This window comes from Chanodichthys erythropterus, chromosome 16 (genome assembly GCF_024489055.1).
Source record: "Chanodichthys erythropterus isolate Z2021 chromosome 16, ASM2448905v1, whole genome shotgun sequence".
Taxonomy (NCBI): Eukaryota; Metazoa; Chordata; class Actinopteri; order Cypriniformes; family Xenocyprididae; genus Chanodichthys; species Chanodichthys erythropterus.
The window spans coordinates 19014640-19302997 of NC_090236.1; the positions used below are offsets into that span (position 1 = coordinate 19014640).

Sequence of the window (288358 nt, forward strand, 5' to 3'; positions counted from 1 at the left end):
TGGCTCATTTTGGATTTCATGAGAGCTACACATTCCAAAAAAGATGGGACAGGTTGCAATAAGAAGCTGGAAAAGTTAAATGTACATATTAGGAACAGCTGGAGGACCAATTTGCAACTTATTAGGTCAATTGGCAACATGATTGGCAGAGTGGCAGTGTCTCTCAGAAGTCAAGATGGGCAGAGGATCACCAATTCCAAGACAAGGACAACCCAAGTTGTTATCAGCACTCAGTTCAGAAACCTGCATCTCTGATGGTATGGGGTTGCATGAGTGCGTGTGGCATGGGCAGCTTACACATCTGGAAAGGCACCATCAATGCTGAAAGGTATATCCAAGTTCTAGAACAACATATGCTCCCATCCAGACGTCGTCTCTTTCAGGGAAGACCTTGCATTTTCCAACATGACAATGCCAGACCACATACTGCATCAATTACAACATTATGGCTGCGTAGAAGAAGGATCCGGGTACTGAAATGGCCAGCCTGCAGTACAGATCTTTCACCCATAGAAAACATTTGGTGCATCATAAAGAGGAAGATGCGACAAAGAAGACCTAAGACAGTTGAGCAACTAGAAGCCTGTATTAGACAAGAGTTTGTCTGGGACAACATTCCTATTCCTAAACTTGAGCAACTTGTCTCCTAAGCCCCAGACGTTTGCAGACTGTTATAAAAAGAAGAGGGGATGCCACACAGTGGTAAACATGGCCTTGTCCCAACTTTTTTGAGATGTGTTGATGCCATGAAATTTAAAATCAACTTATTTTTCCCTTAAAATGATACATTTTCTCAGTTTAAACATTTGATATGACATCTATGTTGTATTCTGAATCAAATATTGAAATTTGAAACTTCCACATTGCATTCTGTTTTTATTCACAATTTGTACAGTGTCCCAACTTTTTTGGAAGCAGGTTTGTTCAATTAATATATGACTGTAAAAGACAACCATGATGATGGACAACAAGAAGGGAATTAAACATCTTGAGGTGACTTACAGGCCTTCTCTTTGACCAAGACAGGTGGGGGTTTCACTCTTAGAGTTTTGAGAACGTGCTTTGAATCGAGCTCTTTCTAACAGACGCTTTGCTTGTTCATGACGTGGACTGAGAGTTACTTCAGTGGTGGTGATCAAAGGTCTGTACAAAACAAAAAAAAGGAGTTTTACACTCTCCTGAGCAAATGTCTCAAAGGTCATCCTAACCTACAAAAGGTTTACAACCTGTGATTTCCATGTACATGTACAATATTGAACATTAGAATGTCAAAATTGTTTATCATTCACCATATTTTCCACCAATCAGAAATAAACATACAGAATGTCAGAAGTGCAAATCTGTCTTATATAATCTCTCTCATGGGCATGTTATGTGCATGCCTTAATCTTAAAATGACAAGATGTGTGTCTTTCACATGGATTTGTGTTCTGCCACAACTAAGTGCAAATGAACAATTATACTCAAAGATGTGTTTGATTGAGGACAATGTCTCTTACCTATAGTTAAACACAGGCTCCTTTGTGATAATTGCTGAGTCCCAATCATCAATTTTGTAGGCAGGTAAATCTGTTTAAAAAACACATAATGCTGTAAAATAATGAACTCCAGCATGCAGGTTTCAAAGACCCAGTTGATACGTGATATAATTACTTTGCAAACAAATATAATTTTAGTCATCCGCCACAAGACCGGACTCACTATCACATTATTTCTCACTTTCAACATAAGGGTGCTACATGCAAGTGGAAGAATAGTACAAACACACTGAACTATTATCCTGTATAGCCTTCTGAGTCAGAAGAGCTCAGCCTGCTGTTACACAACACTCCGGAAAACCAAGCTGGCAGATTTCAGCCTATCTCTATGTCGTACGGTATTAAAACACTATTATCTCCACTGCTCCACTCTCTCCCAAACCCTTCCCCCACATCTGTAATTACGGTGACAGGCAGGCACATCTGTTCTGGGAGATCATACTAACCTCCCTGCTGTGAGTTTTGGCTCTGTGACCCTCGGTTGTCTAATGTTGGTTAAATCATAAATACAGTGAAAAACTGCACAAGGCAATTAACGGAACCCAAAAGAAGATATTCTGAAGAATATTGGAATCCAAACAGCTTTGGACATTTTTCAAAATATCTTCTAGTGTGTTTCACATAAGAAAGAAAGATATGAAATAAGGGTGAGTAAATGATGACAGAATTTTCATTTTTGAGTGAACTACTCCTTTGAGCAAAGGTCTTACCTCTGTGCGGCTCCTTTGGTGGTTGATACTGTCCCTCTGGACGCATGGAAGTTGTAATCTCAATGGCCTCAACTTGGTATTTGTTCAGGTATGTCTTGTTTATCTCGACTTTCTCTGCAATAGACAAAGACCCTCCTCTGGAGCACACAGTCTCCCAACTGTCTGCCTTCCACAGCCCACCAACTGGATCTGCTGCTCCAATCTCCTTCTGGAGACACCTATGAAAAGCACTTTCCAAGCTGTCAGACCTTTGCAGCTCCTTGTGAACAACTGCACCCACAGTTTTTAGCTTTGGCTTCCGTTTTGGGCCCTCTTCAATTGTGGGTGTTACATCTTTTGTAGTTGCCAGTGTGGAGGAACTCTCTGAATTAAGAAGTAGCGTCTCTGGTCGTGCCACTCGCCAAAAGCCCTTGGGAGGAGCCCAGTGCCTGGGAGAAGACGTCATTGACTTTGTTGAAATGTCCCCTTGAGGTTCACCAGCACCACCCACTGCAATGTTCTCCAGGCTAGACCCTTCACAAAGCCCACGGGATATTTTTGGCACACCTTGACTTGACTTGTCTTTCCCACTTTTGCCGCAAGTCTCCTTTTCTCCTTGCATCCCAGAATTGGGTTCCAGTACTTCTTCATCACCAGTGCTTGACTTATTGCTCTGCTCAGAGTATTCTGTTTGACAAGGAGACAGCACTTCATCGTCTTGGGTTTTCTTCACTGACTCTTCTGTGGAATGTAACAGATCATCTCTCTCCACCTCCTTTAACTTTCTCTGGGACACTGCTTTGACTTTGGATTGCAGGGCAGAAACTGCTGAACCGGCAGGAGGGGAGCAGGAGGGGAAAGATGCCTTGGATTTCAGTAGGTCAGTGGAGGTACCACTTTGAGGGTCATCTGGTAGCTCTGCAACACTCATTAGTGGTTGTGTCCCAGAGAGATCTTCTGTGTCCTCCTCCATTTGGCAGTTAAGGGATACTTCAAAGAGAAAAATGCCAGACACACAAATTTAAAAAAGATAAAGCAGAATGTTTTGCAGAGCCGCTGTTCGGGGATTCCATGTTAGTAGATTAAATATTCTAGAATCCCTCTTACGCACAACATACTATGAGTTTGAGTTTGCATTAGATTACCCACATCAAGCAGTCTAAAATGATTCCATGACAAGGTTCTAAAAGATGACAAAATCGCAATGGATGCATAGCGAATTCATGGGTACAGACTTATCGGTTCTTAATAGATAAGTGATCTGTTTTATGAATTGTAACTATACATTGCCAGATCTCCGGAATGTATTTATAAATGAAGATATAAGAAGTAGGACATTTCTGCATTGGCTTAGGTAAACCACGATACAGATAAATATACAGGTAAATAAGATTTATTAAACATTGTTTATTTGTAGTAATACAAACTTGATGGAGAATAATAAAAATCAATATATTTATTATTATTTAATATTATACATGTAATATTAGATAACATTATATAATATTGTATAACATCTTACCTTAATCCTTTCACTGATGGTCCATTTGAGTCTGTTACAGTTCACAGGTTCAGTTGAATGAATCACAAAACATGCAGAATCATCCTCGCCTCTCCTTTAATACTTGAATGGCCAAAAACAAGAACAAATGTCACCAGCTGAGATGAGGAATTACTCCCATGATGCTCCTCTTCGTTCAGCTGTCACCAGCACCTATCACTGCGCATCCGCTGGTGGTAGATTCCATCTCTAACCTATGAGCGCTCACTCAATATTCATGATTGGTCTGTTAATCCCCGCAGAAATCAGACGGATTAGACAAAAATGGAAAATAAATGCGTACTTTAATTCCTTTGATGTCAACTGTAGCATTTCATTGCATAAGTTGGTACAATTCACAGAAACAGTATTTAAAAAGTGCTCTCAGTAGGTCACGTGTGACAGAACAAGTATATTGAGAGATGCTATTGATTGCAGCTGTACAAAAAGATAATCTAACTGAACCTTGAAAACTTGCAGTGTTGAAAAATATAACAACAAAAATAATATGTACTAGAGGATTGTTTTATGATCATAATATTCTTGAGGATCTATTTCATTTTTATGTACAACACACAGACACACAACTCACTTATGAAGGCATATACACCCCTTCTTACCCCATTCATACTACATAAGTATCAAGAATCTATTGATATATAGCATTCTGTGAACCGAACATATTTTAATCACAGAAGATTATAGACATTTTTTTTAAAGAAGACTAGAACTTATTATAATGTAATCATGCACGTAAAGGGGAAGCTGTGCTGCATAATACTTAAAGCTGAAGTGTGTATTTTTTTCTGATAAACTATTTCCTCCTCTCTCAGCTAATGACATTTGAGAGAAGGAAAATGTGTTACAACTGTATCCTGTTACGTCTGAACTGAACCCATGTGAAAAAGTGTGGAAAGTGAAACTATGATGATTTAAAAACAACAAAAAAATCAAAATAAAACAAAAACAAACAAAAAAACAATGAAGAATTTCACTGGTGTGGATTTCACTGGAATCTTTATAGTATGTTTTGTTACTGTATTCATTTGGAAGCCCATTTATGCCACACAAGGGGATAAATGCATGCTTTGATAAATCATAAATATAAAAAGAAATGACGACAATAAAAAGTAAAACAAATATATGATTTTTATGCCAATTTTAACTTTTTATGTCAGAATCTTTTACTGTCATCACACATAGTTTTTGTCATAATTATGACTTAGTCTTTATCAATTAGATATATTCATATTATATAATATTTTATGTCCTAATTAGGACTGTAAAAATTGACTTTTACTTCTTTTTTTATATATAAAAAAAGCCATTAGAAAGTCATAATTAAGTTAACAAAAGACATAAAAATACATAAATGTTATTTTGACATTTCATGTTGTAATTTCATAATTGTGAACACTATGTCATAATTTCGAGTTCTTATGTCATAATTTCCATTTTTCATCTCATAAATGACTTCGTAGGCTATGCCGCAATTTCATCTTTCTTTTATCATAATTATGACTTAGTATGCCGTGATTTCATCTATTTATGTGATCATTTTGTACTCTATCATAATTTCAACTTTCATCTCATAATGACTAATTTATGTCATAATTTCTCTTTTATGTCATAATTATGACTTGGTAGCCATGTTAGAAATAGAATTTCGACTTTTCATTATACCTATACTTTTTTTTTTTTACTGATTTTTATGTCAAAAAAACTTTTTATCTGATAAATATGACTTAGTATCTCGTAATCTCGTCATTTGTCACAAATTCATCTTTTTATGGCATAATTTTGACTTATTTCTCATAAATATGCCTTTTATGTCGTAATTATGACGTAGTTTGTCATAATTGTGAATTTCTTATAATTATTACTTTTATGTAATGATTATGTTTTTATGCCATAATTACGATTTACCAATACATGGTTTTATTTTGTGTTTGTGGCGAAAATGGTTTCGTGTCAGTTCACAATGAGCTCGATGCAGCGCGCTGCTCAACCAGAAGGGGCGCCCCGGCACGCACCAGTTTCTTCTCTTTCTCGTTGAACTCGAGCGCTGCCTCTGGCGGTAGTTTAGCGCGAGGAACTCCCGAACTACTTCGGCAACCCGTTATAACGGGCGATATGGCGACCGAGGAAATAATCAAGCGTTTTCTTAAGAAAAGATGAAGATAGCTGATACTCAGTAAGAATGAGCGAGTGAGTTTGCATTTGTTGTCTTGCGCTGTGGGATGCAGAATAGCGCATTTTGCGTGCATTATGTGTTGCTTTCTGGGTGTGGACCGCACACGGCTGGCTAACGGCTAATCTGATAGCACGTTTGCAGCATTTAGCCGCCCGGCTAGCCTTGTGTAACTTCTGCTTGAGCTATTTTTCGTCTTTTCAGCCAGCATTGGGGCTTAATTGGTGGTTAGTTTGTGCAGTATGTAGTTTTTGGCGCTGTCTTTGCCAGTAAATTTGATTTCAGTTGTGTATTAGATTGAAATAGCAATTTCGTTAGCCGGAGTAGCTTATTAGCTTAGGTTGCTAAACTGAATGCTGTGTTTACACGGGCCTCCGCTGACTAAAATAGCTGTTTACAGTAATCCACGTGATTGTGTATTTGCATCTATTCTTACCACATGTCATGTTTCCGCTGCAGTGTTTTGACAGCGGGATGGATAATAATCGAGTGTTTTGGTCAGGTTCAGCGGGTGCTGTGTTACATAATCGCGGGATCTCTTGTGGTTTAGCTTAAACAGATCGTATATTTCGCCTTTATCCTCCGTCTCAGTCTCATCTCAGCACAGTTTGGAGTCTGTTTAACTCTTTATCTATGCCCACAACACCTGTTAGAAATTAAAAGTGTGTATTTGCTGCTAGCGTATTCAGCCCAGAATAGACACAGGAGCCAGTGTATAATGTGTTAGCTTGATAGCTAATGGAGATGGACTGTGGAGAACACAAAATTAAACTGTTTATCAGTTTGGCTTATTTATGGCAGGTAAATTTTAATACGTGATTATCAAACGAGTTCATGTAATGCTTATACGTTCAAAATTGCTTAAACTATTTGAAATTAAGTTTATTGACAGACGAGTTAGCTGAGGTTACCTGTGTATTTAAGGCAAGACACCACAGATGAATAGTGTAACTATTTTAACTAATGGATATCACCATACTTCCCCAACCGATTAATCACAGTACTTTAATATAATTTTTTTTTTTTTTTATTATATATATTTTTAAATGTTGTTTAAACATGCGGCGTTATGTAATTAAATATTCACTAATTTGCATACATGTCCAGAACACACATCTGAACATCTGCTAAAGCCAGGTTCAAAACGCTTCCATTTTGTTCTCCTGTTAGATTTAAATATTTTTACAGAGGGGATTTTGGATTTCATCTTTTTATTACTCTGTGTGATAGACAAAAACACATTTCCACCATGTTTTTAGGAATAAAATGTTATATAAATTTAGCAAAATATATATGATCAACCCCCTCTGTAAAAACCTTCAGAATATAGATAGGAATAAAACTTTAAAGTTTAGTGTATATGAATGCTTCTGAAGTGGAGATTTCAGACTCGGTGCACGAGGAAAAACTTATTTTGAGTAAACAGCTTTGAAATGTTTGCAGATGCAGTTAGATACAGTGTAATAAATGCTTAAATTTTGGATGTTTTATTTCCACCAGTCTGAAAGATGACAAGTTAAGGAAGCAAAGTAGCAATAAATGTTGAAACTTGTCTTGTTTTTAGTTTTCTCCTTTAAGTAGCAACCAGACGTGGTTGATCTTCAATAAGCCAGTTGGTTACTGTATTTCGCAGCACAATTGTGTTGGTTAATGTGTATCATCATGGCAGTGTATCAAATATTGTTTCGTAATTTCCATATTTATAATATTAATCATCAATGGCATCTCTTTTGTTCCAGGTTTCAGGTTTCACACCATGTGATGATCACCCGGGACGTGTGAACTTATTTAAGAACTCCTGTGTTCAGAAGATTTTTTGATTCCAGTGGAATCTTTCATTTTTTTTCCATCTATTATTTCCTTTTTGTTAAATGACACACCCAATCACACATACACCCACACGCACACCCAGGAGATCCCCCACCACCCTTGTTTACATGTAGAACAACCTTGCTACAATGCCTGTACAAGCTCCACAATGGACAGAGTTTTTACTGTGCCCCATATGCACCCAGACGTTCGAGGAGACGGTGCGCCGGCCCATCAGTCTGGGTTGCGGCCACACTGTTTGCAAGATGTGCCTCAACAAGCTGCACCGCAAGGCCTGTCCCTTTGACCAGACGGCCATCAACACTGACATCGAGCAGCTGCCCGTCAACTCGGCCCTGCTACAGCTGGTCGGGGGTCAGGTGAGGCATTTTAATCACATTTACCATGCAGTGTAATCGCAGTATTTCAGATCTCTCACTGTTTGCTTGATTTAATTTGTCTTTTTGTCTCAGGTGCCCAAACAGCAACCTGTGGCACTCATTACATGTCCAGAGGACACCAAGCATTATGATGAGGCTCGGCAGTGCGTTGAGGAGCTGGCCCTCTACCTCAAACCCCTCAGCAGTGCACGAGGTACCTGACATGCTCTCAAGTGCTCTTTAAAGTAGTGTTGCACCAAAAATAAAGTTTTCATTTAGTTGAAAATTCAAATCTAAAATAAAGTTCATTTAAAGGGTTAGTTCACCAAAAATGAAAATTCTGTCATTAATCACTCACCTTCATGTCGTTCCACACCTGTAAGACCTTTGTTCATCTTCGGAACACAAATTAAGATATTTTTGATGAAATCTGATGGCTCAGCGAGGACTCCATTGCCAGCAATGTCACTGAACCTCTTAAGATCCAGAAAGGTACTAAAGACGTATTTAAAACAATTAATGTGAGTACAGTGGTTCAATCTTAATATTATAAAGCGGCGAGAATACTTTTTGTGCGCCAATAAAACAAAATAATTACTTTTCAACAAAATCTAGTGAGGGCCGATTTCAATACACTGCTTCAAAGCTTTCCGAATCTTTTGTTTTGAATTAGTGGTTCAGTTTGCGTAAACAAAGCCTTGTTAATGAAATCGTGTGACTTTAGCACTCTGAACCACAGATTTGTAAAGCTTTGAAGCTTCGTGAAGCAGTGTTTTGAAATCACCCACCACTAGATATTGTTGAAAAGTCGTTATTTTACAAAAAGTAATCTTGCTTTATAATATTAAGGTAGAACCATTGTACTGAGATGAACTGTTTTAAATATGTCTTTAGTACCTTTCTGGATCTTGAGAGGTTTGTTTACATTGCTGCCATAAAACTTGCGGAATTGGAAAGCATATCAAAAGAAACAAAGCTTATAGCGATTATTGGATGACTGGCACGCTACAAGTTTTGTTCACTCATCAACAGTAAACGGCATAGGCTAAAAGATCAATGTTGAGATTTAAGAATTAATATTGGGTCAACATAGTAATGACATGTTTATGTGATGTAGCTCATACATGTTGTGTGCAAGATTTAAATGCTGACACAATCAAAATGCACCATCAGAAAAGCACTAATTAAATGTCACTGTCAATGATGGTCAATGATTTCGGCCCTCCAAAACCATTTCGGCCAAACCCAAAAATGTATTCTTTTATTTTTGAAAATGAAACCTGGTTCTATCCATTGGTTTCATTTCATGCTGACTTTAAGCCAGTATAATGGGCATGGCCAAATAATGTTTTTTTTAAATCATATTTATGGCTGTTTTCAGGAGTGGGGTTGAGTAATGCTGCTCAGAGCATGCTGAGTCGCCCCATGCAGAGGAAGCTGGTGACTCTGGTGCACTGTCAGCTGGTAGAAGAGGAAGGACGGGTCAGAGCCATGCGGGCGGCCCGCTCGTTGGGTGAAAGAACTGTTACGGAGCTCATTCTACAGCACCAAAACCCCCAGCAGCTCTCCTCCAACCTGTGGGCTGCTGTGAGAGCTAGAGGTTGCCAGTTCCTGGGCCCTGGTAGGATGAAACTTATTTTTATATATATATATATATATATATATATATATATATATATATATATATATATATATATATATATATATATATATATATATATTATGCGTTATGCAAACAAAGATTGTGGCACTATTTTACATGTGATAAATACAAAATAACCAAGGCAAACAAACTTATATACATATCAACAGCCAACATGAGAAGTCTACTCTGATAAGTGTATCTGTGTGGGAGTATAAACAAGTATATAAACAAAGGAACATCTAGAAATGTATTACAGACATAACAATAGTAAAAACAAATAATGTCTAACTAATTTCATCAGGAATGAGGGGAAGCGGGCAAATAATAGTAGAAGCAGCAGTAATAATAATAAAATTGATATTAAATTATTATAAGGCTGCCTCTGATCCCTCTGTGGCCAAATGACACTTTAAAAACCTGTTCACACCAACACAAATGTTTGTCATGGAAATTGTTTGATTTTCGCATGTGATTTGTCTGTACAGTCCAGCACATTAAAAATTTGGCAGATGAGTACACGAGTACAGAGAGAGTCGTTCTGAATTCTTCCTCTGCTATGGATCCTTTTCACATTTCTGGTGTTCTTAAAAGTGAAGTTATCATAGTTAGGTATACTGTAATGGTGAACAGAAACTACAACAAATATATTTTTGTGTTCTAATTTCCTCCAATATTAAAAGAAAAATTCACACTAGTGTTTCTATGGCTTTACAAAAGAGGAAAAAAATATTGGAAGATTGATTATGGCAGTCAGAATAGAAAACAATGTCAATTTTGTTGTTACTACCTCATCTGTTGTATTAGAAACACCCACATAACAGCGTTAACTAGTTTTCTGTAATTTCAATGCCAAGGTAATGGAACACATAGTATATGAATGTAGTTATGAATGTACATTTAAATAAAAAAAAAAATAAAAAAAAACTTGTACTGTGTAAACACATCATCACAGTCTGTGAAAAGGGTCTATCGATTGTCTCTTAATGAAATAGACTGTCCATGAGCACCATAAAGTCATATAATTGTGTAACAGCAGTGGATCTGGGAATATGAACAAAAGCATGAATCTTTATTGGTTGGTCAGCTTTGTATTATTGTTTGGTCAGCTTTGGAAAAGAGATTAAAAAAACCTCTGCAAATAAAAAAAAAGTTAATGTCAGTCTGAACAGATGTATTCATTCAAATTAAAATGTTTATTAGAACAGATTTTCACAGTTAACATTTGTCCTGGTGTGAACAGGTCTTAATTGGTCATTGAATCTGTCATTTGTTCTAGTTTCTTATGTCTGCCCTTTTTTTATCAACAGCCATGCAGGAGGAGGCACTAAAGCTGGTGCTGTTGGCCTTGGAAGATGGATCTGCTCTTTCTAGGAAGGTTCTTGTCCTCTTTGTGGTCCAGAGACTTGAACCAAGATTTCCTCAGGCCTCCAAAACCAGTATTGGACATGTAGTTCAGCTCCTCTACCGTGCCTCCTGTTTCAAGGTAGTTGTCCTTTATTGTGCACTTGATCTCACTCAAGCTGTTTACATACATCTTTCGAGTTTGTCTGTGGTGTTTTATTTTATTTATTATTTTTTTGTTTTGTAATTGAGATCTCTTGGGAGTTTTTATTTTATTTTTTTGTTTTTAATTTGTTTCTGTTGTTCTTAATGTGCAAATTATTTTTTTTCATTAACATGCTTTTTTTCAATAGCATTAACAGCTGTAGCTTTCTTGTGTATCGTAGGTGACTAAGAGAGATGAGGATTCATCGCTAATGCAGTTGAAAGAGGAGTTCCGCACGTACGAGGCACTTCGGAGGGAACATGACTCTCAAATTGTTCAAATCGCAATGGAGGGAGGGCTCCGCATCGCCCCTGATCAGTGGTCCTCTCTGTTGTATGGAGATCAGTCTCATAAGTCACACATGCAGTCCATCATTGACAAGGTATGATGCCCATCTGTCTGCTCAGCTTCCTTTCAAATGCCAGAAATAGTATTGTCTATATAATACTATAATAATATAATAATTGATTAAGGAAATATGACTCTGTCTTTCAGCTTCAGACCCCAGCGTCGTTTGCTCAGAGCGTGCAGGAGCTGACCATCGCACTGCAGAGAACGGGTGACCCTGCCAATCTCAACCGGCTAAGACCTCACCTTGAGTTGCTCGCTAACATCGACCCCAGTCCAGGTTTGTTAAAAGACAGACGAACCCATTATAATGGGCGGAGCATATTTGTGTTGTACCAGTGGTTCTCAAACTTTTTGACTGACTGACTGCACTGCTGCGTGATGGCGCAGGTCCATTTACGCTCAGTTGTTAAACAACATCGTAATGGGGAAATGCAAGTTTTCATGCAAATGGTTGGAAGATAAGGAGTTGAAACTAGGGGTGTAACGGTTCTTGGTAAAAAAAAATCCAACCGTGCCATTCTCCACACACTGTTCAGCACACACTTGCACTGCGGTTCATATCATATCTGATGACAGACGTATCTATAATAAATTTGTTGAAAAGAAATAAAACAGACAGAGTTAGGCTAATGCTGCATTAGTAATGCATGTTTCTGTCGAATACCCATTCTGGCTTCCCATAAACTTTCTTCACTGCGAGTGCCGTATGCTCTATCTGACCAGTCATTAAAGGCCCTGATATACTTCAAACGAAGTTTAGGGGTAGTTTTAGGGGTAAAATGAAGTATGAGTATAAACATGGGGAAACTCCCTGGCCAAATTCCCATTATCATTCATCACAATCAGTAAAACCAAAGAATATAGTAGTGATGTGCAGCAAAAGATTAGCAAAATAGAAAGTGACTGTAAGAAAATAGCTAAAGCATTGAAAATCCCCATTTCCACTGTCAGGGCAATAAAGAAGTTCCAATCAACTAAAGATGTTATAAATCTGCCTGGAAGAGGACGTGTGTCTAAATTGTTCTAATGCGCGATGAGGAGGAAAGTTTGAGTGGCCAAAGACTCTGCAAGGATCACAGCTGGAGAATTGCAGAGATTAGTTGAGTCGTGAGTCTCAGAAAGCTTAAAAAAAAAAAAAAAAAAAAAAGATCAAACAGAACCTACATCCCCACAAGTTGTTCGGGAGGGTTTTTCATCCTGAAACAATCTCCAGCATATTCAGTTGTCAAACATGACTGGAATTTCAAAAAGGACCGGCTTCTATGGTCAAATGAAACTTAAAGAGCTTTTTGGCAGCAAATCCACCAGATGGGTTTGGTGCACCCATGGATAAAAAGTACCCCATGCCCACGGTTAAATATACTGCTGGATCTTTAATGTTGTGAGCCTATTTTTCTGCTGGAGGTCCTGGACATCATCTTCAGATACATGGTATCATGGATTCTATCAAATACCAACAGATTAAAAAAAAAAAAAACCTGACCACTTCTGCTAGAAATCCAATAATGGGCCGTGGTTGGATCTTCCATCAGGACAATGATCCAAAACAAACCTCAAAACCAACACAAAATTGTGTCACCGAGCACAAAACGAAGCTTCTGCCATGACCATCCCAGTCCCCTGACCTAAACCCTAAAGAAAATGAGTGGAGTGAACTGAAGAGAAGAAGCACCAACATGGAGCTGGGAATCTGAAGGATCTGCAGAGATTCTGGTCTCTGATCTCTTGTCAGGTGTTCTCCAAACTCATCAGGCATTATAAGTGAAGACTCAGAGCTGTTATCTTGAGAAAAGGTTGCAAAAAGTATTGAATAAAAGGGTGCCAATAATTATGGCCAACGTGTTTTGGAGAAAAACATTTATTTCATAATGTGATTTTTTTTTTTTTTTTTTTTTTTTTCCCACACTTTCAGTTCTTTTTCAAATGTTCTCATCTTCCACACCCCCTTACTTGTTTGCATCCCTGCCTATGGAACAGTCCTTAAAGGGTTAGTTCATTCAAAAATGAAAACTTAGAACACTAAATGGACCTTTCTACTGACTCTGAGTACACCAGGAGAAAGACAACGCAATCAAGGGGCTCTCTCCCGGAGATTTGCTTAGGGCCCCCAATAACGTAAACTTGCCCATCAGGAATAGTGAGCGAACATTGTGCATCACTTTTCGTCTTCAAACCAAACTTGGGGCTTTAGTCCACAAAGTTTAAATCCCATCTGGCTAGTGAGCTTCCCATAATGTTTAAGCATTAGGCAGAGAGTAGGTGGTCTTTTGTGGCTGTCCGAACACATTTGACCACATGAGCGTCTACACTACAAAGCAATCCAGTAGAATGCGTTTTCGACTACCTCTGGAAGTGGTCGAGAGTGGACATGCTCAAAACGTTTTTGGACCCTGTTTACACCTGTATGTAGCATCATTCACTTGTGATCTGATCGACCAAAAAACATGCTAATACCAGGTGTAAACAGGGCCTAAGACAGTGCTACAGGGAGACAGGAAGGACAGATGATCGACCTTGCAGTGGGAAACCACGTATGACCATTTGTCCCCCCAGATGTGTTCAAGAACTTCATGAAAGAGTGGAGTAACATCTCACAGAAAAAACTGGGAAATCTGCTGCAGTCCATGAGGATGAGATGCACTGCACAATTTAAAGCAGCTGGTGCCACACCAGATACTCACTGCTACTTTTGATTTTGAGACCCTTTGATCAGGAACTCATTACTCATTCGTCAAGTGTCTGAAATTTGTTCAGTTGTTAAATCTTTTTATGTTCCTACAAATATTTACGCATGAAATTTGTTGGGGGGGAAAAAAAAAGTTGTCAAAGAAAGAAAGTGAGAATCCAAAAGTTGAAAGCTTTGATTCATCTTTATTCAGATGCTCCTCCTCCTACCTGGGAGCAGCTAGAGAAGGGGCTAGTGGCGGTAAAGACGGTGGTGCACGGCCTAGTTGACTTCATCCAGAACCACAGCAAGAAGGGTGCCGACACGCAGCAGCCACCCCAGCACAGCAAATACAAGACATACATGTGCAGAGACATGAAGCAAAAAGGAGGCTGTCCCAGAGGAGCTAGCTGCACATTCGCCCACTCTCAGGAGGAGCTGGAAAAGTGAGTGCCGTTGTAACATCTTGCATGTCAGGTAAAAAAAACAAACAAAAAAAAACTTACATTATAATCAGAATATCATTTGGTGTTTGCGTTGCAGGTACCGTAAAATGAACAAACGTCTTGCTGCGCGAGTGCCCTGCACCCCTGGTCTGCTGCCTGAGGAGGTGGTCACTCTGGAGCCTGGGCGAAAGGCCTCTACACTTACCAATGGCATTGTAGCTGGTCCTGGGACGTCTCTTCCCCAGCTCATCGCCAGAGGCACAGACCCCTCCACATATGACCTCTTACTCAAGCCTAAGATGGATGCCACTAGCCTCAGTGCTCCTGGGTCTCCACCTGACTCGTAAGCCCTTGATTTTGTCAACCTTCTTTGACTTCTAGTTCTTTGCTTTTCTGTCATGACTTTAGTATCTGAATTCTTTTTACTCAAACAGCAAAAAGTTAAAATTTTTTCCCCCAAATTGTTAATTTATTTATTTTACAAATTCCATTTTTTCCTGTTCTAATTTTTCTGGTTTCCTTTCTTATGTTTTATTTTTCTGAACTCTGCTTTTGTAAGGGTTAAAATAAAATTTTCATAACCAAAAAGCAAAACATTTTTTTTTTTTTTTTTTTTTTACAATAAAATGTAACCAAAAAAACCAAACCAAAAAAAAACATTTTTGGTCCATTTTAATTTTTCTTGATTCTATTTTAATGTTTAATTAAATTTTAATCATCAAAAAACATGTCTAATCAATTGAATTTTTAAAACTTTAATATATATATATATATATATATATTATTTTTTATTACAATAATAGAGCCCTGTAAAAAAAAAATGTTTTCCCTCAAATTTTTTTTCCCCAGAAATTCTTTTGATTTTAATACAAAATGACCAAAAAAGGGGGCAATAAGAAGGCAGTTAATTAACTTTTAAAAATGTAATCAAATTAAGATTAAGAAATTCCTTTTTTTGGGGCAAAGAAAGAGCTACACAGCAGATGTTTAGTGTTTTCAACTTAAAACATGAAAGAAAAAATGTGTGAATATTTTTATATTGTGTTAAAGTTTTAGTAATTGTTTTATTAGGGGCCAAGCACTGAAGGTGCTTAGGCACCTATTGTATCCATTCGTCGTCTTCTGCTTCTTCTTCTGTTCTTGAGTCTATGGAAGCCCATGGAACCGTATGGTAAAAAAGATATGAAATTTTGCACACTGATAGAGGACAGTCTGAACATTAACCATGACAATTTTGGATTCTCTCACTCATGTTTATGCTAATAACTTTTGAACCATAAAGGGAGAATCAAAATTATTTTATTCCTCCAATTCCTTGGCTCAAGTTGATTCAATTGCATCCTATGTCATTTTCCATCATAATTTTTTTTCCACCATTTTGAATTTTCCGAAAAACCTACTTTTTTTTTTATTTTTATTTTTTTATATATAAATGCTAATAGCTTTTGATTAGTTTCACCTATTTTAATGAAACTGGTCTTAGATTTAGGTAATTGTGAGAACATAGATGCCAATTTTGCCATAGCTGGAACTTCTTGTCTGCCATTTTGATTTTCTTTTAAATACATACTTTTTCAAACTCTTAGACCGTTGCTCAGATTTTCATGAAAATTGAATCAGATCATCCTCAGACCATGTCGACAAAAACAAAAAAACATGGAATTCAAGTCAAGTCGTCAAACCGTTCTCATTTAAAAATTAGACAAACATCACAGCAAAATGCACGCGAGGCTATATCTCTGCAACGCTTTAGAGTATTCTGACCAAACTTGCGGTGTTTTTGACAACCATGACCTGATGGTACCTGCACAGTTTTGGCACAGGGCCATCTAGTGGTCATGAGATTTTATTCTTTTTTATTCTAACTTCTGAACAATTTGACCAAAAATCACGAATCTCATTTAGATTTGGTGCAGCATGCCTGTTGTAATGAAACTGGTCTTAATCGATTCCTTGGGTCATGTTTATTATTATTATTATTGAGTTTTTTTTTTATTTTTTTATTATTCATCCCAAAATTGCCAAATTCTGTGACATTCCATGTTATCAAATTCTGTGACATTCCACGTTATACAGTAAATTCCATTTTTATGTAAGGACTCTGCAATTTTGTCCATGTTTTCAGTATCATTGAATAAAAGGCCCTATTATAGGTTTGGCTTTAACAGGAAGGAACAACATAAGTTATTACTGACTCATTTCTACCTTTTGTTTCTCTTCAGTTTGGATAAATCTGGCTTGACACTGACACCCCACCCTGTGCCTCACTCCAGGGCGGAGCACTTACCCATGCCTAAGCAGGTGCCAGTCGTGCACAGAGGTGCACCACAGATGTATTCGCAACAGCAGACCGAGCTCTTCTATCCAGAGCCAGCCAGACCTCCTGCCTCAGGATCTCAGTATGATACTCCATACCCAGCAGGTGAATAGATTTGTTAATACAGATAGTTGTCTGAAAAGATTACGAATATTGTCATTTATTGGCTCCCAAGATTCTTAACTTTAAAATGCCAGTGTTGCTACCTAGAGTTTCACACAAAATTGATCGTTAAGAAGTTTTCATCCAATGCTGTGTCCTAATTAGGTCATATGACTGTAACAGATGAACTCTGGGTACTGCCGACCAACCAATCAAAATAAACTAGGCTAATTTGTTAACATGCAGAAGATGCATGTTGTACTGTGTAATTAATTGGAATATATATATATATATATATATATATATATATTTTTTTTATAGGACGAGTTGATGACTGTGTTAGCTTGGAGTTTAATGAATAGCTGTAAATGTTTGAAGAAATTAGGCCCATTTTTAATTTACAGTTTAAAGAGTTAGTTCACACAAAAATTACACTTCTGTCATTGATTACTCGGTCTCATGTCGTTCCACACCCATAAGACCTTCGTTCATCTTCAGAACAGAAATTACGATATTTTTTAGGAAATCTGAGGGTATCTGATCGACACATAGGCAGCAACGTCATTGCACCTTTTGATGTCCAGAAAGGTAGTTGAAAACATGGTTAAAATAGTCAACGTCATTACAGTGGTTCAACCTTAATGTTATGAAGTGACGAGAATACTTTTTGTGCACAAAAACAAAACAAAAATAATGACTTTATTCAACAATTTTAACCGTCGTCAGCTTATTGTTGGCCGGATCCTGTGTCAGCATCACATGCAGGCGTCGTGCTGCTCACGTGTTCAGCTTCAGCCAATACTGAGTTGGTGTTCAGAAGTAAACAAGGAAGCCTGCACTGAGTTCACTACGTATGACAACGGTTCAGATTGTTGAATACAGTCATTGTTTTTGTTTTTTGCGCACAAAAAGTATTCTCGACGCTTCGTAACATTAAGGTTGAACCACTGCAATCACATCGACTATTTTAACCATGTTTTCAACTAACATCAAAAGGTGCAATGACATTGCTGCCCATGTGTGGATCAGATATCCTCATATTTCATCAAAAATATCTTAATTTGTGTTCCGAAGATGAACGAAGGTCTTACAACTGTGTAACGACATGACGGTGAGTACTTAATGAACTAACCCTTTAAGCCGGGGACACACCTAACAATTGTAAGGCCGATTATGAATGTAATTTGATACTTACGACTGATCATGTCCAATCGGTTTTTTTTTTTTCAAGGAAAGTCATCTTTACAATAGCACTGAGAGCACGTGAAGGCAGCATAATATTTGCGACCGATGACGTCTCTGTTTACTTGGAGACTGTGTCAAGCGATTGTAAACAAGTGGCGAAATGGCGTCAAAAAAACGTTTGAAACATAAAAACACATTGGACAACCGGTATGGAAGAAAAACTGGTTGAACTCTGGCAAGAGTACAAATGTCTATACAACATATCTTCGAAGGAATACCATAATAGAAGCGATAAGGAAAGAAGCTGGGCTGCTATTGCGGAAGCTTTGAACGTGTCAGGTAGGGCCGGATTATCCATAGACGGCATTGGGCGAGTGTCCTGGAGCACCAGCCAATAGGGGGGCAACAAATGATAAAGAGAATACTTTTTTTTTTTTTTTCATTATGTTTTGTATATATATTATTTATCTGATACGGATACAAAATTAACAGTTGATACAATATATACAGAGAGAATATAAAGAGCCCTGCCCCTTTGATCGCAAAAGTGAAAGTGCCCTTTGAGGTCGCATTGTGGTAGTATGACATTACTTCTGTGGTAATTTAATGGTCTGTACAGTGCCGTTTCAAGTCGAACAAGCTTCATTGAGGATCGCAGCTTATCGTTGCTTAACAACGGCCGACATCACCGGAGTGCAAGCCCTAAAAATAGATTTAACAAAGTTTACTCACCTCAAATTCTCTCTGTAGAGAACAAATCCATGTTGCCTCTCCAGCCAGGACCTCACACATATCCTGCGCTTTTTTTCCACTTTTTTTGTTATTTTTCGCACAGATATAGCTGCAGATGAAGAGCGCCAGCTGTTTACATCCATTTTCAAGATCCCGCGCACAGTGTGTTGCTTAGCAGTGGTCTCAATCATAAACGTTTGTGTTCTTCTCCGACGGTCAACGATTAAAATCGGCTCCAGTCGAAGGAAACAATCAGTATGTGTGTTCAGTTCAGTCTTAGAATGTTACAGCTAATCGTTAGGTGTGTCCCCGGCTTTAATTGCAAATGCATTTATTTGTATAAACATAAAAAAAAAAGATGAAAAACTACAATCAAATGTAAATACTACAAGTAAATTTAAGCATCACAACATCAAAATGTATAGTATGCATAATGGATATTAATTTAGAGGTTTGTTAAAGATTACATTTAACATGTTATTAAATTAGTGTTTTTAACAGTTTACTTTTAAGTGAGCGTTAGATGGTGATATAAATGTAAAAAAAATAGCAGAAATGACAATGAACAATTAAATGTCCAACATCGGCGAATATGATATATTGGCTAATAACTGATATGGTTCCAATTTATTGTGTAATTTATTGTGACTAGAAATGCATCTAATTTCTTCTTAAGGCCCAACACGAATGTTCGGCACGAAAATTTGGTACGATTTCGCATGTAATTTGTCTGTGCACTTGTTGTGATTATTTTGTGATTTATTTTTAAATCCTTTTTGTGTAAAGCACTTTGAATTACCATTGTGTATGAAATGTGCTATATAAATGATCTTGCCTTGCCTTGCCTTGCCTTGTGCAGACCAGTGCGTAAAAAATGGCAGAAATACCCCGGTACACAAAGTGCTCCATTTCTGACACCTGCTTGTCACGGAGAAGAATAAAGAAAGTCACACAGTATTTACATCTTTTCAAACAGCTGTTCAGTTTTTTGTATTTACTGTGGTGTTTATCAAACATGACTAAATTCAAGACTACTTAGACAAGAGAGTTGCTTCAGGATACTAACTCAGAAATTCAGCAAAATGGTCTGTTTGTGAGTGGCATCAAGTCATAGTTTTATGTAACGGCAATGGACCTGTTCATGTTACCAAATGTGAATCTTTTTGGTTGGCCAGTATTCTTCGCAGTGCGATGGAAGAGAGATTAGAACATCTCTCTGTGACATTGATGGCATGCAAATTCTTGTGTTGGTCTGAACAACTGCATTAACAGCTGTTCAATCTAATTAAAAAAAATTTGCACGAAATTTGTGAATGAATATTTGTCTTGGTATGATTCAAATCTAAGTATTTAGATTTGTCATAATGCTTATAACCTTTTATTTCTTTCAGGCAACCCCTACCCTTACCAACCTCCACAGTATGTTCCTCCCCGCTACATCCGTAACCCGCCTCCCCCGGGCGAGTCTGCAGTGCCACCTTACACAGAGCCCTACCCAGGTTACGGCCCAGAAAGCCAATATCAGGGCCACCACCCTGGTCCTCCTTTCTCAGCCCACACCTATGCACCGCCCCCCCATTACAGTCGCAGGCACGGACACTATCCCACACCCCCACCTCCGTTTGCCCCTCCCAGAGACGACTTAGTCAGGATGAGCCCGGTTCCTTTGGACGTTCCCCCGACTGCTATGCCTCCGCCTCCATCAGGAGCAGCAGGTTCTCTGTACCATCCCCAGGAGACATCATCCAGAGACAGATACCCATCGGATGGGTACTATTCTGCTGGACCACACCATAGCCAGATGAGGTCCCACATAAGAGTGAGTTTTGTTTTTTCATAGTAATAAGTAATTTAGTTCAGTTAGAAAACGTACACTACAGTTAAAAACTGAATGCATCTGCTCAATGCAGCATGAGCTGAAAGAGAGCCACAGCACAGATTGGCAGCAGGAGATTTCATTTATCATGAGAGTGAGGAGCTGACTGACAGGATGATTGCAGAATTTTTTTGGATTTTTGCAATATTTTGGATTGAAACCCAGTGCTAATGGGGAACCTGCAAAGGATTAGGGGTGGTGAAAAAAATCGATTATTAATTAATCGCGAGTATGTTATGGACGAGTATGAATCGATTATTAAATTTTCAAAAATCGCTTTTTTTTTAATTTAAAAAAATAATAATTTTGCATTTTTTTATTTTGTAATACGTTGAACGTCACGAGCGCGCCCAGTTCCAGTTAGCAAGCGCGTGTAACGGCAGCCAGAGCAGGTGTGTAAAATGGAAGAACCAGGAACGAGCAACCAACCGATCCACCCAGCTCCATCTGGGCTCAAAGCAAGCGTGTGGATTCATTTTGGTTTTCATGGCAGGAGCTCTAAACATGTTGATAAAACCAATACGATCACATGAGAATGCGTATCAATAGTACGAGTTTGTAATCTCATAGAATATATGGCGTGCTTATGGTATGCGGATTTTTCGCGTGCATATGATACGCACTTTATGGCGTGTATATGATACGCTCTTGGGTAGGATGGGGGTGGGGGGTTTGTACGTATAATACGCCATAAAGTGCGTATCATATGCACGCGAAAACTCATTTTGGCGTATATATTCTACGAGATTACAAACTCGTACTATTAATACGCATTTTCGTGTGATCGGGCTCGATAAAACGCATGCCGTCTGTCGACATTGCCGCAGTACTTCAGTTTAGTGTGGCAATATGAGCAACTTGAGGGCCCACATTTCCTGCTTTCATCCAGAGGAGGCAGGGTGGGTTGAAGACGACCGCCTGAAGCCCGTCATCCCACCGAATCAGCGCACTCTCCACGATATGACAAAATTGTCAGCACAACGGAGCACACTCACGCTACAACATGTGGACCAGCTGGTCTTCCTCCATAAGAATCTGGTCATTCCAGAGCTATGTATGTTTAGTACAACTTGATTGCTCACAAGTTAGTGTGTTGCATTTTGTCACTGTGTTCTACAGTACAGTATATAAGCTGAAGCTACAGTAAGTTGTTCAAAAATGTTCATTTTGTCTTCTTAATGATTTAATTGGAAAATTTTCTTCTAGAAAGACAAGGTGTTCAGGTGGAGAAAAAACTTTTTCTTTACCTTGACATGTTTCGACTGCAACCTGCAGTCTTCCTCCACCTGAACACGTTCTTTCTAGAAGAAAATTGTCCAATTTCTACAGTATGTTGGTTCCGATCTACTTCCTAATTTATTTGTTATTGTGTTGTGACTCATCAAGTTGAACTAAACAATGTGATGTATTCATTTCTGTGTTCTACAGAACATAAGCTACATACAAATAATTCTGAAGTTATAACTACACGTCACAGAAAGTGCTTTGAGTTGTTGTTACTCAATAAAAGGGTTAAGTAATTCAGTAGCTGACTTTTTTTTTAATACTGCAATCACTTTGTAGTGTATTTTCGTTTACTGTTGTGAAATGAAAAATCAATAATCGCTAATCGAGAATCGTTAATAATCGAAAATCGACTGTAATCGAATCGGGACTTCAATAATCGTAATCGAATCGAATCGGGAAATCAGACAGATTAACCACCCCTACAAAGGATTAGTTGTGTTTTTCTAGTTGTTGTGTTTTCATTAAGAATAATAATCCACCATTCAAGCAATTGCTGCCAAATTGACGCTCTGCACCGTTATGAATCCCTGTGCGGCCAAGCGCATTTTACTTGCACTGATTTCCTTAAGCACCTCGAGTCAGTTCAGTTATTTTTTTTTTTCTTGACAGTTATTTATATGTTCTTCCTCGGCAGGATCCATACAGCCGCTCTCAGCCCAGTCTGGATGACTTGCATCGCAGACGCAAGGAGCTGCTTGTCCAGCTGGAGGAGAGAAAAGTCATCTCCCCTCCCCCCTTCGCTGCCTCCCCCACTCTCCCTACACACCCGTTCCCCAACGACTACCCTCAGGAGGTGAGTTCTGAAGTAGATCCCCCAATGCTTGCAGTTATATCATGGATAATAAGGAAGCTTATTTTTCCAACAGAATAAAAATTAAAATTGCAACTTAGTATTTCACAATGCTGACTTTTTTTTTCTTACACATCTGAGTTTGTCTCACAATTCTGATGTTTTTCCTTGCAATTCTGACTTGGAGTTTATATCTGACAATTCTGAGATATAGGCCTGGTTTCACAGACAGGGCTTAGATTAAGCCAGGAGTAGGTCTTAGTTAAATTAGGACATTTAAGTAGCTTGTGTGCATCTTGAGACAAAACAATGGCGTTGACATATTTTAATATGTCAGTGAAAATTGCTTTCAGTTAAAATGGCTCAAACATGCTTTTTAGTCTGGGACTAGCTTAAGCCTTGTATGTGAAACTGGGCATCAAACTCTCAATTCTGAGAAAAAAGTTGGAATTGAAACATGCAGTTGTAATTCTGACGAGAAAAGTCTGAATTGAGAATTTTCCCTTTTTACCTTTTACTCAGTTACCTTTATTTTTTTTTTATTATGTGGCGGAAACGAAAAACAACTGCTAGATATAAATTCGGCTTATTGAGGGAAAAAAATGTGAGATTAAAAAGTCAAAATGACCTTTTTTACTTTATTTATTTATTTTTTATTCTGTGGCGGACACAAGCTTCCATAATATAATGCTCAACATTGCTCTGTCATTTTTTAATTCTGGATGTCTGCAGTATTTGGAGGATGGCTCTAAAGCCTTTGGAAGTCGGGAGCCGGACTATGCTGGGCAGTATTCCCCCTGGTCATGTGACACCATAGGATCATACATTGGCTCCAAGGATGCTAAACCAAAAGATGTCAGTAGTGCTGTGGAGATGATGGCAAGTGATCTACCTCACCCTTTGTGTTTCCACACATCAGCTAAGACTATGAGTAACAGGTTTTATTTGTCATTTCCTTCCTGTACTGTTCTACAACAGAATGCAGAGGGAAAAGTTCTGCGTGAACCTCCACTGGACACCCAGCGGCGCTCTGCGGAAGCCAAAGACGACGATCCCATCATTCCCTTTGGTCCTCTGCCCACAGTGTCTCCTTTTGGTGCCATTTCACGCACCTCTAAAACGGGTTACCAGACCACTGGTCCTGTACAGGCCATGGCGTCCTCACAGGCCTCGGGCTCCAAACACATGACCATGACAGGTGACTGGAGATTTTTATAATAATCATAGATGTGGATGGAAAGTTTTCTGGTTCCTTAAAGGTGCCATTACCATTCTTAGTAATTTTTCAGTACATTTGTGAAAAAAACTGCTCATAATTTGTTCATGGAACACTAATGGAGTATTTTAGTATGCTCTGCCTTAGAGAAAGAGTGCAGATTTCCAGCACTGTTAACAGAAAAAGATCACCATTTGTAAAAAAAGGAATTGATTTGAATATGCATTTTGTATGAAATTAATCAGATATATACAGCATAAAAGTCATAATACAGAAAAGGAAGTGAATGCGCACGTGAACCTGACTGTGCTTGTCTGAATGAGTAACTCCCGTTGGACTCTTCTCATAACAACAAACGCTGAAACAATGGAAAATAAAGCACAAAGAATTTATAACTTTCTATTACAATAGTGTTCTCATTATGTTATGAATATGGCAGACTGACGATCATTGTTTTCCTGTCCGAGTACTCGGGTACTCATGCACATCCCTAGCAGGATTTATGTTCTTCCAGTCTTCAAGAATGAACAGAAGAGATCAGAATTTGATTCAGTATCACTTAAACATACACTAATGAAATTCCTATAATTCAATCTTCAAAATACTCTTTAAGAAGCGACATGACTCTCTGTGTACACTATTGATTTAAGGTAGTCATATTTACCGATGTTCTGCTAATTTTCATAGGGGAAATCAAGTCATTTCTGTAGGAATCCAAATGGTCAGGGATTTTGCCTGACAGAATTCACAACTTTAAGTTGGTCACCCAGATTCGCTGCGATGTCCAGAAAGCAGTTTTCTTTGAAAATGTTCTGTTCTGTGTGAGCGGTGCCGATTAAATTTTGATAATGTGACCACTTCTTTAGACTTTCCAGTTCAACAGTTGTAGTTTTGTTTTTGGTAAAGTTTGTTTTCCTCTCCGCAGACTATCCATATGGAAACCACAGCGGATGGGGTGGATCGTCCTACCCTCAGCACCAGAGCATCAACTCTCAGGGACACTTCAGCGAGCGGTACTTACCCTTGCCTCTTACACTTAATCGAGATGCATAATTGTTTGTTTTTTTTCTTTGATTGTATGATTTCATTTTTGTGCATTCATTTTTTCACATGTTTTTGCCAGTCTGCCCATGTCTGCCCCTGACCGTGAGCAGCTCAAGATTGAGCTCCAGCAAGTCAACCAACAGATCAGTCAGCAGACCCGCGGGATGGAGGTGTGTTTGAAATGTCCGTCTTAATACATGACTCAACTAATAACGGTCTTATGTTTAGTAATATTAATATTTTGCATGTGCACTCAGGCTGCCAGTAACTCCATGCTCCTGCAGAGGGAGGCGTGTGCGCTGGCGTCTCAGCCTACGGCTGGGGTTAAGTGGTCTTCAGGTGGCACTGTGTCCAGTGAACAGCTCAGCCTGGAGCTTCATCATGTAGAGCGAGAGATCGGAAAGAGAACCCGTGAAATTGCCATGGTGAGTCAAACAGCCACTGTTAGTGAAACGATAAACTTGTGGTATCAGTTACGAGAGAATGTTTTTGAGGTTATTTTTTATATAGAAGTATTTATTCTCATAAGAACAGTCTGAGTTCACTGAACCTGTTTCCATGATTGAAGGAGAACCAGGTGGCCCATGAGTACAAGCTGAAGGCTACTGAAAATGGGCAGCCTGACCATAAAGCCCAGCTGGAGGAGCTCTCTTTAGCACTGGGGTGAGTGAGGAAACTTGTTTACTAGCTATTTAAGGAACCGTTCACACAGTGTGTTTTTGCATTCCATTGCACTGCTTTTCTGTTATTTTTCTATGCAAACATGCAGTAGACAGATGTGTGTGACTTACAGCCGTTTCACATAGCAAGTTTGAGCGGCGCGTGAACAGCACATATGTTTTTCTGTGTGCATGTTGGCAAATAAGTGCATTCACACCAGGAGCAAGAGCAACGTGTGAGCGTCAAGCAGGAGCATTGCATTGCATTAGCATCATTTATTTTTGTTGCGCTGCTTGCGCTCAAAGTGAAAGCACTCTTTTGATGGACAAAATAAATATTTCACCACCCAGAAAGTGCTAAAAATGTACAGAATAAGCATGTCTAGTGTGTTTTAACAAGAATTGGAATATGTCAGAAAAGAAAATGAAGAATCAAAAATATTTATAGAAGATTTACACATTTACCCAATGTTGTACACCTCCCTATGTTTAGAAAATTTCAAGACTATAAAGTTTAGAAATTACTAATCAATGACAATGTAGTTACGCTGATCTGAAGCTGACGCAAAGCTCATGCTTGTGGTGTGAAACAGCCATTATGTGTTTGCGTCTTTTGCAGTGTTTATTAAAGTTCGCCTACATCAGGTGTACTCAAGTTCGGAGGCCAAGAGAGTTGCATTTAAACCACATAAAATGTAAAGGGCCACAAATTACTACTTGGATCGTAAGGCTTTTATTTAGGCCAGGGGTAGGAAAGTTCGGTCCAAGAGAGCCGTTGTCCTGCAGAGTTTAGCTCCAACCTTAATCAAACACACCTGAACAAGCTAATAAAGCTCTTCAGGATTACTAAAGCCGTTTCTCAATCTGTGTTCTTGTCAGTACTTGTGTTCTCGTGGACTTGTGAAACGTCATCAGTCGCTGCACAAGTACTGTTCCAATTCAAAGTTCACATCTAGCCAAGTACAGTTCAAATCTCCAGATGTGTTCTTGACCTGCCCCTTTTATCGAGGATGCATCAAGAGGTGACTTGTGCGGACTTGAGATAGCCAGGTATCCCAGAATGCATCTCGCACTAACCAGTAAGCGTCAATAGTAAAGGAGAAAACCTGTGTAATTTTAAACAGGCCTACTTCAGTTATTAGTTAAAGGGGCTTTATGTAGGAATGACACCCAGTGGTCAAAATAGGTACTGCAGCACAAATTCAAAATATTGTTTGCCCCGCCCCCTCCTTCAAAGACGCAGGTAGCCAGCTTGAGCACGCAACAAGAGGGAGCGCAATTGACAATGAAAGCTGAGGAGACTTGCACGCTGTTAGCTGATGAGTTGATTTATCTGTGTTTTAATATGATGTCATTCATAGAGATTTTTAGATGGATGCAGAGGCTTTTTAGGTCAGGTAGAATCTGCGATTCTCTGACCCAGTTTGTTTGCTGGTTTCCATGGTTGCAATACGCGGTGTTTTCCACCAACTGGTAACCTGTGATGTCGAAATACTATTGGATAAACTGGCAGCACACCGTTTCGCACAGACCAAAACAAAGACAGACATTCCGACACGGAACGCACATTTCAAAGTTTTTAGCATTGTTTTTCTGAGAAACAAGTAGGTGAACTTAGCATGTTTCCCAAATATCTGCAAACATATTGGGGTATTTTTATGCTTTATTAAAGTAAAAATCTTACATATAGCCCCTTTAATGAAATGTAGTTTTAAATGTACAAGTTTAAAGCTCAAATTTGTGGTTTATTGATAAAGATGGTGCCTATTTGAAAATTTGATTTGACGTTTTCAGAGTTGTGAGATCTAGGCGATCACCAGGTGCTCAGCACTCGTGCCCAGCCAAGAGAAGCCTTACCTCTGCAAGACCTTTTGACATTTGCCGCTGGCTCTGATGTCTGTGTAGTGGTTAAACATGAGATGAATTCGTTTTTTTGTATATCTAATGGGCGATCTTTGGTCTCATGAATCTATAATTTTAAGTTTAATAACGTTATATATTTAGGCTATTTAACTTTACCGTTGTAGCCTACTAGAGTGCTGACTTTGTTCGTACATTTGACTGAATTGTTTGCTTTATTTCTTATTTTATAGCTTCTTATACTTTTATAATGGCTATTATTGATCATTAAAGGGATAATTCACCCAAAAAATAAAAATTTTATGTTTATCTGCTTACCCCCAGGTCATCCAAGATGTAGGTGACTTTGTTTCTTCAGTAGAACACAAATGATGATTTTTGAGTCTGAGTCGAACTTGCCAAGTCCGAACTACCAGGGACGCAAGTCCGAACTTTGTATACTTGGTATTGAGAAACGCATTAAGGCTATAGGAAGGTGAGGTTTTTTTTTCAGGGTTGGAGCTAAACTCTGCTAAACTCTGCAGTTTATTATCTAGCTATGTCTTTCTAGTCCGTTAATGGTTCTACATCTGTTCACGGTGACATTGTTTACTTGTTGGTCTTGTTAGGCTCAGCGGTACACATGTTTAAATAATGTTTACACAAATAATCTTATTGTCTCTTTTGTCTATTTCTCTTCTCTCCATCAGTGAGGTGTCTAATGGATCCAGTGGCATGAAGCCAGCCAGTAGTATGGGTGGATCTATGCTCTCGCTGTCCAATAAGACATCGTCTCTCACCCTCTGCTCAGCTGACCAAGCGGCGAGTAGCTCAGACCTTCAAAAGAACGGTGTCGTTCACTCTTGCTCTTAAGAGTGTATTCACACACCTACACACACACATATACGCAGACAACCTCTCCAGAGGTCAATATTCCTTCTCGGAGGGCTTTGAAATTTGTCTCTTGACTAATTCAACCAGTTTCAAGAGCTTTTGCAAGATGTGTTTTTAATATTCAGACGGAGCTGATATGAGGGACACAAATTCACATACACGAACACGCGCACACACCTGCATGCTGCTACATGCATGCACGACACAAACTTCTCTGTTGTTTTATTTAGAAAAATGAGCAGTATCTGCCGTGACATAAATTTTCTTTCTTTTTGTTCTGTGAATGAGCTTTTTGTTTTAATGACTTCTCATCGCCTGGAAACCAGGGCATCTGAATAATGCTTACTTTGTTGTGTTCCCAATATATTAAGAAAGAACAGTCAACCCAAAGCTAGCACAGACAGGACGACGCAGACTAGTGGAATCAAAACGAGAATCAAGCGCACTATTTTTAGCATCGGGGCAAGTTTCTGATTTGCAACTGTGTAGTCGGGGCTCTGTTGAAACGTTCAACTCTCTGGATCCTCTGCAGCCTTGAATATGATCTGACTCACCAGGTTTAAAGTAGCATGGAGAACCTTTTATGAATCCATTTTTATGGACCGTTAACACGGGTCTCCTCACATGATGCTTGACCGTGGCAGTATATCGCTGTAAGGCAGTTCGATAGGGCTCTGGATGACACAAGGGGGAAGAGAGATAGATTTATCTATATAAATATATATAATCAGTTGTCAGGTTTTGTTTAATTTATGGTTTGGCTATATAACTGTTAAGGAATTTGTAAATGTGTGGTGACACATGTCTAAAGCGTTCTGTTTTATAGAATGCAAACAGATGTCTTTAAAAATGAGCACTTTTTTCCATGTTTTCCATGAGTGTGTGCTTTTTAGTCAAGGAAGTGCAACACTTCACTTCCCTTGTGTTCTTCAGAGCTCTGTGGTGATTTTAGTTTCTCCCAGTGCCACAGTCTTCGTAAGATTACAGCCTATTAGGAAATAATTTCAGCAGTTTTCCCTAACTTCTGTGAAGTTGCATATTTGGCTCTCCTGGTCGAGTTTGCATATTTGGGTCTCGCCACTATTGCTGCAGAGAAATATACCAGGGTGCGTAGTTTCAACAACACCGGGTCCCGTAGTGCTGAACGATTGCGTTACAGTTTTGACACTCTGGTAAATGTTTTTCAAATTTGCTTAGGTGAGAAATTAGTTAAAGAGATTCAACCAAGAGTTCAACCAATAATAAAATCTGTTGTCATTGACTTACCCTCATGCCATTCCAAACCTGTATAACAAGAAAACGAGAGAGAGAGAAAAAAAAAGTATGGACAAATACAGTTGAAACATTCTTCAGAGTATCTTCTTTTGTGTTCCACAGAATAAAGTCAGTCATGCAGGTTTTGAAAGCCATGAGGGTGGAGTAAATTGACGGTTTTCATTTTTGCATCAACTATCCCTTTTAAATAAAAATCCAGACAGATGTTCACTATAGATGAGCTATTTAATGTCTTTTGTTGTCCTCTTTCTCTTTACAACTCAAAATTAGTTTGGAATCAATTCTTCAGAGACGATTATGAATTTATGCTTTGAGACAAGCAGAACTCAAATGTTTCATGAATTGAGGCTCGTTGAGTTTATCCCTCCATCAACCTGCTTTGGCTTAAACATGTTTTTACACAACGACTGTTTTCAAACGGGGCCCCGTAAATGAGGAGAACAAGATTATTTGAAGTCTGAAGTCTTCCTATAGTGATGACATTCTTCACGTGTGACATTTTGTTCTAGTCTCTTGAGACCGACTATGATATACAGCTCCAATTTTGGGTGCAACCTCTTAACGTGTAATCTTTTGTGGTTTTTGTGCTATACCCGTGGTGATATAGTTGATTTCTCTAATTACGATGACTTGTAGTCACGGTCATTATTTGATGTTCTTGCTCATGAAAGAGCACACGCAGCCTTTTCAAGAAGTCGTTGAGATTGAAATCGAGCTGTGCCGACAACGCAGAGATGATATCAACCTTGCTATCGAGGTTTAAACTTATCGCGAATGTCGTCTTTCTCCATGCTAAATCGTTATCTCCTCCCTCTCGACAAGGAAGTTGAATTCTCGTAGTGTTTATTTCATGCGGTTGAAGATCTCACAAACTAGTTGAGGCTTTGTCTGATCTGAAACGAACTGTGTAGGGTTATGATTATGATTTCTCAGCTGAGACGCTTGTTTCCTTTCTGGGGAATCTGACCTCTGGCTAGCCCTTCAAGATCTTTCCACCTTTTTTGTAGCCCAATAATGAACGTGAAACTCATAAGAACATGCCTGGCTCACATTTCACCAAAAAAATTTAGATAGATAAAAAAATGTATAGGGTTATTAGTGTTTTTTGTTTTGTTTGCATTGACTATTTCATGACAAATAAGCACATCTTTCTCCCCAAATTCAAAATACATGGAGAATTGTACTTTATTTGAATGAGTTGTTATATATATGAATATTATTATTATTATTATTATTATTATTTTGAGATGAAATATGTTCCGGTAATGTTCTTGTCAGGTTCCATGAGATTCACCCATAATGTGTACTATAATTTCTAGATATTGCTCACGAATATGTGCCACCTCAAATTTTGAGGAAGGAGGATATGATAAATGCTCTGAGAAATCCATTTGTTTATACAAGGAAAATAAAAAGCAATTGCAGAGAAGGCGTTTCAATCGAGCAGCTTATCTTGACGCCTCATCTATAGAGGTGTATGAACGTGACTAAGAATAGTTAAATGGCAAGGCTTTTTTACAGAAGTGAGGATTCCTGCTTATTTTCCTCCTCCCAGCTGTTTTCCATACAATTTCCAGGAGCTTCGCTAACACGCTCCTGTCACCGGTTAGCATTGGGTTTTCTTTGGTTGTTGTTAGGCGCAAGCACTAGCATGGCGAGCATTCTGTTTAGCAATGCTAACTGCTGCTATGACAGGCAAACCTTTAGCCAGCGTTTGGCAGGTGTGCTGAGATTTTTTTTGCGTTTGGCTTTCACAGAGTGCCCAAAGCTGTACGACGGTAAGCATTCTCGAGTGATGCACTGCCAGGATGCTGCTTCTATTTGAATCTTTGGATTGTATGGGAATGTGCTATCTTGTATTTAATATTTAGCACTTGCTTGGGTGCTGTAGAACCTTTTTTTTTCCCTCTAATGATCAGTGATCTCACTGAGCGAATTATTTCGGCGTGGATATTTTTTGTTTGTTTTACAAATTAATGTCAACCACCCACACATAGCAACTTATGGGAAACGACTCAGTAAGGCTCATTTACAGTTTTGTGCATGAGGTTATTTTTCCTCAAGTAAGAAATTGCAGAATAATGTGATTTTCTTTGAGAATGGGTCTGTTCCTAATGGATGATATTCATTTCTCTGCCTGGATTGTGTCTGTTTTGAACAGACCTGTTGAATTCATTTAAATGAAATGCAAATTAACTCATTTTGAATCTTATAACACTGTTATGGCTGTCTTTTTTTTTTTTTGTCATTTTGATTGTTTTATTCCTAACTTTTTGGGAAATGTAATGGCTTTTTTATGATTACTTCCAAGTTGTCTTGTAAAATCTCTTAAATTAAGGTACAGGCTCAATTTCAACAAGGAAAGGTTTTATATATAAATATATATTATACTCCATTAAGGAATGTTTAGAACCATCTTACTCCAATGTGGATGTAGCCATTATTACGCCATTTTATGACTTTGTAAAAGAATTCACTGTGTGAAAATTGGTTTGCATTTTTGTATAATACAATCTGCTTTTTGTTTGTTTAAAAGAAGGTGAAACTGGATATTAGTGGACAAGATTTAAAAAAATAATTTAACAGAACCTGTGATATTGAGAAGAAAATGTAACTTGTGTACAACGATTCTAAATGAGAGGGATGGAATAAACAATACTGGTAACACTGCTATAAAGATGTCTGTTGGCTGTGCTTTTTTTTTTTTCAGTCCCAACACTGTAGCTTCAGAGAAACTCAAACACAGATCAACACTTTATTCTTATTTTTAACAATTTCACAAATCTATCAGTTTAGAATAGAATTAGAAATATAAAAAATTGCTAAAGTGGTGTTTGATTCAACCAACAATTTGATTTCAGCATAATAGAAATCAATAGGGGAGAGCAAAACATGCAGCTGCCATAACTGATAATAATACAGTGAGAATGAGTAGACTTCAATATCAACTCCTCTTGCTTGTTCAACTAGTTTTACATCATTAAAAAAATGTTTGTCCATGTCTAGAAGTGTATTAAGTAGTAGTATTATTTTTGTAGTTTTAGTAATACAGCATGGGTGCTTTGGATGGTTATAAATTTATATGGCACAGGTAATGACTGTTTAAAAAAAAAAAAAAAATTATGTACGTCCCCTATTAATGTTACTATAAATATTTAGACCATTGTACAAATAATAGTTCTTCAACGTGAATACCACATTTGCTTTGTCATTTAAAAAGGCACACATTACAGCAGCATTCAAATCACTGACTGCTTTGAATTCATCACTTTCACAAATGACCTCTCCTTTTACATTGAGATCAAGACCTGACAGTATCCTAAAAACAAACCTCTTGAATTTTGATTGCCAGGTTATCCTTTCCAGATTGGATGAGTGAGATGAATCAGCTTCTGATTGGTGTGCAAACCACTAATTTGGCCCATGTCGTCTTCTGTTAGTGTGAATCCAAATACCTGTGAAGTAATTGAGGCTAAATTAAAAAACCGGTAAATTAAAAAAAAAAAAAAAATCCTAAGCTCTAACCTGTAACTTAAAGGGTTAGTTCACCCAAAAATGAAAATAATGTAATTTATTACTCACCCTCATATTGTTCTACACCCGTAAAGACCTTTGTTCATCTTCAGAACACAAATTAAGATATTGTTGATGAAATCCAATGGCTCAGTGAGACCTCTATTGAGAGCAAAGCAATTGAAACTGTCAAGATCCATAAAGGTACTAAAAACATTTAAAACAGTTCATGTGAGTTCAGTGGTTCTATCTTAATATCATAAAGTGACAAGAATACTTTGTGCACCAAAAAACCCCCAAAATAACGTCTTTTCAACAATATATAGTGATGGGCCGATTTAAAAAAAACTGCTTCATGAAGCTTCTGAGCTTCCGATCCACTGATTCGATTCGTAAAGCTCAGAAGCTTCATGAAGCAGTGTTTTGAAATCGGCCCATCACTATATAATGTTGAAAAGTTATTCAGTTTTTTTGCCGCACAAAAAGTATTCTTGTCGCTTTTATAATATTAAGATAGAACCACTGAACCCACATGAACTGATTCAAATATGTTCTATAGAGGCCTCACTGAGCCATCGGATTTTATCAAAAATATCTTAATTTGTGTTTTGAAGAGGTCTTACGGTGTAGAAAGACATGAGGGTGAGTAATAAGTGACATTTTCATTTTTGGGTGAACTAACCCTTTAACCTATACACAAACTATCTTTGAGATCATCCTTCGTACTTTACATAATTACTTTCAGATATAATACCATTTTGGTCAGTTATTTGTACATCACAAACTAGACTGATTGAGCCTCTCACTGTTTTACAAGCTCACCTGAAAAGGTGGTTTTCTTGGAGATTTGGTCATTCCACATGAGTTGGGTCCCAGCTCACATGTCTCCCATCATGCAACAAACTCAGAGCTGCCATGTCTGAATCATCCAACCTGAACCCAAACACCTGCGCAGCACAACATTATGAGTGTGGTTTAAAAAGGATGATCTCAAAGAGAAATTTTTAATGTTTCAATTATGATACAGTACAAACTGGTAAAATGTATTCAAAGAGAACAGTGTATTATGCATAATTCACAGCTTAGTAGACTGTAGCCCTAACTATGTTAATTGGTACAACTAGTTATCATAAATTTTTAGTATTACTTTCTCTGTTTTTTTTAATCGAATTAATTGCTAGTTGTGCAACATAATTTATGATGCATTGCATATTGCAAGGCATTAAATGTCTTATTTCAGCTAATGACTTTAAAGTTTGCTATAATTTTGTATAACATTATTATTATTTTTCTTCTTTTGCCTGAAAATTGCAGCTTTTAAGATCCAGTTTCAAACTTACTTGGCAGTTTTCATGGATCCTGTCTGGTTTGGTGGACTTTGGAATTGTGACAACTCCATTCTGAAAAAATAAAGAAATAACAATGTAGGACTAAATTAATGAAAAACATTATAATGGCTGCTTCTGCATTACATTTGCATGACATTCTGGAAACTCACAGTTGGAAGATGATCATTGCATTACTGTAACAGACAGATGTTTCACAAATATTACGAAACTAAATTGTCTCAATGTTACAGTCTACATTGTGGTTGATCTATCCCTATAAACTGCACCTGAGGATCTACTGAAAAGCAAACTGTACCTGAATACTCCAGCGGATGCATATTTGTGAAGCGCTGCGGCCGTATTTATGGGCGAGCTCCATGATTGCTGGGTGAGTGAGGGCTTGACCTTTGGCCAAAGGACAGTAGCCTTCAAAAACGATATCCTCATTCCGGCAATATTCAACCAGCTCCAGGGGCTGCTGAAAGGGATGAAACTCCACCTGCAGGTAAACCAGTGACATGATTCACCACAATTAATCCAAAAAATTATGCATTAAATTAAATTGTATGTGTTTCTTCAATATAATTAAAAAGTGTTTTTTTATTATTATTATATAAACTTTATTGAAGTATATGGAAGTTTTGAAAGTTAATACTGAACCCCGGTTTCACAGACAAGGCTTAAGCTAGTCCTAGACTAAAATGCATGTTTGAGCTGTTTTAACTGAAAGCAACTTGCACTGACATATCTTAAAATATATCAGTGCCATTGTTTTGTCTCAAGATGCACAGCAGTAATGTTTTTTTTTTCCTAGGGTACGTTTATAAAAGCTACTTATATACCCTAATTGAACTAATTGTCTGTGAAACCAGGCCTGAGTGAATTAAAGCTCTTAAGAAAATTAACATATATTGTTTGGTGTTATCATTGAGAATAAAGATAATCATTATATTATAAACTGCACAATTGTTTATACATACAGTGCTCAGCTTAAATGAGTACACCCCCTTTGAAAAGTAACATTTTAAACAGTATCTAAATGAACACAAAAACAATTTGGAAAATGTTGACAAGATTAAGTTTAATATAACATCTGTTTAACTTATAACATGAAAGTAAGGTTAATAATATAACTTAGAGAACAACATTTTCAGTTTTACTCAAATTAGGTTGATGCAAAAATGAGTACACCCCACAACAAAAACTATTACATTTAGCACTTTGTATGGCCTCCATGATTTTTAATGACAGCACCAAGTCTTCAAGGAATGATATGAAGAAGTTGGCGACATTTTGCAACATCTATCTTTTTTCATTCTTCAAGAATGACCGCTTTTAGACACTGGATGCTGGATGGAGAGTGATGCTCAACTTGTCTCTTCAGAATTCCCCATAGGTGTTCGATTGGGTTCAGATCAGGAGCCACTGAATCACTTTCACCCTGTTCTTCTTCAGAAATGTGTTTAGGATCATTGTCATGTTAGAAAAGTGCACGACAACCAAGGGCACGGAGTGATGGTAGCATCTTCTCTTTCAGTATAGAGCAGTACATCTGTGAATTCATGATGCCATCAATGAAATGCAGCTCCCCGACACCAGCAGCCCCACATATGGACAATGCCACCACCATGTTTCACTGTAGGCACCATACATTTTCCTTTGTTATTCATCACCTTTGCGACGCCATCAGTTCCAAAAGCATTTATCTTAGTCTCATCACTCCAGAGTCCCAGTAGTCTTTGTCAGCATGGGCCCTGGCTAACTCTAGGTGGGCTTTTCTGTGGCTGGGCTTTAGGAGAGGCTTCTTTTGTGGACGCCACCCATGCATGCCATTCCTCTGCAGTGTACGCCGTATTGTGTCATGGGAAATAGTCACTGAGTTTGGCTTTCTACTTCTTTAGATAACTGCAGTGAACTTGCATGTTGACTTTCTTCAACCCTTCTCATCAGAAAACGCTCCTGTCGAGGTGTTGACTTCTGTGGACGACCTGGACGTCTCTGTGAGATGGTTGCAGTTCTAACTTTTTTCAATTTTTGTACCACTTTTGCTACAGTATTCTGACTGATAAGTAAAGCTTTGCTGATCTTCTTGTAGCCTTCACCTTTCTGGTGTAAAGAAATTATTTTCTTTCTCAGGTCTTGTGACATTTCTCTTCCATGTGGTGCCATTGCTGACAGCATGAAATGGGAAGGGGTTTTAACACCCTTTTCTAGTCAATTGTCTGCTGGACACAATGTGTAATGAATAATTAGACTCGCCTGTGGTTGAATTGTTGTTAAATTAGACATTTGTAGTCTAAAATTGAGCTTTGCTCCAGAGACTTTCAGTGGGGTGTACTCATTTTTGCATCACCCTAATTTGAGTAAAACTGAAAATTTTGTTCTCTAAGTTATATTATTAACCTTACTTTCATGTTATAAGTCAAACAGATGTTATATAAAACTTCTTGTCAACATTTTGGAAATTGTTTTTGTGTTCATTGAGAAATTGTTTAAAATGTTACTTTTCAAATGGGGTGTACTCATTTACACTGAGCACTGTAAAGCTAAAAGAGGTCCCAACACATTTTCATGTTTTTTAAAGGTGTACAGTTGTTTTTGAGATGTCCTATTTTATTTGTAACAATCTCAGTTGCTTTTTTTGCACTTCATGCTTTCTAAACAAAGTTTATTATCATCATCAGCTGATGCTGTTTTCATTTTTAAATTTTAAGAGTTGAGTCAAAAGTGTCGTGTCATACCTGGTTAACATGAGGCACAATTCCACCATGGTCCTTCAACTCGTTCAAGTGACGGATGAGAAAGTTACTCACTCCAATGGCACGACACAAACCTGAAACAACAAGGACATTATCTACAAACTGTCTGAGTTACTATCATTTCCAGACATCCCACCACTACTGAAAACGTCTGGGTCTCTCCCGCATATTGATAGCGGCTCCCTGACGCCCGCAAATTATATACAATATCCCAGAAATCGAGCAAGCAAGAGAGAAAGCCTGTTTTCAACTTGTCAGTGAACCCATCACATGTGGTTACCCAAGATGCATTACCATTACAGCTAGTATTATCAATGAATCAAATGCATCTCCTGTGACCATTTGAGTTCTGACTTTGTGGAGACCCGGCTCTTTTTTTGTCACTCAACTACATCACTTTCACTTTCGGCGCACAAATGCTACTGAATGAACGGACCTGTGATAGGCAGCTTACGTGAATTAAAGGGTTAGTTCACCCAAAAATGAAAATCATGTCATTTATTACTCACCCTCATGTCGTTCTACACCTGTAAGACCTTCGTTAATCTTAAGAACACAAATGAAGATATTTTTGATGAAATCTGATGGTTCAGTGAGGCCTCCATTGCCAGCAATGTCACCGAACTTCTCAAGATCCAGAAAGATACTCAAAACATATTTAAAACAGTTCATGTGAGTACAGTGGTTCAACCAATGTTATGAAGTGATAAGAACACTTTTTGCGTGCCAAAAAAACAAAATAACGACTTTTCAACAATGTCTAGTGATGGCCTGTATGTTTTGAGTACCTTTCTGGATCTTGAGAAGTTTGGTGACATTGCTGGCAATGGAGACCTCACTGAGCTGTCAGACTTCATCAAAAATATCTTAATTTGTGTTTCGAAGATCAACAAAGGTCTTACGGGTGTGGAACGGCATGAGGGTGAGTAATAAATGACATTATTTTCATTTTTGGGTGAACTAACCCTTTAATATAATATATATATTTTTTAATATAATGGGGGGATGGGGTGTTATGCCATCTACAGGAAATAGGTGTGTGCAGGGTGGGATGTCTGCATTTCTAAAGAGTAGAATGTGCCTAAAAGAGCATGAACCTTCATCATAAATGTCCTCCAGAGCTCTCCACGTCTCCGCTAGAACCTCACGACTGGAGAGACCTGGAACCATGCAGTCAGGCCAGTGCATTAGATACAGGTCTGTAAAAGAAGATGTTTCGAAAGCCATTACAAGACAGTCAATGGCTGTTTACAAAGATATCTAACATTTTAGGTCCGAGTGACACAGTTTTTACCTAAATAATCCACCCCCAGCCTGGCACACGAGGCGCGGCAGGCTTGTTTGGTGCTCTGGTAGCCGTAATCTCCAGGCCATAGTTTGGTGGTGAGCCAGAGCTCGTCTCGTGGTACAGCACTTTCAGCCACAGCTTTCCCCAAAGCCTCTTCACAGCCATAACGCTTGGCTGTGTCTATATGTCTTATGCCGCACTCCTGTAGAGCATAAAGCACCGCTTCATGACTGTAGCCTCCATCATGAGATGTCCCTGATGAACGAGAGCAGACAATAAATCAAAACTGTTACACTTTTCTATGTGAATTGAAAATAAAGAAATTTGACACTGATAAAATATACCCAATTCATTACTGGTAAAGGTACATGTTGCCAATTTTGTTGTCTTTTCATCTATAACCACACACTATCAAAACATTCCTTGGTCATTCCTACAGTTTGGTGGATTTTGGACTGAGCATTTTTGTTGAGAACATTTTTAAAATTCAATTATTTTTTAGTCTTGTCAGAGTAAGAAAATGTCTGTCTACTAGACTCTGGACAAATGAGAATCACGATTTTTTTTTTTTTTTGTTTCAAATAAAGATCATGATTTTCCCACAATTCTGAAAAGACAACTAAAAGTAATTTACTAGAGGTTCTGACAAAAAGGTAATTGCTGAAGTCTATTTAAAAATGCTTATTTTTTAAAAATTGGTTTGAATGTATGATTCAATGACTCACCCATAAATACTTGTTTCATTACTGGATAAATCTGAGTTTTTTAACGAATCTCTTGAATTAATCCTTCATCGACAATTACTTTTTTTAATGTATCACCTGTCACTATGGTGTAACAAAATAAATGATACAATCATTATTTGCACCAATTACTTTCAAAATGTGATTTGCTCCATTTTAATCTTGTAGCTCTACTGTTTATCATAAAAACATGTCAAGCTCAGGCTAGTATAACATAAGAATGCTGACCAAATATTTCAAATTTCACATTCTATGGCATTTGTCCACCCTGTTACATGACATATTTACAATGCGGTATGTAACAGGGTGGATGTTTTCAGCTAATAAAGGCTTTACTAGCTGGGAAAGAACAACATGCTAGCAGAATATTACCATTTAGAACTTTAACAGATTTATAAAATCTATTGAAAATGTATCTAAAAGAAACATTTTCATGCCCAGTATAAATTAAAATAACAGGGTGGACATGTTATGTTTTATGGCAGGGTTTCTAAGTGTTTTTGGCCACCCAACCCATTATCTAGGTCCCTTAGGATGCACTACCAACAACAGGACAAATGGATTTGAAATAATGTGTCCAAGGATGCTCTGGTAACGGTGTTGCAAAATGTTGCAAACCATTTTCTTTTGCAAGTAGTAACAAAAATAAATCTTTGACATAAACTCACCTTTAACAAACGTTCCCGAAAAAACAAAACAAAAAAAAACACTTCAACTCCGCCCTTTTGAAAATATTACTTCCAGCGTCCCCAATGTTCTCCGAACGCTCCCATTGAGAAATGCTATGTTATGTTATTATATAAATCTTCTAAAAATAAGTAAAAGAGATAAAGATTTATGACTGATTCTTACTTTGTTCTTGGAGTTGCTTTCCCTCCAAGAAATTAGGTCACTTCTAGCAAGTCATGTGATTTAGGACAAATAGCACCACTGTAACAGGGTGGACTGAAGTTTGAGGGGAAAATTATTTAAATTATTTTTAAAAATGTAACACAATAATTATTATTATTTTTTTTTTTTTTGCCAAAGATAATAAGTAAATGTATATACTAATTCTAAAATTGATCATTTAGAGATATATCAAAGTGAAGTTGAGAAAATTATTTGGGGACATGGGAATTTGCCTGTCAAGTGCTTCAAAAAGTTTTTTCTTATTATTCTTAGTTACTAATCATTATGATTTTGTGTTAATTAGGGAACATATATGCATGGACAACCATGTGGAATGAAAGTTGATTAAAATTGTATGTAAAATATGCAGTGTTTCATGGGGACATGTACAACTGTAGGAACAACTGTAGGAATGTCAATTATGAATGTTTATGTCATTATGACATAAAAAGTTGAAACTATGAGATGAAGTCGAAATTATGAAAAACTTAGTAGCCGTAAACATACCAAGTCAAGACTACAGAAAAATAATTCAACAAAAAATCGAAATTCGGACTGTCATAATTATGATAATTATTAATGTCATATATACAAAATATATGACATTATAATATAGTAATATGTCACAATTTCAACTTTTTATGTCATAATTTCAATTTTTCCATCTCATGCATCATTGAATCGTTATTTTCCTGTTTATCACTGTAAGGCTGCATTGCAATTATTTGTATTGTATAAATCGCTATAAAGGGGAATTGTCTTGACTTGACCTATGAAAGCCGAAATTATGACCGAGTCAGCTGGCGCGCGCGCCGCTCAGTCAGATAAACAAGCAGAGTAGAAACACTCTTTTTCATTTATTGATGCATTCGGATGTCATAAATGCTCTTGTTCTCACCTAAACCCAGAATGGGAATGTTCAGTCCATTCGACAACTTAACCGTAGGGCAGGACCGCGTAGTGCAGCTGCTGGGAATTTTCATCATATTTTAGCCTGCAGCTCATGTGCTCTCCTATGGACACAAAACGATTCGATGTGTAATCAGTGAAGAAGCTCCGTTTCAATAATGCAGCTCACTCACTACCGCTCTCTGCAGGTAAAAACACTAGCGTTTCTCTAATGTCTCTGTAAAGTTGCTTTGCGACGACGCCTATAAAATGGGGACACAGCATTGAAACATGTAAACTTCCTCAAAGTATGTACCAGTATCAAACTTATCTCTACTTTAAAGAAACGAGTGCAGTGAACGAAATCGTTCTGTTGAGTCTAATCTTGTAATGAACCGAATGAAACGATTCTTTTGATTCATTTGTGTGAATCAGTGGTCGAGTGGATTGGGGCCATGTTCGACTCTCTGAATCATTGAACCAAGAAAAGGTTCGTAATTAGCCGATAACTGATGAGTATTTGTAATAATATAATAATAATAATATTTAATAATAAAAGTAATAATAATAATTACATTATCATTATTATTATTAAGTAATAATATTAGTTTCTAAATGAAACGTGAACCGGGAGACATGGAATTATAATAAACACCCATATTAATAAAATCTCGTCGAAAAATAGTAGACTGATAAAAAGCCACTGATCTTCACCCTTAACTTTTTGTGGCCAACGCGTGGCAGAAACCATATGGTGACGTAAAGAACCGCTGAATCATGTTTTGTACCGGTTCTTTCTAATGAACCGATTCACCGAAAGGAGTCGGACACCAATTCACTATAAGAAACTCAGTGCGCATGCGCGAGCAAGTAAACTTCCTTCTGGAGTCTTGACTTATAATGGGAATGCAATGAGGTATTTTTTGCGTTGTTTTATTGCAAGATGCAAATATGTTTATATTTCTGATATGTTTATTTGCTACATGGCATGTGATAATACGTCGCATGCAGTCTCTTTCAGTCTTAACGTAATTACACTGTTTTCTGTTGTTTTTGAGTATTTAACAGACACAATATTTAACAGTCTCACAATGTTTTTATAATAATTCAGTAAAACTGTTGGCACACATAAAAGGTTACAATTAACATTATCATATAGTTAGCAACTTAGCATACACTGTGTTTGCTCGATATGGACCTTTATGTGTACATTAAACCGCTACTACTAATGTCTCTGAAACTTTTGTGAATAAAACCTTCATAGAGTTGATATATCAGTACGTTTTCTCAGTGTTATCTACATTTAATATAAATGTTTCCCCCTTTATTAAGTTCCACCAATATGCACCAGGCATTGATAGTTCTGTAAATACTGCCATGGTCAGTGTGGAAAAGTGTAACGCATGTTTGAAAGGATAGTTAAACAAATATGTCACTTATTTACTTTACTTCACTATTCATTTATTTACTTCACTCCAAAACTTCATGACTTTCCCTATTTCTTTATTCTATTGAAAACATGTGTATTTGGGTGAGTGGGTAAGATGTTTGAGATTTTTTTTTTTTTTTTTTTTTGTAATGTTTTTGAAAGAAGTCTACATTTTTTGTGTTCCACCAAAAAATGAACTCATACAGGGTTGCAGCAATATGAAAGCTCTTCTCATTAAACCTCTTATCTTTTTCTGTCATCAGGATTCATTGGTGCTGCTGCAGATTGTTGGGCCGCGTGCGGACGCACTTTATCATCAGCTCTATTGTTTTGCTGCTTCTGGCTGGAGTCTCTCTGACATTTTTATTGCCTAACAATGAAGACAGCAGCATTCTCCAACAGCTCCGCCGTAGATCCAATACCTCATTTACCCTCCCAGACCCAGGGGACAGTTTTACTATAATCATGCAAACGTACAACCGCACCGATATACTCCTCAGACTCCTCAATCATTATCAGGCTGTGCCTAACCTGCAGTGCATCATCATAGTGTGGAATAACCCTGGCGAGCCACCGCCCAGGAAACTATGGGATGCCCTCGGCCCACACCCTGTGCCCGTCTTCTTCAAAGAGCAGAGCGTCAACAGAATGCGCAATCGACTGCAGCCGCACCCTGAGATCAAGACTGACGGTAGGTGTGTGATTCTCACATGAAGGAGAGGTGACCTGCCCAATAGTTGACCCAACAATGTTACACAACCATGACTTTTTTTTTTTTTTCCCATTTAGGTTCATGGGTCAGTGACATAAGACTGCCCATGATAAAAAAAGAAAAAGAAAACGTATTTTATAATGTAGATTAAAACACATGAGTGTACAATTATTATTATTATTATTATTATTATTCATTTGTTTATTTAAAGGAACACTTCACTTTTTTTGAAAATAGGCTCATTTTCCAACTCCCCTAGAGTTAAACAGTTGAGTTTTACCGTTTTCTAATCCATTCAGCCGATCTCCGGTTCTGGCGGTACCACTTTTAGCATAGCTTAGCATAGTTCATTGAATCTGATTAGACCGTTAGCATTGCGCTTAAAAATGACCAAAGAGTTTTGATATTTTTCCTATTTAAAACTTGACTCTTCTGTAGTTACATCGTGTACTAAGACCGGCGGAAAATAAAAAGTTGTGATTTTCTAGGCTGATATGGCTAGGAACTATACTCTCATTCAGGTGTAATAATCAAGGAACTTTGCTGCCGTATCATGGCTGCAGCAGGCGCAATGATATTACACAGCGTCTCTCACAAACGTCTCCATGGTTGCAGGGCACATTCCCTGTGCAAGCAGGGGCTCACAGGCGCTGCATAATATCATTGCACTGCTGCAGCCATGATACAGCAGCAAAGTTCCTTGATTATTACGCCTGAATGAGAGTATAGTTCCTAGCAATATCAGCCTTTAACAGGGACACTGCAAATTAATAAACATTTCTGAAAGTACACAATGTCACCCTGAATAAAAAGTTATAAACATGCAAAAAAAAAAATGTATTACATTATTTAATATATTTTTAATACATAAATATTTTTGTATTAAATTACTATTATTATTAGTGTTGTTGTTGTTGTTATTATTCTTACAAATATCATGAATTATTCATTCCTAAATACCATTAAGATTTTAGGGAAGTCACATTTTAGAACCTGAACTAATTTTGCCTTGTCATAAACAGGTCAAATCATCTGATATTTTAAGAGACTTGACCTTGACACAGTCATGAGGGTCAGTGAGGGTCCACCCTAAGAAATCCTTTGATTTCCTTTTTTTTTTTATTATTTTATTTGTACCGTTTTTACTTTATGTCCCACAAAATTATCAAAACAAATGTTAATTCGGAAATTAAAAACTTGCTCATCATAGAGGTAGTGATGGTATGTATGAATTGCATTTTAATGTACAGTGTTTTAATAGATAGTTAATATATAATAGTTAATAGATAGGACAAAAATCATATTTAATTTTTGTGTCTAATATAAGTTTAAAACAACATTAGAGTAGATGAAGAAAAGTTATTTTGAATGGATAGGGATAAACTGATACAATTCTATCATTATTTACTTCCCACTCATGTTACTCCAAACCGATTTTGTGACCATTGACTTACATTAAATGGACAAAATAACAATGCTAAAAAAAAAAATATTGTTTTCCCAGAAGTCAGTCAATCATACAAGTTTTAAACAACATGATGGTTGTTGAATAAATGATGAAAGAATTGTCATTTTTGGGTGAACTGTCCCTTTAAGGCATGAAAGATTTAAAGGTGCCCTAGAATCAAAAATTGAATTTATATTGGCATAGTTAAATAACAAGAGTTCAGTACATGGAAAAGACATACATTGAGTTTCAAACCCCATTGCTTCCTCCTTCTTATATAAATCTCATTTGTTTAAAAGACTTCCGGAAAACACGCGGATCTCAACATAACACCGACTGTTATGTAACAGTTAGGATCATTAATATGTATGACCCCAATATTTGCATATATGCCAGCCCATGTTCAAGGCATTAGACAAGGAAAGGCAGTATTAACGTCTGGATCTGTGCACAGACAAGGTAAGCAAGAACAACAGCGAAAAATGGCAGATGGAGCAATAATAACCTACATGATCCATGATAGCATGATATTTTTAGTGATATTTGTAAATTGTCTTTCTTAATGTTTCATTAGTATGTTGCTAATGTACCGTTAAATGAGGTTAAAGTTACTATCGTTTCTTACTGTATTCATGGAGATAAGAGCCGTCGCTATTTTCATTTTTAAACACTTGCAGTCTGTATAATGCATAAACACAACTTCATTCTTTGTAAATCTCTTCAACAGTGTAGCATTAGCCGTTAGCCACAGAACATAGCCTCAAACTCATTCAGAATCAAACGTAAACATCAAAATAAATACTTTACTCACATAATTCGAAGCATGCATACAGCATGAATGACGAACATCTTGTAAAGATCCATTTGAGGGTTATATTAGCTGTGTGAACTTTGCACTGTAATATAGTTGAGAGCTCGTGTGTCAGGAAGCACGCCATTTAAAGGGGCGGCGCTGCCAAAATCAATGTATAGTTAATGATGCCCCAAAATAGGCAGTTAAAAATATTAATTTAAAAAAATCTATGGGGTATTTTGAGCTGAAACTTCACAGACACATTCAGGAGACACCTCAGACTTATATTACATCTTGTGAAAAAGCATTCTTGGGCACCTTTAAGATTCATTACGACTGTATTTAATGTGCTCTTGTCTGTGACATTGCACTGACCGACACTCTCTTTCACCTGGGCAGCTGTTTTGATGCTAGACGATGACACATTGGTCAGTGTTCCCGATATCAGCTTTGCATTTTCTGTCTGGAAGGTAATGTGTTGTGTTATTGACATTCAGTGGAGATATTTTCTGAAAGCAATTCTAGGAAACTTGATCTGTGTCTTGATCTGAGACACATACCCTAACTTGTTATCACTTCAAATTTTGTTGTAGCAATTCCCGGATCAGATTGTGGGATTTGTTCCACGGAAGCATGTGACCACAGCATCTGGAGTGTACAGCTATGGCAGCTTTGAGCTTCAGGATCCAGACAAAGGTGGAGGTGACAGGTGAGACTGGGAAAATTGCTGCATTTCCAAGTTAATGCAAAAGTCTATACGAAACTTCATCTGTGTCTGGACTTATTGTGCTTGATTCATTGAAACACATTAGGAAAAAATGTATAAATTTCTTCACTCTGAATCTGAAACAAGTTTCCTTTTGCCAGCATGGCAAAGCATTGCCCCCTGGTGGTTGGCTGCAATATAGGTCATAAACCCCGCCCTCTCCATGTATTAGAATGGGACACGAGCCAAACTAAAAAATTCAATTACACTTCAAATACATTCTTTTCTGTAATTTTAGGTAGTTCTTATCACGCAGACATATGTTCGTGTTTGTTTTCCATTAAAGGGATAGTTAACCCAAAAATGACAATTCTGTCATCATTTACTCACCCTCAAGTTGTTTCAAACCTGCATAAATTTCTTTGTTCTGTTGAACACAAAGGAAGATATTTTAAAGAAAGTTTGTAACCAGGCCACTTTGGTGCACCATTGACTTCCATAGTAGGAAAATAAATACTATGGCAGTCAATGATGCCCCAGAACTGTTCAGTTACCCATATTCTTCAAAATATCTTCCTTTGTTTATTTATACAGGTTTATTTTGAAATTTATACAGGTTTGGAATAACCTGAGGGTGAGTAAATTCATTTTTGGGTGAATAAAGTTTGGTTTTATTTAGTTATTTAATGCTATAAAATGGGGTGTAATGTCATGATTGACAGCTGTGCTTTGAGGATGCGTTTGAAATGATTATTTTTTTATTCCCTTCCCTCCATCTTGTTCATTGGGATGTACGTCATTGCTTATGTTGCACGAGAGCCCACTACTGGCAGAACATTTGCAATGTTTTTAAATGGAACATCCTAAACCCTTGGAATCCACTATGGAGCTGATTTATTATTTACAGTTTTTTTTTTTTTTTCCCCCCTTATTAATTTTATGCTGCATTCTATAAGCCTGTATGTATGCTTGGGCTGTTGGAAAAAAATATTACAAAATGTTACAAAACAAACGAAAATGATAACAATACAATAAACTATAACTGTATGGGTGAGAGTATGGGCTAAGGATCACAAATGAATTATGAAATTGGTGCACAATGTCAACTGCCATTTCTGGGATAACTTGGCTTGTTGTCATTTATTACTCACTCTCATGTCATTCTGTACCTGTAAGACCTTCATTCATCTTCAGAACACAAATTAAGATGTTGTTGAAATCCAATGGCTCAGTGAGGCCTCTATTGAAAGCAAAGTCATTCAAACTCTCAAGGTCCATAAAGGTACTAAAAACATATTTGAAACAGTTCATGTGAGTACACTGGTTCTATCTTAACATCATAAAGTGACAAGAATACTTTTTGTGCTCCAAAAAAACAAAATAAAGACTTTTCAACAATATAGTGATGGGCCGATTTCAAAACACTGCTTCACAAATGAGCTTTACGAATCGAATAAGTGAATCAGTGCGCCAAAGTCACGTTATTTCGGCAGTATAGCCGTTTGGTAGGAGATCCGAATCACTAATTCGAAACACAAGATTCATAAAGCTCAGCAGCTTCATGAAGCGGATTTTCATTTTTGTGTGAGCTAACCCTTTAAGTTATTCATAACGAAGTACTCAAGAACTTAATATTTACGAGTTGATAATGTATTCAGAAATATGATTTACCTTGGAAAATAAGACATCCAATTGAAACTTCTCTTGAAAATTGTATAAAGGTTTACAAAACGATTTAAAACCAACATGAAAGAATACAAAGAACACATTTCTAAGAACTCGGTACATGTGTTTTAAGATGTATTTTTGATGTTAACTGAATAAAAAAAAAGCTGAAATAAAATGCAAATTTGTTCAGCATAAAAGTCACAACCTCATAAAACAAACGAATAAATGCCATTTTATCTTTCCGTTAGCTATTCAATGATCCTAGTGGGTGCGGCCTTCTTCCATCGGCGCTTTCTGAAACTGTTCCAAGATCAGCCAGGTGAAGTGCACACTCTGGTGGACGAAACCCAGAACTGTGACGACATCGCCATGAACTTTGCTGTGGCACATCAACTCTCACTGGTGTCCGGACTGAAGCGCCCCTCTGGGGTGTTCGTGAAGCCTGTAGATATGCGTAATTTGGAGAAGGAAGCCAGCAGCGGGTATGTGGGCATGTGGCACAGAGCGGAGCACATGCTGCAGCGCTCTTACTGCCTCAACAAGCTGACCCAGATCTACGGGGAAATGCCGCTCAGCCACTCCAACATCATGATCTCACAGTTCGGCTTTCCCAGCTATGCTAATCACAAGAGCAGGATATGATGTCAGCACATTTGAGAGACAGGTGCAATCTCAATTATGAGATATTAGGTCATCTTTTTGGACAAATGTCATGCCTGGCAATTTTAGACCCTTGGAAGTGCACATCTCACCTAAAACATGAGTTTGTCCAACTTGCAAACCTTTTGCCAGGTTTGATGGATTTTTGCAATGGTAACATTTCTACATTCTCAGGTCTTGAAGCTTTTACATTTATATAAATTTAGGCTTAGATACTTAATTTTTGGGGGGGAGTAAGAATTGTAAAATTAAAAAAGTTGCAATTATCCTTTTTTGTTTTTTATTCCCTGGAGGAAACAAGCTGCCATAGAAACAGACCAGCAAACAAACCAAATAACAACATTCATGTGCTTATATTGCTAAACTTTTCTATTAGTGCCTCCAGCAATACAGGATAAAATGTGTGCCTTTACCAACATAGTGTAATGTAGATGGTTTGCTGAAGATTTGAAGATTCATAGATTCATCTTATTACAGGATGGATGGATGGATGGAATGTCAGTATCATATTGGTTTACATCTTCACACTGCACACTGGTTTTGCTTCAGGATCCAGATTTTCATTGGACATCAAGTATACAGTACCAAAATTGTTTATGAAAGTAAAAAGAGAGAGAGAGATAGCATATCAATATAAACTAATAGAACCAACAATATAAAATAATTTATTTGAAAGTGGTTACATGGAAAACAGTGCTATATGTATAAACAACAGAAGACGTGCATGTTCGCAGTGATTGCTGTAAATGGAGCCAAAATATAACTGCCATGCCATGAAATATTTCCTGAGAACAAAGCTGATTTTTTCTGAGCAGAATCCTGTAATTAAAGTCTTATCTCACATGGGGGGAAAGGCTCAAAGTGAAAGGAAAAGTGTGATAATTCCCCTCAACAATGTGTAACAATGTTTACACCCTTTAAAAGTGTCTCATGTTTGTTTGTTTTGGACTCTGTTTGATTTTCATTGGCTCCTGTGTTTGTTTGTTCTTAGTTCTTGGCACTCATCAGTCTGTAAGGTCAGCGTCATTATGCGTTCATGCACTCTAAAAACTGCTGGGTTAAATAGGGGCACATTTGTGGGGTATTTTAAGCTGAAACTTGACCAGACCAGAGACTTATATTACATCATGTGAAAGAGGGCATAATAGGTGCCTTTTAACCCAACCTGCTGAGTTTGTCCATATTTTACCGAGCTTGGGTTGCTTTTAACCCATCATTTTGTAGAGTGTGTTTATCAGCTGTGTATTGTTAATTTCCTTGTTATCTGCACTTAAGTTCCTGCCTTTCTATTGTTCTTGGTCCGTCTCATTTCAGTTTCCGTATCCCTGTCAGTTTGGATTCTGTTATTAAACCTTGTACTGGAAAGTTACTCCTCTTCGTCTGTGTCTGCATGCCAACACGTTATGTTACTAAAAGTCTGTACAAATCCAGAAATTAAACATATAACTGAACTGTTTGATGAATTAACTTTCACTTTTGATAGCATGTGTTCGGAAGCAGATAAAGCAGATTACAACCAGTCTGTTCATTGTGCTTCCTTGGAAGGAAATCCAGGATAATATTACTTATATGCAATGTCCATGATGACACGTGAAAATAGATCAAAATATTTAAAAAAGACTGTTTATATTGGGTCTGGTCCACTTTGGATTGTCTCTTTCTTTCCCCTTCAGACTAATAGGCCTAAATCTTTCCAAGGCTACTGGGTTTGACAACATCCCTGCCAGATCTTATTAATGTATCTATTTAAAAAAAAAAAAAAAAAAAAAAAAAAAAATCATTTCCCCAGTAATTTTAAGGTGGCAAGAGTGATACCTTTATATAAAAAGGGGCCCTGGAAATTTTCGCCCTCTATCTATCTTGTGTTCAATATCAAAAATTGTGGAAAGGCTCATTTATGAGCAAATAGACAGTTATTTAGCAGAACACAGCCTTTTATTTGACTTCCAATCAGGTTTTCCACTGATACCTGTCTGCTTTATCTTACAGACTTTATAAGGAAAGAGGTAGAAAAGGGGAATTATTGTGGCATGGTGTTAATAGACCTTCAAAAGGCCTTTGATGATGTCCTTTTGAATAAACTAAAAGCCCTAGGATTTTCTCCTGCATCTCTTCAGTGGGTGAGGTCATACCTGGTGGGCAGAGAACAGGTGGTAGATGTGGAAGGTCCTTGTCCTCACCACTTAAATTAACTTGCGGAGTTCCCCAGGGGAGTATTTTGGGTCCTCTTTTTTTCTATTATATGTCGTCAGCTATAAACTGTAATTTGTTTTTATTTGCAGATGACTCAGCTATTCTAGTCTCTCATAAAGACAAATCAGAGGTTGAAAGGCTGCTTAGTTCAGAACTCCTTAACCTCAGTGTCTGGCTAACAGACAACAAGTTGTCTATCCACCTTGGGAAAACAGAGTCAATTCTTTTTGGGTCCAGAGATAAACTGAAAAAGGCTATTGGTTTTAGGGTAGTCGTAGGTATTGTTGAAATTACAGCCAAGGAAGCAGTTACTTACTTGGGCTGTATATTAGATAACAAACTGTCAGTGGAGCTTATGGCTCGAAAAATTATCTTAAAGGTAAGCTAAAGGAATAAGTTCCTGATAAGAATATCCAGCCTCTTAGATAGTAAAACATTAAAAATACTGGCTGATGCGCTTGTTCAATGCCATCTTGACTATGCCTGTACATCTTGGTACACAGACACTACTAAAGATCTTAAAGACAAGCTACAGATCTGTCAAAATAAACTAATCAGAGTGATCCTTAAATTACACCCTAGAACTCATCTTCATCCTGACCATTTCTCAAGTCTTGGGTGGCTCAGAGTGGAGGAGAGGGTTTCTCAACTTAAACTGTGTTTAGTTTATAAGATAAGAAATAATGTGGCACCCAAGTATTTATGTGATTACTTTTCAAAAATTAGTGATACGCACAATTACTGCACCAGGGGGAGTTCCACAGATTACAGGCCCTGCCGCTTTAAGAGCTGTGTGGGAAAGTACTCTTTCCTATACTCTGCAGCTGTCTTGTGGAATGGTTTACCTTTAAACCTTAAACTGTTGAGCTCTTCCTATTATCATTTTAAATCTTCAATAAAAAATTGGTTATTAAACTTAAAAAGAGAAAAAAAAAAAGAAAAAAGTAAGGAAATAGAAACCCTTGAAGTAGTAGGAATAGTGTATTGACTTGTGTATCTGCTTGTCTTTTGGGAATTGTGTTTTTATTTTGTGTTTTTGGTTTATTTTTTTTTATTTTTTTGTATTTTTATGCTCCCTTTCTTCATTGTCCTCAATGTTGTTAGTACATGTACTGTTACTCATCTTCCATCTTAAGGACCACAATGGAAATAAGCCTATGGGCTTTTTGTGTTTTTATCCTTTTGAACACTTCGTGCTGATTGTTGTTGTTCAATAAAATATTCATTCAATCAATCAATCAATAGTTTTGTTGACTACAGTTGTGGGCCTACAGTAAGACATTTGCCCAAAATTTGTCTCCGACAGCAAAATTGTGGTCAAAGTGCGAACTCTACTTTGTGCTGATAGATAAGCTTGAGAAACCAACAATAGTAAAACAAAAACTGCTTTCCTGCCAGTCTCCCTGTCTGTATCCTTGTCAAAAAGGGGAGAAAATTGATTTCAAAACAAAAAGCCATCAACACTGAGCATCTCATTAGGAAGGCTCATGAGAGATCCTGAAACAGCTCAGGATGTTAGAGGTCAGTCAACACCTACTTAATTAAATCTATACAGTCATTATAGAATGAAGTGCATAGACAAAACAACACAGACAAACATTGTTATAAAAACTTCACTCGATCTTTTGTTCTTTTCTATTCATATATTTAGAAATTTGGGTTTATCAACTGGGAGATATATTTCCACACTGTAATGAATTGCTATAAAAAAGTACAGCATGATTTTGCAGAAAGATGGCTGTATTTCAATAATACAGTAGATTACTGTGAACATAGATGCATTCTGGGGGGGAGGGGGAGGGGGGGGGGGTTGGGGATGTAAATGTAAAAATAAAATTGTAATGAGTAAAAAGTAAAAGTGATGTGATTAAGTAAAAGTATCAGTTCAGTTTAAATTGCACTCGAGTAAACTAGAATCCCACAAAATAATACTTAAGTAATCAAGTAAAATCACTCAATAAAACCCCCGAAGGCACTTACTGCAGCAGTCCATTTTTACGCCTGTAGTGTTGGATCAAAAATGGAACTATCCTGAAGAGATTCCTGACTTTGATGAGAGCAGAAAGAACAATGCCTGCAAAAATTATCAGGCTAAATTAGATTACGTTACATTGTTTTTGAAGGAAAAGGGAAAGTTAGTGCAGAGTTTATAGGGAAGTGAATTTCCATCCATCTCTGCCAAGATAAAAAACAAAAAGTTTTGTTTTTTTTGGTAGTGAGCCAATGCACTAAAACAATGAATATGTAAAACTGCATGTTCTCTGCAGTTTTAGGCTATTTGCTGAATATCCTATGTGCAGTTATGTGCAGACTTATTAGAAAGTATTTGGCAAAGTATAGAGTTTATCATCAACTATCAGATGGATATTCATATTTCATTATCAGTTTGATGTCAAGAACATTATGCAAGATAACCTAAGGAAATGAGGTTAAGTAGAGAATAGTTCTCCCAAAAATGAACATTCTGTCATCATTTACTCACACTCATGTTGCTTCTTCTGCGGAACACAAAAGTAGAAATTTTGAAAAATGTTGCAACTCCACTTACAAACGACAGCGGTATTAATAAAGTGTAAATATTTACTTTTTTATTGTGTATTTTACGATCCAGTGCTGTATTGACACATTTGTCACATTTCCTGTTGTACTACTAGGAAGATATTTTAAGACTTCATTTCAAGAATTGCAGGAAATGAAAATGGACTGACATTTTAATCAGATTAGCATCAGTTTGCACATATTTAAATCCAGAATTTTTAACTGTAAGGCCAGTATTTACCATACAGGGTTGTGTTGGAGATTCTTTGCTTCTGAGTGAAAACCTTTCTCGTTTACACAATACACATACATACACATTACACATACGATACACATGGGATATAGCAACACATAATAGACTAATGCTATTATTTACAGTAACCTAAAAAAATGAATACATGTTGTAGATAATGTAAAGTTAGAAAAATGTTATTTATTAATATCACTCAGAACTTACTCATGTAAATTATGCAACACTGTAATGCGGAATGACATACAGACCCCCTTAAATTTTTCACTCTTTGTTATATTGCAGCCATTTGCTAGAATAATTTAAGTTCATTTTTTTTTCTTCATTAATGTACACACAGCACCCCATATTGACAGAAAAACACAGAACTGTTGACATTTTTGCAGATTTATTAAAAAAGAAAAACTGAAATATCAAATGGTCCTAAGTATTCAGACCCTTTGCTGTGACACTCATATATTTAACTAGTGCTGTCCATTTCTTCTGATTATCCTTGAGATGGTTCTACACCTTCATTTGAGTCCAGCTGTGTTTGATTATACTGATTGGACTTGATTAGGAAAGCCATACACCTGTCTATATAAGACCTTACAGCTCACAGTGCATGTCAGAGCAAATGAGAATCATGAGATCAAAGGAACTGCCTGAAGAGCTCAGAGAAAGAATTGTGGCAAGCTACAGATCTGGCCAAGGTTACAAAAAAATTCTGCTGCACTTAAGGTTCCTAAAAGCACAGTGGCCTCCATAATCCTTAAATGGAAGACATTTGGGATGACCAGAACCCTTCCTAGAGCTGGCCGTCCGGCCAAACTGAGCTATCAGGGGAGAAGAGCCTTGGTGAGAGAGGTAAAGAAGAACCCAAAGATCACTGTGGCTGAGCTCCAGAGATGCAGGCGGGAGATGGGAGAAAGTTGTAGAAAGTCAACCATCACTGCAGCCCTCCACCAGTCGGGACTTTATGGCAGAGTGGCCATAAAGCCTCTCCTCAGTGCAAGACACATGAAAGCCCACATGGAGTTTTTACACCTGATGGACTCCAAGATGATGAGAAATAAGATTCTCTGGTCTGATGAGACCAAGATAGAACTTTTTGGCCTTAATTCTAAGTGGTATGTGTGGAGAAAACCAGGCACTGCTCATCACCTGTCCAATACAGTCCCAACAGTGAAGCATGGTGGTGGTTCAGCTGCAGGGACAGGACGACTGGTTGCAATCGAGGGAAAGATGAATGCGGCCAAGTACAGGGATCTCCTGGACAAAAACCTTCTCCAGAGTGCTCAGGACCTCAGACTGGGCCGAAGGTTTACCTTCCAACAAGACAATGACCCTAAGCACACAGCTAAAATAATGAAGGAGTGGCTTCACAACAACTCAGTGACTGTTCTTGAATGGCCCAGCCAGAGCCCTGACTTAAACCCAATTGAGTATCTCTGGAGAGACCTAAAAATGGCTGTCCAACAACGTTTACCATCCAACCTGACAGAACTGGAGAGGATCTGCAAGGAGGAATGGCAGAGGATCCCCAAATCCAGGTGTGAAAAACTTGTTGCATCTTTCCCAAAAAGACTCATGGCTGTATTAGATCAAAAGGGTGCTTCTACTAAATACTGAACAAAGGGTCTGAATACTTAGGACCATGTGATATTTCAGTTTTTCTTGTTTAATAAATCTGCAAAAATGTCAACAATTCTGTGTTTTTCTGTCAATATGGGGTGCTGTGTGTACATTAATGAGGAGAGGAAAAAAAAAAAAAACTTAAATGATTTTAGCAAATGGCTGCAATATAACAAAGAGTGAAAAATTTAAGGGGGTCTGAATAATTTCCGTACTCATGGTAAAATGCTTAATATTACAGGTGAACAAAACCATGCAGGCTGTGAGTCACCATGGCAAGTTAACCACCTGGGGCCGTATTCACAAAACATTTTATCTTACCACTAAGAGTTCTCCTAAATAGCAGTAAAAGTTCTTAGCTAAGAGTTTTCTCTTAAAACCTATTCACAAAGCTGCTGAGACCAACTTTTACTAAGGAATCGACTGAAGTCTTAAGCTAAGAGTAAGGGCGGGGTTGACCTCGTTGCTATGGAGTATACACACAGTGATTGGCTGATGGGGAGGAGTCAGTGATTTAATCATAGAAATATTGTAAAATGAAGTGTCATATTCCCATATTAAAATAAAGGTTTTAAAATACAAATGTTGCACTATTCAAATAAATATGTTTTAATAAAAATGTATATATTCCAAAATATACATATATTACTCTATTCAATCATTTGTAAGTGTGAACTCATGAAAACCATTGCCCCAGGTAATCAGCTAATATTTATTTATTTGTTAAAGATTTATTTTTGGCGTCTCATCATAGATTCAAATCTATAAATCAAAATATATTGCATTTATAAAGAAAAGGTTGAGCACCCAAGGCTCTATCGCTATTGCCTCAATGGTGTTCACTGTTCAGTGTTTTTCGGTGGATTAGGACTGTTTGTGATTTGGTCTTAGTGACTTAGGAGTCCTCTTGACTACTCCTAACATTTCACAGATTTAGGAGCTAGTTTTAGTGCTAAAATGCTTTGTGAAATTCTCTTAGAGCAAAAATTTAGGACTCCTAAAATTAGGACTGACACGCCCATTATTTTTAAGAGTTTCTCCTAAATTGGTAAGTTAGGAGCTACTTTTAGCCTTAAGATGTTTTGTGAATACGGCCCCAGATGTACATAGAGATATATCATAAAATATAGGAAAGTTGCTGACAGCTAAAATAACTTCTTCGCCATCTTGCCTTGACAAGCTCCACTACAGGATGTAGTGACGGATCGCGTGCACTCCACTGACTTCACTCCTATTGGTCGTCACCCCCGAAAGTCACTCTTTTTTTGCATAAAGTTAAACATTTCGATTTTATTTTATCATTGGACACTCCTACATCCTTTCAAGGACAGTCACTGTCACTTGTGTCACCGAAAACCGACAGCTCTCTATTGAAATGAATTGGGTCATGTCACTGTAACTGTTTCACAACATGGTGCGGCAACTGCCGTGTCCGGTGTAAGTTATGTTTATTTTAAAGAAATACAGCATTACGGCAAAATTTGGTTTCAAAATTTGTTTCATTTGTTTGCAGATTGGTTTGATGTTTTGAATCTAATGCAGTGACTTTCAGACATTTTTGAGTTTTGTGTAAAAAGTTTTTGGGGACCTCTATACACATTGCAGTTAGATATTGTCTATCAAATATCAATCTTATAAGAAAATACACTGGTAGTCACAAAATTACTTAAGAAATACAGAAAACACAGTCCAGCTTTGTATTCACCTGTCCATGAGATATTTGCCTACTAGATATATATAATGTCCATGTGAATGTTCCTTTCAGCAGAAAAATGCTTCATTTAGTTGGTGTGTTCTTCATCTGTTTAGCTGATGTTACTGGAGATGGCTTTCTCCACTTCTGGCTTTCTTTCTGCAGTATCGGATCAGCAGCCCAGCGATAGTCAGCAGTGACACTGACCCTGCAATGGGCAGTATGGCTACAGGCAGGTCTGGCATTTTCATGACATTGTGCTGTGCTAGATTTAAACGGTAAAGAATCATCAGATTAGAGAAACATCACCTTAACGGAAATATTCCATTCTTATTGAAGTTATTTATATTATTTATATTGTTAGTTATATATATTTGACTTTATTATGTAAATTTTTGGTTCAAAATTAACAATGTAAAGAATGAGCAAGTACATCATAAAGCCATCCTGCGAAACATGTTTTTTACCTTACCATAAATCACTACGGTAACCTATAATAATTATTTATATTTAAGAGATCTAACTCCCTAACTATAAAGAGTTTCCGAGCAAAAAGAGAAAGCGAAAGAAGCTACCTGTCCTAAAACATGAGTCAACATATTTGACAACAGGAGCTGAGTCACCATCTGATTTGAAAATTTGAAAAATAAAAAAAATGGCAGAGAACTACAAGCTGAATAAATGTTGTAGGTACCACGAAAGTTGTTCATTATTAACGCCATTGACAGAATTTTCTGGCTTTCCATGTTTTCACTGTTTTATGGTAGGGGGCGCTATTACCTAGCCTGGTAATACCAGACTCTGCTACTTCGCTTTGCTTCGTAGACAGAGTCTGGAATGGCATAATAGAGAAGTGTTTTCTCTCTTGCTATGGGGCGCTTGTCTGAAGTTTAAAATCATTGGTTACCCGTAAGCCAATCAGATATGTTTAGTTATGACGTATGTTATGCGCCTGTACAGCCGCATCGAAGCACAGACATCATGCATCAAACTCAAATCTATGATTGAACTTCCACTGTAAACCTGTTGTAAACACATGATAAAACAAATGTTTATCAAACACTCTTCTTGTTCTGGCTTCAGTTTGGAAAAGAGTTGAATGTTCTCCATAACAGAGCGAATTGCATCCCATGTCTCATTTCCCATTTCCACGGTCGTTTCGGTTTTTGATTTCTCTAACCTACAATGTAAAACTCGGCGCTTAGCATCTACGTCACGGCTCTCAGCCCGCCCTCTGTTCGTTGATTGGCCCGGCTGTTTCCAGACCGGTGGTAAACAGAAAGCTCTGACGCTGTATCAGACTGAGTACAGAAGCGAAATGAAATTGAACGGAAGTAGGAAGTCTGACGTAGTCAGGCTAGCTATTACCCATCTTCTGAAAGAAAATAGAGTCTCCAAATCAAAGGACAGGCAAAAAAAGAGCAGAATAAAAGTGATAAAACTATTGCTTATGCACATTGAAAAAATGCAATTTTCTTAGATTGTTGTTCAAAATGTTGCTTGCGGGGAACGAGTTAACAACAGCCCATAAATAATTTTTGTGGTAGTTGTTGGTAGTTTTTATGTGCAAAGCAGGGTTATGAAGCTAAAACTATTACAAACAGGTAACACTTTACAATTTGGTTCCATTAGTTAACATGAACTATCGCTGAAAAATACTTCTAAAGCATTTGTTATTCTTAGTTACAGTTCATTTCAATATTCGCTAATACTAAAATAATATAATTTAGCTAATATTAAAATCAAAAGGTGTATCTGGTAATATTATTTAATGGGCCTGAGCTAACATGAACTAACAAGGAACAGTGTTTTTATTAACTAATGGTAACAAAGATTAATATATACTGTAACTTATTGCTTATTTCTAGTTAATGTTACTTAATGCATGTTAACAAATTGAACCTTATTGTAAAGTGTTAACAAAAAAAAAAAATGTTAATTGAAAAAAAAAGTCTGAAAAAAGGAGATGAAAAACTTAAACTAAACAAAAATTTAAATGTGTTGCCTTAACTGAAATAAGTTTTGCAGTAAAATAATTTAAGTTGAATTAAGTCGAAGCACTAAAATTACTAACTGCAAATAAAAACTAAACTAGAAGTAAAACTAAAATAAAAAAATAAACATAAATAGTAATATTTAAATAAAAACTAATAAAAATAAATAAATTAATAAATAAAAGCTAATTCATAATAATAATACAAACTATATATAATACTAAAATAAGGCTGGTGCTAAGTGACTTCCCAATGACATTTACTAAACAAAATCTCCAGGAATGTTATAAACTCACCTGCGACTGTGATGTTAATTGTGCTTCTCTCACTGCCAAACTCATTTTTTGCTTCACAAATGTAAATCCCTGCGTCTCTTATTTGGAGTGATGGGATTTTTAAAAGCACAGTTGATTTGTTCAAAGCTTCTGACTCAGTACGCTGAGACTGTCTATACAGAGTGAGTTCTGCTGACCCAACGTCTGAAGAACACAATATGCTTATGTTCTCTCCTTCTTTGGGGTCTCCTTTATGGCTTAGCTGGATTTTGGGGATGTTTGGAGGACCTGCATTTAAATGATTAAAGATCACGGACAGGTTTAAAATGGTTAGACAAGACAGCTAATTTCATCCTGATTTAATTTACCCACCTAGAACAGTGACTTTTATCCTCTTTTGCAGGCTTTCCACTGCATTGCTCGCATCACAGTGGTACCAACCTGCCTGAGACCAGGAAGCACTATTTATTATTAGCTCTTTATTCTGGCTCTGAAGTGCAGGTTCATTCTCCTCTTTAAACCACAAGATTGTTGGTTTGGGATTTCCATCTGCATGACATGTTATCTCCAAATGTCCGCCAAGCTTTACCGAGGGATTATTAATGGAAGTTGTGATAGTCCCTGGACCATCTTGGAAAGAAATGTAGAGTTTTCATTGATGACAAATAAAAAGTGGTTTAATTCTTGTAATAATTAAATTGTAATAAATTGTATTATTGAATATTCTGGGTTCAGTACAAGTTGAGCTCAACTGATAGCACTTGTGACATGATTACCACAAAAAAAAAAAAAAAAAAAAAATCCCACTTGTCTTTCCTTTTCTTTACAAATAAATAAAAATCTCAAAAATAAACGCTGTGGTCAAGCTAGAATTTGAGGAAGCAAAATGTCTATGGACATTGCAATAGTCGTAATATAACATCACACTCTGCAGCATCTTTCTTAGAAAAATAATTCAATGTACAAATACAATGTACATCCAAAATGTAAAAACATGTAATCTTTTCCACTTTACTGCAACATACATTTCCTTTAATTGTACGTGATGTATCTGTCTTCTATTGGCCATACGTCTTCACATGGCATGAATTCACAGAGCAGAGCTCACCAAACTTGAATTTTGGAACACAGTGAAATTCATACGGGTTTGCATTTCCTGTTTCCAGCATTTTAGTCTCGCGTGGCCAGACCTTCAGACTGACGGCAGAAGTTCTGGATTCAATAACAGCTTTTATTGGCCAAGGACCACCCAAGAGGCAGTTTGACTGAAAGCAACCAGGGATGCGCAATATTATCGGCCAATCAGAATCATCAGAATCGGCCAATAAAAGCTTTTAAATATAATAATCTTCATCGACAGATATGAAAAAATATACCGATATGTCTTGCCAATATGATAACGTTGAAATGCGCCTGCAATAACTGAAATGTGCATAAGATCACGTCAACAGGCTGGTCATTTTTGAAATTAACTTCTGCATGTATGGTGAATAGATTCACAGTTTTTGATTGTTGCCTTGAATTTGAGAATGCAAATACAGAAGGACGCATCCATTGTGCGATACATGTTAACAGTCAAGGGCCGTTCACACAGAATGGGTTTTCCCATTCTACTGTGCTACCTTTCCAATGTTTTTCTATGTGAACATGCTACAGGGGTGGAGAACTTTGATCCTGGAGGGCCATTGTCCTGCAGAGTTTAGCTCCAACCATAATTAAACACACCTGAAGGTACGCATATGGAGTCCCTGGGATGGCTCCACCTGGTAGGGGGAGACTCATCTGACAGGTGACAGCAGAGCTGGCTCTGCTAAGGGAAAGACACGGACTCGGCCCGTAGGGAGTTTTAAACCGTGGAAAATACACATATGGGACCGCTCACGTAGAGGGGTCACGACATATGGGCCCCAGCCAACAGACAGCGTCAGCGACGGATGTAGGCCTGGCATCAGACACTCCACAATGTCCGAGCCGAAGGGGGAGGCGGAGGAACTCGACAGGGTTCGCCAAGTGGGGAACACGACTGGAGTGAAGTATGCACGTATCCGGCCAGTGGCGGGAATGGCATTGCAAGCCGACACTTAGAGTGGGTACAACACGTCTACCGACTAGTGGATGCGAGTACAAGTGAGGATACCGGCTCTACACGTAGGCTATAAAACCTAGCGAACGTGTTTGGTGTCGCCCAGCCCGCAGCTCTACAGATATCTGTCAGCGAGGCGCCATGAGCCAGCGCCCAGGAAGAGGCCACCCCTCTGGTGGAGTGGGCTCTCAACCCGAGTGGGCAAGGCACGCCCTGGGATTCGTACGCCAAGGCGATGGCATCCACTATCCAGTGGGCCATCCTCTGCTTGGAGACAGCCTTTCCCTTCTGCTGGCCTCCGTAACAGATGAAGAGCTGATCTGAGGTCCTGAAGCTTCGCGTTCTGTCCACGTAAACGCACAGAGTGCGGACGGGACAGAGCAAAGCTAGGGCTGGGTCTGCCTCCTCCGAGGGCAGCGCTTGCAGGTTCACTACCTGATCTCTGAAGGGAGTGGTAGGAACCTTGGGCACGTATCCAGGCCGTGGTCTCAGGATGACGTGAGAATCACCGGGCCCGAATTCTAGGCACGTTTCGTCGACCGAAAATGCATGCAGATCCCCTACCCTCTTCAGGGAAGCCAATGCAACCAGAAGAACCGTCTTAAGAGACATTAGTTTCAGGTCGACTGATTGCAAAGGTTCAAAGGGATGACCCCGGAGAGCTGTGAGAACCAGGGTCAGATCCCAAGAGGGTACGGAGGAAGGGCGAGGAGGATTCAGTCTCCTGGCCCCCCTCAGGAATCTGACGATCAGATCGTGTTTCCCCAGGGACTTACCCTCAACTGCATGGTGATGTGCGGCAATAGCGGCAACATACACCTTGAGAGTGGAAGGAGACAGCCTTCGCCCCAACCCATCTTGCAGAAAGGAAAGCACGGATCCGACCGAACATGATCGGGGGTCCTCTCGGCGAGAGGCGCACCATTCGACGAACAGGTTCCACTTCAACGCATAGAGATTCCTAGTGGAAGGAGCTCTAGTGGAAGTGATGGTGTCTACGACCGCTTGCGGGAGATCACTCAGAACCTCCGCATCCCGTCCAGGGACCACACGTGGAGGTTCCACAGATCGGGACGCGGGTGCCACAGGGTGCCCTGTCTCTGAGTCAGGGGGTCCTTCCTCAGAGGAATCGGCCAGGGAGGGGCTGTCGCGAGGAGAATGAGGTCTGAGAACCAGGTCCGAGTGGGCCAGTACGGAGCCACTAACAGAACCTGCTCCCCGTCCTCCCTGACCTTGCACAGGAGTTGTGTGAGAAGGCTCACTGGGGGAAACGCATATTTGCGCAGACCCGGGGGCCAGCTGTGTGCCAGGGCATCCGTGCCGAGCGTGCCGCCGGTCAGGGAATAAAACCACTGGCAGAGGGCAGTTTCCGGGGAGGCAAACAGGACTACCTGGGCCTCGCCGAAACGCTGCCAAATCAGCTGGACCGCCTGGGGGTGGAGCCGCCACTCGCCCGCAAGTAGATGCTGCCGTAACAGCTCGTCGGCTGCACGGTTGAGCACACCTGAGACACGAGTGGCCCGAAGGGACCTCAGATCCTTCTGACTCCACAACAAGAGATGGCGGGCAAGTTGCGACATGCGACGGAAGCGTAGACCACCTTGACGGTTGGTGTACGCAACGGCCGCAGTGCTTTGTGAGCGGACTAGAACGTGCTTGCCTGACAACAGCTTCTTGAAGCGGGCCAGTGCAAGACGAACCGCTAGCAACTCGAGGCAATTGGTATGCCAATGCAGCTGAGGCCCCGTCCAAAGACCTGTCACTGCATGCCCGTTGTACGTGGCCCCCCATCCCGTGGCAGAGACATCTGTGGAGACCACAGCGTGCCTGGACACTCGTTCGAGGGGTACTCCGGCCCACAGGAACGAAGGGTCCAACCACCGGACAAGGGTGCGACGGCAGCTCGGTGTCACGGGGACACGGAGCGTGCCGCACTGCCACGCCCATCTCGAGACCCGGCCGCGGAGCCAGTGTTGAAGCGGTCTCATATGAAGCAATCCGAGCGGCGTTACCGCGGCTGCAGATGCCATATGCCCCAGGAGCCTCTGAAAATCTTTCAGTGGAGCCGCTGTCCTGCGCTTGAGCGAGCTCAGGCAGTTCAACACCGACTGGACGCGCGCCTCGGTGAGACGCGCAGTCCGTGCGACCGAGTCTCCTCTACCCGGGGGCGAGTTTGCTCTTGTCCCAGTTGACCTGAAGACCCAACCGGCTGGGAGCTACAACCATGTCGGGTAGGACTTTGTACTGACATGCCCGACCCTCGAACGCAGACCGACCTAGGAAGGGTCTGTGTCGAGGCAGAATCGAGACATGAAAGTACACGTCCTTCAGGTCTATTGCTGCAAACCAATCCTGGGGACGGTCCAGGAGCCCACCGCCCTTTTTCGGTACAATGAAGTAGGAGCTGTAGAACCCCGACTTCATATCGGCTGGAGGGACCGGCTTGATTGTATCCTTCGCCAGGAGGACAGCAATCTCCACCCGGAGAACAGGTGCACTGTCCAACGACACCGGAGTGAAGTGGACAGCCCTGAAGACCGGGGGACGCCGGGCGAACTGAATCGCATAGCCGAGTCTGGTAGTACGAATGAGCCAACTGGACAGGCTGGGGAGCGTGATCCACGGAGAGCCAGCGGCGGTGGACAGACAAACACAAATTCCCCCCGGCCCTCCTCCGGGGGTGGGAGAGATGGTGGAAAACTCTCCCGAAGAGCAAGATCCTTCCCCTCCAGGTTGCCCGTCTCAGTGCCGTGTTTTGCTCTTGCGTTTACCACCGGGCTTAGCGGAGACGGGCTGGGCACCACGCCCGCGACCGGCACCCTGCTGTCTGGCTGGTGTAGGCTGCTGCTTTGCCGTCTTAGCAGGGGCGGAGGACGATGCAGGCGGGCGCCCTCGGCGACGAACGGGCTGAGGCTGAGCCACGGGCGGCTGGGTGGAGGCAGCAGCGGACCGCCGTGGCATGACGTGACTGATAGCCTCAGCCTGCTTCTGTGCAGCAGAGAACTGATGGGCGAAGCTCTCCACCGCGTCGCCGAATAGGCCGACCGGGGACACGGGGGAATTTAGGAACCTTTGCTTATCGGCATCCCGCATGTCCGCCAAGGTCAGCCAGAGATGGCGTTGCTGGACTACCAAGGTAGACATCGCATGACCAACAGCGCGTGCTGTCACCTTCGTCGCCCGGAGGGCGAGGTCGGTGGCAGCGCGCTGCTCCCCCAGCAGCTGTTGGTCAGGACCTTCCTGGGGCATTTCTGACAGCGCTTTTGCCTGGTAGACCTGCAAAAGCGCCATCGCATGCAGGGCAGAGGCAGCCTACCCACAGGAACTGTAAGCTTTCTCAGTCAGACCGGCTGAGAATTTACAGGCCCGGGACAGGAGACGCGGCTCACCACGCCAGCCAGCGGCCGTTGGACACAGTTGCATCGCAACAGACCACTCGACTGGCGGGATCCTCGCGTACCCCCTGGCTGCCCCGCCGTCCAGGGAGGTGAAGGCAGACGCGGGGCCAGGCCTCGAACGAACACTATACGGTGTTTGCCAAGACCTGGTCACCTCGTCGTGCACTTCCGGGAAGAAAGGCATTGGGGCGGGACGCTGGGTTTGGCCAGCGCGACCCCCCCCCAAGTACCAATCATCCAACCGAGATGGGCCGGGACAGGGTGGAGGGTTCCACTCGAGCCCGACACACAAGGCGGCCCGGGAAAGCACAGCCGTCAACTCGGGATCCGACTCGGACCACGCTACCGTCCCGGAGGGCGGCAGCGCGTCCGGGTCTTCCCCCGAGGACTCTGGCTCACCTTCCGATGCTGTGATCGACATCTGATCCGCTGCCGGCGCACCAAAGGTAACGGCTGGACAGTCCGAAGAGGGCCCAGCGGAAACCAACGGCGGCAGGATGGGTTGCGGTGCTGCTGAGGCGGCAGGGGCCCGAGGAGCGTTTCCACTCGGCGGGGAAGCCCTGACCGTTATCCTCAGGTCGCCCTTCCTATACAGCGCCGTACCGTCATTCCGGTTCCCGGGGCCGGAAAAAACGGTCGAACGCGGCATAGGAGAGGGGACTCCCGCTTCCTGAGACTTCAGGAAGGAGAGCCTCGACCTCAGCACCGCGATGGTCATGTTCCCGCAATGGGAACATGAACCATCCACAAAAGCTGCTTCAGCGTGCTGAACGCCCAAACACGAGATGCAGCGATTGTGCCCATCAGCAGGGACCAGGGAACGACCGCACCCAGTAACGCACAGACGAAATGACATACTGTCAGGGTTCGTCTGTAAAGCTCTTTTAGAAGGGGAAGTCAACTCACTCGTGCTGAAGCACCCAGGGAGGGACGCGATGTGTCAGGTACACCACTCCCTGACACACCGAGGAACCGGCCCAAATCGCTACCTCACACACACTCTTTGTGTTGCTGTGAAAACAGCAGTTTAGAGCTTATAGCTCAGCTCCTCGGACACTCGCGACCTCGCTGAACGTGCCCTCTTCACCAGCACCGAAGCTCGCTGCAGATCCTCTTCTGAGGCAGTGTTTTAGAACAAAAAACACACGAAGAAAGGAGTCTTCTAAACAGGACACCAGTGAATGGCTCCGAAGCGAAAGACAGAGTGCGATTGCATCTGCTTCCTATTTATATACACCTGACGGGGGCGGTGCGCATTATGCAAATATCGCACGCCAATTCCATTGGCTTGTTTTAGTTTACACGAAGATGATAGGGCTCCGTTAAGCGATATCCCAATTCGTCGGTCACTACTGACGTACGTCGAACGTGACCGACTGAAAGGGAACTAAAGTTACAGGCCGGTGAGTGTTTTTTTCAGGGTTGGAGCTAAACTCTAAATCCCTCCAGGATCAACGTTCCCCACCCCTGTGCTAGAAGAACGTGCATTACTATGGAAAGTTTCAAAAACGTGAATTTTAACAAGTCAACAGCACATAAAATGTATATTTCATGCGTATTCAACTGGTCTTTCATGCTGTAACACAGTTCATATATACGGGAAGAAGGAGGCGGGAACCGGCGAACATTCAACAAAACTTTAATTCAAAATAAACAAAGAACAAAACGAAAGTAATGCCGGCAGACCCTCGCGGACATCTGCCGGCCACACAAACATAATAAAACATAAAATAATATCCAGGCCTGGTCCTCTCTCGTCCTTCACTGTCGTCGCTCCTCCTTTTATGCCCCTGGAGCTCCTCCGTGAGAGACTCAAGGTTGGTGCGCCTCCCAGGTGATGCTCGTTAACTCTCGTGCCACCGGCCTCGCACCGTTCCCTCATGGCTCTCGCCCGCCCTGGTCGTCACATACGCATTAAATACATGTTTTTTGCACATTAAAAAACAGTGCGTAAAATACGTGCAAATAACACGTATTGGGTCAACGCATATATCACGTATTTCATGCGTCAAATACGTTTTATTTGCGTGTATTTGACATGCTGGTTTTTCACACACAAACAACACATATTTAAGGTGTGAAATGCACATATTTTACATGTTAAAATTTATGTGTTTTTGAACCTTTCGGCCTTCCATACATGACTGTTGCGCTCACATCTTTTGCAGTGTCTCGGGCATGACACAACATTCTAAAAACTCGGTGCTCAAGTTAAAATAAGCTTAACTTTTAAAAAACACGTCTCGAGACCTTGCTCTTTTTACATTCCACTAACCTACGTCTCATGTTTTTAACAGCAAAAACGAGAACTCTCTACTGTCTAGTGCGTGCAGCTGCCTCCATAGCAGCAGAAGCCTCCACGGTCAGAAGGTCCTTGTGCCCGCCCGGTAGAATGCTATATTTATTTAGTGGGGGCGCTGTTGTAGGCCCCGTTTACACTAGTGAATTTTCATTTACAAACACATGACTTTTGCTACGGTTACGCTTGTCGTTCATACCACTCCAGCATTTTCGACCCTCAAAAGCTGATACTTTCAAAAACGCTGCAGAGCCCGTTTAAGGTTGAAAATGCCGGAGTTGCATTTCAGTGTAAACGGACCAAAATGGAGACTTAGATGATGGCTTGGCTGCCCACGTTCACGCTGCATTTCCTTGAAGACTGCAGCTACAAACATGAGCAAGAGGCAACTTTATACACGTGTACGCGCATGTGACATGCGTTTTGGTCATGTAGTGTAGACAGAGATCATTTCTGAAACTCTGTAGAAACACAAGGATCTTTTGCATTTTAAAACGCTGCTTTAAAAACAAAAACACACTAGTGTAAATGGGGCCTAATAAAATGAAAAGTAGAATACACATATAACTTGGGAACATTTCTGAATGTTTCTACATAAAGCAGTAATTGATGTCATAAATCCATAAATCACAAGCATGACACTTGTAAATTAAAGGGATAGTTCACCCAAAAATGAAAATTTGAGGTTTATCTGCTTACCCCCAGTGCATCCAAGATGTAGGTGACTTTTTTTCTTCAGTCGAACGCAAATTATGATTTTTAACTGCAACCGCTGCCCTCTGTCAGTCAAATAATAGCAGTGGATGGGAACTTCAACTATAACAGTAAATAAAACTTCCATAGACAAGTCAAAATTAAAACCTGCGGCTCGTGACGACACATTAATGTCCTAAGACACGAAACGATCGGTTTGTGTGAGAAATCGGACATTATTTATGTAATTTTTACCTCTAATACACCACTATGTCCAACTTCGTTCAGCTTCCTGTTAGTGAGGTCAAAAAACGCGTTGTGATAACGGAAGTGATGTCTCGCCCATATACTTCAATGAGCGCGAGACATCACTTCCGTTGTCAGAGCGCGATCAGACCTCACTAACCGGAAGCTGAACGAAGTTGGACATAGTGGTGTATTAGAGATAAAAAAATTATATAAATACTGTTCGGTTTCTCGCACAAACCGATCGTTTCGTGTCTTAGGACATTAATGTGTCGTCACGAGCCGCAGGGTTTAATTTGGATTTCTCTATGGAAGTTTTTTCGACTCTTATTGTTCAAGTTCCCAATCACTGCTATTATTTGACTGACAGACGGCAGCGGTTGCAGTTAAAAATCATAATTTGCGTTCGACTGAAGAAAAAAAGTCCTCTACATCTTGGATGCCCTGGGGGTAAGCAGATAAACATCAAATTTTCATTTTTGGGTGAACTATCCCTTTAAATAATTTTACATACAGTTTTTTAATCTGTAATTAAATTGTATGAAATAAACGATGAAAATAACTTGAATCCACTGAACTGAGCTCTAAAATAAATGTAGATTATATTTTTTTAATTTTTTTTTTTGAAGCTAAAGTCAGCATCAACTGAAGTCATAACACCTGAACTTCATACTGACAACTCCACTACTGTAGATCATCTACAAATAACAAATAGGTTTTTCCCAAAAGTGCTTTGTAAAATCCACTTTTGCTTTCATTTTAAATGCCTCACCATAACATCATAAAAAAAACTTGTTCTGAACCCAGAATATTCGTTTAATAAAGGTTAGCCAAGTGTTACTCTACAACTTACATTCAGCAATCGAATTACGAGTTTCGTTCAATCCAAATTCAGTGGAACTCAGTGTAGCCTTGCAAGTGATATTCTTGCCCCGATCCAAAACAGAAGGTGTGTAATTGAACTGAGAGGTAAAATTCTGAACATCATCGTAATCATTTGTGTATTGAGGTTTATCCACAAAGAGTGTCTTATCTCCACGAAGCCACTCAATTTGTAAACACTCCAAAGGGTAAACGTCATGGACTATGCAGCTGAGCATCTGTGTTTGGTTTTCTATCAAACTCTTTATTTCGGGCAGTAGAGGATCTTGTGGAAGTGCTGCAAACAATACACTTCATCATAACATCATCCAAGTAATTTACACATTTTTTTTTTTTCAACTCACTGATTAGACCATAGCTTTATACATAAATAAAACAAACTGTTACTGTTAATTTGCTACTGCCTAGTCTAATCGATTTCAATTGTAACTGCTAACATTTTTATCATTACTTAGACAAGCAGCTTTATTCATTACAAAGAAAAGTACAACAACAATTGGAACAACAATAAAACTGCTACTTGTAAGGAATGCAATCATTTGCACTTAAACCTAACAATAATGATATGAATAAATGAATAATACTGGCAAAACTGGACTATAGGTAGGTATTAGTAACAAGAACCAGTCATTATTGTTCACATGAACTAAGAATAAACAATGCTTCTACAGCGTTTATTAATAATTTCAACATTTACTAATACATTATTAAAATGAAAAGTTGTATTTGTTAACATTAGTTAAAGGGTTAGTTCACCCAAAAATGAAAATTATGTCATTAATGACTCACCCTCATGTCGTTCCAAACCCGTAAGACCTCCGTTCATCTTCAGAACACAGTTTAAACTGTGTTCCGAATATGAACGGAAGACTTACGGGTTTGGAACGACATGAGGGTGAGTCATTAATGACATAATTTTCATTTTTGGGTGAACTAACCCTTTAATGCACTGTGAACTAACAAACACTAACAACTTTATTTTTATTAACTGACATTAACAATGATTAATAAATACTGTAACAAATGTATTGCTCATTGTTAGTTCATGTTAATTAATACTAACTACCCCCCAAAATGTCTGTGCATGTCCATGATTATTGTAATATTTAGGTTCCAAGCATAGCTTTTAGTACAGAAGTAGGCTAGTCGATAAATTAATCCTAGTAATGTGTATACCTACTATTAGTCTAATTATAAATGTTAATACAGCTTGCCATATCCATAAACTCACAATTACGTCTAACTGGGAGAACAGGAGAAACATTACTTACAGAACACCTGTATACGTGACTTTTTCTGTTTTTGTTGTCTCTCACAGGTAGCTTTACACACGATGTCAATACTGTGTTTAACTGTGATGTTTTTGATCAGCAGGTGGGAAACAGTACGCTCTTTTTTAGAAACTCCGCCGTGATATCTGTCCACTAATGCAGTCCACACAAAGGTCACGTTACTCGGACATGCATTCGCGCGACAGGTCAGCTCCAAATCCTTACCAACATGAATTACTGGTTTTGGTGGCGTTAATTCTAGTTCAAAACCGGGAATTTCTGTGGAAAAAAATGTCTACTGTCAAAATTATGAAATGTGGAAGATTAAACTTGATTAAACAAAATGTAAGCTATCTTCTTACCTGTTATTACACTGAGAATATTAATCCACAGCGAAAAAGTGATGCATTTCATTCCACACATTTTAATTTTCTTTCGGTGTGCATCAATTCAGCGTGGATTCAGAATGATGTTAGATATTCCGAGAGCGGCTGTTTCTGACCTAGATACTGATATACCATCCCGCCTGTTCCTTTTTACTTGCAGTTTCTTTAAACAAACAAAATCCGTTTGGCTCACTTCTCAACTTCTCACCCAGACTCTAAGCCACACCTGCTCACATTTTCCTCATATTCTCCAAATTGTGCATAATAATCAAATGGTACTTTAATATTTAACCTCCAATAACTATATATATATATATATATATATCAGGGGCGTTTCCTCCGAGTAGGCAAGGGAGGCAGTGCCTCCTCAAAAAAATAGGATAAGAAAATAATCCATATTACATATAAAACAACACAAATATTACAAATTATGACATCAAAAAGAGCGCAAGTCACGCGTATTTCTTAAGGAACACTGCCCAACAGCGACACCCGCAGGTGAAGTTACACAGAGGAGTCATGCTTTACAGTCTATGGAGTCATGCCTCCCTTTCCTCTCATAGAAAACCATTTAAAATCATCAGACCCCCGGCGTGCGGTGGGTTTTGTGGGGGGTAATTGAGAATGAATGGGGGAAAGTCACGTGAGAGGAGGCAATGGCTGCGTCCGAAATCGCATACTACATGAGTAGGTACTACATTTGAATTTGAACGTACTTCCCGACCGTTAACGTTCTATATAGTATGAATATGGGTAGTATGAATGGAATTCGGGCGTACTACATCCGCCATGTTAATGTTGTCACTTGTCATGCGTCGTCACAACAGCGCGCAAATTTAAATATGTAAAAGTATAATCACCTATTTAGCTAGGAAATTTTACCTCAGAATAAAAATACATCTGTGAATATCACGACAGAGGCTGATTTGAAGCAACGAAATTAAGCAATTTATTGTTAAAATGAATGCATATAAAAAATACACGAGAAACAAAAGACATGAATCAATAAACAAACTTGAATACATTATATATAAATAGTGTGTAGATAGACAGAGAGGGCGAGAGAAATGCACAACATGGCCTAAATATTATATACAATATATACAAATAAATACAATGATAATAAAAACTACAAACTGTGAGCCCTATAAACTACTGCTGCCTGAATGTTGCTGTCCGTTAAGTTTTCTAATCTCATTAAACTGCTTAACAACGAACGTCTCCGTTAAATAAAACAGTGTTAACAAGCGGATGTAACGTTATCTCGACCTGTTGGTTAGCTTGATGTGCTGTCAGTAATAATGATTAAACATCTTTTTACAACCGACTCTTAATCTTCTCATTACATTGTTTAAACTTTCAATAAGTCAGCCGTTTACTTACATTATGTTAAACAAGTGCAATTTAACCACAATAAACAGTTTTTCCCTGAGGTACTGAAGGACTTGAATGAGCTGCATATCGCCGCTTTCCAGCATTTTTGAATTATGAAGAATCCTCTCTCCTGTGGCATCACGGGATAGCGCAGCGTCCATCGAATGCCTACTACAGAATTCGGGCGGAAGCAGTAGGTCATCCGGGTACTTCTCGCCTACTGTTTTTCGAATACTATGAATTCGGACATACTACTCGCCTCGCATACTGTTTTTCGCATACTATATAGTAGGGAAGTATGCGATTTCGGACGCAGCAATGTCTCCATAGACCTTTTTCACACTTCCGGGTTTTTGGCTTCCGGAATGAGCCACGCAGTGTAAAAGATTTTCCGGTTACAGTGATAGATAGCCTCGATCAGAACCAGTTCGGGAATCAAAGTCGTTTTACGAATTAAATGTCTTGAAAATGTTTGAACGGTCTTGGTGAATTATTGGTGAGACTACAGAGCTCGCATTAAGAGCTAAATTGAATAAATAATTTGAAGTGATGGCGGTTAAACTGGTTATATTCTTCGTGTATGTTTGGCGCGGCTGTGCATTATCGCGCTCCATGTGCTGTAAAGACAGTGTCTGTGTCTAAACGTGCATACTATGTGACATTATTAATATTCAGTACTATTTAGGGTGGATAGTATGCACATAATGAGATGTATAGAGTGTTTTTAGCGACGTGCTGGGGAAATGATCGACTGGTAGATCCCTTATCACACAAGCCTGATCCTCTGATTCGTGAAGCAGGACTGCTCGCACCATGATATTTCTGGATATAAACACTTCAGTCATCTCTCACTCATTTTCCTGTCATCATCATCTTAAAGTGTGTATTATGCGCAGCATTGTTGTGCTATTGCAACATGCAAAGACTGATAGTTGTGTACAGTGTGGTTTTGGAAATTATGTCTTAGTTTAATCATTTTAACATATGCTTGAATGTGGGATGTGATGCCATATGAGACATGCTATATATTTTTTAAAACGTAGCTATTAAACTCACGACAATATTATGTATCTCACGACTTTATATCCCACATTAAAGTATATATTGGGAGTTAATTTTTTTAATTAATAAATTATATAAATGTTCGTAGTACGTAATACGATCTGGGAAATTGCTGAATGCGTAGCTGCATAGCCTTTGCTGTATGACAGCTGGTGATATAAATCCATCTTCCGGTAAATTCGATCAACGGTCTGAGTGGCTGTATAAGCTACAAACAAGTAGAAAATAATTTATTTGTAGATTATACAAAAGCTATTTGGAAAACAGAAAAGGTAAGAAGCGATATTTGAGAAAAGAGCATATCAATGTAATAGCCGTAGACGCATAGCGGAACTAACTTTACCCTGCGTCACGTGATTTCCGATTCTTGTGAAAAAGGTCTATTGCGCTGTCATTGGATGTAATTGGTTGTGATTGGATATGATTGGTTTGTGCGATAAATCCCGCCTCTCGTTGACGTGCGCGTTCCGCGCGTATGTTTGACAAATAATGGCGTCAATGGGAAGACTAATTGAAAAGTAAGTAAACAGATCACCCAGTTAGATATCACCACTTTATGTCACGTCAAAATTAAACTTGAAACGGACTGAAAACATGATGGTTGCAGGGTTTTTAGTGCGATCAGCTTGGTGAAATTAAAAATATAATTCGTGTCTGTGACAGACGGTGTTTACGGAGCATGACTGATGATCCAACATATCCTAGGTTGACAATTAAAAAGAAAAACCGCAATATACAAATAAAATATATTGTATAAATTATTATTGACTTTAGTTATTATTTTGGAATTAATGTAGAAATGCTTAAAACACTAACTTGATGAGATTGACTTTTTTATTTTGATAAATAGAACATTTATTATGATACATCGTTAATGTAAAATTACAAAATAGTATTGTATTTGGTTTCTTTTTTATGTACTGTAAAGTAATGTTCATTTAAGAAGGAAGATGTGTCAACTTTAAGAGTAATGCACATTAATTTACATTGATTCATAAAAAAAATTGCCTCCTCATTTCAGAACACCACTGCACGCCACTGATATTTATATATATATATATATATATATATATATATATATATATATATATATATATATATATATATATATATATATACAGTACAGTCCAAAAGTTTGGAACCACTAAGATTTTTTATGTTTTTAAAAGAAGTTTCGTCTGCTCACCAAGGCTACATTTATTTATTTATATATAATAACTGTGTACTATTTAAATATATTTGACAAAGTAATTTATTCCTGTGATGCAAAGCTGAATTTTCAGCATCGTTACTCCCGTCTTCAGTGTCACATGATCCTTCAGAAATCATTCTAATATGCTGATCTGCTGCTCAAGAAACATTTATGATTATTTTCAATGTTGAAAACAGTTGTGTACTTTTTTTTTTTCAGGATTCCTTGATAAATAGAAAGTTCAAAAGAACATTTATCTGAAATACAAAGCTTCTGTAGCATTATACACTACCGTTCAAAAGTTTGGGGTCAGTAAGAATTTTTATTTTTATTTTTTTGAAAAGAAATTAAAGAAATGAATACTTTTATTCAGCAAGGATGCATTAAAGCAATCAAAAGTGGCAGTAAAGACATTTATAATGATTTCAGATAAACACTGTTCTTTTGAACTTTCTATTCATCAAATAATCCTGAAAAAAAATATTGTACACAAATATGTTGTACAATTGTACACATTAAATGTTTCTTGAGCAGCAGATCAGCATATTAGAATGATTTCTGAATGATCATGTGACACTGAAGACTGGAGTAATGATGCTGAAAATTCAGCTTTGCCATCACAGGAATAAATTACTTTGTCAAATATATTCAAATAGAAAACAGTTATTTTAAATTGTAATAATATTTCACAATATTACTGTTTTTACTGTATTTTTAATTAAATAAATGTAGCCTTGGTGAGCAGACGAAACTTCTTTTAAAAACATTAAAAATCTTAGTGGTTCCAAACTTTTGGACTGTACTGTATATATATATATATATATATATATATATATATATATATATATATATATATACAACAGTTCTGTCTGGTTCTCGAATCTGATAGCCAGGCTTGGTCCAACTGTCAAATTGAGATATATATATATATATATATATATCATATATATATATATATATATATCATATATATATGAGCAATATCACACGAGTAGCCGTGCGATATGGCTGTATATCAGCACGAGCTACTCGTGTGATATTGCGTTTATACAACAGTTCGACGGCACGAGTGTGTAAATAAATAAGAACAACAACGGAGTGTCTTTAAAACCCTCTTTTGTGCAGCACTACTTCCTTCCGCCACGGATTCAAATCTCAATTTGACAGTTGGACCAAGCCTCCGTTACTAATTCTAAAACGTCACTTCAGAACTAGTAACGAAGGAACGTTTCAAAACTCAAGTTGTCAGTTAAACCAAGCCTCCGTTGCTAACTCTAAAATGTCACTTTAGAACTAGTAACGAAGGAACGTTGAGTCGCTTCATTGAAACACGTTGAATTTTCTACAGTATTAGAGAGAGAGAGAGAGAGAGAGAGTAGCTATTACCTGTCTGGTATATTGCATTACATTCATTCATCAAGTCGATGTCCATAATATTACATCCTTTAAACAAGTCCGTTTGAATGTAAGCGAGGTAAGCGATCTTTGTATTTGTCTTTTTTTTTCAGCTTTGGGAATTTTCCATCCATAACACCACAGCGCTAAAACAACTTCCTTTTGAAAAAGTTCCTTTCAATTTAAAAGTCTCTTGTGACTCCCTGACTAATTCTCCTGTAAAGTGTTGCCGCCATCTAATGGTGTATTAATGTAATGTTCACTCAATCCATATTACTTAATGGACATATTTATATAAAATAATATTTATTGAACAACATATAAGCACAATTGTACAGTTCAGTCAAACATGAAGCACTAGTTATAAAAAAAAAAAAAATAGGTCACCATTTACGCTGGTATGTGGGTTTTACAAATATTTAACGAATGAAAAGGATTTTAAAGAGCTTGTGACAAAACCTCCTAACTCCATTGGATCCTCAAACTGCCAATCAAGCCTCATTAATCCACCTCCCCTCGTGAATGAAGTGCGCACGCAGTTTGGACATCTCCTCTGTGCAATGCAAAGGTAAATAAAGATCTGATGTTTGAAAAAAAAATTGTAAAGCGTTTTCTTTACTCAAAAAAACATATGTTTATAAAGTTTAATGTTTTACATATTTGAAGCAGAGAAGAGTCTGATATGTCCCATCTAGTTGTAGTCAATGTGCTATATGTAACTTAACGTTTATTATTATCAAATTTAATATAGCACAATTCGACTTGCTCTGTAACAAATAATAGATTAATAAGACCAAAGATTGCCCGTTCTATGTAAATTGAATTATGTCTCGTGTTTAACCACTATAAGAGCGAGCGGCAAATCCCAGAGTCACTGGCCGAGATGAAGCTGTTCTCGGCGGTTACAGACTCTCTGACGCACTCAAGCTCGCATCTCCGAAAACGCCAAAACAAATTGTAAAATAGGCGCTGTTATTAAATATGAGTCACATATTTCAGGTCTAAACAACTACATTCTCGCCTAAAAAAACTATTAAAACTACAGTTCGTGGTACAAGAAGTAGTATTTGTAAAAATTACGGTTGATTTGATCGGCCGCCATGACGGTCACTTCAAGCGGAGTGATACAAACGGTGAAAAAGTAGGAGTGCTGTTATCACTGAAATATCGCATGGCTATCAGCCAATCGGATTCGAGAACCAGACAGAACTGTTGTATAAATATTCTAATTGGTCAATAGCTGTGTTTTATTCACGATAAAACACCGCTTCACCCAACGGTTCTGGGTATCACCACACAATACCCTCCCTTGTATGTATGTATATATATATATATATATATATATATATATATATATATATATATATATATATAATATCTCAGCACAAAGAATCACCACCTCACAGCCTTTGCAAATGAAGAGATCTGTGTAATGACAGCAGTTTAATGCATCTATAGTATATTTCAGTTATTTAGGCATTTTCCAGTTATTAGTTAGCCTACCTGTACAAAATGTTTTAAAAATCATGATTTCTGTACAATCATATTACTAAACATAACTGAATCAGTAACATCAGTGATCATACATCTATATTTCTTCAAACACACATTCATACTTTCACGCACTCATGCACAGACGCACTGCTTTTTCATTGACTTTCTACAAAATTGTGAGCTACTGTAATGTTAGTCACAAACAAATACCAGCAGATATATTTGATTTTGGATGTAGAAAAAAATTAATTACTAAATACATTTGTGAATAATACATCAAACTTACATATATTATTTTCTAAACTGAAACACTGTATAAATGTACTAATGAACACTTTAAGCCCAGTGTGTGTTTAACATGTTATCAGCTTTTATGAGAGATCCGTCCACAGAATGATTCGTCCATGGTTAGAAGGTCAGCTGTGGCCATCAGTGTATAATCACAGTCTTAGTACTGAGCATATTCAGACTGAAGGGACTGTGGAAAGAGAGATTGACATTAAGAAACTGATATGAAGCGATGTGTAAAGCATATTAATGGCTTAAATTCACTACATGACTATTAAAATGGGAACAGATTCTAAAAGGCATCATACACTTGCAGACTTTGAAAATGGTTACAGAGAAAAACATGCATCATACACTTAATGACTGAAGATCACACACTACCAGACTTTCAAGTCATTCCAAACACAACAAATTAATGCAGAAACAAGCACCTCATTGCCAAGACACACAGGGCAAATAAAAACTAGTGTTTTAAAATCAACTCAAAATACGGGGGAAAAGGTATGATATTCTCATACTGGACAGATTAACATTGTGCCCATCAATACACAATGTGACTTCTCGGTGAGATATGACAAATCAGAATATCCTCAATCTGCAGACTGATCTCTGACTCCTCCCGAATGCTAATCGGGAAATCAAAAAATAAAATAAAATAAAATAAAATAAAAAAATCTGGTATTTTAGCCTTAATGGGATGAACTTGTAAACAGAGGGAAAAGGTATTGGCTTTAATAGCACACTTGAATTTGGCTTTCATATCATGTTAAAATAAAATTATCTAAAGGTATTTATTACTAATATATTAAATTTAAAGGGTTAGTTCACCCAAAAATGAAAATAATGTAATTTATTACTCACCCTCAGGCCGTTCCACACCCGTAAGACCTTCGTTCATCTTCAGAACACAAATCCGATGGCTCAGTGAGGCCTGCATAGCAATGACACTTCCTCTCTCAAGATCCATTAATATACTAAAAATATATTTAAATCAGTTCAAGTGAGTACAGTGATTCAATATTAATATTATAACGCAACAAGAATATTTTTGGAGCGCAAAAAAAAAAAACTAAATAATGACTAGTGACTATAATAATAGTGATGGGCAATTTAAAAACACTGCTTCAGGAAGCTTCGGAGTGTTATGATTCTTCTGTGTCGAATCATGATTCGGATCGCATGTCAAACCGCCAAACTGCTGAAATCACATGACTTTGGCGCTTCGAACCACTGATTCGACACAAAAGATTCATTATGCTCCAATGCTTCCTGAAGCAGTGTTTTGAAATCGGCCATCACTATATAAGTCGTTATTTTGTTTTTTTGCCACACCAAAAATATTCTCGTGGCTTTATAATATTAATATTGAACCACTGTACTCACATGAACTGATTTAAATATGTTTTTAGTACCTTTATGGATCTTGAGAGAGGAAGTGTCATCGCTGGCTATGCAGGCCTCACTGAGCCATCGGATTTCAACAAAAATATCTTAATTTGCATTCCGAAGATTAACAAAGGTCTTATGGGTGTGGAACGACATGAGGGTGAGTAATAAATAACATTATTTTCATTTTTGGGTGAAACCCTTTAAGACTTAAGTTATAGGAATAGATAAAATGGTGCAGTCACATTAGCAAATTTCAGGTCCATTGTCGGTTGTCAACAGTGCAGCGATGTATGAAGCACAGTTCACACTGAAGTCACTTTTAAACCTTGCAGCTTTCTATTGGTCAATACAGCACATTTGTATGACCAGTTACCTGATCACCCGGATTCCTATTTAAAGGACTGGACTTTGTTCATGAAATTCACCAAACAATAGTATATGTGACACACTTTTATATTATAATATGAAGAACACCCCAATATTGTTATTTGCTGCAAATCTTTGCCTCCACTATAGATCAAATCTAAATTTTATGAACTATGTCTAACATCACCTTTTCTTACCATTACACAAAAGAAAGAACATACATGTTTGGAATGACATGAAGGTCTGCAAAGCCCTGTTCACACCACCAGTGACAAACAGCAACATGATCCTATTCATTTCAATAGAGACCTACCAATTTCTGGTGACACAAGCTAACAGTGTTAGGGGTATTGCATTACAAGTAACACAAGTTACATAATCAGATTACTTTTTCAAGTAACTAGTAAAGTAGTGCAATACTTTTAAAGCGGAACTCAGTAAGATTTGCGAAGCTCCCCCTACAGGTTCCTTCAGTGAATCACACTGTCATAAATACTTCAAGTGCAGCTCTGGACTACAACGACTACAATGCTCACCAGCGCAGTAGTTTTGCAAATACAGTACAAGAAAGAGGAGGTGGGTAATTTGCAAATACAGTACACTCGATGGAGGTGGGTAATTTTCGAAACTGTCTTGTAAAGTCATAATATATACATTGTTTTTGAATTACCGTAAAGCATTTTGTCACTCTCGCGTGAACGTGAACATGAGGCGAGATTGTGTCGGGTCAGTGCAGCTCAACTTGCAAGTGCTGTATTCTGGCGTAGACGTGACAGAGGGGGTTAGTGCTCGCCTCAAACACACCACAAGTCAATTAACCATCATAAGGACTTAGAAAACTATTTATGAAGGTAAAAAAAGTTACTTAGTTCTGCTTTAAATTTACAAAAAATATATATATATATATATATCTGTTACTTTTTCAAATAAGTAACACAAGTTACTTTGTTTTCTCATTTATTGACTGACACCTCTCCTGCCCCCATGGTAAAATAATTCACGAGTAATGGTGCAGATATGTCGTGTGCGCTGTGTAAACATGATGGTTATTTTACTTCTAGACTAAATGTGAACATGCATTTAATCATCTCAGTATTCCTCAAAATGGATAAAAACAGTGAAATGCAAACCTGCAATAATTAAATACGTTAAATTACACAAAATGAAAAGTAAAAGCAAAATAAAAGTTTTATTTAACAAAATTCAGGAGGTTCAGGTAAACACGTTTAGGTAAATCTACCAATCAGTGCAAGAGGAAGCCGGTATATAAAGCCATCTCTCACCTCTATCCCGTGACAAGTTTCACAGCATCCCTCCACCACCCCATGTACATATAAACTTGTGAATATACTTTATGTATTTAATCTCACTTTATTAACCAATGTCTTTGCTGCTGACCTTCGATGATTTAATTGAAAATCAAATTTATTTGACAAGTTTACAAATTGTACAATATAACATGTAGCCTATCCCATACACCTTAAAAAACTGCAGAGGATAAAAACACAGTAAAGCCATTGGCATATCTGCATTGCAGTCCTCGATGTTAATATAAAGGATAGAGGCTATGTACAGAAATGACAGAAAGACACCTCGGTCCGTATAACACTTTGCAGTTCTTTGTTAAATTCACACCATCAAAATGAACCAAATGAAAAGTTGGCCTCAAACTTTCATTTTCCATTTCTTTAGATGAATTCACAAATGGATAATTGTCACTCAGTTTAATTTTCTATTCTACAACTTTGGGCTGTTGCATCCGAGTCTGATTTTAACATAAAAAACTGACTCATTATTCAGATTTTTTATTTGTATAAGTAGTGCTATGCAATAATTTATCGCCTACCCTACAATATGTCAGACAGTGGCAACGTGCTGAGGGACAGCAAAGCTTTCAGACACGACATTCAAGAGCCGGTTGTGCTGATTTCCTACCCCCGACAAATTATTACCCCCCTAGTATTAGTAGGTTTAGGATTAGGTATGGAGGAGGGGTTAAGATTAGGGATGGGGTTAATTAGGCAATCAGATAGCGACTTCAACGAGGGGGGTAATAATTTGGCAGGGAATCGAAATTTAGCACAACACCGGTGCCAGGACACAACTGGGGGGGAATTCATAATTCTGCTGAGGGCCAGTGAAGCTCTTATAGTCCAGCTGGGCCTACGACATTCTCCTCTTCTTTATAGTTCTTTTGGGGCAGCTTCTATCTTATTATTTGAATAACTATTGTGAAGAGAGTATTGTAGCGGAGCCACTAAAGGGACAAGGTAGTGGAAAAAAATATGGGATGGGAGGAAAAAAAATATTTTTCAAAATTTTGCGTTCCCTCAAGAAACTTTGTGTTCTCTCCGGACAAACACTTCCTGTTAAACGTCCCATTGGCAGTGTTTCAGACAGCTCTGTACAGTACGTTCACAATGGATCGTTTTAGAGTTTTACTTGGACTTAGCCTATAAAGAAATACGGTCAGTGCTTAACTCAAGATGTTCAGTAAAGTTCCTGTATCAATAACTTGTGAGCTAAATATTTTTAAAAATACAAATGACACCTCTTTCCACTCATAGTAATGTAGACAAAGAGCTGCAACCTAATTTTCCTCAATACGAGCCTTATAATATTGATCTCTTTGAGCAGGCGGATGAGAGACAAGTCCGAAGGGACCGTCTGTAAAGTGCAAACCCCCCCCAAAAAAATAATCAATAACTTTAATATTACACATTGTAGTGACACCAAATTCAGTTTAAACATCAGTGGTCTCCTACTGGTCATATTACAACACTTAGTTTGATAAACCGTCCTTTTGCATCATTTTTATTATTTTTTTTAATTGTGTAAAATATTCAATAACTTCACTGTACTGTCACCAAATTCAGTTCACACATTAATGATCTCTCCTACTCTCCAACACTTAGTTTGATAAAATATGTTTTACAAAATCATAACAATTATGCAAAAGCACTTTTTTTTTCAAACTAGGTGCTATAGTATAACCAGCAAGTGAGCATTGATGTGTGGACTGAATTTGATGGCATTACACTGCACAACAGTGAAGTTACTAAATATTTTTTCTAATAACAGTGAAGTTATCAAATATTTTTTATAAACTCCCCAAATCTTTTACTCCCCTTATTGACGCAGGTAATTGATTCCATGCAATTGCACCAGTGTATAAAACATATTTTTCCCCACCAAACTTTTAAATTTACATGCGCAAATATCAAAATTCCTACCCCTAGTCATAGGAATGCTGTTGTCTCACCATATGCCTCACATTGTGTAATTGAAAGATATATAATCACCATAAGAGTAATCATTTTAGCTAAGTCTTTAATATACTTCACTGGAATATTATCTAACCATGTTGCTTTATTACTTTTGAGTTCCCTTAACTGCCTAAAGACATTACTCTCATTCACTTAGGTTAATGAAACACCACCAGGTACAACACCACGTTTTGCATAATACTTCTTATTAACTAATGCAAAATTAGAAGCATTCCTATCCCTTCATATCCATTTAAATAATAATAATTAAAAAAAAAACTATAATGCATCTGTTTCAACAGATATGATTTACAAAAGGAACTAAAATGTTAAAAAATGTCACTGTTCTATATATGCTTTGTTACGTTTCTGAACGTCACTGTTGAATTTTACTCATATCGTGTAACATTGTTGTGTGGAATAAAGTTTATGTGTGAAGTGCTCTCTTTCTCTCTCGCTCTCCCCCTGTCGCTCCGTGCTAATTTGTGTGAACGCAGGTGTAGCTGTTTACGTGGGCGGAGCCGAAGATCATTCCGTGGATATAAGCTTGGAGGGAAGTCGGCTCGAGGAGTTCCCTCTCCTGCTTCCTTGGTGTTGTTGTACAAGCAAAGTGTGAGTGACACTGCTGGATTAGCCTTTAAACAAAATCCTTGTGTGGAGTACAAATTGTTAGCTGTATAGGCCAGTAAATGTTCAATTGCCCTTCTCCCCTTTTCATGCAGACCGTTTGCAAGTAGTGGGAGGCCCTTTTTGTTTAATGATCATTTTCTCCTGTTTTCTATGGAAGAGGATTAGGGCCAAGCAATAATAAAAAAATAAAACCATCTCGAGATTAAAGTTGTTAAATTTCGAGAAAAAACTTGTTAAATTTCGAGAAAAAAAGTCGAGATGAAATGTTGAGAATAAACATTAAATTATGAGAATAAAGTCATTAAATTACGAGGAAAAAAGTTGTTAAATTACGAGAACAAATTCGTTAAATTATGAGAAAAATGTCATTAAATTTCGAGAAAAAAGTCGAGATAAAATGTTAAGAATAAACTCATTAAATTATGAGAATAAAGTCATTAAATTACGAGAAAAAAGTCGTTAAATTATGAGAACAAATTCGTTATTTAACGAATTTGTTCTTGTAATTTAACTACTTTTTCTCATAATTTAATGACTTTATTCTAGGGCTGTCAAACGATGAATCGTGATTAATCGCATACAAAATAAAAGTTTGAGTTTGCATAATATATGTGTGAGTAATGTGTGTAAATAATATGTATATATAAATACACACAAATTCATGTATATATTTAAGTGAAATATGTTATTTATGTACAAACAATTATTTATATATATAATATAAATTATATAAAAATATAAATAAATACATATACTTGTAAATATTTCTCAAATATATACATGGATGTGTTTGTATTTATATATACATAATAATTACACACAGTACACCCACATATATTAGGCAAACTCAAACTTTTATTTTGTATGCGATTAATCGTGATTAATCATTTGACAGCCCTACTTTATTCTCAACATTTTATCTTGACTTTTTTCTCGAAATTTAATGACATTTTTCTCATAATTTAACACATTTGTTCACGTAATTTAACGATTTTTTTTTTTAATTTAACGAGTTTTTTCTCGTAATTTAACGAGTTTATTCTCAACATTTTATCTCAACCTTTTTCTCAAAATGTAACGAGTTTTTTCTCGAAACTTAACAACTTTAATCTCGTGATGGTTTTATTTTTTTATTATTGCTTGGCCCTAATTCTCTTCCATAGTTTTCTGTTAAAGCTGCAGTCCGCAACTTTTTTTGTGTTAAAAATTTACAAACATTATATAATGAGAATATACAACATGAATCCATTTTCCAAACCGTGTTTTTGTCTTATCCTGAATCATTATGGTACACTTATAATAAGTGTTTATATTCGGACTATTTCAGACCCGAGTGGTAGGACTCGCCGCAGAGTATCACAGTAACTGCGTGACTCGCCATAGACATTCATGGAGAAAAGTAGCTCCGGCTAGAATGTTCCTCCGCAAGATGCGTGCAGTTATGTTTATTAACCGCTAGAGGGACAAAAATCGCAGACAGCAGCTTTAAGCAGGGAGGTAAGACTTTTTTTGTTTTGTTATCTCTTTCCAGGGAAGATCTCTAAAAATAGGTAAAACAACCATCTTTTGTTTATTGTTTTGGCTTACCCACTGACTCCAAGCCACCCTTTATTTTATTTATTTAAGAAATAAACATTTACTCTCTGATTCAACCTGTGACGTTGTGGTGTGTTTGTAGGAGCAGGAGATGGGACTCCGGGCGACACACCTTACAATGTGTCGCTCTCTGTGTTACGACCGAATGTTGGGTTTGTGGAGTTCGAAACAGCTTGTAAACATACATGGATATGTGTGGAAAAGGAACTTTCAGTGGTCTCAGCAAGTTTGATTCATACATTCTTTCTGATAAGATGCAATAAGAAGTTTAGCATTGATGCAGTTTCTGATTATTGATGAACGACATTTTGGAATTTTTGGGCAGTATGAGCAAATTTGAATTGTATTTTGATAGATTGTTCATATGGTTAATGATTGTAATGATATGGTTAATGAGCAGAATTTGTCTTCTTCAGCAACAACAAAAAATCATTCCTAGTCAAATTAGAATATCTTAGTATTTCCATCAATGTATAGCATTTGTGATAGCATTTTTTAAAGACGTCCAGACACTTAGTCTACCAATAACAGTAGAGCGACAGCACTAATAATGTCAACGAACATCTTGGAATACAGAGATAAGTCACTGGTGGTGTAAATGGGGCTCAAATGATGACTAAACTTTTTAGATTAACCCTTCCTTTAAATTATGAAATCACATTGATTTTGAAAATCTCACATAAAGATAACAATTATACTGTAGTGTAAGTGTAAGTCAGGCCTAAGGAAAAACCTAAAGTGAAGGAAAATTAGTAGCAGAAGGAAAATGAGCAGAAGTAGCGAGTGAAAATCAGAGGCCACAGAGACGACGAAGGCGGCCACAGTCACAGTCACTCACTGGAATGGATCTGCTGAGGTAGCGTCCTGGAAACCCACTTAGTCCAGCACGGAACGGACCTCTCCGGGGGTTTTGCCGACCACCGGAGAACAGACTATAGCCAGTTCTGTTCATAGGCCTGACTGTACGACTAGCGCTAACAGTGCTTGCTGCAGTGAGGCTGTTGAGGTTAGCATTGGCCTCTTGATTGAAGTTCACATGGGAGGGAGGAAGTCGGGGGTCTGCAGTGGTGTACCCAAAGCTGAAGCTGGATGGAGGTGCGGGGGGACACTGGGTTAGTGCAGGAGATGGGGAGGGCGCGAAGGAGGAAGGAGGTGTGCTGTTGTCATCATCGCTGAAGTTGTTGTCATTATAGAGGTTGTTGAGGGAATGGGCTAAACGGGGACTGAAGCTATTCAGGACATATAAAGGGTGGTTAAAGGGTTAGTTCACCCAAAAATGAAAATAATGTCATTTGTTACTCACCCTTATGCTGTTCCACACCTTCGTTCATCTTCAGAACACAAATTAAGATATTTTTGTTGAAATCCGATGGCTTACTGAGGCCTGCATAGAGTGTAATGACCTTTCCTCTCTCAAGATCCATTAATGTACTAAAAACATATTTAAATCAGTTCATGTAGTACAGTGGTTCAATATTAATATTATAAAGTGACGAGAATATTTTTGGTGCACCAAAAAAGTATATATACTGATGGCCTGATTCAAAATCATGATTCGGATCACGTGTCAAACCACCAAACTGCTGAAATCATGTGACTTGGGTGCTCTGAACCGCTGATTCAACACAAAAGATTCATAACACTCCGAAGCTTCATGAAGCAGTGTTTTGAAATCAGCCATCACTATATAAGTCGTTATTTATTTATTTTTGATGCTCAAAAAATATTCTTGTCGCTTTATAATATTAATATTGAGCCACTGTACTCACATGAACTGATTTAAATGTGTTTTTAGTACATTAATGGATCTTGAGAGAGGAAATGTCATTGCTTGCTATGGAGGCATCACTGTGCCATCAGATATCATCAAAAATATCTTAATTTGTGATTAACAAAGCTCTTACGGGTGTGGAACGACATGAGGGCGAGTAATAAATGACATTATTTTCATTTTTGGGTGAACTAACCCTTTAACAATATCTGTAATGAAAAAAACAAAAACAAAAAAACACCAGGCTGTGCAGTCAAATCAATGTACCTTTTTAAATTGCCAGCGGAGGAAGAAGGGCTTCGTGTCAGTCTCTGTGGTGCAGTAGAGGAGGAGAGGAAGAGAGGAGCTTTGGGAGAGTTGGGAGGCGAAATGGTGCCCGGAGCTGGGTTTATCCCACTGCCAAAAAATGACAAATAGCAGAACAGTTTATTAAAAGGTAATTGTAGGAACTTTGGACGAACCAGACAAATGAATCGTTCAGATGATTCTTTCAAAACATAATTCTAATTCAGAATTGAGGTTCTGGCTCCGGCCCGTCTGCAGATAAAGCCAGGCTGATTACTTTTACGACACATGCTTCCTGATAGTAGAAGAAGCGGCATACCAAAGGGTCACCCAAGAAGACAGAGAGACAATCCAGACCCTTTTGTTTCCTTACTTCACAGGAAAGCCAAAGAGACTGTTGAACAAATAAAACTGCATCAAAATTGTTCCAACAATTTTAATGGACTTATCAAACATCTTTTAACTACATACATTTTGCATTATGTGTCCACAAGTACTACCTGTAAACAGTTAGGCTTTAGAACACTCACAATTCATGTAAATGTGTTAACTCTTGACTGAATGACTGAAAGTATGCCTTATTTGGACTTAATTTGATTCTTTCCCCCTTTCCTATATCCTAACTTGAATGAAATCTGTTTAAAATGTATTGTATTCCATTTAATAGCAATTATGTTAAAATGGCACTCTCTGCTGAAGCAGAAACAGGATGTAACACTTATGTTTTATTGGGAGCAGAGGAAGGCCTGCTTGAAACAGGACAATGTCTGATTGGCCAGGACTCCTCAGAGGTGTGACAAACAACTAAGTTTAAACGATCATATTGCAAGATAGTGAACGAGAGAAGTTGGTTAGTAAACGAGAAAGGAGTTGGTTCTGTTCTGGGAAAAGAAGCCAAGACAAGTACCAAGAACAATGGAGTGACAAGAAGAACAGACCAGCCGCTCATTCAAGCCATCCAACCTTCACTCACTTTTCTTTTCTTTACTTAATTTTCCTTTACCGCTGAAAGTATTGTGTCCTAAGTTTCGCCGCAAAGTTCAACCAACGACTTTTGCCGCTTCAACTCCAGCGACAAAGAGACTTCCTTCATTGTTCCACACGGACCTGATCTGGACCAATCATCGACTTGGGAAACCCCTCTCTGCACGACGAGGGAAATTCACCTTAGTCAACGCAAGCAAGTACCTCCAGATGAAAACTGAACTGGTGCATTTAAATGAATGATTCATGGTTCGTTCTGGTCTTTGAAATGCATTGATAGGAATTCGGTTAATCAGATCTCTCTCTCTCTCTCTCTCTTTCAAAACTCTTTCTCTCTCATTTCCTTCTTACTGCAACGCGTATGAATGTGTGTGTGTGTGTATGTGCGTGCCTTTGTGTTAGATTAGTTTGTGTTAGAATAAATAAAATCTCTTGTAGATTTTAAAAGGAAAGTGTCTTGTATTATGTGCTTTATGATTTAATGTCTTAAACTGTGATCAAGCTACCTGCTTTAATCAGGGTTTTCACGATTGTTGGATATTCATATCCGTTACCAGAGCTTAATTACGGCTCGAGCAAATGAACGTTGGACGAATCAGTTGCTCGGTCGTAATCTAAACAACTCTTTATAATTCCCTATAAATATTTCATTTGAGCTAATTTTACTTCCTAGGGTGTTTTCCCTACATAATCAATTAAGTAGAAATGTTCTCCAAAAAATGTCCTCATGGAAGGAAGAAAGCTTAGACCCCAAAGTGATTTCACTGGCAGAAAGAACACTCATTGCCTTTATTTAGTATAACTGAAGGTCTACCTAAGCACTGTGGTGGTATATCTAGGGTGGCGTTGGCCCTTTAAGGCTAGTAGTTTGTCTCCTTGTGTTGGAATCATGTCCTCTTCTCTGAACTCATTCTGTAGTATAAAAAAACACAGTGTCAACAACAATTTTACTGTATTTTGCACTCAGATGTGATTGGTGCATTCAGTTCCAACAATACCTCGTCCACACTTGCTGGCTTCAGATTGGTGCTGTTAATGGACATGTCGTCCACACTGGAGATGAGATGGGACATGTTTCTCTCCTGCTGTCGGCTTTGCCTCAGCTGCTGCTGCTTTTGCTTTGAGCGATGGAGATCACCTTGCACCCACATACTATGCTGCTTCCTTGAGACAGAGAAAGCACTTCTGAACAGGACCTCTAAACTGTTGTATGTCCCTATGTGCTTCAATTTGTTTATAGACTCTTTGACATATTGACTGTTTAGACTTACTGTTCGAGAAAATGCTGCTGCGGTCCAATGATGGATCCTGGCCTGCAGATTCGTATCCAGGCAATGGCCTCAGGTGCTGTGAAGCGATAATGCTTCATCAAGTAGCAGCCTATCAGTGTGCCCGTCCTGCCAAGGCCAGCTGTGCAGAGACAGTGGGAAAATAATTTAGTGGAGAAAACAAAACAATAAAAAATTCTATCTATCTATCTATCTCTATATATATATATATATATATATATATATATATATATATGCCACTTCCTATGAGTAGAATAGCTTCAGTGCCTGAATTGTTTAGCGTGCAGGTGGTGGTTGGTCACTAGAAAAACAAGTTCTGGTAGGACTTGATGTTTTGTAATCATTTTGATTATTATAATGATAAAATTAACATATTTGTTCTGGCCTACGTAGCCAGCAGCTTTGTAGTAACAATGACACTAGTGACATTTATGCAAACAGTCTAGGATAATGCCAGCTGTGTGTAATCATTTAGTTGCTTTAAATGCTTTCATGCTGGTTATGTTGAGCTGGATGAGCGGTGGATGCTGAATGGTCGGTACAGCATACTGCACTTGAGTGTTTGCAATTTACTGTTAAAGCAGACCGTTGTATTTTATGAAATTATCAGTAGCACACCTACTCAAGAAAATGACTCATTTGTAAATAAGTATTCATTTAGTTTTCCTGTTTTAAGAAGTGGCTGTTGTACTTGGCAGTTTTACTTCTCTCTTGGCTTTTGTAATCAGCTAAAAACAACAAAGGTATTTTGCCACAATGTCGAAAAAGGGACCCAAAAGTGAAAGCTGGATACTGAGATATACTGAACAGCATTAAACCTTAAACAAGGCAGTCTGCCAGTCACCAGGTGTCTTGGTGGACACAGAACTAGAAAAAGACACTTAAAATGGCTTGACAGCAACCAGGTGGAGTTCAGGACACAGGTGTTCAGAGAACAATATACACTCGCATTATCCCTGGATAACTTTTGAATCACTATAATGAATATAGCGTATAGTGAATAATGAATAATGAATTTATTCCATTCCAACACGGAACGCATATTTCAAAGTAGAATAACTGGCTGTACCATTGTTTTTCTGAGAAACAAGTATGTGGACTTTGCATGTTTCCTACATTTCTACAAACATATTATGGTATTTTTGTGGTTTAGTATAAAATAAAAGTATATCAAATAAAAGTGCACCTCACTTCAGATACAACAAAAACAAGATGCTGGTTCATCACAAATCTAGATTCTAGAAAGTGTCTCACCCTTGCAGTGGACAGCCACGGCACCCTTTGCACTCTCACAGATGTGCAGAAAGCGTCTTGTGAGGAGATCACTAGGCGTGGTGCCGTCTATGAAGAACAAGTCGTGATGTTCAAACCCGGCATCTGTGAAGCGTCGCCCTTCATAGATTTTCTTGTTCAGTCGCACAACATCCGTCACATTGTGCTGCCGGAAGTAAGAAAAGTACGCTTCTGGAGCGTGTAGAGGATAACCTGAAAAAGCAAAAACAGTCTTAAGTTCAAAAGCGAGTTAATCTAATGTTACTACCAGTAAGAGATTCTCAATGCTGCCACAAGGGACACCAAAGCAGGCCATGGTGTAAATGGTCTTCTTCTACATTCAAGATTTTTTTCTCTTAACTTTGTGGAGCAATCATGCCTGCAGGTTAGTGAAAGTTGATAATAATAATAATCTGATTAATACCACAACTTGCACAGACATTTTAACCTAACTCTATAGACCCCTTGAGTAATTTGATAAAAGGGTTTAATCAGCACTTATTATAGTCATGACTAAAAGTATTGGCAGTGATGTTTCTATGGTATACTGGAAAACAATGGTAAGCATTTCAATTTTATTTTCATTATTTTTTATTTTTCATTTTCAATTTTAATGACAAAAATATTCAATATATGCAAGGAGTCAGTATTAACAGTGTTGGCCCTTCTTCTTCAACACCTCTGCAATTCACTCTTGCATGCTGGATATCAGCTTCTGGGGCAAATCCTGAGTGATAGTGGTCTATTCTTGCTTTATTAGTTATTAATTATTAGTTTATTAGTTGATCAGAACTTGTGGACTTCTGTTTGTTCACTCACATTTTGAGGATTGACCACAGGTTCTCTATGGGATTAAAATTCTGGGATTTACCTGACCAAGTATTCAAAACTATAATGTTATGATCTCCAAGCAACTTCATTATCACTCTTGCCTTGTGACATGGTGCTCCATTATGCTGGAAAATGCATAGATCAATACCAACTTTCCCCTGGATTTTTGCGAGATGTTGCTCTTGCAGGACGTTTTGATGCCATTCTTTATTCAGGGCAGTGTTTGGGGCAGAGCCACTACCTTGGATGAAAAGTTGCCCCACACATGGTGGTCTCCGGATGCTTCACTGTTGGCACAACATGGGACACATGATAGTATTCACCTTTTCTTCTCCAGACAATTGATTTTCCAGATGTCCCAAACATTCAGAAGGGAGCTTCATCTGAGAAAATAACTTTGCACTAGTCTTCTGTGGTCCAATCCTTGTCTTTCTTGCAGAATTTTAGTCTGTCCTTGATGTTTTTTCTTTGAGATAAGTTGCTTCTTTGCTGCTCTTCTTGACACCAGGCCATTGTCCAAAAGTCTTGGCCTCAGATGACACAATTCCATAACTGACTCCTCGAGAAGAGATGGTCCTGGTGCTTGCCGGACACTCTGGGATGTCCTGAAGCCTTCTTCACTGCAGTTTAACTTCTCTCCTTGAAGTTCTTGATGATCCTGTAAATGGTTCTTTCAAGTGGAATATTCTTTGCAGCAATTTCCTTGCATGTGAGGCAAATTTGATGCAAAGTGATGATGACTGTACATCTTTCTTTGGAGGTAACCATTGCTAAGAATCACAAGAACACAATGATTGGAAGCACTTCTTCCCCTTTTATAGTAATCAGTCTGCTCTTATAATCCAATCAGAATGGAGAAATTTCAACTGACTAGTACTTCATTCCGTTTCCATTTCTGGGTTGAGAATGATGCTCTGGACTGGATTGTTGATACTAGCAATCCTTGCTGTCTTTAAGTTTGCCATTGGGCTGTTGCGAGAGGCTGTTGATGGGTGAGTTACCACTCTCTCTTTTGATTGCACTACAGGATGTCGTCCATGCCCAGAAAATGTCCTGCCGGTTACACTATGCAGCACTCTCTAATCTAATCTAATAGCCTCTCTAATCTCACTGGTAGTGATCAGAAATATACCTCATCATTTAATTTAAATGTCTTGCATTGTCACTCTGCACTTTTGAACTGTTGATCAATCTCGGAATTGTCAATGAAAAATCAATTGTCAAAAAAAAATCATCAGGAACTTGCCAAGATTCAGTGATAAGAAAAAGATCAAGCTTATTGTCAATGAAATTATCATTGACAATAAGCTTGATCTTTTTCTTATCACTGAATCTTGGCAAGTTCCTGATGATTTTTTTTTTTTGCAGTTGAACCTACTCACATCAGATGAATATAAGTACCTGTCCAGACCACGACTGCATGCCGCAATTAATAAATCAAACAACAGGCCAAAAGCATTATTTAATACAATAAATAAGCTTACCAAACCTCCATCTCATGATACTCTAGCTTCAAATGGGCTTTGCTGTTCCTTACTGAATTATGTACTAGAAAAGATAGATGCTGTCCACTGATGTTTATCTAATGAGGCCACGAAGTTTACCTATTTGCCAAATCTGTCTGGTCAGTCCCTGACTTGTATTTCTCTGACTACTCCATCTTCTGTTTTTGAGTTAGTTTTGAGATCCAATTCAATACTTTTCTCTTGAAACTTTGCCATTCTGTCATCTCTGCACCTATTTCTCACTTCATCAATGCATCTCTTGCCTCTGCCTCATTCCATCTGCCACTCAAAACTGCTGCAGTTAGCCCTGTTCTTAAGAAACCCAACCTTGATCCGTAAGTCCTATCTAATTATTGTCCTATTTCAAATTTACCCCTCATTGTTAAATTATTGGAAAGTACTGTGGCCTCCCAGCTTGCGTCTTTTCTAGTAGAAAATAATATCTTTGATCCCTTTCAATCTGGTTTTCACCCTCTTCATTCTAAAGAATCTGCACTTGGTAAGGTAGTGAATGATCTACTACTTTCTGGTGACTCTGGTTCTCTGTCTATACTTCTGTTAATTGACCTCAGCCCTACCTTCGATACTGTCTCCCATGACTTACTTATTTCTCGCCTCTTCGATGTGGGTATTTCTGGTGCTGCTCTTTCTTGGTTATCTTTCTATCTCTCTGACAGACAATTCTTCATTTCAGTACAGGGTTTTCAATCACCTAATGTCCCCCTGAAGCAAGATCTCCCCCAGGAATCATTATTATTCATAATTTACACACTACCTCTAGGTCAGATCTTACATAATCATGGTTTTAATTATCCCTTTATGCTGATGAAATCCAAATACAGACTATCTGTACATCTGCTCTATCTACCCAAACTGATGAAAGCTGTTACTTCATCAGTTCTTCATCAGATGTCAAAACTGTCATCCATGCATTTGTCTCAACCCGTCTTGATTAATGTAATGCCCTTTTCATTGATTTACCAGCCAGCTCCATGTCAGTATATATTCAAAACTCTGCTGCTAGAATACTTACCCCACCAAACGTTCTCTCCAAATCACTCCAATTTTGAATGATCTCCACTGGCTTCCAATGGCCTATCGTAATAAATACAAAATTCTCCTGCTCACTTTCTTTGCACGGCTTGACTCCCCCTATCTCTGTAATTCGCTCCTCCCCTACACCCCAACTCCCTCACTAAGATTTTCTGACTCTTCTTCAGGTCTTCTCTCTGTCCCTCGGTATTGCAGCTTTGTTACACCTAAACTATAGAATTCTCTCCCCCGGTCACTCTGTTTTGTTAATAATATCTCTGTATTCAAATCACTACTCAAAACTCACTTATTTTCTGAATGTTATCATTCTTAAGTTGTGTTCTGTATTTCATTGTGCAGGATTATATTCTGCTGTATGCTGCCCAATGCAACGCTATTTTACTGTTCTGAATTCTTGTTACTCTAACCTACTTACTATTTTTTGTCATCATTGTCCTCCCTATTGTTATTATCCTTTCCTTATTGCATGTACACTGTAAAGCATCCTTGAGCACTGGATAAGTGCTATATAAACTTTTTTCAATTATTTAAAATGCATCAATAATCTAGAAACAATGTTAATCAACACCACAACAACTAAAGCCGCAAACATTGCGAAACACAAAATTTATGTCACTGCCCAAACTTTTGGCCATGTTTGAGAAACCATTTTGAATGTTCTCCTATACTTGTAGCAAGTTTAACAGGGTTTTGGGAAACTACAGCCATTGAATAAAGAACAAATACCAACAGGGTTAACTCAATGATCCATTAAACATTTGTTAGGGCAGAATGTACAAGCTTTTAGGTGCAAATTTAATGTGCCAGCTTACCGTTCTCTATTTTGCTCTTGGGATGAGGTCCACTGAAGGCCAACAGTTTTCCTGGCACAATCCAATTAAAATCACCATTTTCCACACGCTTGTAATGCAAAAGATGAGAAGATGCACTAAAACCTCTGAATCCATCAACAATATACATAATACAATATAATACAATATAATGCACACTTAAATGCATGTTAAAGGTCCCGTTTTTCATGTTTTTTTTGAAGCTTTGATTGTGTTTATAGTGTGCAATATAACATGTGTTCATGTTTCGCGTGTAAAAAAAAAACAGTATTTTTCACATAATTTACTTATCTGTATACCGCTGTTTCCACTGTCATAAAAACGGGCTGATGACTTCCTTGTTCTATGAAGTCCCTCCTTCAGAAATACGTAACGAGAATGCCAGCAGTTCCTGTGTTGTGATTCGACAGCTCTGAGCGCACCGTGCCCGGAAAAGTCACGCCTCTTAACGATAACGTGGAGATGCATGCGCTCAGTGTTATTGTAAACATGTCTTTAATTCTACCCTATCAATTTGAGCCGGAATCAGACCCGGTGATTGGACTGCGGGATGAAAATAACAGCGTTTCGACGACATGGCGACAAACACACTCTACAAACGCAACTCTTGTGTATTCCTGTGGGCGGAGGTTAGTCAAAAAACTGTTTTAGTGATGTCATTAAAGAAGGAAGTAGAGGGATGTAGTCCAAACTGGACGTTCGATGTAGGCGATTTCTGTTAAATAAAATATCTCACTTGGCATTGAACTTTGAGCTTTAAAATTTTACAGATTTTATTTATACTCTAATAACAAGATTACACACTAACTAAAGTTTGAAACATGGGATCACGAAGAACAGGACCTTTAAACTGTTTAGATTTTATAACAAAATATCAAACCAATTAATTTTTGCAATGACTTTTAATCAGTAAAGTCAGTTTTCTTCAAGTTCACAGTTGTAGTTTTTTTTTTTTATCAGAGTAAACAAAGGTGAAGTACACCACAAACTATAAACATGATCTGACAGTGTGACAATCAGAAAGTGTCTAAATAATTTATAATTTATGACCTACTTTTTTGTTAAATGTTTTGCTTGCAAAATATACCTTTAAAAAAAAAAAAAAAAAATTAAAAAAAAATAAATAAATAAAAGCCACTTGGTTTAATATTTTGATTTTGAATGCTATTCTTATTACAGTTATTCAGTTTTAAATGCTCAACACATTAAATGGGGCCACTGTTGAGAATGAAGCAGTGCTATACACTTATAAAGTTTATATCTATGACAATGAAATAATCATATCAAAGAAGTAGATACCTCATAATGTTCATATTCTTCAACATCAAAATTCTCAAAGTCAAAGAAACCGTGCTGCAAGGCCTGAAGAGAAAATTAATTAAGAATAAGATTTACTTTTCATTAAATAAAGGCAAAACATGAATCATGAATTTGGATCTTTACTAATTTAATGGAACATAAAGAAAAAGTGTCCATTATGCAAAAATCTTAAAATAAATCCTTGATGCTTAAAAAGACAAACTGATAAGGTTGTATTCAACATCATTTACTTAAATCATGTGTCACAGCTATCCAAGCTATATAATATCTCATTGCATCTCAAAAGCATGTTATGTCTGCCAGAGACTTCTCTACCCACAAATGTCCTTCTTTGTATTGTGCTTCCTGTTCAACAGTCATCACATTGCGTGTCAAGTCCTTTATGTAATCTGTGCCAATTCTTTCTCCAGTGTCAGATTGAAAAGACAGATAATTGGACTAAAAGATTATGTTCTGGGGATAAAGTGCATTGTATGTTTACGCTGTCCAGCCTTGGTCTAAAAAAATGGGACAAAAATGTCACAAACTTTACCCTTATTAAATATTAATGATTAAAACAGATGGTGCAATTGAAGCAAACTCTCCCCTTTATACACGTACCTTGCGGATTCCTTGTAAACAGTCTAATATGGTTAGATCATATGTGCAGTTCCCAAAAGCAGCATCTCTATATGGAAAGAAAATGTAAAAAAAAAATTAACATTAACATTTTTCCCGATGAGGGAAGGGGGTGAGAGGGCCAAGATTCAAGAGTCACAGTTCGCTACTGGTAAAACTTTATTAATGAGTATGTGAATGAATGAGTTTCTGCCTTATTGACCGAGTGAATGTTATTTGTTTTGTTTTTACAGTTGTACAGAGAACTGTTTTTTAATTGTTCAATATTTTTGTTATTTAAAACTGTTGTTCAGTGTTTTAGAGAGGAACTATTCCTAATTTGAACTCTTAATCTTAATTGTTCAGTGATTTACTGATGAACTGTAGGCTATTTAACTCTTAGATGTTCTACTATTGAATTATAATCAGTTGTATATAATAAAGAACAGGAATAAAATGAAGAGCTGAATTTTTTTTTTTTTTTTTTTAATGATTTTAAGACATTTTAACATTTTAAATTAGTTGTTTAGGTTACTTTACTTATCTGGTGGTATTGCTGAGTATTTTCTCTTTAAAACTGTAGTAAACCAAAGACAGTCTCAAACCCGCTGTTTGAAATCGCTAGTGTTTCTGACGTCACAAACTACCTTGTAACAAATCACGTCAATCACGTCAGTTTAGCAATATAGCGGGTGTATGATGCATATTACGATGTTATGATGAACTATATGCCTGTCTCCACTGACATTCGGAGTTGTTCAAAGTGTTTGTAAGGATACTGATTGTTAGAAGGCAGCTGTCTGACTCATGATTGTGAACATGGTTTATGTAACATTAGCAACACATTATTAGCTGTTTGATAACATAGTCAAGCAAAACACTAATCATATTAATTAATATTCGTCATGTGTCTGCCGTTGTAAAAAGTGATAGCATTGTGCAGCAGTTACCTCAGTAAGTTGACCGAGTGTATCTCGTCTGAGCTCTTGCGAGTGAGTGGAGGCGGGGCTAATTATCATATTCATAGATCATTAGGTCAGTATATTAAATGAGGCAAGGGTGTAGAGTTACATTCAAGCTATTTTTAAGGCATTAAGAATTTTTTCACACAGGAAAAAAACGTTTAAATATGTTATTTTGGTGATCAAAGATGAGTTTTAAGGGATAAAGTTATTGACAACAGGGGGACTTTAAATGTTCTCTGAATTTTCTGAAAGAAGTAGTAATATGTAAAAACGTTAGATGAACATGCAACTTTCAGAAAAAAAAAATCATGAACATATTTTATTTTTAACATTATTAAAATTAATATTATATATGAAGTTACCTGATAACTTTGAACAAATGTTCTACTAATGTTAAAGTGTTAGTTCACCCAAAAATAGAAAATTCTGTCATTAATTACTCACCTTCATGTCGTTCTACACCCGTAAGACCTTCTTAAACTCTGGAACACAAATTAAGATATTTTTGATGAAATCCGATGGCTCAGTGAGGCCTGCATAGCCAGCAATGACATTTCCTTTCTCAAGATCCATTAATGTACTAAAAACATATTTAAATCAGTTCATGTGAGTACAGTGGTTCAATATTAATATTATAACGCAACAAGAATATTTTTGGTGTGCCAAAAAAAAAAAAAAATAACGATTTATTTAGTGATGGCCGATTTCAAAACACACCTTCAGGAAGCTTCGGAGCATTATGAATCAGCGTGTCAAATCAGCGTGTCGGAGCGCCAAAGTCACGTGATTTCAGAAGTTTGGCGGTTTGACACGCGATCTGATTCATGATTCGACACAAAAGATTCATAACGCTTTGAAGCTTCATGAAGCAGTGTTTTGAAATCGGCCATCACTAAATAAGTAGTTTTTGGCACACCAAAAATATTCTCGTGGCTTTATAATATTAATATTGAACCACTGTACTCACAATAACTGATTTAAATATGTTTTTAGTACATTAATGGATCTTGAGAGAGGAAATGTCAATGCTGGCTATGTAGGCCTCACTGAGCCATCGGATTTCAACAAAAATATCTTAATTTGCGTTTCGAAGATTAACAAAGGTCTTACGGGTGTGGAACGACATGAGGGTGAGTAATAAATGACATTATTTTTGGGTGAACTAACCCTTTAAGGGAAAAACATTTGTTCATAACTTTTCCAGAACATTAGCCAAAGTTCTGAGATCATTTCCTGTTATCTGAGTTAGAGTGTTTCACTTTGAACAAATGTATTTCTTGTCTTTATGAACTAACTGTGGAAAATATGAACTATTTATAAACTTTATTTCTTTAGTTACATGTTGAATTATTGTTTTTTTTTTTTTTGTGGTAATGTAAAAAGCAAAAATTGTTCCAACTGTATACGGTCCACCGATGTGTACATACAGTAATATATAAGACTATGGCAATGAGGTGTGATTAGCACGGCCACACATGACCAAATCAGATTGTCATGCTTGTGTCAGAGCGTGTGTGCAGTTTCTCACCTAAAGGGCAGGTATGACACATTGGTTCCAGAGATCAGGGCCTGGTACACTTCCTCTGGAGTTCTTTTTAAGTAGATTACCTGAAGAAAGAAGCAAGATATAACTATCAATTTCCCTGAGAATCTCTGAAACAAGAGCTTTGTTTCACTGTTCATAATTATTTTATCCCCAAAACATCAACAAAAACTATCACCTTCTAAGGTTATAGAAACATAGAGCTGGACTCACTGCATAAGCACCGATGAGGACGGCTGCATTGGCTCTCTTTCGTTGGTCATAACTGGTGTAATGGATTATGCGCTTTCTGGACAGAGTGAAAGACTGCAGAGATACACAACACACATTCATGTTTAGATAGTTCATCCAAATATGAAAATTCATTATTTATTCCCCCAATGTCATTCAAAAACCTGTATGACTTTCTTTCTTCTGCAGAACACAAAAGGAGATGTTAGGTAGAATGTTCAGGCTGCTTTTTATGCTCACTTTAAAAGGAGTCCATATGACTTGCCATATTTGAAGTCCTCTGAAGCCAGAGAAAAGACATCCTTTAAACAGTTCTAAACTGATAATACTAATAATCAGCTCTGTTCACATGACGAGCAGGATTTCACAAGATGAGCAGGTCTGTTGTTTATGATGCCAAATGTTGTTGTAACCAATACACATATTTAAATAGCATAAAATATAGATTTAATGACCTACAATGAGGGAGAGGTTTGGTGAACAATGACTTAACTTTCATTCTGTTCCTCACGTAGTGCTACAGTATTGTTTAAGAACACTTGGAAAATATGCACATGGACTACTGCTGTAGTACTTACATGGTGCCTTTTTGTAATTTTTGGATCTTGACAGCCACCTCACAATTATGACTGTATAATGACTGTAATGAAAAGAGTAGAACATTCTGCCTATTATATATCCTTTTATGTCAAATGGAAGAAACAAATTAATTCAGGTTTAAAATGACACGAGGGCACGTAAATGATGACAGAATTTCCATATTTGGGTGAATTGTTCCATTAATACTTAAAGGAAAACTTTTTTGAAAATAGGCTCATTTTCCAACTCCCTTAGAGTTAAACAGTTGAGTTTTACCGTTTTCGAATCCATTCAGTCAATCTCCGGGTCTGGCGGTTCCACTTTTAGCATAGCTTAGCATAGTTCACTGAATCTGATTAGACCGTTAGCATCTAGCTCAAAAATGACCAAAGAGTTTCGAGATTTTTTTCCTATTTAAAACTTGACTCTTCTGAGAGGTGCTGCGTAATATCATTGCGCCTGCTGCATCCATGGTACGGCAGCAAAGTTCCTTGATTATTATGCCGGAATGAGAGTATAGTTCCAAGTCATATCAGCCTAGAAAATCACAACTTTTCATTTTCCGTTGGTCTTAGTACACAATGTAACTACAGAAGAGTCAAGTTTTAAATAGGAAAAATATTGAAACTCTTTGGTCATTTTTGAGCGAGATGCTAACGGTCTAATCAGATTCAATGAACTATGCTAAGCTATGCTTAAAGTGGTAACGCCAGACCCGGAGATCGGCTGAATGGATTCCAAAATGGTAAAACTCTACTATTTAACTGTAGGGCTGCATTCACACGGGGCGCCGGCGTTAACGCTTCTCGTTTACTTTGAATGGGTGACGTCATGCGTTGCCGAACTGAATTGTGGGTTCCGTCGCGTCGCTTCACTCGCGTTCTAAGCGGCAGAAGTTGAAGATTTCTCAACTTTTCAAGCGCCAACGCAGGCGTCATCCAATCAGATCGCCCTATGCAAATACCCTAGAGCAGTCGCAGCCAACTGCGTTCGTGCAACACCGGAAAGTAATGTGATTGGCTGTAATCACTATAACGGTTGCGTCAGCACAAGCTTCAGACACGCCCTCCATCAAGCGTTGACGCTGACGCCCCGTGTGAATGCAGCGTAGGGGAGTTGGAAAATTAGCCTATTTTCAAAAAAATGGAGTGTTCCTTTAAGGCTCTAGATGTCATTCATATGTTTCTTGCCATTTTAATTTTGATTTTGCTGTTTGGTGTAGAATGGTACTGCAATAACAATGTCTCAGACAGAGGAAGATGAAGTGAATTGCTCAGTTTACCTACAATTTATTTCTCATTACATTAAGCCAGTTTGGTACATTTGGAGTTTTATTGTTATTTAACCCTGTAAAGCCAGACATATAAAATAATAGTCAAAAAATCCAGATGTTTTATGTGCTACATGGATGTCCCATTTTTTTGTACCCACTTCACACTAAAGACAAGCACATACTGCACAGAAACACCTTGAACGTGACCCATATAACCCTTAATCTGTCAGTTCCAGATACAAAGAAAGTCATTGAAGTTCAATCATTCATGCCAGAAACTTCTGTTGTGTCACTCACAGTAATAGGGCGCTCTCTACTGCTCACTGCAGGAACTGCTTGTGACTCATACAGTCTTGCAAGAAGGTATAAATAACTTACTATTAAATATAAAATAACTTACTATTAATATAGGCATTAAGGTCATGGCTGCTGCTGTTGGTGAAGGGATGTGACCATATATGAAGGTTTTACAAAACTGAACATTTATTTTGTCAGGCTGGGCTTAACCTACCTATTTACAGGGGATTAGCCTTTGTGGTGTTCCAGGAAAACATCTACAAGTTTCTGTTATCTAAGACTCATAAACTATATATATATATATATATATATATATATATATATATATATATATATATATATATATATATATATATATATATATATATATATATACTCATATATTCATATGTATAGAATTTTGACTTTTTTTTTCTGGAATAAGAGAAAAATGTTTTTAAAGTGTCTTGCTGCATCATGCTTTGGCAAACCATTCTAATTTCTTTTAGGCAACCAAATTAAAAAGGCTCCTCTCAATGTTTATGAATAAATCCAAATATGAAAACGAAAAACATAAGACCTGTATTTGATCAGTAAGTAAAATACGAATTTCTGATGAAGTCTTAAGGAATACAAGCACTGTGATGCAAACACTGAGCCATTTGATTCAAAGAAGATGATTTTACCTTTAGTTTTTTGTTCAGTTTGCAGCAATATCTGTACAGCATTGCCAGATTGAGGGGCCCAAAATCTGCATAAAAGCTTGAGACAGAAATGGACCATAAAGTCAACACTTGTCAAATGAAACAAGCAAATATGGGCAATCAGAAATGGAAATTTTACATGGACAGTTAAAAACGTACAAAGACTTACTTTTCATATATAAATTCCTCATCTGTGCAGAAGAAATGTGTGTTTGCTGTGCTCTTGGGTTTGCCTCTAAGAGTAGCGAAATACAGTCGATCTGGGTGACGGGAAAGAAAATACAAATTAATACAGAATAAGTTAAAAAAGAAAGAAAGAAAGTAAATGATGGTAAACCACATCTGGTTTACCAAACACGTATATAATGGATTCTAACAATCTGAAAGAAAAAAAAAAAAAAAAAAAAAAAAAAAAAAAAAAAACAACAGGAAGCAAAAGGTAAAAATTTAAAATGACTTTCAGTAGTAACATAAACAGATTTTAGTAATCATAATTGAAAGACACTTTGAAAGCATTTTCACATATCTGAATGTACATGAACAACTAATCTGTAAAGCATTATAGGCTATATTGTTTTTAATAACATTCATGAAAATTATTACAAAGTACAACATACAATATGCTAGGATGTTGATGTTATAAAACATTAAGTTACTTATGGATTTAGCAGATTAGAAAATAATATTTGCATTTGAAGCTTTGTTTTAAACGATATAACTATTTTCATCTTATTACCTTTGATAAACTCAGAAGATCCGAGAAGCTCATTGTCATCTCCCATTTTATTTAATACTGAAACTTCAGGATTTTAAAATATTTCCACGAGTTTGTTTTCGTTCCAAAGGGACGTTATATTGAATATCCGGTAGTTTTGAAAATAAATGTGACTTTACTTAAAAATAAATCCGTTATATTTATATTTAACGAAGTCAACACTGTCCTGTTATAACCCACTTCTGTGTCCTATAAGCTCTTCTGTGTCGAGTATAGACGGCAAATCCTCTAAATCTCTTCTGAACGGGAAGTGAGTTAAAAACATGATATTTTCCATCAGTTTAATCTCATATATGTTCGTGTCCTTCAGTTCTCCGTCATCTTTTGCACTTATATTGTACTAGAGTTTCCTTGCACGTTCTTCCATAGCTGAAAACTTCACGATACAAGTTAAAGAGACATTGCCTAGTAACCACGTGCCACGCCACCACACAAATGCCCGTTGTTAAGGCGGGGGATAATTTCGACCAATCAGAGTTCGAGACGGAGTGCCTGCTCTAAACTATGATGTTTTGGATCAGTCATATTGCACGATTTAGCCACAGAAATAAGAAATACAGTCATTTTTGCATCCAACTTCGTTGAAGAAAGTATTTTAATTTCTTAGATAACTCTATAATTATATATTTTTAAATTTATGTGGATAGATAGATAGCATTTCAGGGATTTTTATTTAATGACTGAGCTGAAACCTGGGGGGTGTGTGCAGCCGGTCACTGATTTTGCTAAGTAAGACATGTTCCTGGATCAACATCTTTTTTGATCCTGGAACAATATTCCAATCAACCAACCATGGTTAGGTGCTTCTACATCAATGTTATTCACTTATCTTTCCCCTCTGATTTTAGGGATATGTTATGGGTAGGATTAGGTTTAGGGGTAGGAATAGGGTTAAAGGGTTAGTTCACCCAAAAATGAAAATTCTGTCATTTATTACTTACCCTCATGCCGTTACACACCTGTTAGATCTTTGTTAATCTTCAAAATGCAAATTGAGATATTTTTGTTGAAATCCAATGGCTCCATGAGGCCTGCATAGGGAGCAATGACCTTTCCTCTCTCAAGATCCATTAATGTACTAAAAACATATTTAAGTCAGTTCATGTGAGTACAGTGGTTCAATATTAATATTATAAAGTGACGAGAATATTTTTGGTGTAAATTAAATTCGGAGCGTTATGAATCAGTGTTTCGAATCCGCAGTTCAGAGCGCCAAAGTCACATGATTTCAGCAGTTTGACTGTTTGACACGCGATCCAAATCATGATTCGATACACTGATTCATTTACGCTCTGAATCTTCCTGAAGAGAACGTTTTGAAATTGCCCATCACTATATAAAGTCGTTTTTTTTGGGGGTTTTTTGGCGCACCAAAAATATTCTCGTCGCTTTATAATATTAATATTGAACCACTGTACTCACATGAACTGATTTAAATATGTTTTTAGTACATTAATGGATCTTGAGAGAGGAAATTACATTGCTGGCTATGGAGGCCTCACTGAGCCATCGGATTTCATCAAAAACATCTTAATTTGTGTTCCGAAGATCAACAAAGGTCTTACGGGTGTGGAATGGCACAAGGGTGAGTAATTAATGACAGAATTTTCATTTTTGGATGAACTAACCCTTTAAGAATACATTTTTTAGACTGGATCTTGTTCCAGGATCAACAAAATATGTTGATCCAGGAACATGTCTTGGCAAAATCACGGTGACCATGTGCAGCCATCTGACCTCTTACCATCAGCGGCCACACGTGCAGCTGACATGCTTTAACTCTAAAACTCTTAATATGATCAGGCTCGACTGAGTCAGCTCACAAAGGCTACAGCTACAGCCACAAATACCAACATCCCGTTGCTTGTGCATCTCAGAGCACACATCAACTTTCTGCACTTTACAGAGTAGGCCATTTTTTCTAAAAGCAGTGTGGAAAGAAATACTATCCTATTAGCATAAGTGCATACATTTAGCATTAACCATGTAGAAATACAGACAGTGTGTATAGTATATAGTTTATGATTTAAAGTAGACAGACAGATAGATAGATAGATAGATAGATAGATAGATAGATAGATAGATAGATAGATAGATAGATAGATAGATAGATAGATAGATAGATAGATAGATAGATAGATAGATAGATAGATAGATAGATAGATAGATAGATAGACCTGTGATGTGGGTTATCCAGGCTGTTGGTGGCACCATGGCTGGACGCCTGCGCTTGAAGCGCCAGTGTCCCCTCCAGGCCGGCACATGGGACATGCCTTCATTGAGGTCCGTAAATGGAGGAAGAGGATATTGCTGATGAAGAATCACAACCTTATGTTCTCCTCCATATAAACTGGAGGCAGCCGAAGATAGTTTGAGTCACAGAACAGACTAAATAAGCTGCATTTCTTCTTAGAACTCCTCCCAGCTCCACCTGCTACGAAACAAAGGTAATAGCGGCTCAAGTGACAGCCTCAGGTTACAGCTCAACTTCAAAAACGCCCGGCTCCGGTGCTGTTAAAGGTTTTTGGTTACTCTCAATTCCCATAGAGATGGGAATGTCTCTGCTGGATTCTCACTCTGATTAGGTTTGCGATACGACCTCTGTGACACATTCGTATTGACTCCATCAATCTCTGTCACAATAACGTGGCTTGGGATTTTCACCATTTCAAGTCTCATACATCCACTAAGCATGTCCCTTTCTCTTCAAGGGTCAGTGGCTGTGAGACGGTGCTAAGGTAAAACCTGAGATGAGGACATGCTTAGAGGCCAGAGTCCAAATGGAACAGGGTTTCTAATAACAGGCAAGGTCATCCACAGCGTTACAGGAGAGCTTATCAGCACTGTAGATATTTGAGAAACGCTGGGCTCTTCGACTTGGATGAAATGAAAAAAGCACCAAGATATCACAAATGCTGCTTGACATGTCATGCTTTTTAACATGTACAGAGTGTCAGATATAAAAAGTAGAATGTTATCTGTAATTATGACATGGCTGACTGATCAATGACTGTCAATCACAGCATTTTAAAATCAATTAGAGCACCTGGGCTCACCGCCACCTGTTGGCCTTAGGAAAACAGTGAACAGTGGGCAACATGCATGTAAGCGAGTAAATACAAGGGAAATATGGCAGAGTCATTTCAAAGTGCCACACTTCCTGCTGCCAACAGGTGGCACTTTGATTGTAACTGAATATTGCCATGTAGATGTCATCAGGCTAGGACTGTTATCAAACGTGAAGTTTGATAACAGTCCTAGCCTGATGACATCTACATGGCAATATTCAGTTACAATCAAAGTGCCACCTGTTGGCAGCAGGAAGTCTATCTATCTATCTATCTATCTATCTATCTATCTATCTATCTATCTATATCTATCTATCTATCTATCTATCTATCTATCTATCTATCTATCTATCTATCTATCTATCTATCTATCTATCTATCTATCTATCTATCTATCTATCTATCTATCTTTTGTGGTGTTAATCACATACTTAACCAAGTGTTTCATGATTTAACTTGTTTCTAGTATGTTTGGTACTTTGTGGCATATTGAAATGTGTTTCTGGGAGTGAATTACAGTGTAAAGCATGCCATTTCCTGTTGCCAGCTGGTGGCGCTATGACTAACTGAATATTGGCATATAGATGTCTTTAGGCCAGGACTCTTATCACACATGTGAAGTTTGGGGCAGATCGGATGTGGTATGCCTGAGTTACAACAGCTTCCTCTTTCATGGCAAAACATCAGACTTTGTCAGGCCGCCACGGACACGCCGATCAACAAAAACTCTAGATCTTCACAATTTAACATCACTAAGGCCTTAAAATTAGACTGACCATATGATGTTGATCTGGTTAAATCTCTATGAGGAGTTAATCCCAGTGTAAAACATGTAATTTCCTGTTGCCCGCAGATGGGGTGCTATGACTGTAAATGAATATTGCCATATAGATGTCTTCAGGCCAGGACTCGAATAAAACATGTGAAGTTTGGGGCAGATCAGACATTGTATGCCCAAGTTACAACTTACTGTTTCATGGCGAAACATCAAATTTGTCATGCCGCCACAGACACGCCCTTTAGTGAAAACTCTAGATCTTCGCAATTTAACGTCTCAAAGGCCTTTAGATTATAGACTGAACAAATATGATGTTTATCTGATTAAAGCTCTAGGAGGAGTTTGTTAAAGTACGTCTGGAAATGGCCAAAAACTGCAAAAATTTTGCAGAGAAAATTCAAAATATCTCACTTCCTGTTGGGTTTTCAGATTTTGCACCCTGTGACTTTTTTGTAGGTGTTGGGCTGCTACATGTGTCTACCAAATTTCATACATAGTGCGAAGGGCGCTTAATTGAAATTTTGTAGGTGGCGCTAACAAGCCATTTTGCCACGACTAATTCTAAAACCCATATCAGATGTAAATTTTCACCACTTCTGACGCATGTGCAAAGTTTCAGTTTTCGAGCACGTTTAGGCACTCTAAAATGCAATTAATTTTGGAAAAGAAAAAAAATATTTCTGTATAATGACTGCTCAACTGTATAATTGACCATCATCCCATGCATTGTTCACTATAAAAAGCAACTCAGGGGGCCTCTTGTAACTGGTCCTACTTGACCTGCTCCGATCAGGATTCAAATCAGCGTCTACGGCATAGGAGATGTGCACGCTAACAAGGATGCTAAAGACAACAGCTTCTAGTGTCAGTCAATAGTGAGCCCCTTGAGGCTATGGGAGTATGGTTTACTTGCACAGCTCCTACTAGCTGGTTTCCGTTACACTCACTCACCTAAACCTCACTCCATCCGGGTCACGGCACCAAATGTAACCATTCCTACTCGACCCGCTTCAAGCGGGATTCGAACCGCTGTCTCCGGCATGGGAGACGGGCATACTGACAAGGACGCTAAAAATTACAGTCTCTAGGATCGGTTGCCAGCACGCTTCTTGAGGCTAGGGGAGTGAGGATTACTCACCCAGCTCTTACTAGCTGACCTCCATTACACTCACAAACCTCACTCCCATCCGGGTCATGGCACCAAATGTAACCGGTCCTACTCGACCTGCTCTGAGCAGGATTTGAACTGGCGTCTCTGCATGGGAGATGGGCGCATTAACAAGAATGCTATGACTACAGCCTCTAGCGTCAGTCGCTAGTGCACCACTTGAAGCAAGGGGAGTGAGGTTTACTCGCACAGCTCTTACTTACGTTACCACAATAAATTCTAATTTATTGATTTCATTTAATGTTTTAAGTTGCAAACATCTGTGTACATAATAATGTTGATTATTAAAGGGTTAGTTCAACCAAAAATGAAAATTCTATCATTTATTACTCAACCTCACGTCGTTCCACACCCATAAGACATTAGTTCATCTTCTGAACAAAATTAAGATATTTTTGATGAAATCCATCATGTATCATATTAGATTATTGTTTTAATAAGATATGATGCAAAATGATTGGTAAGGACATAATCAAAATATTTATCTGGTGATTTTTATGATTTGATAATCATTTAATTACTGTAGATAAACTGCTTGATTGTAAAGTTGGAAATTTTATCATTTTTGGTTAGTTTGTCAAAAAATTACTAAACAAATACAAGAGATAGATGAGATGTTTTGGTGTTGTTATAAAATTTTAAAAGATCATATTAAAGAGATAGTTCACCCAAAAATGAAAATTCTATCATCATTTACTCATCCTCAAGTTGTTTAAAATCTGTATAATTTTCTTTGTTCTGTTGAAGACAAAAGGAAGATATTTTGAAGAATTTGTTTTTGAACAGTTTTGGGGCACCATTGACTTCCATAGTAGTTTTTTTTTTTTCCTACTATGGAAGTCAGTGGTGCCCCAAAGTGGCCTGGTTACAAACTTTCTTCAAAATATCTTTCTTTGTGTTCAACAGGACAAAGAAATGTATTTAATTTTAATTTACTTTAATATATTAATAATTAAAGTTTGTAGTGTCAGTACATTAATTGCTATCATGTGTCTATAAGGCAAAATGTCATTGAACAGAAAACACACCAGATGAGTGATATTAAATGAATAATCACTATTGTGATCTGTGTGAAGATCCTGGAGCATCAGACCAAACACAATGCAGGAGAGAATATCCTCCTTCAGTGCCGTGCTTCATCTCACCTGCACACACTGAGGCCTATATTCTCTTCTTAACCTGTTCATTTGAATCAGCCAATTAAGCAGCAGCTTAACTAGCTGGTGGAAAAGAAGTTCAGGGTCAAGGCCGACGTGCTAATCTCACCATGAGAAGAATGACTGCTGAACTATGGATGACGAGACAACCCAGAGACTGGGTCACCTGACCTCAGCTATGCAATGGAACCAAACCAGAGCTGGAGTAGATGACAGCATACGGATTAGCTCATATTATAATGTCCACTGGCTTTAAACATGATGTAGACAGAAATGAAGAGAATGAAAAATAACGTCTGAGGTAGTTCAAAGTGTATGAAGAGGTCTGAAATAAAAAGTGATTTTATGGTATCAAATAATTTAATATATTTCCTAAACATGATATGAATTGACCTACAACCTGGAAATCCCACTGTGGTTTAAATCAGTGATTTGGGGTTTAAGAGCACTAAAACAAAACAACAACAACAACAACAACATTTTTAACCCTTGTGAAAAGAAATGCACTTTATTTCATTATAAGTACTCTAGTATTCTACTAAATTATACCTTTTTTCCACAAAAGTCTGTAAACAAAATAGACTTTCACGTTTTGATCTACAACATAAATGACACATTAAAGCTTTAAGGATTAATGCTGTTAGGAAAAAAGTTTTAAATTCAGCATCTATCATTCTAAATATTCATAAAGTAAAGGTGTTAACGGTTAACCACAACAGATTTTTGTTTGTTTGTTTGTTTGTTTGTTTGTTTGTTTGTTTGTTTCATTCAAATATTTTTAAGATGCAGCGAAATCATGTTTACATACTTCAGGAAACTAAACACGCATTGGCTGGTCAAGGGAGGCATGAGCATGACGTCAACAAGCGAAACAAACAAGAGGATGCAAAGATGAGAGATGACCAACATAACAACACTTGGGGTTCGCGTCCTAATTTAATATTTTCTCCATGAAGAAAACAAAAACAAAAAAACACTTATGTAAAATAAGTGGTTATATCGTTACATTGTACTTGTTTATGTATTACAAGCTAAATGTATTGCTGTTATACGCTCAGTAAACCGGTTATTCATATTGCTGAGTTTCAGGATGTTGGTGAGATCTCCTGCGTTTATCATCTCTGTGAGAGTCTTGGGCAATCATGGCGGCGATGACACCAGCGCGGAGTTCTCTGAGAATACTGAGACGGCTGGTGAGTTTATAAACATTGTGCTTTCATTAAACGAATATAACGCACAGTGTTGGCGTTTCCTAGTCAAATCATTTTTTTAGTGAACATGCATAACTTGAAAATATAATGAACTGCTGAAATGTTCAGTCCTGTCCTCTGTTACAGTCAGTGTATATTCATTAAAGTCACCACGAAATCAAAATGGGCATTTCTACTTTATTTTATTTTTATGGAATATTGCAGCATTTCTTGGGTTCATCCATGCACATCATATTTATATATATATATATATATTTTTATTTATATATATATATATATATATATATATATATATATAAAAGTCATGTCATATGTGCCCTCATAATCTTTAATTTAAAAAAAAAAAAACTTCACTTATGATGTGTTTACTGGCGCAAGGGCTGAGATCACAGCAATAGACCAACCATGACAGGCATGAAAGCGAGGCTATGAGGGTTGGACTTTCCTTGTGTTCAGTGTCATCTGCTGTTTAAAGCTCCTAGATCACTCATAATTTCCCACATAATTTTCCAATATTTGTTTGCAGTCTTTCGTAGGCAGAACAATCCAAAAACACATAACTAATAGTACAACCCACTCAAGAGATGTATATCAGTCCCTCACAGCCTCACTTTCATATCCATTAAAAAACAAAAATGGCGCTGCTGTGAATAAGTTCTATAGCAAGCCACAACAGTGTACTGATCCAATCAATTCCCGATGGACAAAATCAAGTCCTGCCCTACTTTTTTTCTTGTTCGAGAAGTTCGAGTTTCGCTCAGATATATGTCACAGAAGCAGGGAACAAAAGACTTGCAACTTTGTTCATTATGACTTTAAAGACTGCATACCAGTATTCAACCAAAACAGACCCAGGGTCATGAATGTCATTAAATGTCATGCAATTTTACATTTGCGTTGTATACTTTCACTGATCCCTGGTGTAAAAACCTGCTTAGTGTATTAGTTAAAGCACTTGCAGAAATGCTATTGCATTTCATTGACCCACTCATCACAGATACACTATATTGCCAAAAGTATTGTGACACCCCTCCAAATCATTTAATTTAGATGTTCCAATCACTTCCATGGATTACAGGTGTATAAAATCAAGCATGGGAATGGGTCGCTCAGGAGCTCAGTGAATTCAACTGTGTTACCGTGATAGGTTGTCCATTCGTGAAATTTCTGCACTACTAAATATTCCACGGTCAACTGTTAGTGGTATCATAACAAAGTGGAAGCAATTGGGAACAACAGCAACACAGCCACAAAGTGGTAGGCCACGTAAAATCACAGAGCTGGGTCAGCGCATGCTGAGGCACACAGTGTGCAGAAGTCACCCACTTTCTGCAGATTCAAAAGCTACAGACCTCCAAACTTCATGTGGCCTTCAGATTAGCTCAAGAACAGTGTGTAGAGAGCTTCATGGAATGGGTTTCCATGGCCAAGTAGCTGCATCCAAGCCTTACATCACCAAGTGCAATGCAAAGCAACGGATGCAGTGGTGTAAAGCACGTCACTACTGGACTCTAGAGCAGTGGATACGTGCTCCCTGGAGTGACGAATCACACTTCTCTGTCTGGCAATCCGATGGACGAGTCTGGGTTTGGTTGTTGCCAGGAGAACGGTACTTGCCTGACTGCATTGCGGCAAGTGTAAAGTTTGGTGGAGGGGGATTATGGTGTGGGGTTGTTTTTCAGGGGTTAGGCTTGGCCCCCTTATTTCCAGTGAAAGGAACTCTTAATGCTTCAGCACACCAGACATTTTGGACAATTTCTTGCTCCCAACTTTGTGGGAACAGTTTGGGGATGGCCCCTTCCTGTTCCAACACGACTGTGCACCAGTGCACAAAGTAAGGTCCATAAAGACATGGGTGAACGAGATAGGTATGGAGGAACTTGACTGGCCTGCACAGAGTCCAGACCTCAACCCCATAGAACACCTTTGGGATGAATTAGAGCGGAGACTGTGAGCCAAGCCTTCTTGCCAACATCACTGCCTGACCTCACAAATGCGCTTCTAGAAGAATGGTCAAAAATTCCCATAAACACAATCCTAAACCTTGCGGAAAGCCTTCCCAGGAGAGTTGAAGCTGTTATAGCTGCAAACGGTGGGCCAACTCCATATTAAGCCCTATGGATTAAGAATTGGATGTCATTAAACTTCATGTGCACGTAAAGGCAGGCACCCAAAACTTTTGGCAATATAGTGTAGCTTAGTTCAAGTGGAAATTTATTTCAGGACTAGTCAACTCACCTTTGTATCCTGAGCAAAAAAATTTTGATTGTCTTGCTTGTACATCAAAGCCCCGGGTTGTATTCCATCGCCTCCAGCAGTGTCCCAGGCTCCAGGCCCTTGGACCAGCCTCTGTTGTTCACATCTCCACACCCCTCACTTTAATTCACTGGAGAGGCTTCAGATCCAGCCATGGTATGTGCCGCAAAGATGAAATCCCCATATCTTAACCAGGCATATCAGCTTGTACAACATACAAGCCCTGACCCTTCTGTGTTTGTGTCTTTGCTGTCTTAATAAACTGGACTCTTTCAGTATTCTTTTGTTTATACTTTCAGTGGCCTCTGGACAGGTGCTGCAGTTCAAACTCTCAGATATTGGAGAGGGCATAATGGAAGTGACAGTAAAAGAGTGGTATGTTCATGTATTTGTCTTGTAAACATGCTGAAATAGATCTTAATCTGACCTTGACTTTTGTCCCTAATAGAAGACTTGCTTCAGTGGGGCCACCAAATTTGCTGTTAGAATATAGGATAATTTGAGGTGTTTGTTAACACGTTTTGAAATTGTGAGAAATGAAGCCAGAATTGTGAGATATAAACTTGCAATTGCGAGAGAACTTTTTTTAAAAACATGTTAGACTTTTTTCGCAATTGTGAGGTTATATCTCACAATTCTGAGACGAAAAGTCAGAATTGCAAGATATAAACTTGCAGTTGTGAGGAATAAAGTCAGAATTGTGAGATAAAAAGTCACAATTACCTTTTTTATTTTTATTCCGTGGTGGAAATAAGCTTCTTTAGTTACGGCCTAAACATTAGTGGTGCAAAAGAGTTTAGTGTAGCAATCAGCAAATAGCGGGAAAAAAATAAAATAAATAACTTTACTGATTAACCCATATGCTAAATATTAAGTAAAGGTGAATATTCCAAACAAATGTATGCTGATGTTTTACTTGTCTATATGCAGGTATGTCAAGAAAGGGGACAGGGTCTCCCAGTTTGACAGCATTTGTGAGGTCCAGAGTGACAAAGCGTCCGTCACTATCACGAGCCGCTATGATGGCGTCATCCGTAAGCTGTACTATGACGTAGATGCTATTGCACATGTTGGTTCACCTCTTGTGGACATTGAAACGGACAAAGCACTGGGTCAGTCACTGCTGTGGATCATATTTTTGATATTCACTTTGAAATGTCCTGCAGCTCTATAATTGTGCAGTAATAGTGTTTGTCCTGCAGAGGACGCCCCAGAGGAAGATGTGGTAGAGACTCCAGCAATATCCCATAAGCAACCACATCAAGAAATCAAGGACCAAAAAACCCAGGCGACACCAGCAGTACGCCGTCTGGCCATTGAGAACAATGTAATTTTGTATGGCATCAGACTGTAACCAACCCATCATTGTGGCTCTATTGAGTTCTGTATAATTCCTGATCTCTAAATCTGTCCTCTACTAGATTAAACTAAGTGAGGTGGTCGGGACAGGAAAAGATGGTCGTATTTTGAAAGAGGACATTATCAGTTTCTTAGCCAAGCAGACAGGAGCCATCCTCCCTTATGAGGTTGAGAAAACCCCAACACCCGTGATTTCCACTGCAGAGACCCCTCCCAAAGAGAAGATGCCCATCATGGCACCTCCGGCGATCCCGCTACCCATCTTCTCTGGCAAAGACAGGACAGAGCCTCTGAACAGTGAGTTTGAGTGTGTTTCATGTTATTGAATATGGGTCAATTTCATGACACTCAATTTTTTGCCTCATTATTCAAAAATATATTATACAAACCTGATTCCAAAAAAGTTGGGACACTGTACAAATTGTGAATAAAAACAGAATGCAATGATGTGGAAGTTTCAAATTTCAATATTTTATTCAGAATACAACATAATGACATATCAAATGTTTAAACTGAGCAAATGTGTCATTTTAAGGGAAAAATAAGTTGATTTTAAATATCATGGCATCAACACATCTCAAAAAAGTTGGGACAAGGCTATGTTTACCACTGTGCGGCATCCCCTCTTCTTTTATAACAGTCTGCAAATGTCTGGGGTTGAGGAGACAAGTTGCTCAAGTTTAGGTATAGGAATGTTGTCCCATTCTTGTCTAATACAGGCTTCTAGTTGCTCAACTGTCTTAGGTCTTCTTTATGATGCGCCAAATGTTTTCTATGGGAGAAAGATCTGTACTGCAGGCTGGCCATTTCAGTACCCGGATCCTTCTTCTACGCAGCCATGATGTTGTAATTGATGCAGTATGTGGTCTGGCATTGTCATGTTGGAAAATGCAAGGTCTTCCCTGAAAGAGACGACGTCTGGATGGGAGCATATGTTGTTCTAGAACTTGGATATACCTTTCAGCATTGGTGGTGCCTTTCCAGATGTGTAAGCTGCCCATGCCACACGCACTCATGCAACCCCATACCATCAGAGATGCAGGCTTCTGAACTGAGCGCTGATAACAACTTGGGTTGTCCTTGTCCTCTTTAGTCCGGATGACATGGCGTCCCAGTTTTCCTAAAAGAACTTCAAATTTTGATTTGTCTGACCACAGAACCAGTCCATTTTAAATGAGCCTTGTCCCAAAGAAAACACCTGCGCTTCTGGATCATGTTTAGATATGGCTTCTTTTTTAACCTATAGAGTTTTAGCCGGCAACGGCGAATGGCACGGTGGATTGTGTTCACGACAATGTTTTCTGGAAGTATTCCTGAGCCCATGTTGTGATTTCCATGACAGTAGCATTCCTGTATGTGATGCAGTGCCGTCTAAGGACCCGAAGATCACTGGTATCCAGTATGGTTTTCCGGCCTTGACCCTTATGCACAAAGATTGTTCCAGATTCTCTGAATCTTTGGATGATATTATGGACTGTATGTGATGATAACTTCAAACTCTTTGGCAATTTTTCTCTGAGAAACTCCTTTCTGATATTGCTCCACTATTTTTCGCTGCAGCATTGGGGGAATTGGTGATCCTCTGCCCATCTTGACTTCTGAGAGCCACTGCCACTCTGAGAGGCTCTTTTTATACCCAATCATGTTGCCAATTGACCTAATAAGTTGCAAATTGGTCCTCCAGCTGTTCCTTATATGTACATTTAACTTTTCCGGCCTCTTATTTCTACCTTATAACTTTTTTGGAATGTGTAGCTCTCATGAAATCCAAAATGAGCCAATATTTGGCATGACATTTCAAAATGTCTCACTTTCAACATTTGATATGTTATCTATATTCTATTGTGAATAAAATAAAAAATGTATGAGATTTGTAAATTATTGCATTCCTTTTTTATTCACAATTTGTACAGTGTCCCAACTTTTTTGGAATCGGGTTTGTAAATGCAAATTCATGATTACAATGAGGTTTAATAATAATAAATAAAGTAATAATGGGCACCAAAAAGTTGTAAATAAGTTGTTAGCAATTATCTTTTATTATTATTTCTTAAATGTCACATGGTGCGACTTCCCAAAAATGTAATGATAATTATTAATTAACAATTTATGATATGTGTAAACAAACTTTTTAACTTAAAAAAAATATATTAAAAGGCTTTTTCGAAAATGATGATTAAAATGTGTTTATATTTGATGTAAGGAAATGTATTACTTTTTACTTGTTGGTTACTCCACAGGACATTTTCAGAGTCATTAAATAAAAACTTTTCTTGAAAATGGTATAAAAGTTTTTTTTTTTTTAAACCATACGAAACCTACATAAATACAAAATGTACTTTTGCACCAAGAATGATAAAGATAACTATGATAATAAGAATTATATTGTTTATATAAGCGCACACTGCAGTTATGTCGTATACCAATTTAAAATGCTTGAGATCTTCAGGTGAATTTTTATTGGCTGTCAAAGTTTTTATTGTTCAAAGTCATTTTAAAAGTGATTCCAAAAATATTGTTCCTCTGTGTCATTATAGTTGTGGTGCAGACTTTCCTATTCTCATAGAATTATAATGAATATTAGAACTTTATAGTTACAGTTATTGTCCTTGGAGTGAACGGACCTTTTTCTTTATCATGGATGCTCTTATTTGTCATTGACTCACCTGTTTATGATTAGCTCTCTTGAATATGTGTGTAAATCTCTTGTATATGGTGATAAACACAGGTTTCCAGAAGGCCATGGTAAAGACCATGACTGCTGCTCTGAAAATTCCTCACTTCGGTTACTGTGACGAGGTCGACCTGACGCAGCTAGTGCGGTTACGCTCGGAGCTGAAGGATCTGGCGGAGTCTCGGGGTGTCAAACTCAGCTACATGCCTTTCTTCATCAAGGTGCTTTGTAGTTTAACTCTAAAATATATTGTGTACAAATTGCTCTTTACTTATGCAGTTTCTGTAAATTATTTAAAAAATATTCAGTAATGATGAATGGTGGGAAAAGTCATGGAGATTCATTGATCAGAATATGTAGTCACTTCTCTGATGGCTTTTTGCTAAGTGAATATTAACTCTATGGGCCAGTTGTTCAAAAGTAATCTAATCGGATTCCGACTTTCGGATTGGATCAAATCTTGAAAATTCGTTGTTCAAAAGGAAAAAAGGATTCTGAAATCAGATTAGATCACAAAATCCAATCCTAGTTTTAATCTGGATCAAACCTTCAGTTTTTGTTGTTTAAAACTTGTCAGTAGGATTTGGATAACTTTGATCCAAAAAAACTGGATTATCCTGATCCCAACAGGGGGTAGGATTTCAAGGTGGATTCCAGGAGGAAAATGTAGTAAAACTTTAAAACTGGTCAAAAAATACAACATTTATATCATGAAATAAACTTTTTTTTTTTTATTTTGCTCTTGATTAGTTTAACTGTTAAATAAGTTAGAAGTAGACATTAACCTACATATTTAGGCTTTCGGTAACCTACTGTAGCTTTCCTGTAGCTCAGTGGTTAGAGCGTGGCACTAGCAATGCCAAGGTCATGGGTTCGATCCCAGGGATTGCACATACTCAGATACAAATGTATAGTATAATGCAATGTAAGTCGCTTTGGATAAAAGCGTCTGCCAAATGCATAAATGTAAATGTAAATGTACTGTAAAGTAAAAAAGATTTTGGTGCCATAAAACAATCCCAAAACAGCTGTAAATATCCAACAAAAATATTATACTTAATTTCAAAACCCATATTCTTTCTATCATCATGTCCCTTTAGGGGCTCCGTAGAGCACTGGTAATCTGGAAAAGTGTGTATCTGGATCATGGTGATCCAATCCAATTTTTCTTTGAAAAACCAGCACAAAAGTAAGATGGATTACCTGATCCTGGATAGCAAAACATGGGATTTCCAAATCCAGATCATTCTGATCCAGATTAATCTTTTTGAACAACTGGCCCCAGGTGATTAGGGTCAGATTATAATAATAGATTGTTTTCATACTGTTTTTTTCAGGCTGCATCACTTGGGCTCTTGCAGTTTCCTGTCCTCAATGCCTCTGTGGATGAAGGCTTCCAGAACATCACATTCAAGGCAAGAAATACCCCAAAACACTCCAGTTATATCACAGCCTTTCATTTTGAGGTTCATGGTTTGCTGAAATGTCCTAGACAGAACCACATGAATAACATTTTCATTGTCTTTTTTTGTCTTCTCTCAGGCATCTCATAACATCGGCCTGGCGATGGACACTCCTCAGGGCCTCCTGGTGCCCAATGTGAAGAGCGTTCAGGCCCTCAGTGTTTTTGACATAGCTGTAGAGCTCAACCGTCTGCAGGCTCTGGGTTCAGCTGGACAGCTGGGCACCGCTGACCTCACTGGAGGAACTTTCACCCTTTCCAACATTGGCTCGGTGAGGCGCCGTCCACCTGACTTCAAACTTCCAAAATCAAAAGCAAATATTTTACAGGTCAAGTGTGTATTTTCTGCAGCCCTAGCATCCGCAAATGGAATTGCAACAATAATAACTGTCTAAGCGGGTATCCCAAAAATCCTCGTCTTCCATAGCTCAGACAAACAGGTAGCCCTGTCCCAAATTGACATCATTTGTAGTGCTGGTTTGAAAGTATTGATTTCTCCATTTGAATAGATTCTCATTTCGATGAACCAATATTGATTCCTAAATCCCAAGCATCAGTCATTTAGTTTATGCTGTTTTCATTTGATGCTTGAACAAAACTACACTAAACATTATTTGAAGCGGCATGCCATCCAATAGTCACAGTAAGCTTTGTGCTGCTACTATTGATATGAAGTCTCGGATTTCAAATATTGATTTTGATTCAAACAAACAATACCATTTTGACGCTCTTTAATGAGGCATGATAGATTGCTGTAGCGTTTCAGTTCAAGCAGCATGTGAACCATTCATCTTTTCCTCTTACTACTAGTTACAGCACAAAATAAACATGAATGAACATCAGAAGGTATGTTGAAAAAAAACAGAACAACTTACTGAAATGTATCATGTCTCATGTAATCTGTTTCAACCGCAGAAAGATGCCTTGTGAACAATGAACAGATTGTGAACACATAACTTTACATTTACCTCAAAAGTCATTCAATGACCATTCTGCATTTTAAATGTGTTAAAATCTAACCACTCCATATATGTGTGCGGTCTGCATTGTGATTGATTAAGCAAGCTCTTAGACCACTCAGATGAACCTGATTTTTAAAAATGTAAAAGAAACTAATTTCGGGTCAAATGACACGAGGAGTGTTAATATTACAGTAATGAACCAACTGAAAGGGTTCTCAATTTACAGCATTAGAGCTTTTTTTCCCCTTGAGAAAAATTGACACATACTGTACCTGATATAAAGTGGGTATGGAAAGTATTCAGATCCCCTTAAATTTTTCACGCTTTGTTATATTGCAGTCATTTGCTAAAATTATTTAAGTTCTTTTTTTTTTCTCATTAATGTACACACAGCACCCCATATTGACAGAAAAACACAGAATTGTTGAGATTTTTATAAAACTGAAATATCACATGGTCCTTAGTATTCAGACCCTTTGCTCAGTATTTAGTAGAAGCACCTTTCTGTTCTAAAAAAGCCAAGAGTCTTTTTGTGAAAGATGCAACAAGTTTTTCACAACTGGATTTGGGGATCCTCTGCCATTCTTCCTTGCAGATCCTCTCCAGTTCTGTCAGGTTGGATGGTAAACGTTGGTGGACAGCCATTTTTAGGTCTCTCCAGAGATACTCAATTGGGTTTAAGTCAGGGCTCTGGCTGGGCCATTCAAGAAGAATTCAGTCACGGAGTTGTTGTGAAGCCACTCCTTCATTATTTCATTATCCAGGATATCCCCGTACTTGGCCGCATTCATCTTTCCCTCGATTGCAACCAGTCGTCCTGTCCCTGCAGCTGAAAAACCCCCCCACAGCATGATGCTGCCACCACCATGCTTCATTGTTGGGACTGTATTGGACAGGTGATGAGCAGTGCGTGGTTTTCTCCACACATACCTCTTTTAATTAAGGCCAAAAAGTTCGATCTTGGTCTCATCAGACCAGAGAATCTTATTTCTCATCATCTTGGCAAACTCCATGCGGGCTTTCATGTGTCTTGCACTGAGGAGAGGCTTCCGTCGGGCCACTCTGCCATAAAGCCCCGACTGGTGGAGGACTGCAGTGATGGTTGACTTTCTACAACTTTCTCCCATCTCCCGACTACATCTCTGGAGCTCAGCCACAGTGACCTTTGGGTTCTTCTTTACCTCTCTCACCAAGGCTCTTCTCCCCCGATAACTCAGTTTGGCTGGACGGCCAGCTCTAGGAAGGGTTCTGGTCATCCCATCACTGTGCTCTAAGGAACCTTAAGTGCAGCAGATTTTTTTTTGTAACCTTGGCCAGATCTGTGCCTTGCCACAATTCTGTCTCTGAGCTCTTCGGGCAGTTCCTTTGACCTCATGATTCTCATTTGCTCTGACATGCACTGTGAGCTGTAAGGTCTTATATAGACAGGTGTGTGGCTTTCCTAATCAAGTCCAATCAGTATAATCAAACACAGCTGGACTTAAATAAAGGTGTAGAACCATCTCAAGGATGATCAGAAGAAATGGACAGCACCTGAGTTAAATATATGAATGTCATAGCAAAGGGTCTGAATACTTGTGACCATGTGATTTCAGTTTTTTTTTAATAAATCTGCAAAAATGTCAACAATTCTGTGTTTTTCTGTCAATATGGGGTGCTGTGTGTACAGTAATGAGGAAAAAAATGAACTTAAATGATTTTAGCAAATGGCTGCAATATAACAAAGAGTGAAAAATTTAAGGGGGTCTGAATAATTTCCGTACCCACTGTATATGAGAGTCTGGAAAGTCTAAGCGCTTCTTTTATGGGTTAACACTCAAAGAACAGCAGGCTTTCAGTGGGCTTCTATTTGTTATCTAGCGATAATCGGATCTCTCATCATAAAATCATTTAAAAAAATAATTTATTCATTTAGATTGGAGGAACATATGCCAAGCCAGTGATTCTGCCCCCGGAGGTGGCCATCGGAGCTTTGGGAAAGATCCAGGTGAGCTGCTTGTTTTCTTCACCCTTTAATAAAAAATGTAATAGCACATTGATTTCAGCAGATGATGAATCATTGGATCTACAGTAAATAAGTGATTTTTGCTGCTTTGCTTTTGTTTGTTCTATAGACTCATTATAATAAATAACCCATACATGCCTAAATTTTGCACCCACTGCAGAACCTTATAACTGTATATCAAGGTCAAATAGTCTCCTAAAATCAGATAATTTATTTTTATGACAAGATTATTTCAGGTTGAAAAATGTCATTTGGTGCAATTTTCCCCAAAATGTTCAATGCTATTGAGAAAAATTTTGAAAACGTTTTTGAAATAATTACTACCATATGTACACTCACATGTATTCAAGTTTTAATTATAATTTACATTTAGCTGATACTACTCTTGCAATGGTGTAAAAGTTTATTAGAACTATATTTGGAGAATTTTTGCAGCCAATATTTAATGATTTCAGTGGAAATCCACATGAATGGGAATTTCACGTGAGGGGGAAAGATTTCCTTGCGCAGAGTTCGTCACAGGTTCATGTTGGTCATGCTAACAGAACTGCTTGGTTTAAGTATCTTCTGTGCTTCATACATCACTACATTATTGACAATAGACCTTTTTTGCATGCAAATTTTCACCAATATTCCGCTAATGTGGTGTGCCTTTAAACTAAAAGCTGTTTCTCTGCTCTGCTGCAGGTGCTGCCTAGGTTTAATTCTTGTGATGAGATCGTAAAGGCGTACATCATGAATGTCAGCTGGTCCGCCGATCATCGCGTCATAGACGGGGCCACTATGTCCCGCTTCTCCAACCTGTGGCGGTCTTACCTGGAGAACCCAGCTTCCATGGTCCTGGATCTTAAATGAACACTGGTCTGGAAATGAGATTTCTATTGTCCTTTACTCCCTTAGTGTCTTTAGGTTACTTATAGCTGCAAAACAGTGTGTCGTGACTCACGTGAGCACAAATTTCTGCTTTCACATGCATTTGTGGGGGGGAAAAAAATTCTCTACTAGCCTTAATTCACATTAAAGCCGGTTACTGCAACTTTACAACAAAGAACACTTGCCTCATGTTAATGTGTTTTTGAGGAGCAGGTGCTGTGCATTTCAATTTTTTTTATTTTTTTTTTTATTGTCTTCTATGCATTATGCTTGGTTAGAAAAGAACTGAATTTGTTTACACAAGTTAGTCACCTAAAATCATCTCTAAGTTTTCCTAATGTACAAAGCTTGTATGTGGGAGACAGAGGCTGATACTGACTGGCTCTTGGACAAGCATCTAGACGTAAGATCTCATTGTTTGCTGACTTTCTCTGAGACTTCATTCACACAAGCCTCTGTAGAGTGGACAGACAGCCACTTCATCTAAAACCACTTGTGTGCCAATGTGACTGGATGTCAGTGTGAAGAAAGGACCATCATTTAACTGTTAAAAGAACAAATGGACCACACATGGACAGATTACTAAAATGTGATGAGAATAAAGTTGTTTTTGGGCGAGCTGCATTGCTTTTTCCATTATAAATTTCAAAATTAAAGGGTTTGTTCACCCAAAAATGAAAATAATGTAATTTATTACTCATCCTCATGTCGTTCCACACCCGTAAGACCTTTGTTGATCTTAGGAACACAAATTAAGATTTTTTGATGAAATCCGACGACTCAGTGAGGCCTCTATTGCCAGCAATGTCACAACCTCTCAAGATCCAGAAAGGTACTAAAGACATATTTAAAGCAGTTCATGTGACTAAAGTGGTTCAACCTTAATATTATAAAGTGACAAGAATACTTTTTGTGCGCCACAAAAACAAAATAATGACTTTTCAACAATATCCAGCGATGGCCAATTTCAAAACACTGCTTCGACGCTTCATGAATATTTTGTTTCAAATTAGTGGTTCGGATCACGTATCGAACTGCTGAAATAACGTTACTTTGGCGCTCCGAACAACTGATTCAAAACAAAAGATTCGTAAAACTTCGAAGCAGTGTTTTGAAATCGGCCATCACTAGATATTGTCGAAAAGTCATTTTGTTTTTTTGGTGCACAAAAAGCAGTCTTGTCGCTCTATAATATTAAGGCAGAACCACTGTAGTCACATGAACTGTTTTAAATATGTTTTGAGTACCTTTCTGGATCTTGAGAAGTTTGGTGACATTGCTGACAATAGAGGCCTCACTGAGCCATCAGATTTCATCAAAAATATCTTTGTGTTCCAAAGATGAACAAAGGTCTTACGGGTGTAGAACGACATGAGGATAAATGACAATTTTCATTTTTGGGTGAACTAACCTTTTAAACACTGTGGTTAAAAGAAATGATCGCATTGTAAGATGAACGGATTTAAATTTATTTTTGGTCGCACAAGAACAAGCCTCATTGGTTCTTTGCGGGAGCTCAAATGTGCTTGCATGACAAGTGAGAACAAAAGTGTTTGAGCTTTCATATTTGATAAATGTATATATATATGAATAAAAGCCTCCATTAAAACTGTTCATCATATAAAGCAATCATGTCTCTTAAGAAGATTTGGATTAAATATGGATTTCTTTTACAAACTCTATATGAACTTTTTAAAGCATCAAAGTTTTGATTACATGGTCTTTCAATGGAGGGACCGAAATATCTTGGGTTTCACTGAAACATTTCGAAGAAGAATAGAAGTCATTTGGGCTTGGAATGACATGAGGGTGAGTAAATGACAATTTTCATTTTTGGGTGAACTAACCCTTTAAGAATTATACAAACCGAAGAGCAGTTTTAGACCAAGTCTGATCTAGCCCTCAAAAGCTATAACAAGGTAAATCTGGTTAATATAAATCTAAATACCAAGAGAAAACATCAACAGAGAAACCTTGTTTTATTTTTGGTCCAAGCATTCACTTGGGACAGTAGTACATGACATAGTATGTGAGGTGTAGCCGGTGAAAGTCTTTTAAGTCTTGCAGCGTAGTTGAATCTCATGAATGTGCGACTGCTGTACCTGTCTGTCTTGCAACGATTTCGTTCACAGACAGCTAGGTCTTCAGATGTACAAATACACGTTTCCGAATGGAATGGATTATAAACCATCATCGAACTATCTGGGAATGATCATTCAGAAAACCATCCTTGCCTTATTTATCACATCATGATTTACGCAACAATTTTTACGCACAATTCACGCAGAAAATCTTTGTGCTCGTGTATCAAAGATACAGCTGAAAAGAAAACAGAGGTGTCAGTTTTCCCAGGAACCTTTGAAACCCTCAGGTGGTCTGAGAGTTCTCTGGAAGACACGGACCAAAAAAACAAAACAAGATCTGAGATGTGGAATGCTACTTCAGTGGAATGTGACGACAGAATAAGGTATGCGTGTTTATCACTTAAAAAAACAACAACAACAAAATGGAGATTCAGGATCATAGGTAAGAAGTCCGCTTTAAAAGAGGGCTAAGAAAATGTTCTCGAGGAATGCTTTAGATATTTGGCTTGCTCATTACTTGAGCCTGACACTTTTAAAGCAAAAGAGTTTTTTCTCTTTCTGAGTCTACAAAGCAGCACCTCTTGAAAAAACTGGACTGACTTTAAGACAAATGAAAGAAAAATGTTTTAAAACAAACATAGGCATAAATTCTCATTTGGCATTTTAGAGCAGGTAACTACATTGGTGGTTTGTGTTTAAAATCGACATAAACTGGCAAAGTATTTAATGACCATACATGTCAAATTGGTATTTTTCATTCAGAGCCACCTGAGGGTTGGTCAAAAGCATGCAGAGGTCCTGGGTAAAGGTCCTTGCTATATTTAAAAGATTTTCGGTAACACTTTACAAGGTTCATTAGTTAACATTAGTTAAAAACATTAGTTAACATGAACTAATAATGAACTGCACTTCAACAGCATTTATAAATCTTTGTTAATGTTAATTTCGACATTTACTAATACACTATTAAAATCAAGAGTTGTATTTGTTTAATACACTGTAAGGTAACAAACACTGAACTGCTGTATTGTTCATCATTAGTTCATGTTAGTTAATACATTAACTAATGTTAACAAATGAACCTTATTGTAAAGTGTTACCAGATTTTTCTTTAAAGCAACGTTCAAGGCATCTCTCCTTCACATAAATAACAATGAAATGTACATTCAAAAAAAAAAAAAAAGTAGAAATTGCCATTTTCATGAATGAGGGTAAACCAGTCCATGTGCTACATGAGTGTCTTCATACCCTCCTCATAAAAAAACAGTCTTAAAAAACAAAGTAGCCAAACCGATTGATTGATCACAACTGCTGCGATGAAGTGTCCAGTCGGGTGTTTGATTTGTATGACTGCAGTCCAATCAAGCGGTTTGTGAACTGATGTATCTATACACACTGTCCTTTGAATTCATTTGAAGATCTACTTATTGGATCTTCACAAAAATGATCAAGGCAGCAACGAAGGAATCAAAAACAGTACAGTAACTAAGAAGTGGCTGCTCCTGTTGTGAGCTCATATGTGTGTACAAGTCAGTGAGGTCTTGTGTGAAATGTGTGTGTGGTGTAGTCAGGCAGCTTTGTGATGGATTGATTGGATAGCTTCTGAAGAGTCAAGGCTCACTGAGGTCTGTGGTCCTTTAAAAACACTTTCTCAAGCCACTGAGGACGCAGGGGTCAGGTGTCGTCATCTGTGTCCTCTATCAGGACTTTGGTGTCTCGGATCTTCGACCTGAAAATAAAAAATAGACAATAGAGATCCTTCAGTTTCATCAAACGAATCATTGTTGAATACGGAAGCCGGTCTGGCGGAAGCTAGATGTTTTACTTCATAAAGTTTTTTTTTGGTGAAACTGCTAGAAAATCAAAGCCATAAATCTAAAAGTTGTGTTCCAAATTTGAGGTTGATATCTCAAAAAAAAAAAAGAAAAAAAAAAAGATCTTTTTTGGCTTGCTTAGTTGGGGACACTTGACATTTATTCAACAGTGCTTTGATCTGCAAAAATTATGTACCAGTTATCAATGTAAAGCTGCTTTGATACAATCTGCATTGTAAAAAGCGCTATATAAATAAAGGTGACTTGACTTGAAGTAAGATTTTGTTTCTCCATAAGATGCCAGCAGAGCTCCATTGGTACACATATTGTGTATGCAATTTTTGAAAGAGAATAACTCTACTGTACTGAAAGTCACAAATCCAACCAATTTTTTTTATTACATGCAATACAAACCACACTCTGACATCTATACCAACACACCCACACATTTATAGCTGCATAATTTATCCAAAATGGCTCTATAAGTTCCGACTTTAAAAGCAGAAGCTGCCATTTATGGGCTCCTAACTGTAAGTACGTTTTATTGTTTGTACATGTCTTTTAAATGTATTATGTTGCTATTTTTTGGTTGCATCAAGGAAACAAACAAAGACCAATGCGTTTTTGCTTCGCTAGCCAGTTAGCTAAATTCTATTGCATACTTCAACAAACACCAACAAACTTCTATGTTCATAGACAAACAGTTATTCATGCTATAAATTAAACAATACCTTTACAAAAATGCTGCTATCCATTCATGTATTCAGTTACAGTAAAACTTTAGTCTGGATAAAACCGGATACTGAAAGCTAACAAACAGCATTAACATTTACAAGTGACAGCATATCTAAACACTTTGACACAAATACAAACGGAAATAGTTACCATTCATAAACGTCCTTTAAAAACCGTGCTTGCTTTGGTTCTGCTTAACCCTCTTCATCATTGGGTCTGATTTGGGCTCAATTTGATATGGCAATATAGACGCCATTATTTACATTTCCACTGAAGCACTTGTAACAACTAATGGTAAGGGGCGTGGCGTTTCCATACGCTTCAGCGAATCAAAATACACTGGGCCAGCCAATCAATCTGAGCACATTGCATATTTTGGAGGGAGTGGTATCAGAATCAGGAAGTCAAACCAGCCGTTCAAATGACAATGGAAACAGCAGTGTAGAATAAAGGTAAAATATGAAAAATACAGCATTTTTTTTTTAAAAACAAAGCATTAAGACATGCTAAACTGCACCCCATAAACACAAACAAGCCTAGAAAAAAACACTGAACCACCCCTTTAAGGTCATGAGTGTAACTATTTTATGTACCTAGAGTAAAATTGATTTATTAATGGATATACGGAACGAATGCAATGATTGGACGAACATTTTTTGGTCCTGAGAAAATTGCCTACCCTTCCTTTAATATAGCTGGACACCTGAAATGTGTTTTACAGAAACTAGGCATGTCAGGCCTTTGAATATTGTTGTGGACAAAGAGGGAATTCAAAAAGAATGACAACCACTAATTTAAACCAATCTGACAAAATCACTTCATGTTTAAATTTAAATTCAGCTTATTTATTTAGATGCATCTGATGTTTCTTTGTGTCCTATTTATTGCTATCTGTTTTTGCTGTACAAAGCTTCTTATTGATTCCATGTCTGTAGTTGGTGGTCTTATGTTGCACTTACTGGGAGGAGAGGCGTGGTCTTCTTAAGGACATGCTGTAGCTTCTCTTCCAGTTCTTCTTTCCTGTTCCCGATCTGTTCCTCACACCATCCTCCTGGTCCATCATCTGTTCAAGCAGCGTCTGGTCATCTGCATTCAGAGGCGCTACTGAGATGTCCCGCACCGCTCTGAACTCACCACAGTTATTTAGGTGTTCGTTCTCCAGGCGGAAGAAGTTCCAGACAAAGCGCCTGAAACAGATGACAGATTATGAGGATGTTACTTTACTTCTGAGTTACTTCAGCAGCTAGGAAAAACCCATTCATCAAAGAGGTCAATGCAGGTATGCTCACCTAAAGACCTCCAGCGGTGCGAGGACAGTTTCCAAAATATCAGAAATGTGAGGGAATGAAGTCACAACCTCAAGGGAAAGCGTAATGGTCCATGCAAAACGCAAGATTACGTCTTCTATTATGGCACAGTAATAGTAAGCCTGTTCAAAGAGAGCATGAAAATTAACAACAACGAATCTGTACACAATGTAAATGCTGTGGAGGTGACTGTTCTCTACAAAAATATTTAAATAAGACACCTAACTCAAGTGCCAACAGTGTGTTTTAGTGTTGTCAAAAGTACCAACCACAATACCAAGTCGGTACTGAAATTTTAAAAATGTGACGCTTAGGGCTTAGTAAACACTTCTGATTGGCCTTTGTGTTCACACGCTCATCAGACATGTCTGTGATTGACTACAATGATCAACGCATGGGAGGATTTGAAAGCAGTTGTTTATCAGTGGACCGGTCCACTGATAAGACACCTGCTTTCAAACGCTCCTGTGTGTATCTGTCTAAGCGCTCAGTGAAGAGCGTCATTGATGTCTATTTACAAAATGTTTTTGAAGTGTTGATCATTGTAGCCAATCACAGACATTTATCATGAGCGCATTAACAATTGCCAATCAGAGATGTTTACGAATCAGCTCAGCACTCAAAGTGTCACATTTTAAAATTACCAACTTGGTATCACGGTTTGTACATTTGACAACACTAGTGTGTGTGTGTATTCTTACCTTTTGTGGATATACTATCTCCTCTCTGAGAAGGGTGTTTTCCCCTGCTTTACGGTCAAACAGACCCCAGTCCATCTTCAGGTCCCACAATAAGGTGTAGCAGGAGTTAATGATCCTGCAGGCAATTAGCAGGTAAAAGAAGACCTGACCTTCCTGAAGACCTAATGATAACAGAAAGGTAGTGACAGAAAAGAACATCACAGACACAAGAGAACACAGGATTGCACGTTTAGCCATATGGTGTTCCTCAAGGTTCGGTGTGTGGTCCGCTTTCAGTCTCTAAAAAAATACATTACAATTTGCCTGACAAAGAGTGCCTTTCACACTTGTTTCGAGTGGGGGAAAAAAAAGTCATGGTGAGTGAACAAAGAATTTCAGGTAAAGAATGTAACATCTCAGGTGTTTACCTTGATGCGTCTTATAAAGTGCAGAAAAGATGACCACAAAGAAAGTAGTGGAGTATTTGCCAGCATTGAGCAGGTGAGGGCGGGCACGCTTTGTGTCCCGGTAACGCCTCAGGCACTGCGCAAACCGGAACCAGGCAGGCAAACACTTGATTACAGCTCGTACTCCATATGAATATGAGTGACAAATCCCTCCACCTGGTTTAAAAACAAAAACACATCACCATGTCAACATTAACTGCCATATAAAGGAATTACTGATTATATGAGTACATTAATGTGCATCTGGATACCCTCTTTAATCAATAGCTCCCCCTCAGACTTGGTCCAATTAAGCTCCATACTGTAGAAGCAGATCATGTACTCCAGATCCATCAGAACCATTACTAGAGAGTTGAGTTGGTCAGCCAGCCAGAAATCTGCAAACCCCACTCTGTGAAATGGAGCTGTGACCACTCGAAACTATGAACAGAAAAAAGGTGAAAAATATAGGAGAAACGAGGATTTGACCAATTCAAATCAACAATTTACAAATGGAATAATGTTTCATAAATGTGTGACCTTAAAAAACAAAAAAAACAAATACTGTTGTACATTATGAAATGGGATTCTTCAGGCCCTTACCAGTAATTTGAGCAGCCAGAAGCGAGATTTGTAGTAGCATGTTTTGAAAGGGTTGATAAGGAAGAAGAAGAAGAACCCATAGAGAGCTAGAGGGTTCACTTGTATAGGGATCATTGTGTACTTGGCGAAGAGGCAGGACAGAATACTGACGGACCAAAGTACTCCGAGGAAACCAGCAATCTGCACAAAGACAGAGTGAAAAATTAATGCAATTTTTTAAATACGTTTATTGATTCCAAACTTTACAAACATAACCTAAAATCGACCAAGAAAGAAAGGAAAGGAAAAAAATTGTCAGCTCACCACTCCAATGAAAAAAAAAAAGAAAAAGAGGATAAAACAATGATTGTTCAAATATTTAAATATGCCTTTCATATTTTACCTCATTATTTTACCTCATAAAACAAATCCTCTAGAAAGAAAAAAAAAGGACAAGTAATCTAAAGATGCATATTCAAGTATAACCTTGCCAAGGATTTATTGAAGGGGCTTTATCAGATAGCCAATTCAAAAGAATACATTTTCTTGCACAGAAACTTCTACAGCATCTTTTTATGTTTATATGTAGTAATGTCACAATGTACACTGTGTGCAGAATTATTAGGCAAGTTGATTTTCTGATCATATTTTTTTTTTCCAAGCACATTTTACCAATTCCATTCCACATCAATCTTAATAACTACTATTAATCATTTATAAGTGATATATAATTGTTCATGAAGGCTGGAAATGAAAGATGCCTTATATTCAGGTGTGCAGAATAATTAGGCAGGTTTTCTTTTACAGGCAAAATGAGCCAAAAAAAGAGATTTAAGTAAGTTTTGGAAGATCATTTTTAGTCCATCTCTGCAAGATGGACATTTCAGGATAAGAGATAGACTAAAAGTGAACTCCCACACCTTACTGCCAGATTTTGGAAGATAAATTCTTCAAACAGTGGTACGAGAGGATGTGGTGCTGGTCCTTCAGGAGTCACTCTCAAGCTGTCTGTCTATAAGGCCTATAAAAACCCAGTCTTCGTGTATTTTATAACACTTCTGCTTGTGATTCTTATTAAGTGCAGGTCATTTTTTAGGATTCTTTAGCTAACCTAAATCTCTGAGATCCTGACACCTTGCACTTCTGGAGACTCCAGGTAGGTTGCAGTTCTGGAAAATGGTGGCGCTGGAAACTAAAGGGTTCCTGATGGTTTCACACTTAATTCTTCACCTTAATTCTTATTTCTTTTGCAGTTAACATTAGTAAAAGTGATAACATAACAAAAGTGTATTTTCTTTTCTGCCTGTTTTTGTATGACTCCGCTGACCCAATGAGCATTTTGCTGTCCCTTGGTCATGCTTTAACTTTGCAATTTCTAGTATTGCATTAGTATTGTGTCCTTCTCATGAGTATTTAATAATTTTTGACTTTTCAGTCTGAGTTAAATCTCTTTTTTTGGCTCATTTTTCCTGTAAAAGAAAAACCTGCCTAATAATTCTGCACACCTGAATATAAGGCATATTTCATTTCCAGCCTTCATGAACAGCTATATATCACTTATAAATGATTAAAAACAATATTAATAGTAGTTATTAAGATTGATGTGGATTGGAATTGGTAAAATGTGCTTGGAAAAAAAATATGATCAGAAAATCAACTTGCCTAATAATTCTGCACACATTGCATTCCAAGCAGCATATGCATTGGGTCAAAGTCCATGTTAACAGACAAGATAGCATTAAGTTCTCCACATTCTTCCAGGTTTCCTTCCATTGATCATCTGTGACATTAACCCACGGTTTCACAGACAAGGCTTAAGCTAGTCCTAGACTAAAATACATGTTTGAGCTGTTTTAACTGAAAGCAACTTATACTGACATATCTTAACATATGTCAGTGTTATTGTTTTGTCTCAAGATGTACACCAGTGATGTTTTTTTTTCTAGTGTACATTTATAAAAGACACTTCAATATCCTAATTGAACTAAGGCCTAATCATCCTTCTGTGAAACCGGGCCTAAGTATTCTTTCCCATGTCTCTTTCAAAAATAGCATATCTGAAGTACCACAATCCTTAAGAATCTAATGGAAGGAACTTTTAGATTTGTCCAGGTGTAGAAAAAGCTGCCTCTCCACAGCCAATATATCCGGATTTGTAAACAAAGTAGTCTCTTTTCACAAAGTCTCTTAATTGTAAATAGAAGAAATCCTGCCTTGGGATGTTGCATTTGTCAAGTAGCTGGTCAAATGACATTTAAAATGTGTCCATCCAATAATTCCTGCAATGTGGTGAGGCTTTTATAAACTCAGACTCGGAAGTCTGAGTCAACAGTCACCGGCAGGAAGTCAAGAGTTACCACAAATAGGAGTAAATGCTGAGGTGAGCTGAGGTCTACCCTCAAAGCAAGTAACACACTGGCATGCCTTGATAGTACAAATTATGATAGGGTTAAGGCAAGCCAATTTCAAGGATTTAACTCTCTTGAAAAATGTAACATTTACTAAAGAAAATTTTCTAAATGAGCTTTTGATATCAAACCACACAAATCATTATTTCAAATGTAGGTGCATGGCAGGTGTGCTTATAATGGAAGCGACGCGGTCGTAATGTGCATGCAATGCATTTTCCAGGCACATCAAGATGAAAAATTCTCAATTTTTCAGGCTGCCGCAAGAACCAACATGTGACAAGAACCAACCGATCAGCTTCAGCCTTTCCGTAACAAAACATTGAAAGCTCAGCCGAACAGCCGATCATAGCTGTACAGGGTGTTTTCATCTCCATAAATATATCTAGTAGTAAAACTAATGCAAGGGCTAGAAATCAATTTATCCTTTGCTGAAACTTCCTCGTCGTCGAGGAGAGCGCAGTTCATGGTTGCATAGCAACGACAGATGCCACAGTAGCACAAGCACTTTGGAAAGAAGGAAAAAGCGCCGCACTGCGCTATCCATGAGGTTTTAGACGCGATATGTGAACAGGCCCTTATACATCTGTTTGAAGGAACGGGTGGCATTTATGCCAAGATATACATCAAGCTCACAGGAGACCTTCTGAAAGGAAAAAGCAGTGTTTGGGGTATTTGTTTTAAGCCACCCAGGGGCACTGCCCCTGATTTATTTTAATTTAATTCTATATCCTAAAAAAAAAGATCAAAGATATCAAAGTTACCTCAAAGAGATGTTGGTGGGAAAGGTTGTTGCGGGGGTTGAGCTCGAATATTAAGACGTGGTTCACGCCAGCCTGCCTCCAGCCATATGTGTTGATGCCCAACAAGAAAAGGAATTCAATGAGCAGGAAACCACCCCGATAAATTCTTACCAGGGGCCAGACACTCCTCTCCTCCTCCTCATCATCTTCATAAACCAGTGTTACCACACCTACAAATGTGCAAAACATGTAATTGTTAAAGTGACACAAGTATTAAACTCTTGAGAAAGATTTAGAGCTCAGGGTTATATTGCTGTTGGTATACATCTTTGATGTGGTAAAGAAGCCTCATGACTTTGGGGGAGATGGGGGACATTTGACCTGATAAAGTAATTAATAGCAAACTGTCATTAGAGGTTATATACCTGTGATGATGACTGTGACTGTTAAAGCGACGAAGACACCACAGTAGAGTCCTACTCTAAAAGTGGTCCATGCTGGTGCAGGCTAAGATAAAGAGCAGAGGATGGTGAGCGGTTCATGGTCCTTTTAATGGTACTAATGAAAAGGTGTTCTGGTGAAGGTCACAGAGTGTCCTACCTGCGCTGCTCCCAGTGGGGGCACTCTGAGCCTCTTCATAGCTTTCTGTCGGTCTCCTCCCTCCAGCTCTGCGGTAACAAGAGCCTAGGGTTTGAGAACATGCTATTAGAATAACTAACCACTGTGCTAGTTTGATCAGACAATCAAAATTCAATTCTTCTTTAAAGCAGAGAGAGGTGAAGTATTTTAGGTTTTAAATGTTTTATGTAATGTTTATAAGTGGAATGACTCATTTGACTGTAAAGTGCATGGTACCTCGGTTTCAGAGATGAGCTGAGTGATCTTCTTACAGGTGTAAAAAGGAGCCACTTCAACATGGGCCTCACGCCAATCAGCACCTCGAGTCGTCTCAAATATCTTGTCATGTTTCTTTAAAATCTTCCGAAAACCTGTGAAGTTTAGATTCTGACAGGAAGAAACAATTATTACTTTTAATGAGACTGATTTATAAGTCAAAGAACAGCCAAAAATGAATAAAAATCAGAAATGAACAAAAGAAAATAATAAAAAAACAATATTATTAATAATATGGTAATTGCTAAAAAGCGCTACAAATGAGTGATTAGTTATCATGTGATTCCATCTACAAGATTCCATCTAGTCCAGGGGTTCCAAATTCCAGTCCGCCTTCCTGCTTTGCAGTTTGTATGGTCATTTCTCAAATCGTTCTTAAGTGATCTTGACTCCTCGTGTTCTTGAAGTTCAATGCCAATACTCAAGAATGCAAGTACAGAGCACGCTTAAAAGTACCCAGATGTGTTCTTGATACTGAGGATGCATCAAATGCAGACTTGAGAGAATTGAACTTTTAGAAATCAAAGACGGCGAAGTGGCTGGAGGATGTACGGAAGCCTGTAAGCGTACTCACTTAAGAGATTATCGCTGCAAGCTTGCATATACGTGACGCTCGCTCGTGAAAGCAACATTTTCCATTTGTTTTGCTTACTTTTAATAAAGTGATAAAGACCTGAAGAAAGCTTGCAGTATTTTTATTGGCATATTAAATATAATCTTAATGACAAAGCATATGTAAAATTCTGAAAATAATGCCTATATTATGACAGAAAAGTTTAAATAGGTCATGACATTTGTTTGTGATATTATTATTAAGTAGTGTCCAATGCACAATAAATCCAACATAACAATAATATGCTGGGACGGTCAGTTGAGTAACAAGATCAGTTGAACACATCTCAGTTCTCACAAAGATGTGTTCTGTGTTCGTTCTTTCAAGGTAGCCTGGTTTCTACGAGAACGCAAGTCTGTTCTTTGCATTCTTTGGAATTGAGAAACAGCCTATGGGTGCTTCTCAATCTACTCCCTAGCTCCTGAAATCAGTATATCGTGTACATGAATTCGGACCCTGGCTCACTACACATTGGAATACTGATGACTCCATTTCCAGCGACATGACAACAACCTCATTGTACAACATCACTACTGGTATTTATGAACAACAGCAGAACTGATAGCCTATCTTCCTGACATTATGTTTTAATGTTATTTAAAGTAAAATATGACAAATACTTTGCTTATTACTTATACCTGCATCATTTCAGCTGTAAATAAAGTATAAATGTTAGCGTATTGGTTGTTAAGTATTGTTATACTTGCATATTGGCTATTAGTACTAACATTCTACATCCCTAAATCATACCCATACCTAAACTTAAACGCTACAACAACTACTTAACTATTAACAGTAAATTAAGAGTTTATTGAGGCAAAAGATGTAGTTAATAGTGAATGTGGGTTCTCTATACCAGTGTGTTATAGAGTTTGCTTAAGTGATTTACATTTCGACCTTCAAAACCTCTGTTAAGGGAACATAATGACCATAGATGCTCAAACTAAATGCATTCATTTGAAACACCCTGTAATGTCATCAAACAAATGAAACTCAAGTTGCGCATATTAGAGGAGTGTGGAATTGGGAATCTAGTCGATTATATCAAGTGACATGACAATATTCAATACTCAAACATTTTTAAAACATCTGTGTTTTGTGTGCTTTCAGACCTGGTAATTCTGCAGCAAAATAAGGCTGAGGTAGAACTCGCTGAAAGCCAGCTGCAGGTCTTTGATATTGCGATGTTTGCAGCGCTCCTGCTGCGACAGGTGGAAGACAGTGCGACGCCGGCGCAGATCCGTGGCTCGGCTGCTCTCCCGCTGTGCGTCCAGAGATGACTGCAGCTCATTCTGTAGCGTGGCGAAACGCCGCTGTGCTTCAGCAAGCTTCTCTGTGTCATAAAAGAAGGGAAGCATCCTCAGTATGTAATGAAGTTGGAAGGATGGAACTAAGGTCAGCAAGAGTAATATTAAGTCATTTCCACTGCAGGAACATTGTAAAAGGAACCAAGAACTTTGAGTTGGTACTGTACATTGTGTGTTTTGCAGGGACCAAGGTCTAAATTAAGTTCCGGGTAAAAAATTATCCCTCAGAAAGTCTCTGTCTGTGAGGCAGTAGTTTTTCAAAGTTCAGGAACTTTCAGGGGTGGGACATAGGCGCTGAACATGCTGAACAAAAGCCTGTTGCGGTTTGTGCAGTAAGAGTTGTTTGCTATTCGAATCAACAACAAAAAAATACGACAGATGGACTTATGACGAGATTCAGGCTTTATTAAGCTTATATGCAGAGGACAAAATCCAGCGGAAACTGAAATGTTGCATGCAGTCCTAGATCACCGGACTAATTTGCCTCATCTTCACGGTACTTTAGACCACGATGGAAACGCAGACAGCAAAAGGTCTGGGGGAAAAAGTTTAGTTCCTTGGACAAATTTTTCTGGGTAATTTCGGTGGAAATGTGACTGTAGACAACACAAAATTACAAGTGAACAGTCAAATATACTTTCCTGGCCTTCTACAATTTATTTTAGGTTGACATTAACGATTCCTCCCTCCCTACCCTTCTCATTCTGGTAAGTAATTCCCACTTTCAAGATCCAATCAGATCCCAAAGAATAAAATCAAAACTTCAAATCTGCCTACTCAGTTTGTGTTGTTTTGTGTAGATGTCCGTTTTCTCCATATTAGGATTTTTCTGCCTAATGCTTTCAGCTCTGTGATTGGTGGTCAAGCTGTGAAATTACAGAGGGTCAAGCCATAGCAAGTCAATGATAGAATAATTTCACAAGAGAGGAAAATGGACCATATTGATCATATCGTTACCCTAAATGGGTGGGCCTTATTATCAGTAAGTTTATGACACGTTCCACCCGCTGTGGGGAATTTTGTGCAGAAAGCAAAGCTTTTTTTTTTTTTTTTTTTTTAAAAAGCATTTCAACCACAGCAATTAAAACTACCCCTGGATGACAGCATCAATCAAGAAGCTAAAGCTTTACTGCTGGGATTGTTTGCTGTTTGGGCAAATTATTTAAAGGTGCCGTAGAACGTGTTTTCAAAAGATGTAATATAAGTCTAAGGTGTCCCCTGAATGTGTCTGTGAAGTTTCAGCTCAAAACACCCCATACATTTTTTTTTTAAATAATTTTTTTAACTGCCTATTTTGGGGCATCATTAAATATGCGCAGATTCAGGCTGTGGCCCCTTTAAATTCTCACGCTCAGCATAAACAGCATAAACAAAGTTCACACAGCTAATATAACCCTCAAAATGGATCTTTACAAAGTGTTCGTCATGCAACATGTCTAATCGCATAAGTATGGTATTTATTTGGATGTTTACATTTGATTCTGAATGAGTTTGAGGCTGTGCTCCATGGCTAAAGCTAACATTACACACTGTTGGAGAGATTTATAAAGAATGAAGTTGTGTTTATGCATTATACAGACTGCAAGTGTTTAATAATGAAAATAACGACGGCTCTTGTCTCCGTGAATACAGTAAGAAATGATGGTAACTTTAACCACAACAGTAAATTAGCAACATGCTAACGAAACATTTAGAAAGACAATTTACAAATATCACTAAAAATATCATGGATCATATGTCAGTTATTATTGGTCCATCTGCCATTTTTCGCTATTGTCCTTGCTTGCTTATCTAGTCTGATGATTCAGCTGTGCACAGATCCAGACATTAATACTGGCTGCCCTTGTGTAATTCCTTGAACATAAGCTGGCATATGCAAATATCGGGGGCGTACATATTAATGATCCCGACTGTTTCATAATAGTCAGTGTTATGTTGAGATTCGCCTGTTCTTCGGAGGTCTTTTAAACAAATGAAACAATGGTGTTTGAGACACACTGTATGTCATTTCCATGTACTGAACACTTGTTATTCAACTATGCCAAAGTAAATTAAATTTTTAATTCTAGGGCACCTTTAAAATCTAATAGGTTACATTTTTATTATTTGCATTTTATTACTTTTTGTTTAATTTTGGAGATGACTCTTATGCTCAACTCTGATGTTTGCTTGTGGCATTTCTTGTCAAACGTAACATGCAGTATTATACTGTAAAAACTAGGCTGAGTTTACTTTTTCCCAATGAGGGAAGGGGATGAGAGGGCCAAGATTCAAGAGTCGCAGTTCACTACTGTAATAAAATATCATGGTTTAATAACCTGGTTTAATAGTCCTGGGTTTGGATCAAAAGCTTTATTGTCTGTTTTCAAAAAGTTACATTTCTGTGTGATGGGTAATATGTCACTGTAAATACTAATGGAAAAAAAAAAAAAAAAAAAAAAACAGGGAGCAGACACAACTGTGAGCTTTACCTCAAACAAGCCTAGTTTTTACACATAGTTACCTGAATAGAAAGTGTTGATTTTGGCCAGCTCCTTCTCACATGTTTGGAAGAACTTCTCCTCAAACTTGGCATAGTATCTCTTGACAGTGTCTTCATCTGTGACTAAAAGCAAGAGGATAATTGGAAAAAATTATTCAGGAAAAACAAAGAAAAAGAGGGGAGAGAGATAGCAAACAAAATATGTTGTACAGAAGGAAAGAAGAAACCTGTGGAAAACATTGTTCTTTCATAAAGCTCCAAGTCCTGAGGTTGGGTGTATAATTGAGAGAGGCAGAAAACAGGCAGTGAGGCTCTTTCTGCAGAGCAGTGCATCAGATTCACATGTTGGGCCTTGTGAATATGACCTCTGGGTCTGAAACATCTCTTGCTAAAAAGTAGCAATTTTTACACTGCTCACAGAAATGTTATTCTTGTTCAGATCAAAAGATCTCAAGGACATATGTTTGGCTCAAGCCATTTCAAGTATTTAGAGGAGATTCAAATGAACAAAGGGACAAGGGACAAAAACAGCATGATTCAAATAAACTAATCACCCAGGTTGTGAACATTGGATATCACCCTTTTGAGGCTGTAAGCAACTGGGGATACTATTTCACACCAACAAGAATAAATTAATTTGATGAAAAACTTCTTGAATTAATGGGACATAAAGTCTCTTAAATTCACCAAAGCTGCATTTATTTATTTACAGTGAAAACAGTAATATTGTGAAATATATTATATTAAAATAACTTTTCTATTCTAATCTCTTTTAAAATGAGCAAAGCTGAATTTTCAGCAACCATTACTTTAAAGCCAATCACACTGCAAAGACCAGTCGGCGTCTGAGAGAGTTTGAACATGTCGGGTCGTGGAATGTCTGAGAAGTGACACTGTAATCTGGTGATTGTCCGCATTGGTCTGTGTCTGTTGGAGCAGTGAATTGGCCTTTAGTCTTCAGTGTCACATGATCCTTCAGATATTGTAATATGCTGATATGGTGCTCAAGAAGCATTTCTTTGTTGGGATGCTTAACATTTTGTGTAAACTATGATTATATATATTTATATTTATATTTATTTATTTTTTTAGGGTTCTTCGATTAGTAGAAGGTTCAAAAGAACAGCATTTATTTGTAATGTATTCATTTTTTCTTGTAAATATGTAAAATGTATTTACTGTCACTACTGATCAATTTAAAGTGCTAAATAAAAGTATTAAATTTAATTAAAAATAAAAAAAATAAAACTTACTGTCTCTAAACTTTTAAACATCTTTGGTGAGTAAATGTCAGAATTTTCATTTTTGGGTGAACTATCACTTTATGGAATCCCTGTATAATTATTCTGCGTCATGTCTTTCCAAGATCCATAGTCTGAGAACCAAGACTCAAGGTTAATTAAGTCGATGTAGTCTTAAATCACAATAATCATAACAGTTCACGGGTCATGACTTCAAACATTTACAGTTAGAGGGCATGTGATGTTTCTGTTGACTGTAAATACTTTTGACACCATAGAGACGTAACGGCTTGATATTCCCCTACGAGGGACAAAACACAGAGCGCAATGACGGTAAGTCTAGCTGATACTGTCCAGACGGACAGACAATGAATCACTATCTCAGGACTCTCAGACTTGGAAAAATGACTCATGGCTTAAAATACCTAAACTGGGAGCATTGCCTCCTAAATTGTGAGTTTCACACTAGCCAAGTCTCCATCCAATTTTTGCACCGTTTTGTTATTGACAAAGTGAATATGCCTTAAAAAATGTTTTGCTAACTCCAGCCTGTTTCTATCCAACTGGCCTTTTACCAATAAAATGGTGTGCATAATGACGTCACCCCCCCCCCCCCCCCCCAAAAAAAACACCACGTCGCATAAGTTGTTGTATTGCTAAAAGAATAATCTGCGCTCGAGTAGTTTCCATACGTAATTTTGCATACATTGCAAATTATATTGTATCTTTTGCATCCCAAATATTTGTAAAATGCAGAGAGTAATATGACAATTGAAATCTGACAGTTTACTGTGTACTATTTTCACAAATAATAGGCCTATTTTTAAAATTAGAAAACATTAGAAAATATCAGAAGACCAAGGTGAAGTGGAGCAGCTTGTCTGACAGGACTGCTTGTAACTGCCTTTGTGTGTTAACACAAGGCTTTGGACACATGGCTGCTCATTTGTCCATGCAAAATTTTAGGGTCCAGAAAAAGACTTTTCAGTCTTTGCACATAGCGACAGTCTTTAGCATAATACATATACATATATATATATATATATATATAAAAAAATTGTTCTGGTTTCAGAGTTCAATAATATCAATGCAATCCAAAACTGGAAAATCGCTACTGATTTTTTTTCAGTGATATATGCAGCTAAACATTTTATTTGTGTATTTAACCTTTTTAAATGGTCTACGTAGCTTAACTGATTCTGTCTTAATTGTAACACTCATTTAGAGCTTTTTGGATTCAACCCACTTTATTTTTTCCTAATTTGTTTGAGATATAATTATATTAAATATTAATAAAGTAGCCTAGGACAGCTTCTGATCATGAAATCAAAACAGCCAAAAGCAGTGATATATAAGAACTTTTACCAATATTTACCCCCAAAAAAAGTACTGGATATGAATATATTAAAATGTTAAGATCAGGTGTTTTATCAGGCTATTATTATTATATGCTAAATGGACGCGAATGGAACAGAAAGAGCTTGAATGAAGCGTGTTTGGCGCTAGATAAAAATATTACAGGATGTAGCGGCAAAAGATCATTACCACAAATGATTCTGCGCGTTTGTGGTGTCAACTGCTCCATTGTTTTGAAGCGCTGCTCACTTTATACTGTAGAAATGGTAAAATGGTGCAATTATGTCCCACTGCTCTATATTTTCCTCATCTATTTTATACAAAACTTTATTATATTATTAAATCGTATATATAAAATTCATGTTTTTTTTTTTTTTATTTGTACTTTGTTATATAGACTATTGTAATTTGTTATATGTAATTTGACCTTCATCTTCAGAACACAATGAAAGAAAAATTTATTGAAATATTACAAAATAAAAGAAAAATTAAGAATGATGTGTGAGGGGTAACGTGTAATCTTATCAATAGTAATAAAGTAATTGTATACACAATTTAATAACATAAATACAATTTAATGCATCGTTGAACATTAAATGTTCAAAGAATGCTTAAATGGGAGCAACAACACAAATGCTGCATAGGCTAATTATGTCTTGTTATTTGTGTCAAAGCCATTTTCTTGACAAAAAAGTTCCAGACTAGTTTTTTTTTTTTTTTTTTTTTTAAATGGCATTTGAAGTATCGATAGAATTTATGAGCTAAAGTTAAACAGACAAAAAGACTGTGTTTTAGCAAAAGAAGCCAGGAAACCTGGATACTGGCATACCGATGTATTTTAAGCAGAGATGGCCACTCGAGTTAGCGACTCTGACTCAAGGCTAACTCAAGTCGCATTTTTAATAGACTTCAGACTTGACTCGGACTCGAGCTGAAATTACTTCAGACTTGACTCGCCACAAGACTTGTGACTATTTTAAAAACAACTTCAGTCTTTTACCCTTAACTATTGATATAATAATAAAGAATTTGTGTTGTGTTTGAATGGTTTTATAATATCTGCATCACATATATTTCCCTATGTGTCATTTGTCATAGAATTTGATTACGTATGTCTGCGTATTGTGCATAAACTCAGAAATGTCATAAGAGTCCCATGAAAGATGACAGAAGGTTTTTTTTTTGGTTTATTAACACGTCAGATTGGCTAGGTGCATAGAATGTGAGAAAACAATTAAAGACACCGGAACAACAACTTCAAATTTTATGAGACATCGCATCCACAAAGGTTAGTGACATTAACTCACACAGCTTATACTGGGTTGTAGCTGCATGGCTCATTTGGATTGCCAGCCTGTTAAAATATGAAAAAAAAAAAAAAAAAAAAAAATCTAGCCTTTAAACCTAGCACTATGTTTTATAGCACTATGTTAATCCATTTATTACTTAAAGCTCATATTTTAACATATCGCAATCAGCATGCGTAGAGTTTTCTATTGACTTAAACATTCCGAAGTTTGATATTTTCTGATAATGACTATTGTCTGTAAAAAGCTGTATAACAAACCGTGACTCACTGGCGCCATCTTGCATCTGCTTAGCAACTGTATTGAAAATGACTACTCGTGTTGCCAGGACGATTCTTTTGTACACTGTAATGGATTATAAAGTAACGAGCTGGATGAACATTATCCCTTACATCACAGGACCTTAATTTCAAACAAAACAGATGATAGAAAGATCATATTATTTTGTCTTTATAATACAACTAGGCAAAAAAAAAAATGTATGTATGTAAGTATTTTTTTATTTATTTATTTTTTAATGACTCGAGACTTGACTCGGACTCGTGACAAAGACTTCAGACTTGACTCAGACTCCGGATAAAAAACTCGTGAACATCTCTGATTTTAAGTGTAACTCTTAAAACAAGGAGGACAATGACAAGAAAACCATTACATAAGTGGGCTCACAATGTGTGTGGAATCCAAAATGAGAGGTGAGGAGAGGAGGGAGAAGGTGGTTTACTGTACACACAATATTACTCATATTTCATCTGCCAAAGCTCAAGTACTGTGGTCTGTATGTTTGAAAAACATCATCTGACGAAACTAAAACAATGTGACTCCCAGTTGTGATTCTTGAAACACTAAACTACACAAAACAGCCTATAATCCTACACTTCCAAAACAAACACTGTTTGATTGACAGGAGCCTATTAGGCTTTGTTCATAAATTAGCTACATTTTGTTTCAATCGGCCCAGAATCATTGATGCGCAAGTTCTATTAGATATATGAGATTTATAAGGATCTGCTTCCCTGATCAAAGTACTAAACCAACAGAGTGTTCAAAAATTTATCTGAGCAAGCAGTTGACTTATCACATGACACTTATCAGTTACTATAAAACCCTCAAGTAAACATGCAAGAATTCTTTTGTGTTATTATAGCCATATGAGGTTCATTAAGTTCAACCCTTTCAAGTGAAAGGGTTAAGATTCTGTGTTATTCTCACGACAAATTGTTTGATCTGATCTGATCCTGTGTTAATACTGGATTACTCCAGCTCTACAGCAGGGAGTCCCTCTCTGTACTGGTTTAGGTAACCCTCCCGAGTGAGACCTTCAGCTGGGTCATTGTGTCTGGCCTGCTATGCAAACACACAGCTCAATTTCATATCAGCTTGGCAGGGATTAACATACACAGCTCTCTCTTTTAGCTGGAGCACTGGGAGAGAAAAACTACAGAGTGTCTCGGCACTTGAGTACTTCGAACTGAAACCTACCGGGTAATGCATGACCTTGCAGAAGGACCCTCTGTGATTATTTAAATCTGTAACACACAACAGCTCTGGACTTTGATGCTTCTGTACTTTTGACTAGTGATAGGGTCGACATATCCGCCAAATGGAAATTTTTACATTACTGGCCGATAACCGCATCTGCTACTCACCTTCCCCTGAAAATCCCTGATCGGTCAGCCAATTCTTTCGTCATTTCATGTCTGTGAATAAACTCACACAAAACTAGCTAAATATGTGGCTCCCAAACCTAATCAATACAAATCATTGACAACTAATGTCACTATTAATTAGTCGGGTGTATACGCTTTGCATGGAGAACCTTCTTCAACAAAACTTTACGGTAATGAAGAACGCACAGATGGAGAGCAACAGTGAAAATGTTGACAAATTTAACAATAATATTTTGCTACAATATGTTACATGTACAACATTTTGGCTTAAATTTTACCATATTTAATTGAAACTAGTTGAAATGCAAGTACTGATATTTTTCTGAGAACTAATGGGATCATACAATATAATAATGTAAAGATTAAATGTAAAGATGTAAAATGTAATGTGTAAAAATGTAATGTATAATGTATAAAAATTATTGTAAACGCATAGCATATGCATAGCATGTAGTCCACTATGTGTGTCACCATTGTTTCCTGAAGGAACGGTTTCATTTTTATCCAATGTGCTAAAAATAAAGTTGCCTTTGAAATAATTGTTATTTGCAGCTCTAGCTAAAATGCACTCAGGTATTACACAGCTTTAGAAGTGTCTGCTGAAAGAATTGCGTACTAGACGAAATTTCCATTAAGAAATCTAGAGACCATGATCTCACTCTGAACACTGAAGTACTGACATATGGCCATAATCACTCACGTAACTGTACGCAAAACACTTAAAATTAGAGGTTTATGACTTCAAACACCTGCACCATCAGCCCTTTCTGATATCCGTCATCAAAAAAAAATCAGCATCTTATTAACGAAAAACTCTGGTCATGCAATTTCCCCTCCAAAACCATAGCTTTACTTAAACAATCCCATTAACTACACTTATCACCACCCAGAAAAACCACAAACTTTGACAGAAGATTATAGTTATTTCTAGATAATCACAACTACCATCATCCCACAGCTTAGAAAAACACTCAGTATGCAGGTTTATGGCTCTCTGGGAGCTTTAGCACTGTTGTCGGAAAAATGAGCATCTGAACACGTGTTTGTGAGTGTGTGGTAACCTTTGGATGTAAATCACTGCTTATCTGAATGCAGGAACAGTCCTCTATAAGTTTTCCATCAGATGTGGGCCTTGTGCTGAGCCCCATGAACTAATAGATAGCATGACATTACAACAGAGACAAAGGTTTTCCTTATCACCCATGTTTAGACATTATATTCTGACAAAGCAATTAAATTACACACCTTGCCAAGAAAAACTATGCTTCACAAGTTCACTGTAGTGAGGTAACCTTACACTGACTTCAGGTCAGGATTTGTTATTTCCAGTTATTAGCATTAAGACAGGATGGAACAAACCAAAAAAGACACTACAGCAAGATTAGTTAGCTGTCTGAAAAGTACTATGGACTGCAAATTTGAAAACAGCCTGATGGTAGCCAAGTGTTATGAAACAGAAGGTTCTATGACATGGTGTGATGCCACTGGGAGTTTTACTGATATTCGCTTTTTTGTTGAATATCTGATACTTAAAAGGGCTTTTCACGCTTGAAATAGTTGACCCTTGGTCATTCGAAACCCTGGGTAAACAGAATCCTGGGTTATCCTGCTTCATGTTTCACACTGCTCATAATTTACCCAGGGTTAACAATTAATCCTGGGTATTCATAAGATGACGTTTCACATTGCACATTCCTAAACCCTGGGTTAAAGTTCTTATTTGCATATTTGCGGTGTCAGTGTCATTGATTTGATAAACGAAGCAAGCAACTCCTCGTATTACCGAATGTACTATTGAGTTTATACTGAATGAAACGGCCTCTTCTTCACTAAAATCGTTGCTTTTTCAGTCAGCATTTGACATTTTTCCTCTCAAACACTGAATTTGCTGTTATACAATGCACAGTGTTTCTGTGACTGTCCAAAGCAGGCAAATATGAGTACGCAATTGCTTGTCTGTTGCTAAGCGTACAATGCACAATGTTTCCGTGACTATCCAAAGCAGGCAAATATGAGTACACGATTGGTTGTCTGTTGCTAAGCATCTAGCTGTAACTAAGGATTTGCAACAGTGACTGAGTACTCGTGTACTCGCCCGTGACAGCGGCGATCAATCATGTAAATGTTGATTGAAATGTTTTTTTTTTTCTTTTTTTCTCCTGATTGGTTATAGTAGCACTTTGGGCGGCACTCTGAGCTCTGATTGTTTAGCTTGAAAATGAAAGTTGTAATAGCTACATCTGATTAATCTAATACAGGATGCGTGGGGTCGAGATATCAACATTTATTAACACGCTGAATGCGCTGCATATCACATGCTCAAATGCAATGCCTGATTTGACTGAGTTATTTGAGACGGTCATATTGCTTTTAGATGTTTCTTTAAAAAAAAAAAAAAAAAAAAAAGAACACTGATGTTAAAATAATGCAGCAGTGCATTTTTCGTCATATTTGTTCAATGACAATTTGCATGGCTTCTAAAACGTGCAGGCAATTTATGGAATCACTTAATAATGTGATTAAAATAAAGCACAGATCTGCCATAAAAATGGCATTATAATGAGAACTTTATAGAAATCTACATTATGAATCAGCATGTCGAATCAGCGGTTCGGAGGGCCAAAGTCATGTGATTTCAGCAGTTTGGCGGTTTGACACGCATTCCGAATCATGATTCGATACGCTGATTCATAATGCTCTGAAGCAGCGTTTTGAAATAGGTCATGACTATATAAGTCGTTATTTTGTTTTTTTGCCGCACCAAAAATATTAATATTGAACCACTGTACTCACATGAACTGATATAAATATGTTTTTAGTACATTAATGGATCTTGAGAGAGGAAATGTCATTGCTGGCTATGGAGGCCTCACTGAGCCATCGGATTTCAACAAAAATATCTTAATTTGTGTTCCGAAGATTAACGAAGGTCTTACAGGTGTGGAACGGCATGAGGGCGAGTAATAAATGACATTATTTTCATTTTTGGGTGAACTAACCCTTTAAAGTAAAGTTGAATCCACCACCTACAGAGAACAAAAAGGCACTAGTAAGAATCCGTAGCTAGCTTGATCTTGGGAACTTTATGAGGAAATAGCAATCTCTTGATGGAGGCCTTGTCCACACTAATACGTTTTTTAGAGTAGCATAATGCGCTTAAACTGTCAAATACAAAACCAGCGGCAAAAGCAGCCAAACCAAAACCAGCGCCACAGGCAATCTTGGCGAGTATATACAGACAAACACAGTCAGTTCTGAATCCTTAAATAGCTAAGAAAGTGAACCCACGTCGTGTGTAACAGTATTGGGTGCGTTGAACACCGTTCATAAACTCTTAAAGGGACAGCAGTTCAATATTTTTGCTGCTGTCTGTCATGTTAATCAAAGAACAAAAGACAAAGAAAATATTTCAGCTCTTGACTGAATACGTTTATAACTTTAATGGTAAGAATTGATCTGTATTAATATTTACAAGACAGTACTACTAGTAATTAAGGTACAGTAATTAAGGTAACCAATGTAAAATTACTTCCATTTCTATAGCATTTCTTACCTGAATAGAAACCCAGTTAACCCAAAAAACTTGCAAAAAACTAGCTCTCTTTATTCTATTGCATTTATTTGAGCTGTTTATATTTTCTTACTGACTTTTATTTTATGAAAATAAAACTTTGCATTGAAGAAAAGTAGATTTTTGTTTGAATATGTTGTCAATTATAGTTCTTAGAAAGAAAATCGTAATCGGCCGATCTCACTAACAAAAAAACGGAAATCGGAATCGGCCAAGAAAATTGCAATCGGTACATTTCTAACTTTTTGTTTGAAAACGCATCTTTTTCTCTCCGTTTGGCCTTCCATCCACACGGAGACTGTGTTTTTATTAAAAAACAAAACAAAAACAAAGCTTTTTGAAAATGCTCTCCGAAGTGGATACATTTGAAAATGCCTTTCACGTTGTATCAGAGATATTTGAAAACAATGACACATGTTTAGTCATGCAACGCATATTGTACCAACAGATATTCATGTTTATACCACTTTTGTGTCTGATATGTGCTATTCACTTTCACACAGTTGCTTAAATATGTTACTCTGCACACTCTTCATATCACAGTCCTGCAAAAATGACAGGAAATTTACTTGCTTTTACTGTCCTTCGGCAAAGCATGCGGGCAGTTGCATTTTAGACCAAACATACAAGAGTGAGTGAGTGTGTCCAGGATACATCAGTGAATTAAATTTTTTCAAATGTATCCGAATTAGTGTAGACATAGATCGGGGCTATTAATGATTTTGCTCCAGAAGCAATATACAACATAATAAATAATTAATAGAAGTTGGGCAAAGGTTCGATATTCCACAGTTCCACAGAACAAAAGTAATTAAATAATTCTGAAGGGCACATAATCTTCTTAGTATCACAGTGCATGTATACAATATTATGTATACAATTATATATTATATATATATATATATATATATATATATATATATATATATATATATATATATATATATATATATATATATATATATATATATATATATATATATATATATATATATATATATATATTCATTCTGTATATGTATTATGATACAGAAATGTATTATCTTAGTGTATATATTATATAATACATTTATTATATAAATATATTTATATATATATATTATATAGACACACACAGATTACTGAGATAATACATTTCTGACAAGCAAGCAAAAAACAGAAAATTATCATGACATCACAGAACATTCTGTACCAGCTGAAACTGCACAAACTGAACCAAAAACAAAGCTTTTTTTCTGCAAACATATGGGTGAAGTCAAACACAGAAGCACAGAGCAGCAGAGACACTAACAGGTGTTTGTTTTTATACAAACACCAGTGATAAGCAAGCAAAGCAATTTTAGATTGTGACGGCTGACGGGTTATAAATTTCATACACATGGGGGAATAAATGCAAAAAGAACTTGCTGATAACACTACAATAAGCTTAAATTTGTTCATGTAAGTTAATGCATAAGGTATGTACAACTAATATTTTAAAATATTTTACAATTTTTACCAATATTACATCATTTATTAATTCAATCAATTATTCAATAAATCTAATTACTGTTAATATAAATATACAACAAAAGTATAAGTATATTACGTGGTTAATTCACATTGTTTCATAATGCATTAGTAATTTGTACAAATTGAAAGTTAAACAATTATTTTGTATAAATTCATCTAGATTAAATAATACTGTAAAAGTATTTTTCACTGTTGGTTCATACGTAATGTATTAACTAATGTTAATATGGAACTTTATTAGTGTTAAATATTAAGTTTAAAGTATTAAACCAATATGTTTCTCTTTATAACCATGTGCTAATCAGAGATATAGTGATGCAAACTCAGCTCTGTGCTCTGTTGTTATCTGATAAAACCATGACATCTTAAATTTGTTAAACCTGAGGTGAAACTTCGCCCTTCCTCTTTTAATGATTACCATTTATTTTGACGGATTACTGATTTTGACTTTTCATTGATGTTGAAATGAGTGTGTTTGGTAAAATCAAATTAGGACAAAACTGACAGATAGAGAACCTCTGTCTAATATGATCAAACCAAGGGGGTTCAACTAACCTGACAGAGCAAAACACATTTTTATTTATTTATTTTTTATACACGATTATTTGTGGGTGATATCAGTCTTTTTTCACGATATGAGTAATTTTAAATATCAGTGATATTTTTAAATATTTCATAGTTAGATACTTCATCAAAAACTAGTAAAAGGTACAAGAACAAGTAAACAGTCAGCAATAAAAGAAGAACAAATAAACTAAATTACAAACAAAACACAAAAAAATTTAACAGAACAAAAATGTGACCCTAGACCACAAAACCAGTCATAATTAGCATGGGTATATTTGCAGCATACAATGTATGGGTCTTTTATGACAAAAATCATTAGGATATTAAATAAAGATCATAAGATAGTTTGTACGTTTCCTACCATAAATATATCAAAAATGTAATTTTGTGAGTGGATATGCATTGCTAAGGTCTTCATTTGGACAATTTTAAAAGGTGATTTTCTCAATATTTTGATTTTTTGCACCCTCAGATTCCAGATTTTCAAAACGTAGGCCAAATATTGTCCTATCCTAACAAGCAAGAAGTAACCATCTACAACAAAAATTGAATAATCACACTAAGGGGCCATTCACACAGAACGCGTCTTTGCATCTAAAAACACAAGACGCAGCGTTCAGGAATGCTTTTAAAAAAGCGCACCGGAGAACGCGAGAGAGCAGAATCTCACTGAGTTCCATGTTAAATTGGCCAAGTTTACAGCAGAAAAAAAACATGTTTATAAGTTGGTTCAAATTGTGATTTTGGTCTATACTGCTAATTTTGCCCTTCATGACAACTGTGAGGGGGGTGAATTTTTTTCTAGCTCATTATTTTAAATTATATTAAGCCTTAAAGTTCTGCATAATTAAGGGCGTGGTCACTTGAGTGACAGGTAGATGTCTGTCTGTGAGCCGTCACTTTACCTCAGCAAATTCCAGCCGCTGAATTTGGCATCTCAGCAGTATTTGTGCTCGATTATTTTATACAATTATAAAATATGGCTTGCTGCATAATATTCGAGACTGATGGGTGTCTGTGTAGATGTGCTCGCATGCGGAAGAAACAGAACACACGTTGTTGGATCGTGGCATTGGCTGAAAGTTTTGTTTGTGAGATTTACTACAATGACAATACCAGGAGGATATACAACTCTGACAGCACTGCTTGGATATTATAACTAAAACTGCTGCACTATTTTGAAAAAACATACTTTGGACACGGGCTCATTTGTTTGTTAGATATGATCGTATACAGTTTTACAACATAAACGCTGCACAGATTGCATTATTTCTTGAAGAACGATGACAGAGAGGAGATCATTCACAAGAAATGTTATGCAAACAATGGATAATATATCAATATTTCATGGTCAAAAAGTACTGTTTTTTTGTTTTGCAATGGACATTTATATTTTACCCAAGTGCCACAGATTGGATTCATCTTGCGATATCTATTATAAAAGGTATGAAGTCCCATTTTAATTTTCCATGTTATTTGCACACCCAACACAAATTACTGGTGTTGGAGCATCTATATCTTAAAAAAAAAAAAAAAACACCGTAGATTGACAGTAAACCTTTAGAACTTTCTGATGATAAAACTTATCTTCATTAATAATTTAGATAGTATATCTAGATAGATAGCTCCTTTGCTTGGTCACGTCGAGCTAGGCGGGCGTGGTTTCAGCAACCAGTCACATCAGCTCAAACCACCTCCCCGCCTCCACCTCCCTGCCCATTTTCAGTTATCCGGGAGTGACGTGCGGTGACGCGCAGCTAAGATGGCCGCGGCCTCATTTACGCGTCAAAAACTGCTGTTCAGAAATCTATGGGTGACGTCACGGACACTACGTTCATATTTGTTTACAGTCTATGGTGCGCACACAGAAAGCCACCTGGGGAACTTTTGCAGCTTAATGTGCTTTTAATAACACAGTTTAATTACATAAAGCACGTCCTCAGGCTTTGCAACAGCAGACTACATTTTACAACACCCACTTATTTGGTTGATTTGGATGTTTGAAAAGTTCAGGCTTTTTGGGGAAATGAAAGGAAACCGCTGTGAAGGAACAGAAGGTGCACAGGATGGAATGCGGCTGCGGAACACAAATAATTGTTTTACCTCGATTACTTTGTTTTCATAATCATCGGACGCCATTATTGAAATTGAAAAATCGATTATGATTAATTGCACAGCACTACCAGTACGTCACAAACGTGCTTAGGTGCCTTAGGGTGCCATTTAGGACAGGGCCTATTTGTATTTGTTTGATGGGAAGCCTGGAAACCTGATTGAAAACATTATTTTTATCATTATGGAATCATTATTTTTGTGATTCCATTTATTGGTCAGGTTGCTCAGAATTTACAGACTTTATTGTTAATTTTATGAGCTGATTACCAGGGTGCATATTTGCATGCAAACAGACATACATAGGTCACATATTTACCTTCGATAGATGGGGCTTGATCCTGGGCGGAGTACAACATTTCTTTAAAAGCCTGTGGAAAAGAGAAGAATATGAAACACCATTTCCAAAGGTCAGACAATTGGCTTTCATATTACACAGCAGCATGTGATTGGCATTGTGCCCATGCTGACTGACAAGGGAACCTCTGCCAGGATACAGACAGAGTGAGAAGAAAGACATGAGTTCTTGAGTACAGAAGAGGAAGCACTAAAACTAAAGAATAATAGAGGAAATGGCTGTTTTTAACTTTGTCCGAATCAAGAATCGGACATCCCCTATAAGACACACATGTCCTTGAATGAGGAAAAAAAAGGACATAGTACTGGTTACAAAAGGTACAAGTGAAAAGGGCTTTGCAGCAATTCTGTAGGGATGCCCCATTTGTCTGGCCAATATTAGTTTTAAATCTGTTATCAAAGATATATTTTTTTAATTACAAAACAAAATTTCACACACACTTTCACTTCAAACTATAAATGTGTATGAATTGTAATGTGCCCATTTTCAGGTGTAATCGCTGTATAGTTTAAGGAAAAAGAAACTGCAAAGTAGGGCTGCACAATCATGACAAAACCAAAATTGTTGATTATTTTCCTTGATATTATAACCACAACTACTATTGATTAACAGAATTAGAATTCACCAACAGAAATTATAAATACAAATAACACATTAGAAACAAATTATTTTTGTGTGGGGTAACATAACTCCAAGTTTTTTGTGTACTGTACATAGACATCAACTATAAACTGATAACCATTTCTGAATTAGTTTATTGCCATTTTATGCATCAGTAAATCAAGACAGTGACGTTGCTATTGTTATCAACACAGTTTCAAGAGTGATTCACTGTGTAATGCAGAACTATAATTCAGGGAATTCACAACTGCATTTAGATGCGGTTGTCAGTCAGAAAACTTTACAATGTGAATGTCGCTACTTTTTTATATTCAAAATAAACTTTATCCAGAAAGCAGCCAAAGTGAGCAATGACACAAAAACTCAATTACAATAAATGTAGCTGTCCACACTGCAAGATGAATCTCTAATTTACATTGTATATCTTTTTTTTTTTTTTTTTTGTTATGCTAAAAACATGATGGTCCTTGACAGTGACAACAGAACTACTCATAACTGTTTTCTATATATAAATAAATCCTCATATTTCACAAAATGTAAATTGTTTTCTATAGCTTTACAGCACAATGCATTTTGCTACAACATATGGCTTATAAAAATGTGGCATGGGGGGTTCAAAAAATAGTGACACTGACATTGGCTGATCACAGTGTTAAAATAACAATCATTTGTGTCAGCCTCAAATTTCTTGAATGGTGCAGCACTAGCAATTATGATAATCTCACCACTGCTTAACATAACGTACATAATCACCAGAAAATGTATAAGACCATTTTAAAGTCACCATAAAATCAGAATTGACAGTTCTTATTTGTTATAATATATTGTAGAATTTATGGTAAATTATTTATCTGTGCACATTTTTTTTTTTTTAATTAGTATTCATGTGGCCTCAATCTTTATTTATAAGTAAGTTCCCCTCCCTCTCACAGCTCATTTCTTCTCTTCTCTGATAACATTTACTGGCTCGAGGGTAGGACAACCTGTCACTCACATGATATAACAGCAATAGCAAATTACAACCATCCAATCAATTCCACATGGACAAAAATCAAGTCCTGCCCAGTGTTAATTTTGTTGACGAATAGTTTGTGTCAAAATTTGTCTCAACGACATGTTTTCCACGGACGAAATCAATATGATGACTAAATAAAAAAGCGTTTTGAATGACTAAAACTATTACTAAAATTAGGGCTGGGTGATATATCGCATGCGATTGTCACGCGCATTTCGTCAGTAAAGCCGGTTCCCTGATTACCGCTAAATCGCCATCACCTGCTTTCAAATGGAGCGCCATTTAATAGACAGAGCCGTAGATCACTGACAACCTACGCAATATCGCGTTCATTACCGAAGGCAATTCATCTGCGATAATGAACGCGATATTGCGTAGCTTGTCAGCGATCTACGGTTCTGTCTATTAAATGGCGCTCCATTTGAAAGCAGGTGATGGCGATTTAGCGGTAATCAGGGAACCGGCTTTACTGACGAAATGCGCGTGACAATCGCATGCGATATATCGCCCAGCCCTAACTAAAATCTACTCTATTTTCATCAACGAATAAAACGAGACGAAAATGATAGAGAGGGACGATTTGGGAAGATATCCAGTCAGGACTGCTGTCCTGTGCTCTAAAGGCTCGCGCAGCAGCACTTCAGACTAATGAATAATGAATGAATGGCGCACATTTGTGCCAAGCGATTGCTTATAAGCTAATGTTGATGAATTATGACAATGTTTACTACACAATGTTTATATGGTAGTATGTTTTAGACGGTTGTAAGAATGCATATTTTACCTCCCTCATCTGAACTTAAATGAGTAGCCTGCTACAGTACAGACTGCAGACATTTCGGAATAAGAGTCTCTGTGTATTTTGGGATGGTTTATAATTATTATTTTTTCCTGGTCATTATTGTTATTTTGTTTACACAAACTGTAATTTAATTTAATTTCTATTTAATTCATAGTAAACTACTGTATGTTCTGTCACAGGAAGGAAAGACTAAGAACATTATTTGACACATTCTATGTATTTTACAGGTAAAAGGGATATTATAGGAACATGTACAGAGCAAATCTATCATATAGGCTACATAAAATTATAATGAGTACATTATAATTGTGTGCTTGGGACATTTTCATATCGCTGCATCCCTACTTCATATGTCACACTAGGTGAAAGGCCATTCAGTGCAGTGGAGAAACACCGAGAAGTGATAGAGGCAGTAACTTTGCCTGTGGAACTCAAATCAATAACAACACATCAATATTTTGCTTGCCCTATATTAGTTGTTTTGCCTCATCATTACATCACAAGATATTGACAGGGAAACAATTGCTTCCCATCAAGCTCCTCTAATCTAACTCAACACATGATATTGTGCCAAGGTGTTCATGATATTCCAAATATATTTTTCTTCTTGGAATTTTCAGTCTCAACACACTACACACACTATTTATTAGAGCTGCTCACGACCAAAGAGTTTCCCAGTCGACTGGAAGTAGTTCATTTAAAGGTGCAATGTGTACAATTTGGGAGGACCTATTGACAGAAACGCAATATAATATACATAACTATGTTTTCAGTGGTGCATAAAGACCTTAATAATGAACCATTATGTATTTATTACCTTAGAATGAGCCATTTCTATAGCTGGTGTCAGCCAGACGGCCACCGTAGCTTCTCAGAAAGGGAGGGTGCACTGAAGGGGTGTGCGCCGTTAGTTGCAGTTCACAAACTAATCACTAGATGCTGCTAAAATTTACACATTGCACCTTTAAGCCATTAGTGGATTAGTCGCATGTTATAATATTCAGTGTTTCCCATACATTGACTAGACTGTGGCGGCCCACCACATTCTAATTTGTCCCGCCACAGTCTCAAAATTAAATGGAAATTAGGTTAAGCGATATTTAAATAACCGTGTGATAATTGCGCTTTTTATGGCAAAAGTGGGAGTCATAGAGCAAAATAAGTAGACTAGCACCAATTAAGTTTTTGTGCACTATATTCAAATTAATTTGAAGCCATTCCATAGCTTCATGTGAGGGAGAACATCGTTAAATTCACGATCAGAAACCCGTCTTCCCTCTGCCACAGCTGTCAATCATTCTCTGTTCAGCACTCAAGCAGCGCGTCGTGTTCGGTAACGACAGTCAGCACGGTAAAACTATCCAATATGATATATTGCCATTATAATACTTGATATGTAGATAAAGGGCTGTGGATTTGCATAAAATGACTTATCTTGCTGGAGTTTTTTTTCTTCTGTTTATGAACGATGTCATCATATTGGCTACAGGATGTCTCTTAGATCGCACATCACAAGGACTATGAATTTGAGTCTCATGCACAATAGCTGGAATTTAAATGTGAAAAGAAGTTTAATAAACTGTTAGCAGATATACACAGAGATTCTCTTTGTACCGCAAACTTTTCAATGCGCGCTCTGACTCGATATTGCTTCAAGCACATCATTTTGCACCCGGGATGCGCATTAGTGGTTTTTTGCTGCCGTTTTGAAGCGTTTTATATTATAATGGTTTTGCACACTGAAAGATTATTTCTGTCAGAGCAAATAGATTCTGTTGTATCCATCATATCTCGTTGCCCCATTAAAAAGCTGCACAATACATTTAAAATAAGCGTCTTTTAATCTTACATTAATATAAATACATAGAATTATTGACATAAATCTAATATAGTTTTTTTAACATTTGGATTTATAAAATTACTGTGCAAAGTTGTTGCTTTTTCCAAGAATTAGGCTAGAATACTTTTTGCTGCTGAATTATATAAGCTACTCACCTAGTTTACTTATTTATTTATTTATTGGTCAGCTAATGATTATATGTTTTTATTATTTTTTTTTTTTTCCTCTCTACAATGAAGTAAAGTGTTTAGTGCATTCTGGACTGTTTAACAAATCAAAGAGTGACCATTAGTTCCACAAATACAGATGTATAGATACAGGCTCCCACTAATAAATTAATTCAACAAAGGCAACCTCTTTTGCTACATAATTTAATGGATTTATGGTTTTAATTGTATACTCTACATGTTTGACCATTATGAACTATCTTTTAGCCTACTATATGTTGTGTATGCGACAAATGTGCCCTACCATCACCAATAAATAAATTAGCTACTATTAGAGCACAACTTGTTTACAAAAAAACAAATTTCTTCATTGATCACTTAATTTTGCTCTCAGAATGCACCAGATTTATGCATTTAAATTTAAAATGTACAAAATTTTCCTCCGGGGGGCCATGCCCCCAGAACCCCCTAGAGGGGCAGATGTCCACCCACCACAGTCTCACAAAATCCTGTGGATAACACTGATATTAATTACTTAAATATATACTGGTGGGCTAAGATAGCAGGGTAATAATTTAGCTCCGCACGAACAACACTTGGCTAGGCAATAATAGTCAATAATAGTGCACACTTATCTGGGTTAAAGGGTTTGTTCACCTAAAAATGACAATTCTGTCATTAATTACTACATTGGCAGCAAGACAATTAACACTTTCAATGCCCAGAAAGCTACTGAAGACATATTCAAAACAGTTCATGTGACTACAGTGTTTTGATACACGCTCTGAACCACTGATTCGATAAGATTAATAAAGCTTTGAAGCTTCATGAAGCAGTGTTTAGAACTCGCCCATTACTAGATATTGTTGAATAAAGTCGTTATTATGTTTTTTTTTTGGAACACAAAAAGTATTCTCGTTGCTTCATAACATTAAGTTTAAACCACTGTAGTCACATGAACTGCTTTAAATATGTCTTTAGTAGCTTTCTGGGCATTGAAAGTGTTAATTGTCTTGCTGGCAATGCAGGCCTCACTGAGCCATCAGATTTTATGAAAAATATCTTAATTTGTGTTTCAAAGATGAACGAAGGTCTTATGAAGTGTGGAATGACATGATGATGAGTAATTAATGACAGAATTTTCATTTCTGGGTGAACTAACCCTTTAACGTTAGAGTGAGCGGCCATGTAAAGTGACTAACGTTAGGCTACTACTTACATGTTCCAAATGATAGGCCAAATTTAAGGTCGATATATAGGTGAACATTTGCCTGCAGAGTTTGCAGATCACTTTTTTGGGGTTATCCTTAACCCTCTCGAAATTATCCCCAGTTTGGATTTTCTGTCCCACATAATTACCACATGGACCATGTTAATTACCACATGGATCTGTCTGTCGTGGACTGCATGACTTCACTAATTCCTGTGGAGTTTTTTTTTTTTTTTTACGACCAACCAATTAAAATTAGGTTGCACAAGCCTCTTCTCATTAACTAATGTTTGGTTGACTATAAGGGGATAGCCCTACTATTTATAAAAAAAAAAAAAAAAAAAAAAATGGCACAGAACAGTGCATAAGCACAGAAATTGGGACACCTTTTCTGTCACGACTAAGTGGAGAACAAAATAAAAAAACCCAGAGTGGAGCTAGAGCAATTACAGAACTGCTCAAATATTGCAAAAATAATAATATATATATATATATATATATATATATATATATATATATATATATATATATATATATATATATATATATATATATATATATATATTTTTTTTTTTTTTTTTTTTTTTTTTTTAAATTTTAAAAAGTGGTCCAAATTATATGCAAATGCAGTTATGCAGCATACCGTACAGGGCAGAAGTCTGCTGCAAAAACAGAACCCTGTAAGAAAACATAAGTTCAGAGGGAACGTGGCCTTGACAGCGGCATCAGAGATGTTTACTTGTTCTACCAGCAGGCCTGCACAGTTCTACACAGCAGCATACACCACATTCACATGACTGAGAAAAAGGTCTTAAACTCAGAGGCAGCCTTGCCTCAGCAGGATTTTTGAAACAGCAAAACTCTTTAGGGGTGTCCTAATTTGCATACTTGTGCACAATTCATCCACTCACAGTCACAGTTTTCTTTATGTAGTGGAGGGGCTATCAGACTCCAACATTGAATGATAAAATTACCTTTTTAAATTAATAAACTAAATGGTTGAGTACAAAGTGCATAGTGTAAGTGCACAGAGCGTCATTTGGAATACAACTTTTTTCTCACTTCTCTTTCTGAGCGTCAGGAAACATGTGATAGCCCACATAAAACACGAAAATCAGCAGAAAACACTCATATCTCTACATAAGCTGACATCAGCTTTGTCAAGACTGTGTGACACAAAAGAAAGGTCACAGAACATAACAAATCAACACATTCATAGCATCCAGCCACAATGGAGAACCCTCAAGATCAAAATAAAGGCAGGTGAGGGAGCATTATAAAGTCTTTTTTTGTGTGTGTGACGTAGAAAGTAAATCCTTCACCAGTTGGTTTTCCGCCATCGTTTATATTTGATTCAAGCATGTACACCCCCAAAACACACCCTAACGAACACGATCCGCTGTGTACTAGTCTCAAAAAGGGATGATGACTAATTAATTAGCAAATGTCCAAGAGGAAGGCAATAATCTCATTATGTGTAGGCCATTAAACCCTGAAGGAGCTGCAGTACACTTAAGCCCTGTCAACTCTAACCCAGTCCACTGTCAAAGACAAAAAAAACTGCCTTGTATGCTCTCATGTGAAATAATGAAATTATGTAGTCTGCTAAGCATTGCTCTTTGAAGCTCTGTATCACCATCATATATGTTTGTTTTGAGAAAATGACTCCTGCAGGTAGTTACAGACCTGAAAAACAAAACAGATAAAGACTGCAGGGCAATCCCAAAAAAAAAAAAGAAAGAAAGAAAAATACAATTTTAACATGTATGCACACTGCCATTCTTAAATGTTCTATGCATTTGCTAAGTAGAGATGGAAAAAAAGAGGTTCAGTACAATTCATCCAACACAATGCTAGATTTTGGTCATTGTTAAAAACTTGATTAACTTGTTCACCGTGTTCATTCTCAAATATTAAGTTTTCCCAATATTCCTAATGTAATATGACTGTTTACAGAGATTTTCGTTTAACAACCCTACATCCTGTAATTGAGTGATTAGCAGGTAGCCTATTATTTTGAGTTACGTATATTGTGATGAATTGAAACAATTGTTTAGTTTACCTATTGGTTCAGCATTGTTAAAATTATGAAAGCTGATCATGATTCATGAGCAGTGCGAAACATCTGGACACATTCACCTGCATCCATGCTGTTCATACAGACTCACATTAGCTTTAAAGCTACCAGATGTTAGCTTTCAGTTACAGACTAACCCTGAACAGATATTAGTTATTAATCACACAAATCCAGATGTAAACCTGTCTTTCGTTTAAACATTACATTATAATAACAGGTGACTTATTTTCGACAGGTTCACTGAGCTGAAGGAACTGTCTGAGGCAAAATAGCTCAGCGTTGCTTTTCTTTGGCTCTTACCTCATATTGAATGTATTGTTTCCTCCACTCCGGGGTGATGTGGGCAGATAGGTGCTCGGTAAATTTCATTTTTATGAATTTTTCGGGGTGTTTTTGTCTGAGGAGAGTCTCGCGCTGCTGGAAAATTACCAGTGAATCATCGCGAGCAGAAAATCACCCTCAGATTAAAGGCTGTTTTTCGCTGCTCCGCGAGACACATATTCAGGGGAAATATTGCGATATTTTCAAACAGCCGACCCCAATGTTCCTCATTATCCCTTCAGGTGTTTTTTTCAGATACTGCGGGACGCTGGTAGCAGTGGTTTAATGGGCTTCAGGAGCTCCAGACAGAGGTCTTCTCTGCCTGATATCTGAGACTGAAGCTCCAGCGGCCGCCATCATTGTCGGAGAATGACGTCACGGCACGTCACCACAGAGGATGTTTTCCAGTTTGCGGTATGACCACTCATGCCTCTTAAAATAATTACTGTGAATTATAGAAATGCGAAATCAAGGGCAGGTTATTCTTAACTAAAGGTCAATAGGTAAAACCTTTCTCATCGGATAAACGTGCATCTGAATTCGTGTCACGTGAACCAGCTTGTTTATCTTTGATAGTCCATTACAGTATCTAGGCTGAGTGACATGTTTCTCAACCGAGTCCAAGGCTCAGTCTACAAAGCAGAACTGCCCTGTTATATTGCTGTGCTGTCCACCCACCTATTAGTCTAAAAGATCAGTTTTTTTTCCCGTTAAATTTATCTTTTTATGTATGTATATATTCATTTATTCATTCATTGATTCACTTTATGTTGCCAAAACAATTAAATATTGGTAAAAGGATCAGATCTAAAAGCCCCGCCCCCACAATAAGCTCAAAAATATCAACAGAAAGAAACAAATATTTCATAAGGAAATAAAATAGTTCTTTTTCCCAATTGAAGAATCATTCCTACCCAATAAGTCAGCAAATGTATATTTAATAAACAATGACAACAACAGCAAATAAACAGAAATTGCAAAGAAAAGAGAGCACTGAAAAAAAGAAGCACAAAATAGCATTTTAAAATAATTACAAAACATGACTCCTATTTAATTTTCAGAACATATAGCCTAAGATTTAATATGTGTATAGGTCTATGTATTATTTTCTTATAAATATATACTGGAGAAGGATATTGCTATTGACTTCTCTCACATCTCTTGGAATGTTTTCTTAAGAGCTAAAAAAGGAGGGCTGAATGTGGGGGGGGAAAGTTGCTCTGTGCATCAGCATGGAATTAGTCATGTTGTTCCATCAGTATGCTGTGGATCTCCAGGAACGTAGGCCTTTCTTTGGCATTTCTCTTCCAGCAGTTGAGCATGAGGCTGTACACTGAATCTGGACAGCAGGCTGGCTTTGGCAGATAGACCTGAGGGGTTAAAAAAAAAAAGCTCAGCACTGACACCTTTTGTATTTTCCATGTTATTACATGGATTCTTCCTGACTCATCTTGCAGTGGCAGCTATTTTTAGGTATTGAAGGGAAAATGCACAGATATTTAAGGAGCCCCGCACATGACATGCGGGGAAAAAACATGTAGGCTATCATGGCTACGAACTAGCAATTTGTTCCCACAACTTACTAATTTGTTCCCTTGTTTTAACTAAATAGTGTTCAAAATGTTCCCTCGTTTTACTAAGCGGGGCCACATTGTAATAGTTAGTTCTCTTGTTTTAGTTAAATCAAAACGAGAGAACTAATTAGTTCAACGTGGCCACGATTTATTAAAATGAGAGAACAAATTAATAAGTATCTATAGGCTTACTGTGCATTATATAAATTTAACTAAAAATATATATTTTTGTTTGCATGTCATGTGCGAGGCTCAGTACATTCAGTTGGCTACCAAAATATAAAAATATTCTGCCATGCAGAAATACTGTTTTTAGACCAGGGGCCAATTTTAGCCTATATTTAAATATAACATTTAAATATATATATATATATATATATATATATATATATATATATATATATATATATATATATATATATATATATATATATATATATATATATATATATATATATATATATATATATGTTAATATATTTAATTAAAAATACAGTAAAAAACAGTAATATTGTGAACTATTATTACAATTTAAAATAACTGTGTACTATTTAAAAATATTTGACAAAGTAATTTAATCCTGTGATGCAAAGCTGGATTTTCAGCATTGTTAGTCCAGTCTTCAGTGTCACATGATCCTTCAGAAATCATTCTAATATGCTGATTTGCTGCTCAAGAAACATTTATGATTATTTTCAATGTTGAAAACAGTTGTGTACTTTTTTTTCAGGATTCCTTGATGAATAGAAAGTTCAAAAGAACAGCATTTATCTGAAATACAAAGCTTCTGTAGCATTATACACTACCGTTCAAAAGTTTGGGGTCAGTAAGAATTTTTTTTTTTTTTAAGAAATTAAAGAAATTAATACTTTTATTCAGCAAGGATGCATTAAATCAATCAAAAGTGGCAGTAAAGACATTTAGTGGTTCCAAACTTTTGGACTGTACTGTGTACATATATATATATATATATATATATATATATATATATATATATATATATATATAAAATGAATAATAAAATACCAAGAACAATAATAGAATAATAGAAATGAAAATAAACAACAAAAAATAATAAAAATAATTCAAATTAAGATTAAGAAACAAATAAAAATATTTAGTAAATAAACAAATTAACATTAAAATAGAATATTTATTAACAGCAACTGTATTATATATATTTATAAACGTGGGAAATTATATATTTGTTAAGCATTACATACTGTATATGGAACATTGTTATCAGTTCATTAAATTAAAAAAGGTTTACTGAGATTTTTTTGTTTTCTGGAGGTCTCTGATGGGCGATCTGTAACAGCCTTGCTGTACATAAAAATGATTTACACAGATACTGCAAGACTTGGCTTGCCAAGAATGAGAGTTATTATAATTGCATGCACTGCAAGTCTCACCTGTTTGTTTTGGTCTCTAAAAAACTCTCCCTTGTTTTCGATCACCTGTTCGTCTGTAAATTGGGCATATGGCTGCTCTTTGCAAAGGGTTAGAATCTCCCACAGGGTCACCCCGAATGCCCACACATCACTGGCCATGGTGAACTTACCCTGTAGAAATACAGATGATCAAACAGATTTGAGTTTAAAGGGTTAATTCACCCAGTAATGAAAATTATGTCCCACATGTTGTTCCAAAACTGTGAGACATAATTTACCACTTTATTTACAAAATATTAATCTTCGAGGCACGTTTACGCAGCGTCTGCTCTAGTGTTAACAAAATACGCATGTGTCATGGTACTCTCATGAACGTCCATTGGAGATTACTATTATTCATCATGGAGCGGTTTCGGACAGCCTAGTCCTAGACTAAATGTTCGGTGGCCGAGAGAGCTCAACGTGCTGCAACTGAAGAAAAATTAAGAAAACATCTTCATCAGTTTGACAGCACATTGTGCTGCAAATAATGCTGCAGATATACTCTGCAAAAGTTCACAACGCAACCAAATACAGAAACACACGGCAAATAGCACAGATGACAACGGAAATGTTTCAAGGGGACCCCGACAAGTGATGAACCTGGTTGAGACATGCTTATTGTTCAATGTTTATTCGTCAGTGGTGTTGTCGATGACCTGAAATGTGAGTTTTGTTTATTTTAAAGGGATAGTTCACCCAAAAATGAAAATTACCCCATGATTTACTCACCCTCAAGCCATCCCTTTCAGACAAACACAATCAGAGTTATATTAAATAATGTCCTGGCTTTCCCAATCTTTATAATGGCAGTGAAAAGAGGATGAGATTTTGAAGCCCCAAAAAGTGCAACCATCCATCATAAAAGATAACCACATGGCTCGTGGGGGTTAATAAAGGCCTTCTGAAGCAAAGCGATGCATTTGTGTAAGAAAAATATCTACACTATACCAATAAACAATACAGATTTGTTTTCACAACCTTCTTTGAACATAAGTCTGATAGGATCGCAACAATCAAAGTATGTATTTCAGTTCCATCCAGTTGAGGATTTTATTCATCACGCCGGTATGGACGGTTTGTTGAGGAACTGTGCTGGTTGTCGTGTCGATGAGGCCTTCACAACGGATGATCTAGTCGACTCGATCTCTGCTGATACTTCAGGGCTGCGTTGTGTTGTGTCAAGGCGCAGGTCCTTGGTCTCAGCTGGACACTTGGGGACACTTGACATTTGATATTCAACAGTATTCTTGACATTTATTCAACAGTGCTTTGATCTGCCTGCATTGACACTATTCTTGAAGAGCTGCTGTGCAGCAAAAATTATGTATCAGTTATCAATGTAAAGCTGCTTTGACACAATCTGCATTGTAAAAAGCGCTATATAAATAAAGGTGACTTGACTTGACTTGAACATATTTACCAAAGGTGCCAATAATTCTGACCACACAGTAAAATCCCCCGAGTTAAATCAGCTCTGCTCAGAGTACATATGGTCCCTCTCTAAATAGTGTTAAAGTAACACTGAAGCAGAGTTAAAGTTAATGAGATAATTAAGCAATTAATAAGGCTGTGACTGAAGTCAACTGTAGTTCTTGTGTTTCTCTTTTCTTCAGTGATTCTGCTTGTTAACAGCAGGTGTTCATCACTAATGCACAATCATAACTTAATTGCTTAATTATCTCATTAACTTTAACTCTGCTTTAGTGATATGTTAGCACTATTTAGAGAGGAACCATATGTACTCTGAGCAGAGTTGATTTAATTCTGGAGATTTTGCTGTGCATGACTATTGGCTATATAGCTTATTTTGCTTACTTTAAAAGAAATTTTTCTTGCTTAGTAAAGCTTTTTTTTTTTTTTTTCTTTCTTATTGCAGCCATTGTTTCCTTGGATTTACTTCTCGGTTTCATGTGATTTTAAGCTGTTCTTGATTCATTCCATGTTTTATAGGCAACTTCTGTCATGCTAATTCTGATTAGCACATTTGGTTTTAAATTTAAATCTTGTTTATTTTAGTTCGAGACTTCATAGTCCAGGTGTTAGTAATCTGTACTTTATCTGTGTTTCAGAAGCCATTCTTAGCCATTTTTAAGCCACGATTAACTATTCTGGATTAAAGCCTACTCCTGGCTTAATTTAAACCTTGTCCAGGAAACCGCTCCAAATTTATGTTCCAAAGATGAACAAAAGTCTTACGGGTATGGAATGACATGAATGTGAGTAATTAATAACAGAATTAAAATTTTTGTGTGAACTAACCCTTTAAGGCACCGCATATTTGACTCTATCAGGCTTACCAGTAGGATGCTCTCCCAGGACATCCAGCGGATGGGAAGCACAGCTCGTCCCTGTATACGGTAGTAATCTCCACGATACAGGTTTCGGCTCATGCCAAAGTCAGCGATCTTGATGATGTTATTTGTGCCCACTAAACAGTTGCGTGTAGCAAGATCACGGTGAACAAAATTCAGGGATGACAGATACTTCATTCCAGAGGAAATCTGAGTGGCCATGTTGATCAGTATTCTGTAGCTACAGAGAAAAAGAAAAAGACATTTACAGTATTTTATGCTATTTATAAATTTCCACCTGTTCATGAAACAAAACTATTATATGGCTTTAGAAGACATGGAATATAGGGCAGAATTCAAATCAACAACTCTTGAGCGTATGTCTGCACTGAAAGTGAAATGACCCTGTTATTTATTCGAAGTGCATTTTTATATTGGTCCAATCAAAAATCATGGTCTCTGGTCTATATTTAACAAGTTATGAAGTAAAGTATTTAGCTTCCGCCAGACCGCCTTCTGTATTCTACTTATGAAGAAAGTGTAAAACTCTAGCAGTTCAAAAAGCTTACGCTACGTCCTACGCCTTCCCTATTCATTTAACGGAAAAAGTGTAACTGATGCGACGCCAGTTTACACTTTCTTCGTAACTTGAATACGGAAGGTGGTCTGGCGGAAGCTAATTACTTTACTTCAAAACTTGTTAAATATGGATAATTTTTTTACACAAATGGATCGCTTTACTTCAGAAGGCCTTTATTAACCCACTGGAGCCATGTGGAATATGTTTATGATCAATGGATATGGATGGAGACACTTTCTTCAGGATCATACTCGTTTGGTAACGCTTACTGCCATTATAAAGCTTGGATACGTCAGGATATTTATTCATATTTCTTCGACTGTGTTCATCAGAAAGAAGAAAGTCATATACACCTAGGATGGCTTGAGGGTGAGTAAAGCTTGGGCTAATTTTCATTTGAAAGTGAACTAATCCTTTAAGTAACATTTTTGGTCTTTAAAACATCTTTTTACTTTGTATTATTATTTTAGTCTTAAATAAATGTTTTTGATTAAATTAATCAGAATCATTTATTTAATTTAAATATTAAATAAAAAGTTTTTAATCAAAATATTTGAACAACAATAGGCTACTACTACTACTATCACTAAAACTACTTCTAATAATAATAATTTGGCTGTAACAAATTATTTAAAGTTTTTTTTTAAGATTTTTTTTTTTTTAACTTCAGTCTGATATACCTGATGGTAGCCGAGTCACCAGCTCCAACTCCTTCATCCTGCAGCTCATGGCGGGACAGGAACTGATTGAGGTCTCCGTTCTCCATGTACTCCGTGATCATGCAAAGTGGATCACTCTCAACACACACTGCCAACAGACGAATGATGTTTGGGTCTCTTAATCGTGAGATGATCCTGATCTCTTTCAAAAAGTCGTTCCTGAAAATGTAGATTTCCTTGAGGAAAGTTTAAACAGTCCTAAAATGGCTGGACAGCATCTGTAAAGCAAAAAGCAGTGCTTCTCAGCAACAACAGGCACGTAACATAGATTGCGGGACACCTGCACCTGTGTGTTACCTTGCATTTTTGTTTGCATCCTCTCTTAGGGTCTTGACTGCTACGAGCATTGGCTCATCACTGATGTCATCACAATGGTCCTTCATGAATTCCTGCATTCCCTCAGCTTCACACAGATGAACCTGCAGAAGGTATGAACACATATAACAAATAACTTAACCAAGAATAGCTTTATGGTGAAGAGAACTGTTCACCAACCTCTCCAAATTGTCCCTCTCCAAGTTTCTCTTTAAAAGTTAGTCTCTCCCTTGGAAACTCCTCCAGAGCTCCATCCCTTCCTGGAGATAAGGGCATGTTGACCACAGTGACACGATAACTGTGGGCACCGGCGGCTTCCTGCTGGCTCACAATGTCTGCCTCTGCGTAGTGTGGGGCCTCATCTGTAGGGTGGGCCGTAGAGGGTTTGGAAGGGGCATCGATCATTGCTGTAACACAACCATATGAACATACTGTAGGCATGTTATGTTGCTAAAGGGATAGTTCACCCAAAAATAAAAATAAAAATCTCAATCTAAATGAATTTAAATAACATTCCAAACCTCATACCAAACCTGTTATATTTTACCTGTTACCTGTACAGTAAAAAGAGTACTATTGAGAATATTATTACAATTTAAAAACGCATAAAACAGCATAAAACTAGTCCATACAATTCTAATTCTTGTCCATACAACTCCAACTCTAAAGCCATATCATAGCTTTATGTGATGATATCTTTGATGTCCAGCCTCACATGTTGAAAGAATATTTGAATTAAGAGATTTTTGTAACTTACATAGGCTACACATAATGGGCTAGAATATATATATATATATATATATATATATATATATATATATATATATATATATATATATATATATATATATATAAAAACTCAAGACTCTCTAAAGGATTAGTTCAGTTTCAAATAAAAATTTCCTGATAATTTTCTCACCCCCATGTCATCCAAGACATCCATGTCCTTCTCTCTTCAGTCAAAAAGAAATTAAGTTTTTTGATGAAAACATTCCAGGATTATTCTCCTTATAGTGGACTTCAATGACCTCCGAACTATTTGAAGCACACAATTACAGTTTCGTTGCAGCTTCAAAATGTTCTACACGATCCCAGACAAGGAATAAGGGTCTTATCTAGAGAAACCATGACTCATTTTCTAAAAAAAATTAAAATTTTATACATTTTTTATACATAAATGCTCATCTTGAACTAGCTCTCTTCTTCTTCTTCTCTATTAGAATTCCGGCAGTGTATACACTGCTAAGTGTATTACTGCCCTCCTCAGGTCAAAGTTTGAAATAATTGTTATATACTTGCACTAGCATATGTAGGGGTGTAACCCTGGCATCCTGGCCAAATTTGCCCATTGGCCTCTGTCCATCATGGCCTCCTAATCATCCCCATATACTGACTGGCTTCATCACTCTGTCTCCTCTCTACCAATAAGCTGGTGTGTGGTGGGCGTTCTGGCGCAATATGGCTGCCGTCGCATCATCCAGGTGGATGCTGCACATTGGTGGTGGTTGAAGAGATTCCCCTTTCTATATGTAAAGCGCTTTGAGTACCCAGAAAAGCGCTATATAAATGTAACAAATTATTATAATTATTAATTATTATTATATGACAATTTAGTTCAAACTTTGACCTGAGGAGGGCAGTAATACACTTAGCAGTGTCTACACTGCCAGAATTTTAATAGAGAAGAAGAAGAAGAGAACTAGTTCAAGATGAGCATTTATGGTTAAAATGTATACAATTTTATTTTTTTTTTAGAAAATGAGCAAAAGTGTCTCTAGATAAGACCCTTATTTCTAGTCTGAGATTGCGTAGAATGCTTTGAAGCTGCAATGAAACTGTAATTTTGACCTTCAACCGTTTGGAGGCCATTGAAGTCCACTATAAGGAGAATAATCCTGGAATATTTTCATCAAAAACCTTAATTTCTTTCTGACTGAAGAAAGAAAGGCATTAACATCTTGGATGACATGGGGGTGAGTAAATTATTAGGAAATTTTAATTTGAAAGTGAACTAATCCTTTAATGTTACACTGAGCAGCACTAACCAAGGTTTTCCGTAGCCTGGAATTCTGGTAGTTTCCGTAAAAGTTGGGATGGCTCCTGATAGTCAGATCCCATGGGGAAAATCCTTTCATATGTGGAATTGGATTCAACATCACTGGAAAGAGAGGAGTGACGGTGTGTGAATGCCTCTCTCTGAACAGAAAGACGCACGGTCAGCTCATCATCCAGCATACGCCGAGAGGCCTGTTAATGTCACATACATGTTACAATAAAAACCACAAGCTGTCAGGGTGAATGTTATAAAACTTTCTATTGCATAAGATTACCAATAGTCATTTTATGCTTAAATGTACAGCAGGCTTAAAGCTCAAGTTAATAAAGTTGAGGTTGGCGAAGAAGATGATAATCTTACCTTCTCAATCATCTTCTGCCAGACCTGCCGCCATAGTATGATTATTATAATGGCCAACAGAATGACGATAATGGCCACCAAACAGCCTATTAGGATCCGTGTGTTGCTGTCATCAGTTTTGTGGGTGGGATCATCAACTGCAGAATATTTGGCATGCAAAAGATGATACAAAATGTTTATATTTCACAGAATCAAATGTTCTGTGAATAGTTTGTGCAAAAGGACATTATTCCAATAATTCTAATAAAAAGTCAACGTTATGATTTCTCCCATTCATATACAGTGAAAATATTCATGCCCCATCATTTTTTTTTTTTTTTTTTTTTACATTTTATTAAGCTGCAGCATTATGCTAAAACTCTGTTTTATCTTTTAGTGTATGAAAAATATTTTCATTGTGTAACTGTGAAATTTATGTTGCCATTGCATGAAGTAATGAACATCAGGGGGTGCTGTTGCCTGCAAATTCATACTGTACTGTACAAATGTAACAACCAAATGGCAACGTGCAAGAGCAGATAATTATTCACAAGGAATTATGAATGGTATGTAAAATAATTGTACTGATTATACCTGGATAAATACCTGGGGTTTGGTTTCGTTTACGAGGAACAAGAGAGGTGTTGTACACCGCTGTATCTGAAAGGTGGATTTGGGTAAAAGGCATTTTAAACTGTAGCAGTACTTTATTTTTAGTAGGCTATTAATATGCTATGCAAATGAATAGTGAAAAGCAAACAGATAAGAAAAGGAGATCTAGAGATGAAAGAAGGAAAATGCAGAGTGATTAAACCTCTATTATTACCTGACTGGAAAGCAATTTCACTGAACATCATCCAGATGTCATTGAATACAAAATGGCACCTAATTGCGCTGGCCCTGCGGTTGCCAAGGGCAACTGTGACAAACCGAGCACTTGGACTGATGTTGTCTGCTTTCGGCTTGAACAAAACAGGATTGGGCTCCCAGTCTGAATCCGAACGAAAGTAACACATGGCCTGTCTGAAGATTCTTACTCCCCATGTGTACATGTTGTTTGTGTGGACCTATAGAAACAGATGGTTATCCATTCAAATTAATAATAACACAAAGTAGCACTACAATACTTTGTATTATCATTGTATTATTATTATTGTTACTATTACTATAGGCCTACATATCCCTTCTGAAAACGAAGTAGGCCAACACTTCAACATATTTTTTAAAAGAATACCTATTACGGATATAATATACTTTACCATAATTTCATAACTGAAATATGGTTGTTGAATGTATGACAAGCATTAATTGTAAAATATACTTTAATGTCATATACAGATAATAACAGGTGAACATAATTAGGAACCATTGAAAAATAAAATATGAATATATCAAATGTACTTTAAAGGAAAATGTTTCAGTTAGTAATTAGTAAAAGAGACATTGGGCCTCATTTTAATTATCTAAGTGCATGGTCTAAAGTGCACAGCGCAAGTGCACTTAGGGCGTGTCCAAATCCACTTTTGCTAGTTTAAGGATGGAAAAAAGGTCGGCGCGCATGAGTAATGGGTATGTTTTGGGTTTAATGTGCAATAAACCAATCAGAGTCTAATCTCCCATTCCCTTTAAAAGCCAGTTGCGCTCGTGCCATGGCGGATTCACTATTTACATGGTGGAATTTGCAAGTGGAAAAACTGAACACTTCTCTAGCGAGGAAACGGATTGATGGGACAAGCCGGATTCCACCAAAGCATTTTTATCTTTATGCACACAATCATAATCTTTTACATTGTAATCCTTTATTTTAAACATTTGGCATGTTTGTGTGCTGCTGCGTGTCCCTGTGTGTAATAAGCATAGTGTACAAGTGTTGTGCACACGCCTTTAGGCACATTTTACAACGGCGCAGTCTATTTCAGTTGCCTCAAAATAGCATCACGCCAACAATGCACCTGAAGACACCTCGTTTTCAGAATAGTACGCCCATGGGTGCACAAATGGGCTCAAATGCATTTGCTATTTAAACAACGTGGTGCAGGACATGAAAATGATAACTGCGTTGGGCTGAATCTAGCAAGAAACACTTGCCTCGTGTCTGGCACTGCATTGCGGCGGGTGTATGATAGGGTCCAAGGTGTTGACACTAGGCGTCATACATGGGAGCCCCAAACAGGAACATTACCACTGGGCCACGACTACCCTTGTGAAGATCTTTCAATGCTTTGGCCTGATAGACTTTTTTTTTTTTTTTCTTTACTTTTTCTTTTTTGAACACGAACATGTTTTATTTTTTGGCCTGATAGACTTGCAGGAAGCATACCCCACCACTGAGGGTAGTGAGGATGGAGGTCCTGGCTAAACATGTTCTGGCAGAGAAAGGTATCTTCCACAACTATGAAATTTCCTCATGCACTTCCAGGAAAATTTGAACCGGGCATTCTTCAGCATGCTTGGGTCCCCCTAGTTGAGTTTCTGGATGAGACTGGGGGAGCTCTTGGGGGACCATTGGAGCGCAACACTCAGCCAAGCTCCGAACCATCGTCCAACCAAGTGTTCAAGACAGGGTGGAGGAGTCCATTCAAACCTAATGCTGGTGGCAGCCTGGGCAAGCACAACTGCCAACTCAGTGTCAGACTGAGAATGAACTGTCACACCCAAAGTTGGAAGTCCAGTCGCGTCCTCGGAAGGCATAAGCCTGCCAGCTCATCTTCCGCTCCAGCCCTGAATGAGAAATTAAGCTCGCCCGTGAGCGAGCCACCTAACTCATTCAGAAACTCAACCGGGGGACCCAAACATGCTGAGGAATGAGATAATTACTGACTTCCAGCAATGTCCATACACGCCTTCACAAGACAGTCGAGTTCCAGCAGAAGGGTGGCCTCTGACCCGACGTATGACTTAGTTCCTCTTCTCTTATATCAAAATTGATATCCTCTGCACTTCAGTGTTCATCAATTATTACCTAAGCTTATACGCTATGCCTAAGTCATACATACGACCATTGCTGGAAGACAGTGATTATAGTTTATAAAGTTTTAAATATGGATATTTTTCTTACAAAAACCAATCACTTCACTTTAGAAGGCATTTATTAACACACTGGAGTCATATGGATTACTTTTATGATGGATGCACTTTTTGGAGCTTCAAAAATTCGGGCACTATTTAATGCGATTACAAAGCTGGGAAGAGCCAGGATATTATTTAATATAACTCTAATTGTGTTTGGCTGAAAGAATAAAGTCATATACACCAATTATGGGATCATTTTCATTTTTGGGTAAACTATTCCTTAAATTGTTTTAAGAAACAGTCATGAAAGTGTACTCTCTTTAAGTAAGTGGCCTTTTATTTATTTAAGTGTAAAAATATACTTTTAAGATTTGAAGTCATCCAATAAACTGAATAACTGAATAAAATGAAGTACACTACTTTTTCACAAGGGATATGCAGATGCAGATGAATTTCAGAAGGTCAGACGAACCTTCATTGATGTGAAATTTCTGATCCGGTCAAACTCAAATGTCATCTCCACTGAGCCACCAGGGAAGCTAGTATTGGTCCAGCCCACATAGTCATAGCCAGGCCAGACACCATACACCTGACTTTTAGTGAAGTCATCTAAACCCCAGCTTCCATCAGTGAGCTGTCCAAGGCCTTCTGTCATGCTGAGAGAAAAAGAAAACCTTGTTTAATTTTTGTGGATGACATGGTGATATCTGCTTTAGTGTTTAGTGTGTGTGATCCTTTACCTGTAACTAATGGCTCCATCATACACAGTGTCATTTAAGTAGATTTGTTGGCCTCTGGAGTTCATCTGTTGGCCAGAAGGGGCACTGTAGGACACCAGACCATCTGCAGCAGATAGTTTTTTTGTACCAAACCAGTATGAATAATAAAGTGGTCACACCTTTACATACAAATACAGCTAATGCAGACTTCAGATTTCAAGCTTGCAAAAGGATGCAAAAGCATCATAAAAGGTATTATGGGGAAATTGAGGAAATGCTTGTAGCTTTCTTTATGCATTGTTGCGATCAGACATTTTAGGTAACTGTCACTCTTTTGAGGTTTGTTAATGCCACAGTCTGTATTTGAGTAATTGCACATAGTAGCCTATGTTTTTTTTGATTTAGAAAGAACATAGTTTACCGAGCCATTCACAGCCGTAGAGCTCCACCCTCATACATACAATCATAGAGGGGTCAGTCACAGGCATGAAACGCACAAAACGAGCAATAATAGGAGGCTCCAGGTCCTTAAGCACAACGTCATAGGCGTTATTGTTCCCTTCAATGATCTAAATAATGACAAGAACACACAAACAATGAAATCACACTTCACATTTTAAAATAAACATAATTCTTAAAAGATTAAAGTGATAGTTCGCCCAAAAATAAATGTTCTGTCATCATTTACTCACCCTTGTGTCATTCCAAACCTACGGAGCCCCTACAGGGACATGAATATAGGAAAAAAATGAGATGGGAGGAAAAAATTGTATTTCAACACTTTTGCATTTTGCATTTTTGCACAAAAATGTTGTGTTCAATTGAAAAAAACTTTGCATACTCTCAAAATATTGCATTCCACAGAGAAACTTTGCGTTCTCTTGCAAAAATATTGCGAGAAACTCTTGAGAAACTCTGCATTCAGTTTACAAAATCGCTGAAATAAAGATTTTTCTTTATAATTTATTATGCAAACTTTCTTGAGAGAATGCAAAAGTTTTGTGAGAGAAAAATATAAAAACATTGAAATATATTTTTTCCTTCCATCTTATTGGACCCCAATGACATTGGACACCACTGACTCATTTTCTGGAACAAAATAAACTGAAACATTTTTCTAAATATCTGTGTTTTACAGAAGAATGGTACAGGTATGGAATGACATGTGTGTGATGAAATGATGACAGAATTAAAATGAATGTACTATCCCTTCAGCTTCTCAACTAGTCACAAAAAACATCTCAATCATAATGGAATTGATAAAAATAACACTGTCACCTCACCTGTCGACCTCGCCGGTCACGCCAGGAGACCCAGCGGGTACCGTCCCGGCTGTATTTAATCTTATATAGCTGGGCAAACTCATTGCCCACTCCATCTGCGTGCCGTCCCTGCGTGCCAACAAGAGTGACAAAATGGAGAGTGCGAAGGTCAATCTGCAGAAATTCCTTTAGACTGTCTGGTTCTGCCATGGCATCCGGACACCACGCCCCATCTCCATCATCAAAATCCAATCTGGAATAAAAATGGACGTGGTGGACAAAATAACTTTTTAGTGTTTCTGATCATTTTTAGTGTGTGTTCTGTGTGTTGGATGTACCTGCCATATCGAGCTGCGGTGGACTCTGACCACTGGCTTGAAGCAGAAATATCTTCATCCTGAATCTGGCCTCCAGTCATCCCCAGTGGGTACCTACATACAGCTATCACAAGATGAAATTTAGGAATGTCAAATGACACATATTAACAACATGAGACATTTCAGTGTTATTTTATGAGCATTGGTACACTATGTTTTGTTAATATTTTTAATTAAAGTAGATGTTATTTTTATATTGTGTTATTTTTGTTAATATTTTTTAATTAGATGTTATTTTTATAAGTGACTAATAAATTACACTTTAATTTTAGTTAAAATTTTAGAAATTTTGATGTGCAGTTTTGTCATTTTTATTGGTTTTAGTTTTTTTTTTTGTTTATATAGTTTTTTTATTATTTTATATTTATTAGATTTAGTTTTTTTAGTTTAATTATTTAGGACTTCAAGTTAAACTAAATGGTTAGTTCGCCCAAAAATAAAAATTCTGTCATCAATTATTCACCCTCATGTCATTCCAAACCCTTAAGACTTTCGTTCATCTTCGAATAACAAATGAAGATGTTTTAATGAAATCTGAGAAATTTCTGTCCATCCACTGACAGTCCACTCAAATACCACTTTGACGCTTCAAAAAATTTCATAAACAGACCATAAAACTTATTTTATGGTCTGTAATAGCATAGACAGTCTCCCCTGACAGAAACTAGATCTTTCTTAAAGGCAAAATGATCCTGGGTTCTTGGGTCAGCACAGTTTTTGGGATTGAACCCATAACATTTTTTTTTTTTTTGTCGAAGAGCATGAAGCCACCGCGTCACCAGACTATTTACTACACAGTAGGTGGCATTGTGCTGCAGGAGCAAGACTCTGTAGGTGGACACAACCTCTGCAGCATGAATCCACACCCTATAAGCAAATACCTAAAATACCACTCAACCCCATCCATGAGGCCTCAGCAGAAAACAGAGAGACTTTTATGTTCATGCCAGGACAAACTCACCATGAACTAAAAGGCTCAGCTTTGAGTTAAAAAATCTTTTAGGTAGACAATTGAAAATTAAATAATATCTGATATTTTATAATATTTTATATTTTATAATATTAAATAATAAGTTGCTGCATAGGAAGCCTAACTTCATCATAGACAGTATTATTTGTCACACTATTTGCCAGCAAACACAGAATTTTCTTCTAATGTTAGTGTATGATTCCCTTTTTCTTTTTTCTTAAGTTCCCATACTTTTCTGTAACCATAAACTAACATTCTTATAATGTTCTGGTAACCAAAAATAGGGTGCTGGGAGAAAAAGTCTTTCAAACGTTTGCCATTTTAGTTCTATATACTCTGTATCACAACACTGGCAGTATATGAGTAGTGCAATTATAAATAGACTCCATTGTACAGGAGTACAAATTGGAAAACTCAGTCAACCAGTGAATAAATACTTCACATCCTTCTAAATTTGATTTGTAAACTTTGGCATTTAAACAGACGCTGGACCCCAAGTGTACAGTAGCTTCCTCCCTCCCCTAATGTCAAAGACATGCCTGTTTTCAGCTGTCTGCTCAAAAGCGACCATAATTTTAACTGTAAAAGACTGTAAAATGCTACGTAAAAACCTGTTAAGTGGTTAATGGTTAGGTCTCTTACAATATGCGATAATAAACACTGTAATAAATTCTGAAACACTGTAATAAATCTAACGGAACAAATACTGTTAAATTTACAGTTTTTGGAAGTAAAAAATGTACATGTTATCTTATAATCTTATAATTTACAGTGAAAAGTTATGTACATTAGAGTTTTATGTTACATACATTGTTAATGTCAGCATGAAATTAAAATGTACAATTCTTATTTTTTATGGAATGCTTACCACCAGGTAGAAACGTTAACACAAAACCAATAACAGAAGATAACTGAGGGCATAGTAAATACACAAAAAATAGAGCAAATGAGATAATTAACAAGGTGATTAACAAGTGATTAACAATAAGGCACAGGTGAATGGTATGAACCAATGAAACACAAGGGAAAACAAATCCAAAATCAAAGGCAAAACACACATACTGTATGCCTGACATTACTCCCCCCTCCCGGAAGGTGCGATTCTGTGCTAAAAAAAAGAGTCAAACCGGGGAGGTTGGGCGGAAACCCTGGAGTCCTGGAGGTCACAAGCAGGTGAGCAGGGCAGTGCTGGCAGGTTAGAGAGCCTCCAGGGCAGTTTAGGGGATCATGGCGGAGCCGAAAGTTCAGGGAGCCAGGGCAGAGCAGACAGTTCAGGGAGCCAGGGTGGAACGGACAGTTCAGGGATGGGCATCTCGAGGACGACCTTTGTGGCCATGTCTGGAAGAGAGGATGCTTCTGGAACAGCCTCAGTGGCTGTGTCTGGGAGAGCAGATAGCTCTGGGATGACCTCTGTGGCCGTGTCTAAAAGAGCAGGCGGTTCTGGGATGACCTCCGCAGCCATGTGTGATAAAGCGGTCTTATCTGGAACTGCCTCCGAGGCTGTGACAAGGAGGCTGGTGATGGCCATAGTGACTGCAGGAAGGAGCAGGGTGAACTGACCTGGGAGCTTGACTTGGGCACTATGGCTGGGGAAGTATAGCAACCCCCCCCCCCCCCCCCATCTCTGGACTCTGGACGAGGATGAGAGTCATCTCTGGACATGGGACGGAAACTGGAGTTTCAGGTGTGGTGGCGGCCGTCTTGACTAAGGGCTTAGGTGTGGTGGTCATCTTGGCTGAGGGCTCAGGCATGGCGGCCATGACGGGACGAGACTCTGGAATGGCGGCCATGATGGGACGAGACTCTGGAAGGGTGGCCATGACGGAGACTCTGGAAGGGCAGCCATGGCAGGACAAGACTCTGGAAGGTAATCCATACCTTTCAATTCTTTTGGGGTCTTGTGTTCTGTCATACCTGGCTGGTTGGTTAATCCAGAAGGATAAGGCTTGAAGATCAGTTCAATCATACTTTAATAGAAACTAAGAAACAAAGAGGGAAAATCCAAAAACCAAATGAAGATATCCTACAGGTAGAAACGTTAACACAACACCAATAACAGAAGATAACTTACAGTCAAACAAAGGAGCAAATTAGATAATTAACAATGTGATTAACAAATGATTAACAAGGCACAGGTGAATGGGATGAACCAATGGAAAACACAGAAGACACATCCAAAAACAAAGGCAAAACACAAATATCCCTGACAATGATACTGTGCACTTTCTTTATTTTAGTATTTACCTCATCGTGTGGAAAAGCAATGAGTTTTGATTCATCATGTGGATTTTTCTTTACCACCGGTGCTTTTTAGTGGTTGTTGCATTAAAGGAAAAAAAGGCATTTTAGTACTTAAGCAAGTTGTTACTTTACCATTATATAAATAAATAAATAGTCTTAGGCCAGTCTTAGATGACTATTAGATGTTGTTTTAACAATGATATGACCATATATAATGCTATGTATAAATATATATAAATGCATATATACTGCTTAGACAAGCGATTTCTGTGCAGTCATAAGTGCACTGCTCCAATGAGTCTTCCATTTCTTCCAGGCCTGCACATTCTCTGCTCGCGTCGCACATTATGCTTCTAACTATTCTAATGTAGAGGGGCTGAGTGAGTGGGATTATGGGAGGATGCCTCGGATGGAGAGGAATTTGGCAGGTTATCTTTCCCTGGGGACATCCTCATCGATGAAGGCTCCCATTTTGCCCTCTAAGCCATGTCAGATGACATTGAGGTTGGTGGGCAAAGCGTACACGACGACTGGTCAGACTGACGGTGCTTTGCATACTATGTCAGTATTACAAGCCTACCAGGCAGATCTTCTTAAGGACCTGGATCAGTGGGAGGGATTATCCCTGGAGGCGGTCTCTGAACTGCACATGGCCACCGATTTAGCTCTCCACTCAGACAGGCGGCTCGTTCCCTTGGATAATCTATGGCCACTTTGGTGACAGCAGAGGGGCATTTATTGCTTAATTTGTTGGGCATCAGGGAGTATGACAAAGCAATCCTCTTGAATACCCCTGTCTCGCCCTCTGGACTGTTTGATGCTGCCATTAAGACGGTACTAAACAGGTTTAGAGAGGTTGTGTATTCGGCTACCTTTGGGAAGTTCATTCCTAGCCGAGTGCAGGGCTTCTCCTAGACTGTCTGAGCCCTCTCCAGGGATGAGTTCTTGGAGAGAGGAGCGGAAGGTGAGTGTGGCTGCCCTGCCTCGCCTCCGAGTAGGGGTGGGATGTGATGGCGTCATAGGAGTAAGCCACACTGCAGGGTGACGTCCAGGCAGGGTGATGTCTGACCGAGGTGGAGGGGAGGGATAAGGGAGCACGGTGAAGCCGTAAGGACATCGTCCTCTGGTGGAGCTGAGGGAGAGAGGAGCAAATGCGGAGCTAACAGGTCAATGGGCTGAGGCTATGCTGGGCAGGACCAAAGGCGATTAAGGTACATGAGATTCAGGGTGAGGCAGAGTGGGAAGCAGCACTTCAGAGTCCCAACAGATCAGCCAGTCATCTCCAGTGTCTAGCGTAGGGTTTCACCTATTTATTAGCTCAATTAATTATAAAGAGGGGTAATTAAGTTACAGGGAATAAGAATCGAATCAACTGTAAATGATTCAGAATTAATATTTAACACTTAATCAATTTTTCGTCTAGTGAAAAATTGAGGTTAAAGTATTTTACCAATTCTGGATAAAACATTATCCTGTGGCCAACAGTAACAATATTTTATTATGCTTATTATTATAAGCAAAAGGTAGCTTAGCAGATCGTTAAGTTTAGGACATTAATTTGACACACAGCACAAGAAACTTGTATATGTGAAAATCAAAACAAGGCTTTATTGACTACTTCTACTGATTACAAGAAACTAAGGCTAAACACACACACATACATATGCACACACATTCACGGAGTTGATATGAGCTATGAAAAGTCCCAAGTTCAGTGCTAACTGAAATCTTAATCTGAGAAAATCACAAAAGCAGAGTTTTGGCTTGATTCTTTCGGTTTCATCGGTTTCCAGCAAGAGAGAGAGAGAAGTTTTGCTTGTACCTGCGTTCACTCTGACAGCTGAGGTAATCGAGTTGTTCCATGACTCTTGTTGAGCGGAATCCCGGCATGGATTGGCTGTTTTGCGGTGACGTCTTCTCAGGGAAGCCCGGCGTTGTGTAGTGCGGAAGCTTTGAAGTTGTTGCCGGCTGGTGAAACGTGCTGTTCTGAGCAGCTCTCTTCTTTGGAGACTTTGGTCAAATAGTTCACAGAGAGTTTCAGAGTTCTGGATGTGACGGCTGTTGGGTGAGAAGTATCAGCTGCGCGGCTCATGGATGAAGATAGTCAGCGACTGTTAGATGGAAAATCAGCCCCGGTAAAAGGATCAGCTTTCAACTTCTTCTTTTCAGCATAACCCAAACAACTTTTCAGCCGTAGTCAAAGTATCGGTTCTTCAACAACTAACTGTTTGGACAGCATAGTTTTAAAGGAGAAAGTTAGCTCCATCCTCAGATGTGGCCCTCCAATGAGACGTTGCTACGGAGATAAGACACGCCCCGTCTATTGTCCATTGATTGCATCACGTGATATCCGTGGAACATTTTCCTGTTTTATTAGCAACTTTATAACGTTTCCTAATATCTTCCTGATACCGAATTTCAATGTTTCATGCACACAAAATTAAAGAAAATAATAAATCCTGTAATTAGAATTCAAACATGACACACTTCTTACACACATATTACTAGACTGACCTAATTAAAACAATGATTACAAGAGAAAGAAAATGCATAAGGGAATACAAACATATAATGCATCGAATCCAACATGTTAGTAATCACATCATAGCATGTGTTATTCTGAATATAGTTTAAAATGATGTTTCAATGATTGTCCATTTGAGATTGAGTCTATAAGAATAAGATCATTGGAACAGTGACTGGAGTTACTTTTGTGCCTGGGTCAAAAAGGACTGTTCAACTCAAAGGAGGTTTTGGTCTTAGATCCGCTGATTAGTGTTTCCTGTTCTGTTGATAATACAAGAGGGCTTTGTGAGAGAATCGATAGATTTAATGTGGTCAGACCCCACGTGATTTTGGGGTTTTGATCAGTTTGTTTCAGATGGGCTGAGAGGTACTCAAGACAGAGTTCTTTGTTAAAAGAAGTCATGTCATCATTCCTGTTAAGGCTGAGGGTCTTGGGGTCAGGAAATGGATCTTTGGTCAAAGTCATTGTTAAGTTCTGTCGAGCGATGCCCTACACTAGCTCCACCAAGATTATCTTTGGTATGACTTTTGCCAGCTCACACCCCTAGTAAGACTCATGTTGGTACTTCGGCTCTGGGGTGTTAGTTGGCACTGTCATCACAGGCTCTGTCTTCAGGGTGGGTGGAAGCTCTCCATCTCCGGGGGGCTCTGGTGTCATCACCTCCATGGTGAGGGGCGATGGTGGGCTGTGCTCTGGGACTGGCTGCGGTACTGATGGGGGGTAGACACTCTCCAGATATCGAAGTATCGCCTCCCTCCAGTCGAGTGCTTGGGTGTCTGCGAGGTCTACTTGATGGTAGTAGTTTTTGGAGGTCTCATCGTCATAGTTCGAGCGGACTGTAAGATGGCTGAACTGAAGAGTGTAGTCTGTTAGGTTCAGGCCACTCCATGCAAAAGCAGCAAACTGAGCAGCTAAATACATAACTGGGTCTGGTCTTCTGTCATGATATGTTGTAGGAAAGCACCCAAAGATAAAGAATCAGGTTCAAACAGTCTTTGATGGTCGTGCCAGTGTGACCACCTCACTTTTTTCCTTATCAGTGCGAAAGAGACTCAAAATACTCCGTCAGTTTTGGTCATACAGATAAGTGGTATACATCATTTGAAACTGTTAAGTGTCTAATTTGTGTACACTCACAATTAAAAATTGTGAATTGATTTTCACAAAATAAAGAAAACAAACAGGATGCCCCTTCTGCCCTCTCTCTCTCAGTGAAGTCCATTCTGAAATGTGTCTAAAATGAACTGTAACTTAGCAAATACTTGTCACACAGACATGTGAGATATGTCTTAAGAAAGCTTGAAGTATCTACTTTTAAATCAAGCAATTCATATCCAAAACAAATATTGTCAGTTTATGTAACGCATATGAAACCAACGAGAGGTACAGTTTCTCACGTGTCTGCTCATTACCTGTAATGTGACCACACCCACGTGCAGTGCAAGTGACTCACATGATATTCATCCATGTGAGCCATGCTAACCTGTAAATGCCCACCACCTCAATAAACAATGCATCAAGCTTCATCATTCCTCTGCTTTTCATAGAGTTTGGAAGATGCGCTGTGAGGCATAAGCCTTGAATTTACCTCAGAAGAAGAAGAATATGATTGATCCAGCAGAGGTAAGTAATTTATTCTCACTTACATTAGTTAACGTGTTATTGTTACATAAACTTCACATTGTACTAGTCGAACTATTGCCAGAATGTGTGAAATCGATGGAAACATGTTGAAATATGAAATATTGTCGTCGGTAGTTTCCTATAAATGCTTTACGAAGGCATTATTTATGTAATTTGGAATTCAGTGGGCTTATATATTAAAAATATGAAACTCACTGACAGAAGGCTACGTTCATTTTCAAATGATCACGTGTGCTTTGTGAAGAGTGCTTGTGCATGCAGCTGTGTGCGACTCCCAGTAAGTGGTTAAATGTATTCGCATCTCAAAAACTGATGAATAAAGTCTGTTATATCTTAAGGGATTAAACAGACAGGACAAAACAAATCTTATATTTCAAAAGCGATCTGTGCATTAGTGTTAATGCTGCTTATTAGATCTCCCACTGTCTATGATGTCATCAGTAATGATCAAACAACAGTAAAGCTGAGAAAGAGAAAAAACACTTACAGCTCTTGAATGGAAAACATTCAGATGTTCTTAAATACTGAAAGCACTCTTTGTTTATTCCTTGTAAAACATTTTTCCCCTCATTATTTCCTAGGCCTTTTCCTAGGCCTTGCTTGCTTTTATGTTTTGAAGCTATATTAGTTTATGTATTTAAAACTCATAACATACAATTGTTTTAATTTCATTTTTAACTTGTAATTACTTTAAAAAGTACTTATAATTACATATAATGTAATTAAATACATTTAAAAGAAAGATTTTCAATTCATTAAATGAATTAATAAGAAAAGAAGGAGATCAATAATTTAATTTTGGAATCGGATCGTGACCCCCAGAATCGGATTCGGATCGTGAAGTGCCTAAAGATTCCGACCCCAAATGTGCGACACTAGGATGTTTTTATGCTCTATAATATAAAGCACAGTACGATCATCATATAAAATATGATGAATATTAAAATGTTTAGACCAGTGTTTATTGTGTAATACAGTGTTCATGTATATCTGCTCAGAAATCGATGTTTATAATGTGCTAAACAAACATAGTGAGGACAAGCTCAATCCAGTAAATGGTCTCTGCAAACGCTGAGTTTGGGGTCACTTTTTCAGGAATGGCACAAAGGTTTGTGACTCTTCAAGTCTCTGTGTTTAGATCATTGTGCTCAATAATGTGCCTTTTTTTGTCCTTTGTTATGTATATTTGGATTATTGTTGTGTTGTAAATAAAATGCAAAAAATTAAAAAGCACATCAAAACATAAATATCATGATGATTCAGGCCTCCAATCATATAGGCTTTCTTACACAAAACATGTCTTACATATTTTAAAGGAGTCATGAACTGCATTGTTTTATTGTTCTTTAATGATTCCTAGGGTGCACTTATAATGCTAGTATGCTTTTTACATCAAAAATCATAATTTACATCATAATTTAAAAATTAAAAGCATTTTTCCTACCCTTATTTTAGCCCTCTTATTTAAACGCTCCGTTTTAAGGGGCGTGTTTGCTGTGAGACTTTAATGTAAACAGCCACTGCTGTGATTGGCTAACATCTTTGCATATGAAATAGCTAAGTTACTCTCTTGAAAGCATATTTTTATTATTACAGCTCAAGGTTAACTAATTGTGAATAGTGTTGATTAGCATTGCATTTAGATATATGACATTATATTTAGATTGTGGCATTAAAGGTTGCAGTGATGAACATTGTAGCCAATCACAGACATGTCGTTGAGCTCATGAAAGCAGTGATCTCATCATTGCAACTCAAATTCTGCACACTAACAAATGCTTTAATCATAACAGTGCAAACAAGATGTAGCTACGAGATTTGTTGAATAAAACTGGAGTTTTATTTCTTTAACATGCCAGTGGGCGGGGCTAACATTGCAATGATGAAGTAGGCATTGATTTCTTCTGCGGAGGTTGATTTCTTCAAATATCTATAGATAGGCACATTCCAGGATGAGTCACTTGCTGGGCCTGGTGTCAATAAAAGCTTCTATTGGACTAACAAGGAAGTTTTCAGTTCTGAAACTTACAGGATATTCTTATAGTATGATGATCTCTTAGATATTAAAACTCGCAAGTTGATTTCGCAATTTATGACCCCTTTAAATCAATGTGTTATGTGAATGAGTGGGCAGGATGATTTTCACATCAGTTTGAAACAAAAATTTTAGGCTACATGATCCAGTTTTCAAAAGTCTTGTAAACAAATATTCAGTATGGATTTTATGGCCTTATTTTAGTTTCACTTACCATGCATTAACATCATTTTCTCAAAACTACAAACTTATATATATGCGGTGATGTGGGTGGTTTGGTGCCTTGGTGTGAGATAGCACGAGTGGTTGCCATGATTATTGGATAGTCAAGACAAATCCCCCAGTTTTGAAGTGGTAACATTGTGTGTGTGTGTAAAATCATTCCCAAATAATTATATTACAGGCTATCTAAACAAAATGTGATGACAATCCAACATACTAAAATAATGGATGGAGTCCACAAACATGCACAGATTTAATAACAACTTAAAATATGAAATCAATGGAAATTCTGTAACAGCCCTAAGCCTAACCAGACACGACAAGCTTTTCCATGTTAATCATAGTTTTTGTTGTTGTTGTTGTACTAACCAGCCGCAAAGTTGATTCGCCGCCATTCTATTTTACAAACAATTTCTATTTCTGCAGTGCTGCGGCTGGAACAGCATATGTGCTTTAGACCTATTTAATGTAAAAAGAATTTAATGTGAGTTTGAATATCATTCTTCGTGAGCTATTTAGACATACTGAAAGCAACAATGGTTATTCACCTCAGATCTTGAGAATAAATAAAAAGAAAAAACAATGTTCAAACTCTCAACTCAAGGTGAACAAACAAGTGTATTCTATGATAAAAATTGTTTCAGTCACTCAGTATGTATTTTTAATCATGTTTAAATGGTGGTGCGAATGCAGTGCACTTGCAGAGAGAGCCCACCCACATGCTCTTCTGATTGGCTATGATATTTGTTTGATTTTGAAGTGTCTCCAGTCGAGTCTGGTTTGAAAAGATAAATTGCTCGCCACTGGAAATCTTATCGCATACATTTATTTATATATTCCATTATTATACAAAAGGCAGGCAAGCAAACAAAACATAACATTAACAAAGCCGGACAACAGAACACTGAAAACACAGGAACTTAAGTACTAAGGCAAATAAGGTTAATTAACGATACAAAACTGAATAATGAATCATATCTGTAACCATAATAACTAAAGACTGGCGGGAATCTAAAACAAAGGGAACTGAAAAGAAACAAACTGAAAGTCCATGAAAATCAAACTAACTCAAAACTGAATAAATGTTACACATTATAATAATTATTATTATTATTTTTAAAAAAAAGGTACGCTGCAGTGAACGTGATGCTAAACCAAGTGCTCCAAAAGTATGTAGAATATCCGAGCTATATTGATGAATTCACAGCTCATATGACAGAAAAAAATACTTTGCATAGATTTGTTTATATAATGGTATTGAATAAAAAATTGTTCATCATTTGATTTAGAAATTGTATGAATTATTCTGACTTTACTCACCAGGGTTGACCTGTGACTTCACTGCTCCAACCAGAAGAAGGACAGTAAGGTATTGTCTAATTTGAAACATCTTACTGTATGATTTTAAATCCTGTAAACAACATGAAAGTAGTTTAACAAACTAGTAGTTTAACATACTAGTGTAACTTTTTACCAAATGTTCTTTCAGAATTGGGTGAATATGGGTTTATAATTATTTAATAATAATTAAAATGTTTAAATAATAATAATAATAATAATAATAATAATTTTAATAATGTAATCATTTTAATGAGATTACATTATACTAAAATGTATTTGCATTGCAATAATCACATTCTTATATTTATAATACTTGAAAACAAGACTTGTCAAAAATTAAACCAACAAGATGAGGAACAAAACGGCTCTTGTAGGTGCGTTTGCCCTCAGGTCAGTAAGTTCTCCCTGTATACAAAGTCCACTATGTACGTGGTGTTTATTTATGTTGCGTACGGCTCCAGTCAGCTGCCTGTGGGAGAGCAGTACTGTATGTACAGTCATGTGGAGGGGTGACCAAGAAAATCTTACTCCTTATGGAGCACAACCATCTTCTACAATCATAAACAGCAATGTGTGCAAAACTCTTCTCTATATAAGCAGCTACATTATTTTACTGAATTCATTTGTCAAGAATTTAAAGTACAGTTAAATTCATTCAAAAAGTTTAGATGACAGAAATTTACCTAACAAATGTAGGTTAAAAAATACTGTAATTTATTTTTACTCATGGAAAATAGTTTATTAAAAAAAAAAAAAAAAAAAAAAGAATTCTTGATAAACTTTTTCCAAATCACTGTCCAGAATTATTGGTATTAATTAAAAAGAATTACCAGCAAAGATGCCAAATTATGGCTGTTTTGTTGGGCATATGAAACAAACTCGTAATCTAATCTAATGAATCAAATGAAACATCCTACAAAACACAAGTGACACTCACCACTCTCTCCAGTCATAAACTCAAAGATCACTGCCCCTTAGTATTAGCCTCTAAGCAAAACATAATCCTCCTTGTCTTCACGACCCATCCTGAGGGAAAATGAGAGGTTGGGGCAAGTGACCCTCATACAAGAGCAGAAATAAACAGAGAAAGAGAGAGAGAGAGAGAGAGAGAGAGAGAGAGAGAGAGAGAGAGAGGGAGGGAGAGTCAGCACCATTCTGGGGAAAGTCCAAAATAGCCTAGATTTAATCCTGAGAAACAGAAGGTTTTAATTATAGAGTGCAGGACCCTTTCACATAATAGTTCACTGTTTTTTACAGCAAACAATAAAAGGGTTATTATAGTATTGTTATGCTATTATATTGTTTGTTATTATTTTATTTATTATATTTTAATATTGCTATTTTATTTTCTGTTTTCATTTTAATTTTGGTTAAAGCTGCAGTCCGTAACTTTTTTTTTTGGTTAAAAATGATTTAAAAATTCATTTAAAAAAAAATAATTTTTGAGCAAGTGCATAACCAGCCTGTCACGACGCCTGGGTGATTTATGGTGCGTGTGTGTGTATGTTAATTACTTACCTGTTGGTGGCAGTTCCTCGCGTGTGCACTAGCCCCTCCCACTCGTTTCGGTAAGTGTTCACCTGTTGTGTCTCATTAGCTGTTTTTTTTAAGTAGCACGCTGTCCTGTCCTTCGTCGCGCGCTCATTGTCTTGGTTGGTCACAGTCACGCTGTCTGGTCCAGTTTTTCATTTTCTCTCAGTTTCTGTCTCTGATTCAGTCGCCGGCATCTGGAGGTTTGTCTTTGCCCGGAGTTCACACGTCTGTGAGTGTTCGTGAACTTGACCTCGAGTGAACCCTGCCTTGTTTCCCGGTGAAGCTGGTGCGCTTTGTCTTTAGGCGAGATCCAGACTCCTCCGGGTTGCGGTGAGCTGTCTCTTTCTTTGCTGGTGTGAATCACATCTTCAGTCATCTGTCGTGTGAGGATTTCTCTCCGGTCATCGACCAGAGTGGATTACATCGCTGGACGCCGCGTGTGGTTCTTCACCTGTGAACTGTGACTGTTGTGCTCTGTCTGACCCTCTCTCTATCTCTTTAAAATAAACATTGTGAACTTGCATTTGACCCCGAGACTTCTTCTGACAGAATGAGCGCGCCGGAGATGGAGTCAGCGAGTTCGGAGGGTTCGGATTCCGTGCAGACCGCACTTCATCAGCAGGGAGCGGCAATTGAACGGCATTCGTCAATGTTGAGTGCAGCTGCCAGAGACTTTCGTCTCCTGTCTGAACAATTTACAGAGCTCAGTACCCGGGTTGAGCAGGTTGTTTCTCCGCTCGGTGAGCGTCTTTCCTCTGTACCCGCTGAGACTACATTTGCAGACCGCGAGCCACGCGCGGCGACACCTCCGTCCTTCGATGGCGACCCCAACACCTGTCGGGACTTCCTGCAGCAGTGTGCCCTTGTTTTCGCTCTCCAGCCCCGGCGTTTCGCCGCTTCTACTACTAGGGTGGCTTACGTTTTAACACTACTCACCGGTAGAGCGAGACAGTGGGGAATGGCTGCATGGGGGGCCAGGGCTCCGTGCACGATGTCGTTTGAGGCTCTCGAGACGGAGATGCTGAGTTTGTTTGATCGATCGCTTCGCGGGGACACGGCAGCAGCCGAGCTGGTGAGGCTGCAGCAACGGACCTCTTCCGTCACAGACTATGCCATCGCGTTCAAAACGCTGGCTATTACCTGCGGCTGGAATGATGCGGCACTTCGGGCTCAGTTTCTTGAAGGTCTCAATCCTGCCATCCAGGACGAGGTCGCTACAAGGGACCCTCCAGCATCTCTCGAGACGGCGATCGACCTGGCGTTGAGGATCGAGACTCGCCACCGTCAACGAGACCTCCGCCGATCATTTCGACATCTCGCCGTCTCTGAGTCGGAGGAAACCACCGCATCGTCATCTCTTCAAGCGGAGGAGCCCATGCAACTGGGCAAGCTCCGCCTTACCGCTACTGAGAAACAGCGTCGTCTGTCCTGTGGATTGTGCCTGTATTGTGGTAAGGCGGGGCACATCGCTGCTGCATGTCCGGTAAAAGGTACTGCCCGCCGATGACTTCGGGAGTTTCGGTTGGCGTGTCGTCATTAAAGTCTCCCGTAAGCTGCACTACACTACCTGTAATAGTGAACTTTAAACTGACTTCTTTTCATTCACAGGCGTTGTTGGATTCTGGTGCGGAGGCAAGCTTTCTAGATGCCGCTTTGGCCTCATCGTGGAATATTCCTTTTATCCCTCTGTCTTCCTCTCTCTCTGCCAGGACTTTAAAGGGTCAGCATATGGCTGTTATCACCCATCGCACACCCCCTGTGAGTTTGTTTGTCTCTGGCAATCATCGTGAGGAGATCGAATTTTATTTGTTAGAGGATTCTCAATCTCCAGTCATTTTAGGTCATGACTGGCTGACCAAACATAATCCTCACGTTGATTGGCAGAACGGTGTTGTGTTGTCTTGGAAGTCTTCGTGTCATGTTTCATGTCTTGGTCCTGCTCCTTCTCCTGTCGTCTGTTCTTCTTCTCAGGTTCCGGCCGTTGATCTCTTGGGGGTCCCAGCGGAGTACTCCGATCTGTATCAGGTGTTCAGTAAGGCTCGGGCTACTTCCCTACCTCCTCACCGGTTGTATGATTGCGAAATCAAACTTCTCTCAGGTACTTCTCCGCCTAAGGGTCGTATATTTTCCCTTTCTAAACCAGAAAGAGAGGCTATGGATAAGTACATCAATGAAGCTTTAAATGCCGGTCTCATTCGCCGCTCCTCGTCTCCAGCTGGTGCTGGATTTTTCTTTGTTAAAAAGAAAGACGGGTCTCTTCGTCCGTGCATTGATTACAGAGGGCTGAACGACATTACTGTTAAGAATAAGTACCCCTTGCCTTTAATGTCGTCAGCGTTCGAGTTGTTACAGGGAGCGCACGTGTTTACCAAGTTAGATCTGCGCAACGCTTATCACTTGGTACGCATCAAAGAGGGCGATGAGTGGAAGACAGCCTTTAATACACCATCAGGGCACTGGGAATACTGTGTTTTACCGTTCGGCCTTTGTAACGCACCAGCTGTCTTCCAAACCATGGTCAACGAAGTGCTGGGGGACATGATTAACAAGTTTGTCTTTGTGTATCTTGATGACATTCTCATCTTTTCTCCCTCTATGCAGATACACACCCAGCATGTTCGCCAGGTTTTACAACGGCTTTTAGAGAATCAGCTCTTTGTTAAGGCGGAGAAGTGCGAGTTCCACAAGGAGTCGGTTTCGTTTGTGGGTTTCGTCATAGCCGAGGGAGAGATTCGTCCCGAACCCGCTAAAGTTAAAGCGGTCGCCGAATGGCCAGTGCCCGACACTCGTAAGGAGCTTCAGCGATTTCTGGGTTTCGCCAATTTTTACCGGCGTTTCGTCAGAAACTTTGGTCAGATCGCTAAACCTCTTACCGCTCTCACTTCTTCTAAAGTGTGTTTCCATTGGGATAAGGAGGCTCAGGTAGCCTTTGATGAATTAAAGTCCCGTTTCATCTCTGCGCCTGTTCTTTCTATTCCCAATCCGGCTAAGCAATTCATAGTGGAAGTGGATGCATCTGATGTCGGGGTAGGCGCCGTTTTATCTCAGCGATCTCCCGTTGACGGGAAAGTGCATCCGTGCGCTTTTTTCTCTCACCGGTTAAACCCAGCGGAACGAAATTACGACATAGGTAATCGGGAGCTTCTGGCGGTTAGACTCGCATTGGGTGAGTGGCGTCACTGGTTGGAGGGAACCTCGGAGCCCTTTCTGGTCTGGACGGATCATAAAAATTTGGAATATGTCCGTTCAGCCAGAAGATTAACATCTAGACAGGCTCGCTGGGCACTTTTTTTCGACCGTTTTAACTTCACCCTCTCGTACCGGCCAGGTTCTAAAAACACTAAACCGGATGCTCTCTCCCGTCTGTTCGAAGGTTCTGAGTCTGAGCGGACCGAAACCATTCTTCCGGAAGGGAGAGTGGTCGGTGCCCTCGTGTGGGGAATCGAACAGCGGGTGAGGGAGGCCGGCCGAGAGGGGGAAGTTCCGGAGGGGTGTCCGGCGGGTCGTCTATGGGTTCCTGAGCGTTTACGTTCCGATGTCATCCGGTGGGGTCATGAATCCAGGTTTGTCGGCCATCCGGGAGTTCGGAGAACGTTGGCTGCCATCCGTCAACGTTTCTGGTGGCCTTCCATGGCTACGGACGTCAGACAGTTTGTATTAGCCTGTTCAGTCTGTGCTCGTAACAAGACTTCTAATCAACCTCCCGCTGGTTTGCTTAAATCTTTGCCCGTGCCCTCCCGCCCTTGGTCTCATATAGCCCTTGATTTTGTCACCGGCTTACCGGCGTCTGATGGTAACACTGTCGTATTGACTGTGGTGGATCGTTTCTCTAAAGCGGTTCATTTTATTCCCCTACCTAAACTCCCTTCTGCCAAAGAGATGGCTCAGGTTTTGATTAATCACGTCTTTCGGTTACACGGTATTCCGACTGATGTAGTTTCAGATAGGGGTCCTCAGTTCATCTCTCGTTTTTGGCAGGAGTTTTGTAGACAGATTGGCACTACAGCCAGCTTGTCTTCTGGTTACCACCCGCAAACCAATGGGCAATGTGAACGGGCTAATCAGGATCTCGGTCGAATGCTTCGCTGTCTGTCGTCACAATATCCGAACTCTTGGTGCCAACAGCTTCCATGGGTCGAGTATTCTCATAATTCTCTTCCCGTTGCGTCTACTAATATGTCCCCGTTTGAGTTGTCTATCGGTTTTCAACCTCCCCTTTTCCCATCACAGGAGCCCGACAGCGGTTCCGTCTGCTTTAGCTTTCGTGCGCAGGTGCAGACGCACTTGGCGGAGAGCTAAATCACTTTTATTACAGAACTCCAGACGAACCAAAGCTGCGGCTTACCGTCACCGGCGACCTCCACCCCGTAATGTGTGTGGACAAAAGGTATGGCTTTCCACCAAGGATTTGCCTCTCCGTGTGCCTTCTCATAAGCTGGCTCCTCGTTTCATTGGGCCATACAGTATATCTAAGGTCATTAATCCGGTAACGGTAAAGCTTAAGTTACCTCTTACTCTTGGTCGGGTTCACCCTGTTTTTCATGTATCCAGGGTTAAACCTGTGTTTTTTGCCCCTAATAATTCCTCCGCCTCTGCCCCCAACCCACCCGCCCCTCGTCTAGTGGATGGTGCTCCTGCTTATACAGTTAGGAGGTTACTAGATTCTCGTCACAGGGGCACAGGTTTTCAGTATTTAGTGGACTGGGAGGGTTACGGTCCGGAGGAGAGGTGCTGGGTTCCGGCCCGGGATATACTGGATCCTGGTCTGATCGAGGACTTCCGTCGACGACAGGGTGAGTCTTCATAGAGCCCGTCCGGTGCCGGTCCTGGGGGGAGGGATACTGTCACGACGCCTGGGTGATTTATGGTGCGTGTGTGTGTATGTTTATTTACTTACCTGTTGGTGGCAGTTCCTCGCGTGTGCACTAGTCCCTCCCACTCGTTTCGGTAAGTGTTCACCTGTTGTGTCTCATTAGCTGTTTTCTTTAAGTAGCACGCTGTCCTGTCCTTCGTCGCACGCTCATTGTCTTGGTTGGTCACAGTCACGCTGTCTGGTCCAGTTTTTCATTTTCTCTCAGTTTCTGTCTCTGATTCAGTTGCCGGCATCTGGAGGTTTGTCTTTGCCCGGAGTTCACACGTCTGTGAGTGTTCGTGAACTTGACCTCGAGTGAACCCTGCCTTGTTTCCCGGTGAAGCTGGTGCGCTTTGTCTTTAGGCGAGATCCAGTCTCCTCCGGGTTGCGGTGAGCTGTCTCTTTCTTTTCTGGTGTGAATCACATCTTCAGTCATCTGTCGTGTGAGGATTTCTCTCCGGTCATCGACCAGAGTGGATTACATCGCTGGACACCGCGTGTGGTTCTTCACCTGTGAACTGTGACTGTTGTGCTCTGTCTGACCCTCTCTCTATCTCTTCAAAATAAACATTGTGAACTTGCATTTGACTCCGAGACTTCTTCTGACACAGCCAGTGTTCAAAACCATCTCCTTACCTTAGCCCGATTCACAGCGGTAATCTTGTAATAATGTTTTCTAATTCAGGTGGTAGTTGTGTGTTTCCACAGGAAATTTGAGCATGTTTCCATTCGTCTTTGCGTCATTACGTCACGTCTAAAGAACGAGCTCCAGCTAGTAGGCTATATGGCATGTGAGGCATGCTGCAAGCGGCGGATCATTTATAGCCTTTTCTTACAGCAACTGCAATAATTAAACACCATTTTGATGGCAGATTTGTAATCCAGAAAGATCCAAATGACATTCATCAATGATAATTCACCCGTCGTCAAAAGCAAAATACTTCGGACTTTGGAGTTGTTAAAGAAATTGAAATCTACAGGTAACACTAATACACTAAATACACATAGTCACTCAATGCTGATGTTGTTAACCATAACAATTGCTATATATATTTTTATACCCTTTAATTAGGAACAGAATGTGTCAGGTTTCGTAAGTAACCTGGTTTCCTGAGAAGGGAATGAGAGGCTTCTGTGTGAGCCGGTGTCTGAAGCACATGTGGAAACATGCCAATTTCATTGGCCATTGGCACGGTCAGGTGTCATAGCATAAATGCATTATCAAGACCATAAATAGGCACCTGAAATATAAGTCATCAGATTCTACTTGTCTGAAGGAAGATGCTCAGGCATGCAATGAGTAAAGTGACGCAGCGTCTCGTTCCCCTCTCTGGGAACCAGGTTACTTATGTAAACTGAGATGTTCTCTTTTGAGGGAACTCAATGCTGTGTCATAACTTTGATGCTACTGGAACATTAATACCCACCTTTCCATACTGAAAAATGCCTGACCAGCAAGGTTGTGGAGTACGCATACACTCAAAAAAATGCTGGGTTAAAAACAACCCAAGTTGGGTTGAAAATGGACAAACCCAGCAATTGGGTTGTTTTAACCCAGCGGTAGGGTTAAATGTTTGCCCAACCTGCTGGGTAGTTTTATTTAACTCAACTATTGTTTAAAAATTACTGTATTGCTTAATTAAAATGAACCCAAAGTATGTTGGAAATTAACATTTATTAATGTTCAATGAATATTTATTAAACAATAAACATTTATTAAATTGCTTATTAATAAATTTATATTAATAAACTATTAAATTTATAGTAATAAAATATTAAAGCTTATTAATAAACATTCACCTTTTGTCTATTATTGATGCCTCTAATTGCATCTTGTTTTTAATTTCCCAACTATTTTGGGTTCATTTTAAGCTAGCCATATAGCAATTTTTAAACAATAGTTGGTTTAAAACTACCCAGCAGGTTGGGCAAACATTTAACCCAACCGCTGGGTTTGTCCATTTTCAACCCAACTTGGGTTGTTTTTAACCCAGCATTTTTTAAGTGTGTACGCACAAAGTGGCCCACAGAATAGATTAACCCAGAAGAACTTGAGAGTCTGGGGCTGTTATTATGTCTCATCCCTACCCTACCCTGGGCTGGGCGTCCATCCAGGACCGATCCCTAACAATTGAGGGAGGCGTGTGTGTTATGATGACAGTGTGATGATGACAGTGTGCCCCCAGCATGGGACCCAAGGCAAAAATCCGGGATCTTTTTCACATAGAAAGGGTATGGATACCTCTACGCATAACCCTTTTTATTTTGGAGGTTGCACAATGGATGTAACCCTCTGCTCCCGAGCCACAACTGACATGGTCTCATGTACAGCAGCCCCAAAGTTATCACATAAGACCTAACAGCCTGATAGCGATTACCCAACCTTGTCTGGCTTCTTTAAAGGGTTAGTTCACCCAAAAATGAAAATTCTGTCATTAATTACTCACCCTCATTTCGTTTCACACCTGTAAGAGCTTTGTTCTTTTTTGATGAAATCCTAGAGCTGTCTTTCAGCATTTCCAGGTTCTACGTCAGAATGCTGGCTCAATATTGGCCAATGCTGTTCACGTGAGCAGCACAATGCATGTGATGCTGACACAGCCAGCCAATAATGAGTCTGCATTCTGGCGTAGAACCTGGAAACACTGAATGTGAACAGCGTAGGAGAATGATACAGAAAAGAAGATATTGTCGAATAAAGTCGTTATTTTTGTTTTGTTTTTGCGCACAAAAAGTATTCTCCTCACTTCATAAAATTAAGGTTGAAGCACTGCAGTCATACGGACTATTTTAACAATGTCTTTAGTACCTTTCTAGACCTTGAAAGTGGTGGTTAAATTCTATGTCTATGGAGGAGTTAGACACCTCTCGGATTTCATCAAAAATATCTTAATTTGTGTTCCGAAGATGAACGAAGGTCTTACGGGTGTGGAACAACATGAGAGTGAGTAATTAATGACAATTTTAATTTTTGGGTGAACTAACCTTTTAATACCTGTATATGGTGTCGACCCGAGCAGGAGACAAAAGTGCCTGCATGGAGGTCGAGTCCAACTCCACTGCAAGAAAAGTTGTCCTCTGACTCAGAGAGAGCACTTTGGATGCCAGTTTACTCATTCAAATGAACAAGGTAGACAAACACTATCTTTCTTTCTTTCCACACATACTGTACACTCAAACACGCGGATTCCTGAAGACAAAGAAGCTGATGACATTTATTTCAGATGCATATTTATGGTCTTGATGGCACTCATACGCTATCTCCCCATTTGCCAATGAAATTTCCATGGCTCCGACACCAGCTCACGCAGAGCATTTCCCATAGCGTCAACGTCATGATGTATTGAGTTCCCTCAAAAGGGAGCACTTTATGATCAATCAAACTTAATTTTTTTTTATTACATTTCATTCATTCCTAAGGACAAAATTAACGAAGATCCACAACTCTTGAATATTTGAGTTTATTTAAAAGAAAATTAATGCTACAAGCAGCAGCCTTTAGTTTAGACAATACTTGAGCACAAAATACACAGTGTTAGTATTACTTGCTACACTCTTCCCAATTAATAAACAGAAAAGACAGAATGCTGTTATACCATTTGAGAAATTATGTGACATTATTGCACAAATAATTTCACTTTATATTAACATTGGTATCAGTGTTTAGTGTGTAACAGTTCGAGCTGCTCCGCTGCAAAATTGACAGTGAAGATCAACATGCTTCACACATGGAATTTAACATATTGACAGAACTATTCTCTCTCTTTAGCATTGCTGCACAAAATTGTATAGTCAAGCCAGCCACATTAAAGAAAAAAAAAAAGAAAAAAAGAAAAAAACACATCATGAAATGCCCACAAAGACAACTTTGCATTTTGCTTGAACGTAATAAAACATGCAATAAAAAAAATATTTAAATAAAAATGCCATTAAATATATGGCTGTCCATATATCCCTTTAAAAATAAACAAAGCCATAGTCTAGATTCAGAGCTGAACAACTACATAGCCCATCAATGAAATCAAAGATATAAAGGGGAATCAAATGCTTCTTGAGACTCATCTTAACTGACCATGTATCACTGTAGACATTTAGCTTTAAAGGGATAAAAAGACTTAAGACTTTCTTTTATGGAACACTATGGGAGATTTGATATGGGAGCATCATTAGTCCAGATTTCAATGTCACAGGATCCTTCAGAAATTATTGTAATGCTGATTTGCTGCTCAAGAAAAAAATCTTATTATTATCAATGTTGAAAACAGATGTACTGATTAATGTTTTTGTGGAAACCGTGATGTATTTTTTAAGGATCCTTTGATGAATAGAAAGTGAAAAACAAACAAACAAACAAACAAAAACATTTATTTGAAATAGAAATATTATAACATTATAAACATCTTTATTGTCACTTTACTGATCAATTTAATTCATCCTTGTGAAAAAAAAAAATATCTTACTGACCCCAAATGTCTGAACTACAGAAGAGGATTAGGGCCAAGCAATAATAAAAAAAATAAAACCATCTCGAGATTAAAGTTGTTAAATTTCGAGAAAAAAGTCTAAATAAAATGTTGAGAATAAACTTGTTAAATTATGAGAAAAAATTTGTTAAATTTCGAGAAAAAAGTTGAGATAAAATGTTGAGAATAAACTCGTTAAATTTCGAGAACAAAAAAAAAACATTGAGATAAAATGTTGAGAATAAAGTCATTAAATTATGAGAAAAAATGTATTCGTAATCTCAATCTCATAATTTCTCGTAATTTAATGACTTTATTCTCAACATTTTATCTCGACTTTTTTCTCAAAATTTAAAGAGTTTTTTTCTCGTAATTTAACGAGTTTATTCTCAACATTTTATTTCGACTTTTTTCTCGAGTTTTTTTTTATTTTTTATTTAACAACTTTAATCTCAAGATGGTTTTATTTTTTTTATTATTGCTTGGCCCTAATCCTCTTCCGTACTGAACAGTAATTGTTAAAAATGTTTTAAGTGTTTTTTGTCCAAGAAATGGAGGTAACTGGGGCCCAAAACAACATTGATTGAACTCCATTGACTTTTATTATATGGAAAAAAACAGGTCTGCAAACGGGTGTGGAATGACATGAGGGTTAGTAAATAATGGCAGAATTAAAATTTTTGGGTGAACTATGTTTTTACAATTAGACATTGTTTGGCTGATTTTTAGTAGAACAACCTGAACACTAACTGGCTGGGATTTTCATAAATAAATACAGTGGGATGTTTAACATCTTTCAGTTTTTTTTTTTTTTTTCTTAAATAAGCACATAATATACTTTTTTCTTTTCTTTTTTTTTTTTTTTTTTTACAATTTTATTCTGACAGGCAGTGTTGGAGGTAATGCATTACAAGTAACTTGAGTTACGTAATCAAATTACTTTTCAAGTAAAGTAACGCATTACTTTTTCAATTTACAACAAACTAAGTTACTTTTTCAATAAGTTATAAATACTTCTTCACATTTATTGACTGAGGGTCAAGACTCACACTATGCACGGCTGCCTTGAACTGAGCCCAAGCGCGATTGTGCCCCCTCCCCACTCCCCTGCTGGCCTGCGCTCACACTTGCACTTAACATTCCAGGCCGAAGCACACTTACGTCATATACAATGCAACTTTTTGAATGGAAGAAAACAGGAAGAAATGCACTTTCGCTAAGATACTGCCTAATATACAGGCTATTTATAATTTATGCCGCGCAGCGATTTTCAATAGCATGTATCAGAGGATTATTACGAAGGCAGCTGACGTTAATGGAGGAATTTGCAGCTTTACTCACAAACTACAATTCCTGTTCATCAATAAGGTGAGAATCAGATCCGTTATAAAATACACTCAAATTAATTACATGAATTGATAAATGTACTAATCAAAGAAGTAATAAAGATGTTTGCCGCCATAATGATGACAGTAGCGCACACAAAAGTATTAACAGTTCTGTGCTCTGGCACAGTTAGCACTCGAGCCCAGACTCACCTCTTCCAAGCGGGCCAGGGCCGGTGTTATTATATTGAAACCAGGTCCCAGAGTGAATAAATTTGAAAACGCCGTCTTTTTGTGACAGAATTACAGTGCCACATAATGTTCTGGCATGTATACTACATCATTTTGAGTCGTTTCAGTGGTTTCGTGTGGACGCAGATATTTTTTGAGATGAGGGGAAAAAAAGATTGGTTTAGGGTAAGCTCTGGCTTCGTGTGGACGTAGCCTTAGTCATTTCACTTTTGGTGTGAAAGGGCTTTAACATTTGCCAAAAACAGAACTTTTTTGTTGTTATTAAAAAGCAAACAAGAAAGCCCAGCCCAGGTGAGAAAAAGTAATGCAAAAGTAATGTAACACATTACTTTTCATAAAAGGTAATGCAATTAGTTACTTTTTTAGGGAGTAACGTAATATTGTAATGCATTACTTTTAAAAGTAACTTTCCCCAACACTGCTGACAGGTGATCATTCTGACAGCTGAAGCTGTAATGCAAAACTCTCTCCACAAAGCTAAAGTGCTTAGCTGCTACCCCTGCTGGTGTGAGCTGTATATTCTTTTTTAATTTTTTTGCAGGAACGGTCTCTCACTCACACAGATGCACAGAGTTACTGGCCCCAGCTGTCCCGGTCATCGCTCTCATCCGTGTTAGACTCATAACCGGATGCGATACCCGACTCTCTGAATCCAGGTGTGTTCAGTGCACTGAGGAACTGGTTCCCTGGAGGAGAGGAACCAACCGACTGATCTTCATCCTGACCCTGACCTGAGTCACGGTCCTGCTCTGGCTTCTTCTCCTGGTCAGGAGATTCTATGAAGAAATGAAAGCTATCCAGTCGAACCAGGCTGTTTGAGAGAGGGAAGCCCCCTCGAGCACTTGAGGGGGGATTTGGGATGGGGTCACGCGACACAGCTGGCATGTTGGCACGCAGGGCGATTTCCAGAAGACTGTCTTGAGATCCCACTTCATAGAGGAAATGACATAATGGCATAGTCAGTAATAGAATAACAGAGAGGTGTCATTACAATTACCTTATTTGACAATGACAGTTTGATTCTATTCTAATGCATATTTCTGATGCAGTATTCAACTTGTTTTAAAGGATTCTGTCACTTTAAAGGGGCTCTATGTAGGAATGACACCCAGTGGTCGAAATAGGTACTGCAGTCCAAATTCAAAATATTGTTTGCCCCACCCCCTCGTTCAAAGACACAGGTGGCCAAGGACAGGCAACAAGAGGGAACGCAATTGACAATGAAAGCTGAGGAGACTTGAACACTGTAAGCTGATGAGTTGATTTATCTGTTTTAATATGCTTTTGTTCATGGAGATTTTTCTGATGGATTCAAAGGCTTTTTAGGTCAGGTAGAATCTGCAGTTCTCTGACCCAGTTTGTTTGCTGGTTTCCATGGTTGCAATACGTGGAGTTTTCCGCCAACTGGCGACCTGTGATGTCGAAATACTATTGGATAAACTGCAGCACGCAGTTTCGCACAGACCAAAACAAAGACAGACATTCCGACACGGAACGCACATTTCAAAGTAGAATATCTGACTGTAGCATTGTTTTTCTGAGAAACAAGTAAGTGAACTTAGCAAGTTTCCTAAATATCTGCAAATATATTGGGGTATTTTTATGCTTTATTAAAGTAAAAATCTTACATATAGCCCCTTTAAAAAAATGTTAAAATAAAAAAATTTGTAATGAAAATATCTACAATATCTTTCAATAATTTGAGGTCAGTAAGATTTTTAATGATTATAAAAGAAGTCTCTTATCCTCTGCATTTATTTGATCAAAAATACAGTAAAAACAGTAATGTTGTGAAATATTACTACAATTTAAAATAACTTTACTATTTTAATGTTTTTAAATGTCATTTATTCCTGTGATGTCAAAGCTGAATTTTCAGCATCCTTACTTCTTCAGTGTCACATGATCCTTCAGAAATCTAATTGTAATATGCTGATCGAATTCTAATATGCTGATCTGCTGCTAAAGAAACATGTATTATTATTATTATAAGTGTTGAAAACAGTTGTGCTGAGTAATATTTCTGTGGAAACTTTGGTACATTATTTTCAGGATTTCTTTATGAATAGAAAGTTCAAAAAGACAACATTTATTTGAAATAGAAATCTTTTGTAACATTATAAATGCTTTTACTGTCACCTTTGATGAATTAAAGTTTTAATTTCCTTCCAAAAAATCTTACTGACCACAAACGTTTGATTGATATTGCATAAAATACTAAAATCTAACTACACACTAAATATAAAGGATTTGTAAAGTTTTTTTTTTTTTTCATTACTAAAGCATACAAAAAAACTTTAACGTTAAATGCTGTCAGCACATTCCTATTGTACATTTAAGGTATATCCATACATACACAAAAATGTATGCATAAATGTTACAAACCAATACCTACAGATACTATTGAGGTCAGGCTGGGACTGGGAATAATTTGGTGCTTTCATAGTCTTTCATTACTTAGAAAAGAGCCGTATGAACATTCTTTAAAATTATTTCTTTTGCAATCAGTGGAAAGAAGGAAGTCGAGAAAGACTTGGAACAACAAAATCATGAGTAAATGACAGGATTTTAATTTTAGGGTGAACTATTCTTTATCATTACTGAGACAAACATACTGAATTATCCCTTAGCCTGGTACATATGGAGGAAACAAGAGCTCTTGAAGCCTTGAGAAGACTTGAGACTCACAGGGAGAGTTCTTGTGTGGTTGAGTGCGAAGCTCCAGCTCTTGCACATGTTTGACCAGAAGCGAGAGATGCTGCAGGAGTTCGGTGTTCTGTTGCAGGAGCTGCTGAACTCTCGCCTGAGCCTCCGTCCTGGCACTGGTCTCCACCGACAGCTGCTTCTGCAGCAGAACCACCTACAGAACAACAGTTAGATTTTTTACACTTCTGTAAGAAGAATGGTGCTTACCTGTGCAAAACCTGCCACTTTGATGATCGGATATTCTGGGTGGTTGCCAAGGCACAAGTTGTTTTAGGTGGTTACTTCATGCCCCATTTTAAAAAAATTCTCTTTGATATTGTGCTCAATAAATATTGTTGGGTGTGGCAGTCAGAGTACTGCTGGTATGCAAGAAAAAATGAGGGTATGCTACAGATTAAAATATAGAAGTGCTGCGTACCAGCCAACTTTCAGAATTTTTGTTTTATAAACTGATTTAGACAAAATAGAATCAAATTGTAAAAATGTCTATTTAAAGGTTATTGGCTAAAATCAATATAATGAAAATTATTATTTGCTTATTGTATCAGCCAGAATCAAAAAAAAAAAAAAAAATTCACTGTCAGTACAGCCAGCATGAGAAAGCATTTAGACATGTGATGTGACCTGTGCTGAGGCGGCTTGACTCCTCTGCTCCTGCTGCTGTAGTTGCCTCTGCAGGAGCTGCACCTGATGGCTCACAGTTAGAGGGCTGGAGAGAGGAGACGCCAGCCTGGATGACTCCACCAGCACTGGTGCTTCACACACCTGCATGGAGAAAGTAGAAGATACACACTGTTTATTATCTTTAAGTTGGCATTTTGCTTTGCAGATGAGGATCAATAAAGCAAATTAGTACCTAATAATTAACCATGTGCAATTATTACAATTGGTACTTAGACCTATTAGCTCTTTTGAAATGTATCACGCAGTGAGAATAGTTTAAGGTTGATAGGAATGACTGTTTTGTTTCTACCAACTAATCATATTCGAGAACAATAGGATATCATCACCATTGCTATGCCATCTTGGAATATGGAACAAGTTATGCACTTACAATACGCTTATCACAGTGACAACCCTTCCTAGAATGGCCTGGGGTATTACTTAAAATCACAGTAGTTTAGTTCCAGAATTTAGTTCCAACCCTGCTCCAACACACATACCTGCAGCAAAGAATACAGAACCCAAGAGGCGACACTCTTTTTGGGAAACAGCCACTAGATTGCTCTCCGGTAGCACGGCCACCATTATGGGGTGAAAATACTAACGGGACCATAGAATCTTTCACATCTTGCGCACCCAAAATTGGCGAATTTCTCTGCCAAATCAGAAGCGCAAAAAAATGAAATAATCAGTACATTTTATGGCACCTACAGTAAATGTTGTATTGTCTTATATATGTTTTATTTTACCAGTTGTGGAATCCAACCATTCAACCATCTGAGGTAACGTATAGTTAGCCTACTTTATTGAGTATTTCCATTTTATGCAACTTTACACATTTATTGATAGTAAATTAATAATTAATACATTTAAGATCATCATGTTTGCGGCGAACAATATATTTCAGACCTAGTGAAGCAATAGTAATAATAGTACTAGGTCTGAATTGAAATAGGCTATATTGTACATTTTAATGGATCATGCTACAAACATAATGATCTTATAATTCATGATGCATAATTCCCACTTTTTGACACTTTTGCTTTAAAAAAACATTAGACAACAATGCAAAATCAAGCTGTTATATTCATATATTTATTGTCCAACATTCCCAATTTTTTCTGATGCATGTCCTTAATTTAATTTTATATGTCAGTATTAAATCAGTGTTTATAAGCCTAATGCTAATACTAGATCTTTTAAAGAATTTTAACCCAAACTGACTGGGTTTCTAGAGAGTAAAAAGGTTTTGTGAAAAAAGTGGAAGACACACAAAATCTGTAAAATAAACTGTTAAAAGGATTGATGATCACTAGTGATAATATTTTATTATGTGTTGTCATCATTCAGGTTCGATTTCAGCTTTAAAGGGTTAGTTCACCCAAAAAGACCTTCCTTCCACACCCGTAAGACCTTCCTTAATCTTCAGAACACAAATTAAGATATTTTTGTTGAAATCTGATGGCTCCGTGAGGCCTGCATAGGGAGCAATGACATTTCCTCTCTCAAGATCCATAAAGGTACTTGTTTTTTTGGCGCACCAACAATATTCTCGTCACTTTATAATATTAATATTGAACCACTGTACTCACATGAACTGATCTAAATATGTTTTTAATACATTAATGGATCTTGAGAGAGGAAATGTCATTGCTGGCTATGGAGTGTTCCGAAGATGAACGAAGATCTTACGGGTGTGGAATGGCATGAGGGTGAGTAATAAATGACAAATTGTTCATTTCTGGGTGAACTAACCCTTTAATGTACGTTTATTTATTTATTTTTTAACAAAAGCAGCTGATATTGCCATAGAAACTAGTGGACTGCCACTTTCAAGCAGGGCTGCTGCTGGGCGCTGATGTTGCAATGGAACATTCTATTGAGTGTCGCTTCTTGTTAGTGTATATTCTTTGCCTGTAGTTTTTTAAATAAGCCTTGGGGACTTGATGAGCTGGATCAGGTGCGTTTAATAAGGGTTGAAGCTAAACTTTGCAGAGCTGTGACCCTCCAGGAACTGAGTTTGACACCCCTGCTTCAGTAAGTTTGAACCCAGAACCTTTTAATTGCCTGCTTAGATACTGAACCACTGCTGTAGAGACTTTAAGGTAAGTTAAAGTCAGAAACTGAAGTTGCGATAGTCTGTTCTTCCCCATTGTGATATACAGGTGCTGGTCATATAATTAAATATCATCAAAAGGTTTATTTATTTCACTAATTCCATTCAAAAAGTGAAACTTGCATATTATATTCATTCATTACACACAGACTGATATATTTCAAATGTTTATTTCTTTTAATTTTGATGATTATAACTGACAACTAAGGAAAATCCCAAATTCAGTATCTCAGAAAATTAGAATAGTGTGAAAAGGTTCAATATTGAAGACACCTGGTGCCACACTCTAATCAGCTAATTAACACAAAACGCCTGCAAAGGCCTTTAAATGGTCTCTCAGTCTAGTTCTGTAGGCTACACAATCATGGGGAAGACTGCTGACTTGACAGTTGTCCAAAAGACAACCATTGACACCTTGCACAAGGAGGGCAAGACACAAAAGGTCATTGCAAAAAAGGCTGGCTGTTCACAGAGCTCTGTGTCCAATCACATTAGGTGAAGGGAAGGAAAAGATGTGGTAGAAAAAAAAAAAAGGTGTACAAGCAATAGGGATAAATGCACCCTTGAGAGGATTGTGAAACAAAACCCTTTCAAAAATGTGGGGAAGATTCACAAAGAGTGCACTGCAGCTGGAGTCAGTGCTTCAAGAACTACTACACACAGACGTATTCAAGACATGGGTTTCAGCTGTCGCATTCCTTGTGTCAAGCCACTCTTGAACAACAGACAGTGTCAGAAGCGTCTCGCCTGGGCTAAAGACAAAAAGGACTGGACTGCGGCTGAGTGGTCCAAAGTTATGTTCTCTGATGAAAGTAAATTTTGCATTTCCTTTGGTAATCAGGGTCCCAGAGTCTGGAGGAGGAGAGGCACACAATCCACGTTGCTTGAGCTCCAGTGTAAAGTTTTCCAACAAGACTTGGCACCTGCACACAGTGCCAAAGCTACCAGGACCATGGTTTAAGGACCATGGTATCCCTGTTCTTAATGGGCAGCAAACTCACCTGACCTTAATCCCATAGAAAATCTATGGGGTATTGTGAAGAGGAAGATGCAATATGCCAGACACAACAATGCAGAAGAGCTGAAGGCCACTATCAGAGCAACCTGGGCTCTCATAACACCTGAGCAGTGCCACAGACTGATCGACTCCATGCCACGCCGCATTACTGCATTAATTCAGGCAAAAGGAGCACCAACTAAGTATTGAGTGCTGTACATGCTCATACTTTTCATGTTCATACTTTTCAGTTGGCCAAGATTTCTAAAAATCCTTTCTTTGTATTGGTCTTAAGTAATATTCTAATTTTCTGAGATACTGAATTTGGGATTCCCTTTCGTGGGAACTGTCGACGCTGCGTGGCAACGCATTGGGAACCTTCTGTGTGATGTCGTCACTGAAACACTCATGTATCTAACCAATCGCGTAGCGAGACGTCAGAGACGGGTGACGTCACGGACCAGGAAACTATAAAGCATACCCGGATGCAGAGAACGCTAGCTTCTGTGTCTTCAGCAAGCACTCTATGTTATCGTGTGTCTTATTTGGTGTTGTTTGTCTTATTTCATATAAACAAGTCACGATATCTTTGTCTGAGGACAAGAGTATCTCACACCAATCTATATATATATATATATTTATAAAAAAGACACGTATTATGGCGAGAAACAGCAGTTGAATGGGAGTTGAGTAAGCCCGGGCAGCTCTCTCGAGAGCCGTCTGTGTGCACTATAAAAAAAAAAAAAAAAGAAACTCGCTCTCAGAATACTGTGTTCCAGTGTTCCCCGCAGATCGCGGAAAAGAAGCCATTCGTGGGGTTCACAAATGGATCTGACAGAGGGGTTAGAGACGGGCGTTGCCCTTTCTCTGCCCTTACCTGCCAGGTTCAGTGCCGTCTCCCAGGTGGAAGCACGCTCTGCGGTTTCTTCCCCGGGTTGAGGCACCCGTATTTCACATGCCAGCTCTGAGGAGGTGGATATTGTGATATCGATCTGAGGACTCGCCACCTCACACACATCGTGTTAGGGAGTGGAGCATGCACGTCAGTTCAAAAACAAAGCAGCTGACGGTTCATTCATAAAAATGTCCCGGAGTGTAAAGAAAGAAATGCACTAGCGGGAGTTTTTATCTCCACTCCTGTTGGCTTTATTCTCGAGGGAATAAAAGTCTAACACGAGGCTTAGATCTCGCGTTTGCCGAGGCAGCGCGTGGATTAAGCCTGCAATAAGGAATATACAGCTCGAATCTCGCGTTTGCCGAGGCAGCGCGTAGATTAAGTGTGCAAAAAATATATATATATACGGCTCACTCGGATCTTGCGTTTGCCGAGGCTGCGCATAGATTGCGTGCACGTAGTATATATTGTGTATATAATGTGTTTATATATATCTGGAGGGAACTGAGCAGATGGGAGTTTCCCTTTCTCTCTTTCCCTATAATACCTTGCAAACTATTACGAGCTATAATTCTCTTTGTATTCTAATATATTCAGCCTGTCATTTTTGACTGTTTAAGGATTAAATATTGAATACATTAAATTCTGAGGAATTTAAAGGTGAAGTCTTTGTGAAGTAAGACAGATCTGCGGACTGTTATTATCACCAAGAAGGCTTCAAAGAGGTCCTGACATCTGTGGGCCAGGATCCATGAGGGCAGCCCCTCCGGAGGGGGTCCTGTGTTAGAATATCTGACACCCGTCCCCCTTGGTGCCCTCAGGGGGCCGTTATGCTAACCCTGCCACCCGGTGTGCGTCAGGGCGCAGCGGTCTCCACCGACCCTCCGAGGAGGGTCATGACTTGATTCGTCTGTTTTCTGCCGGTGCGCCGCTCCAGAACGTCGAATCAAGTGCTCAAAAACACCAGAGGCCAGTCTCGAGAGACTGGTTCCCTTAATAGATTTTATAGCAGAATGGAAACTTCTACCGAATATATCAAAATGGGTGCTGCTCATCATAGAAAAGGGTTACAGGGTCTCGCCCGCCCAGATTCAATGAGGTCTTTCCCATAGTGGTGACCCCCGAGCAGTCTCTGGTTATGGAACAAGAGGTTATGACACTCTTGCGAAAAGGAGCTATAGAAAGGGTTCCTCCTCCCAGCAAGCTATCAGGCTTCTACAGCCGCTACTTCATTGTTCCAAAGAAGGATGTGTCCTATCGTAGATTTACATGTGTTAAATCGCTCAATATGAAAGCTCAAATTCAAGATGCTTACACTTAAACAGATTATCCCACAGATCAGGTCCGAGGACTGGTTTGTGGCGATAGACCTGAGAGAGGCGTACTTTCAGGTGTCCATCCATCCTTCTCACAGGAAGTTCCTCAGGTTTGCTTTCGGGGGCAAAGCTTACCAATACAGGGTTCTTCCTTTTGGCCTGTTATTATCACCCCGCACATTCACGAAGTGCGTGGATGCAGTGCTGGATCCACTGAGACTCCAGGGCATCCGCGTACTGAATTACATAGAAAGTGATTCTAGCTCAATCAGAGCAACTAGCAGTTCAGCATCGAGATGCTGTTCTGTCCCATATGAAGAGGCTTGGGCTGAGGCTCAATGCCAAGAAGAGTGTGCTAGTTCCAGCTCAATCCACCAACTATCTGGGTGTAGTGTGGGACTCCACCACGATGCGGGCACATTTGTCTCCCGCTCGGGTGAGTGCCATTCTTATGGCTATGAAAGGGGTGAAGTTAGGCCAGTCACTCACTGTAAAACAGTTCCAGAGACTGTTGGGTCTGATAGCAGCTGCGTCCAACGTGATACCTTTTGGCCTTCTGCACATGAGACCCTTACAGTGGTGGCTCAGGACCAGGGGATTCTCCCCGAGGGGAAATCCTTTTCGCATGATCAAAGTCTCACGACGATGCCTTCGTGCTCTGGTCATGTGGAAAGATCCCTGGTTCCTGTCCCAGGGACCCGTGTTGGGGACTTCTGGTCGTCGCGTAATGCTTACGACAGATGCTTCCCTCACGGGCTGGGGGGCGATCATGAGTGGCCGTCCAGCTCAGGGCTCATGGGAGGTCCATCAGCTCTCCTGGCACATAAATCGGCTGGAGATGATGGCGGTGTTTCTGGCATTAAAACACTTTCTCCCAGACCTGAGAGGCCATCATGTGTTGGTCCGCATGGACAACACTGCTGTGGTCGCCTATATAAATCATCAGGGGGGTCTGCGGTCTCGCCAACTTTACTACTTGGCCCGTCGGATCCTCCTATGGTCCCTAGGGAAGCTGCTCTCTCTGAAGGCAGCTTACATCCCGGGGTATAAAGGGAGCAGACGCCCTGTCGAGGCAGGGGCCGAGGCCCGGGGAGTGGAGACTCCACCCAGAAGTGGTGGATCTCCTATGGAAAAATTTCGGTCGAGCAGAAGTCGACCTATTTGCTTCGGGAGAGTCAACCCAGTGACCACTCTGGTACTCCCTAACACATCCAGCACCACTGGGTCTGGATGCCATGGTACAGACGTGGCCGAGGCTACGTCTGTACGCATTTCCCCCGATCGCCTTGCTCCCGGGAGTTCTGGAGAAAATATGCCGGGAAGGGGTCAGCCTAATAATGGTAGCCCCCTTCTGGCCAACCAGAATATGGTTCTCGGACCTAGTGTCCTTACTAGACGGCTCCCCAATGGAGCTTCCCCTTAGACAGGACAACCTGTCGCAAGCGGGTGGCTCAATAATACATCCCGCCCAGAACTGTGGAAGCTATGGGCCTCGCCTCTGAGGGGGCCAGGCTCATAGATGCTGGTCTTCCAACTGAGGTTGTGGAGACCATCCTTAACTCCAGAGCTCCCGCCACGAGGAAGCTTTATTCCTATAAATGGAATTTATTTTCTGCTTGGTGCAGACAGAATAATATGGACCCTGTCCACTCTCCTATCAGCTTTGTGCTAAGATTTCTCCAAGAAAAATTCTCGGAGGGCCTATTGCCTTCAACCTTGAAGGTTTATGTGTGGCTATCTCAGCCTTTCATGCTTCTCTTGAGGGTGGCTTCTCGGTGGGTCGAGACCCCCTCGTTACTTGCTTCCTCCGTGGTACACTGAGATTGAGGCCGGCCTGGGACCTGGCTGTGGTATTACTAGGGTTAGCTGAGGCTCCCTTCGAACCACTCTCACTGTAAAACAGTTTCAGAGACTGTTGGGTCTGATGGCAGCTGCGTCCAACGTTATTACTATTGGCCTTCTGCACATGAGACCCTTACAGTGGTGGCTCAGGACCAAGGGGTTTTCCCTGAGGGGAAATCCTTTTCGCATGATCAAAGTCACGCGGCGATGCCTTCGTGCTCTGGTCATGTGGAAAAAGCCTTGGTTCCTTTCCCAGGGACCCGTGCTGGGAACTCCTCGTCGTCGCGTAATGCTTACGACAGATGCTTCCCTCACGGTCTGGGGGGGCCATTGTACTCCAGGCCTTCTATCCTCCTCCCTTTGAGTCTTCGGATCAGGAAAAACTGAATTTGCTCTGCAGACCAATTGTTTGTCTGTTATGGGTCCCCTAAGAAAAGGGGGCCCAGCATCTAAGCAGAAGATGAGCAAGTGGGTGGTTGAGGCCATCTCACTTTACATTTAGTCATACATTTACATTTAGTCATTTAGCAGACGCTTTTATCCAAAGCGACTTACAAATGAGAGTAGTAGAATCAATTAAATCAACATGAGAACAACAGTATGTAAGTGCTGAGTGAAGTCACAGTTATGTCAGTAAAGTGCTCATAGCGAATTTTTTTTTTTTTTTTTTTTTTTATAAATAAATACACAGATAGGAGAAGAATATTAGTCAAGGTAAGTGCTACTACTACTGGGTCAAGTGCTGACGAAAAAGATATGTCTTTAGCATTTTTTTGAAAATGGCTAGAGACTCGGCTGCTCGGATAGAGCGTGGTAGGTCATTCCACCAGCCAGGAACAGTCCCGGAGAAGGTCCGTGAGAGTGATTTTGTGCCCCTATGTGATGGCACCACAAGGCGCCGTTCACTTGCAGAACGCAGGTTTCTGGAGGGCGCGTAAGTCTGAAGTAGTGAGTTAAGGTATAGCGGTGCAGGACCGGGTCGTTGCTGCAACATGATCTGTGAAGGTTAGACCATCATCCATCACCACTCCAAGGTTTCTGGCTGTCCTGGAAGGAGTGATGGTTGAAGACCCAAGTTGAACTGAAAGGTTGTGATGAAGTGTTGGGTTTGCACCGATCACAAGCAGTTCCGTTTTTGCAAGGTTGAGTTGGAGGTGGTGGTCCTTCATCCAGGCAGAAATGGCTGTCAGGCAGGCTGTGATGCGACCAGCAACCGTCGGATCATCTGGTTGGAATGAGAGGTAGAGTTGTGTGTCATCAGCATAACAGTGATGGGAGAAACCATGATCCTGAATGACCGATCCTAGTGATGACGTGTAGATGGAGAAGAGAAGTGGACCAAGCACAGAGCCCTGAGGTACCCCAGTAGCAAGATGATGTGACTTGGACACCTCACCTCTCCAAGATACCCTGAAGGACCTACCTGAGAGGTAAGACTCGAACCACTGGAGCGCGGTTCCCGTGATGCCCTTCGACATGAGTGTAGACAGGAGGATCTGGTGGTTCACTGTGTCAAAGGCAGCAGACAGGTCCAGCAAGATGAGTACTGATGATTTTGAAGATGCTCGTGCCAGTCTCAGGGCTTCAGTGACTGAGAGCAGGGCAGTCTCAGTAGAGTGGCCACTCTTGAAACCAGACTGGTGGTTGTCAAGGAGGTTGTTCTGTGAGAGATAAGTAGACAGTTGGTTGAATACAACTCTCTCAAGTGTCTTAGCAATGAAAGGAAGAAGGGATACTGGTCTGTAGTTTTCTAAAAGAGCTGGATTCAGAGTGGGTTTCTTAAGCAGTGGGGTAATCCTAGCCTGCTTAAAAGCTGTGGGAAATGTTCCAGTGTGAAGGGAGGAATTGATAATGTGAGTGAGTGCAGGTAGAATTGAGGAGGAGATGGCCTGAAGAAGAGGAGTGGGGATAGGGTCTAGCGGACAGGTAGTAGGGTGATTGGAAAGAATGAGTTTGGAAACATCTGCCTCAGAAAGCATGGAGAAGGAGGGGAGAATTTGTGTGTTTTCAATTAAGATGTTCTTGTCAGTGTGTGGTGTGGAGAATTGGCCGCTGATGGTTGTTATTTTATGTGTGAAGAAAGTGGCAAAGTCATCAGCTGTAAGAACTGATGTGGGAGGGAGGGGAGGAGGGCAAAGAAGAGAAGAGAAGGTTTTGAAAAGTGTTCGGGAGTCATTTGAGTTGTTAATTTTAGTGTGATAGTAGGAGGTTTTAGCATTGGTGACATTAGTAGAGAAAGAAGAAAGGAGTGACTGATATAAGCTAAGGTCAGTAGGATTTTTAGATTTGCATCACTTCCTCTCTGCAGCCCTGAGTCTAGACCGATGCTCACGGAGAACATCAGAGAGCCAGGGGGCAGAGGGGGTGGCACGGGCTGGTCTGGTTAAGAGGGGGCAGAAATCATCTAAGCAGGATGATAGAGTGGTGCAGAGAGTGTCAGTAGCAGTGTTAGTGTCCATTGATGAGAATTGGTTAGCGGGAGGAAGTGTGGATGAGACCGAAGAGGATAGATGAGATGGTGAGAGGGAGCATAGGTTTCGCCGAAAAGTGACGTGTGGTGGGGTGCGTGATGAGTTGGGGGTCAGGTTGAGTGTGAAAGTAATGAGAAAGTGGTCTGAGGTGTGTAGTGGAGTAACCAGTGTATTGTCGGTGGAGCCACAGCGTGTGTAGATGAGGTCCAATTGGTTACCTGATTTGTGGGTAGCTGAGGTAGCCACTCGCTTGAGATCAAATGAGGCAAGCAGCGTGTGGAAGTCAGCAGCCTGAGGTTTGTCTAGATGGATGTTGAAGTCACCAAGTACTAGCAGAGGAGTGCCATCCTCAGGGAAGGATGAGAGTAACACATCCAACTCCTCCAAGAAGTTACCTAGCTGACCTGGGGGACGATAAACAACTACAACATGAATTTTGGTAGGGTAGGTGATGGTAATTGCATGTGATTCAAATGAGCCATTTTCAGAGAGAGATGGTAAAGGATTGAACTTCCATTCATTGGACATAAGCAAACCAGTACCACCACCCCTCCCAATCTGGCGTGAGGTGTGAGAGAAAGTGAAATTAGAGGAGAGGGCTGCTGGTGTGGCAGTGTCCTCTGGTTTGATCCATGTCTCAGTCAGAGCCATGAGATGGAGATCTGAATAAGTAGCAATAGCTGTGATGAACTCTGCTTTGTTGACAGCAGACTGACAATTCCAGAGCCCAATCGAAATAGAAAACAATGTACTAGGTGACATGGGTAAAGAACGCAGGTTGTTATGGTTGCGCTGCTTACAGCGTGTAGCATGCGATTTACGAGGGTTAGTAATAGTGGGAATTTGGAAGCACATACCTAAAACAAGTCAAAAGACAGACAAGAACACACTGTATAAAGAGGAAAGAAAGAAAAGAGCAATACTCAAGTGTCTTGTCTGTGTCGTTGCTCGGTGGAGTCGCACAGGTAGAGTCGCTGGTCTTTACACTCTTCGGTCTTCACACGAGGAGGGCTTCACATGAGGGCTGCCGCGTCCGCTGCCGCGGTACACTGTGCACTTATACCAGCTTATTACAACGTTAGTTCAGAAGACCACGCCTTACTGACTCAGAGCAAACGAAACCAAACGCGATTTGCCACGTGACCTCAGTAAACAAGCAGTAAAGCAACTATACAGCACTAAAATCAACTAGAAACGACAGCAAAACACTTACAGTATGCAGATCCTCTTGTAGCTTCAATGATTCTCTCTAATGAATGCTAAATAACAACTGTTTATATACTAAGCTGGCTTTGACCACGCCTTACTGACTCAGAGCAAACGAAACCAAACGCGATTTGCCACGTGATCTCAGTAAACAAGCAGTAAAGCAACTATACAGCACTAAAATCAACTAGAAACGACAGCAAAACACTTACAGTATGCAGATCCTCTTGTAGCTTCAATGATTCACTTGCATATGAATCGGCCGGACAGCCCTCTCCATTGGCTGTTCGCGCCCATTTCACTAGGGGTATGGCGGCATCAGAGGTGCTGATGTCTGGAATATCCACTAATGGTATCTGTGATGCAGCTGGATGGGCATGCCAGCACACATTTATCAGGGTTTATACCCTTGATGTTGGCTCCTTTCTGGGGTCTTCTATTTTGTCACTAACATTGGCAAGTATTTGAAGCTACGGCACAGTTGGGATTGCGTTCCCAATGCGTTGCCACGCAGCGTCGACAGTTCCCACGAAAGGGAACGTCTCAGGTTACAGATGTAACCCTGGTTCCCTGAGTAGGGAACGAGACGCTGCGTCTCTTGCCGTACCCCCTGCATACTTGCGAGTGCTTGTTTCAGACTTATCCCAGAAGCTAGCGTTCTCTGCATCCGGGTATGCTTTATAGTTTCCTGGTCCGTGACGTCACCCATCTCTGACATCTCGCTACGCGATTAGTTAGATACATGAGTGCTTCAGTGACGACATCACGCAGAAGGTTCCCAATGCGTTGCCACACAGCGTCTCGTTCCCTACTCAGGGAACCAGGGTTACATCTGTAACCTGAGACGTTTTCCTTAGTTGTCAGTTATAATCATCAAAATTAAAAGAAATAAACATTTGAAATATATCAGTCTGTGTGTAATGAATGAATATAATATACAAGTTTCACTTTTTGAATGCAATTAGTGAAATCAACTTTTTGATGATATTCTAATTATATGACCAGCACCTGTACCCCAATATTTCATAAAATAAAAAAAAATAAAAAAAAACACAAGGATTTTCATGTTGGCTTTAAGTTTTACAAACAAAACAAAATCCACTCGCAAATTAGGTTTGTTTACAGTGAAAAATACAGCACCACCATGAAACTTAGGCCTAAAGGAATTTTAAATAAGAAAAGAAAAAGAAATACACTGGTCTCATATCCATGCTCTTATGATTGCTGTAAGTGAAAGAAGATTACCAGATTCACAGATCACACAACTTCTGCTGTATCGAAGTCATTTTTCAAACCATTACATGAAGGTACATGAAAGCTTTAAACTCCCAAAAACTCCCCAGTGATCTAATATGTGTCAGCATGGAAAGCTTTCATATCTTATTCATTAGAGTAAAGCTAAAATTCTAAGTGTTTAAAATTTGTATCCTTAAATATATAATTCATAAATTAGTCCCTTCATAGCTGGAAAAAAGTTGGCATATCAATAAACAAGACTTATTTAAAATTACCATAAATTCATCTAAAATTTACTTTCAAGGAACTAAAATGATTTTGACAAGTGTTATCATAAGATTCTAAAGAATACTTGAACTAAACTTTAGAAACCAGCAAGTAATTATCCATCTTTTAGCCCTACTTTTGATTATGGCCCAATTTCTGCCCTAAATAACATGTGGGATGAGCAAACTGTAGCATCTATAAATAACAGAAAACAGGCAAAACTTGAGCTATATTTAAAAAGATAACACTTCAGACATCTTATTTCTAATTTCTTCTAAAAAAAAAAAAAAAAAAAAAAAAGCAAGGCTTTCTTTTGGTAAACATTTTATTGAGTCAATGTGAAAAAATAAATATTAAAATTAAGACAATTGAACATATTAATTCTCAATATTCTGCTGGCTGAGGGAACTTGTTCAAACTGTATATAAACCTTATAGTCAGACAGAGGACTTTACCTTGTCATCTTTCTCCAGGCCAGCATTGTCTGATTCCTCAGTGGTGCTGCCAGAAACCAGAGTTTCATCTCTGCTTCTCTCCTCCTCTCCTTTTACAAGCCATGCTGCCAATTCAGATTAATCAAATAATTTAGAATACAAAATAATCAATGGCCAGTTTCACAGGTAGAGATTAGTGAACAAAAAACAAGGGAGAGCTGGATCCAAATGCAGTTATTTTAACAAAACAAATAAAAAAATAAACAAATCAAACATGAGAACCGGGAACAGAATGAACACACCAAACATAATGCCATGAATGAAGACTTGACAAGGAACATAAGAAACATTGGGGTTTAAATACACAAGGGGTAATTGGCAAACAAGACACTTCTGGGAACAATCAAAGAACTAATCAACAAGAATTGTTGAGTAGATTCCAAATGCTAAGGTCTAGGAGAATGGTTGAGTGAATGCTATGCTAAGGTCTAGGAGGATGGTGGAGTAGAAGGTCAGGCCCTTTGGGGCAGAAGTGTGACTGGAAACTAGGGGTGGATTGGAGAGCCAGGGCAGAGCAGTCAGAACAGGGCACCAGGCCCTAGCAGGCAGGACTGAAGACCATCTCAGTGGAGCTGTAGTCCACCAAGGTGAAGCAGATGTCCACCACAGTCGAGAAGATGGGACAGTAGACCCCCACGGTGGAGCAGAAGACCACCACAGCAGAACAGAGAGGCCTGAAGATCCCCACAGAGGAGCAGAAGACCACCACAGCAGAGCAGATGGGACTGAAGATTCCAACAGTGGAGCAGAAAACCACCACAGCAGAGTAGATGGAACTAAATTTCCCCATGGCAGAGCAGAAAACCACCACAGCAGAATAAAAGGGACTAAAGATCAAGGGACTAAGGGGACTAAAGACACCAAGGCATAGCAGAGGACCACCACAGTGGTGCAGAAGACCACCAGGACAGTTCAAGCAAAACTGGGTACTGCCATGGCAAATCAGGCGGAGCTGAATCAGAAAACACAGAGAGGTTCGAAACAGAGAGTTCATAGACGACCTCCGTGGTCGTGTCAGGGCAGACAAAGATTTCCTTGATGACCTCCGTGGTCATATCAGGGTAGACAGGAAGTTCAGGGAAGACCTCTGTTGTTGTATCTGGGCAGACATAGAGTTTATTAATGACCTATGTGGTCGTGTCAGGGTAGCATTTCCCAAAAACATCGTAAGCCTAAGTTGACAGGACCTCTGAACCTCTGACCTCTTTTGTAATGATTGGTGAACTAAAAAAAACGAGGGAGCTGAATCCAAAAGCATTTATTTTATTAACAAAAAAATAAACAAATCAAACATGAAAACCATAAGATGGTTATGATGTTATTGACTGATTTTAATTTTTCTCCAATGAAAATGACAAAACAATAACACTTCAGATGAAATGTGGTTCATGTTTGATTAAATAAAATGTAAGTTAAGGTCAATATCTTCTCACCGTCAGCGTTGTCTAGACTCTGTTTATGACACACCTCAAACGCCTGACCCACGGTCCGCACTATCCTCATGGCTTGGCTCTGAGACACAGACAGTAGATCTTTAAGAAACCAAGGTTTATTGAACATGTCAAACTTGCTTTTCCACATGCAGGTAAACATCTGTAGATTTTTGATTGATATGGGACAAAAAAGCTGTACTGGGAGAGACTTAAGAATTAATTCACCTTCGAGAAAGGATTTATAGAAGAGAACGACAGATATAAGAGAAAGAGAAGGCGTGAGTGAGAGAGGGGGAACATTACATCCATAAGTCAATTCCAAATTATAGTCAGGTGCTGTCGAAGTGATGGATTAGTTCATTTTAGATGGACCCTGGTGCTTCGAACAAAAACGCATGCCAAAGAGGCACTTATCAAGCAACATCAGTTTCTTTTTCCAGAGAAAATGACTAACCTGTTGCTGGTTAAACATATCCCACAAGACTAAATTTTACAACATAATTACTTAGAATAGTCTTAAATAGAATTGTTTTGATTATATCCAAATTCCATAGCTCATGCCAAGTATAATGCACATTAATGACCAATTACATTTCCCAAAACAATTTTCCATAAGGTTGATTTCCATTGCTCAGGAGCTGTGAAAACGTTATTAAATATTCAATATTCAAAATCGTTCATGAAAATTTGTTGACTGTGAGCATGCCATGTGGACAAGAGGCTGTATTTCTGCAACCCTTTGCTTACTGACACAAAACCTGGTACCTGTCATCACAAGCATGACTTGAGGGTACCTTTCATCACAGTTTCACCATCTACTGGTCAGAAAATATATGAAAAATGTATGTAACTTCCAGTTGCCCAAAAATAATGATTTTAGATTTAGATTCTGTGTGGCAACCTGAGTCAGACGATATCCAATTTTCACAGTCCTGGGAACCAGGTCCGGTTGGGCCAGTAGGGAGCAACTAGCAAGACCTGATCCTCGTACTCCCTGACCTTGCACAGCGTCTGTGTGAGAATGCTCACTGGGGGAAACGCATATTTGCGTAAGCCCCGGGGCCAGTTGTGTGCCAGCGCATCTGTGCCAAGTGTTCCCCCGGTCGGGGAATAAAACATCTGGCAGTGGGTGGTTTCTGGAGAGGCATACAGGTCTACCTGTGAGCCTCCGAAACAACTCCAAAGCAGCTGGACCATTGGAGTCTCCATTCTTCTGGAAGTGCAGCTCATGATAGCTTGTTGGCCACACGGTTGAGTGTGCCAGAAATGTGAATGTCGAGAAGTGACCTCAGATGCTTCTGACTCCAGAGGAGGAGATGGTGGGCAAATTGTAAAATGCAACGGGAGCATAGACCACCTTGATGGTTGATGTATGCAGCGGCTGCAGTGTTTTCCGTATGGTCCAGCTCATCTTTGCCCTGTAGGTTCCTCATATGAAGCAAACCGAGCAGTGTTACTGCTGCTGCGGCTACCATCTGCCTCAGGAGCCTCTGAAATATTTCAGTGCGACCGCCGTCCTGCCTTTGAACATGTTCAAGCAGTTCAATACCACTGAACTGCTTGGCACGTTCCTCTGTGAGGCGTACTGTCCGTTCGACCGAATCTCGATACCGAGGAAAGAGATCCTCTGTACTAGCAAGAGTTTGCTCTTTTCCCAGTTGACCCGAAAACCCATCTGGCTGAGGTGACTGAGCACCAGGTCCCTGTGTTCACCCAACTGATCTCGGGATTGTACTAGTATGAGCCGGTCATTGAGATAGTTGAGGATGGAACAAGGGCTGCCTCCGTGACTTTTGTGAAGACACTGGGTGACAGGGAGAACCCGAAGGGCAGGACTGATATGCTCGACCCTGGAATGCAAAGCACAGGAATGGCCTGTGTCGAGGGAGAATGGAGACATGAAAGTACGCATCCTTCAGGTTGATTGCTGCGAACCAATCTTGGGAATGGATGCATTCAGAAATGCATTTCTGCGTGAACATTTTCAACGGTAGCTTGCAGAGACCTTGCATCGGGACCACAGGCATACCTGCAGTGGGGCAGTGAGGCGGAAAACAGGAGCCCAGCCCAGGGGGCTTTCTCTTCAAGGCGACCCACAGCAGGGTCTGAGTGTACATCGCAACATGTACCTGGTTCCGTGATTGGACAGAGGGTGCATGAGAAGGCTTGGTTGTGTCCTTGAACCTCCCACTGCTGCCCGCTGGTGACAGAGAAGGATAAGAGTGGTCCAGTTCTGCACCGTCCACTGCTCTCTGTGCCTCTTGGGACCCAGAGAGGAAGGAAACTGCTCTTTTTTTTGACAAAGTGTGCCAGCTGCGTAACAAAAAGAAAAGGAAACTAAAGATTTTCCACCCAGCCCTCCTCCAGGGAAAGGAGTGGTGCTGTCACCCTCTAAGGAAATCAGTCCCATCCGGGACTCCCATCTCTGGGTCACCTGTCTTAAGGCCTCTTACCCTTGCGCTTGCCAGCCTGCCGATTGTGACCACCCTCGTGCGGGTCTTTCAGTGTTTTGGCTTGGTGAATCTGCAGTAACACAATAGCGTGCAGGGCAGAGGCGGCCTCTCCACAAGCTTTGTAAGCCTTGCTGGTTAGACTCAATGAGTGCTTACAGGACCGGGAGGGGAGACACAGTTCCCCCTATAAGGTGGAGTTAGGGCATAGTTGTATAGCAACTGCCTGTTCTACAGGGGAAATATGCGTGTATCCCTTGGCCACCTCACCATTAAGGGTGGTGAGAGTGAAGGAGAACCTAGGTCTGTTTCTGGCAGAAAAAGTTGCCATCCAAGACCTAGTGAGCTCCTTATGCTCCTCTGGGAAGAAAGGAACCGGCGGAGTGCTGAGAACCAACATGGGCCGCCCAGAGAAACCAATCATCGAGCCTCAAAGGTTCAAGACATGGTGGAGGGTCCACTCAAGCCTGACTATCTCGGCGGCCCCGGAAAGCATAGCCGTCATCTCTGGGTCTGACTCGGATGCTACCACACCCGAAGGGGGCAGCACAGCCGAATCATCATATAGCTTGAAGAACAAACAAATGCTCGGCTCCGAAGCGAAAAGCTGAAGTATGCGTTGCACCTGCTGCTCGTTAAATACCATCGATCTGTCAATCGAATACCATCGATCTTTTGCCTGGTACCTCTCCCCCTTGCGGACTCTTATACCCCTTGTCGGAACCTGAGGCCAAAGTCAGGAGGAGTCCATTGCTGAGGCTCTGGAGAAAGGCTTTATCCAACACTCTACTTGCCCTGCCTTTCCTGGCTTCTTTTTTATGGGTAAGAAGAGTGGAGGACTCCTTCTGTGAATTGACTACTAAGGCTTAAATTCTATCACTATGAAGTATCACTGTCCCTTATCTCTTGTTCTTGCAGCCCTAGAACAGCTGAAGATCTGCAAAGATTTCCTGAATTGGATCTCAGCAACGCCTACAACATGATCTGCATCTGTGAGGGAGACAAGTGGAAAAGGCCATTTTGCTCTGTTCAAACCAGCTACCAGGACCACTCCCTTCAACTGTATCCTGGGCTATCAGCCTCCACCCTGGTCTGGAGAGCCATCTGATGTCCCTGAGGTCAACAAATGGATGCAATGCAATGAAATTGTGGCCCACGTCCATTTACAACATGCCCTTCAGTGACACAAGGAGGAAGCTGTTTGTCATCGTCGACCAAGTCCCGGCTACAGAGGGTGTGGTTGTCCACCAGAGATCTCCGTCTGCGAATTCCGTGCAAAATCATTGATGGCGAAGAGGTCTTCAGGGTCCACCAGCAACTAAATTCTTGACGCCGGGTACCTGGTCAACTGGGAGGAGCATTCATGGGTAAACTCTGAGGACATCTTAAAGGAGCACTCCACTTTTTTTTGAAAATAGGCTAATTTTCCAACTCATTTTTAAACAGTTGAGTTTTACTGTTCCATTCAGCCGATCTCCGGGTCTGGCGGTACCACTTTTAGCATAGCTAAGCATAGTTCATTGAATCTGATTAGACTATTAGCATCTCGCTCAAAAATGACCAAAGAGGGGGTCTGTTTGCCTGTTGTTTTTGACTACTTTCCTTCCTGGATTATATTTGTTTGCCAGTCGGACTGAACTTTGTGTACCGAATCCCGCCTGTTTCTTGTACTAATTTTTTGCTATTACTTATTAACTGCATATGGATCCTAACTACCCTGCCTCTGCCTCTTCATAACAATGTGATTGTTGGGCTGGGCTCAGCTTCTTTTTTTTTTTTTTTTTTGATTACCATTTGTCAGCCATGTAGACAGCATTAACAATTCTGCTAATTTGTTATTAAGATGAATTGTCATCTTAATAACATCTTAATATGAACTGTCACAAAGATAATATATATAGACATAAGATAAACATAAGATAAATGTTTAAGTCTGCAGGGCGCAAAAAGGTATGGACAATATGAACTAATATTTTCAGTGGCAAGACAGCACTGACCCGAATGGGCGAGTGACTGTTCAATCAGCCAACCCAAAACTCTCTCACATTAGTCCTGGACCAGCAGGCCAGCCTTGTTGCTGATACATGTTACTCATCTGATGAATAAGGTGACAGCTAAATAATTGATGTTCGGTGGAATTAATCTACCGCTAAGACATCCCATTTTGCCATTTTTATTCCAATAACCAATCAATATTATTAAGATATTTGTGCCAAATGGAATACTATCAGATGTCTAGAGGATTCCCTGCATAATAGTAATGTGTTTACCTTTCTCTTGGATTTGAAGACATTGCAGCGGAACACATTGCTTTTCTTGTCTCTTGCTATATAACTGAATATCTTCAGGTCCTGTGAGTCATGTGAGACATAAAATATTCTGAAAAGAAAAAAAAAAAGACAAATGAGCTGCAGCAATTGACCTTAAAACTATCTCATTGCCATGGTAACAACAAGGCTAACATGCTCTCACTGACTTGGTCCCTTTGGCATATCATGAAGTATTACAGGAATACATTAAATGTGCTCAATACATTGTGAAATAACAACATGTTTTGGAAATATCACAGTAAACATTACATTATATTAATGTCAAGCTAATATTCTATAAATGGATCCATTTCAGAACGTTGGTATTGATTGGTATTGTTTTAATGCAATAAAACTAAAGTAGACTGACACTAGTCAACACTATTGATGTTGCTGCTAAAATATTTGCTTATGTGCACTGGAGACTTGTTGTTGCTATGGGGATTTCAAAGACATTTTGCTTTTTGTTGCAACTCATGGAGCCAAATGATTTTGATGTGACGTGTACATGCACAATGATAAAGGTCACCAAACCTCCACAGGCCATGCCACTCCAGTCATGAGCAACATTAGTAATCAACTCTCTATGGAAATAAAATGTGGTAAAATTACCTGAAAATGGGGTCTTGGGCCAGTGTCATTTGGCTTTCATCCCAGCTATATTCATATTTCTAACACAAATATTTATCACATTTTAGTAAAGAAATATGTTAATAATTTATCATAATTGTTTGTATATCCATAATTGTACAACATACACAACATCAGAATTAATATTTATAATAAAAACATGAGACAGAAACACTAAAAGAGCTCACCTTTTTCTTTTTCCGCAAAACTACCTTGACACCATCCACTGACACAATAAGACTGACTTTCTTCTTCTTGATGTTCTTAATTTTAAACTCATACTGAAAATAATACATAAAAATAATGATAAACTAAATAAATTGAAACATGAATTGAAACAATCTGTGTACATGTATCTTCTGTACCACCACTGGCATATACTCTAGATGATGATATAGTCATATAATGTCCAAGCAAAATCAATCTAACTCTAAGACCATTGTGAAAACCTTTAGGTAAAGTTTCTTTTCATGTACAATATAAATAGGAGAGTTCTGTAAATTTTCTGTTACATTTAGTCTATACGGGTCATTTTTGACCCGAACATAACAGGTGGCATTTTTCTAACAGCCTACATATAACTCAGTAAACAGTGAGAGACATATGAAACAAATTAATTCATCACTACTAAGTCTTTAAGTAAGACATATAACAAGTTTTCAGAGTAACTGGTTGACAAGTAAACTCGAAGTTGCATTTTGATAAAGTCAACACAATGTATAAATGAACAAACAAGAATAAAAAATGTGGATTATAACACATATCTTATATCACAAATAAAATAGATTCTCAGTGTCTAGGAGAGGAAAACATGAGAAACCTTCACTGATAAGATGAGATATATCAAGATATCAACCACCAATGAAGATGCTATTGCTTTTTGGAAGACTTGCAGTCATTGGAAAATGCATGAGTAAACAAAGACTAGGAAAAAATCAGGAGATCCACAGGGGTCAGATTAAAGGAGATGCACTAGGCATACTAAAATGTGTCTGGGTTGTAAGAACACTCTTTCATCCGAAGCTTAATTGATCATAGCTAAAATGGATCAAAAGCAAGGCAAGCTTATTTTAAAGGAGCGTGATTGTCCTGCTCAGTTCTCCTCAAATACATGAAATAGAAAAGAAAAAAAAAACTATGAAAGCTATGAAATACTACTGACTCAATTAACTGATCAACAGGAAAAGTTCCTTGAAGAGAAATCTTGTGCAAACATGTCTAAACATTGCAAAAACATATTCTCTTTGATGGAGCAAAGTTGATTAGACTAAACCACGCTGCTGCTGCTGCTGCTGCTGCCAGCACACTGGTGCAATCTCATAGCCATAAATACAGCCACTCTGGGCCCCTGAGCAAAGAAGACACTAACAAACAATACACCATCTTTACACTGGTTCCATATTAACAGAATAAACAAATTCCATGACAATAAAAGGGATTATTCATAATTTCAGAGTGTGAGTCCATAAAGTTGACCCTTCAGAGCAAACTGTTCAATCATTAAGAGCTTTGAAAAAACCCATGTTTACAAAGACATGCTATAATACAAAATGAAGAAGAAATATTTAAGGTTTTGCACTATTTCTAGGTCACAAATTGAAATATATTTGTGACATTGACAAGTATATTTTTAGTTATTGTTGTCGTTATTAATATTACTGTTCAAGAATGATAATGATAATAATAATAATATAATTATTATTGTTGGCATTTATTTTATTGTTCTTGACTAATAATAATAGTAATCATTATTATTATTAATATACCCATGAGACATGGAAAAGCCATTTGGAAAATGAATGGATTATTATAATATTAATACTACATAATGTTAATTACCAGTAATATCATCATTCTTAAGCTTGTTAATCAGTCATTTGTGCATGAGATATGTTATTCACACATCATTCTTTCAAAAAGGTCAACTGTCTGCATATTTATGAAGATAATTTTCCTATCCTTCATCGGACAAATTCAGAAACCCTTACCCGTATTCGTCTCATAGCAGCCAATATTTCAATCCTGCTTTTAGGTCGCACAATATCCAGGCTCCCTATGAACTGTGGCAGAAAATGTTAAAACAAGTAACAAGTAAATATGATAAAATGTATATATTCTCGGAAAAGTCAAAGAATTGCATTTATGCCAGTGCAACAGGTGAAGTAGCCACATAATGGTAAAACCTTACATTACAGTGTCTATAGCATATTTACATAATTACACATTAACAATTACAGTCACACTGAGTTGATACAATCCCTTCAACATGATAATTGCATACTTAAGTCACACTCACACTTCAAGAACATGGTAACAAGTACACTAATCTAAATTGTAAGCCATTTTATAAACAAGTGCATTTTTGTTTCTTAATATTTACCTTCACCTCGAATGTGAGCCCATGCTGGAAATGCCCTTCATTATCAGCAGGAATCCTCTGATCCATTGAGTCGTCTACTAAATTATATTTACTCTTCTCCAGCATTGTGTTATGCAATGGAAATATCGTTCGATGCCTTTATTTACTCAAAACATGCTGAAGCCCCTTGGCCGCACTGATTTCTGAGGGTTTTCTCATAGAAATATGACGGCAATGTCCAAAGGCAGAGAGGGATTCGGCATCATTTAGAGTAAATATGATCTTAGTGCCAAGCAGAAGGTTCAAATCGCGTACGCCGCCTGTTAGTACGCTGGATTTCCAGCATGATGATAAATATCCCACCTGTCTCCGCTGGCGCAGACGGTCCCTTTAACTTGAATTTACTATGGAGAATGCTTGCCTGTTAATATTCAGCAGACAAGCCATCACCGCTGAAAGGTTATATCAAGCAAATATTAGCGCGACCTAAGTAATATTCATGAGACAAACATTACCTAAGGATTCCAAGCAAAGACTGCATGAGATCAATATTCATCAGCCAACCTTCAGCGTAGTAGCATTCGTAATTTCTCGTCCATGATTTCAAAAAGGTTTGTGTGAACCCACCTTCACTGTCAGGCTGTGAAATATTGGACTTTAGAAATACTTATAAAGTGCTGACATCTTGTGGTTAAACAGGTGAACAAGACGAGTGCATGGTAGAAAAAAAATGTCAGTCTTATGTAACATGGAGAAGATTCCCCCCTCAAGAACAATGAATATTTACTTTTAAATTGTAACATATTTAGATATAAGTTTAGCATGTGCAGGATGATGTTGCATCAGTCAGTGTGTTATTATGGGACATAAATAGAAACATTTGCTAATTCAGTTGTTATAGCATGAAATGTCAAATATTAAAAGAGTGGTAAGCTAAGTGTATAGCTACCCATACCCCCCACCCCCGGATAAACGTTTAAAGAATGTATAAATTACTTTTGAGATAGTTCTTAGTCATTGTTTATGTTTTTTTTTTTTTTTTTTTTAAATGTCATTAATGTAATATAATAAATAAACTATTGTATTTAAATTTCTACAATGTAGTTCATAATTGAATAATCGATGACAGACAAAGCAGAATCCCAGTAAAAGAGATTTATCTGAAAGGTAAAAATATTCTTATATAAATATATGTAAATATATGACTTATATAGGCAAATAAATATTTACATAGGCCTATTTAATTAAAACCCTACAATTTCATTTAAAACCATGCACTACAACTTAAACCAAAAGTTAAGATATAGTTCATAGTAGGACACTGTGTCATAGGCCTGACATGGTGTCTTAAGACCTATAATTTACAGGCTGTAAATATTAACGTTTGGTTTAAATTGCAGTGCATGGATTCAATTTATATACAGGTGCTGGTCATATAATTAGAATATCGTGAAAAAGTTCATATTTTTTTATTGTTAATTATTTTAAAAAACGAAACTTTCATTTATACTAGATTCACTACACGTAAAGTAAAACATTTCAAAAGTTTTTTTTTTTTTTTTTTTTGGATTAGAGCGTACAGCTAATGAAAGTCCAAAATCCAGTATCTCAAAATATTAGAATATTTACATTTGAGTTTCATTAAATGACCATCCCTACAGTATAAATTCTGGGTATCTCTTGTTCTTTGAAACCACACTAATGGGGAAGACTGCTGACTTGGCAATGGTCCAGGAGACAATCATTGACACCCTCCACAAAGAGAGTAAGTCACAGATGGTCATTACTGAATGTGGTGGCTGTTTACAGAGTGATGTATCAAAGCATATTAAATGCAAAGTTGACTAGAAGGAAGAAATTTGGTAGGCAAAGGTGCACAAGCAACAGGGATGACCACAAGCTTGAGAATACTGTCAAGTAAAGCCGATTCAGACACTTAGGAGAGCTTCACAATAAGTCAAATGAAGCCGGCGTCAACGCATCAAGAGTCACCACACTCAGACATCTTCAGGAAAAGGACTACCAAGCCACTTCTGAAACAGAAACAATGTCAGAAGCATCTTACCTGGGCTAAGGAGAAAAAGAACTGGACAGTGAACAGAGGTCGAAAGTCCTCTTTTCAGATAAAAGTAAATTTTGCATTTCATGTTGAAATCATGGTCCCAGAGTCTGAAGGAAGACTGGAGAGGCACAGAATCCAAGTGGGAAGTTTCTGAAGTTAGTAATGATTTGGGGGGCCGTGACGTCTGCTGGTGTTGGTCCATTGTGTTTTATCAAGTGCAAAGTCAATGCAACCATCTTCCAGGAGATTTTGGAGCACTTTATGCTTCCATCTGCTGGCAAGCTTTATGGAGATGCTGATTTCCTTTTCCAGCAGGACTTTAGCACCTGCCCACAGTACAAAAACCACTTCCAAGTGGTTTGCTGACCATGCATTACTGTGCTTTATTGGCCACCCAACATGCCTGACCCCTGAATCTATGGGATATTTTCAAGTGAAAGATGAGAAACAGTCGATCCAACAATATACAGATGATCTGAAGGCTCAATAGTGCCTCAGCAGTGCCACAGGCTGATCACTTCCATGCCACACTTCACTGATGCTGTAATTTGTGCTAGAGCAAGTAATTTGCTGTAATATGTGCTGCTGACCAAGTATTGAGTGTACAAATGAACATACTTTAAAGAACTTTAACTTTTCCGTTTTGAAAATAATTTTTTTGATTGATCTTAGGAAATATTCTAATATTTTGAAATACTGGATTTTGGACTTTCATGAGCTGTACGCTCTAATCATCAAAATTAAAAAAAAAAAAAAAAAAAAAACTTTTGAAATGTTTTACTTTACATGTGGGGAATCTAGAATATATGAAAGTTTCATTTTTAAAAATAATTTACAATAAAAAAATTTACTTTTTCACGATATTCTAATTATATCACCAGCACCTGTATAGTCTGATATAAGCATATATATATTCTGCCATCAAAAGTTTGTAATAATTAAGATTTTTTAAGCACTCAGTTTTATCAGTCCTTTGTTTGATAATGTCTTTAGCAGATACAAAGCTATTGCGTTTCTTTCCAACATGTTCTGGTTTTTCTAATATCTTAAATGTTATTTTTAGGAAATAAAAGTAATTCAGCTGACTCAAAAAAAAAAAAAAAAAAAAAGGAAATCAGGTGCATTAAGATCCACCTCCCCTATAACTTGCCTGCCAAGCCATAACATTATTCTTACTAACTTCCTCCCTATAGTAGCCTAAATTAAGTGTTGTTAGTAATCAAATACTCTGTAAAAAAAGAAAAAAAAAAAAGAAGGTAATTTGCAATGTTTTGAACTACATGTTTCCTGGAAACGATTTTTCGGGGCTGAACGCAGCCCTGGCTCCACCATCACTCAACAATATCACTGGTAAAATCTCACTCAGGGGCTGTTTACACGACACTGTTTTCAACTAAAAATGGAAAACTTTTTATGCGTTTTGGCTGTTCATTTACACGACAACAGTGTTTTGGTTGCCTGAAAACGCACACTTTTGAAAACGGGTTTTAAAGTGTACATTTTTGAAAACAGTCTCCGTGTAAATAACAAAAACGATGACATGATGTTTAGTCTATAGTGTTTCATTGCCATCTAATGGCCTGCCAGCAGAATACAGCGTTTTTAGTCATTTTCACGGATTCGTATGAACGGGGATCGTTTTGACAGTGGTATCCTCTGTACGCGGAAAACTCAAAAGAAAAACTTCTTCATTTTATTGTTGTCATGTAAACGTACCCTTAATGTCACTCAAACCTACACTGTAAAAAAGCCTACCTTCTATTTACAGTTGCATTATTTATGTAATTTTACATATTGTCACAGATTCACCAGGCTCCTCCGTCACAACAATCTCACTCGCCTGAATACTTAGGCGTATCACCTGCCCCTGCTCCTCGTCAGCACACACCTTATCCTGCATAAAAGCACACACCTCACTTTCATTCAGCGTTTTGTCTCATCATTGGACAAAGGAATGCTTACCTGATCAACTTACCTCTAATTTCTCCTGGTGTTACTCCATCGTGCTCCTGGTGATTCCCGCAGTGTTCTCCTATGTATCCTCTCCCTGAGATCCTCCTAGTGTTTCTGTGAGTCAAACCTGAAAGATATATACTCACCTGGATACCACTCACTCCAAAAGCAACGAGGTGCGTGCTTCACTCCGGTCCCCGATCCATCTTCACAGTCTCCTGTTCACACTGGTAAAACAGTATAGACTCACTCAATTATTCCACTCATCCATTATCAAAACCCCCACAATATCTCTGATTAACTCACCTGCATGTATTTGCGCAATAAAGCTCTGCTGTGTTTACCACTAACCTCTGTCTCTGAGTCTGGTGTTCTCTGACACATAATAGGCTAATTGCATTGCATAATTTTACTATTAAATACTGTGAAATATTGTATTTATTGTTGGAGTTTGGGTTCCTTGCCGCTGTCGCCTTTGGCTTGCTTAGTTGGGGACACTTGACATTTGACTTGACATTTGATATTCAACAGTATTCTTGACATTTATTCAACAGTGCTTTTGATCTGCCTGCATTGACACTATAAGAGCTGCTGTGCAGCCAAAATTTATGTGCCAGTTATCAATGTAAAGCTGCTTTGACACAATCTGCATTGTAAAAAGGTGACTTGACTTGACTTTAGTATTTGTGGAACTTTTTTCCTGAAACTTTTTAATTTTTAAAAAATTTTTTAACCACGCTAGATTAAGTTCAGAAAACATTCAGAAATAACGTTTTCATAACTAAATGGGAATGTTAGCAAAATGTTAGATTATTTTCTAAAAATCACATGTTTTCAGACAAATCAAATTGTACAAAGTCATAAGAAACAGTTTTATTCAATATAATAAATTCATACAGTCTATAAATTTTCTGATGACCTGCTTACACTGCACTAAAGGTTTGGTTTAGGGGTGGACCTTTATTCTTTGAATTTTCTAAAAAATCTTACATTTTCATACTAAAATGCCAACTAAAATAGTTGTGTTTTCTCTATATCTCTATCTCTAAATATGATTTGTTGGCCATGTTTTATGGACAGTTCACTTACCTGTAAGATGAACTTTGATTCATCAACTGGCCCTAAGATTTTCCACCTGTATTGTAATGGTGGCTTTAACCCTCTGAAGTCTGAGGTGATTTGGGGCCTGGAGAAGTTTTGACATGCCCTGACATTTGTGCTTTTTTCAGTTGTTCATAAACATGAATGGAAAAAGTGTCATTACACTGTATTCAGCACAAACTAGGCTACAATAATATGTGAGGAACATGTATGTACATGTTTGTGTTTTTGAAGGAATAACATTTATGCGTGGTTATTGAAAAAAACAAAAAACTTAAGTCACTGAAATAAGGCCAAAAAAAGTATAGTAAATCTGTGTTTACATTTTAATTTGCAAAGCAGATTTTTATAGTCATAGTGGCTTGGATATTACCATTAGGCTGTATCACTTCAGCTTTAAACCGGCATGGACTTTTTGCTGTCTTTGCCCTCAGTTAGCATTTTAATGGGCTGTGGCCTAACATGACGAAAGCCAGTCTGTCAGAACCTTCAACATTTATAGAGACAAGTATGACCTTAATGTTCTTTTGGCTTATGGGTCTACCTCTCAATGTGTTAAGAGGCTTGCGTCATCCCCCTGAACTTGATGTGACTATAAATAAGTGCACACAATAGCACTTCTTGACACACAATGTTTTTACAGTAACAGGTGAGGAAATTCTGTCTCAGAACACACAGTACCTACTGAGCTTTATCTTAATACTTTAGGGGTCTGTGAAGCTTGTTGTTCCACAGTTATTTTTTGTCAATTTGACCTCAAATCAGTGCAACAGCCTCTTTCTGAGCCGAAGAAAGAAAGAAGAGGGAGAAATGGAGTGAGAACACAGGAGAGACACAATATGAAGGATAAATATGAATGATTTCTTGATTAGTTCACTTTAAATTTTCCTGATAGTTTACTCACCTTCATGTCATCCAAGATGTTCATGTCTTTCTTTCTTCAGTTGAAAAGAAATTAAGGTTTTTGATGAAAACATTCCAAGATTTTCCTCAATATAGTGGACTTAAATGGAGCCCAAATGGTTGAAGGTCAAAATTATAGTTTCAGTGCAGCTTCAAAGCGTTCTACACAATCCCAGATGAGGAATAAGGGTCTTATCTAGAGAAACCATCGGCCATTTTCTAAAAATGTTTTTAAAATTTTATACGCTTCTCTATTAGAATTCCAGCAGTGTTGTTATATTCTTGCACTAGCATATTGTATGTGACAATTTAGTTCAAACTTTGACCTGTGGAGGGCAGTAATAGACTTAGCAGTGTCTACACTGAAGAAATTCAAATAGAGAAGAAGAAAGCTAGTTCAAGATGGTTAAAATGTATAAAATTTAAATAAAAAATTTAGAAAATGAGCGATGGTTTCTCTAGATAAGACCCTTATTTATCAACTAGGATCGCTGTAAACTGTCATTTTGACCTTCAGCTGTTTGGGCTCCATTGAAGTCCATTGTATAGAGAAAAATCCTGGAATGTTTTCATCAAAAACCTTAATTTCTTTTCGACTGAAGAAAGAAAGGCATGAACATCTTGGATGAGTAAATTATCAGGAAATTTTAATTTGAAAGTGAACTAATCCTTTAAAATGTTAGTTTGATAACAGCAGGATGCTAGATGCAGCTAAATGAAGCCAATGTTCAGTTATATCAGTTGTATGTTGCATTTTGACTGAAGATAACATACACATCATGTATTAGAGGCTGAGATATTTACTTGTCTTTGAGAAATGAGTAGGTAGTAAAATCAAATAACTATTTACAGTCTTAAAACAGCTTTGTATTATTATTGTTCTTCATTTTTATGCTTTAATTATTTATTTATTTATTTATTTATTTTTGCATTTGTTCAAATATTTATTTTTAATATTTTGACGTTGTCATTAGAAAGCAATTTACAAAATCATTTAATTATTTTAAAATAGAATAAAAAAAAACACCCACCCATAGTTTGGTGTTTATATTTAAACAAACAATATCTGAGGGTAAAGTGAGGGATTAAAATGAAACAGTAGTTAAAAACCCCTAGCTCAGCCCACCTTCCCGGCTGACGGATTTATGAAGACTTCCTCATCGTCTGCTCATAATGTGTTCAGGAATAAAGGCTACAATCCACAGTCATGTGGAACAATAGAGGCGGAAAACACTGGTCATTTCTGTGAAATCAGTCTGTTCCATTTATATCGTTTCTCTTTTGTGTCTGCATGCTCATATCTGACTTCACCACCATGTTCCATGAATAGACCTGAGTTATGAATATCTTGCACGGGGTGGTGAGTGTAGGATATGTCACCCTAAACAGAGGCAGTGACTAAACTTATCAGTATTTACTGCAAATAGGTGCTATAAGTCAGTCTGTTGACATTGTTATTCATTTCATCAGCACTTACAATAATTAAACTGCTAAAATAGCAACACGTCTTCGGTTAAGTTTAGAAGAAGAAGGAAATGTCCTCTTACGGTAAGAGAGATGGCCAAGATCCATTTAACAATGCCAGTGTGAACTCACTGTCTAGCAATCCACAGGCCTCCAGTCCAGTGCTTTTATTATAACATTAATATAAACAAATATTCCACATTTTGTGGAAAAGGTGATACTTTTTTCAGGATTTTTTGATGAATACAAAGTTTAATGAACAGCATTTATTAAATGTATGTATTACATTTATTAAAGCATTTATTAAATAGAAATCTTTTGTAACATTTTAAATGTCTTCACTGTCACGTTTGATTAATTTAATGCATCATTGATTAATAAAATTATTAATTGATCTCTTTTTTAATCTTACCACAAATGAAGCAAAAACTGTTTTCAACACTGATAATAATAATAATAATAATAAATGTTTCTTGAGCATATTAGAATGATTTCTGAAGGATCATGTGACACTGAAGACGAGTAACGATGCTGAAAATTCAGCTTTGTCATCACAAGAATAAATTACTTTTTAAATGTATGTATTAAAATAGAAAACAATTATTTTAAATTGTAATTAATATTTCACAACATGTCAATTTATATATATATATATATATATATATATATATATATATATATATATATATATATATATATATATATATATATATATAGTCCCTGAATCAGGGAGCAGACATCCTGTCAGGGGCTGACGCTTAAGGAATGCAGACACCACCCTGAGACTGTGGAGCTGATTTGGAAGAAGTCTGGCCAAGCGGAAGTGGATCTGTTTGCCTCTCATAATGAAACATCATATCATACTGCCCACTTTTGGTTCTCATTGAAATATGTTTTCAGCTCATCAGCCATCTGGACCCCTTTGGTTTAATCAGCTATACTATGCCCTTCAATTTAAAAAATAAAAGTTTTTCTTGGTTATCTAGATGTTTGAAGATGTTTTCCATATAATTACATTATAGGCCCTTCAGATCATTTTTTCCCCGCTTTCTGAGTTCTTTAAAGCTACAGTATGTAGTTTTTTTGCCACTAGAGGTCGCCTATTCAAAACAAAGGTGTAGCTTGACACTGATGCTGTGTTCACACCAGACGCGACTTGCGCGAATAAATCGCGCTATTCCCGCGTAGTTGGACGCTTGAACATTTTGAGTTTACTCGCTTCATTCGCGCGTGACATTCGCTTCATTCGCGCATGAAAAGCCCTTCACAACAGACGCGAATTCGCGTCATGAGAGGGGCTCTCCCGCTCCTTTATGTGTCCCAGACTCTCCAACTGCTTTCTGCACACTTCCTCTGAATAAACACAACTTGTCAGTGGGGAAATAATTGTAAATTAAAGCGAATAAGCTCAATTGGTCGTCTTTAGTTGGCTTGTAGTCTTAATATGTATGTATATATATGTATATATAGCTCAAATTGAGTAAAGACCGTTTTTTACAACTTATCAGATTGTCCGACCTCCTCACTCACTTTCTTTCAAACACGATCCTTTTTATTTCTGTTTCTATAAATGTATGAAGATGTACAGCGACAATGATTTTGTCCTCCATTGTTGTTTCGAATTTCTGCCTCAGCTCGCTACGTCACGTCACTACTAGAGCAAGCTCCTGATTCGCGGAAATTCAAAGTTCAGATTTTTCAACTTGCGCGATTCGCGCGAATCGCGTCATTCGCGCGAATCGCTCAATTCGCGCCGCGTCATTCGTGCGAATCGCCTCATTCGTGCTGCTTCATTCGCGCGAATCGTGCCGCAGGATGTCAATTCGCGTCTTTGCATTGACTTAACATGTAAATCACTCGCGCTTACCGCTTCATTCGCGTCCGGTGTGAACGCACCATGAGTTTGAGAGCGGATTCTTGGGAAATCTTCACCTCACAGTCAGTGGAAAAGAATCGGGACAGGACTCAAGCAGAAATGTTCATGGATGAATTTATTAAAGGGATAGTTCACCCAAAAATGAAAATTTTATGTTTATCTTACCACCAGCGCATCCAAGATGTAGGTGACTTTGTTTATTCAGTAGAGCACAAATGATGATTTTTAACTCCAGCCATCGCGGTCTGTCAGTCAAATAATGTGAGTGAATGGGAACACAATTAATAAGAGTCGAAAAAACTTGCACAGACAAATCCAAATTAAACCCTGCAGCTCATGATGACACATTGATGTCCTAAGACACAAAACGATCGGTTTGTGTGAGAAAACAAACAATATTTATATCATTTTTTACCTCTAATACACCACTATCACAGTGATGTCTCGCGCATATACTTCAATGAGTGTGAGACATCACTGCCATTGTCAGAGCGCGATCAGACCTCACTAAGTGAATGCTGAACGCAGTTGGACATAGTGGCGTATTAGAGGTAAAAAATTATATAAATACTGTTCGGTTTCATGTCTTAGGACATCAATGTGTCGCCATGAGCCACAGGGTTTAATTTGGATTTGTCTAAGCAAGTTTTTTAGACTTTTATTGATTGTGTTCCCATTCACTTGCATTATTTGACTGACAGACCGCGACAGTTGGAGTTAAAAATTTGATCATTTGTGATCATTTGTGTTCTACTGAAGAAACAAAGTCACCTACATCTTGGATGCACTGGGGGTAAGCAGATAAACATCAAATTTTCATTTTTGGGTGAACTATCCCTTTAACGTTACTGTAGTCTGAAGCAGCGCAGGGCTGAGTGATGTGGGAGCTGAACAAGGCCGCTGGAGAGATTAATAATGAGAGATGAATGGGACACATTAACTTTTATTATGCCGCAGTTGCCGCTTCCTCTTCTTCTGGTCAAGGGTATGAGGTAACTCAGTGCTGTTTATCATATTAGAGACATTTGACTATGTTGAAAATTATGTTATAACGTTACTCTGTGCATTCGCTTGGCGGCTGCTGTGAGCAACTTGTTTGAGACACGCTGCAGTAAGATAGATTGATTTTAGAATATCATATTAATAAATGCTGGATGGCTTGTGTTGATAAATGGCATGCAATAAATTTTAAATTGTATTGTATGATGGAGAAAATGCTTGACAAAATAGTGTTTTTCTCTGAGGCATGGTAAAAGCATGGTAAAATCAAGAAAACTAGATTTAAACAATAAGACTAAACATGTTGAGCTATATAACAATAATTCCTTTTCTGTCTATAATTGTAACCAAACAGTTGTTCCCTTGTCTAATAAAACATATAATATATTAAAGCGTCATTGGTGTTTCCATGGTTTCTACAAAATAAAACCAGAAACCGAGGGTAACGTGGGTAGGATGCAATTGACAGGCGTTTGGGATATTATAAGTACTCAGCTGAACAAAATATATAACACTGGCCTAGTGGTTTTTGTATATTTTACTGGAAAAATCTTACATACTGAAGCTTTAAGACACTAGTGCATAGATGTTTATTTATTTAAAAGAAACAGAGAATGAAAAGATATCTTTAAACATTTTTAAAAAGGATTACAATTATTAAAGGATTAAATTCATTACTCTAAGAATATTGTCTTTACTACAAGCAATATTGAACCCCTATTCATATCTTAATCATGAGAATGATTGCATCCACTTTGGTCTTCATAGAGTTTTAAAGGGCAGCATGAAGGGGGTGCAGAGCAGGTGACTCAGAGTGGGCCGCTGAAGCACCACTGTCTCTCAGTGCCATCACAACATAAGGTAAACAGGCTCCTGCAGAGGCGTGGAGTGGGTGAAATGAGTGGACCACGCAATCACCATGGAAACTAGCCTCATAGCCACAGAGCTTTCCTGGAAAAAACACCTCTGGTTGACTGTATATTCTGGAAAAACTGAATGATCCTGTTGGTAGCAGTTAATTACGCATATGTATGTGAATAGAGTAGCTTTAAATTCTTTTTTATGAGGCTCACTGAGAAAGGTGCCATGTATTGTGTAGCAGAAGTGACTAAGAGCCTCCATTAACCCATTTGAGTGGGATGTGTGGGAAGAGGAAGTGCAGATGGGGGGGATGTATCTGACGTATTTCATTATGACATTTCCTTTTAGCTGCACATAAATACAAAAAGCAAAATAGAATAAAATAAAATGAAAGCCAAAAAGTAAAGAAAAATAAAATAAAATTCACTGTGGGAGAATGTGGGAAGAGAAAATGCAGAGTGGGGATGCCTCTTACATTTTTTATTATTTTAAACTATCCAATTACTTCTAAGTGCATAAAATAAAATAAAATAAATCCAAAAGCAGGATAAAGTAAGGTCCAAAAGAAATAAAACTATATAATATAACTATAATATATTCTAAACTATTCAGTATTTCATAATTCAAAAAGACACACGGCTAAAGACAAATGTTTGCATGTAAAAAATTTATTCGAGTGTTTTTCACTCAAAGTTCAATAAATAACCCACATTTGTTCATCAAATATAAATAATACTTTCAATATAACTTTTCAATAAATACTCATAGGAAATACAAAAAAATACTCAAACACGCACAAAAAACAAATAGTTTTACATATAAATGTGCAAAAGTGATTCTGCTTTCACAGTTATTATCCAGTGCTACAAACTCGATCTTCCCATGTACTCCAATGCTGTATACATGGAATGGATTTCTCTGATGCCCAAGGCCTTCCAATCTGGCTTTAAGTCTGTTCAGTCCTCCTGAATCTCAAGAAACAGATCATTCACTGGCCGTAAATGCCGTCCCATAAATGCCATGTTTATCTGGGACGCATTCCGCTGCTGCTGTCTTTAGAGTGGCCATGGGTAGTTTAACCCAAATGTTGTGTGATGAGTTCCTGGTAGACTGTTGATTTGAGGAAACGAGGGTAGCAGTCTTTCTCCATGAGGGTGTAAATTTTACTCTGGGCGAGGGTGAAGCAGGACTGGTTGGGTTGCTCCATATTCTTCAAAGTGATGGTTTTAGTTTCATGATCAAGATTAACCTGAAAATATGGAGAGAAATGATTTGCCATTAGACTTTTTCATGAAATTTTCCATTAAGAGTCTTCTGCGCTATTAATATTCTTAGGAAATTTACCTCTCTTGGTGAGTCAGAGCAGATGAACTCCTCATAGATTTTCTTGGCCTTGCAGCACAGCTTTGAGGAGTTCTTTGTGTTCCTGTAGTCCTCACAGGCCAAATAGAAAGTAATATTTTCTTCACTGAACTCAGATGACAGGAAAGCTGTGAAAGCGCACAGTCCCTCTGCAAAGAAACATGAAGAAAACATTAGACGACCCTGATAGCTTTCGTCCTAATGCCTGAGAATGGTGTGCTTTTATATTGCTACAATGTAAAAAAGTGGTAACCTTCAATTGTATACCTTAAAGAGCAATTTTGACCTTATTTAACCCATAAAATTAGTTTGGTTGGTGTAAATTATTGCGTTTGGGTTGATTCAGTGATGCCAAATAATATTTTTTCTTCATCTGAATAATTTAAATGTTACCGTTTTTAGGTTACCATTCTTCTCAGTGCACTGTTCCCGCTGATATAAACTCACCTTTGTGAAGCAGGAGTTCATGGAAAGATTGGCTCCATTTTTGTCTGTTCTCCAGTGTTAACTTGTCAGTTTTTTGCGAGTGGCCCATGATATTAAGCTCTTGCTTTAGCAGAAAATTTCCAAACCGAGCCTTGAGCTCTTTTGCCCTGTAAGGAACAAAAATGTACATCATTTCAATTGGGAAAAGTACTTATAATTGATAAAAAAATCTGAATTATCATTGGATATATAATATTATCATTTAACAATTTAGACTTAAGCTATACTTAAACTAGGGTCTAGTTTGAAAGTAAATATTGACATTTAAGCTGTTCTCACTATTCTGGCATAAGGATTATTATTAATATTTTTTAAAAAAAGAAATATGAAACATACCTTTCCAGACAGGTGATTGGCAGATGCTCTAGTGATCGGCACATGATAGCAGTTCCAAAGATTTCCTACTCGTGGCTGTCTAATAGTTAATGTTATCTGAGAGTTTTGATTCTGTCTCAATGTCAGCAATGCTGGGCTATTTATACAGTTTCACACTCCATGACATCACTTGACTCAGCCAATGAAATGCAAGCTGTGGAGGGAGGGGGTGTTTCAGCCCTTCACACAGTCTTTGGTCTTCAGTGAATCATTTCCACTGCCTTAAAGAATCACTTTCCCCCACATGTGCTTAATAGTCTCCATATGTTGTATACACTGGAAATGGATGCAATGCCAAATTTGACATATTTTAATCTTTTATAGGATAATACACCCAAAAATATAATTCTGTCATTATTACCCTTATGAATTTATGTGGAAAACCATAAGAAATTGATGGGGTTTTTTTTTTTGGATACACTGAAAGATAATGAGATCTATTGTTGTTTTTGGACCCCATTGACTTTCATTGTATGGACAAAAACAGTTCTTTAAAATATCTTCTTTTGTTTTCCATGAGGGTGAGTAAATGATGTCAGAATTTTCCTTTTTGGGTGAGCAAACCCTCAAAGGCATTTTGTGTGAAACCACAATATTTATTGACTTTGCATGTTTTATTAGTTGGTTAAATACTGTAACTATTATTATCTTTATATATGAATTTGTATTGATGCAAATGTATAGGGTGCCTACCTACATAAGGCAATTTTAAATAACTATAGGCTAATATTTCACATGGAAATACCAAGTGTGTGCGTAAATGGGACCATTTGTTTTGCATATAGGAAGTGATGGGGGGGATTTCAGTAGAAGTCCACCCACGCACCTTACAACCCCTGCTGATGTCACACACTCAGACTGAGTGAACCCGTCTGGCTTTCGAGTGGAGGGTCTTAAAAGCATTGTTGCAAGACAGGAAATAGAGATGCAGAATATGTGGCAGAAGTCAGGGTAATTGGAAATGAAAGTAGAAATCTTTTCACGTGATGCGTTAATAATGATTTCCATTGTTCCAAGTTTTTATTTGTATCAAAGCAAAAGATGTAACCCCTTGTGATTTTTTATGCTCTTTTGAGTTGCATGTAAATCAAATATTTATCTGCTGGGAGGAAATGCATTTCTTTTGATAAGCAATGAGTATTATCCCAGAGGTAAATGTAGCTTTGAGGTTGTTCTTTTATATACTGAAACAACAACAACAAAAAATAATCAGAAACCTTAAAAAGAATTCTAACTAAACTTTTATTCAAATCAAACATATTATTTAATGTGAATAAATCAACTTGACTACTTTAGATTAAACCATGAATGTTATTAAAGGGTTAGTTCACCCCAAAATAAAAAAGTCTGTCATCAATTACTCACCCTCAGGTTGTTCCACACCCATAAGTCCTTCGTTTATCTTTGGAACACAAATTAAGATATTTTTCTACATCAGAGCACGAGCTCAGTGTTGGCCAAAGACGCATGTGTGTGATGCTGACACAGGAGCCAGCCAATAATAATCCTGCGTTCTGACGTAGAAACCATTAAGTTTGAACCACTGCAGTCACATCGACTTTTTAAACAATGTCTTTAGTACCTTTCTGGACCTTGAAAGTGATGGTTAAATTGCTGTCTATGGACGAGTCATATACTTCTTGGATTTCATCAAAAATAACTTAATTTGTGTTCCGAAGATGAACAAAGGTCTCACGGGTGTGGAACTGATGACAGAATGAACCCTTTAAGTGTTAGACAAAGCAGAATCAGATCCTTGAGGTACTGTTACAGGTTATCACTGTTTCCTGCGTGGAATTAAAGTCATCATAAACGTAGTCTTTTTTCCCTTATTGTGACATATATCCAAGTGAAACGGTTTCTTAAACAAGAAAAAAAAAAATAAGGCCGGAAATTATTAATTGATTGGATGGTTATGGATTACTTGTGATGTCATGTGATTGACAGGTTGTCCCACCCTCGTGCCAGTAAACACGTCATCAGAGATGAGATGAGCTGCAGAGGGAGGGGAAGTTATTTTGATGAAAGTTTACAAAGGGCACATGAATTAAAAAAAAAAATAATGATGTGCACAGATAAATCATTTATAACAAGCACTGCAATATTCCATAAAAAAATAAATAAATAAATAAATAAAAATGTCAGTTTGATTTCATGGTGGCCTTAAGCAATTTTTTTTCTCGATTTATTGCTTTTGAAACAATTATAATGGTACTCTGTAACCATCTCCATTAGCAATAACATGTTTTGTTCCCTGGCTTTTGTATTGACTTCTCAGTGCCCCAGATTTGATTCCAGCAACTGTGAACTTTATTACATTAATTTAGAGGACAAAAATATGTTGTGCTCTGTTTACAAGCCCAATCAAAGGTCAGTGTTTTTGGGAACAGAGTGTTACAGCGTGTGTCTCAGGCCAGCTGTGGCATGTCTTATTGAGACACGTCCCCATCTGTCCACTGTCACTTCAGTCTCGATTTAAACATGTTTTCTTTGCTTGTGCCTAGGCAGAAAATCATATACACCCTGCAAAGTCATGATCTAAAAAATATTGTGGTTAAAAAATTAATTTGTAAAAAAACCCCCAAGATTTTCCAGAATGGTGTTTAGAATTGTCATTATTAAATACTCCTAAATTGTCACCATAAATGAGTTTCCTGTGGCAGCCCATTCACTTCACTTGAGAGAAAATAACTGTAATAATTTTATAATTGCAACTCTGTATCTAACAATTGTGACTTTATTCATCATATTTGTGACTGTTTCTCATCATTTCTCACAAACGTGATTTAATTTCTCATAACCAAAAACTGTACCTCATGACTTCAGTTCTCATAATTACAACTTTGTCTCACAATATCAGATTTTTCTCCTCATAATTGTGACTTTTTTTTTTTTTTTTTTTTTTTACTTTATATCTCACAATTTGTTTCATAATTGTGACTTAATATCTTGCAGTGTGATTTATATCTCACATTGCGACTTTTTCCTCATATTTGCAACTTTGGCTCAGCAATGCTGCCTCACAGCAAGAAGGTCCCCGGTTCGAGTCCTGGCTGAGCCCGGGGTCCTTTCTCCCTGTGTCTGAGTGGGTTTCTTCCAGGTACAATGGTTTCCCCCACAATCCAAAAACATGCACTATAGTTGAATTGTAGGAATGAACACGTGTGTCCCAAGCCATGTAATGGGGACGGTTGGGGAAAGACCTGGCAACTTACCTTGGAAAAATCATTGCCAAGAAAATTAATGGACAGTCTCTTGTGTATGGCAAGAGATGGCCATAGAATCACCAAGAGTTGGATATGACTGAAATGGTAATGGTAATAATTCTGTATTTGTTTCTCATAATTGCAGCTTTATTTTTCACAATATTTCTTGTTTTACACTTTATCCCACAATTACCTTTTTATTATTATTATTATTCTAAAGTGATTTTGGAACATAATTTTTTTCTTGTTCTTCTAGGGTTCTTGGCAATTTACAGAAATTTGTATTTTGCTTGATAGGTTCCTGAGCTGATTTTTTTGGATCTCTGCCATGCATGCACATAGCTAAACTTCTTGTGAACTGCTCCTGCCAGAAAACTGCACATCCCTGGAGTTTGGTTTCCTGCTTAGCTAAACAATGGAAATAATTAACAAGGAATTGTGAACCACAATGGTGTTTCTATTTAACGTCAGCATGTATAGTTGGCTCGTTAGGCTGATGGGAACAATTCAATTGCACAATATATAATAACGATAAACAGACCCTGATGTGAAGGTCACATCATATTGATTTTATGTTTTACCATTTCTAGGTAACAGGTTTTAAAATACTGGTTATGACATTACTTTTTGAATAGCTTATCAATTTTGAATGAAATATCTGTTATATGAGTTAAAAAGGAGGTGACATATATAATGCCAAACCAAGTGCCAAAAAAGAGCTTATTTTGCACAACTATAATTGGGTCACATGAAGATCAATATGAAATAAAGAATCCTTGTGTCATCATGATTTTTATGGTGCATGTCTTCTTCATAAGCCTGGCCGAGATAACTATAAATAATCCAATTCCAAACCATTTTCTAAACTATTCACATTATATCAATAACGTGTTGTATAATAGACATTTGGGTCAGTACAGTGTTCTGTATGAAGGCAGAAAAATCGATTTCATTAAATTCAGAAAAATAATAGGCCAGAGATATTCATAAAGCACCTTTTCTCTTTCGTTTTACATGTTACTTTATTAATTCAAAAGCAATCTTGTCTGCATCTGTTATGAAAACACTAATTTGTGTCAGCTATAATGCTTTATAAATGTGTACCTTTGTAGCAAGGAAAATGTTATTTTCAACAGTCTGAACACAGGACAGTGTCAAGGCTTGTCTAAGTCTTAAATTCATTTTTGAATTTTTAAAAGTGAGAAGGCATTTATTTGTTCTTTCTGTATACTCTGATATATCTTATGGTAATGTGTAGGCCTAGTGTTTTACACAAACACTAGTCATTGTTTTAAGCACTTGTTGACTATACAGATGATTAAACTCCCATGAACACATGATGGCACATTGTTATTGTTATGATGGCAGATTCAACAGAATTTCCCTTGGGAAAATATAATCACCAATCATCTTCTGGCATTTCTTTTCATAACAGATGGCTGTTTAACGAATGGCTGCCAAATCTATGTGCTGTGGTGGCAAATGAACAGACCATTCATTGGCATGATCAATTCTGTCTTTAATTGATTAAATGACAAATTACTGAAAAATAACAATGGCTAAAATGAGCAATGCTTTCTTAATGTCTCTGTACACAGCAAAATCCCCAGAGTTAAATCAACTCTGCTCAGAGTACATGGTCCCTCTCTAAATAGTGTTAAAATAACACTGAAACAGAGTTAAATTTAATGAGATAATTAAGCAATTAATTAAGTAATGATTGCACATTAGTGATGAACACCTGCTGTTAACAAGCAGAATCACTGAAGAAATAAAAAACACAAGAACTACAAGTGACTTAAGGCACAGCTTTATTAATTGCTTAATTATCTCATTAACTTTAACTCTGCTTCAGTGTTACTTTAACACTATTTAGAGAGGGACCATATGTACTCTGAGCAGAGTTAATTTAACTCTGGGGATTTTGCTGTGTATGTACAGATTTTCAATCTTGTCAGACTTGCAAATGTATGATTGTGATGTTAGTTTTTTTGCAAGTGTGATATTGGTTTTATGTAACAGTTTAATAAACAATCTGATAATATTGAGTAGCTTAAATTAAACACAACATTGCCAATTACTTTGTCTATTTTTACTCTGTAAATAGTTTCTAACAGAGTTAAAACAGATCTTGTTACACATTCCAGCGCAGCGCAGCAGTGCTGTTTCATTCCTGAATGAATCAGAGCTTTTGAACAAATCTGATGTCAAATGAACTAATAGTCACTTATTTAACTCATAGTCAAGAAACAAAGCACATTGTGAGAAATAAAGCTGCAATTACGAGAAACAAATACGCAGACAATTTTTTTGAATGAATAATTCAATGACTCATTTATAATGACAGTCACTTGTTGTCATCCCCAATATTTTGTTTTGACATCAGATAAAAAATTCCCTTCAGAATCCTTGAATGAGTTCAGTTAAAAAATCTACATAAAATGTATGAATTCATATTCAAAATTTATGAATGACAGATTATGATGCACAGGATGTAGACAATGACATGTAACGGTACCACTGCGGGGATTGCCCATGCTCTTCAAGAGAATATTGGATTTGCCCAACATTTTGGATAACTGGAATAAGAACTGCAGACTTGTGGGAATACAGCTCTCTTGGAGTTTCATAAAGTGGCAATTGTCATCATAATTCATCATAAACTGGCAATTGTCCCAGAAACTGTGGGCCTAAACAAATTTCAAATTTCCCTCAAGCCTGCCAGAAGAGGTTATAAAATATGAAGGTTCAAAGGGTCTTGTTGCTAAAAATAAGTATCTCCATTTGTGCAACTGGAGGAACAGTAACAGATCAGATTAGAGCAGGAACTCTGCTGTATAATCTGACTAAATTAACCTGACAAATTAGGTTACTTCACTGAAAGTAAATTTCATTTGCTAGTAGGAACAGATTTGTTGGGTAAAAATTGCAAGTTACCACTTTCTAATGTTTTTCTGCCTTCAGGAGTTACACATATACATATATGTGTTTTTTTTTTTTTTTTGGGAATGCTGTTTATCTTCCACCCAAAGCATATTTTCAGTATGCCATTTTATGGCAATAGAGATTGTAGCTTGCATTCAAATTCATCTGACTCGTTTTCAGTGAAGAACAGCAGGTGTCTTTGAATAAACGGTGGTCTGCATTGAATGTATCAATCATAATCAGTTTTCTCCAGAATCAAGCACAAGATACCTGGAAAGATAACAGGCCAACAAATGAAAATGGTCTCACCACAGGATGTTTTCACAAAACACTTAATTGGGAACATTGTAAAACTTGTGCCAGTTGAGCACTGATATATCTTTAAATGCTGAGATTGGCTTCAACACACACCATGACAGCAACCTCACATGTGACTCTCTGGCCAGTAAGGGCAAAGGGGGGCATTGGGTTTATTCATGACACACTGCTCAGTAAGTGTCTTTTTCTAGAGATCACATCACCTATGTAGGCAGTTTTATACCAACTTTTTTTCATTTTCTTCAAATTCATTCATTCTTCCAGTCATGGGCATAGAATATGTAGGGAATGTGGTTGCACTTTTAAATTAAGTGTAAATTCGTCCCCCACACTTTTTTTCAGGCAAGTGTGTTCACATAGAGGTTTTCTTGGGCCAATGTGAATATTTCTAGATTTAAATTCAAAGAGACAAGATACACAAACAAATTTCTGTAGTTTTCTCAGCATTTTTACTGTAAAATGAACAAATCCTTACTATAGAACCTGTATACATCATGTTGCTGTAAATCTGCAAAGCGTCATGGTTAAAATTCAAATTTTGAGCAGGACATTTTCAGCAGCAGAAACAGAGGAGATTCCACACTTTCTCTAGGATTTGACTTCTGCTTATATTTTGCCATGTTTCCTCATGTAAATTTACCTGTGTTTAGTAGTGCGCCAGGAGGAGAGATGCAGAGAGCAGCACTATAAGCCACATTATTACAAAGATAATGGTTTACATTAACTAAACATTACTAAACATTGTTGGATAAAAGTAAACTGGAACATCATGCACATGCATGTGCATGTGTGTTAGCAAAGTGTGCTAGCCGTTTCTCGTTGTTGTTGTTTTTTTTCTCGAAGTGGGCTGAAGTGAAAGAAAATGCAGCAACCAGTTAGAATTTTAAACAGCACTAAATTTTTATCAGCATCATGTTTTTCTGAGCTTTTTTGCCAGGCAAACTACAGCAGCTACATAGATGCGTACCTTTTTAAGTGAATTCCCACCTTGTGGAAGCATAATACGGACATGCCATTGTACACGCATTAACAGTATTTTTTGTATTCAAAAATTTTTCAAATGTTGACACAAGGTAGCCTATCTACATTGTGGGGAACATAATTATGTTTATTTTGTTTTGTCATGCCTGACAACCTTTTTTTTTTTTTTAATTTCCCGCTTCTCATTTGTTTCTATAGTAACTGTCATTAGTTCATGTGGTTTCAGCTGTGTTTGATTACTAAGTCTCATTTGTATTTACTACTTAAGTTGTGCCTTTGCCTTCATTTTCTGTTCAGTGCTACTCGTGATTATGTTAATTACTCTGTAATTTATTAAACTTCGTATTGGATTTATATTCATCAGAGTTTTCTTGTGTCTGCCTGACTTGTGTGACTATAATATAATATAATATAATTGTTAAAATATGTGGTTAGGAAAGTCACAAAGATGAGGAAACATTCAAGGACAGACTTTAATGATGCATGCGTAGAAAGCTAAATATTTGCTTGCTTTTTAACTAGCAAATAATTCAATGCACTGGAAGCATTCTGTGATCGAGACCCTTAAAAGGGCTGACCCCCTAAATAGTGCCCAGACTACTGACTAAGGCCAACTCAAAGTCACACTAATGGTCACCATAATGTTGGCTGGATCATTTAATTTAGCCAGTCCGACTAGTATTCATTGTCATCAAGCCATCAGTCTTGCCTTCTTAGTCATCTACATTAATGACTAATTTCTTCCACTGCAGGAAATGACTCCAGCACAGAAGGAAGTTTCCCATTCAGGAATAAAGTCAGTATTAAGGATTTTGAAGCTTTAAATTCTACTGTTTTTGAATTGTATTTACTTTCTGTTTTAATCATTCCCAATTGTATCTGAACATTTTAATTCAACTTCAACAAAGATGTATGTTTAGGAGTGTTGTATACATAATACAAATGTATAGCCTATAAATGCATATTATGTAAAATATTTTATGCCCATATATTTTCCAATTTAAAACGTTTTAAATAAATGTCATGTTGTGACAAAAATCATATCTTCATTTTACAGTACACAATGAAAACAGTTTACAGCAATCATATATTTGCTGTGATAAAAAATACAGCAGTAATAATAATAGAACATTTTGAAATGTACGGTAACTTGCTGGCAGCAATTAGCAAGTAAGTTGCTGTGTTCTATTCCACAGTATGCTTACTTTAAATTTAATCACAGTAACTATTTTGTTACTGTGTTTATTATTACAGTAATATTACTGTACAATAATAAACAGTAATTCTTCTTGCTGTACTAGCCATCCATATAGGGAAACATATTAATGCAGCCTCCATAATCAGGAGGGGGTGTCAGATAATAGCCCCTTCCCTTTCCAAGGGAAGTGCCAAAATGCCATTTCCAATATGTGTGTGATTCAAAGAGAAACAGATTGATACTTCTCAATCAGATGGTGACAGAAGAGGAAGTGGGACACTACTACGGTACTGCCCACTCTTCCTGTCCCGTCTAGCCCATTTGCGAAGTAATCACAGAGGGAGCACATAGCTGACACCTCTGTACTTCTGGCATTGGAGTGGAGAAGGGTAATAAATGAGGATGTGGGACCCAAGTTGCGGTATTGCCCATCATCTACTTTTATCACAGCACCTTTATCTGCTCTAGAAGGAGAATATTGTTACTACCCCTGAAGTACCAGAAACAGACAGATAAAGGTGCAAGGTTGCGGAATTGCCCATCTTTCCTTTCTCTCTCCATATGAAATATGAAGGATACTAGATGGGTGATGGGTTACCACATTGCCTGTGCTGCACTAGGAAGGGCAGGAGGTAGAAGAGTGGGATGCGACAGCATTAGAGCCCAACTCTAAACCTGCAACACATCACACAAGGGAAGCATATCCAGGGCCGTTTCTAGAGTTTGATCACTACTGGGGCACAGGTCCCACAAGACTTTTTTGTACTTCACAAAAACAGCACCAAAGCATTCAATTCTAGTGACTTTGGCTGCAGTATTTATTTATTCTTAATTTAACATATATGTAAGTTGATGCTGCATATAATTTCATTAGATCAGTTTTACATTTTTACTTACTGTAAAGGGCTTTGCTTAAATCACCTGCAAAATTTTTCGGTATCAAAAGTGGATACAGTTTGGTAGATTAAAATTAAAATGACTTACCAATTAAAACAATTACCAACAACATTAACTTCAGTGCAAGTTTACATTTTAATTGATACTTGACCATACATTATTATTAAACCAAATCTAAATTAATTAAAAAAAAAAAAAAGAATAAATAAAAATGTCTCAGGTTACGACTGTAACCATGGTTTCCTGAAAGGGAATGAGACATAGGCCTACTCTATACTATACTCACACTGCCATAGTACCAAGTGCCTGTTTGTGAAATCATACCTTGACAAAGGCTTCTGCCGAAACGTTGGCTAATAAATTATTCGCAAGTTGAGTGTGCGGTCATATATCCCTTTTTTATACACATTTGAATTCATCTCTTTTGACTGGCACCTCAGACGGTAGTGCGTTTGTTTTCTTTTTTCTGAAATCATAACTTAACACATAACAAATCATATTTTTTATATTTAATATTATTTGTGATAATATTATTTTTTTTTTCTAAATGATGGTGCATTGGATTTGAAAAGGACTCTGATTTTAGCCACTATTAATGAGCTGTAATGTAATGAGCAGGTCATTTTATTGAAAGCACTGGGCATGACATTTTGCCTACACACTGCTTAGACATAATGAATTGTGGGAGGTTAAACAAAATATAAATCAGTAATATATAAAGAAATGGCTCAGTCAGAAGTAGTGATGTGAAATGATGGCCCATGCTTCACCTTCACCTTTTGATGGTGAAGACAAGAATCACTATGACTATGCTATTGTATTGTGTTATACTGTATAACTCATCCTGCAAAGTTTATGCTATATATATATATATATATATATATATACACCACCGTATATATATATATATATATACGTGGTGTATATATATATATACACCATGCTCAACAACAGTGTTTAGGTAATAACACTCAGGAGATATCCAATGAAACACAGGAGAAACGCAAACCACATAACTGAAACGACATGGAACAATGAACTGAGGGCATTTATAACATGAAATTGGTGGTAGTAGAATTATACTGAAACCTGTAATGCATTCTTGATTAGAATGGGTGTTGTGGTGTAACAGTTAAAGATCTAGAGTGACTAATAATTAAAAGGTCATGTTCACCATTGCGATCTTGATCAAGACATTTAACCTCAGGTTACTCTAGAGGGACTATTCCTTTAACAAATGAACTTAACTGACCTTAGATGAATGCATCATCTAAATTACTAAGTCATTTTATAGTTTGGACATTGATTAGTTCAGTTTTAAAATAATCTATGTGAAATATATCCACTGTTATTGTATCCATGTGAAAAGAAGTTGTAAAATTGTTTAATTTATTATAGTTTATTTAATTTTATTATTTTATCCTAAGCTTGTTAGCTTTGTTTTGCAAGCAATCCCATGTCTACCATTCATTGTCAGTTTAAATTATTCTATAAAATATGTTTCTTGGAATAAAGTCATTATTGAGTGGAAAGTGAGAAGACAAACTTTGTGAAAAAGAAGTTCACTTAACTGTACTGAAAGTGCACTTGTAGTGTACATGAAATCCTAAATGTATATTTTTAAAAACTGTACTTACAGATAATATTCACAAAATATAAGACAACTTAAGTGCACTTAAAAATACTCGAATGACTGTTTCTAAACACACTTAAAAATGTGCACTTTGTAATAATGTAAAATTAAATTTTTATACCTTAAAGTACATTTTAAATTATTGTTTTAATATTTTTGCATAGTTAGGTACAGTTTTTTGATGTGCTGACTAACATACAGTAATAAAGCACCTGTAAGATATATGATTATAATTTTAACCGTGTTGTGCTATTTGATATTACATTTAAAATTGATATATTTTTGCTAAATTGCAGCTTCATCATTACACATTTAACAACAAAAAAAATATTTACATACATCAATGGAAGTGACATACAAGTATATTTTAGTTTACCATAAAAGCTTGTCAGTAGATTCACAATATACCATAACCATATTTCAAAGACAATAATTATAAAAATATATAAAGATGTATACTTAAGTCCTATATTAAGTGAGTCAAAAAGCACTCTAAAGTTCAGCTTTAATATAATTTTGAACTATAATAGATTTCCATTTGATTGTAACTAACATGCAATTACGTGTCTGAAAACATTACATTCAAGTATATTCTTTTAAAGTATATTATTTTCATAATAAATACACTTTATTTAAAGTATGTTTTTTTTGTTTGTTTTTTTCACAAGGGAAGGCCCAATCTATCTTCAGAAAACAACAAAACAGGAAGTTTTGCATCTTCTTAATGGTCCAACCCTTTGCCCTTCTTCTGTCCCTAAAGAGAACATTCTGGCCACATCCCCCTCTGTAAATTCCATTGCAAAAGATGGGATGAAGTTAGTGCTCTGTCAAATAGAGCAACAGTTTAACGCAACGATCCCCTGTGAGATGCAGCCAGAGTGCTTTGACCCTATCTGATGAGTAATACGCGAGACTGAGACGGTGACAGACACCGTCCTGCCTACACTCTGTGTTATGTGTAACTCAGATCTCAAGGGATTTCCTGAACCAAGTTGTTTAACCAACAACAGTTGTCGAACTAGCAGAGATGATTAATTCAGTTGACAGATGACATCTAAATACAAAACAAACAGTTCACTGATAAGAGCCTTGACTGATGCCTAAATGGGTGTAAAAGAGTGGGCTTGTTGTTTCTGTGTGACATGGCACATCCTCTCTGTAGTTACTGAAACTCCTGGGCCAGGCTTATGCTTGAAGAGATTATATATAAAGAGAGAGAGAGAGAGAGAGAGAGAGATGATAAGGATGTCAAATGTCAATGCTGTGTCTAATACTTACGGTTTTAAAAGATTTCATTGCAAAACACAAACTTATGATGAAATGTCACTTTATTCTCAAGTCTAATTTACATTATTGTTTAAAGTTTGTTTAAATTTTTCTTTTTTTAGGTCTCTTATGTTCAAAAAGACTGCATTTATTTGATCAAAAATACAGTAACATTGTGAAATATTATTACAACTTAAAATAATTATTTTCTATTTGAATATGTATTTTAAAATGTAATTTATTCCTGTGATGCAAAGCTGAATTTTTACTCCAGTCTTCAGTGTCGCATAATCCTTTAGAAATCATTCTTATATGCTGATTTGCAGCTCAAGATACATGATACATTTTATTCAGGATTCTTTGATGTATAGAAAGTTCAAATGAACAGCATTTATGTGAAATAGAAATCTTTTGTAACATTAGAAATGTCTTTACTGTCACTTAAAATGACATTTAATGCATCCTTGCTGAAGAAAAGTAGTACTTTCTTAAAAAAAAATGTATTTATATTATTGAAAACTGTAATAATTATATAAAACTGGAAATGGATTATATAAAACTGCAAAATGAATAATTACAGTGTTTGTTGGCCATAATAATTTAATGACTTTTTAATGGCAGATTCTAAAATGACTTACCCTTTATTGTGAAAAAATGTATGTATTTAGCATTTGAGTCAACCATATATATATATATATATATATATATATATATATATATATATATATATATATATATATATATATATATATATATATATATATATATATATATATATATATATATATATATATACACACACACATATATACACATATATATATATATATGTGTGTGTGTGTGTGTGTGTGTGTGTGTTAAATGCAAATTCATGTCCTTTACTCTTAACATTGTCACATTTTCCTCATTAAATGAACATTACATCAAAAAAGAAAAAAAGAAACCAAATACAGTTCTATTTTGTATTTTTACATTAACAATGTAATTAATGTTCTTTTTATTAAAACCAAGTCAATCTCATCAAGTTAGAGTTTTAAGCATTTTTACATTGATTCCAAAATAATAACTAAAAGCAGTAATAATTTAAACTATATATTTTATTTCTGTGTTGATTTTCAGCTGTTCTTTTTAATAGTCAACTTATTTCGGATCATCTGTCATCAAGCTCGGTAAACACTCTGTCACAGACGCAAAGATGTATCTTTAATTTTACAAAGCTGATTGATTACTAAAAACCCCAGCAGTCATGATGTTTTCAGGTCTTTTCAAGTTTAATTCGACGTGACATACAAGCGGTGATATCTATGTGGCTGAGCTATTTACTTACTTTAAATTGCACAAACCAATCATATCCAATCATAGCGTGATGGAGGCATTGCCTCCTCTCATGTGACTTCCCAATGTTCATTCTCTATCCTAAGACCGAAAGTGCACAGAAGTGTGCCATTTGGGATTCAGCCTTAGAGGCTCTGCTGATTCTTTTGGACAGATTCTTCACCTGAGGGTGTCGCTGTTGGACAGTGTTCCTTTTGAAAAACAAGTGACTTGAACACTTTTTACTGTCACATTTTGTAATATTTGCATTGTTTTATGGATTATTTTCTCATCCTAATGTCAATAACGGCGGAAAAGCTCTATTACTGTACTTTAAAAGACCACAGCTGAATGGGGTGTTATTTGAGTCATCATCAATGTTCAGTGTTTTTTTTTTTCCTCAAACAAAAGTCCTGCTCGATCTGGTGTAAATGCCTCTCATGTTGTTCAGTACACTGATAAGTTCAGCAAACACTACAGTACACCTGTCACCAAGAAAAAAATATATTTATAAGATGATTTTGGTAACTTATTGAAACCAATAGAGAGCAGCAGGGTGCAACTAGATGATCTTTATAGCAATTTGTGCAAAAACTTCCCTTCAGAATGACTTGGATTACACTGAAATATGGTTTGAATTACATATGAACATTGGAAAAATAACATCAGGAACTTAAATATATGTAGCTTTCATACACTTAAACCCATGTCCCTCACTGACACAGATATCTTTGACACTTTAAGGCCTGGTTTCACAGACAGGGCTTAGCCTAAACCAGGATTAGTCCTTAGTTTAATTAGGACATTTAAGTACTTTTTATAAAGGTACACTAGAAAAAAAAAAAAAAAAAACATTACAGGTGTGCATCTGTTATGATCACCGTCTGTTCCTGTCAGTTCCCGGACTACATTACCCATAATCCTCTCTGCCAATCACCTGCACTCACTCCATCAATCACTATCACTAATCACCACACCCAGCTGCAGTACATTAACAGGACTATAAAGGACTCACACTCACACCACCAGTTTGCGAGGTCTTGATTTCCCAGTGTGTCATTTCTGAGCATTTCTTTGTTTCCTGTCTGCCCGTGTTTGATCTTGCCTGTTCCTGTTTATTGACCTGTTGCTGCCTGTCCTGGTTTATTGACCCGTTGCTGCCTGTCCAGGCCTGCACCCTGATTACGATCCTGCCTGTCCCTTGCTGTTCTCGTCTGCTCCTGATTGACCCTGCCTGTACGACATTCTTAATAAAGCTTGCATTTGGATCTTACCATGACTCCCGCTTCGTTACAGCATCTTAAGACAAAACAATGACACTGATATATTTTAAGATATGTCAGCTTTCAGTTAAAACAACTCAAACATGCATTTTAGTCTAGGACTAGCTTAAGCCTTGTCTGTGAAACCAGGGGTAAATGTCAAATGTGGTTTTGCTTTAAGTAGAGAACAAGAACAAGAAAAAATATGAGATGCATGAGTCAGAGAAATCCTTGATAATAAATGTAAGAAACTATGTGAAATTTCTTGTTTATAAATGTGAGATGTCAGCTCAATTAATTTTAGTTTGATAGCTCCATTGCTTTATCTTCAGGGAAGGGCAATCTGATGTAAAGAGGAGCAGCGGGTTTACTGCTCATCTGAAAACTTGGATTTAATGATTGTATCAGTTACTTTATATTCCTAGAGGTTCTCATATGATTGCTCATGTAGACACTACCCTTCATTAAGAGCCTTCATGCGATAGTGTCATTGAACAGTTGTTGGACAACCGGTGAAGACAAAGTTGTTGGTGGTGGTAAATTTCAAAACACTAAAACAGATAATGCAGTGCCTTTTTGCCGTCCTTGCAAGATATCACAATAGATGGAAGCCTGTGAGTGCGTGAATCTAATTTCTTCCAAATAAAAGAGTGATTCACCCTGCCTTGCTAATAGAAAGCTAATAGAAGTAAACAATATAATTTTGCCAGAATAAACCACTCAAAGTTCCTAGCAACAGCATATTATAACTCTAGTAAGGTATCCGAATATAAACACACAGTGACCTTGGAAATCATTTATAGTATTTATATCCAATAAATGAATAGATAGATTTTTACATTTTTTTAAGAAAATGTTTAATGGGGCTTGACAATGCAAAACTCATAGCCACAATACTCGAATGTTGTGTGGTGGTTGCTATGCATTTGATTTTTGGAAGGCCTGTCTAGAGAGCATTACAATAGTCCAGTCTGGATAGAACAAGAGCTTCTACGAGGAGTTGTGTAGAATGCTCCGAAAAGAAGGGTCTAATCTTCCTAATGTTGTAAATGCAAATCTGCATTACTGGACTATTGTAGAAATATGGTATGTAAAGCTTAAATGATCATCAATCACAACTCCAAGGTTCCTGGCTGTCATGGAAGGAGTTATGGTATAGGAAAAAACATGTTTCCGAATGACATATCTCAGTGATGACACGTAGATGGAGAAGAGAAGTGGTCCAAGCACTGAGCCCTGAGTTACCCCTGGAGCAAGATATTACGAATTAGACTCCTCACCCCTCTGAGACACCCTGAAGGACCTACTTAAGGGGTAAGACCTGAACCACTGGAGTGTGGTTCCTGAGATGCCCGCTGTCATGAGGGTGGTCAGGAGGATTTGGTGGTTAACTAAATCAAAATGCACATGACTCATGTTTTATCACTAATAATCATCAAAAATATTTGTGGTAAAATAAATAACGCTAATGGCTAGTCGAGTGAGGAGATTCAATCTCTGCTGGATTTTTAAATGGGCTGGCACAGAGGAAAACAGAAATAAGTACTGGTTATATAAGGGGATTTTCAGAAGTGTACAGAGTACCTGAAAACCATACTTGAGTAAAAGTTCTGATACCTTACATCAAAAATGACTCAATTACAAGTTACAAGTAACCAATTCCAATACGACTTGAGTAAAAGTCTTAAAGTATCTGATTTTAACAGTACTTAAGTATTTTACTCATGCTGAATGTAGGCTCGAAGATGCACTTGTCCTGAGGGACTGCCAGTGAAAATAAGAAACAACTGATTTGTAAGATGAGAAATCAAGTTTATTTTCTAAAATCAAAATAGAACTGAACACCTCAATGTTGCAATAAATCAAGGTCAACACAACAACCTTTTAAACTACAAACTCTCAAATCTTTGAGCTCAAGTGCACAGAAAGGCCATAAGTAAACCAATATCCTTCAAAACAGTCTTGTCAATATAGCGGATATAAAACAATGTAAAGTAAAATCAAATAGTCCAAGTCTACTGTATGTGCTGGTTTGAGCCTCATCACCAGCTGCAGTCATTTCCTCATCTAATAAATAAAACATCTGTGATCGGCAACTACCTGCTAATGCACTCACATTCACGTAAGGTAGCCTTGTTGACAAGTTTTAGATGAGTAAAGGCAAAATGCACAAGATATAGTACCTTTCAGTGCCCTTAGATGGCGATATTGCTTCTTTATATAAGAAACAAACTGCTGCAGAAAAAGTTAGCTGCCATGAAAAATGTAATTTGTAATTGCATTACTCATCACAAATGTAGAAAAAAAAAAGTACATTTACTTGTTCAAAAATGTAATCAAGTAGAGAGTAAAAGTTGCCAATATCTTTGATACTCAATACAACTACAAAGTAGCCAAAGAGATACTTAAGTACAGTAACTAATTACATTTACTCAAGTACTTTACACCTCTGGGGATTTTTATGTTACTAAATATTTAACCTTAATTATGAACCATTTATGATGTCATCTGTAATACCGTGTTTTAACCACTAGATGGCTGTATAGCCCTATATGTAAATATATAAACATGGCAGTGTATTGTTTATTTGCAGGGAATATTTTTTTCAGACAATTTAATTGTATTACGTTTTGCATTTGGATATGGCTATTTAGTATGGGTGTGATGAGACACTTAGCTGAAGAGACGAGACACATGATTGGGTCCACGAGAAAAAGACAAGGCAAGATTTTTGCACAGTATTACTTAATGACAAAATTCATGACTGGAAAAATAGTCTGCAGGTGCATTTTTAAAAATGTTTTTTACTAATCATCTTGTAATGAATGTCAGTTTAGTTCTACTTTCTGAGTATGAATTACAGTGGCGTGACTTTATTTTAAAAAGTGGGTGGGACATGAGTGTGTGTGTGTGTGTGTGATTGGTGCATTTCAGTTAAAGCGTGAGCGCACATGAACCGATCATCTCTTTCTACTAGTAATAAACATGAATTAACATCAGTACACAGAGTTTTTTAAGTTCACCGACCCCTCTCCTCATTAAAACAGCGTTCAGTGATAAAGCGCTCTTCTGTGGACTGTGCACGAGTGCCAAGAGAGCACAGTTGCATGCCAGTGATAACAGCGGCAACATCAACGAATGCTCAGCATGATTTCAAAAACAACACATTCCAGTGCCAGATCAGCTCTTATTTAACAAACGACTGAAATGAATGCTTTGCTTGTCAAATGGATTAGGTACATCCATGCCGCAAGATGTTTCAAAAGGTGGTAGGGACAATACCGACTCTGGTGAAAAGTGGTGGGGACGTGTCCCACCCCAAAAATTACTCCTATGATGAATTATCATATGCATCGAAATACAACAATATATAAGCACTTTCTAAAGGTTTTGCCATAAATTCAACTGACTGGCTTCTCTCCTGTATGATTTCACACGAGTATCTTCAGACCGTACTGTACATGAATTATGAGCTTCCAAAACTTCTGATTGAGACTGTGTGTGACCTCTTAATTGAACTCAAATTAAGCATAGATATGATAACAGCATAAATAACAAAAATAAATACAGTTTTTAAAAGTATTATTAAGTGCAAACAATAAGTGGCATTCCCATTGAAAACAATTGGAAAAATATGCTAGCCTCTGGGGAAAAAATGCTTTGATGTACACATGGCCTAACCACAGACTGTAAAAAAAAGAAGAAAAAAAATTCCAGCCACCAGGGGGCAATCAAAGAGCCCGCAGCTTCACTTTTCAGGATGAATGAGGCACACCCGGGCCAGTACATGTTCTTGACAAGCGCGCAGAGGCGTAGCAATAGAGGGTATGCACGTGAGTTACGCCCAGTTATGCCCACTGAGTAGCAAAGGACTGAGTGGCAGCATTGGTTTTCAGCGTGAATGTCGCGAAAAACACACAAAACACTTCCATAACGGGAAAGAGCTTTATGATTGACTGTACAAATAGCTTTGACACAAGACTGCTGAAAGCTACAGAAAAAAGAAGTAAATGGATCACTGCAATTCACAGAAACAGCTGGACTCCAGCAGAGAAACATTTTGTGTCAAATTGTTGGATTTTGAGGCAAAATCATACCGTATATATTGTTTTGTTATATATTATGTTGACAAATCATCAATTAATTATTTTCCGTCTTATATTCTGCATAATTGTGAGTTTTAAAATAAACATCGACAAAAACTATACTATAAGGGCTGGACAATATGACAATATATATAACATTGATATAAGTGATTACACGGATTTAAACCTAGCCTACCTATATTGTATTTATAGAAAATATTCACAGGCAGATTTGCTTTATGTGTTTCCCCGCCGTCAAAATCAGGCACATATAAATGTCAGGAAACACGACTCCTGGCTGCATGTCAATATCCATGGATTAGGTTTATTTGACATGTTATAAGAAACACTTTCGAGTCCAACCTTTAGTGTAATCGTTTGTTTAACTCGCGTTTTCGCAGTTTCTCCTATTAAACCCAGTCATACAGCAGGTTCTTTTACAACTCAGTCCAGCTGAGGGAGCGCGTTCCGGCGGGAAAGTGACATCGATGCATACCCTCTATAGGGCAGGCAAAGCAGGCAATTGCCTGGGGCCCCGCATTTTGAGGGGGCCCCCGAGGGCTGATCATTTAATCAGTCTGAAATGTCAATATCAATATAACATGCAGTGACGCGGCAATGTCTCTGCATCCCCCTTAAGTGGCCCCTCTCGTTACGTTTAATATGCTTTTGCCGCCTCTGCCGCATTTTTCAAACTGCCGCAGAGCAGTTACAGTAAAATGGCTAATTTCATTTATTAAACATGAAAATGACATATCTGTCTGGCAGCTAGAAATGAAAAAGAAAGCAAGAAGATGAGGAAAAGAAGAAACAGGGCAGCAGTAAGTGATGGAGATAATGATGACTGACATAAGGATATTAATAACAGATATTTTACAAAATAGCTTCACAATATTGTTTTAAGCTTTACAGAAAAGGCAATTATTTGTTAATAACATTATTATTTACGAAACACCATTGTGTGCTGACGTTGTTTCATAAACAATTCGGCAGCTTTGAACAAATTGTGAGAATCATTCATTCTATGATTCATTCATAAATACAGCTAGTTGCTTCCTACTGAATGAATAAATAACTCGCTCATTAATCCATTTTTGCCCACCGGCAGCTATTCGGTTGTTAAGTCTGACGTCACGCGGCAGCGCTTCCGGGTCCAAACGCTCTATCTCATACCACAAGAGAAAACAACAAACGGTGCTAATATACACACATGATGTTGTAATACTACCAAAAATTATAATCATAACCTTTATCTCCATACCAAAATCCCAGATGGCCAGACAGTAATTCATCTTTTATAAATCGTTAAAATATTAATATCTATAACGCTGTGAGCATGGAGACTGTTGTGTAGACTGTAAGTATTTTAAATGTTAAGCTTTATAATGTTAAATGTTTATTATGAATAAATAGCGCTCATAAACAGCCATCGATGGCATTCTCAAGTGAAACGAGTCAAGGCTTGGACCAGGAAACAGCATTCCTTACGTCACGACTTAACAAGCGGATAGTTGCCGCAGTGTATGGTTGTCATTTTCCTTTTGTAATTTTTTTTCTAGATGTTTTCCATGTTTTATGTCTCAATGACATGCAAGCAAACAACCAAATAAAGGATTTCAAGAACAAAAAAAAAGGTATTCACTTCCTTCCTGTGACATGAGGCTGTCAACTTCCTACCCCTACTTCCAGGAAGCATATAGCGAAGGCAAACCCTCCCAAAGAAAAGTAATTTTCATGTTAATATTAAGAATTTTTTGTTGACATATATATATATATATATATATATTTATACAACAGTTCTGTCTGGTTCTCGAATCTGATTGGCTGATAGCCATGCGATATTTCAGTGATAACAGCACTCCTACTGCCTTTTCACCGTTTGTATCACTCCGCTTGAAGTGACCGTCATGGCGGTCGATCATATCAACCGTAATTTTTACAAATACTACTTCTTGTACCACGAACTGTAGTTTTAATAGTTTTTTAGGCGAGAATGTAGTTGTTTAGACCTGAAATATGTGACTCATATTTAATAACAGCACCTATTTTACAATTTGTTTTGGCGTTTTCGGAGATGCGAGCTTGAGTGCGTCAGCGGCCGTTCAGTGATTCTGTAACCGCCGAGAACAGCTTCATCTCGGCCAGTGACTCTGGGATTTGCCGCTGGCTTTTATAGTGGTTAAACACGAGACATAATTCAATTTACATAGAACGGGCAATCTTTGGTCTTATTAATCTATTATTTGTTACAGAGCAAGTCGAATTGTGCTATATTAAATTTGATAATAATAAACGTTACGTTACATATAGCACATTGACTACAACTAGACGGGACATATCAGACTCTTCTCTGCTTCAAATATGTAAAACATTAAACTTTATAAACATATGTTTTTTTGAGTAAAGAAAACGCTTTACGTTTTTTTTTTTCAAACATCAGATCTTTTATTTACCTTTGCATTGCAAAGAGATGTCCAAACTGCGTGCGCACTTCATTCACGAGGGGAGGCGGATTAATGAGGCTTGATTGACAGTTTGAGGATCCAATGGAGTTAGGAGGTTTTGTCACAAGCTCTTTAAAATCATTTTCATTCGTTAAATATTTGTAAAACCCACATACCAGCGTAAATGGTGACCTATTTTTTTTTTTTTTAATAACTAGTGCTTCATGTTTGACTGAACTGTACAATTGTGCTTATATGTTGTTCAATAAATATTATTTTATATAAATATGTCCATTAAGTAATATGGATTGAGTGAACATTACATTAATACACCATTAGATGGCGGCAACACTTTACAGGATAATTAGTCAGGGAGTCACAAGAGACTTTTAAATTGAAAGGAACTTTTTCAAAAGGAAGTTGTTTTAGCGCTGTGGTGTTATGGATGGAAAATTCCCAAAGCTGAAAAAAATTGACAAATACAAAGATCGCTTACCTCAGCGGACATTCAAACAGACTTGTTTAAAGGATGTAATATTATGAACATCGACTTGATGAATGAATGTAATGCAATATACCAGACAGGTAATAGCTACTCTCTCTCTCTCTCTCTCTAATACTGTAGAAAATTCAACGTGTTTCAATGAAGCGACTCAACGTTCCTTCGTTAGTTCTAAAGTGACATTTTAGAGTTAGCAACGGAGGCTTGGTTTAACTGACAACTTGAGTTTTAAAACGTTCCTTCGTTACTAGTTCTGAAGTGACGTTTTAGAATTAGTAACGGAGGCTTGGTCCAACTGTCAAATTGAGATTTGTATCTGTGGCGGAAGGAAGTAGTGCTGCACAAAAGAGGGTTTTAAAGACACTCCGTTGTTGTTCTTATTTATTTACACACTCGTGCCGTCGAACTGTTGTATAAACGCAATGTCACACGAGTAGCCGTGCGATATGGCTGTATATCAGCACGCTGTGATTACCTGCGGCCTCGTGCCTACGGACGAATCACAGCGTGCTGATATACAGCCATATCGCACGGCTACTCGTGTGATATTGCTTATATATATATATGTCAACAAAAAATTCTTAATATTAACATGAAAATTATTTTTCTTTGGGAGGGTTTGCCTTCTATGTAGATATATCTACATAATCATGATGGTCTCTAGAATCATCAAAACAAAACAAATTTTACAAGAGATCTATAGTTTTTTGTATACTTAGTCAAAAGTCCAAGCGGCAACTATAGTTGCCAGTGGGCAAATGACTTGTAAGTACATATATCATGGGGAAATGGGGTATACTGTGTTTAATGGGTTAATAAATCAAGGATATTGGTCTTGTTTAGTGCCTTTTGCTTTCATAATATTTTATATTGTTATATATTATATACTGTTATTTGTTAATTTATTTATTATTTTTTTTAAATGTATTTATTTTTCGTTTGTTTATTGTATGTGACCCTTGACTACAAAACCACTCATATGGGTCAATTTTTTTGAAATTGAGATTTATACTTCATCTGAAAGGTGAATATATATAAGCTTTCCATTGATGTATGGTTTGTTAGGATAGGACATTTGGCCGAGATACAACTATTGGAAAATCTGGAATCTGAGGTGCAAAAATATTGAGAAAATCACCTTTAAAGTTGTCCAAATGAAGTCCTTAACAGCTCATAAAAAGAATTTTACAAAATATCTTCATGGAACATGATCTTTAGTTAATATCCTAATGATTTTTGCCAAAAAAGAAAAAAAAAAAATCTGTAATTTTGACTCATACAATGTATTGTTGGCTATTGCTACAAATATACCCATGCGACTTCTGACTGGTTTTGTGGTCCAGGGTCACATATAGGAGTATTTTTTTCTAATGAACGATTTAATTTAACTTTTTGATTCACAATGCTTTGTTGGAGAAACTTAATGGCTGCACTTTGTTCTCCACTATGTTCCACCACTTTAAGACAAATGGATTTGTTGTTTGTTGTATTTTTATATTCAAGAAATGATATGCTAGATGAAGCTTTTTTGTGTTCGCATCGAATGGTCTTCAACTTTGATTGATCTGTTGATCTGTTGAAAGCAGTTATTTTGAGTTGCATAAATGCTCTCCTCCTATTCAAATTTTACATTGAGGTGTGCATACAACATATTTGCCCACTGGCAACTATAGTTGCCGCACATTCAAACACATTTTTTAAGAAAACAAAAACCTGGGGAAAATAAATGCAGAACATGTTCACATAGGACACTATTAACACGACTATATGCATGAAACCATTCAGAAAAATTTGGGCAGTAATGGGTTAAGACTGTGACTTACCGCTACCTACTGACGGACTGAAGTTAATATTTAAACATTTCACTATAAAGTATCAGTATCAGTATATTTATATATTGCTTTTACCATCATTGCGTATTTCTTTATTGATTTTTTAAACATTTATTTTATAAAGTTAAGGTAAAAAAAAAATGGAATCTTAGAAATAAATAGATGCAGTGTTTCCACAAAACGTCTTGGGATACGAGTGTAACCCTTGTTCCCTGAGTAAGGGAACGAGACGCTACGTCAGTGACGTGATGGGAATCCTCTGCATTTTTGTGTTCGTGAAGCACTATTGTATCCAACCAATGAGACAACGTGACGTCAGAGGCGGGCGACGTCGCGGACCGGAACCTATAAAGCATGCCCAGAAACAAAGAACGCTAGCTTCTGTGATATGTCTGAAGTAAGCGCTCCAGGCATGCTGGAGGTACGTCAACGTGACATAGCGTCTCATTCCCTTACTCAGGGAACAAGGGTTACACTCGTAACCCAAGACGTTCCCTTTCGTGGGAACTATCGGCGCTACGTCAGTGACGTGATGGGAACGCTGTCCCCACTACGCCGTGCCTCCGAGTGCCTGGCTGCTATCTTGTAACACCAAAGCACCCGGAGTACTACTCACATTAAGATTATAAAATCTGATGAAGGTGTGCTGGGATGACCATCCAGCAGCGCCACAAATATCCGCCAAGGAAACTCCTGACATGAGAGCTCTTGAAGCAGCCATACCTCTTGTTGAGTGTGCCCTAACATCCAAGGGGCACGGACGCCCCAGGGCTTTATACGTCAATGAGATGGCCTCAACCACCCATTTACTCATCCTCTGCTTAGACGCTGGGCCCCCTCGACTCGGGGACCCATAACATACAAATAGTTGGTCTGATTTTCTCCACAGGGCAGCTCTGTGAACATAAGCGTCCAATGCCCTCACAGGACACAGCAGATTAAGTTTTTCCTGATCCAGATTAGTGAACGGAGGGGGATAAAAAGCCTCCAAAACGATAGGACCTGGGACCCTAGTGGGGACCTTAGGAATGTAACCAGGCCTTGTATGTAGAAAGGCCTTAACCATGCCTGGTGCAAACTCTAAACATGATGGTGAAACCGAAAGAGCTTGAAGGTCACCTATCCTTTTCAAGGATGAGATGGCCAGTAAAAACACAGTCTTCAATGTGAGCATTTTATCTGACACATCTTCCAAAGGTTCAAAGGGCGCCTCAGCCAACCCTTGTAACACAATGGCTAAGTCCCAGGTCAGAGATTTTGGGCGTACTGAAGGCCTCAGCCTCAGTGCGCCACGAAGGAAGCGAACAACTAAGGGGTCTCGACCTACCAAGACACCACCCATAGGAACATGATAGGCTGAAATAGCAGCCACATACACTTTTAATGTGGAGTGAGTTAAGCCTTCTGAAAGCTTTTCTTGAAGAAATTGAAGCACATAGCTGACAGATGAGTGGACCAGGTCCACCCTATGATGACTACACCATGTAGCGAAAACCTTCCACTTATACATATAAAGCTTCCTTGTAGATGGAGCTCTGGACTGAAGGATGGTTTCCACAACCTTGGTTGGGAGACCAGATTCTATGAGCCTTGCCCCCCTCAGGGGCCAGGCCCACAGTTTCCACATTTCTGGACGGGGATGTAAAATCATGCCGCCTGCTTGGGACAGGAGATCCTGTCTGACTGGAAGCTCCAGAGGAGAGCCGTGAAGAAGTGATACTAGGTCCGCAAACCATATTTTTGTTGGCCAGAAAGGAGCCACCAATATCAGGTCTACCCCTTCCTGATGGACTTTGTCCAGAACTCCCGGGAGCAGAAAGACTGGGGGAAAAGCATACAGACGTCGCCTCGGCCACGTCTGTATCATGGCATCCAACCCCAGAGGAGCTGGGTGCCTCAGAGAGTACCACAGAGGGCATTGAGTTGACTCCTCTGTGGCAAAGAGATCGACTTCCGCTCGACCGAATGTTTTCCCTATGAGCTCCACTACCTCTGAGTGAAGCTTCCATTCCCCCGGACTCGCGCTCTGCCTCGACAGAGTGTCCGCCCCCATATTCAAATACCCCGGAATATACGCCGCCTTTAGCGAGAGTAATTTCCCTTGGGTCCACAGGAGGATGTGACTGACCAGTTTGCATAGTGGCCGAGACCGCAGTCCCCCTTGGTGATTTATGTAGGAGACCACCGTAGTGTTGTCTGTCTGAACCAACACATGGTGGCCCCTCAGGTCGGGGAGGAAGTGCTTCAGAGCCTGAAACACTGCCAGCATCTCCAGCCGATTTATGTGCCAGGAGAGCTGGTGTACCTCCCAGTGACCTTGAGCTGAGCGACCACTCATGATCGCTGCCCAGCCTGTGAGGGACGCATCTGTCGTAAGCATTACGCAACAACATGAAGTTCCCAACACGGGTCCCTGGGACAGGAACCAAGGCTTTTTCCACATGACCAGAGCACGAAGGCACCGCCGCGTGACTTTGATCATGCGAAAAGGATTTCCCCTCGGAGAAAACCCCTTGGTCCTGAGCCACCACTGTAAGGGTCTCATGTGCAGAAGGCCAAAAGTAACAACGTTGGACGCAGCTGCCATCAGACCCAACAGTCTCTGAAACTGTTTTACAGTGAGTGACCGGCCTAACTTCACCCCATTCACGGCCCCGAGAATGGAAGTCACACGAGCGGGAGTCAATTGCGCCCGCATCGTGATGGAATCCCAGATTACCCCAAGATAGTTGGCAACCTGACTCGGAACCAGCACACTTTTCTTGCCGTTGAGCCTCAGCCCAAGCTTCTTCATGTGCGACAACACAACATCTCGATGTTGAGCTGCCAGACGTACTGTTTGAGCTAAAATCAACCAATCGTCGATATAGTTCAGCACGCGGATGCCCTGGGGTCTCAGTGGAGCCAAGGCTGCATCCACGCACTTCGTGAACGTGCGGGGTGATAGTGATAGGCCGAAGGGAAGAACCTTGTATTGGTATGCTTCGCCCCCAAAAGCAAACCTGAGGAACTTCCTGTGAGAAGGATGGATGAAAATGTGAAAATATGCGTCCTTCAGATCTATCGCCACAAACCAGTCCTCGGATCTGATCTGTGGAATAATCTGTTTGAGTGTAAGCATCTTGAACTTCAACTTCTTTACAGATCGTTTTAGTATACGAAAATCTATGATCGGACGCAACCCCCCCATCCTTCTTTGGAACAATGAAGTAGCGGCTGTAAAAGCCCGACATTTTGCTGGGAGAGGGAACCCGTTATATAGCCCCTTTTTGCAAAAGCGTCGTAACCTCTTGTTCCATTACCAGAGACTGCTCTGGAGCTACCACTGTGTGAATCACTCCACTGAACCTGGGCGGAGGAGAATCGAACTGAATTCTGTAACCCTGTTCTACCATGAGCAGCACCCATTTCGAAATATTCGGAAGAAGTTTCCATTCCCCCAAAAATTCTACTAAGGGAACCAGCCTCTCGAGACTGGTCTCTGGTGTTTTTTGAGCACTTGGCTCGTTTATCTGACGCGGCGCACCGGCAGATAAGTGAATCACGTGCTGGCCGACCCTCCTCGGAGGATCGACAGGGACTGCTGTGCCCTGTCGCACACTGGGTGGCAGGGTTGGCAGAACAGTCCCTTGAGGGCACCGATGGGGAACGATAGAAATTAATCGTCGAACCCCTTCGGAGGCGGCTGCCCTCAGAAACCCTGGCCCATGAGCGTCAGGATTTCTTTTGGGAAGCGTGCTGCACAGCCAAAGCCTTCCGGGGGTAGGGCGGATCTGAGGACCGTCATTATTACCGTCTTTGGCTGTGCAGCACGCTCCGGTCCCCAAGCTTTCCGCGGGGGAGCACGGGCGGCCACACTAGCCTTTTGCTGGGACCTGTGTCCCGAGGAGCCGGCTATCGGCTGAGGCTGCCCCTGCCCAGCAGCCTCAGGGGGATGAGATTTTCAGGGGAGGAATCTCTGGAACGCATCCATAAGGATGTGTTTATCCTTCTCCTTAATATCAGCGAGGTTGAGCCACAGATGTCTCTCCGTGGCCACCAGGGCTGCCATAGAGCGGCCTACTGACTTGGCCGTCTCCTTGGTGGCACGGAGAGCTAAATCTGTGGCCTTCCTCAACTCCTGAATGGTTTCGAAGGTTACCTCCCCACTTTCGTCAATCTCCCCCAGCAGATCAGCTTGGTATGCCTGCAGTATTGACATAGTGTGCAGACATGCCGCAGCCTGACCCACTGCCGAATAAGCCTTTGCTCACCAGATTCGATGTTTGCTTTAAAGGTCTGGTGGGCAACGTCGGGGATTTCAGGGACGATGCAGACTCGGGCGAGAGATAGCTCGCAAGCGTCTCTTCAACCCGAGGCATCGCCCCATAACAGTGTTGCTTCAGCCCAGTAATATTGCTGTACATTGATGTCTGTGGGCTGAAGACACGGTACTGCACAGGTCTATTCCACGACCTCGACACCTCAGTGTGGAGGTCGGGAAAGAACGGCAGTCCCCGACGCTGGGGTAGTGACCTAGCTGGGAGGAAGCCATCATCCAACTTGCTTTTAACTTTAGGAACGCTTTCCTCCGCGGGCCAGCTTATATTTAGTTTCTCTACTGCCCGGGTCACTACCTCCATAAGCTCCTCATGGGCTGGAGATGAGGATGACGGTCCCTCATCACCACCCTCGACACCTTCAACATCAACCTCCTCGGAGGAAGATATATTCAGTGCTGGTGCCTCCCTTTGAGGGGAAGAAACCGCAGCGCGTGCTTCCACCACCAAAGGAGAGACACTAGATCTAGCAGGTAAGGGGAGCGATAAGGCAAAGCCCGTCTCTCCCCCCTCTGTTAGATCCATTTGTGAACCCCACGAGTGCAGCCTTCGCTGTGCCTCGGCAGCAGCGGGACCAGACCCGCGGGGAACACTCGCCGCGGTGCCCTCCTCAAAGAGAGCCCGGCGTGAGCGCAGCGCCCTGAGAGTGAGCCGCTCACAGTGCACACAGACAGCCCCCTCAAGAGCTGCCTGTGCGTGCTCAACTCCCAGGCATTTCACACACATCTTGTGTGTATCTCCCTCCACAATGAATCGCGGGCAAGGAGGTGCACACTTAGTGAAACGCTGGCTTTTCTCCGTCATTTTCTTTATATATATATATATATATATATATAAATATGTCTTTTATGTGTCTTATTTCACTTGTTAGAAACTCTTGTCCTCAGACGAAGAGATCACTTTCTGGCGAGATGGTAGACAGACAACAGTAAATAAGACAGACAAGATACAAATAGCGATTACTGAAGACAACAGAAGCTAGCGTTCTTTGTTTCTGGGCATGCTTTATAGGTTCCGGTCCGCGACGTCGCCCGCCTCTGACATCACGTTCTCTCATTGGTTAGATACAATAGTGCTTCACAAACACAAAAATGCAGAGGATTCCCATCACGTCACTGACGTAGCGTCGATAGTTCCCACGAAAGGGAACAACGAAAAAGTTCCTCGACGATTCACAAAAGACAATTGTGAGATTGCAATGAAAAATGGAGAGAAAATCAAGAGATTGTGTCTTGTATACTTGTATATCAGCACAGATGCAGTATTCTGCTTTGCATGCAAACTGTTTGGTAAACATGAAAATGTTCTCAGCAAAGATGGATTTTGCACGTGGAAGAATATAGCCAGTCATTTAAAAGAACATGAGTATTCAAAGGCACATGCTGATAATATGGAAAGCTGGCATAATCTTCTGAAGAGGTTGCTAACTAAAACAACCATTGATCAAGTCCATCAATATTTAATGCAGCTTGAAGTGCAACATTGGAAAGGTGTTGTAAGGAGAGTGATTGCCATCATCTGCCATCTATCTGAGCACAGTCAGGCTTTGAGGGGCCACACAGATGTTTTATTTGACCCACACAATGGCAGTTTCTTGTCACAGGTCGAGTTGATGGCACAATTCGATCCCATTCTGAATGAACACATAAGGAGGATTCAAAACAAAGAGGTGAAGGTGCATTACCTCAGCAGTGCCATACAGAATGAGATCATAACTTTGATTGGAGACAAAATACTGCAGGAGATAGTTAGCACAACCCGATCTCACGGCAATTCGTACGTATTTTACGAGGTCGCTAAATCGTATGAATTCATACGACCTCACTCGTACTAATTCATACGTTTTTTGCTAAATCGTATGTATTTTACGAGTTGACAAATTCGTATGAATTCATACGAATAACCTACCCCAAACCCCGCCCCTGAACCTAACAGATTTAGACAAATCGTACGAATTCGCACGAGTGAGGTCGTATGAATTTATACGAAATAGCCACCTCGTAGAATAAGTACGAATTGGTCGTGAGATAGCGTTGGTTAGCAGGGTGACCAAAGCAAAGTACTATTCTGTCATAATGGACTGTACTCCTGATGTCAGCCATAATGAACAACTTTCTGTTATGTTGAGAATTGTGAATCTTCTGTTGGAGCTTTCATCACTGAACATTTCTGTGGATTCATTGATGTACAGGACACATCTGGAAAAGATCTATGTGATACCCTTTTGGAAAAACTTGAGAAGCACAACTTAAAGATTTCAGATTTTTGTGGCCAATCCTATGACAATGGAAGCAACATGATGGGCTGTAAACGAGAAGTTCAGACAAGGATCTTGCAGCTGAACAACAAGGCATGGTGTGTCCCATGCAGCAGTCACACTCTGAACCTGGTCTTGGTAGATGCAGCCAAGTCGTCTGTGGCATTTGTCTCTTTCTTTGATGTTCTGCAGAGATTGTATAATCTCTTTAGCTCATCTGTGCAGCGCTGGGCAGTACTAAAGCAACATGTGAAGCATCTCACTGTGAAATCTTTGTCAACAACAAGATGGGAGGCTCAACTTGACAGCGTGAAGGTGGTACGTTACCAGCTGCCAGAGACTGTGGAAGCCAATGTCTGCCCTTCAGACATTTGCTGTAGAGAAGAAAGACTCAGAGACAGTGTCAATAGCAAGCAGCATACAAAATGAGCTAATGACCTGTCATTTTGTCCTATGTGTGGTAATCTGGTACAATGTCTTGTATCAGATTAACCATGTGAGCAAAATTCTTCAGAGCCCAAGTGTTTCTCTAGAAACACTTAAAAAGGAAACTCAGGGAGTGAAAGAATACATGAATAATTTCAGGGAAAGTGGAATTGCTGCCTGCCAAACGGATGCAAGAGAAATAGCAGAAAATCTGGATATTGACATGACATTGCCTGAGAAAAGACAACGCAAAATATCACGGCAATTCCTATATGAGAGCAGAGATCAGACACAATCCACTCCAGAAGAGTCATTCAGAAGATAATTTTTTTCTCCCTTTGGTTGACACAGCCATTGACAGCCTCAATGATGCTGGAGGATGGAGGATTTTTATGCCCTGTATGGCTTTCTGTTCTCAAAAGACAACATGAGAGAAGCAATGTGCAATATTGGACAACTTGAAGAGAACTGCAAAAAATTGGAAAGAGCCTTACATGACATACATTCAGAGAATTTGGTCATGGAGGTCAGGGCTGCTGTCCATACCTTCCCTGATCATGCATCTACTTCTCCAAGAGTCATGTTAGATTACATCTACAAAGAGCAACTTCTAGATTTGTATGGAAACTTGAGCATTGCTTTTCATCTGCTTCTAACACTTCCAGTCACCATTGCCTCTGGTGAGAGAAGTTTGTCAGCTTTAAAGCTTATTAAAACATATCTCAGATCAACAATGAACCAAGAGAGGCTCTCAGCACTGGCACTAATTTCCATTGAACGTTCCGTACGAAGGTCTTTGGATATGGAGGACATATGACAGCATTTGCTGTAGCTAAGGCTTGTAAGCATAGTTTTTGAGGTGACAATCCATGAAGATGAAAAATATGAAGATGAGTTTACTGTATCTTGAAGATTGTATTGTTTTGTATCTTGATACAAATTGAACATTGAAGATGAAGATTCAATGATGAATTCTGTACATTTAAAAAATAAGCACTTTAATGTTGTTAACAATAAACAATTTATGTTCAGTTAGATGTGTTTTAACTACTTGTTGTATGTTGTATAGTTACATCACTAGGTAAAGAAGATATTTTAACAACAACAACAAAAAAATGATTAATTTTGCTGGGGCCCCCACTTAGTGTTGGTTCACCTCTGCAAGCGCCAGTTTAGAAAACGAGCACTCACTGCTATTGGTGACCGGTGTGGTGTGAGTTTACAACTGAAATTGACATAGGGAGGAGTGATGTAACATTAATTCGTCATTCGTGCTGTGCGCTCATTTCCTGGTTATTTTAAAGCCTCCATCCAGTTGTATTTACTAGTACTGTAGAAATAGATTAGATCAGAAAACAGAGGCCCCCTTATCATGTGGGCCCCTAGGATACAGCCTAGGTTAGCCTATGCATTAATAATCTAATATATATCTATCAAAAGTGATCCAAGGAAGGAACAGTGGTGAACCGTCAACAGAGTCATGGGTAGCCAAGGGTCATTGATGCACGCTGGCCCGTGTGGTCCGATCCAACAGTTGAGGTACTGTAGCTCAGATTGCTCAAGAATTTAATGCTGGTTCTGATAGAAAGGTGTCAGAATACACAGTGCATCACAGTTTGTTGCGTATGGGGCTGCACAGCCACAGATCAGTCAGGGTGTCCAGGCTGACCCCTGTCCACTGCTGAAAGCACCAACAGTGGGCACATGAGCATCAGAACTGGACCACGGAGCAATGGAAGAAGGTGGCCTGGTCTGATGAATCACCTAAGCATTGTTGCACACAATATACACCCTCTCATGGAAACGGTATTCCCTGGTGGGTGTGGGCTTTTTCAGCAGGATAATGTGCCCTACCACAAATCAAAAATGGTTCAGAAATGGTTTGAGGAGCACAACAACAAGTTTGAGGTGTTGACTTGGCCCCCAAATTCCTCAGATCTCAGTCCAGTTGAGCATCTGTGGAATGTGCTGAACAAACAAGTCAGATCCTTGGAGCAGTGTTTCCCAACCCTGTTCCTGGAGGCACACCAACACTACACATTTTCCAACTCTTCCTAAATCAAATACATCTGATTCAACTTATTAGCTCATTTGTAGAGACTGCAAGACCTAAAAATGTATGGGTCAGATAAGGGAGACATCAAAAATGTGCACTGTTGGTGTTGGATATCAGATGTTAAAATCCAAAGTTCATCAGAATTGTAGAGACTTGGTGGTGTGTCGGATTAAAACACTGGAAAAGTTCTAGTCCTTTGGCTGACCCAAGCACAAAGATACAGGGAGCAAATAAACATGACAGATGTTTGTAGGACAGGATTAACAGGATGGATAGGATGATCAGGATGGTCTTTTAGTCACTACAAACCATACAAAAAGATAATCAGACTCAAACAATTCATAAATAAACATTAACAATATATATATTCAATCCAAAATGATTATTACACCCAATCCAAATAATTCAAATAAACAAATTCAAAACATACAATTGACAAAAACAAACTTACATAACGCATCCTAAACAACTCAAAGGACATGGTTGGGTGCCAATTCAAACACCCACTCCTCACCAATGCAAAAGAACAAAGGAAGGAAATGAGGTCTATTTATAGACCTTAACCAAAGAACTATGGGTAATGTAGTACACCAAATATGGTTATGCAAGTTACTGGGATTTATGGGAAATGTAGTAAAAAAAAAAAAAAAGAAAAAAATAGGCCAATTTACAACAGTTGGTATGCCTCCAGGAGCAGGGTTGGGATACACTGCCATGGAGGCCCTTGCCTGGAAAATCCAGCCTCACCACTGTACCAGCAGATGAGTCTGGTCGCCATTGAATCAATTCGATTTCTAGGGCGGAGCAAATCCGAGCAAACAGGAAGCGGAGTAAACAAATCAGAGAAGGGCAGATATGATGGCAGATATGACGTTAGCATGTTTTTTGCAACGAGTGGAGCTAACTTAAGCTTTTCCCAAAGCAACGCGAAAACGTCTTCTTTTAAAATAAAAGCTTCTAGTGCTGTCAGCTGCTGGGTTTTTAATGACTTAATGTGTTTTTTTGTCCATTTAAAACTGAATTCACGGCTGAATAGAACAAACTCTCGGGTCTCGCGTACGCCATCTTTGTTGATATTGAAGGGACTTTCGCACTAGAGTGACGCTGTTTGCATCACTGAAATAAACAAATCTCATTGCACGGTACGGTTTGGAGCTGACTCGAGGCGCGACGGAGGGCGGACTGACCAGATATCTTGTAGAAGATATATAATTCTGGACTTGCCAGGCAATGGAGGCCCCACCTCACAACTTACAGAACTTAAAGGATCTGCTGCTAACATCTTGGTGCCAGATACCACAGCACCTTCACGGGTCTAGTGCCCTAGTGAAAAAAAAGTATACTTTATTGTATTTTAAATATTATTCCCATTTTCTATAGTACATTGCAAATATACTAACAAAAAATTTACTATCCTTAAATATATAAAAAATATATTGGCATCATATTTTCACAGTATAACTTTTAACACACATTAAAATAATTGTACTTCACTATATTTTCTAAAAATATGTATTTTAGAAAAATATACTTGAAGTGAAAGTTCAGTTTATTTTTTAAAAGTGTATTTATTTGCACTTTATAAAAATATATTTGAGGTATATTTTAACTGTGCTGAAAATGATCATTGTAACAATGCACTGAAAGTATATTTATAAAAAATATTTAATATCCTGAAGTTGTAGTGTATCTAAAGTTAAATTTGAGTATATTTTTAAAGTTTACTTATTCATCCTTGGAATTCATTTTATTACTTGTGCTTATTTATTTATGACTGATGCATTACAAGCCATTTAATATATGCAGTGTAGCCTACAATTTCCAAATATGAGTAAATATGTTTAATAAGTTTACACTGGCAGAATCATTTTACAATCGTACACACAAATCTTACTGTGGCCGAGAGAGCTCAATGCGCTGCAAATAAAGAAAACACATGCAAACAGAAAAAACACCAGCAAATAAATAAAACATCTTCATCACTTTGACAGCACATGCGCTGCAAAAGTCCACAACACTTATGTGATGGAATTTAATTGAACTAATTAATAATGAACTAACATTTCTTTTCTTTACAGGCCTAATAATAATCTAACTTTGAAATAGAGAAATAGTCACTAGGACTGAGTGTTGTGATTCAGAAAAAATTCTGCTGTGCTGGCTAGACCGCATCCTTCTGAGGATAAAAAATAGTCTTTGAGGAATTGTTTTAACCTACTGAGTAATCTGAACTATTAACCCTGAGACATTTTTTTGATGATCTTGTGATTCAGTTGTTCTAAATCTAAATTTATGCGGGACAGAGTAACTGAGATGTTTTTCTTAAATCTAAACCAATCGTATTAAGACTGATGATAATGAGTAATGGATCATGCCATATTGACGGTGAAGTGTACCTGAAATCCTAGAGATCTTACTTCTATTCTATAGTGATAGTGTTTAGTGAAGGTGAGGAGCACTAAAGAGCTTAGTATCAGGTGATAGTGCCCCAAAACAGGCCGAGACGTCAGCCGACTCGAACAGGTATTGAAGTACGCTTAGTAGAGTATAAACTTATTTATGGGTGTGTCTGGGACACTCGGTTTAACTAAGTCAGGTGCGTAGGGAAAAATCGACCACACTTACAAATAGTGAAACGCGCTGCAAAAGTCCACAACACTTACAACGCACTGCAAATAGCACATACCAGGCCCAGCGATCTCAAGCCCTTCTTCGATTATCTGAATGATGATGATTAGGCTACTTTTAGAATTAAATTAATAATTTAATTTGCCCCACAATAATTTATGCGCATCACACATAACCGACACGCTGTAATAACTCCTCATTTAAAAAAAACAACAACTTGTAACACCTACATCTCTTCTAATTTTTCAATACGTATGGGCCACAAGAGAAATATTAAGAAATAATTAAGGTTAAATAGTGTTATCAGATCATGTTGAAGTAGAGCTCTCATCGCTGAGTTTTTACTTTCATTTTCTGCAGTGAATAATTGACTGGGATTTGACACATAAAATAAAGTAAATTATTAAAAAATATATATATTATTTATTATTAATAATTTATTAATAATATTTTAACACAAAACAATATCCCCCAAATCGTTTGTCCTGGCGCCGGGACTGGCACAGACCACAACGAAAATGTTATAAGGGAACACCAAGGGCCTGGGGCCTGATGTATAAACGTTGCGTACGCACAAAATGGGCATAGAAATATGCGTACGCATTTTTCCACGCACATATCGGGATTTATAAAAAATAAACTTGGCATAAATAAGTGCGCACCGTAAGGATGCTCTTGACCGTGCGTACGCACTCTTTTAGAAGAGTATGTGTTTTGGCGACACCAACTGGCCCAAATAGCAATAACTATTTAAAATGAAAAACTTCTAAATTATCCTATTACATCACCCAATAAATCAAATTGCATCAACCTGAATTATCATTATCAGCATTCTTAACAAGGTGCAAATACTTTGAATTTACCATTTTTTTTTTTTTAATGAATGGGCTATAAAAAGGTATGTGCGTATATAACATATCATCATAATGGATGCTCCCACTCAGGGGAGACAAAAGTGATATGAATTGAGATAGTAGATGTGCTACTTTCGATCACTTTTCCAGTGACACGCTGTTTTAATGGCAGCGAGGAGCGCTGGAAGCACAATAATTCCTCTTTAAACTAAACTGCAGATGTTATGACAAAATATGTTTTCGAGAATGACGATCAGTGATGCACACTTAACTTAGATATTATGGAAGACACTGCTGGATTCGGTGGTCGAACGGTCCGTTGTCCAGTTTGAATAGGTCCAATAATATCTTACTGTACAACCACAGCTGCAGGAGGTGTTCGTGTGAAGGATCTTCAAATAATTATAATAATAATAATTTGAGGGAAACGGTAAGATTTGCATGTTTTCTTTTAAAAATACTTTGTCAGTGACGCGCCGTTTCAGACAATTGTATTTACACTGCAGTAAATAAGGGCCTATAAATAATAGCCTATAAACTTCCTAAAAGATATGCTCACCTTATCAGCAAAACTGCATAAATTTGGATAAATACTATCTGGCCAGTGGAAATGAATGAATCATCTCTATTCTAAAACCTTTTTCTGAAGTATTTTATACAATTTTGTTTTATGGATATTTTGATATATTTATTCTAAAACAAAGAGGATATTGGATTATCTTTATCAACATAATGTGTGGCACAAATTGCATTTATAGTCCATATCTAATATTTTCCAATGTCGTGTACCTTTGACGGTGTCAACCGTGGATGTCACGTGGATGAGAACGTGTATGGAAATGATATGCAGATGAAGTTATGCATAGTAAAACTAGGCGTCGTAAGCTCCATATATGGTGATGTCGGGGAGGAGACGGGGTGGAGATGCACGTACACACAATCTTCCGCTGACTGGGATTTATAAAGGGATTTGTGTGCAGGATCTGGCGTACGCATGGTTTTATAAATCAGATTTTTTTTGTGTGTACGCAGAATCTAGCTTTTGCGCGTACGTACACTTTTAGGATGAAATCTACGCAAAGTTTTATAAATGAGGCCCCAAGTGACAAACCTGTCTGGGACCGCTGGGATTGTTCAATGTTTACTTGTGGTGTGCACCTGAAAGGTGAGTTTTTTTGTTTTACTTTTGTTTGCTAACATTCTGATCGTATGTGCATTATGAGCAGGCCTTGCAGTGCGTTTGTCTATTTTTAAGTGTTGTGGATTTTTGCAGTGTGTTTGTTTATTTGTAAGTGTTGTGGACTTTTGCAGCGGATGTGTTGTCAAACTGATGAAGATTTATTTATTTGCTGGTGTTTTTTTCTATTTGCATGTGTTTTCTTCATTTGCAGCACGTTGAGCTCTCTCTGCGTAAAATCTATATTAACCAACACACCACAGCAGTGACGTATGTAACGTTACATGCAAAAAAAATATGTTGAGTGGTTAGACTTTGGAAATTCAAATGTCTCTTCAACTTGATGTGTGACCAATCAGATTTTATTGCTAACAGCCTTCAGCCAATCAGAGCTGCTGACATCATGGTACTCGCTCAGTCACTCGGGTATTTTAGGTGAAGTATGTTGTCACAATGTAAAATACTGAAGGTGCAATACATCGCTAAATCGTGAGAATTCTGACCAGTTCATTCAAGTGACATCACCGCCTGACCTTGATGGCGACGACAACCGGGAATTTAATGGCCTACACGATCCTGAAAGAACCGGACATCAGACACAATAATGAGAAGCTCATCAGAAAATGGAATATGTGTAATTTGTATTTGTGTATTGAGGGTCACCATTGGTCCATTAATGTTTTTTCTTTAACGAAAAACATGGTAAGTTTTGCTGAATTTATGTTAAGTTTAAATAAACTATTGGGTTTATTAATGAAATATGTCTATTAGTGATGTTGTTACATTTTATTTATTTTAATGGCCTTGAAAACAAATGCATTCAACTTTAGGAAAATGTCACCCAAGTAATTTGTTAAACTATTTAAATAGTAGTACAGTTATAATACTGTATTGTGTGAGATTATGCAATTCAAAGTACTGTAGTCAACATTTGAAGTGAATCAAAAAAGTTCAAAGTTGTCCTAAGAAGAATTAAGGTTTTAGGACAACTTTGATTAAAGGTTTTGATCCACTTCAAATGTTGACTTTATTATACAAAGTATAAGTAATAAAAGTGTATTGTTAATGACTGCAAAGTGTAATTTTTAGTATTTGGAATAAGCTAAAGGTACGGAGCATACAGTATTACCTGTAAAATAATGTATTTATTGTATTGTTACAATAGCTACAATAGTGATGCCGATGACCTCTGAGTCCGCAACAAAGTCGTAGCGACGACCCCCCGAGCCAGCAGCAGGGTACTGGAGGGCTGAGGTGGAGCTGGAATGACTGATGGCCGAGGCAGAGTCTGAGGGAAGGCGAAGCCCATCGGAGCCGTAGGGGTGGAGGGTCGGAGAAACTCATTACCAGGGATTTGGAGAGGAGGTGGGAGAGGGAGGCTTGGTGGGACCAGTTCATCAAGAATGGGGTAGACAGTCTCAGGATCTACCAGGGATAGGGACTCCTCTCAAAATTCAAAATAGTCCATGGCGCTTGTCTGGAATTTGCTCTCTGTGGGCGGGGATCCCTTCCAACCCCGATGGTAGCACACAACTCACACACCTGGTAAGACATGCTGGGCTCCGTCTCCACTCATTGCTGGCTTTTGCACAGCAGAAATGCTGTGACAGGGAACGAAAAGTGAAACATGAAAAATACTGACATGGAAAACAAAAAACACGCCGCAATCTGTCTAACTGTTTTGGGTCTGGTATTCTGTTACAATAGCTGGTGTATAAAGAACACGATGAGAAGATATAGTCAAAAATGGTCTTTTACTAGGAAATCCAACAGGAGAGATCAGGAACACACAGGAATATACAACAACATATACACGAACGATAACGGACAACACATGACAGGAAACACAGGGCTTATATACATAGGATAACAAGGTGGTGATTGGACACAGCTGAATGTGATGATAATGTGATCAGTAACCATGGTGAGTGACTAGTGGCAGGAAATGGAACAACAACAAGTCCAGAATGAGTCCAAAACAGAATGCACATGTAACATTATATATTATATATAACAGTATATTGCTTGTGTGTTCAGAACACACTTGCAATTATTTTGTAATGTACTTAAATCACAAATAAATTGTACTTATAACACAAAGTGTACTTATAACACAAATAAAATGTACTTATAACACAAATTAAGTACACTTTAATATCACTAATCAAGCATGTAATTAGTCCCTACACAGGCATATACTTAAAGTGTACAAAGTATATATATATATATATATATATATATATATATATATATTAGTGCTGGGCAACGATTAAATATTTTAATCGCGATTAATCGCATGATTTTTCTGCGATTAATCGCAGCATGCGCAAAATTCAATAATGAAATCAAAAGTAGTGTATTGCGTAATTTTATTCTTTCAAAGTACTGCTGTATGAACAAAAGTGCAATAGAGAATACGAACCGACGTCACACCTCGTTGCATGCCGGGGCGGCATCGCCATTTTGACAGGGTCGCCCTCTATTACTCGTACTGAAATTAATACGGATTCTTGCTTACCTTTTGTTTCTCCCATTAAGTGGAACGTTAACATTTTTAATGGTATCGTTTGCATGGAATAGAAGCTATTTTATCGCATCGCATGATCATTTTATTTATTTTTTCACTGAAGTTTTGTAGGATTTAGTTTACAGTGTTGATCTGTTTACCGTGTCGCATGCTGGACGCTCACTGCTGCTTCAGCCATCGTATGAATATCATTGTATGAATATCCAAATAAATCTATGTAATTAACACACTGAGAAAAGTCGATTCATTTATTTGTTGGAAACGTTTAAATGATGCTTAAACGAGCATATTGAGTAGGCCTACAACTGTTGTCATTGTAATCCCCCTTTTCCACGATCACAGATGAGGAGAATCAGAGATTATGGGTCAAATTCATAGACAAATTCAGCGGACAGACGGACACGAACACACTGTATTTTTATATTTATTTTAACAAATGACAACCACACTAAGCTACCTTTGTAAAACCGTTATGAAGAAAATTTATAAAATGGTTACATTTTAAGTGATACTGAAAGTTTATATTTTGGTGTCATCCGTTTTTCTGCATGTGCTTTATTTGTAAATAGAATTTGGTATCTTTAATATCAGTCTAAGTGCATTAAGCGTTTTCTTGAGATGACATGAGAGGAAACCGTTTAAGATATAAACGTGTTGCATTCATATTTTGGGAACTCCACACAGTATGCTTTAATAAACATGTACAGAATTGTTGGTCACATGAAGCGTTTTGTTAAGCATTTGAATGTCCCCGTCAAGTTCTGCTAATTCACGAGCGCAGTGAGAGTCAGACTCGCAAAGGTAATGTTAATTATTAAACCAAACGAAATCAAAACGTATAATATATATATATATATATATATATATATATATATATATAAACATAATAAAGCTTTTACATTGCCTCAGGTAGTAAGTTATTAGGTCGTTCAGCACAAAAGCTTAGGTTATTGGCTTGATATTGCTGAACTGACCTCAGCTCTATAGCACCACCCTGACTTGAAATATTTGATAAGGAGCTGGTTTCCTCAAGCAGATACTCCCTTTGAGTTTGGCAAGCATTTCTCAATCGTTTCCACACATTTTTGTTTAAAAAAATATACAAAAGAGGATTTATGAAAACATGCATGAAAGCAATACATTCTGTCACATGAATAGCAAAGTCAAAGTGTATGTTAGTGGCACATGAATAAAAAACATGAATGTCTTGCAAAGTATGCAAAAAAATTACAACACTATAAGGGAACCAGAGGAGAAAAAACATGACAGTTAATCCAATTTCATATCGAAACATCTGGAATGTGTTCCTCACGGCTGCAACACATGGTAGTCTGAAGGAACAAAATAGGAGCACTAAAAATGGTATGACAAACCCAAGTATGTTCATCTGAAATCTTAAATAGATTTTCCAGCCAACTTTATTGTTGAAGTTGTAAGTGCAAATGTTCTGTTCATGGGTCTTTTGAGTCTCAACAAAGTTGACATGAACAGCAGCAGCCAAAACCGATAAAAGCCACACCAAAATGCACAGAATAGTATTCCTCTTTAGACTGTTGAATATCCTGATGGTAGAAACAACACATACAATGTCCATAAATCTTTGCAAGCTCTGACTAGCAACAAAGAGATTGCTGCTATACAAACCGACCATGTAAACCAATGTGATTGCCTTACAGCTTTGATCACCAAAGATCCATTCACTGCTGGCATACACTGCCCAGAACGGAAGGCTCAGTGTAAAAATAAAATCCGATATGAGCATGTGCAGAGGCAACACCTTCCTCAGAGTTTTGTATTTGATGAACAATATTAGGAGGGTTAAATTAGCAATAATGCTCAGTGCACAGATAATGTAGTAGAATATAGGTAGGAACACATTGCTGAATTCCTTTACATGTGTCTTCTTGCAGAGTCCATATTCCTCAAGTCCTTCTGCATTATAATAGTCCTCATAATTGCTGTTGTCTTCAGAGTCTAAAATATCCATGGTTTGGAATCAGCTCCAAGTCTTTGTTGCAAATCTTCGTTACTAACAGAAAAACAGTTCCCTTTCACTTAAGAGTGTACTTTCACACAAGTATGGTACTCTAGGATACTTGCCCATAATCTTTTTTCATTTCATTCTTCAGGAAGATCCCAGTTTCTTGGAAACACAGAACAAATAGTTATAAGCCATGGAAAATGTTAGCAAGCAGTTCACATCCTGAACTCTTTTTGTTTTTTCTTTTTTTTTTTTTTTCTCAGTAGGTCCATATCAACAATAAGAGCGGAAACTTGCTTCACTGAGCATTGGGAGGAGGAGGAAATGGGCATATCACTCACAAGCATATTGAATGCTGTAGTCATTTTGTTTTTCTGGTGTACCTAGCAACTTTGTATATCAAGGTTGTGACACAGAAACTTTAAAAATATCTAACACATCCTGCATTTGGTGTTGTTGTGACATGAAAACAGTATACAGGATTAAGACAGTTCACCCAAAAATGAAAATGATCCCACAATTTATTCACCCTCAAGCAATAGGTGTATATGTCTTTCTTCTGTCAGCCAAACACAGTCTTAGTTATATTAAAAATTATTATATTAGAAAAAGTACTATTTTTAGTGCTCCTGATCTCTGTCCAAAAAAAAAAAAAAAAAAAAAAGCTGTACTTGTAGATATCTATAAAAATCCTGTCCATTGAGATCAAACTTCTGACAAAGGTTCTGAAAGTTATCCAAATCCCTTAGATTTTAGATCCAATTTTACAAATGGCAGTAATGCCGTGAGAGATCCAGAGGCTTCATTTATCAACAGTGCGTAAAAAAGGTTCATTGTTGCAATCATTGTTGACAAATATATCAAGAAATCATTGTTAATAAATCCCACATGTGCGTAAGTACCAAGTACCATGCTCGTTCACGGTCATTAGCATTCGGAAACACTTCCTTTTAAAAATCACATGATTGTGTTTTTTCCTCACCACAATAATAGCACAGAGAGCAAACAAGAGGAACTTCACAAACACAGAATTGGAGGTACTTGTAGATGAAGTTGAATGCAACAAACAAATAAAGAGTTTTGATGCAAAACACTATAAATCCATTTTGATTAATTTGAGTAAAAATGTGTTTTTAGTAACACTTTACATTAAAGTTTCCTATGTAAAGGGATTATAAAGGTGTTTGTTAATGAGTAATAAGTCATTTACAAATGCATTATAAATCATTAATAATGCCGTTATAACTGCATGAATAAAAAGGCAACTTTAATGCAAAACCTGCCAAATAGTGAGCAGATAAGACAAAAGTTCTCTAAGCCATACAGCATGACTGGGCAGTTCTTATGATTTCCAGTGTATAACTATTCATTTCTGTGCTGCTATCAGAGCCATCTTAACAAAACGTAAAATCTTCCTTTGATCAAATTAGAGGACCGAAAGTGAACCTTAATGTAAAGTGAACACAATCAGTTTTTATACACTGCTGTGTCAAGGACATGGGTAATCATGGGCAAGACAGAAACTTCTGGTAAGCAACATAGTAAAGGCATCTTTACACAGAAAAAGCGGCACAGAAAGATGCCTTAAGAAAAGTGACAGTCATGAGATATTAATTAGATTAATTATTAAGGCATCTTTACACAGCCGATTTATGGCTGTTCTGAAGCGGGTCTGTACCTGCTCAGAATTCAGTGTAAAGACGCAATGTCGTGTTAGAGAAGACCTAAAATACGCCGGGTCTGACCCACCTCAGCCCCTAGTATCAAAGGCGTCGTTGTCATGACAAACCAAAGGACGCCTGTCAGTTCGAGGCAAAAACATATATAGCCTACAGCCAGCTCCATTTGTTTTAGCTAACGTTAATTTATAAAATGTCTACCAATAGGGGAAACAACTGGTCCGACATAGAAGTAAAAGAGCTTCTTTTAATAAGAGCAGAGGAAGAAATTAACCGGCAAATTGACGGAACTGTAAGAGACAGCAATGTGTACTGTACTATTGCTGAGAGACTAATGCCGTTACATTTAAAATGTCGTGTTTTTATTTATTTCGTATTTTATGTTATTTGTTATATTTTTTTTAATATTTGTTATTTAATTTTATAGCATTTGTTTTTGTTAAAACTAATTTTAAAATTGTAGTTATTTTAAAAGGTATATGTTTCCCGCAATTTTATTTCCTGTGTAAATGTGTTTATGTCGCTTCAGAACAGCATTAAACGTTCTGTGTAAATGCACATTTTTGTGATTCTATGCCGCTTCAGAATTGGTTTCTGTGTAAAGATGCCTAAAAGTTAATAAGAAAACCACAAATACAACACCCTTCAGTTTAACTATGATAGACAATTATTACTGCATTTTGAAATAAACCAGGAATCTGGTTTTGAGTTAAATAAGTATTAATAAATACATTTATTATTTATTTATAACATGTGAGTTAAAAATGGCTCAATATTTGGCAGGTATTGTGTTAAAGTTGCCTTTTTATTCATGCAGTTATAACTGTATTCTTTATGCTTTATAATGCATTTGTAAATGACTTATTACTCATTAACAAACACCTTTATAAACCCTTTACAAAGGGAACCTTAATGTAAAGTGTTAGTGTTTTCTTTACCAAAAAAGTGGAAAGATGAAAACTATTTTCTGTTTCAAACTTTCACATAGCATATTACCTAAATAATAACATAAAAAATTAAAATACAAAAATACAAAAATTTATTATAAAAACTGATTATTTTTCCCCCAAAATGCAATAAATCTAACACATTTTTTCTCCAAAATGCAATTATTTGAATCAATATAAAAGTTATTTTTAATATTGAAACTGTTGAAAATACACAACAAAATAGGTTGATATGACAGCCTCTGAACTTGGTCAATACTAATGTTATATACAGACACAGGACTAAAAATACATTCAGTCATCGCTCCCAAAATGAATTCAATGGGTCATCTTGTAAATGCTATAAATTAATTATGTCTCAGTTTGTCATTACCAATTAAAGAGTATCTGGCGCCACTGCACGGTTAAAATAAAAACAACACATTTGCAGAGAACATTGGAATTGACTGCAACTACCCAGGGATTTTGCTATACTGCAAACATTCAAATATCAATCAATATCAAACCTAAAGGGTCAACTGAGCAACATAACAAAGGTATTGATTCAAATCAATGATTCTCTGAAACAGATTGCCTCTTGCGTAAATACAATTGCTAATAAACCATAAACTGCTGACTAATGTGATTTCAGTTATTTGTTTCCACCAAGCTGCAAAACACAAAATAAAATAAATCTCTGTAATGAGCTCGGCCAATGGCCAGACCAATGTCTGTATGATCCTGTCTTGTCTGAATGCCAACAGCATTAGGAAGTGGCAGGGGCACTGCATCGAGCATAGGGCCGTCTGGTCTGGGGGGTTCCTGCAGAGGGACGTCCTGTCTGATGGCCAAGTTGTGTAGTACACTGCCCTACACAGCAAAAAGGCAGTAACTGCATTTTTGGTCAAACATTCGTAATTGTCATTTTCATGACATTCAAGGCATCCTTTGTTATGTGACAAAACATCTTATCTGAAATGTGTGTCGTTTTGGAGAAAAATGGTAGTTGTTTGTACAGTAACTGCAAAAAGCCCTAGTGAAACAAAACATGAGTACAGTAACATCCATTACTGTATTCTTGTTATGTTTTACCTAACAAAAAATAACCGTGTTGCTGCGCAGTGAAGTTACTGTTTCCATGGTGAACACACACAGCTGATTTCGCGGCATCCTCGCGAGTCGCGGGACGGTTTTTACATTTGCGATTTCACCCTTCTAACTTCACACAAATTTTATTTGAGATGGCACAAAGCCGAGGAAAGAAGATGGTCGAACTGGCGTTGAAAAGAAAATACCCGGAGAATGGTAAGTAACAGTGACAGATTAAACATTAAGAGGCTAGACTATCACAATATAAGCACTTGTCAGCTGCCAGGGCGGGACTTCCTCTCAGAGGTCCATTCAGATAGCATTATGCTAATTAACAGGCAATGTTTTAAATAGCTTTGTTTACCTGCGTTGTTGTCCAGCAGGAGAATATAACTGTCCATAAACACAGCTATCAGTGTAACATGACAGGTGTTCAACTTAAAACACACTCTCTTCACAGCCGCTGTTTGAAGACTATGTCCGCTGTTTAGAGCAGTTAGCGAGTTGTGAGCAAAACTGACATCTTTCTCTTTAGCATCCATGCTTTCAACAAAAAACAAACTTCCGCAGGTATTTACGCCCCCTCCCTCTCCCCCCTTAGCTCTCAGACTCAAACACATTGGTTCCTGTTCCTAAGCATTTATTTATTGCACGGCTTCTTCTTCTGAATATAAAATTATATGTTTCATTTGGATTCCCCTAAATTATATTAAAATGTTGTCCCTCTGCATGACTGCAAGCTTCTATGTTTTATCCTATTATTGTAGGCCTAATGTAAATATGAAGCCAGGTTGCGTTTTTGTGTGTTGGCTTTATTTCGTTCTTCATTTTCATTGAGGGTGCAAAATTATTAATTTATTATTGTGTTAGCCTAATTCATCCATTATTTTGTATAATGTGCCCAGAGCCGCACAGACAAGCTGGAAGTGAAAGTCCAGGACGTCTTCAAGCGTCAGACCACTGAGTTCATGAGAGAGCTAATGCACATCCAATGCTGCACAGACCAGCACAAGGTGAAAGCTCAAGACAAACTTGTGGAGCAAGAAACAAAGGAACAAGTTGACAAGCTCCAAGAAGCCCTTGCAGTTGCGGAACGTGAAAAGCAAGAATTAAAGACTGTCCAATGTCACCTGGTAAACCAACTAGAAAATGCCAATTCTGACATTAAAGATAAGATCTTTAAAATCAATGCTCTGGAAGACCATTTGAAATGGTACAGCACTGAAATGGACCATCTAAACCAACAATTAGACGATGCCAACGGCAAGCTCTACATGATCAGAAATGAACTTAAACATGTTTACACCCAGAAACCAGAGTCAAGAAGGGAGGGGCTTCCCTCAGCATCACCACTGCTGAGCACAACAGAGTCCCCCATCCAAGAACTGCCATGCAACGGAAGAAGTGAGTGGCCACAACCCACAACATCACCGGCCTTCACTACAGAATTCTTCCCTGTGAACCAAAGAGAGCTCATCCATGCAGACCCCAAAGCTGCACACGAGATGACCCTTAAAGATCTTGACAAGCTGGCTAAGAACATCACGCAGTTCAACCCAAACTCCACAGAGAGCCACAACATCCAGACTTACCTCCGAGATATTGACTTCTACCTAGAGGTGAGACCTAATGTGACTGACAGACACAGGATATCTCCTCAGGTCCACATCCAGCCCGGAGGTACGAAGCTTCTTAGATCGACAACCTGTTCACGTTAAGCACAACTACCAGCTATTACGTGAGTCACTGATCAAAGAATTTACAGGCCCAGAGTCTGAACATGGACTGTTAGTCGCCTTGGAAACCAAACAAGCTCGACAAGAGACGCCCCAAGCTTACTACAACCGTTTCCGACAAGCCTACTTAGGAGCACATCACGAACCTGAACTTGAAGAGGATGTGAACTTCAAAACCCTCTTCCTGAGAAACCTGCACCCTGGACTAAGTCACCATCTAGGCATCATGGCCTGCCCAAACACAATGTCAATCCAACAGCTACGTGACTTGACACACAAGGCCTACATCAAACAGAAGATGAACTCAAAGAAAGGTTTGAAAACAGCCACAATTTCAAACTCCAGCAGCCAAGACCCATGCCGTGCACTGCAAGACGGCCAGTGGAATGACAATGCCACAGCCTGTCATAAAGGACACGGAGAACGTGACCCCCATGCCACTGACAGCTTCCACACCGACAGCTGGAAAATGCCATGGGACCAGCCACACTTCTCAAGAAACCCACCAGAAAGAAACATCTGGGAACCAAACTGGACAGCCAAAGTACACCAACCAACACATTCAAATGCATCCACTGTGGGTAAGCGACGGCGGAACCCACCTCTGCATCACTCAGTTAAACACAGCACTGAGAACAAGAACGCCCAAGAACAAGACAGTTCCACCTCAGAAGACATGGAACAACTGATGAGGCAAATTACAGCGTTCTTTGCAAACAACATAAACAGCGATGATCACAAGGATGAGTCACCCCCGTTATGACTAGAGACGGAACGGAAAGTCAGTGATCATCTGATCCACCTTCCAAATGGAAATGACTGCCACCTGTTCTACAACAGCACAGAACAAAGCGGTCTCTTCCAGAGACACCGCTGAAAACTCAGTAGTACCAGAGAACACAGTTCTGGTTACTCATCACCCACCAATAAACCCAACGAGTTCCCATCTGAAGAACCATGCTTGTGCAACAGTAACAACAGTAAGCACAGAAGGTCAGACAGTCTGTCACAACCAGAAGGCATTACAAAAGGAATGCAACGTAGGAGACAAAGTTTTGCACCACAGCTCAACACAGCCATGTCAAACTTCCTCCCACCTTCTGCCAAAGAACTTCCTGCCTCACTGGACTGACTCCCATCAAATTAGGGATGATCCCTCGTCCCAAGTCCAAGATGCAAAGAGTCAATATTCATCTAAGCCCTTCAAGAAAAGGGGGGAGCAAAACAGACTGAACCAGATCTGACCATACATACACTGCACTACATTACATTTTACACTACACTACATTAACATACTCACCAACATGCTCTTCCTACAGACAGATATTGGTTTCAGAACCTAGCTCAACATCGACTTAGCTACATTCACCATAAGAAACATGCAACCATCTGCCCAACAAGTAGAACACCTTTCATTAAGCTGATACATGACACCTTAGATGTACGCAGTAGTGTTAGCCATACCAGGAAACACTTAACTGTTTTATTTTGTTTTGTTTTCCTCTTCCTCTCTTTCCCTTCTTCTTTATAAGGTAAAATACCTGTCTGCCCCATAAGGGTCAAGGTCATGACATTAGGATTGACGCACCACGCCTAAGGTCTGAAAGCCATTTAAAAATTCGAATGTGAGCCCGAGAGAGCTCCATGATGGGTCACACCATTTTTACCACAAATGATGTCACCAGAACAACCTAGAACAATTTAAAAGAGATGGAAACTAACAATTTAATCACACAATTTGATCCAAGCATTAACATAATGAGACAATGTAGAATAACACTCCTAAAATTCAAACTTAATCCATTAGTACTCAGATAATCTATTCCCTGCACCAGTATAGTGGTCAATCATGGAGGTGTTGTTTTGTTGTTGCTTTGTGTGTGTCTGCTTTTGTCCATTTTTCGACAGTGTCCGCCGATGTCTTCATCTCAACACATCGCCAAACCAAGGGGGGATATGTAGCAACTGTGGACGAACCAGACAAAATGAATCATTCAGATAATTCTTTCAAAACATAATTCTAATTCAGAATTGAGGTTCTGGCTCCGGCCCGTCTGCAGATAAAGCCAGGCTGATTACTTTTATGACACATGCTTCCTGATAGTAGAAGAAGCGACATACCAAAGGGTCACCCAAGAAGACAGAGAGACAATCCAGACCCTTTTGTTTCCTTACTTCACAGGAAAGCCAAAGAGACCATTGAACAAATAAATCTGCTTCAAAACTGTTCCAACAATTTTAACGGACTTATCAAACATCTTTTAATTACATACATTTTGCATTATGTGTCCACAAGTACTACCTGTAAACAGTTAGGCTTTAGAACACTCACAATTCATGTAAATGTGTTAACTCTTGACTGAATGGCTGAAAGTATGCCTTATTTGGACTTAATTTGATTCTTTCCCCCTTTCCTATATCCTGACTTGAATGAAATCTGTTTAAAATGTATTGTATCCCATGGCACTCTCTGCTGAAGCAGAAACAGGATGTAACACTTATGTTTTATTGGGAGCAGAGGAAGGCCTGCTTGAAACAGGACAATGTCTGATTGGCCAGGACTCCTCAGAGGTGTGACAAAAAGTTTAAATGATCATATTTCAAGATAGTGAACGGGGAGAAGTTGGTTAGTAAACGAGAAAGGAGTTGGTTAGTTCTGGTAAGAGAAGTCAAGACAAGTACCAAGAACAATGGAGTGACAAGAAGAACAGACCAGCCACTCATTCAAGCCATCCAACCTTCACTCACTTGTCTTTTCTTTTACTTAATTCTCCTTTACCGCTGAAAGTCTTGTGTTCTAAGTTTCGCCGAAAAGTTCAACCAACGACTTTTGCCGCTTCAACTCCAGCGACAAAGAGACTTCCCTTTAATTTTTCAGCAAGCTCAAACGTGATTGGGTTCTACCGAACACAACACGGAGCTTGAATACCCTGCGACAACTCATCGACTTGGAAAACTCTTCTCTACACGCCAACGAGGGATATTCACATTCAAAGTCGACGCAAGCAAGTACCTCCAGATTAAAACTGAACTGGTGCATTTAATGATTCATGGTTCGTTCAGGTCAGATCTTCTGAAAAGCATAACTTTGCTAGGAATTCATCATATCACTCTCTCTCTCTCTCTCTCTCTCTCTCTCTCTCTCCTAAACTCTTCCTCTCTCACTTCCTGTCTTACTGCAACGCGTATGAATGAATGTATATATGTATGTATGTGTGTGTTCGTGGTAGATTAGTTTGTGTTAGAATAAATAAAATCTCTTGTAGATTTTAAAAGAAAGTGTCTTGTATTATGTGCTTTATGATTTAATGTCAAACTGTGATCAAGCTACCTGCTTTAATCAGGGTTTTCACGATTGTCGGATATTTATATCTGTTACAAGAGCTTATTACGGCTCGAGCAAATGAACGCTGGATGAATCAGTTGCTCGGTCGTAATCTAAACAACTCTTTATAATTCCCTAAATATTTCATTTGAGTTAATTTTACTTCCTAGGGTGTTTTCCCTACACCTGAGAGAGAGAAAGAGAAATATATATATATATATATAGAGAGAGAGAGAGAGAGAGAGGGAGAGAGAGAGAGAGAGAGATTTTTTGATTTTTAAAAAACCTTTATAACAATTTATATCCTACTTATAAAACATCATTTAAAAATACCCCCCCCCCCCCCAAAAAAAAAAAAAAAAATCGATCAACAATCTTGACTTTACCATGGCACCAAAAATGGACACAAGATTAAATTCCTTATTTTGTTCAATTTTATCTTTCCTACTCATGTATATTGCCAATTTACTTTTACCCAAAACAAAATTTAACAACTGACACTCTCTCTGTCATCTCCTTGTATATTTAACACCAAAAATAAACATTTGCATCAAAAATTCTTCATCAAAAGACTTAAACAAATTTTGTAAAATCTCAAATAAGGGTTTAAGTCTATAACAGTGCATAAAAGCATGAAAAACGGTCTCTCTCTGAGAGCAAAAAGGACAATTGTCACTAACATCAGGATTCACCACAGATATAAAGGCATTCACAGCAATAATACAATGTAAAATTCTCCACTGCAAATCCCCAATTTTTTTAATTAATGGTGGCTTGTATAACGTTCTCCAATTTGGCTTAAAAACATCATCCAATCCTAAAACAGTTCGCCAAGGAGTATCAATTTTTCCATAAAGTGCTTTTTTATTAAAATATTTAACACATGACTTGTACAATTTCTTTCCATTCACTTCTTCAAAATCCATGACCATTAATTTTTCTGATCCCAGAAAAATTCCACTAGACTCTTCTAAATTCGGTGAAACCAATAACTTTGG

The 288358-nt window shown here is 38.2% G+C and overlaps 11 protein-coding genes and 1 long non-coding RNA gene across 23 annotated transcripts; 3 read left to right on the forward strand and 9 right to left on the reverse strand.

Moving 5' to 3' along the window:
• Positions 1-5847: 5847 nt before the first annotated feature.
• rc3h1b (ring finger and CCCH-type domains 1b) lies at positions 5848-32704 on the forward strand. 3 transcript variants are annotated; one of them, XM_067361937.1, is made up of 19 exons: positions 5848-5961; positions 7698-8147; positions 8241-8361; positions 9529-9768; positions 11100-11275; positions 11520-11720; positions 11834-11966; positions 14569-14800; positions 14898-15143; positions 17023-17222; positions 20528-20955; positions 22934-23092; positions 23822-23968; positions 24068-24287; positions 25231-25318; positions 25429-25519; positions 25607-25774; positions 25918-26012; positions 28558-32704. In XM_067361937.1, the coding sequence occupies exons 2-19, from the start codon at positions 7917-7919 to the stop codon at positions 28718-28720; spliced, it is 3339 nt and encodes a 1112-aa protein (XP_067218038.1). In that variant the 5' UTR covers positions 5848-5961; positions 7698-7916; the 3' UTR covers positions 28721-32704. The 3 variants fall into 3 exon arrangements, with proteins under 3 accessions (XP_067218038.1, XP_067218037.1, XP_067218039.1); XM_067361936.1 differs by having other exon boundaries at positions 5855-5975; XM_067361938.1 differs by having other exon boundaries at positions 5855-5975; positions 17074-17222.
• A 46-nt stretch (positions 32705-32750) lies between these two features.
• zgc:110366 (uncharacterized protein LOC550476 homolog) lies at positions 32751-45946 on the reverse strand. Of its 6 annotated transcripts, none has more exons than XM_067361941.1 (8): positions 45826-45870; positions 41437-41551; positions 38911-39159; positions 38714-38815; positions 37599-37690; positions 35174-35356; positions 34870-34929; positions 32751-33471 (listed from the first exon to the last, which is right to left on the reverse strand). In XM_067361941.1, the coding sequence occupies exons 2-8, from the start codon at positions 41522-41524 to the stop codon at positions 33370-33372; spliced, it is 876 nt and encodes a 291-aa protein (XP_067218042.1). In that variant the 5' UTR covers positions 41525-41551; positions 45826-45870; the 3' UTR covers positions 32751-33369. The 6 variants fall into 6 exon arrangements, 4 of the variants coding, with proteins under 4 accessions (XP_067218042.1, XP_067218044.1, XP_067218041.1 ...); XM_067361942.1 differs by lacking the exon at positions 45826-45870 and adding an exon at positions 34352-34476 and having other exon boundaries at positions 32768-33471; positions 41437-41795; XR_010891842.1 differs by lacking the exon at positions 45826-45870 and adding an exon at positions 35028-35051 and having other exon boundaries at positions 33421-33471; positions 41437-41795.
• Positions 42288-50352, forward strand: extl2 (exostosin-like glycosyltransferase 2). Its single transcript, XM_067361939.1, has 5 exons — positions 42288-42342; positions 43119-43546; positions 46207-46277; positions 46401-46516; positions 48430-50352. Exons 1-5 carry the CDS (start codon positions 42338-42340, stop codon positions 48821-48823), a joined length of 1014 nt encoding a protein of 337 aa, XP_067218040.1. The 5' UTR covers positions 42288-42337; the 3' UTR covers positions 48824-50352.
• Positions 50353-55556: 5204 nt separating this feature from the next.
• Positions 55557-70890, reverse strand: vcam1a (vascular cell adhesion molecule 1a). The gene is made up of 6 exons (XM_067363421.1): positions 70633-70890; positions 70271-70549; positions 68971-69276; positions 59771-60028; positions 59420-59686; positions 55557-57394 (listed from the first exon to the last, which is right to left on the reverse strand). Exons 1-6 carry the CDS (start codon positions 70691-70693, stop codon positions 57252-57254), a joined length of 1314 nt encoding a protein of 437 aa, XP_067219522.1. The 5' UTR covers positions 70694-70890; the 3' UTR covers positions 55557-57251.
• A 6731-nt stretch (positions 70891-77621) lies between these two features.
• On the reverse strand, positions 77622-102807 carry cdc14aa (cell division cycle 14Aa). The gene is made up of 15 exons (XM_067363129.1): positions 102753-102807; positions 102186-102276; positions 101999-102074; positions 99167-99259; positions 98939-99018; positions 96449-96515; positions 95828-95890; positions 94511-94598; positions 90292-90522; positions 89020-89158; positions 88747-88912; positions 88563-88660; positions 86747-86875; positions 85547-85937; positions 77622-77651 (listed from the first exon to the last, which is right to left on the reverse strand). Exons 1-15 carry the CDS (start codon positions 102796-102798, stop codon positions 77622-77624), a joined length of 1788 nt encoding a protein of 595 aa, XP_067219230.1. The 5' UTR covers positions 102799-102807.
• A 7011-nt stretch (positions 102808-109818) lies between these two features.
• Positions 109819-122496, forward strand: LOC137002756 (lipoamide acyltransferase component of branched-chain alpha-keto acid dehydrogenase complex, mitochondrial-like). Of its 4 annotated transcripts, none has more exons than XM_067362617.1 (12): positions 109819-109884; positions 110052-110155; positions 112462-112585; positions 112729-112804; positions 113360-113541; positions 113632-113756; positions 113851-114085; positions 116517-116683; positions 117800-117877; positions 118005-118196; positions 120802-120873; positions 121579-122495. In XM_067362617.1, exons 2-12 carry the CDS (start codon positions 110105-110107, stop codon positions 121744-121746), a joined length of 1470 nt encoding a protein of 489 aa, XP_067218718.1. In that variant the 5' UTR covers positions 109819-109884; positions 110052-110104; the 3' UTR covers positions 121747-122495. The 4 variants fall into 4 exon arrangements, with proteins under 4 accessions (XP_067218718.1, XP_067218720.1, XP_067218717.1 ...); XM_067362618.1 differs by lacking the exon at positions 109819-109884 and adding an exon at positions 109887-109943 and having other exon boundaries at positions 121579-122496; XM_067362619.1 differs by having other exon boundaries at positions 109865-110155; positions 112489-112585; positions 121579-122496.
• Positions 122497-123115: 619 nt separating this feature from the next.
• On the reverse strand, positions 123116-160089 carry xpr1b (xenotropic and polytropic retrovirus receptor 1b). Its single transcript, XM_067362263.1, has 15 exons — positions 159583-160089; positions 151512-151563; positions 137881-137982; positions 135183-135403; positions 133419-133568; positions 133164-133247; positions 132989-133070; positions 132585-132793; positions 129434-129613; positions 129103-129271; positions 128813-129007; positions 128406-128566; positions 127687-127826; positions 127357-127584; positions 123116-125577 (listed from the first exon to the last, which is right to left on the reverse strand). Exons 1-15 carry the CDS (start codon positions 159649-159651, stop codon positions 125523-125525), a joined length of 2097 nt encoding a protein of 698 aa, XP_067218364.1. The 5' UTR covers positions 159652-160089; the 3' UTR covers positions 123116-125522.
• Positions 160090-160680: 591 nt separating this feature from the next.
• ddr2b (discoidin domain receptor tyrosine kinase 2b) lies at positions 160681-186281 on the reverse strand. Its single transcript, XM_067362262.1, is given in 17 exon segments — positions 160681-160973; positions 162590-162739; positions 164908-165142; positions 166162-166359; positions 166498-166619; positions 166696-166922; positions 168552-168762; positions 168932-169068; positions 169505-169570; positions 169737-169977; positions 172395-172578; positions 172663-172765; positions 173063-173210; positions 173925-174156; positions 174242-174344; positions 185240-185330; positions 186198-186281. Coding segments are annotated over 16 exon segments (2559 nt in total). The 5' UTR covers positions 185310-185330; positions 186198-186281; the 3' UTR covers positions 160681-160841.
• Positions 186282-196604: 10323 nt separating this feature from the next.
• On the reverse strand, positions 196605-223945 carry nos1apb (nitric oxide synthase 1 (neuronal) adaptor protein b). 2 transcript variants are annotated; one of them, XM_067363003.1, is made up of 10 exons: positions 223097-223945; positions 222705-222776; positions 220905-220997; positions 220699-220757; positions 220048-220156; positions 215328-215406; positions 213856-213959; positions 201016-201156; positions 200374-200545; positions 196605-198614 (listed from the first exon to the last, which is right to left on the reverse strand). In XM_067363003.1, exons 1-10 carry the CDS (start codon positions 223199-223201, stop codon positions 198259-198261), a joined length of 1290 nt encoding a protein of 429 aa, XP_067219104.1. In that variant the 5' UTR covers positions 223202-223945; the 3' UTR covers positions 196605-198258. The 2 variants fall into 2 exon arrangements, with proteins under 2 accessions (XP_067219104.1, XP_067219105.1); XM_067363004.1 differs by lacking the exons at positions 213856-213959; positions 215328-215406.
• On the reverse strand, positions 209059-211715 carry LOC137003002 (uncharacterized). Its single transcript, XR_010891928.1, has 3 exons — positions 210910-211715; positions 209644-209881; positions 209059-209445 (listed from the first exon to the last, which is right to left on the reverse strand). It is a non-coding gene; the product is annotated as an uncharacterized lncRNA (long non-coding RNA).
• An 11001-nt stretch (positions 223946-234946) lies between the features above and the next one.
• On the reverse strand, positions 234947-236585 carry rgs5b (regulator of G protein signaling 5b). Its single transcript, XM_067362783.1, has 4 exons — positions 236479-236585; positions 236104-236249; positions 235639-235805; positions 234947-235543 (listed from the first exon to the last, which is right to left on the reverse strand). Exons 1-4 carry the CDS (start codon positions 236520-236522, stop codon positions 235370-235372), a joined length of 531 nt encoding a protein of 176 aa, XP_067218884.1. The 5' UTR covers positions 236523-236585; the 3' UTR covers positions 234947-235369.
• Positions 236586-275854: 39269 nt separating this feature from the next.
• On the reverse strand, positions 275855-278831 carry LOC137003273 (atypical chemokine receptor 2). Its single transcript, XM_067363371.1, has one exon. The coding sequence runs from the start codon at positions 278609-278611 to the stop codon at positions 277520-277522; it is 1092 nt and encodes a 363-aa protein (XP_067219472.1). The 5' UTR covers positions 278612-278831; the 3' UTR covers positions 275855-277519.
• Between the last annotated feature and the right edge of the window lie 9527 nt (positions 278832-288358).

Bases quoted from the DNA above. Each gene is read 5' to 3' on its own strand.
- zgc:110366 (XM_067361941.1), bottom strand. From the start codon at position 41,524: ATGATGAAAATTCCCAGCAGCTGCACTACGCGGTCCTGCCCTACGGTT. The intron at 38,816-38,910 runs GTAAAAACTGTG...CTTCTTTTACAG, and splicing joins GCTGGGGGTGGATTATTTAG to ACCTGTATCTAATGCACTGG. The intron at 37,691-38,713 runs GTTCATGCTCTT...TTGTTGTTTCAG, and splicing joins GGAGGACATTTATGATGAAG to GTTTGTGTCGTGCCATTGGA.
- rgs5b (XM_067362783.1), bottom strand. From the start codon at position 236,522: ATGTGCCGATCACTAGAGCATCTGCCAATCACCTGTCTGGAAAG. The intron at 236,250-236,478 runs GTATGTTTCATA...TGTTCCTTACAG, and splicing joins CCAATCACCTGTCTGGAAAG to GGCAAAAGAGCTCAAGGCTC. The intron at 235,806-236,103 runs GTGAGTTTATAT...GTTTCTTTGCAG, and splicing joins TGAACTCCTGCTTCACAAAG to AGGGACTGTGCGCTTTCACA.
- extl2 (XM_067361939.1), top strand. The intron at 43,547-46,206 runs GTAGGTGTGTGA...TCACCTGGGCAG, and splicing joins CCCTGAGATCAAGACTGACG to CTGTTTTGATGCTAGACGAT. The intron at 46,278-46,400 runs GTAATGTGTTGT...ATTTTGTTGTAG, and splicing joins TTGCATTTTCTGTCTGGAAG to CAATTCCCGGATCAGATTGT.
- vcam1a (XM_067363421.1), bottom strand. From the start codon at position 70,693: ATGTGTGGAATGAAATGCATCACTTTTTCGCTGTGGATTAATATTCTC. The intron at 69,277-70,270 runs GTAAGTAATGTT...TATTGTTTGCAG, and splicing joins GTCACGTATACAGGTGTTCT to CACTTCCACAAGATCCTCTA. The intron at 60,029-68,970 runs GTAAGTTGTAGA...TTTCTTTCCAAG, and splicing joins TCGTAATTCGATTGCTGAAT to ATGGTCCAGGGACTATCACA.
- nos1apb (XM_067363003.1), bottom strand. From the start codon at position 223,201: ATGCTGGAGAAGAGTAAATATAATTTAGTAGACGACTCAATGGATCAG. The intron at 220,758-220,904 runs GTGAGCTCTTTT...TATTTGTGTTAG, and splicing joins TTTTGCGGAAAAAGAAAAAG to AAATATGAATATAGCTGGGA. The intron at 198,615-200,373 runs GTGAGTCTCAAG...TCCTCTATGAAG, and splicing joins ACCACACAAGAACTCTCCCT to TGGGATCTCAAGACAGTCTT.
- rc3h1b (XM_067361937.1), top strand. From the start codon at position 7,917: ATGCCTGTACAAGCTCCACAATGGACAGAGTTTTTACTGTGCCCCATA. The intron at 8,148-8,240 runs GTGAGGCATTTT...TTTTTGTCTCAG, and splicing joins TACAGCTGGTCGGGGGTCAG to GTGCCCAAACAGCAACCTGT. The intron at 23,093-23,821 runs GTGAGTTCTGAA...GGATGTCTGCAG, and splicing joins CCAACGACTACCCTCAGGAG to TATTTGGAGGATGGCTCTAA.
- LOC137002756 (XM_067362617.1), top strand. From the start codon at position 110,105: ATGGCGGCGATGACACCAGCGCGGAGTTCTCTGAGAATACTGAGACGG. The intron at 112,586-112,728 runs GTATGTGCCGCA...TTATACTTTCAG, and splicing joins AGGCTTCAGATCCAGCCATG to TGGCCTCTGGACAGGTGCTG. The intron at 116,684-117,799 runs GTGCTTTGTAGT...TGTTTTTTTCAG, and splicing joins ACATGCCTTTCTTCATCAAG to GCTGCATCACTTGGGCTCTT.
- xpr1b (XM_067362263.1), bottom strand. From the start codon at position 159,651: ATGAAATTTACCGAGCACCTATCTGCCCACATCACCCCGGAGTGGAGG. The intron at 133,569-135,182 runs GTCTGAAAGCAC...TCTTCCTGTCAG, and splicing joins TTTTGCTGCAGAATTACCAG to AATCTAAACTTCACAGGTTT. The intron at 127,585-127,686 runs GTGAGCATACCT...CATCTGTTTCAG, and splicing joins GCACCGCTGGAGGTCTTTAG to GCGCTTTGTCTGGAACTTCT.
- LOC137003273 (XM_067363371.1), bottom strand. From the start codon at position 278,611: ATGGATATTTTAGACTCTGAAGACAACAGCAATTATGAGGACTATTAT.
- cdc14aa (XM_067363129.1), bottom strand. From the start codon at position 102,798: ATGGGAGATGACAATGAGCTTCTCGGATCTTCTGAGTTTATCAAAG. The intron at 99,019-99,166 runs GTGAGTCCAGCT...TTCTTTCTTCAG, and splicing joins TCCTCATCGGTGCTTATGCA to GTAATCTACTTAAAAAGAAC. The intron at 90,523-94,510 runs GTAAGCTGGCAC...TTGCTTTTTCAG, and splicing joins CAAGAGCAAAATAGAGAACG to GTTATCCTCTACACGCTCCA.